General features: G+C 40.6%; 2 protein-coding genes and 1 long non-coding RNA gene across 9 annotated transcripts in view; all 3 read right to left on the bottom strand.

Moving 5' to 3' along the window:
• Positions 1–10530: 10530 nt before the first annotated feature.
• LOC109428414 (calcium/calmodulin-dependent protein kinase type II alpha chain) lies at positions 10531–216310 on the bottom strand. Of its 6 annotated transcripts, none has more exons than XM_062844259.1 (4): positions 216158–216310; positions 202170–202792; positions 36441–43215; positions 10531–15092 (listed from the first exon to the last, which is right to left on the bottom strand). In XM_062844259.1, the coding sequence occupies exon 3, from the start codon at positions 42744–42746 to the stop codon at positions 41274–41276; it is 1473 nt and encodes a 490-aa protein (XP_062700243.1). In that variant the 5' UTR covers positions 42747–43215; positions 202170–202792; positions 216158–216310; the 3' UTR covers positions 10531–15092; positions 36441–41273. The 6 variants fall into 6 exon arrangements, with proteins under 6 accessions (XP_062700243.1, XP_062700246.1, XP_062700248.1 ...); XM_062844262.1 differs by having other exon boundaries at positions 202170–202774; positions 216158–216269; XM_062844264.1 differs by lacking the exon at positions 216158–216310 and adding an exon at positions 215968–216130 and having other exon boundaries at positions 202170–202774.
• A 1489-nt stretch (positions 216311–217799) lies between these two features.
• LOC109404864 (uncharacterized) lies at positions 217800–219778 on the bottom strand. The gene is made up of 3 exons (XR_009999293.1): positions 218650–219778; positions 218449–218592; positions 217800–218392 (listed from the first exon to the last, which is right to left on the bottom strand). It is a non-coding gene; the product is annotated as an uncharacterized LOC109404864 (long non-coding RNA).
• Positions 219779–246740: 26962 nt separating this feature from the next.
• The window catches only part of LOC109428415 (CREB-binding protein), a 44943-nt gene continuing 3325 nt past the window's right edge, over positions 246741–288358 (bottom strand). The window contains exons 4-13 of one of the 2 annotated variants that reach the window (XM_062844255.1): positions 271139–271219; positions 270016–270958; positions 269713–269946; positions 256152–256382; positions 255686–256083; positions 255176–255614; positions 254729–255112; positions 254350–254643; positions 254014–254286; positions 246741–253918 (exon numbers count right to left, since the gene is read on the bottom strand). In XM_062844255.1, the coding sequence (XP_062700239.1) occupies positions 253235–253918; positions 254014–254286; positions 254350–254643; positions 254729–255112; positions 255176–255614; positions 255686–256083; positions 256152–256382; positions 269713–269946; positions 270016–270958; positions 271139–271219 (3961 nt within the window). In that variant the 3' untranslated portion in view covers positions 246741–253234. Of the gene's footprint in view, positions 253919–254013; positions 254287–254349; positions 254644–254728; positions 255113–255175; positions 255615–255685; positions 256084–256151; positions 256383–269712; positions 269947–270015; positions 270959–271138; positions 271244–288358 lie in introns of both variants that reach the window. The other variant, XM_062844254.1, reaches the window with a different exon arrangement.

A 288358-nucleotide genomic window follows, 5' to 3' on the forward strand; every position in this document is an offset into this window, starting at 1 on the left:
TGGATCAAGGCCTCCGACCAGCAGGCCGCTGGAAAGAGTCCATACAGACGTGTGCGGAAAAATTACGCCGACTACATTTGATGGTTACCAGTACTTCGTGACGTTCTTGGATGACTATACGCATTTTGCTGTTGTGTACCTTATGAAGAAAAAAGACCAGGTGTTTGAATACTTCAAGAACTATCAAGCAATGGCCACAGCCAAGTTTGGTGTCCAGATAGCAGCTTTGAGGTGTGACCTTGGGCGTGAATACTTCAGCAAAAAACAATTGGCGTACTACGAGAAGCATGGTATCCAGGTGGAGTCAACAGTTGGATATACGCCTCAGCACAATGGAGTTGCTGAACGATTCAACAGGACTGTTACTGAAAAGATGCGAACGTTTTTGGTTGAATCTGGAGCTCCAAAATATCTCTGGGGCGAAGCACTGTACAACGCTGTATACGTAACGAACCGAAGTCCGACAGAAGCGCTTGGAGTGAAGAAGACACCAGCAGAGATGTGGCATGGCGAAAAACCAAATGTTGAGAAGCTGCGAGTATTCGGGAGTTTGACATTCTGCTGGATTCCGAAACAGAAGAGGAACAAACTCGATCCAACTGGAAAGCGGTGTGTAATGCTTGGATACGCCCCATGTGGATATCGTTTGTGGGACCTAAAGGCGCATAAACAGTTTGTGGCACGAGACGTGAAATGCAACGAATTCGAGTTTCCATTCAAGACCCAAGCGACACAAATGAGTGGCTGTCTGACTGAACAGATAATCCCACTGAGAGTTCCTCAACCAGAAGAGCCAGAGGGGGACGGTTTGGCAGTTCAAGATGACGAGCCTGCGGATCAAGTCGAAACTGCTCCAGACAATAATGCGATCAATGGCCACCAGGATAATGTGTCGGAGCAAGAGGGGGAAGGAGAAGAAATGGCAGAACCGTTGGCACTCCCACCACAAGCGGTAGGTAAGGGTTCCTCCCAGGACGGGACAACTCCGAGGACCAGTGGTCGGGAGTGCAAGAGACCAGGTTGGTTCCGTGATTTTATTTCTTCGTATAGTGCAAATGCTGCTGTAGATACTCTCTCACAGATTCCGTCGAGTTACGACAACATCGCTGGCCATCCGGCAGCTGGAAAGTGGTACCAAGCAATCGATGACGAACTTCGTGCGTTGGATCGTAATCAAACCTGGACGTTGGTGAGAAGACCGGCGTCTGCAGTTCCAGTTCCGTGCAAATGGGTGTTTACGACGAAGACTGACGCGGATGGCAATCTTGTTCGCTACAAGGCACGCTTGGTGGCGAAAGGTTTTCTGCAACGACAGCACATCGATTATGAGGAGACGCTTGCACCGGTTGCCAAGCTAAGTACCATCCGGACAGTGTTGGCTGTTGCTAACACACGCGATTTCGAAATCCACCAAATGGATGTTCGAACGGCATTTTTGAACGGAGCATTGGCAGAGACGGTCTACATGGAGGTTCCCCAAGGCGTTCGGTCGAAACCTGGCGAAGTGTGTCTGTTGAAACGATCACTCTATGGACTAAAACAATCTCCAAGGTGTTGGAACAACCGTTTCAATGATTTTCTTCAAGATCAAGGGTTTGTTCGTTCGCGACATGACTATTGTTTGTACGTGCGCCAGCAAGCAGAGGAAACGGTGTATATCGTGGTCTATGTGGACGACCTATTGATTGCGGCAAAAACTGAAGCGGCAGTGGAGAGGATCAAGCAGATGTTCAAGACGGAATTTGAAATGGCTGATATGGGTCCATTGCATCATTTTTTGGGCATCAAGATAGAGAGAGATCGTTCGACTGGTACCATGAAGCTTTCCCAAACCGGGCTCATCGACAAGATGTTGCAGCGATTCGAAATGCAGGATTGCAAACCGTGCAAAACACCAGCTGAAGTGCGACTGCAGCTGACACGAGCCAATGGAGACGGTCGGTATCCGTACAGAGAGCTTATTGGCAGCTTGATGTATATTATGATGGGGACTCGACCAGACTTGTGCTTCATAGTTGGATTTCTATCGAGGTATCAAGACGCAGCGGGACCCGAACACTGGAAACATGCAAAAAGAGTTCTTCGTTACTTGCAAGGTACCAAGCATCAGGGACTGTTATACGCCAGGAACCCACACAAGGCACCTACGGAAGGCTTCGTTGATGCGGACTATGCTGGGGACGAATCGGATCGAAAGTGTGTTTCTGGATATCTCGTGAAGGTGTTCGGCTGTACAGTTATCTGGTCTTCGAAAAAGCAAGCAACCGTAGCTATGTCATCAACAGAGGCGGAATATGTGGCAATGAGCAGCTGCATTAGCGAGATACTCTGGATGGGCGGCATGATGACTGACCTGTTTGAATCCAATAATCTGTATCCTGTTCCACTATTCGAAGATAACCAGGGAGCTATCGCAATGGCCAAAAAGGAAGAAACCAAACGTGTAAAACACATCGACGTGAAATTTCATTTTATCCGAGATGCTGTCGCCGATGGACGAATCCAGCTGGTTTACATCCATTCCAAACAACAGGAGGCGGACATTTTGACCAAATCGTTAGCTGCACCTTTATTCCTGGAGTTGAAACAGAAGATTGGACTACACATAATCAACTGAGAGGGGGTGTTGAAATCGCAGTAGCATTGAAGATCACAGTAGCAGTTGATTATTCTTACGTTTACTCCTAATTGTAATTTGTCATTCTTCAATAAACGTTCCTAGAAGCGAGTGTGCGGTAGTTCGGCAGCAGCAAAGTTTCGCGCGCGCTCTGCTAGATTTTTGCGATTTTATTTTCTCTGCGGGGCTCCGACGACGGGACGCCAAGCAGTCAGTGTGCGGTAGTTCGGCAGCAGCAAAGTTTCGCGCGCTCGCTTTGCTAGATTTTTGCGATTTTTTTCCTCTTCCCTCTGCGGGGCTCCGACGACGGGACGCCAAGCAGTCAGTAGTGTGCGGTAGTTCGGCAGCAGCAAAGTTTCGCGCGCTCGCTTTGCTAGATTTTTGCGATTTTTTTTCCTCTTCTCTCTGCGGGGCTCCGACGACGGGACGAGTGTGCGCGCGCCGTGGTTCGAGTCGGTTCCGAATTTTTCGCTTCCCTTCGGCGCTAGTTTCCAATACACTTTTAGTTATTCTGTTATTCTGTTATAATCAACGCACCCCCGGGCCGTGGCCAATCTGCGTTGTTTCGCTGGGCGATACGTCTACCAGTAGACTTGTATCTGCCCTATGCTAAACCGATTAGCATATCAAGTCCTTTCCACTGATGAGTAGGCTCGAATGTCCCGCCCCTCCCTATAACCCATAGGGGGAAATAAGGAGTTTCCAGTTTCAAGTATTGTATTGATTATGACACCAACTCTTTCTATTCCTTGGGAAAAAAATCACTAGACTTGGGAAAAAAATCACTAGACTTAAATTATCAGACTACTATTAATAATGAACATAATTAAGATACAAGTTTACATACACAATTGTAAAAGCAGTGTCAGATACTTTAAAGTGAATTGAAAAATGTGAATAAGATAAATTGTAAACTATTTCGCGGCGACACGAATGCTTCAATAGTGTCATAAATAAAGGCGCAAACAAACAAATAATTGATATTGAAGTATGCATATTGAAGTATTTATCTGTTAGCAAAGTAGTAGAAAGAGTTGGGTGCCTGATTATAAAATTGTTGTACTTATCTTGTGTGTTTCGGACAAGTCCCGCTTGTGTTGGCCATTAGGACACTTCTTGCTTCAAAACGGTCGTTTCTGGAATGGAAAGAGAATAATTGGCCGCACAACTCCGCAAATGGGCGGCCCGCACATATTAGTATGATGTTGCAATGATTGAAAATAATAGAGTATAATTGTTAATCTATATGAATACTGCTACTAGTTCAGGTTTCTCACCCTCCACGATTCTCTAGATACTGTTATAGCGTGTTTGTTGTAAATTTGTTAAAAAGTGAAGCCTCCAAAACAGTTACGTGAAGTTGTATCAAAATTCTACAGAGTGTTGGGGAAGGGGAGGGGAAATAAACATACTTCTTCCTACACCTAGCAGTTCGGATCTTCTGTTCACACTGTCATTCCAACCTTCTTTCAGTGTGAAACGTTTCTGGATCAGGAACGGGTGGTATCACTTTACGCTACTCTTCTATCATGAACATAGATAACTACTTTTAAAAATAAAAGTTTTGTCCTACTACCTATTTTATACCTGAAAGATGTTAATTGGTCAAATGTTTCGTTCAGCAAGTCTATGTCCATATTGATGATACAACCTTTTATTAATGAGTAATAATGTTGCTCACAGTTGTGAGGCAATATAACATTCAACTCGTTGAGGGCAAGTTATGAACCTACAGAAAATTTCTTATTAGGCTGTTACCTCTAAAACTACTAAACACATATTGAAACGTGAAATTGTATTGTAATAATTGATCCTAATCTTAACCCTATCACTGGAACGCGTTTGAAGCAAATTGATATTGCTAATGATTTGGTTGGGCATTAAAAATTTTTTTGGTTTCGACAATAGTCACATACTATGCCCTACGACATTGACGATTCTATTGTCTATGGCTCACCTATTTCGTGCCACCCAGCAGGGACTTGGTCTGGTACCCAATTCAGTATATCCGCTCCACTTAATATACCGCACCTCTTTTGATTTGTGATATATTACGCGGAACATTACTCTCTTCATTCGGATAGCGGCTATGTAACCCATTGGATTAAAAGCCTCCATCAAACATGAAGCGATTAATCGGAGACTGAAGACTCTATACCAAATTTGGCTCAGAGACAGGTAATCAGTGAGGTCAGTTTTTCTCGTTTGTCAGAGACGATTGATACGTATTAAGACAAACTTTCCACTGCATCTGCCAGCAATAATCGGTGATCGATCAACATTCCGAGTACCCCAATTTACACAAGAATGCCAAGGATCACCGCTCATGCTTTACAATACAGTTGGAAAAACTAGAACAACACCTGGCCACAATGATGCATAAAGCACTAAAGCGGACCGGAAGTGTTGGTGAGCCAGCCCCCACCTAGTTTCCAATACACTTTTAGTTGATAATAAATATTTTCTTTCATTTTTTGCATTTACACAAAAGAGTGATGTTACTTCGGGTTCGCCGGTCGAGAAAAAATCCGGGCGCCGACAAGTGAGTCGCGTTCAGTGTATTTCTGTGTGGAATAGACTAAAGGTTCCTAGTGGAGTGGAGACGCGCGATAGAATTTTCTTTTTGGCTAGTTCTTGCGTCGAAAAGTGGTCGGTTGTTAACGGCGGTTTGTGTATATTGATTCATTGTCAAATCATATCACCAACCATAGGTGACTCCCGGACTGACAATGTACCTTACCCTACTAACAAAAAAAATCCTTCCTGAGACAAACGTGGAGATGCAGCGATTCGCGGTCTTTATAACAACGTTTGTCTTACTAACATTCCCTTCCATCCTCGATGACCGTAAGGACGTGGCCGGCGCCGTTATTGACCTTATTAAAGTTGAGAGCTCTCGACCTGTGTACATTGAGAATAGTAAGCTAGTCCCAAGCCCTATTCATTGGTTCCTTGTGCAATTTCGATTGCTCTGGTCAATCACGGAGTAGCAACTACGAATTGTGCGGTCATCTATGCTCATGCTCATGCTCATGCTCATAAACGTTCCTAGAAGCTAGAGGCATCTTTAAAAGTGAAAAGTAATTATAGGAAAATTGTGAAAACCTGGAATGTGTCCTAAATAAAAAGGCAACCAATAGGTGAGCAGTGTTACGAGGATCGAGTGGATTGCCTGGAATATTTGAATCGGTAAGTCTTCTCTAGATCTATTACCTATTGTTTTTTTTTACCCGTTCATGATGGTCCACTGCACGAATTCGTGCTGGCCTGCTTTCTCCCACAGGAAATTTGACGTTTGAGCGGTGCCGACACCGCTCAAACGTCAAATTTTGTGTGGGAGTAAGCAGGCCAGCACAAATTCGTGCAGTGGACCATAGCACTCGAGCACAACAGCTTTCCATTCTGTAAATCTATTTTCTAAGGGTCACAACAAGGGCCCATATAGCCGAGGCGGTAAACGCACGGGTATTCAGCATGACCATGCTGAGGGTGACGGGTTCGATTCCCGGTCGGTCCAGGATCTTTTCGTAAAGGAAATTTCCTTGACTTCCTTGGGCATAGAGTATCTTCGTGCCTGCCACACGATATACACATGCAAAATGGTCATTGGCAGAGGAAGCTCTCAGTTAAAAACTGTGGAAGTGCTCATTGAACACTAAGCTGAGAAGCAGGCTTTGTCCCAGTGAGGACGTTACGCCAAGAAGAGGAGAGAGAGAGAGGAAGGGTCACAACAGTGTATAAGGTCATACAAGCCCTGTAACCGAGGAATCTTGCCAGATTTATGAATTGGTCTTCAATGTGTCTTGAATCATGTAGTGAAGAGCATCTACTACGTAAGTTCGAATTATCGAACTTCGAACCACAAAAGGCTACATTTTCCGACGGAATAGCCTGTTTTGGGCACTTAATGCTCAAAAACTCAGTCAATTTTGTATCAACTGACTTGGAATCATGGCTTTCCTTCTGCGATATTTTGAGGAGCAATACAGGTCGGATTCGATTATCCGGGTGACTTCAAAATTATTTTAACCCCGGATAATCGAGCCATGCTTCTTTTTTTTCATTTTTGGTGCTCTTCAATTAAAAACTGTTCGGTAGACATAAAAACAATAGAAGCTATCTTGTATGACGCTGTCCCAACTAACATTTATTGTGAATGTAAACGTCAACAAAGCGTCCTTAATACGGCTTGATGCTGAGTTACTGTGTTGTACATATGGACGGAAGCTTCTATACAAGGCCTATACCAATGAATCTGGCGAACTTAATCAGCTTGTACATGCTGTGCGATCAGCTTCTATGCCACCTAGTCATAGCTCTTTTCTCGGCTCCTATGTAACCACTAACTGAATAACATCTTGAGAAGGCGCTTTTTCAGCCTTTTCGCAGTTGTTAAATAATAGTTTTACGGCATCCCCAAACTAAACGATTAAATATAATTAGGTTATGGATACCGTGACGCAATACATGTGGAACTGGAATTATTTTCTTTTAAAATTGAATAATTAAAGTACTTGCCGCTACTTGGAATCAAACTCCCGATCTCCGTATCCACTGGTCCTGATGATGTCCTCGCTGCCACACTGCTATATATAAATAACATAGAAAATAGCCCGTTTTGTTTTACTCCTGACAAGGCTTCATAATTGTGCCACAAGAAACCTTACCCAACTTCATCTTGCTGTAAAAGCTTGTGAAACGTCAAACGCAATAATGTTTACGTTGAACAAGCTGTGTGGTTGCGCCAACAGATTCTTCTTCACAGCTTCTAGCTGAAAGAGTGTTCTTTAAACGGCTACGAAGCGCTGTTGTTTTGTGTTTTGGCAACATTACAAAACGTACTGTATAAAAGCAGCTGTTGTAGTGGCTGGGACTCTTACTCGATTTGCACATCTTCCGGCAAATCTTCCGGCATTGAATTAAAGTGCAATAAGAGCAACCCAAATAATTTCACAGCGCATACATGGATAGCTGTAAAGAATTTGTGTAGTAGCTATATATCCCGCTTAAAGTTTGTTTTGACAATGTTTATATCCGACAAGCCGTGTTGGTAAACCAACAGTTTCTTTATTACAGCTTCTAGCCGTAATGAAATCGCATAACGGCCTTTAAAGCGCTGCTGGTTTGGGGATTTGTCAGTATAATGAATTGTACTGTATAGTAGCAGCTGTTTTGTAAGTGGGGACTCCTATTCGATGTGTTCAAGTTTTCACATCTTCCGGGAAATCTCCCGGAGTTGGAATAGAGTGGAGTAAAGGCAGCCCCAGTGGCAAGCAATGGATTTCTGAAAACCGAGTTTGGTAGCTGTATGGTGCTTGTTTTGCTGTCGTGTATTAGCTTATGATTTATATTTGACTAGCTTTCTTTTTATTCAGCGTTGACTGCTTTTACTCGATGTTTACACAACAGAAAGCAAATGACTGAAGCTTATAGCGCTGAAAATGTTAGTTGGGGTAGCGCTTGAACTCAACTGGTGATACATATTATTACATAAAACCACATAAACCATCTCGACGTCCCTGGTTCCATTCCAGGTTGCGTCATTTTTTTATATTACACAAAAATAAAATGTCTTATGAAGGACGTATTACCAATTATGAATCCTTCAGATCCACAAGTTTCTTCTTGAAGTTTGCCTGAAGTATTTTATGAATTGTCTCCGGGAATTTCTTCTAGAAATTTTCAAGGAAGTCTTTCAGAAATTATTCCAGAAGTTTCTTCTGAGACCCCTTCTGGAAACCTTTCAGGATTTCGCTCTAAAAAATTCTTCAGAAGCTTCTTTCGAAAATCTACCCAGAAGTTCGCAACTTTTTTGTGTAAAATCAAGTATAATTTTACTTTCGAATGTTTCTTTCCTGAAACTACGTTTTAGACAAATGGACTATATTCTCCATTCATTAAAAGTTCAAAAAAGTTCGCATATTTCAAAATATTGAGGGTGTCCATTCTGCCCCGGGTGTCCATATTGCACAAGGCTAAGTGGTCCCTCAAGGGGCCTAAAGTTGTCAAAAATTGTATGGGACCAAAAAAACATGAAATTTTTTTCGACAAAAAAAATACGCTATTCTACTAAACCCGATGATTTTAGGACCCTGTTGGGCCAAAAATGTGCTTAGATTTGCGATATCTCTACTCGTTTTTGAGTTATTGAACAAAATAGGATAAGTTTCCTTCGGAATCTAAAAAATGGTCAAAAATGCTGATTTTCAGTTGTTTTTTTTTTTTGTCAATATCTTGGAAACGAGTATAGAGATATCGCAAATCTAAGCACATTTTTGGCCCTTCAGGGTTCTTAAATCATCTGTTTTAGTAGAATAGCGTATTTTTTTGTCGAAAAAAATTTCATGTTTTTTTAGTCCCATACAATTTTTGACAACTTTAGGCTCCTTGAGGGACCACTTAGCCTTGAGATACGGCCTTCAAATTTTGACACGATCATTTTTTAGCTAAAACGATCATTTTCCACTAAAGAACTTATAACATTTCTAAATTCTGCAAAATAAGGGACGGCCTAGTGGTCAAGGACTGTACCACCTACGAATTTGTGCGACTCGCTCAATGCTAATGCTAATGCTAAAGCTAGTATGACACTCTTTGACTAATGCCAAATATTTGACCACTTTCGACAGTTAAATTTTGTGTGGCTGGAAAAACAACTACATATCCGTTGCTATTTGTCATTAACCACTGCTAAGCGAGCATCGATTAGACACGGTAGTAAAAGAAGTTCGTTTGTTTGTTTTATTACCGACCCTTTTATCAGTAATGATATTCGGGTCGGAATACGAATTCTTTAGACATAACAAAATTCAATTACAAATTATAACTTATTTACTACAGTTCCGTAACCTTCCTCTCTCGATGCTACGTTGTACCCAGAAAAGCCGTGAAATGTGTTATTTCCCCTGGGCGTTGATCAAATCTTGGCTCTGGATTACAAGTACACAGGGTCAAATATTTGACAAGGAAAGAAATCAAGAAACAACATCTGTTCAAACAAGATGTTTAACCCTAAAAGGGATACCTTCATGGCCTCAGTTTCGTCACCTCGCTGAGTGTGTTCCATCAAAGACGAGCTCTGAAAGAGATACCCCAGGTATCCCTTTTAGGGTTAAGCAATGGTTTATTTTTAAACAAATATTTGACCCTGTGCTGTGTACTGGGATCTTTAGAGTAGAACGGAAATATGTTCGACTTCACATGCAGGATGACGCAAAGACAGGACAATCCAGATCCAAAACCATCAGGGCTGTGATATACTTTATTCACAGAGAAACAGACGTAACACAAATTACGGTAAAACAAACATCGTCACGAAAACGTAACTGCCCAATGCCAATAATCATGCCGTGTTTGGCCGAACAATCTCTATGCGACGATAGTGAGCAAACACACAATTGGCCAATCGACCACCTACACTGAAAGACGGCTTGCGGTTGAAATTACTATTTTTGCAGGGTCAATTTAAATACACAACGCCACTAAATTTGTGCAGAACGAGATTCGTTTCAATTCAACAGATCAATGTTTTTAATTTTACCATGGGCCCTATTTACAATAAAAAAAAAGTCTGTTGACAACCGGATTCGAACCAAGAACCTTAGGATCACCAGGCTCGGACGCTACCACTGAGCTATCGAACTTGTTGATATAAGTGGAAATTGAACGCAAACAAGAAGCGTTTGTGGGTCGATGATCACATTTTGCCATGGTAAATTTGAAAACAGTTTTATGCTGGTCATTACCGCAAGCCGTCTCTCAATGTACCAAATATTTCAATCAGTCGTTAAAAATGTGATCGATTGAGAGTGAGTAAAGTGTAACGTCTGTTCCTCTGTGCTTCATCTGTTCATGTCTAACGAGTTCATTACCCATCCCTACTTCTAGATGCCCCGAACAGAATGCCGCTAGGATTTCTTTCCATTTTCCTTTATTTTTATCTCTTTTAAATTATTTATTCATATTTAATAGTTTTCTTTTTCTTGCTCTTTGTTTCTTTCTGTTGGATTTTTTTTCTTCCACGCCACCTTCCGTTTCATTCTTTGCTGCATGCTTTTCTTCTTCTTCTTCTTATGTTTCACTTTAATTTTAATTACCTTTGAAGACTAGATTAAACAATTTACTCTTAAATATTTTCTGCTTTTTCTGTTTTTTTTTCTTCCGTGTTTTTGCTTCTTCTTCTTTGCCGTTGTCCATCATTATTTATATATAATTTAATATTAAATTTAATATTATGTGTATTTCTGTGTGTTGTTGTTTTACCGTTCTCCTGTGTTTGCACTCGCACTCGTCACGTTTGTTTTTTTTTTTTTTTTCATTCGTGTTTCGTTTTCTTGCTGTTTGCTGTTTCGGTTGTTCTGGTTGTTGTTGTTTTCCATTCCTACACAGACGCAGATGTGTGATTTGAGATTTCCAGGGTTTTTTTTTCTTCTTCTTCGTTACCATTCTGTATTGCCTGTGTTTGTGTGTGTTTATGATCGTGTCATGCATGCGCCGGCTGTGTCGAGTTCTGTGTGAGTGTACGAGTGTGTTTGGTGTGAGAGAGAGTAAATTTGATTGCTAAAATTGTGAGACTGGCTCGTACAATTCACATTAAGCTTGTTGCTGAGATTTATCTTGGTTTCTTCAATCTGCTTTCAGAATGGATTCTGGTGACTTGTCGCTGTCTTCGTGTGTTCATGTGTTAGTGTGTCATTGAGTTGTCATGTTACTTTTTGGTATTTTTCTTCAGTTTCTCGTCCGCATCGTCGCATTTTTTTGTTTGTTTTAGCTTAAAAATTTTCACAATTTTCTGATTTCTAATCGCGTTGAATTTCTTGTAATCGTTTGTGTTTATGTGTGATTGTGTGTATGTGTGTGTGTGTCTGTTTTTGCTTTGCTTTCTTTATAATATTTTAAGTTTTCTTCGTTCAAAGAGACAAAATACAAATACAAATGCACGCACTTTTACATATAAATATTCCTTTTGTTAAGTGTTGTTACTTGTTCTTTTCTTTTTACTTTAATATATGGTCACGTTTAAAAATTCAAAAAAAAAAATGCTAGATGCAAATTTGTGACTTTTACTTTGCATTGTCCTTCTCAACATTATCATCATAATCATCTCAACCAACGAACGAACGAACGAATGGGACTTTCACGCACGCACACTTTTGCGTCACCAATGCATTGTTTTAAATTTGATTCAAGGGGATTTTAGTGTTTTTTTTTCTCTTTTCTGGATTGAGGGTTGTATTGGTGTGTGTGAGAGTGTATGTATGTGACGTTGTGTAATTCGATTATTTGAAAAGGGACTAAAAAGAGAGAAAAAGAGCTATGCTTTCGTTCGACAATATATGTTTGTTTATGTATGTAGTAGTAATCGCGTTAACACGTTCTGGGATTTCAGACATTTCGCTATTCTTCTGGGTTCGCATTTCTTCGTTTTCTCGCCAAACGTTTTTTTGTTTTTTTTTTCCTTTTTATTTTGAATCAATCGAGAGTGAGAGAGTTGCGTGCCGTATCTGCTGTCTTGTTTTGGTTGGTTGGGTTTGCGTTTGTTTTCCATTCTTTACAAGTATAGGTACGGGTGATTGTATATGTGTCTGTGTTTCTGGCTGTATGATCTCTATTTTATAGTTATATAACGTTTACTATTTTGCATTCCAGCGCTTCTCCTAAATCGTTTATGGCTTTTCTTCTTCCCATTAACTGCATATAATAACAAGTGATTCCATCTCGTATAAGGTCAAAAAACGAATATTCAAAAATATATGTGTATTTAAAGAGATCTTTGTTGCTTTGCATATTCTTAGCTGATGGGTTTCTTTCTATACTTGCTTTCTTCTGGTAAGCTTTCGCTTTGAACGCTTTGATTAAACAGTGTGAGAGAGGAGGGAAAAATTCTGCTTTTTTATAACTTTTGGTTTGATTTTTGTTTAAAAAGAGGAAAAAGTGTGCGACATAATGGAAAGTTAAACGGTGCATTAAGTGGTGGAGTTTTAACTTTGCTTGTGTTAGTATTTTTATATGCGTTGTTTGTTAGTGTTCGTGACTTACATTGCACATTCGTTTCAATAAAATTAACTAACCGTGAAGTTTTAATTTTTTTCTACGATTGTTATTCCAGTAAAGCGTATCGCAAAGGATGTGGATCTAGTTCAAAGCTATCGAGTTTGGAAAAGTTGAAAGATAGAAAACACACGACAACAACCTAGAGCTATCGTACTGGGACGATGCCGGGAAACATTATGGAGTGTCTGTTGATTTTGGAGTAACGCTTTCATTCCATAAAATAACTTTTTTTTTTGCAATGGCAATGATTAGTGTTTCCAATGGTTGCATACCTGACCTGGCTGGAGATACCTTCAGAATGATAGGAAGTTATTTTTTTCATATTGGATTTATGAACCAATTTACGGTTGTAGTTCAACAAGTATCTCTTGGAGTTGATAATAACTTTTTCCAATAAATTTTTCAAAACATGACTTTGTTCCATGCACAAAGTGATGTCATCGTGGTAATGACCCACGCAATTATATTTGGTGAGCTCGTTTTATGTTGTTTTACACTTGCATAATCGGACTTATTACGAAACAGTTCTCCAGCATAGATGCCAGAAATACAGAATTTAGAACATTCATACAGATTGCGTTTTGTATGAAATACAGATTATTTGGGTTAGCGGAGTTATTTATTGTTGTATGGAAAACAGTTTTCTACGAGAGTTTTGTATTTAAAAAAAATCATCTGGCAACCCTGTTCCCCAGCGAGAATCGCTGTTCAAGTGGGCTTACTCGTTATTGCACAGTAAAATTTAGGTATTTAAAAATTCATTTCGAACAATTATTCTCGTTTTGTAGTTCGTCATTTACTTTCTATTGATGAGATTGTGCCATCCTTGAGAATACTGAAAAATCATGATTTGCTGATCATCCACGTGCATATTACGTGTAGTCAAGTCATGGCATATGTGAGTGCAAACGTCCCACGTATCTAAACATCGAATCCAACCGTTTATCGCCCATTGCATTATTTAGCTGCCTCACTGGAAGCCAAATCCCGTTCCTTAAACTTTCCATACCCTGTAGCATCTTTCTCGCCGTCTCAAGTCGAAGGTTCACAACACGACGATAAAAAATGCATCGCGCTTACGTGCAAGCAATGGTTTTTAAAAAATTCAAAACATTTCGATTTCTTCCGTTTCTGTGGTTGTACGAGCACATAGCAACTAGGAGCTCGCTTCCAACAGCCACAACAAGTTTCCATTACCATCAAGTCTATTCTCCATATAGCTTTCTAGGAGAGAAGCAAATTGACTATCATAACACATTTACGTGCAATGTATTGTTGTCGTGAATGATTATGAACAAATTGTCTATGCTACATCGCTACATCCCCTATTTTGCTTTGAAAATTATCTTCACAGAAAAAAATACAGTAATATTCAGCGACGGTTTTTGGCAGGTGACAGATTAGCTTCAGTCTGTCTGACACGTGGGACACGCTTCGTTCGTTGCTAGCAATTTAGTTGGTGAGCCACGTGCGTGACTTTCTCACTGTATCTAAGCTTGCGGGAACGTGTTAGTAATTTAAAGCTATCGCGAGCGCACCATCTCAAACGGGAACCGAATTATCTTCTTCCAGTATCCAATAACCTCGAAAAGAAAAGCGATTTATTAGCTGGCTTCTCCGCCCGCGCCCGTAAACGATGCCTACTACGCGTGGATTCGTGATATTGGATTTTTTTTCCGGCGAGAACCCTTGAAAAAATAATCAACTGGATGAGATACGCAGAACCGCGTGCTTGACGCTCGATGCACGGAAAAATCTTCATCCGTAAATCACAGCCCAGGTTTCGTGAATTGTTCATCACGTTTTCACCCATGTGTTTAAAAACGATCATGAAAACGTGATCTTAGTTGATGATGCAGTTTTAGGCAACCAACAAATTCAGCGCTCTTTTTTGCATCAGTGCGTAATTGCCCTGTTGTAATTTGCTCGTCCGCGATAAGTGGGCATGCACTTTGTCCCAGAAAGTTGTTTTTCTCGGCGAATGAACTGTGACGGAACCACCACCGCCTGCCAACAATAGGTCCGGTGAAAGCTCTGTAATGTGAAATCCGTGTTGCATGTGTTCGTGCTGAAGCATTGCGTGCCGTTTTTTCTACTTCTTCTGCCACCATTAACGTCCATCCACCCGTTTCGATTGGCGGGCGGTACGGGTCGTGCCCCCGGCAAGGTACACGTACACGATGAATGCCCCGTCAACACAAATCAACTAGAACCAACATGAATTATTAATGGTTTGGATATTACGCGAGCAGGGCGAGGGATTCCTACGACCTCGGTTACTACGGTGTGGGTTTGTTTCTGGCAGATAACTACAACAGCTGTTTCTCCGGAATCCTCATGGTTATGGCCGCACGAGAGGCACACTTTGCTCCAGCAAGGACTATCCACGACGACAAACGGAGATTTGCTCGAGGATTGACACCTGAAATGGCAGAAGAAAGCAAACCAGAAGGCAGGCATTAGAAATAGTGACAGACGTGACGCTTGGAGAGGAAGCCAATCTTGGTGGAAAGGTTTGATCGCCATACCATATAAATAAGGCAAGGTCAATTACAATTTCTGGACGTTGATGCGGACGAGTAAATTTTTGGAAATGGTGGCTACGTTACACATTTGTTTTGTAATACAAGCAAGGAAACCGAAGTGGCATTGAGAAGTAAAGCGTAAAGAAAAGAATCACCTCAATCACTGAATAACATTCAGCCGATTCAAAACGCATTCAACAGAATAACCAACATGTATTTAAAATAGCATTTATTCAGCATTATTGTTTTCTTCTCAACAGGACTTTTAATGCTCATTAGTCATACATAAACCCAGAGTGCTGTCTCATAGCAGACGTTTTTGTTCTACATCATTGTCTCCAGTTAGCCTCCAGTTGGATCGCCAATCCGGAGACGGCGGGTTCGATTCTCGGTCCAGTCGGGAAAATTTTCTCGACTCCCTGGGCATAGTGTATCATTGTACTTGCCTCACAATATACAAATTCATGCAATGGCAGGCAAAGAAAGCCCTTCAATTCATAACTGTGGAAGTGCTCAAAGAACACTAAGTTGAAGCGAGGCAGGCCAAGTCCCAGTGGGGACGTAGAGCCACAAAGAAGAAGAAGAAGATCATTGTCATAATCAAACACCACATAACCAATTCACTCGTACATATAACTAAATTCATGATACGTACTTTTACCCGTGAAGGTTACATCGCATAGGATGCAGCCAATGCAGTGTCGGCTTATGCGATTTGTGGTGCGCACTTTTGCGATGTAATGCAGCATATTATGCGATTTGATAACGTTAAAAACAATTCTTGTCACTTTCACATCAGTATCGAACTATACTGCCCCCACTCGCATAACAGTCCCATCTTTGCTGGGTTTCCTATTCATATGGGACTGTTTTGCGAGTGCGTCACCAATTGCTGATTTTCAGTGTCATGAGAACTAACTTTTTTATCTGTATTAACGAGATTTTTAGCCCTAGGCTAGTTCATCTCGGGACCCACGCTTAAGGACAAACGTCATGAAATCCCGCTTCAGCAGTGCATCAGAACTTAAAACAGTGCAATTTATTATTATGTTCTTTCTCACTTGTAATAAGCTTAAAATAAGAAGCTTAGGTGCGCTGGTTTTGTTTACGAAGAGATTTGTGCCCTTGCGAATCGTGAGTAGGTGTCAAAGTCGGCCATTTTGGGATTCTAACAAGTCTGTCCTTAACTAACCTTCCGAAGGAAAAACTCACATTTTGCGAGTTTTTCTGAAGTGGGATTCGATCCCAGGTCCTCGGCGTGAAAGTCAAGTGTTCTAATCATCACACCAGGTCCGCTCCACAGAACTAACTTTGTTACCATAATGATGGCTGTTCGAACGATCGTGTTCACTTTTGTTCATACAGTAGCACTTCCCTTGGGCGGAACAACCATTGCACGCCTCCTCTTCTTTCGTCCCTTGTAGGTGTATTTAAATTTATTTGAGAAAACTTATGCCGTTATCAGAAAAAGGGCAGTTTTCTCTAACTGTTACTGGTCAGATATTACATGAATAATGAACCGGTTCGAAAGCCGAGTGGTAGCGTGCGAGCCTGGTGATCTCAAAATTCTTGGTTCGAATCAGGTTGCCAACAGAAACTTTTTGGCTGTGTATGTGTAGACTAGACTAGAGATTGGGGGCTGTTCATAAACCACGTAGACCAAAGTTTGGCCATCTCAAACCCCCCCCCCCCCTCCCCCCTCCTAGACTTTTGTCCATACAAAAAAAAAGAAATTTGTATGGAGCGTAGACTTTGGCCAGACCGCCCCCCCCCCTCCCCCCAAAAAGTCTACGTGGTTTATGAACGGCCCCTTACATGAATAATTAGCTGTCCCCGGCAAACTTTGTCTTGCCTACTGCGTTGTTGACGTTTCGAGTCGGAGCTTCCCCGTTCAAAACGTATAAATATTGGATTCTGAAAAACTCTTCTTATTTCATTGTTTTTTACCTCATAAACCTTCCTTGGCTGAAAACTAACAGAACAAAACCAAGACGACCCAAATCGGACCTTTCGTTCGCAAGTTATGCGCGGTCCCACGTATGCCTCTGCATTTTTATATATATAGAAGATGAGACATACGCACAGAAGGAACGTTCTTCTTCTTCTTCTTCTTTGTGGCTTTACGTCCGAACTGTGTGTGTTCTTTGAGCACTTCCACAGTTATTAATTGAAGGGCTTTTCTTTGCCTGCCATTGCATGAATTTGTATTTTGTGAGGCCATTGTACTCTATGCCCAGGGAGTCGAGAAAGTTTTCCCGATCGGAACGGGATTCGAACCCGCCGTCTCCGGATTGGCGATCCAAAGCCCTAATCACTAGACTAACTGGAGAAGGCACGTAATAAGCAGAAATTCCCAATGATTGTTATGCCCTTTTCAAATGTTAGTCTAGATATATTATATCGCCTCATGGCAACATGAACGATCTTCGTTTATGTGCGTTTGTATGTATGTATATTTTAACGAGTTTATTTTTTGCATTTATCAAGAATCCACCACGAAAGGCTCAAAATCCAAACCGACGAACCGCCAGTCACAAAAAGGCTGATACTTAGTTATCACAATAAATAATATCAAAACAATGCAGGAAAAACTCCAACCATGCAAGGTGTTTTTTTTTTTGGAAAATCTCGACTTGACGATAGTACCGTAGAGGGCTAATATAGGGACTGGAACTTTCCGAGCTATGTAAGTAATTCTATGAACCTTTTCCAAGTACAGCTATCCTAGTAAATGGAAGGATTAATTTTACTCTCATTTCAGGATGCATCGATCGGGACATCGTAGCCATCTGGATGGAGGTTCCAACAGTCAGGGGTAAGTCCACTAAGGTATTTTAGCATTCGCTTACATTCCTGATGATGAAGAAGAAGTTTCGAAGTCCTTAATTTGAGAATTTGTCACCAATTGCCGACAGCAAACCGGCAATTTATAATCAGTTGCAAAGCTAACGCTCACCGCGCTGTTTGTAGATGTAGTGACATCAATGAATCAGGTGAGTGCATTTTAGAATATATTTTTACTAATAATACTGATATATGGGAACGTTCATAAATTACGTCACGCTTTTAGGGGGGGAGGGGGTTCTGTAAATTGTGACAACCTATACAAAAATTTCAGAGCTCACATACAGAAAGTGTGACATAGGAGGGAGGGGGTTTGAAAATGGACATTTTTTGCGTGACGTAATTTATGGACGCTCCCTATGCTCCCTATGACAAACCAACATAGACGACATGAAGTAAATGCTTTAACACTTAAAAGCCACGTGACAACAAAAAGATTGTCTTTGGGAAGTATCTGACAAGATATCTCTCTCAAAACATTAGATTAGGGTAGGGTAGGGAAGTGTCAAATTTTGGACCCTTAAAGGACATAAGTTTGAATGTAAATCTAAATCAAACAGATTCAGAGGGTGTTAAAAAAGCCTCAACTGTCCATTAAATATACAAGATCATTTCTGCTAAAAATTTGATGAAAAGCATTATAACATTCATTGAACAGATGTTCAGGGCAAAAAAACTTTATATAAGAATTCTTAATGCTTGAAGCTCAAACAGTTACAAACAGAAAATCGGTTTTTCTTGAACCACCAATTTGTGCAACCTCAGTGTGCAACTAGAGGCGAAGGAAAAGCAACTTTTGTTCTTTGAAAAAGATACAATAAAATCTTTAAAGGTGATCTAGCAGGCTATTTGGAAATTTTGCCCATTGCACAATGGTCCACGAACCAGATTTACGAGGAAAGATGCATTCAACGCATTCAAATTAGTTTTTAGGCAGATATGGTCTTCTACAAAGCTGTTCCTAAAAATAAGGCCCTCTTTTTAATATACATGAAAATTAGGGTGGTCCATATTTTCAAAGCAATTGGGAATCTAACATTTTTATATGCAAGAATAACTATATAAATTCTTCGGAGTAGTTGTAGATCTATCAATTTTGAGCAAGTTTGCTGAAGACACTTTTTATGTAGCTTTAAAATTGACCGATCTAGAGGTATTTTTCTGAATAAGCTTAGGGTGGTACAATAAAAACCGGTTTTCTGGCGTAAACTTTTTCATTTTCGATTTTTCATCAAAGTCGCCCAAGAATTGGTCGTTATCTCTTTTGGTTCAAAAGTTACAGGCATTTTTCTAAAAAAATCATAGTTTTTTAAAAAGGTGTTATGACGGGTTGGGGCAAACATAAAGCATATTTTTGCCCGCATTTAAAAGAAGAAATGTTGTTATAAAACATATCAAAAAATTAGAGGGGTGTTATTTTTGTAACTCATGTGAAAAATACTTGAAAAGTGCCTATTTTTTCTAGAAAATCATCAATATCTTTTGAACGGAATGACGTAGCAACATTCTCAGCGCACGTTTTTTAAAGCTCTAAAACTGGTTCTTAGACAACTTTGATGAGAAATTTGAAACAAAAGAGATAAAGGGTTTAAACTGTTTTGACCAAATTTAGAGCATTTTCCCATAGTTTTCATAGGGTGACGCTAGAATAAATCGTTTTATTGCTTTATCTTTTTTGTTTCAAATTTCTCGTCAAAGTCGCCTAAGAACTACTTTTAGAGCTTTAAAAAACGCGCATTTTCGTGCGCTGAGAATGTTGCTACGTCATTGCGTTCAAAAGATATTGATGATTTTCTAGAAAAAAATAGGTACTTTTCAAGTAGTTTTCACTTGTGTTACAAAAATAACACCCCTCTAATTTTTTGATATGTTTTAGAACAACATTTCTTCTTTTGAATGCGGGCAAAACATAGTTTTTATGTTTGCCCCAACCCATCATAACACCTTTTTAAAAAACTATGATTTTTAAAGAAAAATGCCTATAACTTTTTAACCAAAAGAGATAGCGATCATTTCAGCGCACGAAACGACGCGTCTTCAAACGCTCTACAAGTGTTTCTTGGGCGGCTTTGATGAAAAATCGAAAATGAAAAAGTTTACGCCAGAAAACCGGTTTTTAATGAACCACCCTAAGCTTATTCAGAAAAATATCTCTAGATCGGTCAATTTTAAAGCTATATGAAAAGTGTCTTCGGCAAACTTGCTCAAAATTGATTGATCTACAACTTTCCCAAAGAATGTATACAGTTATTCTTGCAAATAAAAAAGTTTAATTACCAATTTCTTTAAAAATATGGACCACCCTAATTTGCATGCACATTTTAAAGAGGGCCTTATTATTAGGGACAACTTTGTAGAAGACCATATTTGCCTAAAAACTAATTTGAATGCGTTGAATGCATCTTTCCTCGTAAATCTGGTTCGTGGACCACTGTGCATTGTTACGACAAACACACTAGTAATGCCAGATGAACTGGATGGAAACGAATTTCGTCTTAGGTATACCATACAAAATTACTATTGATGATCGGAAGACGGAACTTATGAGAATCAGGAGAATCAATGGTTCAACCAGAATCTGTTCTGTTCTATGGAGAAGAATCAAATGGACGCAGAACTTCAAGGAATCCTTCATGAAATTCTTCAGAAATTTCTTCGTAAACATTTTTCAGGGACTCCGCCACAATGTCTTCGAAGGATTTAGCCATGATTCCGTCAGGAACGCCCCATGGATTTGTTCGAAAATTATATAATGGATTCCTGACATGCTAACGGCACAGTGACACCGTGGCACCCCTCCAGTAGGTATTTCTGGAATTCCACAGGAATTCCATCAGCGATTTCTCTAAGAAACCCTTCGCAAATTCTCCACTAATTTGTTCCAGGACTCCTCCTGGGGTTTTTATGTGGGATTCCCAGGGAGCTCTGTATTCCTAAAAAAAAATCTTCGGCATTTTTCCAGGACCTTCTTCCGGGAATCTTCCAGGAACTACTTCTGGGATTGCTTCAAGTACTCCTTCAGGGATTTCAACGGTAATTCCACCGGGAACTTTTTCCGGAATTCCTCCAAGAGCCTTTTCTGGGACTCCTCTAGGAACTGCCTCTAGGATTCTTTCGGGAGTTCCATCAGGGATTCCTCCAGGTTATTTTTTTCTGTGCTTCTGCCAGGATTTTTTTCAGGAACTCCTTCGTGGATTTCTTCGACATTCTTTTCTGGGATTCCTTTTGGAGCTCTTTCTGGGGGGATTCCTCTTGGAACTCATTCTGGGAAATTCTTCTCGAATTCTTTCAGAAACTACTTCCAGGATTCCTTCAAGCTGCGTTTGGAATTCCTGCATATCCGTCTAGGATTCCTCTGGAAGGTAATTCTGGAATTCTTTCAGATTTTTTAATGGACATCCTCCAGAAGTTTATTAGGGAGTATGTTAAGCAATTCCCCCTGCAGTTTTTGTTTATAGATTTCCACATGAAGTTCCTACAGGATTTCTTTGAGGAAATACTCCAACAAGTTCCTTCCGGATTTCATCAGAAGCTGTTACGCGAACCTCGGAAGGAATTCCTGGAGGATACCCGAAACTCATCGAGAAATCCCTTGAAGTTCCAGAAGGAATTTCAGCAGAAATCCTGGCAGGAGTTCATGAGATGGAACCTGTTGGTTATCTCAGAAGAAACTCCTAGAAGGACCCCAGAGGTAACTCCCAGAGGAACCCCAAAAGGAATTCCAGATATAACTCACTGAGGAATCACAGAAGAAAATCCTAGAGGTATTCTAGAAAAAAATTGTGGAGAAACCACGGAAGGAATGCCTGGAGGAATCTTAGGAAAAATTGCTTGGGTTATCTTGGAAGGAGTAATACTTGCTAGAGGGATCTTGGAATTAATTTGTAGCGAAATTTCGGAAGGAATTTTCAAAAACATCCAGGAACTCCTGAAATACGTTTGACAGCACCTCCTGCAACCGCAACAGTCTCAGAAAATAATCCTCAAGCAAACCAGGATAGAATCTCTGGAAGAATCGCAGGAGTACTTCCTGGAGGAATCCTGACAAGAGCTATTGAGGAATTCCAGAAGATACCTCTTTAGGAATCTCAGAATAAATTCCTGGAAGAACTCCAGAGGGAACTTCTGATCCTAAATAAACCCCGGAAGAATCTCATCAAGAACTCCCTGGAAAACCTACAAGAGACTCAAGTTCGAACGCTGGTAAAATTGTTCTGAGTCCGAATCGTAAACAACAAGGCCACGAAACGTCAGAGACTTAGAAAAAATATCATAGCAACCACCTATGCACTGCCCTATTGAGATTCCGTAACAACAGGTTGCTAGGTGTCTACCCAAGCAATCTATCCAAGCTATCGATTACTATGTTTCTCAACAAACAATTTTTTCAAGAATACCTTTAGAAATGTCTCCAGCGATACTCCATGAGCCTCTGAAATATTTCTTGAAGTGTCCGATCAAAAAGAACCTATAAGTATCCAGAATTTATTCAAGAATCCCTAAAAAGTTTTTGAGGCATTCCGCCAAGAATTACTCCAAAGGATTGCCTCGGAAGTTTCCGTACTATTTTTTTCAGGAATTTTTCAAAGGACTTATTCAGAAAATTCCCCAAAATATAATTTCACTACCCAATTAAGCAGGAGGACCATTTTCCCCAGGAATTCCAGCGGAAATTCCTCCAGGTATTTCATTGGGAATTCCTCTAGATGCTACTTCGGAAATTCCTCTAGAAGTTCCATTGGGAGTTCCTCCAGCAGTTTCTCCGGGAACCTTGAGGTTCTCCATTGTGTTCTCCCAAGAGTTACATCGGGAATTCATAACGATGTTTTACAGGAATGGCTAAAATAATTTTATCGTGAATTCCTTCAGCGGTTCCTGCGAGGATTTCTCGGGAATTTTTTCAGGTATACCATGGAATTCCTTCAAAACTTTCAAGATTTCAGTCAAAAAATCCTTCAAGAAATCTCCCAAAAAATGTTTTTGGAAATCCTTCAGAAGTATCACCGGGAATTTTTTGAGGAATTCGCAAAGTAGGTCATGGTGGGATTCCCAAAGATATTCCTGAAGAAGCTCCCGGACGTAGTCCTGAAACAAATCACAAACTCCTGGAGAGTTACCGATAGAACTCATTTCCCGAAGAAACTCATTGAAACATTCCCGGTAGAGCACCTGAAGCATTTTTTGAGTAAAATTTCAGAAGAAATTTTTGAAGAAACTCCTAAAGGAATTTGCGATTGAACTCCTTCAAGAATTGCCGGTACAACTTCTGGAACAATTCACATCAAAACTCCGGATTGGCGGTCCATAGCCTTAACCACTAGACTAACTGGAAACTCTGGACCTGGAACTCTTGTAGAAACTCTTAAAAAACGCCCTAGGGGTATTGAAAGTGCAATTCCTGGGGAAAATTATAATTGAATTCCTGCAATAGTTACTTATGGAACACCCGCAGGACTTTCCAATGGATCTTCTGAAATAATTTCAAAAATATTCATGGAAGAATCAATGAAGGAAGTCCTTTAGGAATTCTCGAAAAAACTCTTGGAGAAATTATCGAGGGAACTCCTGGAAGAATCATACATGAAATTCTTGGAAATAACTCGCCAATAGAAGTCCTACTAGAATTCCTGAATAGGTTTCCAATAGAACTTTCGCAGGATTTTCCAATGCAGCATCTACAGATTATCGAAATAAATCCTCGAAGAATTGTAGATGGAACTCCTGGAGAAATTTTCAAAGGAACTCCTGATGAGATTCCCAAAAGAACTTTTGGAGGAATCTGCGAAGGAATAGGAGTAATTTTAAAGAAACTACTGGAGTAATTCTTGAAGGAACTCCTCAAGAAATCCTTGAGGAAACTCTTGAAAAAATTTCCAAAAGAACTCATGCAGATATTCTCGAAGAAACTTCTGAAATATTTCTAAAAGAACTCCAGAATAAATTGTCGAAAAAGTTGAATAAAGAAATGCCGTTGTATTTTCTGCAAGGATCTCCTATGAACAATTCCCGAAGGAACTCCAGGAAAATTCCTGGAGGTATTTCTAAAGATATTTCGAGGAAAATTCAATGGAACATCTGGGAGAAATTTCCAAAGGAACTTTTACTGGAATCTTCCAAGGAACTTTTACTGGAATCTCCCAAAGAACTTCTGCGAAATTTCCAAGGAACTTCTGCAGTAGTTGTTGAAAGAAACCTTTCTACCCTTGCATTTTTTAAGAACTTTTGAAATATTTTTTAAAGGAACTTCTGAAATAATTGTTAAAGGAACTACTAGATAAATTCCTGAAAAAAACTTTTGAAAAAAATAAAAAAAAAACCTGAAAGAATTTCTTGAGGGACTTACTAAATAATTTTCCTAAAGACCTGTTGGAGAAAATTTCGAAGAATCTTAATGAAGAATTCGCGAAGGAACTGCTGGAGAAACTGCGATAGAAATCCTGGGGTATCTCGAATGGAACTCCTGGAGGAACTTCTAATACTCCTAAACAGAGGAAGTTCTAAGTGGATTCCCAATGGAGCTCCTGAAGGAATTAACGATAGTACTCCTGGAATACTTCCCGATGGAGCTTTTGGAGAAATTCCCGAATAAAATCCTGGGGGATGTTTCAAGGAAATTCTGAAGTTATTGTTGAAGTAACTACCGAAGAATCTCACAAATATGTTTTTGAAAAAAAAAACCTGAAACAACCCCTGGAGAAATTCTTCTAAATAAATGTTGAAGAAATTCTGGAAGAAACTCTTTAGAGAATTCCCGAAGCAATTGTTGGAGGAACCCCCAATGGAACTTCCAATAAAATTCCTAGAGGAATTTATTAAAGGAATTCCTGGAACAATTCCTTCCTCCTGAAAGGAGGACTTCCTTAAAGAATGCATAATAAAACTCTTGGGAAAATTCACAATGAAACTCCTACAGAAATTCCCTCTGGAAAAATTCTCTATGGAACTTCTGGAGGAATTCGCGATGGAACTGAACTCCTGGGGGATTTTTAAGAAACTTCTAAAGTAATTGTTGAAGGAACTACAGGATGAATGTCCGAAAAAAAAAACCCTCCAGTACAAAAATGAACACTGTTTTAGGCTGTTAAATATTTATCGCAGTTACGTCTTCACATTTGAAACAATTTGTGAAAGTTTCGTTATGATCGCAGAAGTGTTCAATTCAAGGCGATTTTTTGAAATTTCACATTGAAATCAAATTTAAAAACTTCAAAGTCTATTTTCTCAATGCCTACTTTTCACAGATGACTTGCGATTCATGGCAGCAAGTGTTTCCAATAATTCCAATAACTCCAATGGCGCTGTAGTCACTTTTTCTAATTAATTATAGTAATAACTTTAATTGTAATAATTTATTGTTTATAGGTGTCTATCTAATAGGGAACTGCATGAAATTCTCTCCTTCTCTTTCACTCTAACAGAAATCTTGTAAACAACAAGGCCACGAAACTTCAAAATCCCATACAAAATCAAAACAGTGCGGTGCCCTATAGAGGATCTTCTATTTTGGTTATTCAAAATTTATTTGACACTTCTAGTACCGCTAGTGACGCTGTAAAGGCGTGGCAAACTAGATGTTAGTCACACGAACAGTCGCGACAATGGACTTCTGTGGCTAGTTATTCTAATAATTCCTCCAAAGTTTTCTTCAGAAACTTCTCCTAAGATAGCTTCGGCAATATCTCCAATTTCAGAAATTCCTTCAAGGATTCATTAAGGCATTCGTCCACGGAATTATTCAAGCATCTCTATAGCAGGGTGTCCATCCATCCGGGAAATACGGGAAAAACCCGGGAATTCGAAACCACCGGGAAAAATACGGGAAAACACGGGAAATTGTAAAAGGCACCGGGAGAAATCTTTATGGTGTCTATCTGTACTTCATAAGTGTCAAGCAAGTCTTGAATAGAATGATAGCAACATTAACAGAGTTGCCGGTTGAATATGTTTTTTTTAGAAAGGCAGCCTCTCAGGAACTAGTTTCTGTTGGATAAATTCATGTAAAAGAAATCAGAATATACTTCTTAGGCGGAATTTTCAGATTTATGCAAGATTTCACGATGGACTTTTTGAGTCTTGATAGGAAAATCGGAATTACTGGCGAACTCAGTAAACCTGCAGAAGTTACTTACGGCGAAGAGATTTTCACGTTTGAAAAAAAAATGTGTCAGTTTCTGGAGGGATTCTGGTGACATTCTTAGTGGAACTCTTCATATATTTCTGCCAGATCCCTTAAACTTGATCCATTTGGTAGAATTCAAGGAGAAAATTATTGAAAAACAGTGATATTGTGCCTTTCCGCTTCTGTACAGAATTTTGGAGGAGCTTTAGGTAAAATTCAAAAAAATTCTGAAGAGTAAGTACAACACTGTAAATTACAGCGAATTTAAAAAAAAACTGCTCATGAAAGACTCTCTGATGGAATCACATAAGAAATTTCCTACAGATTTCCTTAGTATAGTAGTAGAATCCACAGAAGAATTTTCTATGGAATCTTTGAAGAAATGTTTCAAAATGTTACTTCCTGGAAGCATCACTCGGATCCCCGGAAGAGTATACAATAGAATCCCTGATATGTTTACGGCAATATTAGCCAAACGAAGCATTTTAAAAGAAGTTGTAGGTACAACTTTCATGATTTTTTTTGGCAGAACTCATGGAGTACTTCCTAAAGGAATAAATGTTGAATGTCCTCTAGATATTATTTAATATTGGAGAAGAACTCAAACGTTTTACTTCAAAATTCGGAGAAAATCGGTGTCAAAAGATTTTGGATTCAGTAAGTACAGTCCCGATTCGTTCGTTGGCGGCTCGTTAGATGGGCTGTCTCGATGGTTGAATGTTCGCTGGTTGGGGCAAACCCCAACTAAAAAGCACTGTCAATGTCAAAATCGATGTCAAAACGAGTTTGACGTCTGACCGCCGTCGCATCGTAGCTCCTATATACAGAACGTTTGTGCAAGTATGCGAGTGTTTCGTGACGTATTTCTCGTCACTTGCGTGTGTCTAGAGCATTTTGATCAGTTGTCAGTTGCCCCAACGAACGAACACGATTCGCTAATCGGGGCGCAGTCGTGACCCAACGAGCGAATTCTCACTGTAAATTGTTTAAAATGACGATGGAAGCAGAACAAAAAGTTAGATGGAGATTTTCACAAAATTTACACTCTGAAAAGTTTTCACGTCCGATTTACGTGAATTATCACGTAGCTCATCCTTATTCTTGAAACTTCCAAAGTTACGTGACTTTAGTCATTTTCACTCGATAACCATGTCGTATGCACTGCCTTGTTAGGTGATATCCACCTAATTTTCACGTAAACCGTTTTGATGCGTTTGTGTTAGTGTATTTCGACTTAGAAGTTTCCGCGAAACGAAAGTTACATGACTTTCACTGCCCCCACTCGCATAACAGTCCCATTTGCAAAAAGTAGGAATTGAGAAAACGGCATTTGAAGTTTGAAAACTTGTTTCCATATAAAACTTTGAAAAATTGCCAAAATTTGGAAAATATTTCGATCATCTCGAAACTTTCACAGATTGCTTTGCACATGAATATATAACTGTAATAGTAGTTTACGCAACAAGGTGCAGAATGAAGATTTTTACAGCACGAGTTGTACACTTATCCAACGAGGCTTGCCGAGTTGGATAAGTACGACGAGTGCTGTAAAAATCGAGTTCTGCACCGAGATGCGTACAACGTTTTTTGCAATTTCATAAATTACCACTTGAGGATAGTTTTTAACAAAACTTTTTCATCAAACTGCACACTGATGTTCATAGCCATGTTTAAGAAAGTCTGAGCATAGCAGGTTATATTGTGCAGTTGTCACAATTTTCCAAACCTGCGTCCAGAAAGCATCAAGAAGTTGATCAAAACTGAAAACAGTGCTGTAATGGTTCATCACGCAACGCAAATCAGTGCTGTAATGAACCATTACAGCACTGATAATTTGGTGTGGGAAAGTAGGCCTTTTCCTGTCAGATTTGCGTGAGGTAAAACAGCCTATTACGATGAGAAATTGCAAAAAAAATTACTACAAAGTTGTTCAGTTTTGTGTTACGTAACACAAAAATCCATGATGGGACTGTTATGCGGGTACTTTTGATATGGGACGCTCATAACTTGGTATTTTTTTCATACATTGACATAAAAATTCGTAATTTTTATTGTTGTTTTTGGAAGTAGGGTTTGGGACCATTTGGGCAGGAGCACCTATTTTGGGCACTTGCTGCTATAACTCAGTCAATTTCAAACCGATTGACTTGAATTTTGAAACATGACTAGCTACTGTGCCTAGCTGATCGTGTCTCAAAAATCAAGCCAATCGGTTCAAAATTGACTGAGTTACAGCAGCAAGTGCCCAAAATAGGTGCTCCTGCCCAAATGGTCCCAGACCCTACATAAAAAATGATGACTATTCATAACGTTAACTCAAAAGTGATGAAAAGTCAAATGGGACTGTTATGCGAGTGGGGGCAGTTCAGGTGTGAAAAAAACAATCCAATATGGCGTCCATAAGTAGGTTGGTGCGAGAACTACTTACTAGAGTTTCCGTGAAAGTTGCTGTAATGTAAGTATTGATTGAAAATTTGATTGTTTAAAGAAAAAGATAGTGATTAATTTTACGCAGTTGTGACTTTTTCTATTGTTAATAATTTCAGAGGTGAAATGGGCGTTATTAGCCTCGTGACGGTAGCGGAGGTCCAACAGAGGAGGTCAACGAGTGTTGGAAAAACGATTGGAGTTCGAAGATTTTGCTGCAACATCCTTAGATTTATTTGCAAATATGGAACTCTCCACTCTTAGAGGATCCGAAACGTATGTAGATGTTTTAATTATATATGTAAGTGTAAATTTATAAAGTACTCTAAAATAAACGAGCGATAAAGATTTTTCTTTGATTGTTACATATTAGTGCCAGCTTGTAGCGTATTTGAGGAAGCAAAAGATTTCAAATCCCTATAAAATGCAATGATGTATGTAATTAGTTTACGGTACGGTACAAACAATGTTTTTCTTTGCATTCTGTAAGGATTCAAATTCTCTTGCCTCTTTAAATACGTTGCAAGCTGGTGCGGCTGCTTTATTTTCATTCAAAAATAATGTATAAATTACGGGAAATTCGTGTAGAGCTAATCATGTTTTCACGTAAAAGTTACCTGAAGTTCCAGTGGCACTCACCCACATCCTTGGGGCAAGACACTGTGCTGGAGAGTACATTTTTCTTCACTGAGTTGCTCAGAATTTCTCCGGATTGCTCCCGTTTTACTTGAGTATTGTCTGATACTATCGCAAAAACAAAACAATATTGCCCGATATCCCGCTTTTCTTGCAGTTTTAGGGGTGTTTTTCGACAAATTTCGTCGATCATTGGTAAAAAGAGTTACTCAGAATTTCTCAGAGTTACTCTCGTTTGCACAGTGTCTTGCCCCTAGCCCACATCTCACGTTAGCGATACGTAAAACGCGAGTCAAATTTACCTGACTTATCACGTCGATTCGCGAAGCTCAAATTTGTCCAGCTACCTGATATTCCGGTGAAGGTGACGTGAAAAATATGGTGGACGAAAACTACATATCTTTTCACGTAAATCGGACGTGCAAATTCTTCAGAGTGTAGCAAATAATTGATAGGGGGATTAGGGGCATAATGGACACCCGGGGCGAAATGGACACCCGTGTTTTTGCCAAAACCGTTGACTATTATGTTAAACTTTCAATACATAAGTGTAAAGGAACAAGTCGTTGTTCTATTTTTCAAAAGTACCATTAATGTTCCTCCAAAATAACCAAAATATCATTCAAATTGAAATATGTTTTTCATATGGTGAAATTCTTATAATTTCGAAGCAACAGCAAATAAGGTATTACGAGTGTTTGAGTGTGTTCACCATAAAAACAAGTGAATTGTTACATTATCTACATGTATGCAAAGATTTAGCAATGAATAAAGTATTTAATTTTTGATCAGGATTTACTTACAATAGCAATTTTATTGTTCACTCAGCGAAAAAAACTAGCGAAATTCATCGAAATACCTTATGAAAATTTGCTATAACTAATTCTTATAGATGGCATAAGAATACCTTATGAAAATTGATCGTGCTTGCTATGACAAATTTCATAAGATAGACTTATGAAAAGAACAAAAAAATCTCAAAAAGCAGCAGACTGGATTCGATCCATGAACGTCGGGATCACCGAGCCCGTGCTTTATCCACACGGCTACCGACGCTTGAGAATACCAAGTTCCTAAACATGAATAAAAGCCAAATTGTGAGACGATTTTACGTCATAGAGTGACCTTATGAAATTCATCCGAATCATTATGAATTATTTAAAGGCCGTTTCATAAGTTGGGCCTTATGGAAATCTTAAGGTTATTGGGCTGAGTGTTGTAGTCGTTTCGGGGCGACATGGACACTGGCAATTACGAATGGATGTACGCGCATTGCATACTGTTAGGCGTTTTAGAGAGTTTGGAAAAAAATCAATCCAATTATTTTAGCCTAAAGTTTATTTAATAAACTTTTTGTTATGTAAACTCGTCTAAGATGAAGTATTATATCTGTGGTACTGATCTCCGTGGGCAAATTGCTTAATTGGTCGATATAACCTAAGAATTAGCTTAAAATATGCAGGGGTGTCCATTATGCGCCGATGGGTGTCTATTTCGCCCCGTACCTTTCCTGCCAGCCCTGAAAAACACACGGTTTACAATTCATTATTTCTTCACAATAAAGACATTCTACCTGCTGTAAATGATTGAAAGACGTAGGAAACAAGTTAAAGTTGTAAGTCAACAGATAATATAAAAAGTTTCACTCTGTTATACAAGCCTACCGTACTCATTTGCTTAGGGTGTCCATTATGCCCCTAATCCCCCTACATTAGTTTATAAAGACCAGGTTTACCAAAAATGTTTCGATATTTTTCTACCGAATTTTTTATGATATTCATCAAAAAATTCGTGAAAAAATCAGACACAGTGACATCAGTTTCAATAATATTTTCATATAGATTCCATTTCCTTGTTATAGAAAGGGCCTTTTCAACTAACTCTAATCCTAAATTTCGTGTAAGAAGGGGAAATTAACACCAGTGATTGTAGAGTTAGTAAGTTTTTTTTAATCATAATTTATGAAATCAGGAAATCTATAAGATTCGTATCAAGTTATAGACCAAATTAAAACTGTATATAAAAAAATACACTGAGGAGCGCCCTACTACAACAATAATTTGCGTTCATACATACTCTGGAAATTAGTTCATACCCGGGAAAAATCCGGGAATCGGAGAACTGAATTTGAATGGACACCCTGCTATAGGATCTCAACCAAAAAATCCGTCATGCATTATTCCATGTATTTTTACAGAAATTCCCCTAAAGATTTTCAAGGGTTGTTTTAACTATTCTACCAAAGATTGTCTCACTAATAACTCCAAGGATCCATTACGGGATGAAAGTATTCACATTCCTAAAATAATTCCTCCAAGTATTTCTGTAAAAATGCCTTCGAATCTTGTTTCAAACATTTTTTCAAGAATTCCATGGGGAATTCATCAAAGGTTTGCTTCAGAAATTCATCTGATGATTACTTATAGAACTCCTTCTTAAATAATTGCAAGAGTAATTCCTAAACTCCTTCACGAATTACTTTAAGAACTCTTGTAAGGATTCATCCTTGCATTAGTTCATTATTGTAGACTCTTCATGAGGATGGTTAGAACAATAATGATTTATTATTACGGCACATATGTCAATGACATATAACAAGACTACTATGATCAAATCTAAGATCCTACATCTTTCTCCCCTTTCATACTTTTTGCTTACAATTATTTAAATATACATTATGTAATGGCATATGGGAACATCTATGTGCCAAAGGCTTCCCTCTGGTCAGAGTATGAAATGCGTCGTTAAACAATTTTAGCAGCCTTCCAGTAAGATGATCGTATTCCGGTTCTTTGACCTTCCGGTTATTTCTGCCGAGGCCTCGATACTAGTCAATATCTGAAATGGCGGATAAAATGTAGAAGTGATCTGAACATAAACTTTTACGATACAAAAATAGAACCAGTGATGCACTCTTTCTCTTGACAAAGATTTTGATAAGATGTTAATCTTGATTTTTGAAAACATCATGTACTCATCCTTTTTTCCTTGGGGCTTCGATGCCTTGGTTTTACTTCTTCATCAAGCTTCGCTATCTGCTAATGATCAGAATTGATTCATCGAAGAAACAGAACTCCCTTATCCGATTTTACAAGCCTTGAATCTTTGCAAAATTATACTAATATTTGAATCAGCTTGGGTAGGTTGATAAATAGCGGCAATGTTTAAAACATAATTATGCTACTATATGATTTATTTTCCTACTTTGGTTTGAATTGATATTTTATATTATCAACTTTGTACGTACATCCTAATTTACAATTGGAAGCTTTTGAGAAACATATATAAGCACCCATGTAACCATTAGCACGATATTTCGCTTTTTTTTACAGAACTATTGCACGGCCTATCAGCCTTTTAAGAGCAATATATTGACACGCAAAGCGAAATAAGTACTTTGGGTAGAGCCAAGGTAGAGCTCATTAATAGTATTCCAAGCTGATAAAATTATAAGTTGCTATTTTGATACACCATATTAACATTTATTTTAAACAGTTATTGCACAAAGCCTAGTGTTTCAATTGAAAACTTTAAAAGAAAGCTCTTCAACTGTAGACAAAAGTGATCTCTATTCTACTATTCATGCAGCGTTAATCTGCTGACTGCTTTAAAGCTTTTATTACTCTTTTATAACTGTTGAACTATAACAAATTGGTTTTACACCATTTCAACTCAAACTGCAATACATATATATTTTTTAAATTAATGAGCAGCATACATTGAATAATGACAGTTTTAATCAAATTATTTGAATTATTTTTTTTATCATACTTTCCAAAAACTTCCAACTGTAACTATTTCTAAATTGCATATTTGCATGCATAGGTTTGATGTCGATCATTTCAAAACATTTCCTTTTATTATTTTAGTCTTCATAGGAATTTTGATGATAGAAGCCAAATCATCTCAGTTGTATCTCAACAAAGTATAGAAATACATAGTAAATCATCATGACCTTCTGAGAATGATATTTCAATCTCAAAGCGAATGAGATTTTCGCTAAGCAATACAAGCGTGTGTGGCAGACTAAAGTACAAGTACTGAATATTACTATGTAGAGCGATATTTACAGCTCGTTTTTATTTTTATTTATTTTTTTTCTACTGAACAAAGAGAAAAGTTGATTGAAAAATTTTTAAGGGTTTTGAGAGTTTTGAGGGCTGTTAATATACGTCAACTAATCTCCATAATAACCGAATCAATTATTTGATTGCTGTATAACATTTCTTACTTTTCAATCTTCCATCAACTTTTCTTATTCGGTCATTGATCACGTTTGTAATCTACATAATTTTACACTGCATAGTGATGAGAAACATCTCCAAACTTCTTCGAAAACTTGGATAAAATGGTTGAATCATTGTAATATGTGTAGTGTGACAAATTTATATTTTACTGCAATTAATAGAATTGAATTCACAATGCACAATTTCCGGGAGCAGAATTGTTCATAATATGTATAATATTATTTTTCCGGCTGAAATCCATTCAAAAAAAAATTCAGTCCTAGTTTTCAAACATTCCAATTTTAATCACTTCACTTTTCTAAAAGCTGAATCAAATTGATAAGAACACTTTTGAAGTTATAATTAGTAGATTTGCACAATCCCAAAACATTGTTGTTCTGCGTAGGCGTTGATTGACATAATCTATACTATTATGCTGTTATCAATAATTTCTAGCTAGACTAATATTCAAGAAAAAGTATAAATAACTCACCCTCCATTCCATGTTCTGTCAGCTCATTGTTATTTTTCTTACAGCCTTTAGATCAAGTCCAGTCTGCTATATTGTGACGACATGCTATTCCTTTTTCGTTAAATCATCAAATCCATAATGGTTCCTCTCTCCGATGATTCTAATATCGGCGTTGAATCCATTCGCTTCGGTCTTGACTTCGCTGCTATGCCTGTACTTCGGGTTTCCAATGTTCAATTCCACAAACAAAATTTCACGTAATGCTCACCATGCATAGTTTTGGTTGGGGGAATTAAACATACGTAAACCATCCCTAAACGTACCAGGACTTTTCCTGAGTCATTTCACGAATTGACCTAGCTTGTGCTTTCGTGGTTGTCCATTGAAAATTCTATAATTATCCATTGAGAATCATACCGCCAGATTTGGCCCGGCGTACTTCATCCTTTTGTCTGGGTTCCACTATCATATATTAGTGTACTCCATCCCAACAACAAGGTTCCGTCTTTGATTCTACTTTAGGTAGAACTGCGTACTTCATCCCAATTCATTTGGGTTCCGCCGATCAGTGGATTCATCCCTCGAGGATCGCCTCTGGGTCCATTTTATTTAGCGTACTATCATCCCATATCATGGGTTCCGCATAACCTGTGAGCTTCATCCCTCAAGGATCGCCTCTGGGACTCACGTTAACTCCGTTGCTCTGGGTGCATCATCCCTAAGATTCCGGGTTTTATAACTGATTGAAGTTCTCACTCAGTGAAGGGACCTCTTTCAAGCTATAAAATGCATCCCTAAGAATCCGGGTCCCATTTTCAGAATGGTTGCAATCATCCCTGAGAGCATCCGGGACCATTTTACTTGCTCCGGGACCAGACCTTTTCAAATTGGTTCCATCCCTAAGATTCTGGGATTTACGTGAGAAACGAGTAATCGCTCAGCGAAATGACTCTTACTCATAGTAAACTTCATCCCTGAGAATCCGGGCCAATTTTAAGGATCACTGGCATCATCCCTAAGAGCAATCCATTGCACTTATACTTACAAACCAATAAACTTTGTTTTGAAGAGACAATCTTGAGCACAATTTCAGATCTAGATAATTCTTTTGCCTTTCTTCCTGCTTGCTGTCGTTGCAAATTTATCCTCGTCGCCAAATGTAGACTCTTCATGAGGATGGTTAGAACAATAATGATTTATTATTACGGCACATATGTCAATTACATATAACAAGACTACTATGATCAAATCTAAGATCCTACAATTATTTCTTATGATTTTTTCCAAGCATTCTTCCCAGTATTCCTCCGAAAATTCTTTAAGAAATTGCTCCACAAATGTATTTGGTAATTCTTGTTAACGATTCCTTTGGGAATTCATCCCAGAATTCCTTCAAATGTTGTTTTAAACATTTCTCCACATGAATTCTGTTGAGATTTCTTCAAAGTTCTGCTTCGAAGTTCTTCGAAGGATTCATTCAGGAACTCCTCCAAGAATTCCATCTGAATTTATTTCAATCATTTCATCAATTGTGCATATCGTTTCTGCTGGAATTCATGCAATGTTTCCTCCAGACATTTCACCGAGGAATCCTTCAGAAATCCTTCATTCCAAAGATTCATTCCAGAATTACTTGCGATGGTTCTTCCAGGAACTAAAAAGGTGCCATCAAGGATCCTCCCAAGGATCTTTCAGCAATTTATACAAAGATTCTATCAAAATTCTTGCAAAAATACCTTGGAGAATCGTCCAAAGGTTCGTTCCTGAGTTCATCCAAGGGTGGCTTTAAGAATTAATTTTGAAATTCCTCCAATGCTTCCTTCGTGAATTTCTTCAAGTATTTTATTTTTCAAGAATTTGTGCAGTCATGGTGGAATTGCATATCACACTTACCACTACTGCGCTGATTCGACATATTTTCAATTAGTAAATGATTACGCGTTTCCCCGTTGGATCGCTTTTACCCTTTTTTTTTGGCTCATTATCGATCAGAGGTACTAATTCAATTTCTCAATTTCCCCACGCACATATCTCAAAATTAACCGCTCTAATCTCGACCGAAACGATGCCAAAATAAATCATCCGAATCAATCCACATCAATAACTCCCATCTTTTATTCCTACCGCCAAGGTTATCCACCCATTCATTCGCATCCAATCAATAACGGTGTACACTCAGAAATAAAAGTATACACGGAATTACTATTATTTATGCATTTTGTATCCGCATCTCTCTCACTCTCTTTCTGTTTTCATGCTATCTGCCGTTTAGCCTGGGTTGAAGCGAAGTGATTTGTCAACCCAGACGAAGCAGCGGATAGCATGAAAACAGAAAGAGAGTGAGAGAGATGCGGATACAAAATGCATAAATAATAGTAATTCCGTGTATACTTTTATTTCTGAGTGTATATCATTCATCCGATACATCCTTCTCTGTACACGTGTTCGATTGAATGACCAGACCACCTTTCCTGTTCGGCAAAATCCCCAACCTAATTCTAGAGAGTGAAAAGGTACTTACCGTTATATGTTCTGTTAGGCCTTGGTGTCTTCCGCTGCCGCGCTTCTTCTCCAGTGTCCAGGTTAATTCGCCCTCCCCCGAACCGAAGTGGTCCGATCCGAAGAAGATTGATTTCCATTTTCACTTTCGTCGGCTCTCGTTAATCATCCTCAATCTCCGTGCCGCGTGCCGCGGTTCGCTTGTTCAGTTTCTTCAGATACTCAACCGGAGCTTCTTCACCGTTGTTATGCATTCCAACGCACTCAGTAGGCGGAGGAGATAGGAAAAAAAACTTTTCACGACCGTAAGCAACTTTTGAAAAGACCCAGTTAACTTTCCGGATCGTCCTTTTGTCACGGTTCCATGTTCTGGTGGACGCAGTTCGGTCGGATGCCCGCGAGGTTAATAATCGATTTTTGTGCCGTGCCGAGGATTCTCCCTTTCTCCGTAGTAAGTTTCCACGAGCTTTGAAGTCATCGTTTCCTATCTTCACGTTGATTCCGAAAAAAAAAAATATCGCTTTTTTGTTCTACTCGCGCAAATCGATTTGGCCGCTGGCGATGCGGCAAGATGGTGAGCCCAGGTCAAAAGAGTCGCTTCTTCTATCTGACCCCTATGGGGTCATATCGACGTTACTTTGATGACTCTTTGTTTCCTCGATTTAATGTCTACAATCGTGGTCGTTAGTGCAAAAACGGGGGGTTCGTTTTTCGGAGGGGACAGGGATCAATGAGATCACAACATTTTTGTATTAAAATTTCTTGAATAATCATTCCGTTGCTAATAATTGTCAAGATCGTGAAGCTGGCCAACCAAGCGATCAGAAAAGCGCCACGAAAGAGTCGTTCCTACCTTCTGCAGAAAAGGTCTGTACAAAAGGTAGGAACGCACACCAACGTTTAACCGTTCTGATCTCGTCTGCCACTGTTTTGATAAGATTCATAAAATAAAGGAAATACGCAATCCTAACCTTTCTTTGCCGCGTAAAGTTTCTAGTGCACATGCTACCGTATCATTTGACGAATTTCTCTAGTTTCTTCTTTTGGTCAACAAGCCGAGATAATCGAGCTTTCGCTTAAGTTTGCTTTTTGGTTCATTGGTTGCATGAAAACCGATTTAGCTAGTCATTCTACATGTCTACAAGTTTTCATTTGTTTCACCGTGCAAGGGCGTGTGTATGTGTCTGCGAACGGTGGTATTGGTGAGTGCGACTATGCCAATGAATGAAGAATGATTCGATGTGAATGTGAGTGAGTGAGTGAGTGTGATCTTGTTTTGATAGCCATGTGTGTGAAAGTGAGAGAAAAAAGATCCGACGACGAGAGTTACACTTTCTATTCCTACTCGATTGACCACCTTTCTTTACTACGCGGTTTGGTACTATTCTTCTGCTCAAATTAGCTTCGTGTTTTTTTTTTCGTGTGGCTTGGTGATAATCATATGTTACAATTATGCGCGTAAATAGTGTTGGGTTTTGTTTGCTTTCAATATTATCCTTCATTTTTATGTATTTATAAACGTTTTCTATCTAATATGGCGACGATGTCTGCTTGTAAGTAGTAATAGTAGTAGTTGTAGCTTAAGATGCGATGTTTATCATCCATTTCGTCTTTTGTTCTTTTTTGCACACATTCTTATCTTCGTGTTCGTGTTGTGATTGTGTGGGCGTCTCTTTTTTTTTTTTCTTTCTGTGTGAATGTGAGTTTTGTGTCTGCTGTGCCGTTATGGTTGCTGCTGACAGTGGGTTTATTAGGCTTACGCTCACCTGACTTGACATTTCTCACTCTCTCTCTTTCTCTTTTTCTCGCGTCACGTGCTCTACTTGTGTCTTACACCACAGCAGCAAACGTTTCCTTTGTTTCTTGTCTAAAGTGTTCCTGTTTTTATTTTCTTCCAAGTAGCACAGCACTAACGATTAGTTTAATACGTTTTCAATAGATTTCTATGGTTTCCGTTACTTGTTGTTGTTTGCCTCTCTGTTGTTCAATTTTATCTACTAGTAGTTGCTTTTTTCTCAGTTTTACCTAAGATTGGATTTTATCCTTACAAGTTTTTATTTTTAAATGTTCTAGAGAGCATTTTCTTAAGTTAGCGTTTGTTTTTTTAAGTACCCATTGTTTTTACTTTGTTTTAAAGTTTTCACGTCACTTGATGATTGGTTTTTGCTTGTTTTGCTTTAAATACTTGGTTTGTTTGAACATGAATTATAGAGAGAAATTTAAGAAATATTGAATTTTTTGTTACTTTTTTTTCTTGGGGAGAATAAACGGGAGAGATACGAAAACTGCCACTGCGTGTAAGTTGATTTGTTTGAGTTTATATTTAGGTTGGTATCATAAAAAAATGCTTCGACACGATTAACCACCTTAGTTTCCTAGCCACGTTTGCTTGTTTCGCGTTTTATGTTTTGTTGAGAGATGAGTTTTTCTGATTTATTTGATGATAATTCTAATTATTTCAATGAGTTTTCAAAGAAAATTAATGCCACGTGGAAATGTATTCATGACGACCGTTGCCAAGAAGGGTGCACCATTATAGGGTCAAAATTACCAATTTAGAAGAAATTGTTTAGTCAAAACTGTTGAATGCACAATCACATAGTGCTGCCTTCAAGGTAGCCATATCAAACTGTATAACCAACATACATGGCGACCGTGACTTCGTTGTTTCACAAAATAGAATCTTTTTTCGGTTTACGGTTAAAATATGGAATATGTGGTCTAGTTTTTTCGACTACTTTTTTATAAAGCTTTTTGTTGAACTAACAATTTAGGCTTCTTCAAAGCACCAAGCTACAGATAGTTGCGAGGAGCATCTTAGGCAGCTTCCAAGCTGTGGAGCGTACAATGCCGGAAGTTCAGTGTAAAGTTCAATCAAGTTTAATGTGAGCATCCTAAACAGCTTGAAAGCTGTTTAGGATGCTCCTCCTAGCTTCATGCAGTTTCGTAAGCAGTCTGAAAGTTTGGTTCTGAACTTTAACTGAACTTTGTGGAACTTGAAAGTGTATTTTGTTTTGGTAAGCGAAACTTTGGTTACTTGGGAACAGGGGTGGGATCATTCATTTGCAAAGAGTTACATTCACTTGCTACTATCTCAGTTCAGAAGCATGCTATCAAAAAACCTTGTAGTCACAGGTAAACAGACGTAACACCTTGAACGATTTTCATGGGAATCCATCGGCCAGTTCACACTACCATCACCTGGTGGAAAAGTTGCACGAATCACTGTGTTGTGCAATATCGTCAACAGAAGGCGCTAGTGTGAAACGTCAAACGCATAGAAAAACGATGCGCGCGCCATTGGTTGTGAAAGGCACAACTATGAAAATTTAAAATGATCGTTAAAAGCGTGGTCGATGAAAATTTTGCAAGTGTTACGTCTGTTTGTCTGTGTTGTAGTTTTATCTGAAAGTTTGCCGAATAACATTAGGGTCGCACACGCATACCGAAGTCGTGAGCGAGCTGTGAAGATAACTCTCCACGCCGTGAATGTAAATTACATTCACGCAGTGGAGAGTTGCGCTTGCTGCCTTCTGTAGCCTTCAATATTGATGCTACGCTAGTATTGTGGATTTACCGGCTACTTGTGTTCTACTGGTCGCTTCAGTATGGCCTCCAAAGTAGCCGTTTTTTAAAAAGAGTAACTTAAACATGTTTTTAAACATTTTTATTGTATGCGCTATTTCTCTTTGCCACTAGCTATTCAGCGACATTCATTTTTTGACAATCAAGTTGATTTTTATATGAAAACGGCTACTTTGTAACGGCCACTCAAGTAACCGGTAGAATACAAGTAGCCGGTAAATCCACAATACATTGTTCTACAGCAAGTGAATGTAAGTGATTGCACATGAATGATCCCATCCCTGCTTGGGAATATTATTGCTTATTTAGTTCACCATTGCACTATCGCACTTGTTTTCAGGAGTGCGATAACGTCAATAAAAGTACGCGATTGCATTAAATCAACTCGGTATCTCCAGAGAACTCGATTTGATGCAATGTTTTTGTACTTACGAAGACTAAGGGCGCAGTCCAGTGCAGAACTAAATGCGCAATAATGATTCTACATGAAATTTTAATACCTCTTCTAGAACACTTAAGGATTCTGGAGTTCGATTGAGCTAGATCAAAAGTTTGCTGTTTTTTTAATAGAAAAAAGTTAAAAAATCTGGCCAGCTGTTCCGTTTGTCCTATGACCCTTACCTTCATTGCATTCCCGACCCTTGTTCCCTTGGCAACGGCCTAACTTTGCTTTTCTTCTGGTTGTCCCACATTTTCGCCACGCTTCCATATCCCAGATGCCGATTGTGTTGATGACTCTTTGTGGCTAAATAACTGATTCTTTTAGTTTGGTTTCTCAAAAACGATTTTTTTTGTATTTTCCGTGTTTTTCTCTACCATTAATGTAAACAAAACAACACCGGTTTCTTCTCTCGATTTCCATCAAACCCAAAATGTGACTAACCATTTGCACCATTTGTTTTTCTTGTTTACGCGATTTGCTGAACCCTTATCTTCGTCTCGAGTCATTTCGACGTCCCCCTCCCATCGAATCGAGTTTTCCTAAATCCTATACAATTTAAGACTTTTTTTCATATTCTTTAGCTACGTTTTGCTCCATGGATTTCCAGTGATTTCACTTGTGTGTGTATGTGTGTTTGTGTTTGCTCACGCGCTCTCTCGCTCTCGCCATCTCGTTCTCTGATGCGTTTTTTTTTCTCTTTCTCTCTCAGCGAAATTCTATTTGGCCGCACCCCCTTCCGCCGATTCTACATTGGCCGGCGTTGTTGGTGCAGGTGGCGATGATCGGCGGGGACCGATGCCGCCGCCGCCGTTATTTGGCCGCCCTTGTTTACTTGTGATTGACAAAGTCGTACTGCGTCGCAGTGTTGCTGAAGCTTCCGTTGCGGCTACCGTGGAAGTGCACATTCTGCCACTTGTTGTCCTTTTTGTGCCATACCCGGGTTTCCTCGGTTTGCACCGTGTGCGGGTGTCCCTGCTTGTCGACGTACTGCGTTAGCCGGACGTACGCGATGCAGGCCGTGTCCTCGCCGAAGATGTGCACGTGCGGGTTCAGGATCGTCGTATTGATGGCCTTATTGCTCTTGCCGAGCACATTCTCAAAGTTAAACTTGTGAAAGTCCATGCCCTCGATCAGGTTGCCCAGGGCTTCCGGCTCGAACGAGGTCAGATGCGGATCGCAGATTTTGGTGTAGGTTTCGAAGTCTCCGTTGTTGATGGCTTCGATCAGCTGCTCGGTGATCTTGATAATCTCCTGCCGGCGGGCCTTGCAGTCATCGTCCTCGACCGTGGTCGAGGAAGAGTCGGTAGATTCTTTCACTTGCGAACCGTCGCCCTTTTTGGCCATTATGCTCTTGCTGGAGAAGTTCCGGGTGGCGAGCATCGTAGTGAGGATGGCACCTTTGAGCTTGCGCCGGGCGTTGAACTTCTTCAAGCAGTCTACGGTCTCCTGTCGGTGCACAACCGATGCGACGCGTTCGCGCTGGCAGATCCAAGGGTGTTTGAGGGCTTCGGCTGCCGTAATCCGTTTGTACGGGTTAACTGTTAACATTTGGTTGATTAGGTTTTTCGCTTCCGGCGTTACGGTATCCCACTCGGGTGACGGGTAATCGTACGTTCCGGCCTTGATCTGCACGTACAATCGGTGCTGATCTTCGTCCCAGAACGGCGGATAACCAACTAGCAGAATGTAAAGGATAACACCGCAAGCCCAAATGTCGACCGCTTTCCCGTATGGCTCCTTCTTCAGCACTTCTGGCGAGAGGTAACCGGGCGTTCCGGCAAAACCGAACCATGCCTGTTGGTCTCCTTGGACTTCGATCGCTAGACCGAAATCGGCCAACTTGACGGCTGCACCCTTGGCCTTACTAGCTAGCAGTAGATTCTCCGGCTTCAGATCCCGATGCACGACCCCATTCTGATGGCAGTGATTTACTGATTCCAGGATCTGCTGTATACAGTGCGACGCGTCGGCTTCTGAATAGAACTCCCGGGCAACGATATCCTCAAACAGCTCACCACCGGTCACCAGATCGAACACTAGATAGTGGTAGTTCTCCTCCTGAATGCTGTCGTGCAGTCTCACTATGTTAGGGTGTTGCAGTTTGCGGCATATCCGGGCTTCCCGTTCCAACTTCTGAAAGTCCCGGGACGTTAGCTTCTTTGTGTTGATGATTTTGGCCGCAAACTCGAATCCCGTTGATTTCTGTACGCATCGTTTCACAATCGAGAATGCACCCTTTCCTAGTTCCTCCTTTATCTCATAGTTGTCCGAAAACCGGGTACAAGCTGGCTGGGCAGCCATGTCGTTCACTAGGCTGGCGAGAATTTTGCCGTCCAATTACTAATCGAACCACCGCCGAAGAAACACACAAACGTAACAAGCAACCTTTAAATAACAGAAAAAAAAAATCCAATCACCCACTAATCACGTTTCACGTACTTCAAGTCGCGTCTCGATCCGTGGTGGAGTTACGAAACCCCTTTCTCGCGCGCGCTCAAAGTCACGAACCACTTGTGATGGGATGATGCCCGCGCGCGTACACGTGTGCAATTCTTTTGTTCCGTTAGCGATGGGCGGCGATGAGTTAATCGATGCCGGGCGTCACCTACGTTGCTATCGTGGTGGTCGTCGCAGTAGTCGTGGGAAGCGCAGCAAGCCTTGTTGAGGTTGTTACAGCATTTCTCATATTTCCCCCACGACCGGGCGCTAATGCATTGGGCGGGTTCCGTAGCCGTAGAGCACGACTCGTCCGGCAGTGGCCGTTTCCGTCCTGTGGGAGAGAAAAGCGGAAACAGACGAGAAATTAGATATCTTTTCATGGGCGGGATTTGGACGGTTGCGATTTCGATTTCGTGTTAATGCTTAGTCTCTTCTTTATTATCAGGCTACAAACAATATGATTATGGGGATTTACTGTAAATTGAGTTTCGTTGAGCCAATCATCCAACGGTTCGATGGAGGGCGGGGAAGCTGATCCACTCGCAGGTCGATTGGCAGAGTGAGTATTTTCCGAGAAAGGTGCGGTATCTTTGAATTGGACCCTTCTACTACTGTGTATTACTATCAGCCAAGGCAAGGCAGTGTGCTCTATTGAGCCGAGGAGTCGAGTGTCGAGAGTGAGAAAGATAATCCTATTTTTATTGAGCTTTCCGGTGTGGCGTTTTATTCCGCTACCCGTGGGATCAGTGTTCGAAAGTGCGAGTGGGCACCGGCTTGTAGGAACGTGACTCTACAGAGCCATGCCAGCTGGTCTGAATTGATCCTGATTGAAAGATGCTTTTGTATGGCGAGGAGCTTAGGGAGAGTGCTTTGAAAAATTTGAGCTGGTAAAAGTTTACGGTTAATTATACTTCACAGCATGTACATCCCGACTTAATGTAGATTTTGGAAGATTTATCGATAATGAAAAGGCTTTGATCTTCAATCATCCAAGAATTTTGCTGCAAAATTGCTAAGAGCTTTGTAAAGAGATTGGCTGCCTCAGTATTACTGTGCGCTTTAATTCCACTGTATTTCATAGTTACAGGTATTATATAGATTGTCGATTGTCGTATCGCTGCCGTTAAAACTCCAGAAGAAGGGAGGATTATGTTTCACACGGGATATCCTACTAGACGAGGAACGCCTTGAAGAAGAACTGTATTTATTGTACCCTTCAGGTAAGAAGCTTCTGTCGTTAGTGGATTTTGAGTACGAGCAAAAGCGAGTACGAGCTTTCCATAGAACACTGCGGAGATTACACAGCTCCGGAGCTCATCACGGCTTGTTGTGTGCGAGGAACGCAATTATCGAGGGTCTGATGAAGCTTGTCGTAGAAGGTCATGAGCGCTTCGTCTACCAACCTGACAAAGGATAACGAAGCGTTCAGCATAGCAAAGTCACATCGCTGGAAGTTAAAGCTTGCATTCACAGTTACGTCATCTATCACTACAGGTAGATTGCTGTTGACGATAAATAGAACAACGAGCGGTTTGTGATAGTTGTCAACATTCGCAAGCTCGAAATGATCCGGGAGACTAACAAACACCCGACTAAGTACGACCGCTGCCCAAGCCACGACGTTAAGATCATCATAGGAGATTTAAACGCTCAGGTAGGCCAGGAGGAGGAATTCAGACCGATGATTGGAAAGTTCAGCGCCCACCAGCAGACGAACGAAAACGAAACGGCCTACGACTCATTAATTTCGCCGCCTCCAAAAATGGCCATACCTAGCACCTCTTTCCAATACAGCCTCCCTTATCGTTACACCTGGAGATCACCACAGCACACGAAATCTCAAATCGACTACGTTCTGATTGACGGACGGCACTTCTCCGACATTACCGACGTCAGGACCTATCGTGGCGCCAACATCGACTCCGACCACTATCTGGTGATGGTCAAACTGCGCCCAAAACTTTCCGTCATCAACAATGTACGGTACCGGCGACCGCCACGGTACAACATAGAGAGACTAAAACAACCAGATGTCGCCTCAGCATACGCGCAGAATCTCGATGCCGAGTTGCCAGACGAGGGCGAGCTCGATAAGGCACCGTCTAGAGGACTGCTGGAGTACAGTGAAAGCAGCCATCAACGACACAGCCGAGAGCACCATCGGGTACGTGGAACGGAATCGACGGAACGAATAGTTCGACGAAGAGTGCAGAACGGTTTTGGAGGAGAAGAACGCAGCGAGGGCGGTAATGCTGCAGCAAGGGACCCGACAGAACATGAAACGTTACAAACAGAGGCGGAAACAGCAGACCCGCCTCTTTCGGGAGAAAAGGCGCCGACTGGAAGAAGCGGAGTGCGAAGAAATGGAACTGCTGTGCCGTTCCCAAGAAACACGGAAGTTCTATCAGAAGCCCAACGCATCCCGCAACGGCTTCGTGCCGCGAGCCGAAATATGCAGGGATAATGACGAAGGCTTCTTGACGGACGGACGTGAGGTGATCGAAAGGTGGAAGCAGTACTTTGATCAGCACCTGAACGGAGTGGAGAACGTAGGCACGGGAGACCACGGCTACGGAGGAAACGACGACGCCAGTGCAGCGGAGGACGGCAATGAACCAACTCCCACGCTGAGGGAAGTTAATGATTCCATTCACTAGCTCAAAACCAACAAAGCAGCTGGCAAGGTTGTTATCGCGGCTGAACTTATCAAGATTAGCCCAGAAAACTTGGCCACCTGTCTGCATCGGCTGATAGTCAGGATCTGGGAAACCGAACAGCTACCGGAGGAGTGAAAGGAAGGGGTAATCTGCCCCATTCACAAGAAAGGCTACCATTTGGAATGGGAGAACTTCAGGGCGATCACTATTTTGAATGCTGCCTACAAAGTGCTATCCCAGATCATCTTCCGTCGTCTGTCATCTAAAACGAATGAATTCGTGGGAAGTTATCAAGCCGGCTTCATCGACGGCCGGTCGATAACGGACCAGATCTTCATCGTTTATTTATTGTTTATTTATTTGCCGTCTTTAGTTAGAAAACTACACAGACCGATACTTAATCCTATTTTTAAACTCTATTCTACTAATATTAAAATCAAATTCGTCATAAACAGCATTAAATAATTCACAAGACCTGTCCAGAGGATTATTACGTCCATAATCAGTTCTATGTCCGGGAATCCATAAAAGGCTAGCAACGCGGAGTTGTCGGTTGGGTGCACGGAAACTGATTATTTGGAGCAAGCAGCTACAGTCGATGCGGTTGGTCAGCATGTCAAAAATAAACATTCTCCGCAGGAAAGTTTGTCGTTCCGTTAGAGTCTGCAGTCCAATTAGAGCGCACCTGTGTTCATGCGGTGGTAGGTTTCGGGCATCAATCCAGGGCAGTCGGCGTAATGCAAATCGGACGAACCGTTTCTGAACATTTTCGATTCGTAGTTCGTGAACACCGCGATACGGGGCCCAGATTTGAACTCCATATTCAAGGCCGCTGCGAACCAGCGAACAATACAATGCTTTTAGGGCGTAGATGTCATCGAAATCAGCGGTATTACGGCGCAAGAAGCCAAGCATTGAATTGGCCTTCGCAATCGTCTTGGAAATGTGCTCATTAAACTTCAGTTTGCTATCTAGAGTTATTCCAAGGTCCTTAATGGAGTAAACTCTCTGCAGCATCGCAGAGTCCATCGAGTACTCAAACCGTATCGGTTCATGCTTTCGGGTGTAGGTGATGACTTTGCATTTTGATGGATTTGTCTGCATTCCATTCATTCGACACCGCGATGTCAATCTGTCAATATCAGACTGAAGAGCACAGCAATCCAGCACTGATTTGACTATGCGATAAATTTTTAGGTCATCAGCATACAACAGCTTGCAGGAACACAAATGGTCACACACGTCATTTATAAATAGAATGAAAATTAGAGGCCCTAAGAGGCTTCCTTGTGGTACACCCGAAGGGATATCAAAAACGTCGGATCTGGTATTGCGGATCTTGACAAAGGCCTTTCTGGAGGACAGATACGAATCAATCCAGGTGACTATCCATGAAGGAAGCCCTAGTCGGCTCAGCTTTGCGACGGCGAGTGGACGTGTGGACGTGTGGAACCTTGTCAAAAGCCTTGGAGAAGTCAACATAAATAGTATCAACTTGATGCCGCTTCTCGATGGTGTTGGTAGCGGTGCTGGTGAATGCCATTAAGTTCGATATGGTCAAGCGTTTTTTCACGAATCCATGCTGAAATTTCGATATCGCAGGTTGAACTACTGGGTACACCAAGTCATGTAGTAGACCTTCCAAGACTTTGGCCAAGCAGTTCAGAATCGAGATTGGGCGGTAGTTATCAACCACATGAATATTTCTAGACTTGAAAATCGGTGTAATGGACGCGAGTTTCCAGGCATCTGGAAAAATACCTTCCTTAAGCGAACGGTTGAAAACAAACATGACGGGCGAGGCCAATGACGCTGCGCAGGTTTTAACGAAAGATGGCGGTATACGGTCTGGTCCAGGTCCTTTCGAAGCATCGACTGCACAGAGGGCTTTGTATACAGTATCCAGGCTGAAATCGGACTGTGGCAAACGGATGTGGTAACTAGGTATTGCCCGTTGTGATGATTTATAGATTCCGACGCAAATTAATGATTAGGCTCATTTTCAGCGTAGGTGCGTTATAAATGTTTGCTTACAAAGCAAAACTATCACCAAATGTGTGGCTAACAACACAGCGTAAAATATTCACAAGTACGCGGTCTGGTTTTATATCTGTGAGCCCACGCAAGAAAAATCCACGCAACTAATTTTCGCGCAGGAGTCTAAACAGGTGGAATCTCCGCAATAGCTGGTCGATATACTGCTGCGACTGAAGAGTTTGACTGGGCTCAAATACGCTTTTAAAGAAATCAGCAAAAAGTTTAGCGGAAGCAGCATCGGTGGACGAACTCTGATCACCATAGGTCAAATCTGCTGGAATTGCCTGCGGATCGTTTACGAGCATTTACATACGACCAAAAAGACGACGGATTTTCTTTGAGATCAGCTTGGAGATTACCCACATATTCCTGAAACTGAACTTCACATAGGCTTTCGTATTCAGCTTCTGCAATTTGAACAGCATACTTGTTTTCTGAAGACCGGCAGCGAAAATATCGTTTTCGTGCCTTACGCAGACGGTTACGCAAGTTGCGCAGTTGCGGAGTCCACCACGGTTGTTTGAAAACTGTGGTAGGTCTGTGGGTTTTCAGAGGAACAGTCGCATCTATTACTTGATAAATGTTATCATAAAAAGCGGATACGGCTGCATCAACAGTTGGCAGATCGAGTAGCTGCGACCAATCCAACGCATCCAATCTCGCGTTCACGAGGTCGAAATCACATCTTGCAAAATTATACTCACTGCGGGTTGAATTGGACGAAGATGAATGTTTAGCAGATCGGATGTCAAATCTTAACACCAGCGGCTTATGATGCGGGTCGACTTTCAGCATAGCAGACGGCGATTCAAATAGTACCATGGAGTCCGCGTCGCTCACAAGAACAAGGTTGAGCAGCTTGCCGTTCTCGTTGACCAGATCGTTGATTTGTTTGAGCCCTTTAGAGAGCAAAGACTCAACTACGGCTAGTTCTTGGTCGGTAGACGCGTTGATTGGCAAGAACCCATTCACATCCTCATCAAAATCCCAGACTAGATCAGGCAAGTTGTAATCGCCCATGACGATTATCGTATCGCAAGGAGCTGCCATGTCAAGAAGCTGTTGTACGGATTCAGCGTGCTTGATATACTTGTCAGGATGGCTTACAGGACGGAACAGACGAAAATGGAATGATATGGGAGCATTATTTCCACGGCAGTTTGCTCGAGACTCTCACAGTCTACTAGATGAACAGCTTTGCAGTTGAGTTCCGATTTTACAGCAATTAACACGCCGCCGCCACGCCGAAGCTGACTAGTTCGAGGATTACGGTCACAGCGGTAAATAGTGTAGTTACTTGCCAGTTCAGCATTCGCAATATCAGCGTGAAGCCACGTCTCGGTGAACACTATAACGTCAAAATCACAGGAAGGCAATTTAAGAAGAAGCGTGCTTGTTTGAATCGTACGGCAAATCCCCCAGGAATGCCGTGAATACCAGGCCATCAATGCATCACCTGTTTATCGACTTCAAGGCGGCATACGACAGTATCGATCGCACAGAGCTATGGAGAATCATGGACGAAAACGGCTTTCCTGGGAAGCTGACTAGACTGATTAAAGCAACGATGGACGGTGTGCAAAACTGCGTAAGGATTTCGGATGAACTATCCAGTTCATTCGAATCTCGCCGGGGACTGCGACAAGGTGATGGACTCTCATGCCTACTATTCAACATCGCTCTGGAAGGTGTGATGCGACGAGCCGGACTCAACAGCCGGGGAACGATTTTCACAAAATCCGGTCAATTTGTGAGCTTTGCGGACGACATGGACATTATTGCCAGAACATGCGGAACGGTGGCAGAGCTGTACACCTGCCTGAAACGCGAAGCAGCAAAGGTCGGACTGGTGGTGAATGCCTCAAAAACAAAGTACATGCGGGTAGGCGGAACCGAACAAGACCGGATCCGTCTGGGTAGTAATGTTACGGTAGACGGGGATACTTTCGAGGTGATGGAGGAGTTCTTCTACCTCGGATCCTTTCTGACGGCTGACAACGTGAGCCGTGAAATTCGGAGGCGCATCATCAGCGAAAGTCGGGCCACGAGCACGATGGGCGGACCAGGTGGAGCGTGACCTGGCGAGTATTGGGCGCGACCGAGGATGGAGAGCGGCAGCCACAAACCGAGTATTGTGGCGTACTATTGGTGATTATGTCTTGTCTTAAATGTGATGTTGAACAAATAAATGTATGTATGTATGTATAGTCAACTAACAACCTAATTTCCGTGCCTGAGATGGTATCAGCGTTCTGTGGAATTGCGTTCCGATGAGACCTCAGAGTTGCCGATGTCTGGACTAAGCCAAGTTTCCGTTAGAATGATGATATCATAATCGTAACTTACTACAGCTAGAAGTAGTCGATGGTGATGCTACACAGGCAACAGAAGCTTTCGAATTGTCTTGTACGTGTCCGAGTGTTTCTGTGATTGGCGAATGAACTGCAAGCGGACTTCAGGGCATGGTCTGCTTCTACCTTGTTCGTACTTGTCTGGGTAAAGAGGTCGAAAGACCTCTTATTCGTTTTCAAACACAGGGCCAGGGCGACTTGGATGGCAACATACAACGGCGTGGCGGTAAGGAGCGGTAAAAGCGAGCGCGACTGTAGTAACGGTTGATGTGTAGCAAGAACACTCGAAGTTTCGTTATTGCTAAGCATGTAGTGCGTCATGCTTGACCATTAGGGATAGAAGCTGTGCGGTCGTGAGAGCAGATACAGAAATCAGAAGTAGTTACATATCTCCAGCGAGGAAATATAAACTTTTCCTGAAGGAAATTTCATTCTCCGTGACCAAAAGTGAAACCTGCTACAGCTTCAAATCAAGTATCTTCCACACTCCGTAGACGTGTCTGGACTACGACCCGATCCTGCCAAAATCGAAGCCTTGTCAAAGTGCCTGCTCCCAGTGACATTTCCCGCCTACGATCGTTCCTCGCTGACGTGAATTTCTAGAACAAGTTCGTATAAAAAATGCACCAGCTACGACGACCACTCAACGCACTTCTCAAAAAAAGGATGCCAAGTTCGTTTGGAACCACGTCTGCCAGAAGTCTTTCCAGAAGTTCAAAGAAGTGCTCCAGTCAGATCTTCTCCTAGCTCATTACAACCCGACTCTGGACATCATCGTAGCAGCTGGCGCATCCCTGTCAGGAATTGTAGCCTGCATCATGAAGAAGTTTCAAAACGGAGCTCTCGAAGCGGTGTCACATGCATCGCGTTCTCTCACCGATGCTGAAAAACAACGTTATGGACAGGTGGAGGAGGAAGGTTCAGCCCTGGTATACCTGGTATATTGTAACGAAGTTCCACCGTTTTATCAGCCGATCTTGATGATATTTGGTTCGAAAAATGGGATTCCAAGTGAAGGGGATTCATTCAAGACCGGAGGAAGATTCTGTCATCGCTTCCATCCAGCTGAAAGATGACATTGAAGTACCTCTTCGAGAAGCAGTCGTCCTGTTACGTTTGACATGATACGTAGCACTACTACAAAATACTCCGTTCTCCAGCGTGATGTCAAGCACATTGAAGACGGATGGCCTACTCACCGTATGTTCGATCGTTTCACACCCGTTATGTTTGGAAACCGATTGGTGATTCCTGAAACTTTGCGGAAACGGATTCTGAAGCACCACAATAGAGGACATTCAGAAATGGAAAGGATGAAAGCTCTCACAAGAAGTCGCATCTTCTGGTCCAAGATCGACGACAGCATTTTCGATTACGTCGAGCAGTGCGACAAATGTGCTACTCATTCGAAGACACTAGCTGTGGCGTTTCAAGAAGTTGTAAGAAGAAAGGAATTCAACATTTGAGAATCTCCATCATCCGCAGTCGAACGGCCAGGCAGCACGCGTTGTAGAAACCTTGAACACATCGTTGTTCAAGGTTAACGAGGGAAGAAGATCTTCAAATCACTGCAAATCTTCCTTCAAGCTTACAGAGCAATCCCTAGTCGTGTCCTAAGAACATAAAACCTCCGTCTCAGCTGATGATCGGAAGAAACATGCGGACAGTCCTAAGTCTACTCTAACCACGACAGCCGATGAGCCCAGTCATTAATCAACAACAAAATGACCAGTAAACCGGAAACATGACGCAGTACCACAGACAAACAGACATATAACTCAAATCGCAATCATCGCACGAGTTAACGGTCATTTTGAAAATAAACTGTGGTTCGGACTGTGCTCGCATGTGTCATGGTGGCGCTGATGTGCCTACATCACCTCTCAATTTTGGAGAGAAATGAACGCGACGCCGATCAATGTTTACAAAAAAACGACTCAATCATGAACCTTCATTTAAGTTTTATGAATAGATAACGCCACGAGGGAGTCGTCACCTGCTAAATTATTACATCGAACCGAGGGAAACAACACCTGCAAATGAATGCTTCGGATTGAGCATTATAGAGGGTGCTAGTGAGATACCAAAAGATGTTTTTGAAACAAATTTCTTCTTAGTAATATTCTGTTTGTCTGTGGCAGTACCTAGGCATCTACAAGTTGGAGATGCAGTTTATGCTAAGGTCTACCAATCCAATTCAAAATGGAAATGGGTCCCCGGATGTATGACAAAAATTTCCAGAGTCCTTTGAATGCTCTGCACTTTTTTCAATCATCTTCCGATAGATACAACTTGCTAAATTATCTAAAAATATGACCAAATTGGCTGACTCAATTTTTTTTTGCTATCTCTTCGACTGGAACGCAAATATTTTCCAAACCAACGCTCGGCTACTTCCCAACTCTGACAAACAAATCAGCAACACCGTCATCATCATCACCATCATCTCCATCATTATCATCAACAAACTCTCATTGGCAAACATTCCGCAATTTCCAGATGTGTACAACATACGACTTAGTTCGACAAGATTTAAAAATAAGAAGAACACGTACATATATTCTCGATGGAGAAGCGTGTTGTGTATAAATAGCTAGTGGAAGGAGTTTTCACTTGATTGGCCATACCAAATGTGCCATCCGTGACTATATGTATCACAAGCGAGCGACCCCGGAATCAATTCGCTCCGCAAGCATTCGATCGAACGAATCTGAGGGAAATATCAAATAAATTGAGTGCATAAACTTGGAACAAACTGCGACAATCTGAACCTAGGGGGTGCCTAGGGGGTGCCAGTTTCAGTGGCTCTCAGGTTGCTTTTTTTTTAAGGAAATACCGATCTGACCTCAATTTCTTGGTATAATGATATACTGCGTCGCGGGAAAATAGAATTTGTATTTTCAGTTTGAACTTAAGTACTTAACAATCATTGCGACAACCCCTGTTTTTTTGGATTGAAAACAATCAGGTCCATTAGAATACATTTTCGAAGCAATCATTAGACGTGTAAATTTCGGAAACTTTAAAATATCCACAAATTTGCGTGTAACTTGTATTCATCGTGACATCCTCTTTGTTTTATTGCATGATAACAATCCTTATAAAAATAGCTTTCAAGAACAATTTTAGGAAATATAAATACTTAAAATTTCAAAATCAGAATACATATTTGCATTTTTGATTTGGCCACAAAATTAATGGCTAAAAAGCGTTTTTTTAATTAGTTGAATATTACCACGTGGACACGAAAATATTTTTACAGAAAAATTGTGAGTATGATTGATTGATTGATTTGTCTTTATTAAAGAGACTTTCAGGTGAGTATGATTCTCAAAACTACAAAATTCGCACTTGAATATTCTGAGTTCCGGTCTGAAGCTTCACTAACATATTATCAATCCAGTTGAAACCCGGAATTTGGTGCGAGCGAACTTCGATTTTTCTCATCGGGATCCTGATGTTCGCACCAAATTCCGATTTCGACTGGATTGGTAATTACCATATATTAATATATCTGGTGAATGGAATGCTGTATAAAGCATACTTTTTAATAAGTATTTCAAGCATTGTTTTGTTGATGTCGGCAATTCTATTGATATTTGCTTTTAAAAATTCTCCAATTATTCTTCAGGCAATTCCTTAGGGAATTCTTTTAGTGAAACCATTCGACAATGACTCTGGGAACTTCCACACACTTTTTTTTTAATATCTTCGGCAAGTCATTCTGCTTGTTTTTGGATTTTCGTCCATTTTTTGGACTTTTATTATTTATGCTAGTCGGTATTCCTTCGCCAATTCCTTCGAAAACTGCTTCGGAAAATCTTTCATTAATCGTTTCTATAATTTTATTGAAAAATCGTCAGACACTTTCTTCTAGATTTCTTCAGTTTTTATGTAAGGAATTCTTGCAGCAGATGATTCCAGAATACCTTCGGCAATTCCGATGTTACTTACATTGAACATTTATTCGGGAGTTTCATCAGCAATTCATTCGAAAATTTTGGCAACTTCGATTATCACTTTTGGTAACTTCTTTGGTAATTTCTTTGGATATTGATTCAACAAATTTCTTAGTGATAGTGATTTCCTTCAGAAATTTATTTAAAAAAAACTTTGGCGGTTCTTTAAAAATTCTATCACGGTGATTCTACGGAAATTACTTTTGGGGTTCTTTTTAAATTTTCTTCAGAAATTCCTTTAATGCTTTTGGAAAATTCTTTGAGAATTTCTTTGAATTAATTTCTTTGTTTTTTTTATAGAATATATACAATATTTCGGCAATTTATTTTGAGATTGGATTTGGCCAATTTCCTTAAAAAGTCTTAATATTTTTTATTCAGGAATTCCACTAGTAATTCTTATATGCATTCATTTGGCAACTACTTTGAAAGCTCTAATGTAATTTTGATGGATTTTTTTCCGACAATTTCATTGAGAATTTTTTCAGTAAGTTTTTCGTGAATTTCATGGGATTTTGTTTGACCAAGACCAGTTGAGAATTTTAGATTTTCCAATTCAGCAACTTTTGGAAGCAATGAATATAAATACAGTTAAATCATAAAGAATTTCAAAAATAATCTCATTAAAATTGCCTAATAAATCCGCAAAATAACTGAAAAAGAAATTGCTGATATAATTTCAGAGGAATAGACATTGAAATTATGCAAAAAAATAAAAAAAATAAATGCTGATGAAATTCTAATGAAACTACCGCAGACATTTTCAAAAAAAAGAATAATAACCATGTCGAAGGAATCCTCAAAGAAATGGTCATGCTACGGTATAGCGAATACGGAGTCGTAGGTTCGAATCCCACCAGAACGCGTTTTTTTTTCGCAAATTCATCTCTCAATTTGTCAATTAGCAACATTCTGTGCCTTCTAATTAATTACAAGTTTTTTCCCGTACATTCCTATAGGATTTCACTAGGGATTTCTCTAGTAATACCTTCTAGGATTTCTCTGGAAATTCCAAATTCGAAATTCGAATAGGGATTCCTCTAGAGATTTCTACTGGAATTCCTTTAAGAAGCCCAAGAGGAGTTCCAGGAGTAATACCATGATTAATTTCTATAGTAATTCACAAATAAAAACTCTAGAATAATTCCTGGATGAGTCTCTAGAAAAATCCCTGGAAGGATCAAAGGCATTTCTGGAAATATCCTAGGAACACTGCCTAGAAGAATCCTAGCTAGAAGGCCAGGAGAAATCTCTAGAGCGATTCCTGCAGGTATCACCGTGAGAATTTCTTGACGAGACCTACAGGAGGCATTCCTGAAACATTAGAAGCAGCAGGAATCTTTTTTTTTTAATTATTGTGTATTTTAACTTGCTAATTCTACACTTAAGCAGGAATCGCTTATGGAATCCCAGGAGGAGTTCCTGGATGAAAGTCAAGAGGATTTCCTGGAAGAATCCAATAAGAAATATTTAGAGAAATTCCAGGAAAACCTTTAGGATTTCCAGGAGGAAACACTGAAGGTACTTCTGAAATATTCCTAGAAAGATTGCCTTGAAGAATCCCAGCAAGTTTTGAAAAAATCCTTGGAGAAATTCTTAGAATAATTCCTAGAAAAATTCCGGGAGATATTGCAGTCAGAAATTCTGGAGGAGTCCTAGGAGGAATTGCTGGAAGAACCACAGTAGGAACTGCTTGAGAAATCCAGCTGAAATTCCTGGAGGAAGACCAAGTGGAGTTCCTGGAGAAATCCCATGAGAAATTTATGAGAAAATCCTTGGATAAAATATCTTCCTTAAAAATGCCTGGAGGACCACCGGAGAGCTTCTGAAGAAATCACTGGAAAAATCTCAGGAGGTATAGTAGGAGGTAGGTGTATCATTGTAGAAATCCCAGCAGAAATCGTAGGAGGTATTGCTGGAGGAAACTATACAAGAATTTATAGAGAAACCCAATCAGGAATGCCTGGCGGAATCCAAAGAAAAAATGCCAAGAGAAGTCCCTGCAAGAACTGGTAGAGGTATTCTGGAAGAATCTTTAGGGAAGGTCCTGAAGGAATCGCGAGGAATTTCTGCAGAAATATCAGGAAGATTTTTCGGAAGAATTCCAGCTATAATGCTAGGATAAATTCGTAAAGGAATCACAAGAAGAATATCTGGACGTATCATAGTAAGAATTTCTGAAGGAATTGCTGGAAGAACCGTAGGAGGAGTTGCTTGAGGTATTCTTGGAGGAAGGCCAAATGGAATTTTGTAGGAGTTCCATGAGGAATTTCTATTGGAATTCCTGAATGAGTCCTTGGAGGAATCCCTGGTAGGAGAACCAAAGAAATTTCTGCAAGAATTTCAGGAAGATTACCTGGATAGATTCCAGCAAAAAAGCCAAGAGAAAGCTCTAGAAGAATCCGTAGCATAGTTTCTGAACTACTGAATTTCTGAGCAGTATTCCAAGTTCGCCTAACTCCATGAATTCCTTCAGGAATTTGTCAAAGAATCCGCCAAGGAATTCAACAGAAATAACCCTTTTCAGAATTCCTCCGTCAAATCTGTCATCGAATAATTTCTGAACTACCATAGCTAGAATGTATTAAGGAAGAATAGCTGGAAGAACCGCAGGAATTGCTAGAAGAATCCCAGCTGGAATAACTGGAGCAGCGCTTCCCAAAATTGAGAAGCGGATCTTGGGAGTTTGGGAAGCGCGGATCTGGAGGAATACCTAGAATTCAGGGAGGTATCATAAGTAATTTCTAGAGAAATCCATGAATCAGGAATGCCGGGGGTATCCTAAAAGAAGTTCCTCTACCAAGTCCCCGGAGGAATACCTACAGTTCTTCTTGAAAGAATCGGTAGAAGTATACTGGAGGAATCCCTGATAGAATCGCAAGAGAAATTTTTTGAGGAATCTCAGGAAGATTTCCCGAAAGTATTGCAGCATGTAAATATACCAGGTGAAATCCCTAGAAGGAGTTAGAATGGGAATTGCTTGAAGAATTCCAGCCAGAATTCATTGAGGAAGGCCAATAGAAGTTCTTGGAGAAATCCTCGGCGGAATTTCTGAAATAACCTTTGGAGGAAGTCCTGGTTAAATTCTTGAAGAAATCTCTGGAAGAATCACCGAAGGGATTTTTAGAAAAATCCCAGGATGATTTTCTGGAAGAATTTCCGAAAGAACTTCCCTAGTAGAATTCCTGAAGGAATCACATTGAGAATTATTGGTGGAGTTCTAAGAAAATTTGCTGGAATCCTAGCCACAGTTCTCGGAGGAAGGCCAAAGGAAATTTCTGGAAGAATCTCTGAATAAAATCTCTGAAGGAATTCCTGGAAGAATCACCGGAAGAAACTTCTGAAAGAATCCCAGGAAGGTTGTCCTGAATAACCCCACCAGGAATTCCTGAAGGAATCCCAAGATAAATTTTTAGAAGAATCCCTAGAAGAATTCCAAGAAGTTTATTAAAGAAATATCGGGAATCTATATATATAAAAATGAATTTCTGTCTGTCTGTCTGTCTGTCTGTCTGTCTGTCTGACCGCTATGGATTCGGAAACTACTGAACCGATCGGCTTCAAATTTTGTATGCAGGGGGGTTTTGGACCGGGGAAGGTTCTTAGCCTGGTGTGAGACCTCTCCGGTCTCTGGAACGGGGGGCTCCCATACAGATGACTTCGCGGGGGACGTCCCTATGGAGCTGCATGTCAAAAAACACAGTAGGCAGGCAGTACGAAGTTTGCCGGGAAGTACAAGTGAATGCTTCTAAACAGATATGTCAACATTGTAAGTGATCATGCAAGGCTATTTTGGCATCGGAATCCGATTACCTCTGGGAGAGAACTAGAGATTCAACATGATTGTTCAAGATAAGGCGTCAGTAAGAGCAGGTAAGACACTTCTTTTTCGGCGTAGGTCATAGAGCGTTGATAATAATGAGAATCTCAACGAAATAGGAGTACACCAGTATTGATGGTGGTCTGCATATTTCGGCGCTTCAGGATTCAGCCTGTCCGATTTTACTACCATGGTACAGACCTATATACCAGCAAGCAAGGACAAGTAAAACGATATCGGGACGCGGAATGGTCGCGCTAGAATCCACCGACCGAGAAATTCAACTGGCTTGAGAGGGCTGCCACCAACCGGCAGGTTTCTGAGGATTACTACGACCCGGAAAAACCGGATGATTTTTTTTTCTGGAGGGAGGCCAGGGGGCCTAACTTGAGATGACATGGTCGCCCGATATTTGAATATGCAAATCTGGATTGCAGTTTTGAAGGAACAAAATGACTGGATTCTCCCAGAGATTCCTTCAAGAATGCATCTAGGGATTCCACAAGACATTTCTTTGGGGATTTGTCCTTAAGTAGGGATTTAGATATCTATAGAGGTTCCTTCAGTGATTGTTCCGTTGCTGTTTTTGCGGTTTCCTTCGAGAGTTTAACCAGAGATACTTTATAGTATTTCTGAAACCATTCCTTAAGAGATGTCTTCCAGAATTTCAATTGTTCCTAGAATAATTCATTTAGAAATTATTGCAGACATGGAATTCTTCAGATTTTTTTATCCAGTGATTCCTACGGAATCTTCCAGGAATTCGCTAAGAAAACTCTCCTGTGATCTCATAAGGAGTTCCACATGGGGTTTCTTCAGAAATTCACCCGGGAGTTCCTTCTGTGATTTTTATGAAATAACTTTTGGGATTATTTTAAAAATAACTCCAAACACTCTTCTTGGGCTTCCTCCAAAAATTCTTTCTGGAGTTGTTCCAGGACCCCTCTGTGGATTCCTTCAAGGATGCGTCTAAAAATCCTACAGGGATTCATCCAGGAATTCCTCTATAAAGTTCGCTAGAGATTCCTCTAGAAATTCCACCAGATATTCCTCTAGATATACATCGAGCAATTCCTCTAGAGATTCCACCAGGAGTTCATCCAGGAACTCATTCACGAATTCTTTCAGGGATTTGTTCAAGAATTCCTCCAGGGATTCTTCCTGGAAGTTCTCCAGTGATTCTTCATTAAAATCCACCAGAAATTTCTCTAGGGATTTCTGTAGAGATTCCTCCAGGAGTTCCTTAGAAGATTGCAAAAGGAATTTCTCTAGAGATTTCTCCAGAAATTCTCTCTGGTATGTCTACTGGAATTCCTTCAGGAGCTCCTCCAGGCATTACTTCAGGAATTCCTCTATGGATTGCTCCTGGAATTCCTCCACGAATTCTTTTAGGAATTCCTCCAGGAATTCTTATAGAAATACCTCCAGGGATTTCTATAAGGATTCCTCCAGGGATTCATCCAGGCATTCCTTCAGGATTTAATTCTGGGACTTCCCCAGGAATGTTTTTAATAATTCCACCAGGAATTACCCCAGGAATCCCTGCAGATAATAACTCAGGAATTCCTGCAGAATTTACCTCAGGAATTCTGGATTTCATCCAGGCATTTCCTCCAGGATTGACAAACAAGAGTACCTCCAGGAATTACCTCAAGAATTAATCCAGGAATTGATCCAGAAAATCCTCCAGCGATTCCTTTTTGAAATTGTTTCAAAAATTTCTTCAGTAATTCCTCCAAAAGTTCTTCTAGGGATTCCTCCGGGAATTCTTCCAGGGTTTCCTTGAGGAATTTTTACAGAAATTTTTACTCCAGGTATTCCTTCAAGGATTCCTCCAGAGATTTCTTCAGGAATTGCTTTAAGGGATCCCTCCAGGAATCCCACCAGAATTTTCTCCAGGAATTCCTTCAGAAATTGGTCCAGGTATTTACTAGAAATTCCTTTCGGAATTCCTCTAAAGATTCTTCCAGGAATTCCTCCGATGATTCCTCCAATAGTTCATCCAGATATTCCACCAAGAATTTTTCCAGGAATTCCTCCAGAAATTCCTCTGGAAATTCCTAATGGAATTTCTGCAGGGATTCCTCCAGGAGTTTCTTTGGAGATTTCTCAAGGATTCCTCCAGTGATTCCGCCAGGTATTTTCTAGAAATACCTCCTGTAGAAATTCCATAAGGGATTCCTCGAGGAATTTCTCCAGAAATTCTTTAAAGGATTCCTCCAGGGATTCTACCTGAAAGTTTACCAGCGATTCTTCAAGAAAATCCTCGAAAAATTCCTCCAGAAGTTCCTCTGAAGATTTCTCAAGGAATTTCTCAAGAAATTCCTCCAGGAATTCGCACTGGCATGTCTCCAAGCATTCCTTAAGAAGCATCTCTAGGAAATCCTCTTGGGAAAGCTGTTGGAATTCCTCCAGGAATTCTTTTAGGAATACCGCCAGGGGCTCCCCCAGGGATTTTCATAGGCATTGCTCCAGGAGTTCATCCAGGTATTTCTTCAGGATTTGATTCTGGGACTCCTCCAGGAATACCTTTAAAATACCCAGAAACTCCTGCGGAAATTACCTTGCAAAGAACTCTTGCAGAAATTAATCCAATAATTCGTTCAGAAATTACAACGGCAATTTATCCAGGAATTTCTACAGGAAATCATCCTCATGGAGTTCATACACGAATTATTCCAAGAATCCAGGGATTCCTCCAAGGATTCCTCCAGAGATTTCTCCAGAAATTGATTCAAGAGATTTCTCCAGTATTTCTCCCAGGATTTACCAGGGATTCCACTTTAGATTCTTCCGGAACAGAAGATATTAAAAACCATCAGAACTAAACCAATTTAAAGTGTCGTAGTGAAAGATCCACAATTAAAATGGGGCAATACAAAGTTTGCCGGGTCAGCTAGTGGTCCATAAAGGAAGCCTAAAAAAGTCACTGTTTGAATAGATAAAGGTATTACTGGAGGAATCCATGGAGAAGTCTGATGATTGTTCTTACCAATATCCAAAACGCCAAAACGTGCAACAGGTGTTTAAGTAATTCCGTGTGTGTTTAAGTTTTATTCAAATGTGCCTTAAATTTATTGTGTGAAATTTTAAATTTTAGGTGACTGTCAAGGAAAAATTCTAAGTGGTGCCAAATTTGTTCTAGGGGGTGCCAGGCACCCCTGGAACCCCCCTAGCTACGCCAATGATCTGAACGCTTTTCTCCGCCAACGATATCGATTCGTTCCTTGGGCTCTATAGGTAATGTTGAATGGAACGATTGTTTGCGATTGCTCAAGGTCTTCCAGGAAGATGGTAGTTCAAATATCCGTAGATATTTCACATGTAAAATCATAAAATCTAGTCTTGAGTCTAGTAGGCATAGTGGTTGCTGCGTGCATCCATCAAAGTCAAAATATGGAATCGATCAATCGATGACAGGTGGTAACCCATTGACAACTTGTCGTTGTCGAACATCATTCCGCGAACGCAGATTTTCGCCGGATGAAGGAAGCCTGTGTGTTGTGCACCTTCGCATCGTTTATGCCACAACATTCCACGGAAGCTTTCATCGAATCAAGCCGTTGATTTACCACTCTAATTGTTTAGAACAGGCACATCGCGTGTGCACGGCAATCATTGTGGGAACATCGGAGCCGGCCGGCTGACGATGGATTCAATCAGTAACGACGACTACGACGACCGTTTCGCGTCGCCATCCGCTACTACTGCCGGCGTACTCTCAACTTGTGTATTTACTATAGTTGTTGAAGTTTGAGTCAAGATTCAGTCAGCATCTGGTTTGCCCAGAAGCGTATTGTGTAAACAGAAACTAAAAACACTAATCGAACTGCATCTGATGAAGAGCGTGAGGAACGTTGAACTTCTACAGAACTTGCTCTTTTCCGTGTAGAATCACGGGTTCGCACCTTCGATCAGACATCGCAGCAGCCCATTTCGGTCAATTCTGCGAACGTCGATTCCAAAGGTGCCTTTGATTGTTCATAATCTCCTACAATCATCCGAACTGTCCCTGTTTGCATCTGCACGACGAGGGGCTCGTGACTACGTTGTAAATCAATCAGACTTGGAAGTGCGTCCGTTCCTCGGATATGGACGAGTCCCAAAATTTGCGACCTGCTTGTCCTATGCGGTGACAAGGGCGCCAGCTCCGCTCCGATCCGATGGATGTGTCTACTGTCCATCCTTGCCGGTCGCGGACCAACGCACCACACGGTCTCCGTCGGTCTCGCTCTCGGATTCTTGTTCTAAAAGTGGAAACATTTTGATTTCATCCAATGCTCTTGAGGAGTTATATTTAGATCATCGGTAAATATCACTGTTTTCATTTTGTGTCCTTCTTCGTCGGCGTCGCAGAGGTAGGGGGGCGCGCGGCAGAAGCGGCGGCGATGTCTTTGCCTAATTTTCCACCCACTCGGTCATCGCTTTGAATAGGCGAGTTTTTCGCGCTAGGTTCGGTCGGTGGATGGTCGATATTTTCTCAGCAGCTCCCAGTCGGGAGACGGGACGTTGGCTGTGGGACGGGATCGTGTCCGTGACGTGCGGCGTTGTTTTTACAGAAAAAAGTGTGTTTGAGATGTGTTCTAGTCTGAGGCGCAGATTTGACATAGGACTACACTTTGGCGATGGCTTTTCAGGCCAAACATTTCAATAGGGCCTGTCTGCATTTGAGAGGCTCTCTTTGTTCACTTTCTCTTTCAATTATTGCAATGTAATGGTACTCTTTTCAAATATTTTTACAGTGCAAATCAAAAAACGATTGTTGAAACAAATAAACAGCTGAGATATTACCGAAAGAGAGGGAAACCAAAGAGAGCCTCTCTTCTGCAGATACCCAACTAACAATTGGCTTTCAAGGGCAAAACAAAACATACACTCAGGCAAATAAACCTAAGATTATCATAAGGTCTAAGTTATAAAATGGTCTTTAAACAATTCATAACGGCTAGATTGAATTTCAGAAGGTCGGTTTATGACACAAATTTGACTCACAGTTTGGTTTTAAACACATTTAGCACCACGATATTCTTAATCGTCGATGGCCGCGTGGGTTGGGCACGAGCTCAGTGATCTCGACGTTCATGGATCGATTCCAGTCTGCATCATTTTACGATTTTTCTGGTCTTTTCATAGGTTTATCTTATGTAATTAGGTCATAATAAGCTTGTTTAATTTTCATAAGGTATTCTTATGGCATCCATACTTTACAGTTATGGCTAAATTTCAAAAGGTATTTTGATGAATTTCGGTAGTTTACTTCGCTGAGTGTACTGTTACCCATCTTTGTTTCGGTAGCGCAACTACCGAACTGATGATGTTTACCTTTTTTTACATGCCTATCAACATAATCTGCTGGGGGGATTATTTTATTTTTCCTACTTACAACCCACATCCGACAATTTTTTTAAGTAGGAATGGTAGAACTTTCAATTCCCTCGGTCGCACGTACATTAGTTTTGCATTTTGTTCCACCATTTCCGTGAAAAATGAGATCCGGCTTGTGCAAGTGAGGAGTTGAGGTTAGAATTGTAGGATATTCTAGGTTATATTTGCTATCCACTTCACCTGAACGATTTTCAAACCCAGAAATATCGTACTTCTAATTAGTTTACACTGCCGTAAAAAATACTGTTATGCTCAGAATAAACAGTTATACCTACGGATCACACTCATTTACTCGTGAATCTCAATCTGACTGTAAAAATAATGAATTTCTTTCCAATGTTTTGAAACCCCGAACGAATTTGACATTGCTTTCGAGAAGCATCATCACGACGACGACAACACTCCCAAGCGGTCGAATCGTCGTTTTGGGGGTGAATCACTTATTAAAAGACACCATTATGACGAATTAATTCAGCATATTGTTGAATAACATTTGAATTATTTTCACGTACAACCTATGTTCGGGTTTTGTTCACACAAATTTGGAGAAGTTATAAAGCATCATGTTGTGCACCAACTTATTTTGTTGTTGTTCAAAACGTTTTACAAATGTACAAGAAAGGTGTTATTAAGCTTTGGCAATAATGACTGAAAATAAATAAAATGGAAAAATGTTGAACTCTAGTAATTATTTGCTCTCATGTTGAGAACACCTATTATGAAATAAGAATTACATATAAAATTATCTAAATCTTGATTAGAACTCGAGACCTGTTGATTGCCAGCCGCATGCCTTCCTATCTGCGCCATCCTAGAGATGGTGAGATGCAGCACCCAAAGCAAAACATAATCTTCCCATGACTCAATAATGATCACTCCTGAACTTGTGTTCAGCAGTGGTGAATTATCACAGCACGTGGTAATCAACTGAACAACGCCTTATACTTCAACAGCTGTTCAGCCCAAAACACGTGTTTTCCATTCTGATTTCGCTGTCAGTATTTTTATCGCACGGTGAGAAAACTTGTATCGAATGCGGCCAAAAAGTGTTGGTCCTTATTGAAGAAATTGTTTCCAGACGAACTTATTGCGATATGAATATGTTTTTATTTTCATTATTAAATATCGATCTTTAAAAATGTATTACAATATGTGGTGCGGTATGGTCTTGGACATGGTGCATTCACAGCATCTGTTCAGGTAATCTACTCATGCTCAGTCGAAGATCCGTAAACCTTTTTTTTTATTTTTGCTTTTGTCATGCTTGTGTTATGGAATCTTGATATTATGTTCAATAAATAGTGCATAAGGATGTTTAGGGATATTTGAAATTGTCGATGGTTTGGTTATCTAGGTGACTGTGGAAACAATATTCAGTAAACACGAAAGCTGAAATGTCAAATGCATCGATCCAAGTGTCTCGTACAATCGAACTGCTGCGGAAGATAAAGAATATAATAATCAAGGTACAAGGTATCTTGTTACAGACTAATAATAATAAATAAATGTCTCATTTTTACGTTGATTACGTCTCTTGGCACTCAATGTTAAACTACATAATTCTATTCTGTTTTATTTTATGTGATTCGTTTAAAATTTTGGTTACTTAATAACTTGGTTATCTAAACAGTTTTAGCCATGATTTATCCCATAATCCGAACAAAGTTTCGAGTCAAACTATGACGGGCTGAAGGCGTTTATTTGACAAGTGAAAGGCACATTGTTCAGGAGCATATGCTTATCGATACATCAGCTTAATAAGATGCAGACAAATGTTTTGTTAAACTCTTTTGTTAAGGAATCAATGCTTGTCGAATAAATTTCTTGTTAAACTTTTGAAAAGTATTTTAATTTATCATTGTTGATACCGATGAGGAAAGTCGAACATTGACTATTTTCTCAATTGAAAAATTATTTAAACAGTAATGTGTAGAGCATAATTTTAGTTCAGCTATCATTACCATTATTCAGCAACAATTCAGCAAGCTTGCTTGTTTGTGACTTGCAATTGTTAGTTGGGAAGACCTTTAGACATGTTTGGCCTGTTTTATCTCTAGAGATAGTTATTTTGACCAATGAAGTTTGGCTCCTTAGGGATGATACATGAAATATAATAAGCCACGCAAAAATCGACCTTTTTAAACCACAAACTTATCAAGTAGGGAAGTTGAACCGTCTCGACCGGTCTTCTATTTTGGGGAACCATTCTTCTATTTACTCAGTCAATTTTGAGCCAATGACAAATTTTTGGAATACAGGGAGATACGTATTGTATGCAGCCATACACAAAGTTTCAAGTCAATTAGTTGAATTGACTGAGTTATAGTGAAAAACTGCCTAAAATGTCCAAGTGGATCGGTACCCTACACCCTCAATTTGTGTGCACAAGCCATTTGTATGAAAACCTTTCGGCGAAATTTGAATGATTAGCGAATTTCGTTCAAACCGAAACATGTTGCGATCTAATCTCTTTTTTGAATCTCTACACAACCAACCACCACAAACCACACAAGCACACCTGGGGTTGTCTGGTTCGTGCCTTTCAGCACATTTCCACAGCCTACTATACAGAGGTACTGACGATCGAGCGATCAATCAGCGAGTGCGTGCGCATTGCGTATTGTGAGCAATGCTGCTGCCCGTTCTCTTGGTTATTTCGTTTTGTTCCGCGAAAGATTCGATCAATCGAATGGAACAAGTTTTTTTTGTTACGCGGGTTATTGTTGAACAATCGCGATCCCATTTAACCCCGATACTAGGTCCAGTTCGACAATCGTTAATTACGAGATTTGACTGTTGTTCGGCTTTGTTGGCAGGCAACCTTCTCTCGAATATGCACTTATTATAGCAGTGCCTTCCTTTCCCTGGAGAGCGTCGTTTCGCTCGATGAAAGGCGAAGTCTGTGTACAATTATCCACCAATATTGATGGGGACATTGCCTGTCTTCGTCTACGGTGCAAGTATACACTGCAAAATATTTTTGCTGGTAATAAGCAAACTTTGCTGATTTTTTGCGTGTTGATTGCATTTAGCAATACAAATTACTGAGTATCAGCAATTATTTTTCAACTTGTTGAACCATCCAGCAATTTTGACAGTTGATCAGCAAAGTTGTGCTGAAATTCAGCAAAAATGTTGCTAAAATTCAGCAATTTCTTTTGCTGATTTTTTGCGTGCTGGAAGCATTTCAAAAATTTTGGTGTGTAGGTCCCAGAGAGGGGGTATTCCTCGGATTTAACGTCGAGGCAACGACCATGTGCACAAACAAGCGATTCATTGTTCAATTTGATATTTCAGTTTCACTTGAAATGAACATACCGGTAATACAAGCTTCCTCGAGAGTAATAGTAAGCCTGGAATTAATTCCTTATATTGATATCGAAAGAAGGGCCCATATGATCAAATCGGTAATCATGCGGATCATGCTGAGGGTGACGTATTCGATTCCCGGTCGAAAAAAGAACTATATCGAAAGCTAGTTTTCGGTGAAATGCGGGACGAGTTCACTAGGCAGTGTTATCAGGCACATGTTAGCTATATGCAAAAATGTCCAATAACACAGCGTAACAAAAATTAACTTTTGGTCTGTCTCAAGAGCAAACTCAGGTGTCTCTGATAGATTTTGGGCCGCTGAATCCGAATCCGGGCTCAGATTTGCTCCAGCACGTCACAATTTTGAGCTATACCCTAATTTTTAGGGCAAAATATGCGGTTCTGGGCTTTTTTAACTGCCAACCATTAAGCATGGAAATATTTTTTTTTAAACAACCAAACGGTAAATTGATCAATTAATTTCTAAATTAACGACTCATGCAAAATATTTTGTTTTACCAAATCAAATTTGGTAGATTTAAGCATTTTATGTTAGTAAGTAAACTCGCATGCAACTTTTGGAGGGTGACTTGTACAGGAAATATCGTACCTTACATTAATCGCTTAAAACTATCAAATTTGATCTGGTAAAACGAAATATTATGCATGTGAGTCGTTAATTTAGAAATTAATTGACCAATTTACCTTTTGGTTGTTTAAAAAAAATATTTCCATGCTTAATGGCTGGCAGTCAAAAAAGCCCAGAATCGCATATTTTGCCCTATAAATTGAGGTATAGCTCAAAATTCTGACGTGCTGGAGCAAATCTGAGCCCGGATTAGGATTCAGCGGCCCAAAATCTATCAGAGACACCTGAGTTTGCTCTTGAGACAAAAAAATGTTACGCTGTGTAATTTAGGGCATAACCTTTTTTCGATTGAACTTGATTTCAATAAAAATGTCCCTTTTAAGTAAAATGAACTTTGATAACGGATTTGACATTCGAAAATAACCGAGATTTAAAAATACATTCATCTAAGCCATCACCTTGATCAATTGACCTTGACTTGGCCTTCTACCAATCTTTTTCCCAACAAGCCAAAACTGACAACAGAAAAACACCAATAAAACGTCTGATAATCGTGGCATTTTTCGTTTTGTAGGCAACCCAAACACGGAGACGCGGTTCAATTGCGTGCTCGGCTTGTGTTGCTTTTTTGTGCACCCAATCGACGACGGCAGAGCTCTCGTAGTCCGTAGTCCGATCGTGTTTGTTGTTTTCATTTTATTCGCTCGAATCACATGAAGAAATTCTACAGCGCGCATTCTCAAAATATGCGCGTACGGAGACGACGTACGCGGAGCAGACAACATTGTTTGTACAAATAGTTTGACGTAGGACTACGGGTGGTGACCCCATTGACTAGGAAGCAAATACAGCATTTTGGCAACTCATGCCCCAGTCTGCATATCCACCAACTTTAGCAGCGTGGACATAAAATCCCCTTTTTTTTAATTCGTTTCTGAATTCTCTGAAATTTTCGGTTTTTCTTCCAGGCAAAATGAAATCTCCTGATATCCCAGGTTTGTCAGGATTTTTTGGAGGTAGACTAATACAAAGTAGGTTTTTGATCATTTAACAACATCATTCTATAAAATGCAAACAAACGAATTGTCTATTGAATCCAACAAATTGTTGAAAGCAAAGTTCTTTGATGACTGCGGTCCTATTAATAACATAACCGCAAACGGAGCATGTGGAGTACTGGGGTACCCTTCACAGCCATGTTTACAGTATGTTGCCCTTACTAGGCTTACCGAAGCAAAGGTGTAGTGGTCCTTGCGTTTCTCCAAGATAATCAGGTGCCCTTCTTAAGTCTCAAACTTAAGGCTCAATAAGGGCGGGATCGTGCTCATCAGAAAGTAAACTTCATTGGAGTATAAACGAAAACTCGTTTGGAAATATAGAGCTAACTCGCCGCGCCATTTTCCGCTCTTTGGTTCTATCTAAGGAGCTAGCAGAATTTGGAAGAAGAAGAAGAAGGGCGGGATTATAAAGATGCCATTGATTATTTTAAATTATCCCCAATATGGTTTCGCATTATGCGACTTACACGGTGTACTCTGTGTTTGCTCGGATTTGGCGTTTTCCAATAGATACCGTGCTTGCTATTTTCAGTAAAAAAAATTAATGGCAAACTCGCGTGTCATGCCTCGAGCTTGTATACTTGTTAACAACGAAATCGTTACTACACTCATCTCTGAACTAACCACCAGAGATGTATGTGCTATCGCAATTGAGGTTTCTGTTGGAAACCTTTACCGAAAATACGTCTATTGTTCGATTTATTTAAAGATTTAAATGTTGCTTCACAAACTTTGCCTTTCAGCAATCCCCGGTCAAAATTGGGCTCTCTTTACTGATTCGGTTGCGACCAACTTTCATGGATGGATTCACCATCTATTGACACTCCCAAGTGATTTAGATGATGCCGTGGATATTACAACGTCCTTCATCATGGAAGCTTTTGGAGAACCTAGCCCTCTGCGGTCTGTGAAGGCCACAGAGGGAACTCTAACCTTGCCAAGCACAGAAAACAATGTAGGAAGAGTTGGAACAGGCCTACCAGAAAGCTCTTCGGTCTGCTGAACGATCCTCCGGCTGGAAAACCTTTTGTACAAACGTTTCCAGTTGAGTGAGGCCAAAATCGGTTGAACAAAACCCTTGAGAAATATAAAAACTTTCGAGTGAACGAACTTCTTTTGTCAAATTACGATTTCATTTCCGCTGATGAGGATTGAGGGATGCTCTAGAATGCTTATTGAGTACACACTTTCCCGAGTGTGTGGATATCACATCTTTGGATAAACCTGATGCATTTTCTTGTAGTTATGATTCTCTGGCCTCGGCTCGGAGCATCGTAACTATAGAATCGATTGATTGGGCACTAAATAGCTTTGCTCCTTTCAAATCCGCCGGAGCAGATGATATAAATCCTATTTTACTTTAGATTATTTCAAACATGTTTTGAAAAAACTGCTTGTTTGCAGTTTTGCTACAGGGTAGAAAGCCTGTATCCGCAATAATCGGGACACAGAAGTACGTCAGTAGCTCTGTAATGAATCGGTAAATTTGGCCAAATAATTGACTGAGAACTCTTTGGTGTATGTTTATTATTTGTGCTAAATTTCATTAAAATCGATGCATTACTTTTAACTGTAGATGAAAAACAAACAGACGTGGTTTTAAACATTTTGTACATTCATGACCAATTTTCATTCGCATACTAGATGGTTCTTTTACGTTACAGTTCAAAGTTCTGTGATGATAATTATGAAATTTCGTTAGCAGTTACGATACTTATAGAGACACTTTTTTGCAAAATTTCATCAACTTTGATGAATTGGTTTGAAAGCTACTGGTGTTGATAGGGGTGAATGTTAGTGAACATTTTTCGTGGTTTTCATGTGCGATTTTTGCCTTTTCATAACTTTTGAATTTCTCTGCCAATTTTCATGAAATTTTCACAGAAGCTAGCTGATTATGTGTATATTATGCCTGCAAAATATGATGATTATTGGTATAGTACTTTCAATAGTGCAATCGAAACAATAAAGGGTGCTAACTAATTGCTGTCTGACGGGCTAAAATCACGTTCAGTCCCAATACATGTTTCGACTATAACATTGTTGATAGTGCATCGATTTTCTTGAAATTTTGCCTATTCAACAAATGTATATTGAGAGGTTTGTATTCAAAATTTCAGCCATTTGCTTTACCAAGTTTAAAAGTTACAGCGCTGACAAGCAAAACTAGGGGCTGTACAAAATTCAATGGCGCACATTTTACTTTTTCGTTGCAACAGCAAAAAGTACTGCACCGATTTACATAAAATTTTGTAGGTGAAATGAACACATCTTAAGATGTTTTAGACAAAATTTGAGCAATTTTAATGTATCTATTGCAGAGTTACAGCTGTATTCCTGTGTCCCGATTATTGCGGATACAGGCTTTATTCCAAAATCTTGGCGGGATATTACTGTGAAGTTTATATTCAAAGTGAAATGATTGGAACGCATTGTCGATCATCACATCCGTGATGTTCATCTGGGCAACGTGCCTTTTCATATGAACCAACATGTTTACCAATCTAGAAAGTCCACTGTGGCTCTTTTACGAAAGGTTGTTTACGATATTGAGAAAACATTCGTTCAAAAGCATTCCAGTTTGATTGTTTTCTTAGATATCGAGGGTGCCTTCGATTATGTGCCTCTCAATGTCATGGTATATCTCCAACGATTTCAAAAACCGGCATTTCTTCTCGACATTGCGTCAAGCAGCGACAAGAAAACTGAAGGTGCCATTACACTCTTTGTCATTATGCCAAATATTTGCCATTGAAGTCCGACATTCATCCAAGGTTGCTATGATTCACGTTGTATTGGTCAATTGTTAGACTTTGGCCAAATATTTGCCATGTCTAATGGGACCTTGAGTGTTTGTGCATGCCCCCAAGGGGGAGTCTTGTCTCCATTTTTTTGGAATCTCGTAGCAGATACGCTATTGATACAACTCAATAGTAGCGGTTTTCCTACTTATGGTTTTGCCGACGACTACCTAACATTGTTACTTAGTTTGTATGATCATTCATCCTTTTTGAGCTGTTGCAAAACGCTCTTCAGCTAGTTGAGGGGTGTTGTCGCCGATATGGCTTTTTGGTAAATCCGAGTAAAACATCTATTGTTCTTTTCATGGAAAGGCGAAACCGTAATGGCTTTTGACCTTCACGTCTCTTTGATTCTGAAATTGATGTGACTGAACAGGTAAATCACGATGGAGTTATTCTTGATTCTAAGCTTTCCCTGATATCTCACATTGAGTTTTGAATCAAGAAAGCTTGTATGACAATGCCAAGTATCTCAAATGGGTTTACACAACTGTTGTTAGACCAGGCGAAGTAAGAATGATCCAATCAAAATTAGGCCATCTCCAACCCCCGTCCTCTTCAACCCCCACGGCAGCGCTCGAAGTTCTTTTTGACGTTGCCCTACTTACTGCACGTTTATTATAGTTTAGTTTGTTATCGCTTGTCGAACTCAAATCTAAAAGCTGAATTCAGCAAACGCTGTTCACCTTGTATGGGCACCTGGCCATTCTTCCATCGCTGGAAATGAATTGGCTGATGAGTTAGCACGATCTGGAGCATCACATTACTTCATTGGCACTGAGCCAGCAATTCCGATATCGAAGTCTTGGATAAAGCTTCAAATTGATACCTGAGCTGGGACTCTACACAAACAATACTGGCATAGTTTCCTCTTCTAAAACTAATTCTTCACACTTCTTACAATCTGTCAAAGCAGCATGCTGGTCGAAGCATTGACTGGTCACTGCCGACTCAGCTATCACATAGCGAACATTCAGCAAGCTGATTCATTTGTATGTGATAGCTGTGAATCCGATGATGGGACTTCGTTTCATTTGATATGTAACTGTCCAGTTTTTGCCCAACTGCATTTCCGAGTACATACTCGGTAAACACTTATTAAGTGAAACTGACTTCAAAACCCTGAATCTTAAGGACAAGGTATTTGGAGTACATTGCTCAAAATTTCTAGAGCACCGTTTTTTAGAACCGTTGAACGGATTTGGAATAAAATGCATCACGCTGTTGACAACCACTGAACAATTAACGTGATGCATTTTCATCCAAATCCGTTCAACGGTTCTTAAAAACGGTGCTCTGGAAAATTTGAGCTATGTACTCCAAATACCTTGTCCTTAAGGATGTTCTGTTGGTCTTGACCCAACCTTTATAAAAAACATAAATTCTGGACTCCCAGAAGCTACGTTTTGGGTAGAAAAGTGCCCAAAATAGAAGCCCTGCCGAGATGGTCTCATTTCCCTATGTGTAGGTAGACTATACAGTCAGGTTTTTTTACGCGGTTTTCATTTACGAGGTTTTTTTACGCGGATTTTTGAATTAACGCGGTTTATTTTTACGCGGATTTTTGAATTAACGCGGATTATTTTTACGCGGTTTTTTGAATTAACGCGGTTTTCATTTACGTGGATTTTTAATTTTATGCCGGAATTGTTCCAAGCATTATTATAATTGTTTTTCTACATATTTCTGTAGTTTTGGTGCTTAACAGCATTAGAAATGGTAGAATATGATGCAGAGTAATTTTCTGGATATCTAAGGACATCCAAACTGTTCTGAGTTTAGATCCTAAAGTCTACGTCTGTAACGGTAACTTCTTGCATTATACAAAGCAACGATTTGTATTCTATTATGCCCAGTAAGTCTGTTAAAAGTTCAATAGACAGTTTCAGATCAATCGGGATATCCTAGGTCATCCAAACTGTTCTGGAGTTTAGATCCCATATTCTACGGGTGCAACGGTAACTTCTTGCATTATACAAAGCAACGATTTGTAAACTATTAAGCCCAGTAAGTCTTTTGAAAGTTCAATAGACAGTTTCAGATCAGTCGGGATATCCTAGGTCATCCAAACTGTTCTGGAGTTCAGATCCTAAAGTCTACGGGTGTACCGGTAACTTCATTCATAATACAAAGCTACGACTTGTAATCTTTCATGACTTACTGAGCATCTCAAAGTTTAATAGACAGCATCAGATCTGTTGAGATGTCTAAGGACATCCAAACCGTTCTTGAGATTACATGAACTTTTTTCATTGTACAAATCTACGATTTTTAATCTATTATGTCCAGAGATTATTATTATATCTATTATTGTATCTATCCATCAGATAATTTTGTCTATTATGTCCATTTCTGGCTGTTCAATTGGCTGATTTGGAATATTTTAAAACTATTTTGGAATAATTATTGATTTAAACCCTGTCTAATTATGTATAGTTACTATTTTTAGCTTGAGAAACTACTGTCATAGCCATAGACTTTAAAAACTGAGCTCCAGAACACTTAGGATTACCTGGAATATCCCATTTTTTTCTAAGAATGCTTTGTGACCTTTAACTATCAACCCTCGAGCAATCGCGCTGTTGTATTTTGTACAACACGTTGAAATAATCTCGCTTTTCGTGTTCAGTAATTAGCGTGGTGCTGACGGTGGTGGGCAACCGCGCGAGTTACGGAAGGTTAAGTGAACATGATTTACTGCCTGTACTTCGACACTTATGCGACAACTGTGAGATGGAGTCTTAACAACCAGTGTTGCAAAACTTCATCTCATTCATTTGAACATTAACCAACAAATCTTTTCAAACATTTTTCCTTCTATTCATGTTCAAAACGATTTCATTCAATCAGGACACCTATCAAATGAGAAGCGAATCCTTGTCAATTGAATACATTGTCACTCGAATGAGTAGCTGGGCACGAAACACGAAAAAACCCTGCAAAATTCCGCCAGACTGAAAAAATATCGAATGTCGGGTCAGAGTTGGGTCAATTTTTATCGAATGTTGAGCCACTGTTGGACCAACATCGACCAAGTATTGAGTCCATGTTGGGTTTGGCGGCCAAAATAAAAATAGGTGAATGATAGGTTGATGTCGGGTTTGACGTCATAAATGATGGTAAAAGCTTTAAACCTTTAAACAATAGCTTGGCAGTTTGTGTAACTTGTAGAAATTTTGAGTGACAGGCAAAAATCTTAAAATGTCTTAAAATAATTCGTTGAGTTCATTTTTTAATACAAAATTAAGAAGGAAATTTTTGAGTTAAAGTTATAAAACATGGTTTTCATTTACGCGGATTTTTGAATTAACGCGGTTTATTTTTACGCGGTTTTTTTTTACGCGGTGTGTATCCCCCGCGTAAAAAAAACCTGACTGTACTTGATTAGACCTTAAATAGTGCCCTATAGGGCACTGCACTGTTTTGATTTTGTATGGGATTTTGACGTTTCGTGGCCTTGTTGTTTACAAAATGTCTGTAAGAGTGAAAGAGAAGGAGATAATTTCATGCACTGCCCTATTGTTCGACAACAAATTGCGCTACAAGTTGCCACCGCCTGCTAACCTAGTTTCAAAGTTTGTCTTCCTTTTGTCCGGTTTTTTTTTATGGAATCACTGCACGTCTCTGCAACAGCGCGGCGATGCATCGCACCATTATTTAAAACCTATGGCGACAAAATGACCATTATAGCAAAGAGGCAATGACATGCAAGGACGGACGGACACGGACACGGACGGATACCATTCCGAACAAAACTAGGTACATATAGGTACGCTGACTGAAAAGGTTGGTTATTTAGGAGTAATAGCCTAGCCGGTAGAGCCGGTAGCCTAAGGCACCCTACACACTACTCAAACGGTTTGACCAACATTGACTCCGCCCCCAGGTTGGTGGTTGAGTTGGTGCTGTGTTTGACCGTGTGTGATGCTGCTTGACGAACCGATTTGGCAGTTCGTCAAACCGATTTGACGGTTGACGGTTTGGTCGGCAAAAATCAAACCAGTTTGATTTTACTCAAACCAACGGTGGGCGGAGCCAATGTTTGACGAACCAATCGTACCGTGTGTAGGGTTGTTGCACAAACACAGTGCGATTTCAAATGGGGGATGATGTTGGTGCAACCAAAGTTACATGTTGGTGCAACACGATTTGGCAGTTCGTCATACGGTTGCAGAAACATTCGCTGGTTCGACCAACCAGGGGGCGGTAGCAATGTTGGTCAAACGGTTTGAGTAGTGTGTAGGGTGCCTAAGGCACTCGCGTCGGCCACTCACACACATGTTAATTGGAATCGATTTTTTCGCTTCCGCTTGTGGCCAAAAAAGCACTTAAAATGTACTTCGGTGCTAAAATGCCCCCATCGCTGTGATGATGCTGAAACCTCACACTTCTCGATAATTTGGAATGTAACGAAGTAACACACGATCCTGGTTGGAAACATTGGAGATGCACTATAGAGTGCTGAATGCTAATGGTGTGGATTGCCTATGTAATGTAATGCATCCTCCATAAGTCGAACTTTTCTTTGATGTACCGTTCGAACAGTTTTCCGAAGCATTTTTGGGATGTTCGACTGTCTTTTGGGCCTACTAGCAATTTGTAGAATTCACCGTTTTCGGGAAACGCTTATTTGTCGCTAATTACATACCGTGAAACGGGGTAACTTTGAGAGTTTTTCGGCGAATTTTCTTAATATTTTTCTATGTAAGAGTATTTTCCCTAGTTTTATATTTTTAAAACAAGTACTGGGGTATCAGTTAACAATTGCAATTGAAAGATCCGATAATCCCATTGTGGATTTAGAACAAAATTGGTGTCGGAAGTAACTTCATTGACTTTCGCTGCCTTTCCTATGCGTTAAACATAACTTCGGAAGTAGTGCGCTGTATAGTAAATCTGATGCTCTATACAGCGCACTACTTCCGACGGTATGTTTAACGCTTAGGAAAGGCAGCGGAAGTCAATGAAGTTACTTTCGACACCAATTTAGTGCTAAATCCACAATAAATGCTTTGGCAGTGAAGAGAATTATCAGACAAAAGAGGCACAAAACAAGCAACAAAGAAGGCGCAGCGATTACTCTTTATCCCAACTGGTAACAGATAATGACATAATCCCGAAAATTTTTGTTGTAGACAAAACGGAAGCTGAATTTGTTGCGTACTTTTCAACTCGTGAATAATCAATTATTACCAATCCAAAATCGAAACTTTTTGATGATACATCTTCAGCCGCGTTGCAGTGTTTACTGACTCGAAGTTACCGCTCGAAAATCACAATGCAAGCCCTAAAAATCTCTAAACTCGTGCTGCATGATCTTTATCCCATTTTTTTCAAGTTGGGACAAACCTATGTCGCATTAGGAAGAATGTCGCAACAAATTCAGGTTGTGACATTGTCCTTATTGTTGCGCGATGGTTGAATTTTGATTCACTGCTACTTTGGGTGATTTTTAGTTTTTCATATGAGCGAGTATCAAATTTTCATTTTGGGGTAACTTTGATAGTGCCATGTAAAACACATAAAATCTTAAAAATAGTTACAGATTGAAATCTTAGGAGTATGAAATGAACATGATGAGAGAAGCCTTGCGGAATATATCAGATAGAATTTTCATATCAAAATATTGATTTCTTACTTAATTCTACACATAAAAATGAATTTGTGGTATACTGAGCGAAAAACACAGAGAATTTAGCTATCAAAAATTATTATCGTTATTCAGTATACAGTCTAGACTCCTACTACACGGTTGGTTCGGGGGTGCAGTAGGAATCCGTGTTGTGGGAATCACAGAGCTTATGGGATTTCACCTAATTGGGGGTGTGAGCGAATATCTCAGGCGTATTACATGATAGCACCATACTTTCTTTGCCAAAGTTGTGGTACTAGAACAGATCTACCACACAATGCCAACTATCATCCAATTAGTTGACAATTTGGCCGATAGAGGCGCTACGTAAAAGTGGTTGCTATGTCTAGCGTGGTTCAAAAAATCGGTTTTGCTCCACACCGCTTATTCGATTCGTAACATGATTCTATGCCTTCTCCTAAAATTTCAGCTCATTTGGTTGAAAACTGAGACTGCACAAGCCCTTCAAAGTTTGTATGGGAATTACTATGGGAAAACAATGTTTTTCATTCAATCGACCATAGCATTTCCCCAAGTGCCCTAGAGGATTAGCTGACCCTTGGTAATCCTAGGCTACTCTATCAGCTACAACTTTGTCGAAGACCGCATTCAAATCGGACGCCTCATTAATTAATTATCGATTTGTATCCAACCGGACAAACTTTAGCAATGATCCTTCAGCTTCCCAGCAGGCAACATTGCTGCATATGGCGCCAAAGATAGCACACTGAAATCATGGCTACTATGTTTCACTGCAAAATGCAGTGATGCCAACCGATTAGTTTAACCATCATGAGTAAAGATTTCGATTCTGGATAAAAATCGGTAACTAATTAATGAGGCATGCGATTTTAATGCGGTCTTCGGCAAAGTTGTAGCTGATAGAGTAACCTAGAAGTACCAAGGGTCAACTAACGCTCTAGGGCACTTGGGAAAATACTACGGTCGATTGAATGAAAAACATCGTTTTCCCATAGTAATTCCCATACAAACTTTGAAGGGCTTGTGCAGTCTCAATTTTCAACCAAATAAGCTCAAATTTTGGGAGAAGGCATAGAATCGGGTTACGAATCGAATAAGCGGTGTGGAGCAAAAACGATTTTTTGAACCACGCTAATGTACACTCGCTAGTAGAAGCACTCATAAATTATCAGTTATCACATGCGATATCTCAAGATCTACTTTATTTGGAACAACGCTGTCTTCGGCAAAGTTGTTCAGTAGGTCAAAAACAATCCGGTGATTTAACAATTAGTTTGTGATTTCGCCGCTAGGTGGCACTAGTTGTCAACTAAAATTTCATACTCCACTATCTCGAGATCCAGAGCAGATAGAAAAGTGCCGTCTTCGGCAAAGTTCTTTAGAAAGTCAAGAGCAAGCTGGTGATTCAACAATTATAGTTGTATGTTTAACGGCACATAAGCATATGATTACATGTTCTTTATAGTAAGTTCTCCTTTTTTTGGGCAGTTTTTGAATGTTTTATTACCAAACTTTGAACAACACAGATTTAACTACATGAAACTACAACGGCCCTGAATACTTTTAGGCGTTTATCGGTGTCTGGAGATTTACACTCCCGATCAAAAGTTTGGGGTCACCCCCTCAAAAACATTTCATTTTTTAGGCCCATATCTTCGCCAAGTTGCGTCCGATTTCAAAACCCTAGGTCTCATTCAAAAGATAATAAGTCAAAGAAACTTTGAACATGTTTTAAAAGTAACTTTTTCAAATAAAATCGTATGTAAACTTAACACAAAGTTGCCAATTTAAAAAAAAAATGAATATAAACTTACGGCAGTGTCGCTGGAAATTGGGTCGACCAAATTTTAAGATGAGAGCGGTAATAAAACCCATTTTCTATTAGCTTTCAATTGCTTTTTACAGAACATAGCTAACAAATCTAGAAAAAAAAAGTTATTAAGTAAATTAATCCTTGATGTCATCGGCCAAAAGTTTGGGGTCACTATCGTAAAACATGGAAAAGTGATTTGTTGATATGTTTGTCATCTTTCAGGCAATTTTAATTCTTCTTGGCTTATTTGAAACATAATCAATGATACTTACTGCATACCCAACTAACAATCGCAAGCCGCAAACCAGCATGCATGCTGAATTGTTGCTTTATAATAGTAATGATAGCTGAACTAAAATTATGCTGTACACATTACTGTACAAATGTTTTTTCAATTGAAAAAGTAGCCAATGTTCAACCTTTCGTATCGGTATCAACAAATATAAATTTAAACACTTTTCAAGCGTTTAATAATATTTTTATTCGACTTGCAGTTATTTCTTTACAAAATAGTTTAACAAGACCTTTCTCTGCTTCTTGTCAAGTACATGCAAAAATTAGAACACGTATCTGTACAATGTGTTTTTCACAAGTCAAATAAGCGCTTTCGTTTCATCATACTTCGACTCAGTGTACAGGATGAAAAACACGTGTTTTTTTACTGAACAGCAGCTGAATTAACGTGTTCTTCAGTTGTTAACCATAAACAGAACATTATTCACCACTGCTGAATAGGAGTCAAAGTGTAATCATTATACAACCACGGGAAGTTTATGTTTTGATTTGAGCGCGTCAATTCATCATCTCTAGGATGGCGCAGATAGGGAGGCAAGCGGCTGGCAATCGATGGGTCTCGAGTTCGAATCTTGATTTAGGTAAATGTATTTGTAGTTATTATTTCACAATAGTTGTTCACAGCATAAAGTGTCAATCATAAACTCTCGTAGAAATTGAAAAATTTTGCATTTTATTTTTTAAATCATTTTTGCAGTAGCTGAATAACAGCTTTACTATGAGTTTGTAAAATGTTTTAAACAATCAACAGTTCAGTTGGTACACAACACTATGCTTTATTGTTTCTCCAAATTTGTGTGAACAAAACCCGAACAAAGGTTGTGCCTGAAAATTATCCAAATGTTATTCAGCACCATGCTGAATTAATTCGTCATAAAGGTGCTTTGAAGAAGAGTAATTGTTAGTTGGGTAGACATTGAGATTGAACCACACATATTTGTTGAAATTTACACACTAAAACTTAACGTAAAGTTGCCTCATTTTTTGAAATGCGGTGAAATGTGTTAACTTTACATAACATTTTTATATACAAAAATCGTTAAATACGTTAAGTTAAAGACATCAAACGTAAATTTAGTTAATTATCTTTGATATGAGCCAAAAAGAATTAAAATTGAACTATAGATGACGAAGGCATCATCAAATCACTTTTCCATGTTTTTACGTAATAACTTTTTTTCTAGATTTTTCAGCTAAGTTCTGTAAAAATCAGTTGAAAGCTAATAGAAAATGGGTTATATAACCACTCTCATCTTAAAATTTGGTCGACCCAATTTCCAGCGACACTGCCGTAAGTTTATATTCATTTTTTAGAAAATTTGGCAACTTTGGGTCAAGTTTACACACAATTTGAAATCGGGCGCAAATTGGCGGAGATATGGGCCTAAAAAAATGACATGTTTTTTAGGGGGTGACCCCAAACTTTTGATCGGGAGTGTATGTCCCAAATTGCTTCCATTTTGTAAAAACGCACTTCGTTAAGAGATTCAAGGCCAAATTTGGAAACTACTAGGATGGATTTATCAAGAAGAATGTGGGCTTCGTGGCCGTGCGGTTAGCGGCGTCAGTCGTTTAGGCGTATTGTGAGTGCCACGGAGTGAGGGTTCGATTCCCGCTCCAGCCGGAGGAAACTTTTCGTCAAACGAAAAATCCTCCACTGGTCCACTGGGTGTTCCGTGTTGTCCGTTGCCTAATGTTAGTGAATGTTCAGTCTGTGCAACCTCTGGTTGAAGACGGTGTAGTGTCTTTTTAAAAAAAAAAAAAGGCCATTCATTGAAAAAAAAAATTGTTGAAACGAAGTCGTATATCAGATTGTTTGAAGGGGTTGACAAATGACAAATTATCAAAACAAATTTTTGTCCAAAAAGTTTTATATACACTAGGTTTTAATGAAAATACGTCTAAGATGAACTTTTATATGTTAGAAGTGATCAACGTTTGCCTTTTGATTAGAGAAATCAAAGTTATAAGATAAACTATGCAATGCCTGTCGCACTATCAAAGTTACACGCATTATCAAAGATACCCCGTCTTACGGTACATCATTCACAGGGCAACGCAATCAAAATATCCATTAAAAGTGGGTGAACTATTTATGATGGTTAGTTTTGCAGCGAATCGTTTACATCGAATATTATTAGGTTGCATCACTGATGATGGGGACCCATTATGGAGACTACCATGTAATAATTGTTGATGTGAGTAAAAAGCGTTTGATGAATAAATCGACTTTTCTCACTTTTCCATTATAGTTAGTTTATTAAAGCTACCCAACATTATTTAAAAATATAAGTGCAGTAGGCGTTCGAAAAGTGGAATAGGGCACTGCACGTCGTGGTTGTTACGACAAGTTTTTGACGTTTCGTGGCCTTGCTGCTTAAGCTTTGGAGTTGGAAAAATTTCGTAAGTTTTCCATGGGTAGTCTGATTGAGTTCAAAATGACTGATATATGACTTGTTGGTAGCACCCCTCCAGGAGCTACTTCTGGAATAACTCAGGAATTCATTCGTGGATACCCCCAGAGGATCCAACATTTTTTTTTTTCAAGAATTCCTTCAGGCATTCCTCCCGTGGTTTGTCCAGATTGTTTGGAGTTGTTTCTGTGATTCCCGCACGGAGCGACATCTGACAATGAGATTCTTCTCGGGGTTCGTTCAGAAGTTCTTTCTGGGATTTTTCCAGGATTCTTTCTGAGAATCTTTCTGGGACTTCAAGGGATTCATTCCGGGATTTATCCAGGAGTTTCGAGAATCCAGAAAAATCCAGAAGCAAGTTTCTCGAGGAATCATGTTGGAGTTCCTGAAAAAAAAAAATGCGAAAGCAAAAATCGGAAGAATTTAAAATAATCTCGGAAGGAATCCCAAAAGGAGTACCCGAAAGAATCCCATATGATGTTCTTGGATGATGCCCGTAAGAAGTTATGAGGAATCCTGGAATAAGTTCCCGGAGGAATTTCGGAAGGAGATCCCGACCGAATCCTGGAAGAAGTTCTTGGAAGCATCCAGAAAGAGGTTCTTGGAGGAATCTTTAAAGCAGTTCCCGAGGGAATCCCAGAAGGAATTTCCGGAGGAATCCAGAAAGTAGTTCCTGAAAAAAGTTCTTGGGTTTTCCAGAGAAATCCCGGAAGTAGTTCCCAAAGGTGTCCCTGAAAGAGTTTCTGAAGCAATCCCGGAGGTAGTTTCTGAAAGAATCCCGATAGAAGTTCTTGGAGAAATACCGAAGGATTTTATTTGAGAAGGATTCCCTGAATGAATCTCAGAATTCCTAAAGAAATCTCAGAAGAAATTTCTGGAAAAATCTCGCATAGCATTCCTGGAGGAATGCCTACAGAAGTTTTTGAAGGCATCTCGGAATGAATTTCTGAAGCAATTCAGTGAACATCTTCAGGAGAAAGAAATCTCAGGTGAAATTCCTGAAGAATCCTAGAAGGAACTTCTGGTGTAATCTCAGAAGAAAATCCTTGAGGAACCAATGGAAAAAAAACAAAGAAAACAACCGGTAAGGGAACACCTTTGGGAATCTTCGGGAGGAATTTCTGGAGGAATTCCAAAAAGGAGTTCCTTAAGATATTTTAGATGAAAACTCTGAAGGAATGCTAAAATAACTTCATGGATGAACTCAAGATAGAATCTTTTTAGAAAGAAATTTAAATTCAGTGTCATATTTCTTTCGAACACAGTTCTTGTTTGCTTAGCTCTGAGCAAAAGTCAAAATTTTAAGCCACCCACACATCAAACCTGCCATAGTAACTTCTCTATTAATAGGGTAGTGGAGGTATTTTGGACCGGGCAGGTATTTTGGCCCACCTAGGGAGTTTTATGATATTTATCACATAATCTCTACTAAATCTTGGTATTTTTTTAATGGAACACGAAAAGTATTCAAATATGTGATGACTTTTATTTTGGATGTCAGTTAAAATGCTGTTCAGTATCAAAAATAGAGAAAATGTTATCACTTCCAATGAAACGCACGGAAAAGCACCAAAAACAAAGAAGGTGACAAATTTGTAGTCGGATTCGAAGAGGTATTAAATTTTACAAATAAATATTTAGTTCATGTGAATGTAGTTAGGGCCTTGTAAGAACTCAAAATAAACTGTTCTTAACCTCGGTGGAGCGATAATATTTACTAAAATGGTGGTTTGAGGTATGGCCAAAATATGTTCAACATAATCAGATGTGGACATATTTTGGACCACCTATCAGATCCATCTCTCCAGTTCCTTCTAAAGGGAGAAAATATTCATGCCAATGTAATGTACTCTGAAAACAGATAAATAGAATAAGTTGGGACCTTCCGTGATCTGGGTTGTTATACGTTAATTTTACAATGAGATTGTTGTGGGTTCGATTTGTTCTAACAACTTTTCGCCAAGTTAAAAATTTCGATTCAATTTGTGTCCTAACAACTTTTCGACAAGTTGAAATTTTCAGGTGTTCAGTCATCCAGTTTAGAAAAGTTGTCCTTCTCGGCAATCAGTTGATGACTGAGACAATGTGTTATCTAATGTACACTGTGGTGCATAATTGATCGGACGAACGCCGATTTTCATACAAAATGGCCAAGTTTAAGATGCTGTAACTATGGTTTGCTTTGTTGGATTGAGCTCAATTTTTGACACGGAACTACACATATGCTGAATTTTGTGTATACAAAGTATAAAATGTTTTCGTTCACAGGTCTGGGCGTGGCAAGGCGTTGAAAATATTGCAAAAGTGATCGGACAGCGGTACCCCTTTGATTTACACGCGTGCCGCTGTCCGATCACTTTTGCAATTTTTTCAACGCCTTGCCACGCCCAGACCTGTGAACGAAAACATTTTATACTTTGTATACACAAAATTCAGCATATGTGTAGTTCCGTGTCAAAAATTGAGCTCAATCCATCAAAGCAAACCATAGTTACAGCATCTCAAACTTGGTCATTTTGTATGAAAATCGGCGTTTGTCCGATCAATTATGCACCACAGTGTATGTTTGATAATTTACGTATCATTCAAATTACTTTATTTTTGATGGCCATTCCACTCATTACAATATGTGTGGAACGCCTTTATATTTAGTAAAATAACTAGACTTTCACACTTATATGAAGCGTTACGTAATTTATGCATGGTGACTGACGTCATGCAATCTATATATATAAAAATGAGTTTAAAGTCCCTTTGAGGCAACAAAACTCAAGAACGGGTGGACCGATCAGCATGACTCATGCATGGTTCGATTCGTATTCATGGCGGCTGTGTTTATATGTACAAAAAGTAACGAAAATCTACTAGAAAAGTAAACAAAAATGATGAAATACGGATTTTCGTGAGCTGGGAAGAAAATCAACACGATCGAAATGAAACCAATTCAGAGTGCGGTGCTATTTCGAGCTCAACAATTGTCAAACCACCACAAAACGGCAAGACAAAGTTTGCCGGGACAGCTAGTAGTTAATAAATACACGTTTTGCGTAACATTTTTTGTATGAAACATCATACTACAATGCGCAAACACTGGCAATTGCAACAAAATTTCACCTTTTTTTTTTATCATTACGTAATTTTTAAATGTTCCCTGCCTCAACAAATGAATAGAAAAGATGTAAACTTCACGTAGTTTTAACTATGTTTAAATTTTTGTTGAGGTGGCATTCATTTCATCAATCAATTGAAGTTTAATTTGGTGGGCCAAAATATGTGCACTTGGTGGTCCAAAATTAAATCAGGTGGTCCAAAATAGAAGCCCAAGATCCTTCAGGAGTTTTGATATTTCTTGTATTTACTACAACAATTTTAAGTTCTGGTTGGCCTTTTTCGATAGAAAACATGTTGCTCTACGTAATGCCTACTGAAATTATCCATATTTTGAAGTAGAAACTTTCTCTTTTCGCTGAATTGTTCATCCACTTCCTAAAGGGGTCCAAAATACCTCCCTTACCCTACAGCTCAGATGTGATTCCACCGCAGCTTTTGCTACACGCAGGAAAAAGAGGATTGTTTAAAACAATAAAACGCATGGTTGATTTTCAAACTGAGCAATTGCTTATTCCAAAGTTATATTTCTTTGTTTTTGCTTAGAGTTTATCGATCAAAACAATCAATTCCTATCATTCCATATAACGATGAAAACTTCATTTGTTTCAACAAAATGGGGACCATAAACATGGCCCGAATGCACTCACACATCTTTAAAATTCTTACCCAAACATCGCCACAACGAAGAAAGTGTAGCAAATCCATCACTCCAACTTCCAGGTGCAGTTTTGGCCGTGATGGATAACGCGCAGGTACTCAAGACAGCATCCTCAAAAAGTTGGTCGGTTTCGCTTTTTTGCCTTTTTTATTCGTTCTCGCTTCCATCCGCTTGCCGAGTGTCTAAAAATAGATTTCCGAGCTGCCGCAGGAGCTGCTGTCACCACCACAATCACATTCCGGTTTTGTTAGTACCAAAAGTGCAGTCGTTTAAAACAATCTGTTATTTTATGTTGAAACTACCAAATCTCAGTTTGTTCTAACAAACTGTCAAAAATTTCGTCAAATGAAAATATTTGTATTATCAAACAAATGGGACAGTTCAGTTTAATCTAGAAATCAGTTTGTCGCTATAGCAAACTGAAAAATCGGTTGATTTGAACTAGAATTTAATTGTGTTTACAAAGTATTTTTCTGCGTGTACTTCTTGAAAATTCCACCGCAGCTTTTGCTACTTCTTGAAAATTCCACCGTTCTGAAATCACCGCGGCGATGTAGCCACCTTCCAGCATCCAGCAGCAACGGTGTGAGCACAAAAGTCACAAATTGCCATTAAATCACCATACACAGGTACTCCAACTGCTGGGCTCTCGGTACCTACTGACTCAGATGCATTCACTTGTTCTCCGCAGTCAGCATCCCGATGAGTGTATGCATCGGCGATTTGTTTCCATTAATATGCTAATATGCACTTGATTGAACACACTAATCATCGCAGATATTCCCCGTTCGGTCGTTGTTTCCTTCCAGTTCTGACAACTGGCAACACTGCGACTCCGCCGCACTGAATGTGCTCTCTCAGCAGATCCAGGCAGGCAGGAGCGGAAGGAGCGTGAGAACCGCGAGACGGGCTCGCGGTACGCTCTCGTACTCGTTGTGTGAGATTCCGAGAATCCGATATTCGCATCACGATACGAGAGAGGAGAAGAGCAGTGAGACCGTTTCAGTGTGATTAGGCATTCGCGGTGATCAATTTTAATGCCGAATCAAGCAGCAGGGCATCCTTGGATGGCCCGGGGGTTGGTTGGCTGGCTGGCTGGATGGATGGCAGTCGAGTGTGAAGGAATCTGAATCTCGAAGAGCTTTGATACAGAACCGGGGTGAGAGGACCGTGCGTTGGGGTTGGTTTATCTTTGACTCGAAATCGTTATTTTTCTTCTTTCTGGCTCGACGTTTCAACTGGAACTTTGCCTTCCTTTTTTCAATTTAGTGTTCTTTGAGCACTTTCAGAGTTATTAATTGAAGGGTTTTCTTTGCCTGCCTTTGCATGAATTTGTACATTGTGAGGCAAGGACAATGATACACTATACTTTAACTTTAAAATCTCGAAGCAAATCGTGAGAAAGAGAGGGAAGATTGGGAAATAACACGACCTGTCGTGGTCCCTTCAACTGTTTAATTATTTGCCATGCAAAAAAGTGTAGCGAAGCCTTCATTAACAGAGATCCTGGATTATAAACTGTAAATTCCTGACACATATTACTGCACATTACATCAACTGAAAATTGTCCAGATATGACATGCATTTCGCAAAAAGAATAGCCTCAGCTTGAATGTCGGTGAGTTCCGGAAGGGTTTCTGTGAAGACCCAACAAACATCATTGCTCTTAACACGACGCTCTTAAACTTGATTTTGAAAATTGAGGCTGAAATCTTGATTTCTTGATTGAGGCTTGTAAATCTTGATTTCACCTTCAAACATCCATATTTCCATCAACTACACATTGCACTGAAATATTATCGATATTATAATTTTTAGAAATAAAAATAACAAATATAAACAATTTTCAGTATATGCTTGAACCAAGCATCCAATATAGTTAGTTCAACCCTCATGTAAGATCAAGATAAGCATAAACATGCTTGAATCTATCATGAGAACAATTGAGCTGTCAAATCATCAAGCATAAATGTTGTTGATTTAACCCTTTCAGGACGGCTGGGTCATTTGCACCTCGCTGACGCGTTCTACAGCGGCCAGGTTGGTGAAAAAAGTCGTCCCGAAGGGGTTAAGCATATTATGGTTGATTCAACTATATTCGTCTTCAGAGATATAACATGACTATCTCCTGGGTATTTCAACACCGAGAATTTCATTAAGTCATGCTTCCCAGGCCATTGTGATTCCAAGATACAGTTTTTTTGGTACCACTTAGAATGAAACTCAATTTATTACTGATAAAACTTCCGAGAATTGTACAAGTATGTATGAACGACTCGTGTGGAATATGATAAGCTTTGATTTCGAGCTAAAATCAATATTATAAGTCTTTCCGTTCAGTAGTTATGAATTTTAAAGTGTAGAAAAGCTCGAAATTACCAAATCGACTTGAAGCAGATCAACATTTTTATCAATAAAGCTGAAAATTTGACCAGCAGTTCATTTTAGCATGAAAATTATGAAACTTGCTTGATCGGTGGGATTCCAGACATTTTCTTAAATGTGAACTAATCCCAGAAGGATTTCATGAAATATTGATGAGAGAAGAAATTCTTTTCAGAATCCCAAGAAAAATATGTTTTAGTAAATCCTTTAACCCGTTTAACCCCAGGTAAAAAAAATAAAAGTTCAAAGAATCGCCAATAGCCCATTTCTCAACAGAATTCAACCAAATTTTGATCACAAACTCGCACAACACTATAGTTTTGGAAATATGCGGGGTCAACATTTTCTTGGACTTCTGGACGAAGTAAGGCCGGTGGGTCACTGGGTCAAGTCGGGCAAAAAAAGGCCAAGTACGATTTGCACCCCCATAACTTTCTTCTTAACGAAGTTTTTCAATGGGAGTTTGCACATTCCGTTGCCTAACGATAGATGATGTTGCTACAGGTTCGAATTTGAGATTTTCCGATAGGTTTCTTTCGAGTTCTTGAGATATTCAACATTTCTGGACCATCCAAGTCTTCATTTGCGGTTGTTGTTTTCAAATGAAATTAAACACGAGATATTATGTCCTTATATTATTGACCCCATAGGTCATCGGAGACATCCTTAGAACATGTGTTGCCTTTGTAGTACTATTAGTATTTCCTGAATATCTCGATGGATTGTCCGAATCCGTCCTTACAAAACATGAACACTCGAAATAATCACCAAGGGTTATTTTCAATTATTTTTATCGCTTTTATTTGCACCAATACTTGCCCATCTGTTTAATGTTTGTTATATCAACAAACAGTAGACATTTGGACGATCTGATTGAAGTCATGCCTTGACTACAGAGAACCGTAGATGGACTACAGTTAGACCTATTTGCATGCGGAAAACAACGGTTAGCTCCAGGAACCAATACTACATCGAACAGGAGTAAGTAAAAGCCTCGACTAGATCCCTGAGTACCCGGGATGGCCTGGCTGAAGTCAGGCCTTGAGTTCATTGAGTTGTAGATAAACTGTAATCACATGTTTTACCTATGTGGAACCTCTGTGCACTACATAAACTCATATTCTATCATGTAACACTAAAAAGGTCTCGCACAACTATTCCTTAGAAAATTTGATGACCTAAGCGAAGTCAAGCCTTGACTTCAGAGAACCATAGACGGACAACAATGAGAGTTTTTTTGCACGCGAGGAATTCCACGGAGTCATGTCAGTCGATCCTGAGCGACCATTTCAAAAATATCTGAAACTTTGCACAGTTTTTCAATTTCATATAAATCGCCATTTTTTGATATTAAACCTTCATATTCACTCACGACTAACTTTTCAAAAGGGTGTATGCGAAAATAGTTCTAAAATATTCTAAAAGCTGTACAGCAAAAACGGATTGTTCGATTGTTATAAATTTTTCAGCAAAGTTAGATAACTAAATGATGATTCCTTAGAAAATATACACTGTAAAAAATTTCTTTTTCTACTTTGAAAAAATATGATATTTGTCACAAAAACTCAAATATCTCAAAACCCTATCTTTTTACCAACTTCAATTTTTTAGGGGAAATGGCCCATTATATCAGCTATCTACCATAAAATTTTGGTGATGGTAAACTGATAAACAAAAAAGTTATGACATTTCAAACATTTCACAATTTTTACATTTAGTAACAAAATAGTTATTTATGCAACAAGTTGCAAAATGATGATTTTTTCAGCACGAGTCGTACATTTATCCAACGAGGCTTGCCGAGTTGGATAAATACGACGAGTGCTGAAAAAATCGAGTTTTGCAACGAGTTGCATACAAAGTTTTTTGTAATTACGAAAAACACTCATTTAGTGCGATCTTTTCTAGCTACACAAACATGTATCAGAAGGAACCACGTGCGCGCGCTCATGCTTGTCGGCGTAGTTTTTCGTTTGATCAGGTAGGCTCTGGTGTAGTAGGCGTCACCAATGATCGAGATCCCGTTGTCAAACAGTTGTACACGGGAAAAAGCAAAAGCAGATTCAGCAGCTGCCTCTACACTGGATTCGTAGTTCGAATCCGAATTGAAATCGTCCTGATTTGGATTCGAGCTGCTCAGTAGATGTAGAGGCAGAAGCTGAATCTACGGAAGGCATAGTGGTAAGTAAAAAGTGCGTACGAGCAAAAGTGCCAAAAAGTGCTACTTTTCAGCACTCTTAAGAGTGCCGAAAAGTAGTACTTTTCGGCACACTTGCATTAAGGGTGAAAAGTAGGCCATTTCAGCATACTTCAGACAACTGAAATGTTCAACTTTTCACAACGTAATTGCAAAAAAAAAATTTTTTCTGTGTAAATTATTTCGAGAATTATATTTTGATGCTGATTTTATTGTAAAGGCTACCGCCTGAATTAAACAAGTTGTTTTCATGATACTTTAGTTTGATTATTCGTAATTACTATAGTATCTATTTGAAACTTAGACGCGATCCAGTGTTGTGATCAAAAATATTGAGATTGTCATACTTTTTATTGTACGTGACTGGTGAAAAAATCCCTTGATAGTGTTGAAAAGCTGTTGATTATAAGAAAAATGGAATTGAATTTATTTTTAAGACAAAAGCTGTAAAAAATCCCTCTTAGAGAACAGACTTTATGATCGGAAGAATGCGAGTAACTTCAACAACAACAAATGCATAAGAGGTACATACCACAGACAAACAGACGAAACGCCTAGAACAATTTTAGTGAAAATTTATCGCCCAGTTCACACTATCACCACCTGGTGGAAATGTTTCACGAAACACTGCGTTGTGCAATATCGTCATCAGAAGGCGCTAGTGTGAAACGTCAAACGCAAAGAAAAACGATGGGCGCTCTTCTTGTTATGAAAGCCACAACCAAGATTCAAAATGATCGTTGAAGGCGTGGTCAATGAAAATTTCGCCAGTGTTACGTTTGTTTGTCTGTATACATACCTGACAATGCTCACGAAAAAAACAAAAAAATACTACCGCTATGAATATTAAAAATTGTATAGTATTTTTTTTCTTCAGCCACCAACACCAAACAAGTAAGTTAAAATTAATAAGTGATTTTGTTTATTATAATCTAACGAACAAGATGAACAGTCGCTTTCTCAAAGGTCTTCAACTCAACGCTCTCTTGTAGACCGTTTGATGAAAAAAAAATGTTCAAAAGAGTTACGAAATCTCACCGAAAGCACCATAGATAAACTGAAAGAGACTGGTTATGCCCAAATGTCCACATTGTGTACAAAATTACGCATTTGCACGTCCTGCCGTCTAGAATTTGACAAACGAGCCATCTGTATATCATCGGTAAAGCAGGGCGCAGGAAGTTCGAAAACGACAACAACTGAGAAATTGCCATCAGCGACATCTGTTTAAACAATTTAATTACGCCCCTTTTCAAAAATGCCCTGTAATATTCTTCAACATCTATACCCATTTCAATATTTTTAACGTTGCAAAACACGCTTTCAACATTCATCTTGAAGAAGAGGGAAAACACTTGTCCTCAAATGTAACAGCAAATTAATGAATAAACGACTAATGCGCGGAGGGCGTGATAAAATCGGAACATTACGGTACATAGTATATTATATTATATGTATATATAATATATAATAAAAACAACTTGTTTTACTCACGCAAGGCCATTAACAATAAAATCAGCATCAAACTTCAATTTCCGGCCGAAATAATTTACACTAAAAAAAATTATTACTAAATGTGAAAATTGTGAAATGTTTGAATTGTCATAACTTTTTTGTTTATTTTCATGGTAGATTGCTAATACAATGGACCGTTTTCTCTAAAAAATTACGTTGGTAAAAAGATAGGGTTTTGAGATATTTGAGTTTTTGTGACAAAAATTATATTTTTTAATGTTAAAAAAGATTTTTTTCACAGTGTATATTTTCTTAGGAATCGCCATTTAGTTATCTAACTTTGCTGAACAATAAAATCAGCATCAAATCGCGATTCCCGGCCGAAATAATTTACACAGAAAAATTTTTTTTACTAAATGTAAAAATTGTGAAATTTTTAAAATGTTATAACTTTTTTGTTTATTAGTTTACCATCACCAAATTTTTATGGTAGATTGCTAATACAATGGACCGTTTTCCCTAAAAAATTCAAGTTGGTAAAAAGATAGGGTTTTGAGATATTTGAGTTTTTGTGACAAAAATGATGTTTTTCAATAATAAAATAGATTTTTTTTCACAGTGTATATTTTCTTAGAAATCACCATTTAGCTATCTAACTTTGCTGAAAAATTCATAACAATCGAACAATCCGTTTTTGCTGTGCATATTTTTGAATATTTTTGAACCATTTTCACATACACCCTTTTGAAAAGTTAGTCGTGGCTCTAAATAAAAATTTGATATCGAAAAATGGCGATTTAGATGGAACTGAAAAACTGTGCAAAGTTTCAGTTCAATAGAAAATCATGAATTAAAAATTTTCCTTAATTTTGATGCTGTTGCTTGGAATCGCTCACGCGGAAAACAATGGTTAGCTCCAGAAACCAATACTACATCGAACCGGAGTAACTATTAGGCAAAAGAATTCAACTTATGAATAAAATGCAAAAAAGGACGTTTTCCCATACTAACTTCCATACAAATTTCAATCGCAATACAGAATACGGGGACGCAACCAATCGCTCCCAAATTTTGCACGGTTGTTTTGGACGCTAATATAGATTGAAAAAACTTTGTTCGGGGTTTATACGATCAAATTCAAAGTTTCTCCATACAACGTTGTCCCACTCTAATATGTATATTATAGAAATAAACATCTTAGTGACAACCTTGATCATCCAGATGCAATATCCCAAGAAGTCAGCTAGTTATAACAGTTTCTTAGACTAAGGTTAGCTTAAAAGTGTGTTTTGTTCCACTCTTGTATAGCAAAAATGTTTGTTGGATATTCTAAATTTTAGATGCGATGATCGATATGATCGAAATGTCTAATGCAGGGTGTCTACTACCTGGAAAAACCTGGAAAACCTGGAATTATCAGGGAATTTCATTTACCCTGGAAAAAACCTGGAATTATCAGGGAATTCCGGAGCCAATCAGGGAATTTTTGGTGGAAAGGAATTTCTATTGAAACTAGTGTGAACTAGACCAATATAATTTTTATAAATAAATTCTGATGAAACTATATGGAACCATTGCTTGCATTTCTTGAATCAGATTCTTCAGAATTCATGAAGTTGATTTTGATAGATCTTGGAGGGGAATAGGCGTCCGAGGCTTGGGAGAAATTTCTAACAGTCCTTCAATGGCTTCAAGAGATGATCCAGCTTAGAGCTGAAAATCTCTAAAATAAAGTAATAATAATAATTAATAGCTTTATTTTGAAATTAAGCTGAAATGCTTCGAGATTATTTTTGATTACTGGTGTATCTTAGAAAATTTCTTCAAGGAAATTCCAGATTCTTGAAAAAAATCTCACGGAATTTTCTTAAGCATTTCTTTATCTGACTGATGACTTCTAACGGGAATCATTAAGACGTTCTCTGAAATAGCTAGAAAAAAGTTCCGTATACAAAATAATTGAAATAGGAAGCTAGAAATAATCTCCAAAAAATTAAGGTCCAGAAGTTCCGGAAAAAAGTTTGATGAAAATCTGAACATATCTGTACCAGATAGGATTTAAACAAACTTTCAAGAAAAACGTCTAAAGAGTGAGGATTTTAGTCGTTTCCTTAAAAATGCCTGACGTGCTTGCTTGAATAATTTCTAATAGTGTGTACAAACCGTGAGGAAATTTTTAGAAATCCACCTAGGCAGATTTGTACAGAAGAAACCCCTGCAAGATTATCGTGCAAATCCCTGATTACACAGCGTAACAAAAATTAGCATTTGGTCTGTCTCAAGAGCAAACTTATGTGTCTCTGACAGATTTTGGGCCGCTGAATCCGAATCTGGGCTCAGATTTGCTCCAACACGTCACAATTCTGAGCTATACCTCAATTTATAGGGCAAAATATGCGATTTTGGGCTTTTTTGACTGCAAGTTATTAAGCATGGACATATTTTTTTTAAACAATCAAAAGGTTTATTGGTCAATTAACATCCAAATTAACGACTCATGCAAAATATTTCGTTTCACCAAATCGAATTTGATAGTTTTAAGCGATTTATGCTAGGTACGATATTTCCCATACAAGTCACCCTCCAAAAGTTGCATGCAAGTTTTCATACTAACATAAAATGCTTAAATCTATCAAATTTGATTAGGTTAAACGAAATATTTTGCATGATTCGTTAATTTAGATGTTAATTGATCAATTAACCTTTTGATTGCTTAAAAAAAATATTTCCATGCTTAATGGCTTGCAGTCAAAACAGCCCAAAATCGCATATTTTGTCCTATAAATTGATGTATAGCTCAAAATTGTGACGTGTTGGAGCAAATCTGAGCCCGGATTCGGATTCAGCGGCCCAAAATCCTTCGGAGACACATAAGTTTGCTCTTGAGACAAATAAATGTTGCGCTGTGTTATTGTTAAATTAATTTTAACAAAACCCCTGAAAGGAATGGTTGGTAAAACTTCTGGCAAACAATGTGGCTGAACCAATGAGGAGCTTCCCAAATTGTTGGATTGTCTAGGAGTAGTTTTAAATAGTATGTAGTTTAGAAGTTGATTTTCCTGAAAACATTAAAAAAAAATTAGAGCACTTTGAAGTGAATTCTTGAAAGACATGTCTGTATAGACTTTTCAAATAGTTTTTGGAATCAGACTTGCTAAGAATTTTTAATCAAGAATGTCGACAGTGAAGAATCCCATAAAGTTTTTTTTTTAAGAAATGTTGCAAATTTTCATTATTTCAATTTAGAATTTTCTGCGACATTTACATTCTTCTCAGTACATTACATTACATACATGATATGTTTTTACAACTCATTTTCATCTTATGCTATCATAAATTTTCAAAACACTTGTCGAATTTTCTTTAAGACTCTCACCAATATCCTAAGGCGCTGTCCATAAACTACGTAGACTATTTTTGGCCATCTCAGAACCCCCCCCCCCCCCTCCCCCCTCGTAGACTTTTGTTCATACAAAATTTTCGAAATTTGTATGGAGCGTAGACTTTGGCCAGACCCCCCCGTCCCCCCCTAAGAGTCTACGTAGCTTATGGACAGGCCCTAATGAATTAAAAAAAATATCTGTATTAATTGACAGAAAATTTAATTAGACTTATGCATTAAATTTTATTTGAAATTCTATAATAACTTATCTCGGAAATCCGCTAAATGTTTATGGAGCTGCTACATTTCTGCCAGAAGTTAAACCAGAAATAAATCTACTATTGCCGCCACAATTTTTTTTTTAACAAAATTCGGCAAATTCTTCTCTGTCGTGTATGTGGCAAATTTGATGGTTCGTTCAATTTATTTCTGATAGTTATTATTTCGTCGGTTTCCTGCAATAGGGGCACAACTCAAAAAATGTGAATTTTCAGAATAAGCGTTTGAAAATTGGCAATCATGAAGCTTGCAGGAGGTGCATTTTATCTCATCATTTGACAAAAGTAAACAAATTTTGATTGTTGTATCATTGAAAGGGGCTGAAGGACTATCTGTTTCATGAATTTTTGACAACTATTTTTCAACGACTATTGAAAAAGTTGACTGATTTTGAGTTGTGCCCTTACTGCGGAAAGTTGGTGAAAATGCCCAAATCTCGCGTTTCACAACGATTTTTGGAACGGGTCTTTGTGAGATGAAATTTTACATAGTTTTTCATCATTTGCCATCAAAATCTCAAAAATGACAAATTTTGAGTTGTGCCCCTATTGCAGGAAACCGACGATTTCTGAACCTGGAATTATTTTCTCAGACCTGGAAAAACCTGGAAAAATCAGGGAATTTTATTTTCGTTAGTGAGTAGACACCCTGTAATGAGATATCCCTAAGGTTCTCAGATATGTTTGAAGTTAAGACCTTCAGATCTATACGTGTAACGAAGCTTTAGGCGAGTCAGATCATCCAAATTATGCTGGAATTAGGATCTTTCCCAAGTAACGTTCTGATGACAAATTAGTCTTGTAGAAGTTATGAGAACCGTCATAAAACCTAACATCTTTTATTTTGGTTTTATGATAATTTTAAGAACCTCTTCTAGTCTATTTGAATAAACAATGTTACATGGGTTAGATCTACACTCGTAACATCCAATATTGGTTTAAAGTTCCGCCTGAGTTAATTTTGTTTACGTGTCTCACATCAATCTATCCCTATCAGACGGTAGATTCTATAACAGAAGCAAAGAATCCCACACACAAAATAACCCCCGTGAGTGCATTCGGCGAAGCGAAGAGAGTCGTTGGTCGCCCCGTCGCGGTGATAAGAGAACACGTCTTCTCCGAGACCTTGTCTTACCGTTCGCGCTGGTGGCTGGTAGTGTGTTGGTCTGGCTGGAACGCGATTCTGCTCCGATCTACTGAGACACAATGAAGACACCGAAGCCAAAGAAGACCTCAGCAGCAGCAGTAGTGGCGGCAAGACGACGACGAAAAAGTTGAATCACTCTTTGATCACAGTAGGCAATAATAATAGCACACACAAGAGAGTTGCACTTCTTTTGATCCGGCGAACCGCGTCGTGGTTGATTTTTGCAGCCTTCTTCGATTCCTTTTGTTTGTGCGCGAAAATCACCGCGCTTGCACACTACGCCACACTACAGATGGAGGCACTCACACTTCTGGGCACTTTCTGGCTTGCTACGCTTGCTACTTATCATGCATGCACTGCAATTGATTTGTTTCCATAGGACAGCGACAACGACAACGACGACGACGCACTCGAAATCGATTTCCGTGAGACCAGACGCATGCTGGGTCGGATTTTCCCGTTTTCAGGTTTCACAAGATCAACTCTTCTGGTGCGGAAATCCTTTCGCCTGCGAAGAACAACTACACACTTCCGCACACAGACGCGTTGCTCGAAATCCGCGAAACGGGTTCTTCTCGCGATTAGATCAAAATTACCCGCCACTTGTTCGATGGAGGTAAAAAAGCACTGGTTTTTTTATGGGCTTTAAAAACTGTACGATGCGGTCGACACTATCGTTTGCTCCCTGCTATACCTAGGACTTCGCGTTATGGGGACAGTATTCACCGTTGCGGTGCTCACCGCAGCTCTGGTCGTCACTGACTGACTGGTGCTGGTGATAAACTGCGGCGACGAGAGCAGAGCAGGCTGACTGGCTGGTTGGTGATTATTTTTCGCACAGCTTCTCCTCAGTACGCTCAATCGCAGTACAGACCGCGAGTGTCCAGTACCGTGCCCCCGTGAGTGAGTTTCGCAAACGTGAAAGAGAGCGTACATTATAGGAGGCTATGCGTCAACCCTCTACTATGGGTCAGTGGTGCTCGAGCTGTGACCTGCGGGACACATTTACCTTTTTCTACTTCTTACTTTATTGTGTTCTACGTCCGTACTGGAACTTGACCTGTCCCTCATCAACTGTGTTCTTTGAACAGTGATAGTTATTAATGGAAGGGTTTTTTCTATGCCTGTCTGGGTCCTCCACTCCTCTTCTTGGCGTAACGTCCCTTTTATCTGAGAGCTGTGTAATGACGATTTCAATGATGTTATAGTTGAATAGTTTTATTTATAATGCAGTATAGTTTATAAGATGTAGTCATAGCAACCATTGACATGTCATATTTTTTTCATTGATGTTTCTAATTTCCTCAAATAAAGAAGTGCATTCCGAGTTCTGTCGAACAGGTTATGGACCCAGAGTAAAAACTATGTAGGAACCATACTCTGCTACCGCTCCAAAAGATTTCCGGGAGGAACAGTGGATTGGAGGCAATTTGGTTCTGCGACGTCGAAGAAAACGAAATGGATATGGAGCTGTTTGGTGGAATTTCGGTAACTACCTATGACCTGCGTGGAAAGAGAGGACCAAGCTAATTATCATCCGAGATGGACTGTGGCGTGTAGTTGTGAATGACCTTCCGGCTAAACCGGAAAGAATCGAGGCATGGATTGATAAAGATGAGTGTGCTGCTGCTACTATTGGGTACTTGGTCGATAATAGTCAGTTGCATCAGTCATCAAGAATGCCACAATAGTCCAAGAATCATGGAACATCCTGCATGATTATCATGTAAAGCAATCATCGGCTGCTTGAGTTGGTCTGTTGAAACGTATAAGTCGTTTGAAACTGGAAGAGCACGGGAATGTCGAAGAGCATTCGATCGCAATGAATGCAATGTTCGACAAGTTGTCTGAAATAGGCTGTGAAATAGCGGATGTATTGTGTAGTAGGCTGAGCTTTGGATGATGAGAAATAAATGTCACTGTTGTATTAGTTCAAATCTGAAACAGACGTGTTTACTACATTGGCGACTGAGGATTCAAAATCAGACATGAAAAAAAAAGATTCGGAAACCATAAAGATGACGGAAGGTACTTGACCTGGAGGAAGACGACGGATTTTGGACCACGTGGAGAAATTGTATCACTCCAGGCATGACTCCAGGAGTTGAAGTTACCGAAGGGAACAGGACGTAAGCTGCCAAAGGAGTGCGCGTAGTTTAACCCACACGGAAAGGAAAGTTTGGTCTAGTTGGTAGGCAATTGAACAGGTATGAAATTATGACTTTTAAATAATGTGAGATATGAGTATTTAAGGTGAAGGTGGTTTGTGATGGTTAAATTTCTAACAATTTTGAATTGATTGCACACAATATGTGAATCATGCTAATGTCATGGAAAATAGTCCATCGTTTATTGTTAAGTTGAAGTGGGAGGGGCGCGAAGGATTGCTTTACATATAGCACTACTACTACAGCTGTGTTTTAATATACGCATGGATGTTGACAATTTCTAAGGTTATAAGTTCGTGTAGCAGTTTGGTTACATTACAAGAGGTTTATTGTTAGGTATAAAGCATTCAATTTGCACAACGCTATACAAATATAAAAATAACTAGCTGTCCCAACAGACGTTGTGCCATTTGGTTGTGGTTGTTTGACAGTTGTTGTCGGGTCATTTTAGCAACGCACACTAGATTGGTTTTATTGCGATCTTTATAAATTTCGACCCGCCCTTTACAAGTCCAGTAATTTCATAATTATTGTTGCTTTTATTTGATTTTTGTAAATTTTATCTGATAAAACAGCCACCATGAATAAGGATCGAACAATGCAAGAATCATTCTGATTGGTTCATCCGTTCGTGAGTTTTGTAGCCTCAAAGGGATTTTAAATTCATGTTCATACATATATAAATATGGATTTATATTCAATTCAATACCAACCAATTTTGATCATTACAATGCATGTAAGAGCCAAGATTAAAGTTCAATAAATTCTTGATTACAATATAAGAACCCAGTGTAGTATTGTTAAATGATGCATTCGTTCAATCATATGGGAAGAAACCATTTGAGCAGTTACAGACTAGACTACAGTTATTTCATTGGTTGCACTATCTCAAAAGTATAACCAAAGTATTGCAGATTTTATCCCGTAATAGACTCACACCCGGAAAATGTTGTCCCACCAAAATATTCTCTGAATTTTAAAGTGTTGCTTGAATGTTTGTGTTGTTTTGTATGCAAACTATCTAATGATTACTTACATGTCTAATTAAATGTTAACTCTCTATTTCGTTGTATCAACGAATAATGCTGTAATGTTGCAGAAGAAATGTATAAACTTAAAATCAATATGATAAAGATCACGTTTATCCATTTAGAATTTAAATTGTAATCTCATTGAAGAAATGTTTATTAATCTTCAACTGTTGGAAATAGCTTTATACTTAAGCTTAACAGATCAAGAGGATACATATAATCCTATATCAAAGCAAAAATACTGGTGTTTAGAATTGATACACTATACATCATATAAAAAAATATTTCTAACCATATTGTCAATCTTCCACCCTACCGAACAAGACGATATGAGTCCATCCCGGGTGAAATCATCGTCAGAGTTGTCGCCAGCCAATGAGCTGGAGGGAGCTTGACGTTTCTCCGATCATACTAACACAAACAGCAATAGAGGTGAAGCTTAATTCGTTTCGATGATTCTGAGATGCCGACTGGAACTTGGCAGCGCGTTTTGTTGCAGAAACAACATACAATATCACGGGTTTATAAGAAGTTCAGGACAAGTAGTAGAAAACAAACTCACCCACCTAAATAAACGCTAGTAATATAAAATATCAAAAGGAAGGCAACTGAACAATATTAAGTAAGAAAACAGCGCACCGAGAACGAACGCAATCCGAATGATGCACAAATTATAGTACACCGAAATGAACATACCCAGCATAGAGAGTATGGTAATGAATCAGCTTGGTAAATGGATCTCGGTATGATAATCGGAACATAGTTTCCCTCGAAACTGAATGGAATTTAGCCGATTTAAATTAAAACGCATCCCCAGTGTCGTTGAAAGTTTCATTACGATTATGAAGAGCTCATTTTGGTGTTAAAACCAATCAATAATGCTAGATGAATGTTCTAAACCAAAAACTTTTGCAACAGACTCAAAATGTCAATATGTGGTGTTCGGTTTTGGCATTCAAATTTACTTAAGTCATTTATTCGACGTTTTTCTTCTGCTATTGCCTAGCGATAAAACAGAGAACATGATGGGCAGAAAGAATTTGCTCGACCAATACAGAAACATAATTGAGTTAGTGTTTCTCATGGCTGAATCAGGGAACATTAGTTTAAATCGTAGCTCGATGCGTAAAGAACATTACGTATGTTCTGATCGGAATGAAATCTAAATAAAGAGGATAATGTTATCCTATTGCCAACTTGGAGCGCACAAAAGAAACAAGTAATGGCAAGGATTGTCAATCCTAGTAAATTCTCCATACTCTGATTCGAAAGCGTTCTCTTCCAAATATGGAGCAGGCTTAGTGCATTTGCCGTAATATTAACTTTTTCACAAAAGAGATAAAATGAAATGCAAAAGACAAGACCAAATGTAGGAGAATCTTCTCAGTCCATTTGGCATTCCAGTCTATCATGAGATGAAGGAATTGAGAATTCAGTCCATCTATGATAAAGGGAAACGCAAAGGAAACTTAGAGTTTCAGTTTGCAAAAGAAAAGACCAGATGTAGGAGAATCTTCTCAGTCCATTTGGCATTCCAGTCTATCATGAGATGAAGGAATTGAGAATTCAGTCCATCTATGATAAAGGGAAACGCAAAGGAAACTTAGAGTTTCAGTCTGCAAAAGAAAAGACCAGATGTAGGAGAATCTTCTCAGTCCATTTGGCATTCCAGTCTATCATGAGATGAAGGAATTGAGAATTCAGTCCATCTATGATAAAGGGAAACGCAAAAGAAACTTAGAGTTTCAGTCTGCAAAAGAAGACCAGATGTAGGAGAATCTTCTCAGTCCATTTGGCATTCCAGTCTATCATGAGATGAAGGAATTGAGAATTCAGTCCATCTATGATAAAGGGAAACGCAAAGGAAACTTAGAGTTTCAGTCTGCAAAAGAAAAGACCAGATGTAGGAGAATCTTCTCAGTCCATTTGGCATTCCTGTCTATCATGAGATGAAGGAAGTGAGACTTCAGTCCATCTATGATAAAGGGAAACGCAAAGGAAACTTGATGTTTCAGTCTGCATTAGAGAAGACCAAATGTAGGAGAGTTATCTCAGTCCATTTGGCAGTCCAGTCTACCAATAAATAAAGGAAGTTAATTGATCTTCAATTTATTTTCTGGTACAGGGATACTGGAATATATAAGGATAATACTTGATATTTAATACTTCAACTATTCTAGGCTTTGATGCAGATTATCAATAGTATACGAAATCTCCGATAAGAAGGGCAAAGGAATAACAAAACTGTTTATTTGAAATAACAGAGGTAAGATGTTCACCGGATGATGAAGAATAAAAAATAGTAATGCGGAAGGATAAGTATTGAAATGTCATTTTGTTTTGATAATTATTTTTCTGATTTATACTTTAATCGTCTAGGCACGCAAGACTACCGTTCCAACCTGAAGGATGATACTGATAAAGGCCAGCTTTGCAAGCACGAATTTCTGGAGAGGTCAGCTGACGGTTATCAATTATTTCGATACAATATTCCGAAATCAGTTTCCTTGCATAGCATATAGTGATAACACAAGCTGTATATAAATCATTAGTGAACAATTGTACTTGCATATAACATTATAATAGGTTTCATCGATACAGTCATTACTCAACGCATTACACACTATTTCAATTTTATTTAAAGTTAAGGAGAGATGTAGTAGGCTGAGCTTTGGATGATGAGAAATAAATGTCACTGTTGTATTAGTTCAAATCTGAAACAGACGTGTTTACTACATATTGCAAGAAAGTTTTATATAGGCGAGCTTGCCAGATTTGTATGACGATTTCGTCACAGTGATGGAAGGAATGAATGAAGGATACTCAATGAAATAGTTGGAATCGAAGCTTTTATACGAATTCAACAAACGTCAGCAGACGTTTTCGAGGAAGTAGAAGCCAGCGATGAGAGCAGCTAATCAAAACCGAAGAACATCTGGATCTAGGTCAGTATTGTCGAATGAACAAAGGATTTGCTTTGAGTAAGGGAAGGCCGGACATATACGGAAAGGCTGTAAGGAATACCTGTCAAAAATCGAGAAAGAACAACACAAGAATGACTGTGAAGGAGATGGATGGATTCAGCGAAAGCGCGAAGGGCTTTCAATGCGAAAGATTTCGATCAACTTTCTATTTTGCGCAAAAGGATGGTAGAAATATTTTAGAACGTACTAAATTTGATGGTGTTTACAAACTGAAAGGAGTAGCTAAGTAAGGAGGAGTGCAGAAGTAATGATGAATTCAATGATGTTTTAATTATATTTGGGTTTGATTTTTATTCCGGTCGGGAAAATTTTCTCAACTCCCTGGCCATGCCTTACAATATACAAATTCATGCAATGGCAGTTAAGTACTGTGAAATTGCTGACAGAACATTAATTTGAAGCAAGATATGCCAAGTTCCAGTGAGAACGTAGAGCCATAGAGAAGAAGAAGAAGGTTTAGGAAAACTAGCACAAACTATAACAGTACAAAAATTATAACAGTACAACTAGTTTACAATAACAATCAACTAGTAAGGCCTGACGAACCATTGTTGCTGACGATGTCGGTAACAAATTACGGGAATCCGACAAGAATTTCTATCCGAGATCCTCCTAATAGCTTCTGAGGAAAACCAGACCGAACTTGCTAGAGTATTTTCTTAAGAATATCCTGTAGAAACTTGAGGGATTCCATTAACAAAAACTGCAGGAAGATTTCTCAAAATACTCCCTCCTGAGGGATTTCTTTTAGAAACATCCAAAAGAGTTCCAGAAAGATCTGCAGGAATACCAAACGAAACTCTTGGAGGAAACCAGAAAAAAGTTCCTGGATGAATCCTGGAACCAGTTGCTTCAAGAATTCCGCAAGAAGTTCCCGAAGAAATCCACGAAGGAGGAGGAAACTCCAAAAGCAATTCCTGACAGAAGCCCAGAAAGAAGTAGCTCTTGGAAGATTCGCGGTAGAAGTTCCCGGTGGATTTACCGTAGAAATTCTTGAGGCAATCCCAAAAGTAGTTCCTGAAAGAATCCCGAAAGGAGCTCCAGGAAATATCCCGAAGAAGTTTTTGGAGGACTCCTGCTGGGGGGATCTCAGGAAGAAATCCTGAAGAAATCGCAGAAGGAACTTTGCGGGAATCTCGCATGGAATTCCTAGAAGAGAACCCTGACAGAATTTTGGAAGAATTTGTTTCTGAAGGAATCTCGGAACGAATTCCTGAATCAATCCCTGAGAGAACTCCTGGAGGAATCCTGAAAAAAAAATCCCAAGTAAAATTGCTGGAATTTCCAGAAATACCTTCTGGAAGTATAAAAAACTTCTGAAGATATTCCAAAAGAAACTTTTAGGAGAATCTAGGAAGGACTTCCTGGGAGAAAAAGGAATCTAGGAATTCCTGAAGTAATCTCCGAAGGTCCTTCAGAAATCCCAGAAAACATCTCTGGAAAAGTCTCGGAAGTACTTCCTGTACACAATCCTGGCAACAGCTCTTGAAGGAATCTCAGAAGAAACTTCTGGATGAACTCCAGAGAATAATCAAGAACCCTCTGGGAATCCCGCATAAAACTCCTGGAGGAGTCCTGGAACAAATTTGTGAAAAAATCGCGAAGTATTTCTGGAGGAATCCCGGATGGAGAATCCATAGTATTAAAGTCAATGTGATCGGAAGCAGCGTTGATGGCAGTCTACTTGATTAACCGAAGTCCAACTGCGGCACTCCCGAAGTCAGTGAGTCTAGCTGAATTAAGCAGAAGCCATCCGTTGAGAAGCTTAGATTTTTCGGCTGCAAAGCGTTTGCCTGGATTCCTAGTCAACACAGAAGAAAACTGGATCCCAGAGGACGTGAAACCGTTATGACTGGATATGCGTCCAATAGTTACCGGGCGTAGCCAGCTTTTCGGTCAGCTTCAATAACCAAACGGTACGATGAAATTTAACATAAATAATAACATTATATTATATAAGCATTATTTAACTCTTCAGCAGCTTCGTTGTTGTATTTTGGACAATACATTGAAAAAAGCTCGACTGTTTTACACAAATCAGCATGGCGCTGGTAGTGGTGGCCAATTTCTGGAAAATTAAGGATTTTTTCTCGAGCTCATAATAGTTTCTTTTTTGTTAATATTTACAAAACTCAGTAAGTAATCATAGCGTAACTCATTTGGAACATACGAACCTTTTTAGGGACTAACAACATTTCTTCTAGTAGAAACCCTTCCAAAGATTTTTCAATAACGTTTACATACTGTCGCTCATGACTAACTGTAGTTCTTTCAGAAATTAGTCACCCAGTTAATCTATGCTCATTAGCAATCTTGGAATATTCTAAATCTCTATTCCTCTAAGAATAAACCTTTGTATTGTTCCGAATACATCCTTGCCGAAGTTTTCTTGAAGATTTTATATACACATATACTGGATATATTCATCTCAGAACATAATCCTATAGAAATGTCAATTAATGTATTCCCAGAAGGATCCTCGGAATAATTCTTGAAAGTGTTCTAGTAAAAACCTTGAAACATTCACTGGAATAAACTCTCGAGGTATCCCTGTAAGAATCTCCTAAAGAATCCTTGAAGAATTTCATTGAGGTATTTCTGGAATACTCTCAAATAATGAAATTATTGGAAAAAAAATCTTAGATTCACCTGCAGAAATTCCAGGACAAATCGCTGCAATGTGAAAGAAAAGTTTGGAGAAATTTCTAAAGGAATTGCTGGTACATGTAAGTACTTATTCCTATAAAGTAAGTCACAGTTACTTCTGCGCTATCAGAACCTGCGCAACCTTGATTCTTCTGTGAAATGTGTGTGGCTTGGAAGAACCCTTGGAGGACTATTGTAAAAATTCTTGACGGAATCCCTGAGTACCTCTGAAGAAACAACTGGAAAGATTCCTGAAGGAATCCCTGGAAAATGATTAGGCAACTTCTTGAAGAAATTCTAAGAGAAATTTCTGGAAAAATTCCTACACAAAACTCGGAAGGAGATCCCTGGCGGAATTTCTGAAGGAATCCTAGGATAAGTCCTAAAACAATCGTTGGGAAAAATCCGGGGGAATTCCTGCAACAGTCTCTTGACAATTTTTGGAATAATCTCTGAACATACCTGAAAAATTTTTGAATAATCTAAAAACATACCTTAAAAAAAATCCTGGAGGAGTTCTTGGAAAAAAAAACAACGGATAATTTCTTGAAGAAAAAAAGAACCTTAGGATAGTGGAGCGGACCTGGTTGTATGGTTAGAACAAGTGACTATCACGCCGAGGACCTGGGATCGAATCCCACTCCCGACAAACTCACAAAATGGGAGTTCTTCCTTCGGGAGGGAAGGGAAGGTATGGGTGGGTCCCGAGAAGAACTAGCCCAGGGCTAAAAATCTCGTTAATACAGATAAAAAATAATAAATAAATAAAAAAAAGAACCTTAGGATATATTCCTGAAAGAATCGCAGGATGAGCTTCTAAAGGAAATCCTTTGCAGGAGCTGCAGAGGATAATCTTGAATTCCCGAACAAATCCGTGGATAAACCCCTAAAAGAATTCTTGGAGATACTTATTAAAGAATTCTTGGATGACTTCTTGAAAAATGTCTTGACTCCTATATGCATCACTCTAAAATTGTCTTGATAAATTCTAATACAAATCGCTGTAGGAATTCCTTAAGAAATCTCTAAGTAATTAAAAAAAAAACTTTATGTCATCCTGGAGAAATGCTTGGGTGCTCCCCTGAAAAAGATGATGAAACAATTCATTAAATTTCTAAAGGAACCTCTGTTTTTTTTTTTAAAGAGATCCCGAAAGGAATATCTGCAAGAATCACTAGAGGAATTTATGGAGCGATCCCTGGAAGAATTGGCTTCTTCAGCGCTGTTGAGATAATTCCATATTCGGAATCTGCATGCCAAACTGAGCCGAAATCCAAATTTTCATGAATTTCGGTGCCCGGGAACCTATTCAAAAATCAATTTGAAGTTTGTATGGGGGCGATTTGTCGAACCACCCCTCGTCGCATTTTGTACTGGGCGGAGCTGTCAAGCAGTTGCCCAGCTGTCAAAAAGTGTTTTAAAAAATCTCTTTGAAATTGATTTTAGACACCAAAATAAAGTTCTAAAACGCTGAAAAAAATAATAGTGGCTTAGAAAAAGATGCTCTTCTGTATGAAATCGAAAAAACAATACATTTTTCAAAATTTAAAAACCCAATTTTCGGAGCAATCCCTGGAGGATTTTCTAAAAGTATATCTGGAGGAATTCCCGGAGAAATTTCTGGAACAATCCCTTTATTAATTCCTAAAGGAATCAATGGAGTAATTTCTGAAAAATCTCTTGAGGAATTCCTGGAGAAATTCTTGGAGAAATCCCTCCAGGATATCCTGGGGAAATCCTTGAACCAATTCATGGAGTAATCTCTGGAGGAAACCCTGGAACTTGAAGAAATTGGACAAATTCCTGGTGGAATCCCTGGAGGAAACCCTGGAGGAACTGTTGCAGAATTTCCTAGAGGAATTTTCAGAGGAATCCCTGGAGAAATCCCTTGAAGAACTTCTGTACACTTGGCTCTCCAGTTAGCCTAGTGGTGAGGGCTATGGAACGGTGGGTTCGATTCCCGTTCCGGTTGGGAAAATTGTCTCGACTCCCTGGGCATAGTGTATTGTATCATTGTGCTTGCCACACAATGTACAAATTTATGCAATGGCAGACAAAGAAAGCCCTTCAATTAATAACTGCGAAAATGCTTTAAGAACACCAAGTTGAAGAAAGGCAGGTCAAGTTCCAATGGGAACGTCGAGCCATAAAGAAAAAGAAGAAGAAGAACTGGTGGACAAATTTGTGGTTGAATTCCTGGAGGAATTCCTAAAGCCATTTTTGAGGAATCTATGGAGGCATTTTCGAGGAATCCCTGTAAAAAATTCTAGATGGATTATAGGAGAAATTTCTGGAGGAGTTTCTGGTGAAATTTCTGAAGAAATCTCTTGCAAGCAAGCCACTTTTGGAGAAAATCATAGAGGAATGCCTGGAGGAACTTTTGGACAAATTCCTGGCGTAATCCTTGGAAGAATTCCGGGAGGAACTCTTGGAGGAATTTCTGAAGGAATACCTGGAGGAATGCCTGAAGAAGTCCCTGTAGAAATTCCTTGAAAAAGTCCTGGGGGAATTCCTAGAGTAATTTCTGGAGGAATCCTTGATGGAATTTCAGAAGGAATTCCTAGCGGAGTCCCTAAAGAAATTCGCGGATGGAATCCTGGAGGAATTCCTGACGCAATTTCTGGAGGAATCTTTGGAAGAATTTCTGTAGGAATTCCTGGAGGAATTCCTGAAAAAATGTATGGAGCATATCCTGGATGAATCTCTAGGAGAGTCCCTGGAGAAATCCCATGCGAAATCCCTAGAGGAATTCATGGAAAATTCCCGGAGGAATCCCTGGAAAAAGTCCTAGAGGAAGCCCTGGAGGAATCCCTGAATCTCTGAAGCAGTTCCTGGAATAATCCCTGAAGGAATTCTTGGAGGAACTCTTATGAGTTACTTAAGAACCGTTCCGTTTTTTTTTTCTATAAGTTACATGGGTCGCTACCAACAAGCTTCTACCGATGACATTTGGAATTGTTTGAAACGGATTATTCGATACCTAAAAGGAACCTCCGAGATGACCCTGGAATTCAAGAAGAACAATTTAGGCACAGACAAACAGACGTAACTCTTAGAGAAAATTCATCAAAAACTTTTGCCCGATGTCATTTTCATGAGCACACTGCCACCTGTTGGAAGAACCGCGCGCGACACTTTCGGTCATGATGGATTTCGATTTGACGTTTTGCTAACACGCACACTACTACACAAATTGTCTGTATTTTTCGTTTGCATCATTCAAAGCGATCGAACACTAGCACCTCTGGTGGAACGATCGCGCAAATCAAATGAAATTTGAATTGATCGTTAAATACATGTGCCAAGCTGTTTTGAAGAGTGTTACGTCTGTTTTTCTGTGATGATTTAGGTGTTCTCCTGCAAGGATTTGTTGATTCTGACAGGGCGTATGCCGCAGATGACCGAAAGTCAATGAGTGGCTTCACTTCCGAAGTATTCGGATCAACTGTATTTTGGACCGGCAAAAAGCAGGCAACGGTGGCCGTCTCATCAAGCGAAGCAGAGTATTTGTAGCTCTGAGCGGTGCAACAGCTGAAGCTCTTTGGTTATCTGGAACTAGCTTTGGCGAAATGTTGCAATGTACTTATCCATTGGAGCACCGAATTGGCTTCTTCAGCGGTGTTGAGATAATCCCATATTCTGAATCTGCATGCCAAACTGAGCCGAAATCCAAATTTTTATGAATGTTGGTGCCTGGGAACCTATTTAAATATCAATTTGATGTTTGTATGACAGCGATTTGTCGAAACACCCCTCGTCGCATTTTGTACTGGACGGAGCTGTCAAGCGGTTGCCCAGCTGTCAAAAGGTAATTTTGAAAAATCTCTTTGAAATAATTTTAGGTACCAAAATAATGTTCTAAAAATCTGAAAAAAAAATCATAGTGGCTCAGAAAAAGGTGCTCTTTCGTATAAAAACAAAAAATCAGTACATTTTTCAAAATTTAAAAACTCAATTCTCTCGGTTCGCTTACTTTGACACTAGGTGAAGAGCCAAAATTTTCGATTTGTCTGAATTTAGTTCACCGGTGGATAAGTCCAATGTGGGCCGCAGTAAGCCCAAGCTTGAGCACCACTTGCTTCAGTACACGGAAAGAGTAACTTCCTTCAGATCGAAGAGAGCCTTGACCGGTTGCTGGGAGTAACCGAGAGCGTCTTCTCACTGCTGCTCGTTCAGCGTTGCCAGGAGCGATGGCCAGGCCAATATGATCCGTTTTGGCGATATTTTTTTTCGGAGTAGAAATCATTTTCCGAATCGTTTATTCAGTAGCTTCAGATGGGCTCGTCTTCACTGAAACGGTACCTACTCCTAGTGAGGATATTGTCGGACTGTTGCGGGTAATGAAGTGAGTAAACATGTGTGTTTGCACTGCCAAAAGGATGAAAAGAGGGCTTAGTGGAAGACGTTTTTTTTTTTTTTTTTTTGTTTAGCGAGACTTTACCGTACTCGGCATTCGGTGGAAGACGTTTCTTGGAACTTGTTGTACTGTATACCTACGGTGGTGGGTGGGTGGCACGTGAGCAATAATGAGTTTCTCAGTACTGATTTTCCTTAATGGTACGGTTCAATTACGGCGAGTGCGGATTTCTAACACAGGCACATATCCTTCTGAAGTATGACTTTAGGGAAATGTTTTGCCTTGTCTTACAAACAAATTTGTTTTCTGAAAGGCGTTAATTTACTTCGAAAGCGGGGGTTTTCTATAGAAGGATCAACTTGTTTTGCTGGCTTTCACAACTAAATGATTCCTATTATCGTAGTGGGGCTAGTACTTCACTGATCGTGTCCTATTGTTCTGGGGATTACGTCAGGTCAATTCATGGAATTCTTAGATAGCTATCCTGGAATAATTTTAAAGAAATTACCTCCAGGATAGTACCCTCAGATTAATTGATTCTTCTTACAGAATCATTCGAAGCTTTCATCGCAGTGTAGCATGTCACTACAACTACGGTAATACGGAAACCCTTATACCCCGGACAGACATATGGTACGAGTCAGAGAATTTGTTATAGAGAAGCGCGATGAGGATTTTGGTTATGTTTATTTATTGTCGTCGCGGTTGAAACCCGAAGTTTTTCCACACGCGACATTCGGTTTTTCTCCAAATCCATACGTGAAACCTAACGTCGGACGTAGTGCGCTGGGCAGCGGATCTGGCCCTCTATCCAGCGCGCTTTGCCCGACGTACGTCCGATGCACGGTTTAAGAGAAAATTCGATTTTCGCGTGTCAAAAATTCCGATTTTCAACTGCACGAACAATACATCACTCCCAACAACAATCACTTTTTGCGGTAAACAAAATTATATGTTCGCGTGCGTGTTAGTCTAATCTGCCCATAAAATGTCAAGCAAACAAGTGACGTCATGCTTTGCACTAACACACTTTCATTTGCTTTCATGTTGCGCTTTGTTATCCATGTTGTTCTATTTCCTTGAATTTGCTCGATTGGGACCGCGTTTGACGGTTGAATTGGAACCTTTGGTTTCAGTCTTCGCGCATCTCTATAACAAATTGGGTTCTTTAGGGGTATCCGGATTATATCATAATCCGATTCTCCGCCCAAAAATTAGTCGAAATCCAAAATTTCATATTTTTTGGTGTCCGGGAACTATTTTTAAAATGCATTTAAAGTTTGTATGGGGAAAAATTTTTGTTCGGGCCGAACTGTCATTTTATCGATTGAACTGTCATTCTATCCACGGAAATCAAATTCCTATTATGGAGGTAAAATTTAACATTGGTTCCTATATCCCGAGCAGAAGGGAATACCTTTCAAATACCATGCTGACACATTGGACATATTGGTGAGGTATTTGTTGATTTAGCAATGAAATAACTGAAGAACATATTTTGGTATTATATCATGTTGTTATCGAGCAAATGCGCGATTTAATTACAAAAGATGTTATTACTTTGTTATTCAATACCTTTTGGATAACAAATAAAGCACTTAAAATTTTAGGTATTCATTTATTATTAAAATAACAATACTTGTTATTTTCTAGGTGTTATTGATACAAAATTATGGTATTCGTTTTTGTTATTTTGCCTCTTATGCCCACCAAATGAAGGGCATATCGTGGTATGATTGTATTTAAGATCAATACCTAAATATGTTATTCACTTGATATTCTTTTCTGCTCGGGTAGTGGCGCATCCCATTGAATTCTTATGGGACCCACCACTATAGGAACATTACCACCACTATAGGTGCAAGGGAGCAAAAAAAAAATAAGGAAAATAATTGTTTAAAATAGGGTTTTCGGCAAAACCTGAACACAAAACTAAATTAATGTTATCATCTAGGTATGATGCATCTATGAAAAATGTAATTTGCAAGCTTTTTGGTCGAAATAGGGCTAAATTGCCACTACCACCACTATTGCTACTACCTACACTAAGGGAGCTTTTACCCTATTGGAATCCAATAAAATCACGTTATACTCAGAAAAATGGGCTCTTTCGATTAGGCTATAGAAAATAGCAATATTTTATTTATTAAACAACCCAATTCTCTGGTACGAGTGTGATTCCTGTACAACGGTACGCAGCGAGGGGTTTCCAACAAGTTTTTTAGTAACAAGTAATCAATTATTACTTTCGATTTCTCTGAGTAATCATGCTAATCAGAAGTAATCATTAGTAATCCGAAGTAATCAATGGTAATTACTCATTATAATTAATTATAATCAGATGTCATCAATGGTAATCAGATGTAATCAATAATACTCAGAAGTAATCAATGGTAATCAAATGTAGTCAACTAGACTAGATAATCAACGGTATAACCAAACAAAGTAATCATGAGTAATTAATTGTAATCATATGATAATCATAGGTAATCTGAGTAATCTTAAGTAATCAATGGTAATCTTGGTAATCAATAAGTAATCATAAGTAATCAAGGTAATCACAAGTAATCATGGTAATCAGAAGTAATAATTAATAATCCGAGGTAATCAATGGTAATCAGATGTAATCAATGGTAATCAAATGTAATCAACAAGGTAATCAACGGTACGACCAAACAAAGTAATCATGAGTCATCATATGATAATCATAGGTAATCTGTGTAATCAGTAGTAATCTTGAGTAATCACTGGTAATCTTGGTAATCAATAAGAAATCACAAGTAATCAAGGTAATCACAAGTAATCATGGTAATCAGAAGAAATCTTGAGTAATCAATAGTAATCTTGGTAATCAATAAGTAATCATAGTAATCACAGTAATCAATGAGTAATCAGAGTAACTTTTTCAGTAGTGACAGGTAATCAATTTAGTTGGAAACCCCTTGGTACGCAGTGTCAAGAAAATTCTGACTTGAACTGAGAGAAATTTCAGTATCCCAACTAGAAAATTATATCAAGTCACATCACATTGTGTTATGATTTTATAATATTTTTCTAACTTATTATGGTATAAACTAGATGCAGGATGATGTTAAAATAACAAAAATTGTAACAAAAAGTACGCTGGTCTAATCAAGATTATAACCTATTTTGTTAAAATCATATCAAAATTATAACAAAATGTGATATGAATTTTAGCCATAGAATTACTAGTTTCTATCAAAATCTATATATATAAAAATGCAGTGGCATACGTGGGACCGCGCATAACTTGCGAACGGAAGGTCCGATTTTGATCGTCTTTGTTTTGTTCTGTTAGTTTTCACCCAAGGAAGGTTTATGAGGCAAAAAACATGGAAAAATTGAGAGTTTTTGAAAATTTATCTTCCATACATGTTGTGACTGGGGACTTGGTTTTGGATAGAAACTTGAAACGTCAAAAACGCAGTAGGCAAGACAAAGTTTGCCGGGTACAGCTAGTTTGATATAATTTTGTAATGCAAATTTTCAAATATCTAAGACTCGAAACTAAATTATAATACAATGAGTTACCAAACAACATTTATAACATAATGTGATATAATTGAGTTATAGTCATTTTAAAACACCAAGGGTTTATTATGTGATTATATCACAATTAATTATAAATATCATGGTTTGTTAGAATTATGTTATATTTATGTTATTGTCGGGCCGCCACCAAACCGGACGTCGCTCAATCAAGTCGCGACGCGACCCGACTTGCGACGTTTTTGAATTATGTCAAAAGTAGTGCGCATCCTTCCCCCTGCTGTCAGCAACACAGCGCACTAGATGCGAAACAGTTGCGACACTTCCCAACTAATCAGTAAGCATTTAAAATAGCACTCCTTCAGCATTATAGTTGCCTTTACGACAAGGCGCTTAATGCTGATTAGCCGTATATACGCCTTTAGTGCTACTCCACAGCAGATTTTGGCAAAATAACGGGCTGTCTAAGTGCTACCCCTTCAGGAACGTCGTGACAAAATGTCAAAGAAGCGTAACGGCAGTAACGCCTCGTCGAACAAAACAAAACAAAAATAGATTTAACGTCAGCTTCGCGGTCTCTCAGCCTGCTTTCCGCTTCCTCAACCTCATCCTTCCACATTCCAGCTGGTACTTTTTGCTTGTTTTAGTAGTGATTTGGGTTTGAACTTAGGATCCGAAGCAGGGTCGTGCAATTTCGAAAGGAAAACATGACGTACGACGGACGTTGCAAATCGTTTCCCATACGAACGGACTGCTGTGATGCTTCATCTCTCACCCAGCAATACACTCGTTCGCTGCTGCAACAGATACAAATGTGTATGAAACATGGGATGATACACTTGGATTTTCGTTTCATTTATGAGTCATTGAAATACTTCAACATGCTAAAAACACTATTTAAACCGCATTTTTCAATAGTGGCGCCCGCCAATAGAATGATAATTATGTTTTAAGAAAGAGGATAACAAATTCGACCACTTAAATCCAATTAATCGGCGCCTGTAACCATTGAGAGACTAGCGCGCACCAGTGAGACACTAATGCACTGACGGGTGAAGCACAAGCAATGCGACCGGGTGGATGACTACCGAGTGCTACGATGAGCGGAAAAGTTTTTAAAACGAACCGAGTGATAAGAAAAATGTATGAAACGGTTGAAGTGACTCATTCAAATGCTGCATGAAAGTGTATCATTGAAACGAAATTGTATGCCCCTGATCCGAAGATTCTTCTCAATCTGCTGCTACTGCTCCACGATGCTACTGCTGTGCCGATGTCGTGCATTGAATTTATCCCCAATATAAAGAATGCTACGAAAACAGCTTCAGTTCGAACACCCAAAACTTGATATTCCGTTGTGTGTAGAGCATTTTCATTTCTGTTTTCGATCTGCAGCATATGATTTTCTCTTCCTCTTTCGAATAATCTTATTATCCGCCCTAGGATCCGCCAAACCATCCACCTATGCAGCATCAGCGCACATTTTCCGACGAAATCATAATTAGTCATTTTTTGATGGCCAAATTCCATCAAACCAAGCTGCCGCAATGTTTGCTTCTGAGCTCTTGGATTGGTGAGGAAAAAATCGAAGAAGCAAATCAGATGCACAAATTTGTAAACAGAAGCATGGGTCATTTAAAAGAGACAACATGTGCTGTGAAATGCATAACTTATCTCCCATCCTCTTTGCTCTTAGCATTTAAAGAGCAGTTGGGAAGCATTCTGAATGCTTCCGAACGAAAACATCTCAAGCAGTTGAAATGCTACTTAACAGCCTAAAGCTTTTGAGCAGCACAGCTTATCCCGGATAAAAAATTACCATTCTTTACATGGTAAATATTATTAACAAATGACTGGTTTTATTGTTCACAATAAAACACATAGTAGATATATTGTTACTTTTTACAATAGAAATCAAGCCCATATAGTTCGTACAATAAGTGAACATTAGCTTTATTAGTGACTGATTGATTCGATTGTTTTTCAATAGTTCTATAATAATTTAAAGTAACTATCAGTAAAAATTAATTTAAGTTGTTTTTAAATAGTTGCAAAAGTGCCTGCAAAGTTCTCATGGACTTTTTATTAAAAAAGAGTTTATTTCTCAATTACACTTAAAAACAATTTGTAACAAATGAATAACAATAAGTATTATTGTTGCTTGGATCATGTTTGTATAATCAAATACAAAATCACTTGACACATTTTTTATAGTTTTCGTTTTAAATTTGAGTACAGTAGATGTTTCGGTTATCGAATGTTATTCGCTAAAACTGACAGACGTCAAGCCGTGTTGGCAGAGGAAGCTCTCAATGAATAACTGAGGAAGTACTTATAGAAAACTAGCTGAAAAGCAGGTTTAGCCAAGTGAGGATGTTATGACAAGAAAAAGATGAACAATGATTTTTCTAATGTTTTCCAATAAATTAAAGGAATCTAGTAAATAGTAAACTGCCATTGATAACAATACAAATACAATTAGTTTAATGGGGTCAATTGAACCGATGTTAAAATAAACATGCAATAATATTTGTTGTTATGTAAACAGATTTCGCCTTTGAAAAACCAAAGAATTCATATTTCTCGGTAACATTTTTCTCCAGCATTTACAGATACTAATGGCCACATGAATTGTGAACGATTTATGGTATGGATCATACGACCTGAGGTCTGACTTGTGATATTTAGCAGTTATTTGAAAAGATTGAAGATAGATCTTATTAACAGCTGCCAAGCAATACATACCAGACATACATCAGAGTGTTTGATTCTTATCATAAAATGTGCATATCATTCTGGCGGACGTTAGCGCTCGTAAATGCTGGATATAAATGTTAGCGGGAAATATAAATTCTATGGATTTTCAAAAGCGAAAACTGCTTACAAATAACAACAAATATTATTGTATTTTTATTGTAACAACGATTCATTTGACGCCATTCAATTAATTGTATTTGTATTGTAAGAACAATGAAAAAACATTAAGATATATTGTTATCTTTTGAAAATTGCCCTAAAAATGTCTCATAAAAACACAATACATTCTATTGTTTTTCGCGAAAAAGTGTATGAAAATTTTCTCAAAATTTTATGGTTAAGATACATAACGACCACCATTTTTTATTGTAAAAGTGCCATTTACCATTCGCCGAATGGTATAGAACAATAGGGGTGATGGTGAGTGTGTTGTGTAAATTACAATATGTTTAATGGTGAATATTTTTCGAAAAAATGGTGTTGTAACAATAAAATTTATCGTATTTTTATGATACTTTTTATCAGGGATGCTATTTCAAGGCAGTTATGCATTCGAACTGCTTATGTAGGGCAGCAAGCATCTCAAATGCATAATACGGGCTGCTGAACGGCTTATTTAAATGCTTATTGGTTACCTGGGTTGTGTGCCAAGAAAATGGCAATTTTTGATTGGATGTCTGTCTTGATTCCAACCGAATAGACAATACAATTTTCTAGTCGGGATGGCATAAGAAGTATTGACCATGGACATGATCTGACAAAATAATTGATTTACATAGAAAAGACCATCATGTCCACTCGACTGTTCCAATGGTAATTAAATCATCATATAAAACTGAGTTGGTTTACCTTATAAATTAGGTTATCACTGTGTCCTTGTCATTGCTGTGATGGAATGTAATATGCCCGTTTTTTTTTCAGTTTCGTTTCCTACCTCACCTCAGCTCAGTTTGATTGATTCATTATCACACCCCGGATCGGTTCAGACGCGGTTCGACCAATGTCGCGTGGACCAATGCAATGGCACTGGCAGTGGGTAAACAAACAGACAGTAGGTACCTAGTACATTTATTGGACGACCACCCTTCGTCGTGGCTGCCAGCCACCAATGGTTGATTACCATCGATTGCTTATCGCTCTGCGCCTTACCTCTGAAATGAAAACAAAACAAGAGAACAACACGGTGGAAGCTATAATTAATTGTTTCTACAAATATGTTCGTGGTGGATGCTAATCAGTCGTGGCGACAGTATCGATTGGTTTGATTTGACTGGATCAACGTTTTCTTATGCAGTGAGTATACATGTTATCATTGGAAAAGTACCAATTGCATTAAGATTTAGTTTAACATTTGAGAAATTAACAGAAAAAAAAATCCGATTGAAAAAAAAAATAATATATTGAAATCACAGACGGGATTTGAATAGTGATAGCTGAGGTGAGAGCCACGCGCGAATGATCACGTCTACCTTGCTCCTCTTCAAAGATGCTTATCTCTTTCGTACCAAATTCGCATAAAAAAATTACGCCTATAGTGGTAATCACGTTCAAATGCATGCGTGCCTTTTTTGTAGATGTAGTTGTGAAACTGTGAGGAAAACATTTGCACTCTTACACCGGATATTAGTTTTTTAATTATTAACCCGTTTTACCCAATTTGATTGGGTAATATTTTCATATGCAATTTGAATAGCCTTTGAATTGGCGTGCATTTTTGTGTGAGGAAAAATTCGTGCTAGTGTTCGTGTGTTGAAATGTCACTTATTTCTATATGTGCAGCATCGTGAATAAGTAGCTATCTATCCTCAACCGTAACCAGGAGATAAACTTGCAGCGCTGATACTTTTCCAGATTATTGCCAAAGGCACGACCTGGCTCCCAGCCATCCCAGCAATCGAAACTTTATACTTTGATTGGAACGCGAATAACTGATGATGTTTGTTAACTACGTCGTCTTCTTCAAGACGCCCCGTGTCGTTGAGGAGAGGCGCGGGTCGGAACGAGCAGTGCGATACATTTCCAAGAAGCTTGTTAATTTGCAGATGATTTGCGAGTGCGTGCGATGGTGAAATCGACATTGATTTTTCATAAAGGCCTAACTGACTTGATCGATTTCTCTTCACCGACTCTCTCTTTCGCTAATAACTTGATCAAAACAAACAAAATCATTATACTTTTTGTTTCTACAGCAAAATGTAGTCGTCTTCTTCGCATTTCAACCAAAAAATCTTTGGAAAACTCAATACACATTCTGTGATAACACAAAGAGAGGATCGATGAAGAGAACTCGAAAATGACAGTTAGGCCCAAATGAAAAATCAATGTCGAAATGTGACCCTCCTGTTGGCCCCTCCTAGGAAAATGAGTTCTGCTGAAAAGTTGGCGTTGGTAGGTACGCCAAACGACGAAGGAGGCGAGTGAACTTTTAAGTGATCAACGCGCTTCGTGTCGTCGACGCGGGAGCAGCGATTGATTTGAGTGGTTTCTTGGGGATTTTCTTTCGCGGTGGTTCTGTTATTTTTTTCGGTTATTATGTGAAGTAAAAGTTGAAATCTTGTGGAAATTCCAAATTTTACCATCACAGGTAAACTTCAGTGAAAATGTGCTGTAAGTTTGTGAGATCCAAATTGTTATTATAAATACAGATCGTAGCAGGCTGTGCGCGCGAGCGACTGAGTTTTCAATACTGTCACGTGTTTTCTTTGCACCGCGTTGTTGTGAATATGGAAGGCCGAATTGACAAACGTCTGGTGGTACTATGGCTTCCACACATTTTAGCTTGAAAAGTTCTTGAAAATGGATCTTCGGTGTTCAAGATATTTCTCTTACCTTACGATTAAGCAGATCACGAAGTGTTGAGTAGGATAACTCGCGATCGTTGTGAGAATTTGTCTTATTCGCAACAGGATGCCGAAATTGGTCTTGTTATCGCGAGGTTTCCGTGTAATTTTTGGTGATACTGCTGTTGGATGTTGCACGGTGGCTCCATTTAATTTGACATTTCTTTCCAACTCCGTACTGGGATCAAGAAAAGGCAAAGCTTGCTCATTTTTTAAGTGATTCCTTGCCTGAATTTTCCAGACATCGAGATAGGCCAAGCAATTTCTTGTGATCTGTATACTACCCTAATGCCTATTTGTTGCTTCAATATCTTAAGGTTCGGGTGCCCCAAGGTTTGGTAAACCCATCGGCTGATTGTTGCTTAGTGTTAACGTACTTCAAGTTGATGGTTCCATTGTCCAGCGAGTCATGTGTTGTCGCAGTGTAGACGTCCGTGGTTACTACTGTACTGGCTAACTATGTTCACGGCAATTCGCTGATAGGCGGTCGCGTAACCAGGGAGAGATACGTCAAGCTTCCGATGGCTTCCTAGTAGGGTACTGCCTTCATGACGTCTTCTTCCTCCTTCGTTTTCGAGCACATCGACTTGTCCAAACGTAGACTAGGTTCGAACGGCGTAGTCGTACAGAATGGCAGCCGGATATTTAAAACTTCTCCAGCATATCTTCAATGTAGTTTTCTTGATCCAGAAGCGCCGCCAATTTACCTCGATCCCTGCTTATTCGCAGGTCTAGGTCTAGTGCTTCGCTTCAAACAGATCTTTCATCTGGTCCCGGCTGCACAGGAACTTCTTGAGTGTCTTTTTCGGCTTTCTGTCGTTGATAAATATAAGAAAATCATCCACGTATACCGTCAAGAACAGCATCTTGTTGTTGACGGAAGGGACATCCGATCCGCCATAGGTAGTACCTCGGCTGCAGCATTAGGCTTCGTGACTTCGAATCACAGAAACGACAACGATCGTGAACAGTTGAAAAACGACAATAATGCAGCATGGGCGAGAATGTTGCAACATCGTATATGATCGTATCGTATATGAAATTCCTCACACATTTTGAATATGAACTTGGATGTTTGTACTCTGTGCTGGTGGTGTAGTAGTGTTGAGATTTCAAAATTCTACCCATGATTCTTCCTTGAAATCCCTCCGGAATTCTTCCTTCAAATTCATTTTTGCAATTTCTCATCGTAATAGGCTGTTTTACCTCACGCAAATCTGCCAGGAAAAGGCCTACTTTCCCATACCAAATAAGAAGTGCTGTAATGGTTCATTACAGCACTGCTTTCAGTTTTGCTCAAATTCTTGATAATTTCTGGACGCAGTTGTGAAAAATTGTGACAACTGCACAGTATAACCTGCTATTATGCGACTTTCTTAAACATGACTATGAACATCAGTGTGCAGTTTTTATGTAAAAGTTTTCTTAAAAACTATTCTCAAGCGGTAATTTATGAAAAAAACGTTGTACACTCATTGTACAATTGTGGGTCACACACAATTATTAGTGTTGTACTTCTTTACTTTTCAAGGAAACTTAAGAACTAGAGAAAATTCTGACAATGCTAGGTATTTATAACCCGAGTTTGTTTATCGGTTGCCAAGGGTTACTATGGGTTGCTAACTAACATCGATAGATTTCAAATTCAAGTATTGATTGCTTCGATACTCTACAACATTCCTCCCTTCTTATTTCCAGAACAGGTACGGCTCGAATCTTGAAGGCATACGGATCTTCCTCTGAGGCCGAACCGAAGGAGTCTCTGTAATGGAACCGGTTGGTTGCTGGTCATCTTCATCCTGCTGCGAGTCGGATTGACTTGCTTCTACGTCGGAATCAGCTTGCTCGGAATAAGCCGAAACTACTTCATCTTCTTCAGATTCTTCATCGGCTGCCGGGTTGACAGCTGCTTCGGATTGTGGTCGAGCTTAACGAATTTCAGGCGCTGGTGGACTTGTGGATTGTAGGCCAAACATGTCCACCAGAATTCCTAGCGGCGTCTCATCTTCAATGGAAGCCTCTTCGCTGCAACGGAATTTGAGTTGGTTGGAGTGACTTCGGATGAGCTTCTTCCGTCCGTGCCAGTCGTCCAAGAGCACATTGTGATTGACACGTCCGATGACTTCGATGATTACGCCGGAAGCCCACTGCCACTTCGTGTTGCTCGTGTAGACCTTGGCGTAGACCTCGTCACCTTTCTTGAATTCGCGTGGAACCGCACCATGTTTGCGATTGAACTGCTCGTCCTGGCGATGATTGTGGACCACGGGCTTCCGTTGATCGTGGTGTAGGAGATCCAGAACTGTCTTGATGTTCCGACCAAGCATCTGCTGCGAAGGTGTCCTTCCGTTTAGGACACGACTGGGGCTAGTCCTATATACCTGAAGGAACGTCTGGAGCGTTTCGGAGATGTTCTCCCCCTCGTTGATTTTGCGTAACGACCTCTTCAAGGTGTCCACAAACCTTTCCGCCTGGCCATTTGACTGCGGGTGGTACGGCGAGATACGGAAATGATGAACGCCGTTCTTCCTGCAGAAGTCGCAAATTGCTCCGATGTGAATTGGGAACCGTTGTCAGAAACGATGACGTTTGGAATACCAAAGCGTGCGAACAGTTCATTCAGGAACTCGATGACTGCTGATGTCGTTGGATTCCTCACAATGGAGATTTCTGGCCATATGGAGAAAGCGTCCACAACTACCAGGAAGTGTAGACCGTTGAGCGGTCCAGCGAAATCAATGTGGATTCGCTTTGGAGGTTTGGAGGCGTTGGCACTCGGTGATGAGTGATTCCAGAGTGAATTCGCCTTCCGCATTTCCCTCGAGCTTGGAAAGGAGTCTCGTCCGGATGTCAGCGTCCTTGGAAGATCGTAACCCGCAGATGAAAATCAGGCACTTGAATTGATCCGCCGTGATGTTGTTGAGATCGAAATCTTCGCAGCACCTGTTGACCGTTCCAGCGTACGTCAGCAAATCATCGGCGTCGTTCTTGGCCAACTGGAAACACAGCTAGCGCTTGCTGAACAACGAGATCCGTACGCCGAAAAGCTCCTTCATTTTCTTCATCGTCTGGTGGTGGCTTGCCAGCACGAAATTGACGTACTTGTCGTGGACAAGCACGCTGAGGCTCCGCAGCAACAATCGCACTTTCGCAGCATCGTCCAACTTCGCGCCGTCCTTCAGGAAGAGGTCTTCGGTACCAACGGTCGAAAACGAGACCATTGGAGGATTGCTTCGGCAAACCTGAGCGTCTGTTCTCCAGGAGGAGCGGCTCACAACAGCGTCTGATCCCCATGTCAGGGGCGGCTGATTAACGTCCGAGTGCCAGGGAAGGACTCTAAGCTCAACTGTGCACTATGGTCCTCCGGAAAGTAGGGGGTTGGTGTCAGGCCATACGATCCAGCCGTAAAAAAACATTGTAACGGAAAATCAGCAACAGAATAATACGAACCGAGACCAACGGCAACGACCCCAGCGAACAAAAAGAACGTGCGATCGGAACTGCCGATCTCTCAACTTCATTGGGAGCACCCGCATACTCGCCGATCTACTGAAGGACCGCGGGTTCGGCATCGTAGCGCTGCAGGAGGTGTGTTGGACAGGATCCATGGTGCGAACGTTTAGAGGTAATCATACCATCTACCAGAGCTGCGGCAACACACGCGAGCTGGGAACAGCTTTCATCGTGATGGGTGATATACAGAGGCGCGCGATCGGTTGGTGACCAATCGACGAAAGAATGTGCAGGTTGAGGATCAAGGGCCGATTCTTCAACTTCAGCATAATAAACGTGCACAGCCCACACTCCAGAAGTACTGATGATGACAAGGATGCATTTTACGCGAAGCTCGAACGCGAGTACGATCGCTGCCCAAGCCACGACGTCAAGATCATCATAAGAGATTTAAACGCTCAGGTAGGCCAGGAGGGGGAATTCAGACCCACGATTGGTAAGTTCAGCGCCCACCAGCAGACGAACGAAAACGGCCTACGACTCATTGATTTCGCCGCCTCCAAAAACATGGCCATTTGTAGCACCTTCTTCCAGCACAGCCTCCCGTATCGTTACACCTGGAGATCACCACAACAAACCGAATCGCAAATCGACCACGTTCTGATTGATGGACGCCACTTCTCCGACATTATCGACGTCAGGACCTATCGTGGCGCTAATATCGACTCTGATCACTACCTGGTGATGGTTTAACTGCGCCCAAAACTCTCCGTTATTAACAATGTACAGTATCGGTGGCCGCCCCGGTATGATCTAGAGCGACTGAAGCAACCGGATGTCGCCACCGCATACGCGCAGAATCTCGAGGCAGCGTTGCCGGACGAGGGTGTGCTCGATGTGGCCCCTCTAGAGGACTGCTGGAGTACAGTCAAAGCAGCCATCAACAACGCAGCCGTGAGCACTATCGGGTACGTAGAACGGAGTCGACGAAACGATTGGTTCGACGAGGAGTGCAGAGCGGTTCTGGAGGAGAAGGATGCAGCGCGGGCGGTAATGCTGCAGCATGGAACCCGACAGAATGTGGAGCGATACAGACAGAAGCGGAAGCAGCAGACTCGCCTCTTTCGGGAGAAGAAGCGCCGCTTGGAAGAAGCGGAGTGTGAAGAAATGGAACTGCTGTGCCGTTCCCAAGAAACACGGAAGTTCTATCAGAAGCTCAACGCACCCCGCAACGGCTTCGTGCCGCGAGCCGAAATATGCAGGGATAAAGACGGAGGCCTCTTGACGGACGGACGTGAGGTGATCGAAAGGTGGAAGCAGCACTTCGATCAGCACCTGAACGGCGTGGAGAACGTAGGCACGGGAGCCCACGGCAACGGAGGAAACGACGACGCCAGTGCAGCGGAGGATGGAAATGAACCAACTCCTTCGCTGAGGGAAGTTAAGGATGTCACTAGCTCAAAACCTACAAATCAGCTGGTAAGGATGGTATCGCAGCTGAACTCATCAAGATGGGCCCAGAAAAGTTGGCCACCTGTCAGCATCGGCTGATAGTCAGGATCTGGGAAACCGAACAGCTACCGGAGGAGTGGAAGGAAGGGGTAATCTGCCCCATTCACAAGAAAGGCGACCATTTGGAATGTGAGAACTTGAGGGCGATCACTATTTTGAATGTGGCCTACAAAGTGCTATCCCAGATCATCTTCCGTCGTCTGTCACCTAAAACGAATGAGCTCGTGGGAAGTTATCAAGCCGGCTTCATCGACAGCCGGTCGACAACGGACCAGATCTTTACCGTACGGCAAATCCTCCAGAAATGCCGTGAATACCAGGTCCCAACGCATCACCTGTTCATCGACTTCAAAGCGGCATACGACAGTATCGACCGCGCAGAGCTATGGAGAATCATGGACGAAAACGGCTTTCCTGGGAAGCTGACTAGACTGATTAAAGCAACGATGGACGGTGTGCAAAACTGCGTAAGGGTTTCGGGTGAACTATCTAGTTCATTCGAATCTCGCCGGGGACTGCGACAAGGTGATGGACTCTCATGCCTACTCTTCAACATCGCTCTGGAAGGTGTGATGCGACGAACCGGGCTCAGAAGCCGGGGTACGATTTTCACAACATCCGGTCAATTTGTGTGCTTTGCGTACTCCGCCTGACACCCGCCTGAAACGCGAAGCAGCAAAGGTCGGACTGGTGGAGAATGCGTCCAAAACAAAGTACGGTGGAACTGAATACGACCGGGTCCGTCTGGGGGTGGAGGACATCGTCTACCACGGATCCCTATTGACAGCTGACAACAATGCAAGTTGTGAAATAAGAAGGCATATCATCAGTGGAAGTCGTGTGTACTATGGACACCAGAAGAAGCTACTGTCTAAAAAGATTCACCCGCTCACCAAGTCACCATGTACAAGACGCTGATAAGACCGGAAGTCCTCTACGGGCACGTGACATGGACCATGCTCGAGGAGGACCTGCAAGCACTCGAAGTTTTCGAGCGACACCCCAACTAACAATCGCAAGCCGCAAACCAGCATGCATGCTGAATTGTTGCTTTATAATAGTAATGATAGCTGAACTAAAATTATGCTGTACACATTACTGTACAAATGTTTTTTCAATTGAAAAAGTAGCCAATGTTCAACCTTTCGTATCGGTATCAACAAATATAAATTTAAACACTTTTCAAGCGTTTAATAATATTTTTATTCGACTTGCAGTTATTTCTTTACAAAATAGTTTAACAAGACCTTTCTCTGCTTCTTGTCAAGTACATGCAAAAATTAGAACACGTATCTGTACAATGTGTTTTTCACAAGTCAAATAAGCGCTTTCGTTTCATCATACTTCGACTCAGTGTACAGGATGAAAAACACGTGTTTTTTTACTGAACAGCAGCTGAATTAACGTGTTCTTCAGTTGTTAACCATAAACAGAACATTATTCACCACTGCTGAATAGGAGTCAAAGTGTAATCATTATACAACCACGGGAAGTTTATGTTTTGATTTGAGCGCGTCAATTCATCATCTCTAGGATGGCGCAGATAGGGAGGCAAGCGGCTGGCAATCGATGGGTCTCGAGTTCGAATCTTGATTTAGGTAAATGTATTTGTAGTTATTATTTCACAATAGTTGTTCACAGCATAAAGTGTCAATCATAAACTCTCGTAGAAATTGAAAAATTTTGCATTTTATTTTTTAAATCATTTTTGCAGTAGCTGAATAACAGCTTTACTATGAGTTTGTAAAATGTTTTAAACAACAAACAGTTCAGTTGGTACACAACACTATGCTTTATTGTTTCTCCAAATTTGTGTGAACAAAACCCGAACAAAGGTTGTGCCTGAAAATTATCCAAATGTTATTCAGCACCATGCTGAATTAATTCGTCATAAAGGTGCTTGTAAGAAGAGTAATTGTTAGTTGACGTGCAAATGACGATCCTCGGCGAGATTTCTTCAATTAGTCTTTGCTGTGTTTTTCACAAAGTTTGACCGGGATTCTTTCAGATATTTGTACGGAAATTTCTTACAAGAAATTTTGAAGTTTTCCCAGCAGACATTCCGATAAAAACTCTGAAAAAATAATTTCTGGTAGAGATTCCGAGAAAAGCTCTGGGAATAAACTAAACATCTTGTTTAGGTCGATCTAATTTTCATTATTGTCAACCTGATGTTGTTTCTTGAGTTCTTTCCTTGTCAAATATTTGACTTTGTGTACTTCAGGCCTTATAGATTTTTTTTTTTGAGAAAAGCAATAGAATAAATTTTAACAGTTCGATCGATTCTCATGAATGTCAGGATATTTAATTTGATTGATTTACCATGAATCAAGTAACACACTCATTCTACGAACCTTACCTTCCTGTCACTTACCAGGAATCAGTTATTCAATAGCTCAAACATCAAACCCTTTGACTTGCTGTCTTAGAACCTCTGCTGCCCCCTGTTCAATATTGAAAGTCACAATTGCCCCGTTATCAACCATGCACAAATTATTCATTTTAAATGAAACTCCTTTACCAGTAACGGCCAACCCGACCGACCGGACTGGGTTCAACCGATAACGTTGTGACGACATCCACCACAGTTTGTCCTTTTCACATCGCCATGGTGCAAAACAGGGCGTCAGCTTCAGTTCGTTATCGCTCGCTAGCTCCGTCCGTCCAGTCCATCCACCACGACACGCCACACACACACTATACGATACGGCATAAGGTTATCATCGCCTGTATCTATGCAGTGGTGCGGTGCCATCCGCCCGCAAGTATACCGATGGGCGCAATAATAATGGAGGAATGGAAAATAATCGCCTGAAAGTCTGCCCTCGCGCTGTCTATTTGTTGTCGGAGTCTCATCGTCAGTATACAGGTTCTTGTCCGCGTCGTCCGTGTAATAGGACCAAGAGGATCTGTGTCAGTCGAGTCGAGGCTCGTGTCCGACCCGACCTGACCCGCGCACGGTTCGACCCGACTCCCGCCCGCCCGCAGGCTGTATAGCCTATCCTCTCTGACTCCGAATACTTTGAATAACTTTTCCCATTCCGAGCGTTTTTCGTTCGCCTTCTTCTCAGTCAGTCGCAGTCGTTGGCGTTGTTGGTTGATGCGAGCCAATTTGAGGAGTGCTGATGTTAATTAATTCTCCCGAGTGTAAGAGTGTATTGAGATTTGGTGATTTAATTAGCACGGTCATTTCGGCGAGATCACACGATGTCTAACGGCGAAGCCGGAAGGCCCCTGGAGGGGCGGGATTAACTTATTGATGGCTTTTTTGTTCGGGCCAATTGAGTCAATTCACAGGAAGCGACGAAACGGGATACATTTAGAAAAGCATTCGTTATAATTGGAGACGTTTTTTTAGACTGAATGCGTATGGTGGGCATATTTTTTCTTGTCTAATCAAGTTTTATTCAATTATTTCACATCTGAGTTGACTAGTCTAGCCTAAAAAAGTCTACACATACACTACACAGCTATTCAACGAAAGAATCCTGGAAAATGACGCAATAGACCATGTTGCGGCGGTATTTTTGTGAAACTGGCAACTGTATAGTCCAATAAGAAATAATGAATTAGAAGATTTAGTGTTAAGTTGTGCGTTGAGTCGAAGAGTTCGTTAGAGATTAAGAAACTATCATGTAAGTTATTTATAAGAAAAACACAATGTAAAATCACTAAATTGGAATATTTTTAATATAGCATTGAAGCTGCCGTTATCAAACGCTGCTCTCGATATGTGCTTCATTGATCCAGAAGAAACTCGCGCCAACAGACCACTTCTATTATTTTTCTTGACATATGTAAGTACCTAATGCTTGCAGCACATCGAAGATGTATTGCAAGCATTAAATCGAAGACATCTTTATCAAGAAGAGATGGAACTCTTCTATTGCTCAATATTGCGACAGAGAACGGCCAATGGGACCGTCATCGAATCCAGCAGTAGGTAGAATATAATTTGTGAACTAGCAGTTGCCGCCGTCCTTGGGAAGATGCAGGCGAATGTGTGCGTGGGATTATGAAGATATTGTTAATTAGTTTCAATTTTTACCTATATGGTTTCGCGTTATACGATTTACACAGTGTATTCTGTGTATCCTCGCCTTTGGCGTTTTCCAATCGATACCGATCTGGTTTTATTGCTGCTGTTATTTGTTGTACTATTATTGCGAAGAGTTTAATCTTACCTAGTTTGGGTAGTGGCTACGGTTAGGATAGCTCAGATCAATCTTCAGCATAAAAGAACAGCAACAATCAATCTTTGCAGACTTATGTAAAATGGTTCAGCCCAAGCGGCCTTGGTCCAAGAACCTTACTTCCGTAAGGGGAATTTCTGTCTAGGAAACCTTGTGAACCCGGTGTTTGCTACTTTCAGTAAACATGAAATGGCAAACTCGCGTGTCATGCCTCGAGCCTGTGTGCATGTCATTAACGCAATAGTTGCTACACTCATCTCTGAACTAACCACCAGAGATGTATGTGCTATCACAATTGATGTATCTGTTGGAAACCTCAACAGGAAATACGCCTATTGTTCGGTTTATTTACCGCATGATGAACCATCCCCTACGGATGCTTTCAAACAAGTCATCGCATACTGTACTTAAAAGGCCTTCCGCTAATTGTTGGAAGTGATGCTAATGCTCACCATATCATCTGGGACAGCTCAGACATTAACTTGAAAGGCTCCAGTTTGATGGAGTACTTAAGTAGACAGATCTTGCATTACTTAACATAGGCAACCGCCCAACCTTCATGGTATCTACTAGAGAGGAAGTGTTAGACATAACGCTTTGCTCTAGTAGAATTAATCACGAGCTGACCAATTGGCATGTGTCAGATGAAGAATCTTTATCTGACCATCGCTACATCTTTTTTGAACATTTAAATGTTACTTCGCAAACATTGCGTTTCAGGAATCCTCGGTCAACAAACTGGGATCATTATACTGATTTGGTTGCGGCCAAATTTCATGGATACTCACCATCCATTGACACTCCAAGTGATTTAGATGATGCCGTTGATACTACAACGACCTTCATCATGGAAGCTTTTGAAGAAGCATGCCCTCTAAGGTCTGTGAAGATCACAGGAGGAACCCCTTGGTGGAACTCTGATCTGACGAAACTCAGGAAACAATGTACAAAGAGTTGAAACAGACGACGTTCGGCTGGTTCGGAGGCTTTCAGGTCGGCTCGCTAGGCCTACAGGAAAGCTCTCCGGTCTACTGAACGATCCGACTGGAAAAACCTTTGTACAAATGTTTCCAATTTGAGTGAAGTCAGTCGGTTAAATAAAATCCTTGCGAAATCTAAGGATTTTCGGGTGAACGAACTTCGTTTGCCAAATGGCGATCTGACTTCCTCTCATGAGGAAGTTCTGGAATGCTTATTCAGCACACACTTCCCTGGATGTGTGGATAGTACATCTTCGGATGAACCTGATGTCTTTTCGTGTAGTTACGATTGCCTGGCTTCGGCTCGGAGTATTGTAACTATAGAATCGATTAAGTGGGCACTTAACAGCTTTGCTCCTTTCAAATCTCCTGGGACAGATGGGATTTATCCTATTTTGCTTCAGAAGGGATTTGATTATTTCAAACATGTTTTGAAAAAAAAATCTTGTTTACAGTTTTGCTACAGGGTATATTCCCAAATCTTGGCGGGATATTACTGTAAAGTTTATTCCAAAAGTGGGTCGTGCGTCGTATGAAGAAGCAAAGAGTTTCAGACCTATCAGTTTGACCTCTTTTCTTCTGAAATGCTTAGAACGCATTGTGGATCATCACATCCGTGATGTTCATCTGGCCAACGTGCCTCTTCATGTGAACCAACATGCCTACCAATCTGGTAAGTCCACTGTGACTCTTTTACACAAGGTTGTTTACGATATCGAGAAAGCATTCGCTCAAAAGCAATCTTTTTTGGGTGTTTTCTTAGATATCGAGGGTGCCTTTGACAACGTGCCTTTCGATGCCATATTGGAAGCCGCACGGAGTCATGGTATATCTCCAATGATTTCCAATTGGATTCACCAAATGCTCAAAAACTGATATCTCTTCTCGACATTGCGTCTAGCAGGGATTAGGAAATTGAGTGTTTGTGGATGCCCCCAAGGGGGAGTCTTATCACCGCTTTTGTGGAATCTCGTAGCAGATACGCTATTGAGGCAACTCAATAATGGCGATTTTCCTACTTATGATTTTGCCGACGACTACCTAACATTGTTAGTTGGTATGTGCATCAGCACCCTTTTTGACCTGATGCAAAACGCCCTTCAGGTAGTTGAGGGTTGGTGTCGCCAATATGGCCTTTCGGTTAATCCGAGTAAAACATCTATTGTTCTTTTCACGGAAAGGCGAAACCGTAATGGCGTTCGACCTTTGCGTCTCTTTGATTCTGAAATCGATGTGACTGAACAGGTAAAGTACGTTGAGCGATTCCAAGCAACAGCATCAAAATTAAGGAAATTTTTTAATTCATGATTTTCTATTGAACTGAAACTTTGCACAGTTTTTCAGTTCCATCTAAATCGCCATTTTTCGATATCAAATTTTTATTTTGAATCACGACTAACTTTTCGAAAGGGTGTATGTGAAAATGGTTCAATAATATTCAAAAATCTGTACAGCCAAAATGGTTCGTTCGATTGCTATGAATTTTTCAGCAAAGTTAGATAACTAAATGGTGATTCCTATGAAAATATACACTGTGAAAAAAACATCTTTTTTAACATTAAAAATATCATTTTTGTCACAAAAACTCAAATATCTCAAAACCCTATCTTTTTACCAACTCAATTTTTTTAGGGAAGACGGTCCATTGTATTAGCAATCTACCATAAAAATTTGGTGATGGTAAACTAATAAACAAAAAAGTTATAACATTTCAAACATTTCACAATTTTCACATTTAGTAATAATTTTTTTTTTAGTGTAAATTAGGCTAATACAAATTTCGATTTTCTCTTATGTCACCGCCCCCTCGGAAAATTTTGGTCGGAATTCAACATTTTGAGGGGGGCACAAATAAAATGTTCAAGAAAATCAACAAATTTAATGTGTAATTCGAGTTCCACAGAAACTTTCTTAATAAATCCGATGAGTTTATCTATGTTGCCTAATTGTTTGGATATTTTTCCATCGAATACATTTATTATTTATCATCCTCCCCCTTAACGAGTCAACGAGCGCTGTGACAAAAGAAGAAAATGAGATTTGTTCCTGCCTTTATTTCGGCCGGAAATCGCAGCTTGATGCTGATTTTATTGTTAATGGCCTTGCGTGAGTAAAACAAGCTGTTTTTATTATGTATTATGTATATTATATGTACAGTAATGTTCCGATTTTATCACGCCCTCCGCGCATTAGTCGTTTATTCATTATTTGCTGTTACATTTGAGGACAAGTGTTTTCCCTCTTCTTCAAAATGAATGTTGAAAGCGTGTTTTGCAACGTTAAAAATATTGAAATGGGTATAGATGTTGAAGTATATATCAAAGCATTTTTGAAAAGGGGCGTGATTAATTGTTTAAACTGATGTCGCTGATGGTACGGTGACATGACTCTCTGCACTTAGCACTTCTGGCAATTTCTCAGTTGTTGTCGTTTTCGAACTTCCTACGCCCTGCTTTACCGATGATATACAGATGGCTCGTTTGTCAAAGTCTAGACGACAGGACGTGCAAATGCGTAAATTTGGATTCAATTTGGGCATAACCAGTCTCTTTCAGATTATCTATGGTGCTTTCGGTGAGATTTCGTAACTCCTTTGATCATTTTTTTTTTCATCAAACGGTCTACAAGAGAGAGTTGAGTTGAAGACCTTTGAGAAAGCGACTGTTCATTAGCGTGGTTCAAAAAATCGTTTTTGCTCCACACCGCTTTTTCGATTCGTAACCTGATTCTAAGCCTTCTCCCATAAATTGAGCTGATTTGGTTGAAAATTGAGAGTGCACAAGCCCTTCAAAGTTTGCATGGAAATTACTATGGGAAAAGGACGTTTTTCATTTAATTGACAGTAGCATTTCCCCAGGTGCCTTAGAGTGTTAGTTGACCCTTGGTACTCCTAGGCTACTCTATCACCTACAACTTTGCCGAAGACCACATTCAAATCGGACGTCTCATTAATTAATTATCGATTTTCATCCAACTGGCGAAACATTAACAGTGATCGTTCAACTTCCCAGCAGGCAACATTGCTGCATATGGCGCTAAAGATAGCACACATAAATCATGGCTACTATGTTTCTAGGCAAATTGCAGTGATGCCCATCGAATAATGTAACCATCATGATCAAAGATTTTCATTCTGGACAAAAATCAATAACTAATTAATGAGACGTCCGATTTGAATGTGGTCTTCGGCAAAGTTGTAGCTGATAGAGTAGCCTAGGACTACCAAAGGTTAACTAACACTCTAGGGCACTTGGAGAAATGCTACGTTCAATTGAATAAAAAACTTCCTTTTCCCATAGTAATTCCCACACAAACTTTGAAGGGCTTGTGCACTCTCAACTTTCGACCAAATCAGCTTATTTTTTGGGAGAAGGCTAAGAATCTGGCTACGAATCGAATAAGCGGTGTGGAGCAAAAACGATTTTTTGAACCACGCTAGTTCATGTTGTTCGTTAGATTATAATAAACAAAATCACTTATTAGTTTTAACTGACTAGTTTGGTGTTGTTTGCTTGGCTGAAGAAAAAATTTACTATTTAATATCCATAGCGGTAGTATTTTTTTTTGCTTTTTCGTGAGCATTGTCATGGTATGTATACAGACAAACAAACGTAACACTGACGAAATTTTCATTGACCACGCCTTTAACGATCATTTTGAATCTTGGTTGTGGCTTTCATAACCAGAAGAGTGCCCATCATTTTTCTTTGCGTTTGACGTTTCACACTAGCGCCTTCTGATGACGATATTGCACATCGCAGTATTTCGTGAAACATTTCCACCAGGTGGGGGTAGTGTGAACTGGGCGATGGATTTTCACGTGGTAGGTAACTCTCATGCATTTGTTGTTGTTGAAGTTACTCGCATTCTTCCGATCATAAAGTCTGTTCTCTAAGAGGTATTTTTTTGAAGATAAACTAGACGTATACGCGTATATAAAACTTTTATTATACAGCTTTTGTCTTAAAAATAAGTTTAATTCCATTTTTCTTATAATCAACAGCTTTTCAACACTATCAAGGGATTTTTTCACCAGTCACGTACAATAAAAAGTATGACACTCTCAATATTTTTGATCAAAACACTGGATCGCGTCTAAGTTTCAAATAGATACTATAGAAATTATGAATAATCAAACAAAAGTATCATGAAAACAACTTGTTTAATTCAGGCGGTAGCCTTTACAATAAAATCAGCATCAAAAAATAATTCTCAAAATAATTTACACAGAAAAAAATTTTTTTTGTTACTAAATGTAAAAATTGTGAAATGTTTGAAATGTCATAACTTTTTTGTTTATCAGTTTACCATCACCAAAATTTTATGGTAGATAGCTGATATAAAGGGCCATTTCCCCTAAAAAATTAACGTTGGTAAAAAGATAGGGTTTTGAGATATTTGAGTTTTTGTGACAAAAATCATATTTTTTTTAAGTAAAAAAATAAATTTTTTACAGTGTATATTTTCTAAGGAATCATCATTTAGTTATCTAACTTTGCTGAAAAATTCATAACAATCGAAAAATCCGTTTTTTCTGTACAGCTTTTAGAATATTTTTGAGCTGTTTTAGCATACACCCTTCTGAAAAGTTAGTCGTGAGTGAATATGAAGGTTTGATATCGAAAAATGACGATTTAGATGAAATTGAAAAACTGTGCAAAGTTTCAGATATTTTTGAAATGGTCGCTCAGGATCGACTGACATGACTCCGTGGAATTCCTCCGTTGGAGTCATTCTTGATTCCAAGCTTTCCTGGACACCTCACATTGAGTTCAGAATCAAGAAAGCTTGTATGGCCTTCGGGCAATGCCGGCGTACTTTTGGTACAACTTGGGGTCTAAAACCCAAGTATATCAAATGGATCTTCACAACTGTGGTTCGGCCAATATTGGCGTATGGATGTCTTGTGTGGTGGCAAAAGGGTGAAGTGAGAACGGTCCAATCAAAATTAGGCCATCTCCAAAGAATGTGCTTAATGGCGATGTCTGGAGCGTTCTCTTCAACTCCTACGGCAGCGCTAGAAGTTCTCTTTGACGTTGCCCCACTACACATTCATCTCAAACAAGAAGCCCTTTCTTGCACTTACCGGTTACGGGTACTCGGTCTACTAGAGGAAACTCCTGTAAACCGCACATCAACACACACCTCGTTGTTTCCACTTTTAGTGAATTGGGACAAAATTGTCCTTGCTCCAAGTGATCTTACAATTGCTTGTAATTTTCCATATAGGACATTTTCCACGAAATTCCCTTCCCGGGAAGAGTGGACATCTGGTTATCTGGAAAGAAGTATTTCAGACGGCATCGTATGTTACACTGATGGCTCCCTTCTCGAAGGTCGAGCAGGTGCTGGTGTTTATTCTCGTGAGCTAAGGCTGTATCAGTCATACTCACTTGGTAGACACTGCACCGTTTTTCAGGCCGAAATTTTTGCTCTTATGTGCGGAGTGCAATCAGCACTTCAGCAGCACGTAATGGGCAAAGTAATATACTTCTGTTCAGATAGCCAGGCTGCTATTGAAGCACTTGCTTCGGCCAACTCCAGGTCGAAGATAGTTATCGCTTGTCGAACTCAAATCGAGGAGCTGAATTCAGCAAACGCTGTTCACCTTGTATGGGTGCCTGGCCAGGCCATTCTTCCATCGCTGGAAATGAATTGGCTGATGAGTTAGCTCGCACTGGAGCATCACATGACTTCATTGGCCCTGAGCCGGCTATTCCGATATCGAAGTGTTGGGTAAAGCCACTGCCGACTCAGCTATCACATGGCGAAAATTCAGCAAGCTGCTTCATTTGCATGTGATAGCTGTGAATCCGATTATGGAACTTCGTATCATTTGATATGTAACAGTCCAGTTTTTGCGCCACAACTGCGTTTCCGAGTATTCGGTAAACACTTATTAAGTGAAACTGACTTCAGAAACCTGAATCTTCAGGATATTCTGTTGTTCTTAACCCGCTGTGGTAAAGAGCTATAGGCTCTCTTTCGCTTTATGCGTTATTACAGTGCCCTTTTCAGGGCTTTGAACCCATTGTGGTACGCTTTTGCGTTAGTACCCTCTTCCAGAGTATTTTTCCTATTTCCCTACGTGTTCTTATCCCAATCCTTATCCTTATTTCCCTCAGGTAGATGATGAAATAGGCTATTATTATGGCGATGGCACAAATGTCCCAAATGGAGGATAACGTGCCTCTGGAGCTGGCCTTCTGATACCTGGTAATTTGTGAACTAACAGTTGCCGCCGTCCTTGGGAAGATGCAGGCCAAATGTGTGCGTGGATTTTTTGCATACGAAACGTTGCACTGTGATAGCGTTTTTTGATCTAGTAGGCAAAAATATTAACTGAAACATCTGAACTGAATCTGGTAGGGTAAACGGTGGAGAAAACGGTCGGGTAGATGGTCTGGGTGAAGGATAGTGTAGAGGAGGTGAGGTAGAAGGATAGGGTAGAGGGTAGGGCAGATGGTATCAGTAGGTCGGCTCCTGAGGCCCGTTCTCTTCCATTTGGGAAATTTGTGCCAGATTAGGGCAGATGGTAGGGTTGAGGGTTATGATAGAGCATAGGATAGAGAGTTGGGATAGAGGGGCAGAGAAGACAGTAAGGTAGAGAGTAGGGTGAACAAATAAGATGAGATGAGTTTTTCTCGAGATATCTTCAGGTATTCTTTCCGGGATTTCTTCAGGCATTCCTCTCCAGAATCTTCCCAGGATTCCTCCCGAGATTCCTTCAGATATTGCTTCCGGAATTGCTGTAGGGATTGCTCCTCGGTTCTTTTTAGGGATTTTTACAGGGATTGCTTTAGAAATTCTGAAAGGTTTCTTTTAGTTATTATTTTCTGCATTCCTTCAGGGATTCGTGTAGGAATTCCTTTCGGGATTCCTGCTCAGATTCCTTAAGGGATTCCTCACAAAAAATATATATGAAAAATATAGATTCCTGCGAGATTTTTATCAGAAATTCTAGCCCGCATTTCTTTACGGAAATCTGCTGGAATTACTTCACAGATTCGTCCTAGTATACTTTCAAAGAGCTCTGTCGAAATATATTCAGAAAATCCTAGCGGAATTCTTATGTTTTTCTGGCATTCCTCTCGGGATTTATATAGTATCTCCTCCCGGGACTTCTTCTGTGATTATTACAGAGATTCCTACTAGTCTTTCACCTGAGATTCTTCTCAGGATTTTTCCAGATATGCCTTCAGGAAATCCTCCCGGAATTCCTTCAGGTATTTCTACCGAGACTGCTTTAGAAACTCTGGAAAGGTTTATTTTTAGTGCTCTAGTCAGCATTCCTTCAGGGTTCACAGCTGGAGTTTTTTCAAAGACCCCTTCCGGGATTTCGTAAAGGATTCCTTTAGGGGATCCTGCTTGGATTGCTACAGGGATTCCAACTTGTATTCTTTCAAAGATTCCAGTGAATCTTGATTATTTTGCGTGATTCTTTTAGGCGTTCGTGTCAGGATTCCTACCGGGGTCCATCAATTCTTCAATTCTTCTTTCAAGGAGTCCTGCAGAGCTTTCAGCCGGAATTCCTTCCGTGATTTCTTTAAAGATCCTATCAGGGATTCTTTACGGGATTTCTTTTGTGACTTTTGTGGAGCTTGGAATTATTGTGGACAAGCGGGTGCCCCCAGGATGTAACTTGTGTTTATCTTTTTGACATTCACCAAGTGGTGACGCGACGACCGTTTGCACGCCTACTAGATTGCTTGATGGGCATTTGGCAGACCATGTGCTACCAGCGTTCATTGGAAGGCTAGTCGAACAACATTGCTTATTCAATACCACACAACTTTCAGGGATTCCATTCGTTCAAAAGCTCATTAAATTCGGTTCACTGGTTTCCGAGATATGACAGTTCAAAAATAAGTTGTCTAAAAAAATAGTGTTTTACGAGAACGATTCTAGCTATGCGAAAGATTAACCAATCGAGCTCAAAATTGTACCAATGATGCACATATAGTAGGTAAGCAAGCAGTCAAAATTTGAGAATTTTTGATGCACTCTAAGAAAAGTTACAGTATTTTGAACTTTTTTGTGAGAGAAAAAAAAGTTACCTATCCCAAACATTTTGGCCACCCCCTGTACAATGAAGAACTTTTTTGGAACTACACCATAGACTCCCATTTTTTTTATCGAATCATGCTTATTTTATTGGAACTTGACCTTTGATAACAAATTTATTAAAAGTTTTAAATTGTGAGACACCTTGGGCGTTAACGGGTCCATCCATAGAAATAGAATTCGAGGGACAATTATTCTATTTTATTTTTTTAGGGATCTGGTAGTTGTTTTACAATATGTTTTTTGCATTATATGTTATCCATTTTCGACAGCCGGGAATAATGACATTTGTGCTTTTGGTATTCTTGCATAAGGTTCGAGCGAAGTTAACTCCTCGGCTTTGTTCTGAAAAACAATCCGCGCATGGTTAGCAAAAGCTACATGAATGTTGTTAGTATCCAATCTACGAAGTATACCGTCGCTAATGCTAATAGAGATTCTACACAGGCATACGCGCCAACTTGTGACGTAGTTGGGGGGGCGAGGCCTCTCAAAATCAACCAAATTCGTAAAATTTCGACGCAGTTCATCTAGTTTAGGCATATTTACGTGAAAACTAGTGCATTGAGCTAAAAAAAGTTAAATTTTGTCCAATTTTGGAGAGCTTCGCCCCCCCAACTACGTCACAAGTTGGCGCCTATGTACACAGGCAAAACATATGATTACAGTTCATCAACAGCTCATAGAACTCAAGGCCTGACTTCAATCAAGATGTTCCGTGTATTCAGGAATCTAGTAGAGGATTTTACTTACTCCTGTTCGATGTAATATTGGTTTCTGGAGCTAACGATTGTTTTCCACGTGCAAAAATTTCTCATTGTTGTCCGTTTATGGTTCTCTGGAGTCAATGCATGATTTCGCTTAGGTCATCAAATTTTCCTAGGAATAGTTGTGCGAGACCTTTTTTGACACATGATAGAATATGATTTTATGTAGTGCACAGAGGTTACACACAGGTAAAACATGTAATTACAGTTTAACTACAGCTCAATGAACTCAAGGCCTGACTTCAGCCAGGCCATCCCGGGTACTCAGGAATCTAGTCGAGGCTTCTACTTACTCCTGTTTGATGTAGTATTGGTTTCTGTAGCAAACCGTTGTTTTCCGCATGCAAATAGGTCTAATTGTAGTCCATCTACGGTTCTCTGTAGTCAAGGCATGACTTCGCTTAGTTTATCAAATTTTCCTAGGAATAGTTGTGAGAGACCTTTTCCCGGACACATGATGGAATTTGAGTTTATGTAGTCAATAGAGAATCTACACTGGCAAAACATGTGATTACAGTTCATCAACAACTCATAGAACTCAAGGCCTGACTTCAATAAAGATGTCCCGTGTATTCAGGAATCTACCCAAGTAACCACGGTGCTGAAGCCTTATTGCATGCAGATATACGGTGTATTTAGTGCAATCATTACTTTACATGCAAACTTAAGGTTGATTTAAAGTGGAAGTGGGCAATTATAGAATCAAATTAAGATTATACTGGTATAATCTTGAGGCAGTCGCATAATTGCCCATTTCCACTTTAAATCAACTTTAAGTTTGCATGTAAAGTAATGATTGCTCTAAGTACACCGTATATCTGCATGCAATAAGGCTTCAGCACCGTGGTTACTTGGGTAGTCAAGGAATTTACTTACTCCTGCTCGATGTAGTATTGGTTTCTGGAGCTAACCATTGTTTTCCACGTGCAAAAAACTCTCATTGTTGTCCGTCTATGGTTCTCTGAAGTCAAGGCATGACTTCGCTTAGGTCATCAAATTTTCCTAGGAATAGTTGTGCAAGACCATTTTATTGACACATGATAGCATATTATTTTATGTAGTGCACAGAGGTTCCACACAGGTAAAACATGTGATTACAATTTATCTACAGCTCAATGAACTCAAGGCCTGACTTCAACCAGGCAATCCCGGGTATTCAGGAATCTATTCGAGGCATTTACTTACTCCTGTTCGATGTACTGTATTCAAATCGGTAGGTGCAAATCGTACTTGGCCCAGTGACCCACCGGCCTTACTCCGTCCAGAAGTCCAAGAAAATTTTGATCCCGTATATTTCCAAAACCATAGTGTTGTGCGAATTTGTGTTCAAAATTTGGTTGAATTCTGTTGAGAAATGGGCTGTTGACGATTTTTTGAACTTTTATTTTTTTACCTGGGGTCAAACGGGTTACAGTTGACTCTCTACATCTCGATATTGAAGGGACCATCGAGATAGGGAGAGATCGAACTCAAGAACCAATTTGTAATGCACACTAGATTGAAAAATCGTCCATAACTAGGAAAAACCGTCAACAAACAGATGTCACTTCGCCTCCCCAGAATGTTTTGCACCTAAGAAACGAGATCTAGCAACCTGTAAAAAAGGGTACACCGACATATGGAGAGAAAATCTAGAACAAAAATGAACGAGATCGCATCGAGATAGAGAGATATCGAGATAAGGAGATATCGAAATGTAGAAAGGAAAAAGGTATGCAGATTTAAGGGACCGACCAAACCATCGAGATAGTGAGAGATATCGAGATGTAGAACATCGACATGTGGAGAGTCGACTGTAATATAAAAATGAGTTTGAAATCCCTTTGAGGCAACAAAATTCACGAACGGATGAACCAATCAGAATGGCTCTTGCATGGTTCGATTCGTATTCATGTTGGCTGTATTGCGCGCAAACCCCAAAATTTTATTCCCACCTTTGGGTTTCCGCGCCGAAGACCCAGCGCCAGATTCGGCGACAAAGAAAACTGACAGCAGTCGCCGGACAGTTGGCATTGCCAACTTGGCAATCCTGATATTTGGCGGCGGCCGCCCGGTAGTCATGGGAGTGGATTGTTGTCACGCAAATAGATCTTTTCGCTGAAAATGCATGTGTATTGAGTTATTGTTGACAGATTTTCTGCAGTGTTAGTGTGAAATTCAGCGATTTTCTGTATCGCGTAAGCCTTCGCTGGAAGAAAACGTCATGTTGTTCAGCGAAGCAAGGAAAATTTTCAGTGAAAAAAGCAATATTTATAAGTAGAAAACGTTACGGAAATCGACTTGAAGAATAAGAAAATTGATAAAGTACCGATTTTGTATGAGCTGGGAAGAAAATCAACACGACCGAAATGAAATTAATCTAGAGTGCGGTGCATCAACGCCTCAACAGTTGTCAAACCACTAAAACCACTAAAAGTTTGCTGGGACAGCTAGTTTTAAATAAATATAGAAATCTATATTAATTTCGTTGAAACATCCGGGAGGTAATACACTATTTCGTCAGAACACCGTTTTCGGTCAGCGATTTTTTTTAAGCACAACAAATTCAATAGAAGTTATTTCCAGCAACGGCGCTCAACTTGGCGGCATCGTGTCTATCAATAAACGATGCACGATTGCTTAGCGAGTCGTTGAAAAAGATAAATTTCCCATCCGAAGCGGAGCAAAAGTGGACCCAACAATAAATGTGCCACCCTTAGTTCCCCCTCCCGTCAGCCGTAGTCGAATATAGTACGGACAGCTGCGGTCCTTCACATTCAGCAGCAGTTCTCCATCAATTTTCCGACTGCAGCACTGCAGAACGAAGCACGTGGACCGTGATTCACAGTTTGAGAAGCAATGCTATTCTAAAAGACATCCATCAAGCATCCTCCTGCACGCGACGATATGAACGGATAGTAAATCATCGAACGTTCCGTGAGCCGTACTCTGCGTGCTCAGAGTACCCTCCCCTACCCACATGTCAATATCGAATAGTCCCACAACGGAACGTCCCCCTAAACTGAAAAGCTTCTCTAGGGAGAACCATGGCTGCCGGTCGGTGGTGGACTGTGTTCCACCACGTGTGCGAAGGATCTAAAAAATTCACGATTCCGTCATCACAGTAGCACAGTGCTGCTATATAGATAACGGCAGCAATCGAGTAGAACGTGATCTACTCTCTGGGTCTCACTCACAACTCCACGTCCGCATCAAGAAACAACCAAAGTAGGCTTGTTATCCACGGTTGGTGTCACGCATGCACGCAGCGTTTTACACGGGACGGCTGTCGTGCACAATGGCCCAGAAAGATGAGAAAAGATTGTGGTAGGCTGAGGAAAATTCAGGCCAAACATTTCAATAGGTCATATCTGCATTTGAGAGGCTCTCTTTGTTCACTTTCTCTTTCAATTATTGCAATGTAATGGTACACTTTTCAACTACTTTTGCAGTACAAATCAAAAGACGATTGTTTTGACCATCGTTCAATGCAAGGAGACAATCATAATACAAATAAACAGCTGGAAATAAACGAAAGAGAGAAAAACCAAAGAGAGCCTCTCTTCTGTAAATAGGACCTTTAGACATGTTTGGCCTGAATTATCTCCTACAAAGTACAGGGGATAGACAAAATGATCGGGATAGGCAAAATTTTCACTTTCCAGAAAATGTTCAACTAGCAGTAACTTTTCGAAAAGTGCATCAAATATTCTCAAATTTTTACTGTAAGTTCTTCAACTAGTTGTGTATCAGTGGACAAAATTTGGAAAAGATCGGACAATTCTTCACGGAGTTATAGAGATTTTTGAAAAAGATAAAATTATCCGATAGCCAACTTTGAGCTGTTATATCTTCGGATTCAATGAACCGATTGCAATGAAATTTTAACCATTCATGACTTATATAATGAACTCTGGAAAACATTTGACTTAACTTGAAATTTTTAGCAAGCGAAAAAGTTATAGCGATTTTATTTTTTTCACGATTTTTTAGTAAATTGGTCGATTTTTAATATGCATCCCATTACTTTTTCAATTTATTGGCGGGTATGTTGTTACTTTCCTTCAAAACGCATTTATATATAAGTCAATTGGAGGGAAACTAAATGAACTATAATTTGCATCTTGAATTTTGAAACGATCTTGAAATTTTGGATGATTTGGTGTTTTATTAGAAAAACAATCTAATCGTTATAATTTTCTTCCGTGTTAAGAATATTAAGTTAAGTCAATGGTTTTTCATAGCTCATTATATAAGTCATAAATGGTCAAAAATTCATTGCATTCGGTTCATTGAATCCGGAGATATAACAGCTCAAAGTTGGCTATCGTTCAATTTTACCTTTTTCAAGAATCTTTATAACTTCGTGAAGAATTGTCCGATCTTTTCCAAATTTTGTCCACTGATACACAATTAGTTTAAGAACTTACAGTAAAAATTTGAGAATATTTGATGCACTTTTCGAAAAGTTACAGCTAATTGAACATTTTTTGAAAAGTGAAAATTTTGCCTGTCCCGATCATTTTGTCTATCCCCTGTATATGCCCAACTGATAGCAAATGACGAAAAATTGCAAGTGCCGGGACTGTGATCGAACTTATGATCATCCGCGAATAAAGCGAACGTTCGGACCCCGGCTATTATCTGAACTTTGTAGAACTTGAAAATCTATTGTGCCATGGGCAGGAAAGTGGAACTTTTGTTGCTTGAGTAGACTTTGACCAGAAAACCACTCCCTCCCCACTAAAAAGTCTACGTAGTTGATACACAGAAAGAAATCATGAAAATTAAACAGCACGTAAGTTAAGCATCGTCTGAAAATTATAGCAGAAGCTACAAAATTACAGCCATTTGCCGAGAGATGATACTGTCCGCTGAGTAATCAGCCAATCATGCGTACTGTTGACATTTTTTGAGACATATCCGCTTGAAATTTACATGCAGTATCGTAAACGAGGACAGCTACGCTCAGTCGTCTGCCTCGCTGCGGAGACTGCTCTCTCGCTCTCTGTGGCCGAAGCGATACAACAGTTTGTTCCTTTATGGTGGAACATGTTTATCTTTGATTGCTCTCTCTTCAGCTTGGTGAGACAGCCTAGAGGGGTTAGGCGTGAACTCTCACTCGGAAGATCTGAGTTCGGTTCTCGTATAAAGATTTTTTTTAAGTTTCTCTGAAAAGTCGATGCTTAATTAATACTTTTCTCTCAGCAATCAGCAGTGTAATTTTAAGATCACACATAAATTTCTATCGAACACGATGGAGGTCAATTTGTTACATTCAGTTCGTCATAAATTTACAGATTTTGTTCGTACTGTGTAGACGGCAACTTATCCTTACCATCGAAGAAATACCCATTACAGTAGACGTGCCCTCGGTGCAAACGCTTTAACTGCAATGCTTTTTAACTGCAAGTCCGCTAAGTGCAACAATTTTGCATCTATCGCACCGCTATCCGTCTAAATGAAATGTCAACAGCCATGCAATGTTTTTCCTAAATGCTGTTTTATTGCAGTGCGATGTTTCCCGAATGCACATTGGCTGCTTTCAGGAGCAACTGACAGTTCTTTGACGTCTGTCAGTTGTTGCAGTTGCGGAATTTCATTCGGTAAGTGAAACATACACATGTTGCAGTTATCGAACGTTTACTGTATACATGACAAATAATAACTTCCGAACGCATTAACCGATTGCTATTGCGCTTTCAATACCAAATAATGACAGTAAGAACGAACAAAGCTAGCTATGTTTGGATCATTTGAATCTCTGTTAGGTGTTGTTCTAGAGTATTCACAAATATCATAGTGACTCCAGTCAAGTCATTTTTATCGGCTCAACTTCTATAATAACCCATTTCCACCGTCCATCGAAAAATTATCATACAATTCATCCAAATTTGCTTACTCAAAGACAATCATCAGCAAGGCCCTCAGTCCTGCGAAACACCAAACACACAATGTTTGTTCAGTATCGATTACCAATCCCGTTCATGCTTGGCAAGACCCTGAGAATACCCGGTCCTTCAGTGAGGAGTTGGGGGGCTACACAAACACGTAAAAACGGAAGACGGAAATCTCATCACACGCCCCGCCCCCTCCGCCTTGTGCGCTATCTAGGTGCCATGGTGGTGGCACATGGCAGTCATAGTCAGGGATCAACGCAGTGCGACCGCAAGAGCATTTTCGTGGTATCCATAGCCAATCCACACCCATCCAGCAGGCTACTGGGGATACTGCCAAAGCATAAAGGATAAGATATTTTCGAGTACGGGGGCGGGGCAGGGATAGAAAGACAATGTTGATACTCGCAGCAGGCGCTTCCAGCAGCATGTTTACGCTGGTGCTCATCGAAGTCTGTGCGGCTGGCTTGGCTAGCCTAGACCTACCAGTAGTAGGCTTTGTTTGTTTTGTCAGCTGTCAGCGGGCGTTGTTCGGTTCATTTCATTGCCATTGACTGATAATATCGTCGAGCATGAATCGATTGTCTCTCGAGTCTTTGTTGGACGCCGCAAAATTTGGCTGAACTAACAACAGGCGAAATGTTCGGAACGATCGTAAATGTCTCAATATATTTTCGAACGGTATATTTATCATCAATTTATGCATATTTTCTGGGTACACCCACATATTGGGACACTCTGTCCAAATATACCGAAACAACAATCACATTGCGCGAAGGAAGAAAACTGTTGGCACAGTTGTTCACGCACGAGTCGAATCGAAGACGGCGTTGCCTTTCGCGCGTTTTTTTTCCACCCCTGCACAATGGTCTAGAAACAAGATTTATGATGAACAAGTTATCCCTGCAAACTTTGTCACGCTCTTGGATAAAGGCCCAGATGGACGAATATTTGCCATGTCAGGTCAACACCAAGCCAAGATTGCCAACTCATCACAGACAAATAGACTCTCAATTGTAAACATCTCGCTCGATTTAGGTACCATTTTATAAATGAAGCATATGAGATCGTAGAGTGTCATTAGCGTTAAGCAAGTCGCACAAATTCGTAGGTGGTACAATCCTACACCGCTGTTATGAGTCCATTACCAAAGCACAGAGATTTGGGGCTTATCACTAACTCTAAGAGAAGATTGACGAATCCTCCAACGGTCAAAAGCTGCCCTGGCCACGTCCTTGTGACAGCTGAGAGATGGGAACGGAAGATTAGTTGGTCTCCTAAGGAAGGTATGTAGAAACCTCTACGTCCTCTCAGGTATAAGTGTCACCGGAATTTGGGTGTTGTTAGTGGAAGGGTTAAGTCTTAACTATGTTTTAAAGTGTATGAACCAGCCAGCTGTCAGAAGCCACTATATAGGAATAAACTCACCAAATTTTACAAATTCTTATATTGAGATCGAGGAAATTCGCGATTATTTGTTGCAAGCTATGAATTAGAGTTTTTGATCCCATTCTCGGCACCACAGGTAAACAAAATTATGCATTACCTAAATTCACAAACAATTTCGTCCACTTCTTTCATCTGATTCAGATACCTTATTGCGTGAACTTGTAGTTAACAGTGATTGTAGTGAAGATTTTCTGCCGGAATGTTGATGTTGAACGAGTTTACTGCACCTAATCTAGCGCCAATTCCCGGCATCAGTGCCGAACTTCCAGCAAAATCTTTGTGCTGACGAAGTGCACTCGTCTGCGTGCAATACTTGTTTTGAGTACTTGTGCGGCTTCAGAGTGGAAAATATGCGGCAAGTGATATTTTGATTTGTTTTGCTGTTGGTTACCGGGCATTGACGCGGGTGCCCAAGTAGTTCGAAACCCTAGTAGTTTAATAAAATGTCATTCCCTTTCTAGCGTTCACCGCTTGTAAACAAAGGCGCCACCGTATATGCACATTAGCATTGTGACAGCTGTGGAGTTATGTCAGACACACAGGGCTACGGTGGCGCTATCTGTTCATTCCATAGCGGCCGATTTAGTTATTTGAGTGATCCATTCTATTCCGATAGGTTATTGCCCCAGTCAAACGGGATGACCGCGAGCGACGCAAGGCAGCTTGGGACCGGCTCAAGAGAGCTTTTCAAGATGACAGAATCTACCGTGCGGATCAGTTTGCTGCAGCACCATACTTCATTTCGGTTGGAAAAGCCTGAAGCAAACGTGGATGCTGTGGTTACGGCAAGTCACAAACTGGCGGAGATAAATTTTTCCGTCAGTGGCGAGTGGATGGCATCGTTACTGCTGTTGGGACTGCCGAAATACTGTGCTCCCATGGTAGTGGGAGTGGAAGCTTCGGGTCTTGCTTTACCGGCCGATGCTGTCAAGTCCAAGATCATCCAGGATGTGAAGCCGAAGTAAGGACCAAGGAGCAGCAACGGCGAGCATCACCAAAGACGCCGTAGGAGCGCCGCCGGTTCAAGCAAGGGTAAGGACGATTGTTGTTTCAACTGCAATAATCCTGGCCATTATACTGCGATTTGCCCGGACAAACGTGGATCGTCCAAGCGTAACAAGAGACGTTTTTGCCATTGGAGAAGTTCAGCAGGAAGAATGGTACTTTGACTCCGGAGCAACCACTTACATGGCGCGAGTGGGAACGAGTTTTGCAGGGATTCCAGGAGGAACCTTGAAGGAACTGCAGGAGGAATCCCTTAAGAAACTTCGGCGGGTATCCCTGAAGAAACTTTTGGACTAATCCCTACAGGAGCTGCTGCATGACACTCTGAAGGAAATTCTGCAGGAATCTGTGGTGGTTCAACAATCTGTCTCGAAGATATCCCTAAAGAAACTTCTAAAGAAATACTTGATAGGAAATTGCACAAACAAAATCGAGGAAGAATCCCCCGAAGGAATTCTAGCAGGAATCTTAATGGAACCACCAAGGAATTCAAGCAGGAATATCCAAAAGAATTCCAACGGCAATTTCCAAAGAAATTAGAGAAGGAATTTCCAAAGGATTTCAAGGAGGAATCATCAAAAAATATCCAGGAGGAATTCCAACACCAATCCCCGAAGGAATTTCAGGAGGAATTCCAAGAGGAATCTCCAAAGGAGGAATCTCCGAATACAATCCTCGGAGAAATTCCATAAGGAATTCCAGGAGGAACCCCCTTATGAATTTGAAGAGGAATCCCTGAAGAAGTTCCAGGAGAAATCCTCGAATAAATTTCACGAGAGAAACCCTTGATAAAATTCCAGAAGACATCCTCGAAGGAATTCAGGGAGCAATCCCCGAAGGAATTCCAGGAGAAATGGGCGAAGTCATTTCAAGAGGAATCCCCGAAGAAGGCCAGGAGGAATCTTCGAGAGTGCAGGAGGAATCCCTGAAGAAAATCCCGGAGGAATCCTCGAAAGAATTCCAAGAGGAATCCCTGAAGAAATTCCCGCACGAATTTCAGGAAGAATCTCTGAGGGAAATCCAGGACGAATCCCCTCAGTTATTTCATGAGCAATCTCCGAAAGAATTTCACGAGAAAGCCCACGTATCCCTCAAGGAAGTTCAAAAGGAATCCCCGAAGAAATTCCAGGAAGAATCTCCAAAGTAAATTAACGGAGAATCCCCGCAGGAATTTCAGGAGGAATTGGCGAAGGAATTCCAGGGTGCTTCACCGAACGAATTTCATGAGGAATCAGCGAAGGCATTTCAGGAAAGATCCCCGAAGGATTTCCAGGATTCCCGAAGAAATTATAGAAGAAACCCCTGCAGTGATTCCAGTGAGAATCCCCGAAGGAATTCTGGGAGAATTTCTAGGAGCAATCTTCAAAAGATTTTTTAAGAAAAATCTCTGAAAAAATTTCGGGCGGGAACCTTGAATGCTTTCCAGGGGGATTCTTTTCAGATAGGGGGAATGAATTTCCTAGACGAATTTTAGGAGGAATCCCTGAAAGAATTCCTTTAGGAATTCAAGAAGAATATCCTGGAGGAATGACTCCAAGGAATCCTAGAGATATGCCTGACTATAATCCTAAGAAAATTCTTGAAGCAACTCCTTACAGAATCTCTTAAGGAACTCGTGTAGGAATTCCTGAATGAGCTTCTGTAAAAATTTCTTATGTAACTCCCATGGTAATGCTTGACGGCAACGGTAAATCCTCCTGGGAAAATCTTCGAAAGAACCGCAGGAGCGATCTCTGAAAGAATCCCTAAAGGAACTTCTCTAGGAATCTCCTAAGGTTCTCCTGTAGGAGTTTTAGAAGGAACCCTTGAGATAATCGTTGAATGAATTTCTGTAAAATTTCCCAAAGAAAATTTTGGGGAATCCCTGAATTCTCCTGGAGGAATTCTTGAATCCTCCTGTAAGAATCTATGAAGGAAATCCTGGAGAGATCTCTAAAGGAACTCATGGAGAGGTTTCCAGAGGAAATTTTAGAGGAATCCCGCTTAAGGATTTCAGGCGGAATCACTGAAGCACCTGCATGAATCCCTCCTGGAAGAATCTCTGGAGGAACTCCTGGACTCATTTCTGTACGTACTTCTGTATTAATTCCTAGACTAATTTCTTAAAGCTTCTTCTTCTTCTTCTTTATGGCACTACGTTCCCATTGGAACTTGGCTTTGTCTTCAACTTTAGTTTAGTGATCTTTGAGCACGGCCATAGTTTTTAATAAAAGGGCTTTCTTTGCCTGCCATTGTATGAATTTGTATATTGTGAGGCAAGCACAATGATAGACTAAATATACCCAGGGAGTCGAGAACGGGAACGACCTGAACGGGATTCAAGCCCGCCATCTCCGGATTGATGATCCATAGCCCTAATCACTAAGCTTACTAAAGACCTCCTGTAGGGGTTCCTGAAGGCTCTTCTGAAGGGATTTCTTATGGACCTCCAGGAGGTATATCTGAATCCTCTTGAAAGATTCTCTCAATGGACTTTTGGAAGAATACCTGATCGAACTCCTGTTGAAATAGCTGAGTGATTTTCTGAAGAAATCCCTGATGAAACACCTGGTGGCATCCCTCAATCCTCCTGGAACTACTAGGGAGATCTGTAAAGGAATTCCTGAAGATCCCTGAGGGAATTCTGCAGCAGTCCCTGAAAGAACTACTACACTGCAGGAATCTTCAAATGTACTCCTGCATTCATCCCTGGAGGAACTTCTGTAGAAATATACCGCATTTAGTTCACCACTGGACTGCGAACTGCGACTTCATAAGTGCGAAAACGTAAATAAAAGTGCGCGATTGCATCAAATCAGGTTGATGTCTTCGGCGCACTATTTCTTCAATCTATGGTGAACAAGTGCTCTGAAGACACCGAGTTGATTTGATGCTATCGCGCACTTTTATTAGCGTTTTCGCACTCGTAAAAACTAGTGCGATAGTCCAGTGGTGAACTAAATGCGCTATATCTCCTACAGAAAGAACTTCTAAAAGAATCTCTGAATAATTTCCATGAAGCATCCCGAAGGAATTCCAAAAGGAATCTCCGATGAATTTCAGGAGGGATCATTGAAGAAAGTCCAGGTGGTAAATCAGAAGGAATTCCTTTAGCAATCCGTGATGAAACTCTTGGAGTGATCCCTGGAGAATGGAACTTCAGGAGAAATCCCTAATTTGAATTTCTGGAGAAACGTCAAACACATAGAAAAACGATGCGCGCGCCTCTGGTTGTGAAAGCCACAACTATGAAAATTTAAAATGATCGTTAAAAGCGTGGTCGATGGAAATTTCGCAAGTGTTACGTCTGTTTGTCTGTCTAATGACATTTGTTGTGTAATGAAAATCCAGTGCCTCCTTGATTATTCTTGCTCAAACAGTTACATTTTCTGTCGCAAGATGGCACTGAGAAATTCAGATGTCTGGATTAAAGTTCAGCCGGGGCCCGTGGCGCAGTTGGTCATACGTTCGCATCATAAGCGAATGATCGTCATTGGTTTGATTTCCAGCCCGGGCACTTATAAATTTTCATCAGTTGCTGTTCCCTATGAAAGCCACTACTATTCCAGTGTGGTACACGGTAAATATTTGCAAAGCTTTTGCTTTGTCCAATGAAAAACTAGTAAGTATGGGGAAATATACTCAGCCAATACTATAATATAATACAACCATAGCTGAGCGACCGAAAGAAGTGAGGTTACCCCGTAACGCTAAATAATAGCAAAAAATGGCGCCACTGCAGCAGTTTACCCGGATCCCCGAAGCGTTAAAGCGAATAATCCCCCTGGGAACGGGGAAAAACTCAGATAAGCCACACATACAAACACATTCGGAACGGCGCTTTTTCCGTGGCGTCTGTTCTGTGGTACACGATCCCTTGGCTTTGGCTTTCTTCGTTAGTACCTCAAATGAAAATGTGTTGTTTTTCCAACGGTGGTGCGGTGGTGGCGACGGCTACAACTGTTGGTGCTCTTTGCTGTTTCCAGGCTACTGCGACCATCAGCGTCGGACTGGTGCGGAGCTCATTGCTAGCCGAGATGGCGATTTTCCGGAGACCATTCACGTTACGTCGTCCGAAGTGGGGGTAAAGAAAATGGAAAATTATGTTCCATCAGATACCGACCGAAGCAACCAACGATGGTGCTGGGAAAAAAAGAAATTGGTCCGAACAAGCTTTGAAGTAAAAAAAAGGGTTCTAAATGGAATATGGTGTTTTTCTTTCATCGTTTGGTTGACAAAGATTGTTACAATTTACCCTCATCTTAATATCTGGGAACGCAAAATTATCCATCTGGCATCACTGTCTTTCGAAACGTCATGTGAAATGTCAAAGTGCTTGCACTACTCATGCGGTTGCACTCTGCATAGTAACCAATTTAGATCGCAGCAAGCGATCAATGCACAAGAGTCAGAAGCAGAAATTGATAATCTTCTCGCTCGGACGACATAACCTAACAGTTTGTAGCAAAAGGGTTGCAAATTAAAATGGATTATCCATCCGTCATTGCAGTGTCCTACTATGGGTACACGTGACCACTCTCCGAGAGCGGGAAACCCTTCCGATACTAAGAGAGGAGACTTGGAGACGTTTGTCCTGAAAGGCCTGGATGCGTCTGTCCGTCCTTGCACACTAAAAAAAACTGGGTCGAATAAGGCGATTTTATAGGATTTCGTCAAAGTGTTTCAGAAGTTCAAGTGTAATGTTTTATACAATTTTATTTATATTCATATGCTCTTCGGTAAAGTTTAAAGAAACTTTTTAGTGTGTATTAGTGTGGTGTTAGCGCGCTTTGTAAAGATAAACCTGTCAATTTTATCACCATCGTCGCCGTGCTTGGATGTCACTCATTTTGCAAGCATCATCGCCATCATAAGAGTAATGATGCAACATCATCTGTTGAATCATCAGTGAAGCGATTACATTCCCTGCACGCTCACTTTCTCGATCCAAACCGGGCGAGACTCCCCAAAGCCAGAGCAGAATGGCAAATCTAATCATCCTTTTGATTAAGCCCCTGCAGATGGCAGCACCCTTCGCTGTCGTCGCCGACATGTCTCTTCGTCGGCTTTGAACGATGACACCGACAATTTCTGTTACCACACACAGACCAACCATTTGCGTTCCACTGTTGTTGCAGCACTTCAGGGGTGGTCCACACTGAAAGAAAACCGTCTTGGCTAACGGTAATGACAATGAATTGCAATGTTAATTAGCCAAGCTTTGGGGTCCGGGATTACGCCACCGGGTCCTTTGATCCGGGCGACTGCAACCAATTAATTCACTCCCATAGTGTTCCGTTCGTTGATTAGAGTTCGGGATAATTGTTTCAGTGTAATTGCAAAGCAGTCGTCGTCGTTTGGTTTCCATGACACAGAAACTTACACAACAACTCTGCCTGGCTGGGTACATGGTTGGTTCGTCGTAGTTGTCCTTTTGGATGCTCTTTCTCTCGCAGTATTCTTGATAATTGGGTACCTCACCTACCGCACTGCACTAGTGCTTCGTTTGTGTCGCATAGTTGCGTTGCATCAGTTGCGTCAGATTCCCATCCAGCAGTGTTGGCAGGCGCCCCGCTAAACGAGGACAACGACAATGGCGTCAGCCTTGCCGATAGCGTAACAAAGCGATTCCTCAATGTCAGAACCAGCATATACCTAGAGGTAGTTTCTGCAGTAGCATGACGTTGGTTAAAGGTTGATGGACACTACATGAATGGAACCGTCGATCAGCTTCTGCTCTGGGTCCCAGAAGTGCAGTTACAGACAGCACGGAATGGCAACAGGGGTGCCATGGTGGGGATAATTATATAGCACATTCTCATATCCGGCCGTTCAATCTGGCTGCAACTGTCGTTCAAACGAGACGCCACCACTGCACTGGAAATGTCAAGCTAGGGAAGAAGGCGTAGTTTGCGGTAGTTGGTGGGGGAAATCGACTGGTAGTATGATAAAAAAGATTATCGCAGTAGGCAGGGATGGGAACACTCACTTGCAACGAGTTACATTCACTTGCTATTTTCTCAGCTCAGAAGCGTGCAATCAAGAAGCGATGTATGGGTGACTTTTGCCTTGTGATTTCGTCTAAAACTTTTCCGAATAGAGTAGGGGTCGCACAAGAATCCCAAGGTCGTGACAGAGCTGTGAAAGCGACTCTCCACGAAGTGAGTGTAATTCACATTCACCTCGTGGAGAGTTGCCTTCGCAGCTCCGTCACGACTTTGGTATGCGTGTGCGATCCCTACTCTATTCGGTGAAGTTTTAGACGAAATTACAAGGTAAAACCCGAGCAGAAGAAAATAACAAGAAAATAACATATCAAGGTATTTATCCTAAATACTACCATACCTTATATGCCCTTCATTAGGTGGTAATAAGAGGCAAAATAACAAAAACGAATACCAAAATTTTGTATAAATAACACCTAGAAAATAACAAGTCTTGTTATTTCAATTACGAATGTATACCTAAAATTTCAAGTGCTGTATTTGTTATCCCAAAGTTATTAAACAACATACTAATAACATTTCTTGTTATTAAATGTTTCATTTGTTCGATGACTTCATGATGTAATAGCAAATCTTGTTCTTCGATTATTTTCACTGCTAAACCAACAAATACTACATCAATACCAAACTCTGCTCAAATACCTCCAATTGTTATTGTGATGATCTCATAACATTTCGTTTAATAACGCAGCAATAACAATTTTAGGTATTAGAGCACATGTTGCTCTTCGCATGGTATTTGTAAGGTATGCCCTTCTATTCGGGAAGTCGTCCATACATCGTTTCTTGATTGCACGCTTCTGAGTTGAGAAAACTGCAAGTGAGTGTAAATCATTCCAAGTGAGTGTTCCCATCCTTGGCAGTAGGTTATCACATTGGAATTATAAATTGGAAAAGCAGTTAAGGAGCAAAATAATGATTTGTTCCAACTTGATGGGCATTCCACTACAACAATGGCTGTGCCTTACTAACATTCCTTCCCTCATTTATCCCTCACAACTTAAACACAACTTAACTTATGGATAGTTAGTTAGCACTGTTACCACAGACAAACAGACATCTCACTCTACTCTCTTCTCATCGTTACCATTTTCAACGGTTAGTTCAAATATTTTGTAGTTCGCAAATCGCTCGATTATGGCGCTCGCGTCGTTTTTGCTCCTGTTTGACGTTTGCTCACTACCGCCACCTACTGAGTGGATTGCGTAACACAGATTGGATAGCATTGGGCGATTATGTTGTCGTGACGATGATTTTTATCGAAATTTGTTCCAAGTGATACGTTTGTTTGTCTGTGCTGTTACGTTCAATCTTCACTCCGAAAGGTAATAGAGTTAATAAACTAGAGGAAGAATGTCGCTGCCCCATCATCTTTTGCTGGTGGAGATAGGCAGGGATATAAGTGTCAAAGCGAAAAAGTATCCAGTTTGACAGTTAGATACCCGACATGTTTCCAAATGAGAACAAAGGGAACAGCAGCGACATTCGACCTCTATAGTTTTTTAACTCTATTCGAAAGATAGACAAGATTGAGTGCTATGTATATGTCTGTTGCACTGTGATAGAAGTACTTTAAGCAGCCAAATGACAAATTTCCCACCAGCAATGGGAATCCTAAATAAACCGGATATCCTGGCTTCCGTCCGGAAACGATGCTCGTCGCCGCAATGTAGGATTCTGGGTCGTCATAGTATGCCATGCGCGCGCGAATGGGGCTCCATCTAATGGTGGACCGCCTAATTAGCATCTAATGCGCATCCTTCGTCCAATTCAAATTGCATTTCCAGTGCGAAAGGAGCAGAAGGTCTCGCTCCGGATGATAAGAATAGCATTGACCGACCAAACGACCGGCCGGCAGTTTATCCTGTATTCATGGAGCTGCTGGCGTGTGTTTCAAATATGGATTAGTGGCTAAAGAGAAAGATGGTGAGATGGTCTTGGTCTGGATACGACTACGGTAGCCGTGACTCTAGAAATGGAAAAATAACATCCACTTTCGAGACAATTTACGCTGGAAATTGACAACAGATTGCAAGTACATACGATCAATAATCTCCTAAAGTCAACCAGCCTGTGCATGCTGTGAGATTTTGACTTTTACTGCGCGCCGTGTGTTTAAATTTCCCGTGAGTGTGAGCAGGATAGCACCAAAACACGGCGCGCAGTAAAAGTCAAGAGACAAAAGAATTTTGACAACATATACTGTGTGTACACAGGCTAATGATGATAAGCATTAACTTAAAACACAGCGAAGTCTTTAAAATGTTTTTAATTTTAGGATTATAAGTGCATTTCGGAGTGTTCAGAGAGGTTCGTAGTAGGCTGTGCTTGTCAATTCGTTTGTTACGTGTTTTCTCTGTTTCGCGTTGTCGTGGTTTTAGTCTGCCAACTCGTTAACCCTTTATAAGGCCGTGAAAACTAGAAGAGTTGTCAATGCATACTATTATGGAAATGATTATATACATGATTACATGTACAAAACAATTTTTGTTTAAAAGAAACTCTCAAAAATCTAGGTGGCAATATAGTTGCCACTGCCCGTTAAGCCCAAAAACGCTGGTGGCAATATAGTTGCCACTGCCCGTTCACCCCAAAAGCGAGCTTTTGAGGTGGCAATATAGTTGCCACTGCCCGTTTAGGCCACCAGCACTGGTGGCAATATTCTTGCCACTGCCCGTTTAGGGTACTTTTCTTCTTTTGACTTCGACAAAAAGCCGGAAAAGAGACTCTAGAGTGGATTAGGGCTTAACCCATAATATAAACTGTGTAGTTCAGCTCATGCCAACCCATAATTTGATTATTTCTTAAAATATCTACCAAATCTATAATTTTTTAATAAGTTTGAGCTAATTTTCTTCATGTGGTCAAATTTAGCCATTTTTGAGACTACAAATGGCTCCCAAACTGTTGTTAAAGCTTTGTTTAGTACCAAAAAAATACCAGACGTTGTTAGTAATCTCAATTTTACGTAAACCTAAAAAAAGTTCGAAATAAATTGTTATAAAACAGAAAAAAAATACAAACAGTAGGTGGTAATATAGTTGCCACTGCCTTATAAAGGGTTAAACTGCAACACCATTTGGCAAAGTTTTCCATGTCGATTTGGCTAAGCCCTGCCAAGCCAAGTGGAAATTATTATATAATGAATTATATAATTATATAATATTATATACAGTAGACGTTCAGTCGGTGCAAACGGTTTACCTGCAATGCTTTTTAACTGCAAGTTCGGTAAGCGCAACAAATTTGCAGTTATCGCACCGCTATCCGTCCGAAACGGTGCGCCAGGTTAACCCAAATAAACAATCTTATGAATTTTGCGTTCATTTAACGTCAGTTGATGGGTTGTTGACGCCTGTCTGAATTCGCTAAGTGAAACATAAACATGTTGCAGTTATCGAACGTCTACTGTACATTGCTGAAAACGCTCTTTCATTCATGTACACCTATGTACACAACAGAAACACGTGTTTGATAAACAAATTGAGATTAAAATTGTGTGTCCGGTCGGAATCGCTTCCGATTTGATCCATCTTGATCAATAATTGATCCGGAATCACTTCCGCATCCATTTGACCATCTCCGTCACCTGATGGAGTAGAACTGATGAAATGCAAACCGAAGACACACCGAAGGTATTTCAATGAGTTTAAAATTCAGAGTTTATTTCGAGTAAATTTCGAAGTTTCCAGAACAGATTGTAGCAGGCTGCGCGCGACACCGGTTGCGTTTTTCAAACCGTTGTCACGTGTTTTTTTTCTGTTTCGCGTTGTTTTGGATTCAGCCGATCAAATCGTAAAGGGCTATTTACACTGCATGCGTTCACACCAAAACCACCGAATTGTTCTGTAACTGGGGTATCACCAGGAAATTTCTTTGGGGTGTTTTTAGGAAATTCTAGAGGGTTTAAGAGTTGTTGCAGAACATCTCAGACGGAAACGCTTGCCCTGAATCCAGTACATTCGCTAAATTCACGAAACAACTGTCCTGAATTCGCTTGAAACCTCCTGAAACGTCATCAATGACCCTTGATACTCCCTGGAAGCCTTTCAAAATACTTCAAGGGAGCTTCCAGAGGAGCCTTGAACACTATTGAATCGCTCCCAAAACTCAAAAAAAAAACTCGCACCCCTCAAATAACTTCTGGAACTTCCGGAGAATCATTACGACTCCCGAAACCCCTAACAAGCCCCAAAACGTCACTAAATATCCTTGAAACTTCCTAAAACACTCTAAAACGCCTCTGACACCCCTCAGAATGCTTCAAAAATCTCCTTGAAACCGCCTAAATCCCCCAAAAAGCGCTCTCCCAAACGCTCTCGAAATTCATTAAAAACCCTTGAAACGCTGCTGGAATACCCCTCAAACCCTTTCAAATTCTAAAACTGTCTTGAAACGCTCTCGAAGTCCTTTGAATGGCCTGAAAAAAACCCAAAACGTCTCTTGACGTTTTGAGTCACATATGCGGATATCCTATCGCTGCTGCTTAGAAATTTCGCTTCACGAATTGATTCCGAATTTTCGTTAGGAATTACTTTAGCAGCTCTTTGTAAAATTTGTCCGGCAATTTTTAACGATTTTCGAAACAAACTTTCAGTGCAGTTTTTGAAGAAACTGTCAGAAAATGTATGTACAGGGGGTGGCCAAAATGATTGTTCAACATACTGTAACTTTTTATAGAGTGCATACTCACATTTTGACTGTTTGTCAACCTATTATATGTGCAACATTGGTACAAATTTGAGCTCGATTGGTTAATCTTTCGCGAAGCTAAAACCATTATTGTAAAGCACTATTTTTTAAACAACTTGTTTTTGGAACTGTCATATCTTGGAAACCAACGATCCGAATTGAATGAAATTTTAAACGTAAGATCTGACGGCACAATTCTTATCACCAAACAATATTCCTCAGAAAACTGTTGTAGGAAATCATGAATAATAAAAATCTGATATTTCCTAAAGGATTTTCCGAAGGAACTTCGAAACAATGTACTTGTTGAAGATCAAATAGGCATTGGTGATCCAGACATAGTTTGACACATAGTTTTTCATTTTACTTTCTGTTAAACCTCCAACCAAGTTAGATCAAATAAAGATTTGTTCGTTACGTATACCGAGATTCCCAATAACCTGGATTTCACAACTGGAGTTTTCGTGTTTGCGCTTACCTGGAAGCAATGGGAGTGAGTAGACCATACGTTGACGGAGGACCCTCCTGCGCAAGAAGCTTTGAAGGCCAAATTTGCAGAGGCGGATCCTTGCAAAATCCTTGCTGATCGGATTCCTCGCTGATGAGTGTCTCGAAGTTATACGGGAGAAGAAGTCGACCAAGGCTATGTGGACAAGCCTGCAAAACACGTTTGCAAAGAAGTCCTTGGGAACGTAGAACCTGGTGCGGAAGCAGTTGAGCCGTTTGAAGATGAAGGAAGGTTCGTCGATGCGTGAACACCTGGTGGCATTTGAAGACTTGATCCGCCAACTACGTGTTGCTGGTGCCAAGCTGTCGGATGCGGATATGGTGGTATCACTGTTCGGAACGCTTCCAGATTCATACGACCCTCTCATCACGGCGCTTGAAAATCTGGGGGACGATGAAATAACGCTAGACCACGTGAAGCAGCGGCTGCTTGCGGAGGAGATGAAGCAACAGGAACGGCATCATGATCCATTTGAAGAGGTACTAGAGTGTCCATTTCCCGGGCATTTTCCTTGTCCCGGGATTCGGGATAAAAATTGTAGCATATCCCGGGAAATCCCGGGATCCCGGGATTTTTAGGAAATACAGATTTCGGTGGAAATTGAGATAAATTTCAAATAAAACACCATATTTGTCAGCTATTGTCTATCCATTTTGTTGAATATGGAGGGGAATTATTGTTGTAGTCACTCATAAAAACAGCTTTTTTAGTTTGAGAAATCCGATAAATAATAGGGAACCTAAATTAAATTGCAATGTGCTGCTGGAGAGCTAACAGAACTTTTTTGATTAGTTGCAAAATATGAATGTAATTTGCTCAAAATGCTTTTAGAATATGTTGATATTGTTTGCTATAACTTTTGACTGAGCTTCTAAAGGGGCGAACATGTTTCTGTAAACTAGGTATTGTCTCGATGATTTGGATAACCATACAATACATGCCCACACAAAGTTTAATAATTATCGAGTGAGTAAAATTTTTGTTTACTTGATTGTTACAGAGGATTTCGTGATTTTGTGGTGCAATTATAGAAGTCGTCAAGAGAATGTGTTGTTAACAAAAACTGAAACGTCCTCTTGCAGGCTCCATCAAGAATTTTTGAAATTTAACGCCAATAATGGGCATATAATCATGCATTCCGGGATTCCCGGGAACTCCGGGAAATCAAATATTAAATCCCGGGATACGGGAAATCCCGAAATTGCCTAAATCCCGGGAATTCTTGTCCCGGGACGTCCCGGGATGGACACTCTAAGAGGTACCCACGGCGTTTTCTGCAGAAAAAGCGAGGCTTAAGCAGACGAAATTCGGAGGCCGGTGCCACAGGTGTGGAAAGAAAAGCCACATGAAAAAGGATTGCGAAGAAGAGTTCAGTTCGGAATCAGCAGCGGAAAATAGAAAGGCGGTAAGTTTCATGATGGATCGGCACGGTGGTCAACGGAACGGCTCCAGCAAATTGACGTTTAGACTGGATTCCGGCGCGAGTGACCATGTAGTGAACGATTTGAAGGCATTTTCATCGGCAAGGTAACTGAGAGCTACGATCATTTTCGACATTGCGAAGGAAGGACAGACTCTCGAAGCGGAAGCGGTTGGCGTTATTGACGGTCAGAGTAATAGAGGAGTACCAGTCAACGTCAACCAGGGGCTCTACGTTCCAGAGCTGCGGGAGAACTTGTTGTCGGTTAAGCGTTTGACGAAGGCTGGCGTTACCGTAATATTTGAGAGAAGCGTTGCTGTGTTAAAGAAAGGCAATATTATGATTGCAACGGCATTGCTGAGAGGAAATCTCTATGAATTGGACATCAAGATATCAAATACTAAGCACTGCGAGGATCAGACAAGCGTGCCAGAGGGGGTAAATAATGTCCCGCATGATGGAGATGAAGCTGAGAAGATTGAAGGCTGCATGGTTGATTGTCCGGATAAATTGAAGCCCTCCTCCCGGCTTCCGGTGATGCAGTGTGACAGGCGTGTGCAACGATATCAAGACTGGCAAAGCGAAGGAACCGGTGACAAAACCAAGAAAGGCATACGACGTGTTCAACAATCGAGCATTGGTTTCCTCAAGAAAAGTGCTAATACGCAGCTGCTTGAATCTTGGAGGACTAATGCAAACTCGACCGTGAAACTGCGTGGTGTATGCAACCGGAGAGGAGCCTATGACCAGTCCAAAGGTGTCGGATCAAGAGGTGGTGTTGAAGATCAAGTAGGCATTGGTGATCCGGACATAGTTTTTCATTTCACTTCTTGTTAAACCTCCAACCAAGTTAGATCAAATAAAGATTTGTTCGTTACGTATACCGAGATTCCCAATAATACTGAATTATTCGCTGGATGAAATGCCGAAAATGTATATGAAAATAAAATAAAATGTATATGTATATATCCGGAGGAGTTCCTAAAAAAGATGCCAAACAATGAGAAGATTTTTTGAAGTGTATTAAAAAAACTAAAAAGTTCTTGAATAATTTACCAAAGAAATTTCGAAACAAAACTAAGCAAAACCATACTAAAAAGCACAGTCAATGTCAATAGCAATGACGCGCAAACTAAAAATGGTAGAGAACCAAAAAGCTCCAGTGGGCATAATGTGGGTGGCTGCGTTTAATAGAAAACCTAACTGTTGTTGTTGATTCTGAAGAAAAGAACAACAGTTGTTCACATTGACAAGGATTATTCCTAGAAACAATGGGGTTTTTTCACCGTTGCACCAATAAGAATGCTTATCGCAGTCTTTTTCCCCCACAGACAGCATTTATGTGGAATCGATTTTCCTATCCGGGTCCTTACCCCGATTTCTTTCCACGCAAAAAAAGAAAACGAACACCCACCCTCACCCTCACCCATGAACACACAGTGACGGTGATCAACAAAATTTGCATCATCCATCGCAGAAGGCTGGTGGTCGACGAACGAGACATTTTGTCGTCGTCATCTTCAACTTTATATCATTGTCCCGCACCAGCCTAGGCTAATGGGTAGGTGGGTAGCAAGTAGGTATGGTACTCAAACGAAACGACGTCGGTCCTAGCATGCTGCGAAAAAGTACTTCTCTGACTTTGCTGGCCGGCTGGTTGCTATGATCCAGGTACCACGCACCCAACCCCAGTTTGGGTTTTTCCTTACTCAAAGATGGGAACATGGCGCAAAATGAACCAATGGGGATGGCCTTACACATAAAAACATTCCAGAAAGTTCCAATATAAGTTTACATCAGCGGTCCTATAATCCTCGTATTGTTTACGGATTTTCGGGTGATCTTCTTGATGCGCTTCCATGGCATCAAATGGAGACGCTTGGTTGTTCATGACACCGATCGCCGTGCTCTATTGCATTTATCCATCACACTCGTTTTAAACAACATTTGAAAAAGTCAAAAAACGATAAAAGGATGTATTTTTGGAATATTCTATTTTCTCCAATCTATTCTATTTTCTATTTTTTATATAAGTGTGAGCCACCCTAATGGGTATACTGAATAAGTGCACTTTTGTTTAATGCCAAACGCACTACTGGCATTAAACAAAAAGGCACTTATTTAGTATACCCATTAGGGTAAAATTCGAAAAATGCCAAGTCTTACCTCCTCAACCAGTTGTTCCGGACTCCCAGACACTACGTTCAAAATTTGAAATCTTATGTTTTCGATTTTTGCCGCTAGGTGGTGCTGTAAGCACTGTTTTCTCTAATACAAGTAAAAAAATATTTTTTTTTCTTTATTAAAGAGATTCAGTACCACACAACTTCATGTTCAAGTGAGCCAAGGCCCATTCACTTCATGTTCAAGTGATTCTGGTCTTAGTCATTTTAATCCAAGTGATTCAGGTCTGATTTAGTTCATATTCAAGTGTATGTGTATGTATGATTCACTTTATATTCAAGCGATTCAAATCTGATTCACTTGATATTCATGATATTCAAGTGATTCAGGTATGATTCACTTCATATACAAGTGATTCAGGTATGATTCACTTCATAATCAAGTGGTTCAGGTCTGATTCACTTCATGTTCAAGTGATTCAAGGCTCATTCACTTCATATTCAAGTGAGTCAGGTCTAAGTGATTTTAATCCAAGTGATTTGGGTCTGTTTCATTTCATATTCAAGTGATTCAGGTCTAGTTCACCTCATATTCAAGTGATTCAGGTTCCATTCACTTCATATTCAAGTGATTCAGGTCTGACTCACTTAATATTCAAGTAATTCAGGTCGGATTCACTTCATGTAGAAGTGATTCAGGTCTCTGTCATTTTAATCCTAGTGATTCAGTTGTGACTCAAGTGATATTCAAGTAATTCAGCTCTGATTCACTTCATGTGCAAGTGATTCAGGGCTGGTTCACTTGATTTTCAAGTGATTCAGGTCTGATTCACTTTATATTCAAGTGAATCAGGTCTGATTCACTTCATATTCAAGAGATTCAGGTCTGATTCACTTCATATTCAAGTAATTCAGCTCTGGTTCACTTCATGTTCATGTGACTCAGGTCTGATTCATATAATATTCAAGTGATTCAGGTCTGATCCACTTCATAACCTGCTTGCCATATTCCATGCTCACTAGCGTCACCTAGTGGCTATAACTGAAAAATGTCTACTGTAAAAGTGTCATTATTTGAATATCTGTGATATGCACACTACCTCCATAGCATCACCTGGTGAGCAAAATCCTAATTAATTTAAAAACAAATCACGGATTCAAAGAAGGCCGATTCGGTACGATTGTTCCAAACGCAAAAAATGAAGAAATAAATTGATATCCATGTAAAAATAGCTCTCATCAGATTTATCCAGAAATCTCTGGTTTGGAGTCGGTTTCCTCCTTCCAAACAGATGGGACGGTGCTGCTGTGATTTTTTCTTCCTATCCATATTCCATTGTTCCACATCCCGTTTGACGTCACCATGACGATTGCGTTTCATTTTCCGCCCCCACTGACTGCACGGCACAGCCAACTTTGTGAATCCCGGGTGAAATATGTTTCGTTCGTTTCGATTTCTGGTTTCCATCCGGACGGAGAGCGTGAAAAAAGAACGTCACGACTGGAAAAGAGGGGAGCCGCATCTTGCATAACGGTATACAGCATTTAAATTATCTAACGATGGATTCATCCACCGCTGCTCCCGATCCTTCTTTTTCTTGGAAACAAACAAGTCCGTTTATGTGTATCATCCCCCAGAGCGCAAGGATGCGCGCCATTTACCGCCCGCCACGCCACCTAGCGGAGAAAGTTGAGACGTGATTGCACAACCAGTGCCACCCAACAATGCCAACATCTGTCCATTCGGTTCCTAACAATCCTCCCCCACCCACCCCCGCATTCCTCCCAGGATGTTTCAGAGGTCTATATTTATCCACCTCCAACCGAAGCCGACCCACCCATCCTTTTTCGCTCCTGCTCGAGTACTTAACAAGCACAATTAAACCTGATACCGGATTTGCGGAGATACACACGGACGAATGCCACACGACGACGAGAGCGTGAGTCGAGCAAATCGACCGACGAATGACGACGAGTCGACGACGACGTTGGGAATGCGGAAAACACACACGGAACCCACCCCTCTCCCGGTTATCCTTCTGCTCCGGCTGGTATACATACATTTATAGGGGAATGTGGCTCAAAACGACAGGTTTTCAGGACTGGTAGGGAAAACTAATGGCTAAAATACACTAAAATAGTTATTTATGTATCGAGTTGCAAAAAGTTGATTCTTTCAGCACGAGTTGGACAAAAACGAAGAGTGTTGAAAAAATCATGTTTTGCAACGAGTTCCATACTAGTTATTTATGTGACGAGTTGCAAAAAGTTGATTTTTTCAGCACGAGTCGTACAATACAATACGAAGAGTGCTGAAAAAATCGAGTTTTGTAACGAGTCCCATACAACATTTTATGCAATGATTTTTTCATAATGCAACTATTTTCCATTGTGCAACTTATTTCAGTTGCACGGTACGGAAAATTTGGTCATTATGATACTGAAATGAGTAGTATAAAATAGAAATTATGACACTGAATTGCATGAAGTTCATTATGCAACTCATTTGAGTTGCATTATGAATATTATACAACCCAAATGTGTAATGAAAAAAAAATCATTGCATAATAGTTATTATGAGTTGCAAAAAGATGATTTTTTCAGCACAAGTCGTACATTTATCCAACAATTTCCTGGACGAATTTCAGGAGGAATCCCAGAAAGAATTCCCGGGGGGAATTCCAGAAGAAAATCCAAGAGGAATTCGTGTACAAACTCCACAACAAATCCTTCAAAGGATCCTGGATTATACCTGACTATAGTCCTAAGAAAATTCTTGAAGGAACTCTTTGAAGAATCTCTGAAGAAACTCGTGTAGGAATTCCTTCATGAGCTTCTGGAGAAATTTCTGATGTTACTCCCTTGGTAACGCTTGCAGGCAATCCTCCTGGAAAAATCTGCGAAAAAAATCCCAGGAGCGATCTCTGGAAGAAATCCTGGAAAAATCTTTAAAGGAACTCCTGTAGGAATCTTAGAAGGAACTCTTGAGCTAATCGTTAAATGAATTTCTGTGAAAGAAACTTTTGGGAAATCCTTGAATTCTTCTGAAGGAGTTTTTGGATCCTCCTGTAGGAAATCCTGGAGAGATCTCGAAAGGAACTCATGAAGAGGTTTCTGGAGGAAATTCTGGAAGAATCACTGAAGAAGCACCTGCATGATTCCCTGAAACTCCTGGAAGAATCTCTGGAGGAACTCCTGGACTGATTTCTGTACGAACTTCTGCAGGAATTCCTAGAATAATTTCTAAAGACTTTTTCTTGTTTATGGCTCTACGTTCCCAACTTAGTGTTCATTGAGCACGTCCACAGTTATTAATTGAAGGGCTTTCTTTGCCTGCCATTGCATGAATTTGTATATTGTGAGGCAAGCACAATGATACACTATGCCCAGGAAGTCGAGTACGGGAATCGAACCCGCCGTCTCCGGATTGGTGATTCATAGCCTTGTTCATAGCCTTAAACACTAAAATAACTAAAGACCTCCTGCAGAAATTCTTGTGGATCTCCCTCATCTGAATGCTCCTGGAAGATTCTCTCAATGGATTTCTTCTAGGAATATCTCCTACAGAAATCCATAAAAAACCTCTGGAAGAATCTCTGAATAATTTCCATGGAGCATCCCGAAGGAATTCCAAGAGGAACCTCCGAAGGAATTTCAGGACGGATCTTTGAAGAAATTCCAGGCGGTATAACAGAAATAATTCATGTAGAAACCCGTGATGGAACTGCTGGAGTGATCCCTGAAGGATCTGTTTGGGCGATCCCTAACCGAATTCCAGGAGAAATCCCTGATTTGAATTCTTGAGAAATTCCTCAAGGATCTCCTAGATGAATCTCTGAAGGAACTCCTGGACTCATTCCTAAAGGAGTTTCTGTAGGAATAACTGAAGGAAGAAATAATCCCTGAAGTTACTCCTTAACTAATCACTGAAGAATCTCCTATAGGAATCCCTGAAGAATCTTCTGGATGAATCACTAGGCATGGATGGATTGCTAGGAAGCATCCCTAACTCCTACTGATAGAAATTATGAAGGATCTCCTTGAAGGATCTAGTTAGCATAGCATTGATGTAATGAAAATGTATGTCATTCTTATCCTAACAGCCATCCTAGACATCACACTCCTGAGGTTGTTACTTAAAGTACTTCTGTCGGAATTCCTCAGAGATCTTCTGAAAAAAAAACAAATCCATGATGAAACTCTTAGAGGCATATCTGAATCCTCCTGCATAGATTTCTGAAGGAACTCCTGAAGCGATCTCTTGAGGAACTTCTGGTGAAACCCTTGATCGGAAACTCCTGTAAGAATCTCTGACGGATCTCCTGCAGACATCACTAAACCCTTCTGGAAGAATCTCTGAAGAAATTTCTGAAGAGATGTAAGTGATGAATAATGAACGAAATATAATATAAAAATTTAAAAAATAAGGGTTTTGTATTAGAATGGGCACTGAAATTCCTTTGAAATTTGTACAGAAGTTCTTAATAAGAGTATTCTGCATAGTTTGCTTAAGGACAGACTTGTAAGAATCCCAAAATGGCCGCCACAATGGCCAACCTTGGCACCTACTCACGATTTGGAAAGCACAAATCTCTTCATAAACAAAACCAGCGCACCTGAGCTTTCCATTTTAAGTTTATTACAAGTGAGCAAGAACAGAATAATAAAATACACTTTTGTTCGAAGCTTGCTTCTTAAGATTTGTGCGTCTGAAGTTCTGATGCACTGTTGAAGCGAGATTTCAAGAAGTTTGTCCTTAAAACAATAAAAAGAAAAAATAGACAGATCAAAGTTCCAACGACCATAATTCAAATTGATAGAAGGTACTGTTTTGAATTTCAATACCAATAGAGCATAATTTTAGTGATTGTTTTCTATTTCTTGATTTTCTCTTGAAATATAGTACCAAATCCACAAGAATAAATTTATGTCTTTTCACCATAAAAAATAGTATTACATGATCTGCTGGGATCCGTGAAGCTCTCGACGTCTACAATGTAATTTATAGACACTATAGGAATATTCCAGGTCAGCCGAAATACCTTGAAGTTCAGGACTTCAGGTCTAAACTCGTAACAGTAGCCATATCTGTTAAACTGAGTAACGTTGCATAACCAACCGCAGTTACTGGAGCAATCTGAAGTCTATTTGCTTTGGGACATCCAAGGCCGTCCAAAATGTTTATAGTGAAGTCCTTCCAATCTACAAGAATTACTTTCACCGTAAATAATAGTATTGTATAATCTGCTGGGTCCGCGAAGCTCTTGAAATCTCAAATGACATTTAGAGTCAGCCAAACTACATTGGAGTTCAGGTCTACACTCGCAGCAACAGCCATATTTGTTATACTGAGTAACGTTTCATATTTAACCGTGATTGTTACTGGACTAATCTGAAGTCAACTAGCTTATTATAAACCTTTGGGACATTTTGGGTCGTCCAAGCTGTTCTATAATGAAGTCCTTCAAATCTACAAGAATAACTTTATGTGTTTTCTCCATAAATAATAGTATTGTATAATCTGCTGGGATCCGCGAAGCTCTTGAAATCTCAAATGTCATTTAAAGACACTACAGGGATATTCCAGGTCAGCCAAACTAGCTTAGAGTTCAGGACTTCAGGTCTACACTCGTAACAACAGCCATACCTGCTCTACTGAGTAACGTTGTATATTTACCCGTGATTACTGGACCTATACTTTTTTTTATTATAAACCTTTGGGACATTCAGGTTTGTCCAAACTGTTCTATAATGAAGTCCTTCGAATCTACAAGAAAAATTTTGTGTGTTTTCACCATAAATAAAAGCATAGCATAATCTGCTGAGATCCGTGAAGCTCTTGGAGTCTCAAATGTCATTCAGAAACACTATGGGAATGTTCCAGGTCAGCCAAACTATCTATGAGTTCAGAACTTCAGGCCTATACTCGGTAACATCAGCTAACTTGACAAAATCAATCGCGGTGACTGGACCATCCTGAAGTCTACTATATATTATTATGAACCTTTGGGACATTGAGAGTCGTCCAAACTATCCTTGATAGTAACAGTAGTTTGTCTCACAATGAACCTTAGACTGTAATCTGTAATCCCCCTGGTATATCATGAGTCATTTCAAGATAGTTTTGATATATTCCAGATCAACAACACTACTCCGGAGACCATAGCTTCAGGTCTACACATGTGCTAATAGCTTTTGCCACTACGATAGTGTTACATAATCCACTGTACTTACTAAAGCAGTTAGAGGAACAATACGCGTTGTTATATATTTTTGGGATATTATGGACTCCTTACTGTTGTGAAGCTTAGTAGATAAAGACAATCACTGTAACTTTCAGAAGACTTGCTGGGCATGACAGATTACAAACCGTTGCTTTTAATGAAAGAAGTTACCGTTACACCCGTAGACTTTAGGATTTAAACTCAAGAAAAATTTGGATGACCTAGGATATCCCGACTGATCTGATATTGTCTATTACGCTTTCAAAAGGTTTACTGGACATGACAGATTACAAATCGTAGCTTTGTATAATGAAATCAGTTACCGTTACACCCGTAGATCTTAGGATCTAAACTCAAGAACAGTTTGGATGGCCTAGGATATCCCAACTGATCTGATACGGTCTATTGAACTTTCAGAAGACTTACCGGACATGATAGATTACAAATCGTTGCTTTGTATAATAAAAGAAGTTAGCGTTACACCCATACACTTAAAGATCTAAACTCAAGAATAGTTTGGATGAACTAGGATATCCAGAAAAAATATTGCGCATAATATTCTACCATTTTTTATACTATTGGCCACCAAAACTACTTAAAAACGTAGAAAAAACTCCAGAATAACTCTCGGAAAGAATTCCGCCTTCAAAGGGTTAAAAAAGTATTGCAACACTCAGTTGCCGCTAGGTGACGCTAGTGAGCATAGAAAAGAAGCATTTTCAACTAGCAATATTTCGTGATCCTGATGAGATAGAAAGTTCAAGTCTTCGGCAAAGTTGTTCGGAAGGACATGGACATCATAATTACAAGCTGAATTGGTTCACAATTCTGCCGCTAGGTGACGCTAGCGAACATGAAAAAAAGAGCATCTGCCAATGACAAGCAGTTTATGAAGTGAATCAGACCTGAATCACTTGAATATGAAGTGAATCAGACCTGAATCAATTGAAAATCAAGTGAATCAGGCCTGAATCACTTGTATATCAAGTGAATCAGCCCGGAGTCACATGAACATGAAGTGGACCAGAGCTGAATTACTTGAATATCAAGTGAATCAGACCTGAATCTCTTGAATATGAAGTAAATCAGTCCTGAATCACTTGAACATGAAGTGAATCAGTCCAGAATTATTTGAATATCAAGTGAATCAGGCCTGAATCACTTGACTATCAAGTGAATCAGGCCTGAATCACTTGAATATCAACCGAATCAGACCTGAATCACTTGAATATGAAGTGAATCATTTGGGTTAAAATGACTCAGACCTGAATCATTAGAACATGAAATGAATAAGAATGAATCACTTGAATATAAAGTGAATCAGACCTGAATCACTTGAAAATCAAGTGAACCAGCCCTGAATCACTTGCACATGAAGTGAACCGGAACTGAATTACTTGAATATCAAGTGAGTCAGACCTGAATCACTAGGATTAAAATGATACAGACCTGAATAGCTTCGACATGAAGTGAATCCGACCTGAATTACTTGAATATAAAATGAATCAGACCTGAATCACTTGAATATGAAGTAAATCAGACCTGAATCATTTGGGTTAAAATGACTCAGACCTAAATCACTTGAATATGAAGTGAATCAGCCTTGAATCACTTGAACATGAAGTGAATCAGACCTGAATCACTTGAATATCATAAATATCAAGTGAATCAGATTTGAATCGCCTGAATATCAAGTGAATCAGACCTGAATCATTTGAATATAAAGTGAATTAGACCTGAATCACTTGCATATGAAGTGAATCAGACCTGAATCACTTGAATATGAATTGAATGGAACTTTAATCACTTGAATATCATGAATATCAAGTCATCCAGATTTGAATTCCTTGAATATAAAGTGAATCAGACCTGAAGCACTTGAATATGAAGTAAATCAGACCTGAATCATTTGGATTAAAATGACTCAGACCTAAATCACTTGAATATGAAGTGAATGAACCTTGAATCACTTGAACATGAAGTGAATCAGACCTGAATCACTTGAATATCATGAATATCAAGTGAATCAGATTTGAATCACTTGAACATGAAGTTAATCAGACCTGAATCACTTTATTATGAAGTGAATCATACCTAAATCACTTGAATATCATGAATATCAAGTGAATCAAATTTGAATCGCTTGGATATCAAATGAATCAAGGGACGAATGACCTTCGGGTTAAAGTCCCTCGAACCCAACAAAAGAAGAAGAAGAATCAAATGAATCAGATCTGAATCACTTGAATATGAAGTAAATCAGACCTGAATCATTTGGATTAAAATGACTTAGACCAGAATCACTTGAATATGAAATGAATGAGCCTTGAATCACTTGAACATGAAGTGAATCAGACCTGAATCACTTGATTATCAAGTGAATCAGACCTGAACCACTTGAATATCATGAATATCAAGTGAATCAGATTTGAATCGCTTGAATATAAAGTGAATCATACCTGAATCACTTGAGTATGAACTAAATCAGACCTGAATCACTTGAATTGAAATGACTCAGACCTGAATCACTTGGATTAAAATGACTCATACCTGAATCGCTTAAATATGAAATGAATGAGCCTTGACTCACTTGAACATGAAGTTGTGTGGTAAATACTGAATCTGCACTGTTATTCGACTTGACTTCCAATGCACATGGTCTGCCAAATGCACATCAAGCAGCTAGTAGGCGCGCAAACTGTTGTCGCGTCACTACTTCGCGAACGTCAAAGTGTAAACACAAGCGGGTGCAGACCCGGAGGAGAGTGCTCGTTTGTTTTAGTGCACGGTTTAGTTTTCCTGGCGTGTGTGTGTGAAAAAAGTTAGTGAAAATGGAAAGTGTTCCGGAAGATCGGATAGGATGTCTAGAGCAAACGGCCTAGGCAGTGGTGAGTTTAGATAATTGTCTGGAGATTGCTCTCCTTAACCTTCCGGCAGTCGGGCGGTTGGCAACGACCGCCAGCACCACGCTATTACCGCGATCGATCGAGAGTTAAACGAATGTTTTATTGTCGGTTGAATTATTGCAAAATTTGTGAATGATTTGTCTACCTTTGGGTCCCGTGGCGATGTTTATCCTGCTAAAATCGCTAAAAGCAACGCTTACAACATGTGGGAGCCACATGCTTAATAAGGGAACCAATACTCTAAATAACTGAAAATCAGTAATCAAAATGAGGCTATTTGACTGTGCCCTTTGCTGCTCACATTATGGTCCCGAAAGTGAACTGAGTGTGATTTTTCTGGTACCGCATTACTCTTTAGTTGATTATGATTTGCTCATGCATTTGTTTAGTATTGCTTTTGAACATCGTCCGAGAAGTTGTAGAAGTGGTACCTATTTGGTAAAGGCAACTGCAACGTACATTGTGCATATCAGTATATCGCTATTTATTTCTTCTAACGAAAGATGCATAGCGGTTTTTTCAGCTCTCTTCCAAAATTGAACTATTAATGGCAGTCTTAGTTTCGTAACCATGTTTAGTAATGTGAAATCAGCAAAACAAGTTGTCTTTTGTAAGAAATTCTGTCTCATGGCGACAGAAATATAGTCCACAGCGTGTCCGGATGACCGCACCCTTACTTTTGTAAGAATTCTGTCTCATAGCGACAGTAAAAAAACAGTCCACAGCGTGTCCGGATGACCGCACAAATACTTTTGTAAGAAATTCTGTTTCATGGCGACAGTAAAAGAGTCCACAGTGCGTCCGGATGACCGCACCCTTACTTTTGTAAGAAATTCTGTTTCATGGCGACAGTAAAACAGTCCACAGTGCGTCCGGATGACCGCACCCTTACTTTTGTAAGAAATTCTGTTTCATGGCGACAGTAAAAAAACAATCCACAGCGTGTCCGGATGACTGCACCCTTACTTTTGTAAGAGATTCTGTCTCATGGCGACAGTAAAACAGTCCACAGTGCGTCCGGATGACCGCACCCTTACTTTTATAAGAAATTCTGTCTCATGGCGACAGTAAAAATAAATAAACAGTCCACAGCGTGTCCGGATGACCGCACCCTTACTTGTGTAAGAGATTCTGTCTCATGGCGACGGTCAAACAGGCCACAGCGCGTCCGGATGACCGCACCCTTATTTTTGTAAGAAATTCTGTCTCACGGCGACAGTAAAAAATAAACAGTCCACAGCGTGTCCGGATGACCGCACCCTTACTATTCTGCCGTGTGCAGCATAGTTGTCCCATGTTCTATGGAAATCCCTATTAACATGGGACAACTATGCTGCACATGGCAGTATTGTAAGAAATTCTGTCTCATGGCGACAGTAAAAAAGTAAACAGTCCACAGCGTGTCCGTATGACCGCACCCTTACTTTTGTAAGAAATTCGGTCTTATGGCGACAGTAAAACAGTCCACAGCGCGTCTGGATGACCGCACCCTTACTTTTGTAAGAAATTCTGTCTCATGGCGACAGTAAAAAAAACAGTCCACAGCGCGCCCGGATGACCGCACCCTTATTTTTGTAAGAAATTCTGTCTCATGGCGACAGTAAAAAATAAACAGTCCACAGCGTGTCCGGATGACCACTCCCTTACTTTTGTAAAAAATTCTGTCTCTGGTCTCAATTGATCTATCACATGATAAAAAAAAATCCCCAAGGATTCCATAACCCATAGCTCGTAGTTGCCATGCCAATGGCCCACGCTTCCAAGTGAGTTCAAAGAAGACTCTTCCAACTACAAATCATAATCATCCCCCATTACAAGCCAATCGCTCAAAAATCGATACTCGTTATCATTTTCAACTAAAAGTTGGAAAACTCTTGATTATCGCACCACGCTTTCCACTGGCTGACCCATGAACTAACTCGCGCCTCATTCTCCTCAGCGCTCCCACAAAGCACTTATACGGTTTCGGTTTATTACCAATATCGCTCCGTGCGCACAGTAATCAGTATTTATGAACTTTAAAAACTCATTAGAAAACTTCTTCATCCTGTCTTCCTGAGCTCCCCCATTCCCTGTCATCCTGGGACTCAACCCCTTTCATCCTGGTTCTTGCTCCGAGCAGGGGGCGATTTTCTTGACCATGCAGCTCATAATCGAAGTTAGCCTTGAACTCGACCCGAATCACCCTCAACAAACATGAACTCAACATCTCCATCAGAAGCAATTCCGCCGGTGGCGGCAGTCACTACAAATATCCACTGCGGGATAGAAAAGAAATGACACTTTTTTTTTGATATTTATCGGTCCCGCCACCACCGACCGCCAGAGACAATCGCAGTAACCGTTTGGAAAATATTGTTGACAACAAAGAGAAACAGCGGCCGACAGGTCGGCCGCCCACCGCACCACCACGCCTGCTTCGATCAATAACAAATAAAAGCCAAACGACTGACGACGACAACGACAATCGTTTCGCTCCCGTCATCGATTAACGATTTGTATTATATTGCTGGAAAATCCCTTTCCATGATGGCGGTGCACAACGGGATAAAATTCCTCACAGACGAAACACTCTTCAAAACGGCTTGGCACATGCAATTAACGATCCATTCAAATTTCATTTGATTTCCGCGATCGCTCCACCAGAGGCGCTAGTGTTCAATCGCTTTGACGCTTGCCAGTGTACACGTTGCTGAATGATGCAAACGAAAATTACAGGTGATTGGTGTAGTAGTGTGCGTGTTAGACAAACGTCAAATATAAATCCATCATGGCTGATATTGTCTAGCGCGGTTCTACCAACCGTGTGGCAGTGTGCTCCTGCTCATGAAAGAGACATCGGGCACAGAAGTTTTCGATGAAATTCCTTTAAGAGTTACGTCTGTTTGTCAGTGCTTTAACTATAGTTATACTTTCAGAAAATTTCCCTTTGGGATAAAAACTTAGTCATCTGGGAGAATCTCGTAAACGAGAAAGTTATTATTTTGGTCACGTTTGCAATGTTTTTTCCCAATGTGCACTGGCAGACTTGGTCCACCAATTTAGGGGCGCCAAAGCCCGCAGTACACCACACGCGGGGCCTCGCATGTAGGTACGCTTATGAGCTTTGACTTTGCGTTTGTGTTTTATTGCCATCGGAAGTCGGCGGAAGATTTCCGAATCAAATGGATGTTTCTTTTCTGTTTTCGGCTACGCGGGGAGCCGCGGTTGCCGTTGGTGACGAGACGCACTGGAACCGCTGCACACTGTTGCGGATGACCCAAAAACGTGATCGAAATTGTTTTGACCATGAAAACATGATTTTTAATCTTTGGTGTCTTCGGCAAAGTTTTTCTATAAAATAAACCCTAATTTATGGAAATATCAGTTTTGTGATCAATCCCCCTAAAAGTGAGAAATGGTTTCTCACTTTTTTATTTGTAAACTAAAAAAATATGTTTGTTCAGAGAAGTTGTAGGCAATTTTACTAGAAACAACTTTGCCGAACATACAAAATTTCTATCTTTTGATTTGTATGTACATTTGAGACGTTTTTTATGAAGCACCCCTAAAAATCAGTTTTTTGCTTATAACTTTTTCTATGAATTTTTCACGATTTCCAAATGTTCTAGCAAATGTTTTGCCTTATTAAAACGCGTAACTTTTGCGAAGAAAGTATATATCTATCTCTCATATTTATCATGTTATTGGAAATTTCACTTTAAAAAATGCTTATGTTTGACATACCCATTTGTTAACTTTCGCACGTTTTCGCAGACCAGGATTTTCACATTTGAAAATATGGAACGAGTTTTATCTATTGCAAATATAGCCAGTTTTAGCCTGATTTCGCCTGCATACTTAAATTTACATACTAGAGATGACTATCATTATAAAATGTGTTATTGTAAAATGACCAAGATATCAAAAAAATGTACTTAGTGCTTTTCTTACATGATTTTCCCACATGAACACGCAAAAACGTTTTCACAGAATCACTTGGAACTGCATCAGATGACTTTCCCATGAAACTTAAGTTTTTTTTTCAGATAAACAGTGGCTCTCATAGTAGTACGATAAGTCTTTTCCACAAAATAATCGATATTTTTAAATGCTCTTGCTAATGCTCATATAATTTTTCGTGTTCATGTACACTTTGCGAAAATGATAATTTTCAGAAGGTTCAAATAACAACAACTGATGTTTCGATTAATATTGATTTTTAATATGTTTACTTGAAAAATGAAACTTATCTGTTAATATTAACACATATCATTGATTACTGTCATCATTAAATGTATTGCTTCCAGTTACTGTTTGTATGTTTTTCTGTCCGAGGAAGCACAAGAGTCACGCAACAAAACACCAGGAATTACAGAGAGGATCATAGACGTAAGTTTCCAAAAATCTAAACTAACACAGATCTCCTACATCGTCTGCTTGAAACATCTGATCCCATAGTAAGGAATATTGGACTATTTCCTAAAAAAAAACTAGAACACCATAAACGTAGGATGCGATCAACCTTTTGCTCTAAACATATGACGAGATAGTAACTGGAAGCAATGAAATAAGTGATGACGTTAATCAATGATATGCATTAATAATAACAGATCTGTAATAATTTTCAAGTAAACAAATTGAAACCCAATTTTAATCGAATCATTAGATGCTGTTATTTAAACATTCTGAAAATTTACATTTCTGCAAAGTGTACATGAACTCGAAAAATTTTATGAGCATTAGCAAGATCTTCAACAATATCGTTTATTTTGTGGAAGAGACTTATCGTACTACTATGAGAGCCACTGTTTATCTGAAAAAAAAAATTAAATTTTATGGGAAAGTCATCTGATGCAGTTCCAAGTGATTCTGTGAAAACGTTTTTGCGTGTCCATGTGGAAAAATAATGCAAGAAAAGCACTGAGTACATTTTTTGACATGTTGATCATTTTACAATAACACATTTTATAATGATAGTCATTTCTAGTATGTAAATTTAAATATGCAGGCGAAATCAGGCTAAAACTGGCTATATTTGCAATAGATAAAACTCGTTCCATATTTTCAAATGTGAAAATCCTGGTCTGCGAAAACATGCGAAAGTTAACAAATGGGTATGTCAAACATAAGCATTTTTTAAAGTGAAATTTCCAATAACATGATAAATATGAGAGATAGATATATACTTTCTTCGCAAAAGTTACGCGTTTTAATAAGGCAAAACATTTGCTAGAACATTTGGAAATCGTGAAAAATTCATAGAAAAAGTTATAAGCAAAAAACTGATTTTTAGGGGTGCTTCATAAAAAACGTCTCAAATGTACATACAAATCAAAAGATAGAAATTTTGTATGTTCGGCAAAGTTGTTTCTAGTGAAATTGTCTACAACTTCTCTGAACAAACATATTTTTTTGGTTTACAAATGAAAAAGATAGAAATCGTTTCTCACTTTTAAGGGGATTGATCACAAAACTGATATTTCCATAAATTAGGGCTTATTTTATAGAAAAACTTTGCCGAAGACACCAAAGATCAAAAATCATGTTTTCATGGTCAAAACAATTTCGATCACGTTTTTATGCCATCCGCAACAGTGTGCGCTGGCTGCTACCTATTGCTTCGGAAGTCGTTGGTTCCGAAAGCGCAGGGCTATAAATGTCTGAATAAGTTAGGAATTGTCGACCATGTTTTTTTTTTTCAATGTATGTTAGACTATTTTGATGCAAATGTAACATACTTGCAGATTTGCCTCGACGAACAAACAGGAAAAAGTACCTGAAATGAGAAAGAAACAAAATATTTAATATATTAAATTGGTGCTCTACATCGAATCGGAATCTGAACGTTTAACTTATAAAATTCATGTAAATTTACACCATTTGTATCTTAACACCAAACGCTTTGAGAAATCAAACAATCCGTAATAGAAATGACTGAATTTTCATCAAAGTTTTGCTGATTTTCAGTTGGGACATTTTCAGTGCAACTATGCTGATTGTCAAAATTGATGGACGATTCAGCGAATAGGCTCCTAAAATGAAAAATATTTTCCCGATTTTGTCGTATAACACGAAGAAGCATGCTATTCTGATCTCAATAGTTTTTATTTCGAATTTAAACAATGACAGAATAGTTAATAAACTCGAAAATAAAATAATGGTAAACAGTTCTTGTTTGACATTCGCGGTCAACCTTGACGTAACGAAAAGGACCGACGGGTTGCAAAAGAAATCACATTGGCTCACTTTTGACAACAAATGTTCCTGTTTGACATTCTGTGTAGAGTTTTAAAAATCATTAAATTTTTCTAAAAGTTATTTTACGGGCTTTTCCTGATAGGAATACATGAAAATGAGTAAATATGTCATATTAACCAAAGCTTGTCCGATTTATGCAAAAGATGAGATAGGCCTTTAGGAGCCTATTGTACGTACAGTTGAAACCCGGAATTTTTGACTAGCGAAGTTGGATTTTTCTCCTAATCCGTGTGTCGGACCTAGCTTCGGAAGTGGTGCGCTGTATAGCGGACCAGGTTTGCTATACAGCGTACCACTTCCGAAGTTAGGTCCGACGTACGGATTTGGAGAAACATCCAACTTCGCCAGTCGAAAACTCCGATTTTCAACTAAATTGAGAATATTCTGCCTAAAGTCAGTAGTTCACATTTCATGTTATCCCCAATTGGGTTCTTTAAGGGTATCCGGATTATTTCATAATCGGATTCTCCGCCCCAAAATTAGTCTGAATATAAAATTTTATAATTTTTGGAGTCCAGGAACTATTTCAAAAATGCATTTAAAGTTTGTATGGGGATTTTTTTTGTTCGGGTCGAACTGTCATTTTATCGATTAAACTGTCATTCTATCCACGAAAATAAAAACTGTTTTGTTAATTTGACCATCAAAACAAAGGTATTGGAATCCAATAAAATTACGTAATACTCAGAAAAATGAGCTCTTTCGATTAGGCTATAGAAAATAGCAATATTTTATTCATTAAACAACACAATTCTCTCAAACCATTGCAAAAGGGTATATCCGCGTATCGCTGTAGACGTTTTTTTTCTGTTCATATTTTTGTACTGGTACTGGTAAACTTCAAATAATAATGTTATGCAGCCGAAGCTTTCCAAAATTGGAAATAATGCAACTTTTTTCAGCTCAATGTACTAGTTTCAACGTGAATATGCCTAATTTAGATGAAATGTGTCCAAAAAGCCACAAGTTGACACGTATACATCGTAGTATGCTTCTACTAGGATTCTAGAGTGCGTAGAATGAAATGCTTTGAAAAAACAATAATAATTATAAGGGCACTGCATTGTTTTGATTTTGTATTGGACTTTGACATTTAATGGCCTTGTTGTTTACAAAATTTTAATAAGAAACGGAGCGAGAGGTATATTTGTCCAATTCTATGCGATTTCGTGGCATTGTTAACTACTATTTAAACTTAAAATTCCATCAGCTGTCCGACTTAAAAATTCCACCAGCTTGGGTCGTTTGCTTTAATTCAACATTTGAGATTCGTGTGTTGATTTATGACTTGTTGACGGCACGGTGGCACCCCTCAAGAAGGTCCTTCTGGGACTACGCAGGAATTTCATCCGAGATTCCTCAAAGAAATCCTTTGCGGTTTCTATAAATTGATCCCAGGGCTCCTCTAGGGGTTTGTTATGGAATTCCCAGGAAGTTCTTGATGAAATTCTCCCGGGGGTTTACTTAGAATTCCTACAGTTGTTCCATCTGGGATTCTCCCTGAGATTTCTAGAGATATTACGTCAGGGATTTCTTCAAGAGCTATTGTCAGGATTCCTCCAGGAAATACTCCTGAACTCCTTCTAGATTTTTTAGATTTTTTAAGAAATACCTGCTGAGATTACTTCAGCAAAACCTAAATTTGAGATTTTCCGCGAATTTATGCCGTGGTTTATCCACAAATTTATTCTAGGTTTCCTCTAGGATTTCCTTCTGTGATTTCCCAGGGAGCTCAATCTAAGATTGCATTTTGGGTTCCTTCCAAAGTTCCAGCTAGCATCCTTTCTGAGATTCCTGAAAGGTTCATTTAGGAACTCCTTTCAGGATTCCTTCTTGGGACTAGATTCTCTCAATAGTTTCTTTAGGAATGTCTTCCAGAAGGTATTCCTGGAAAATATGCCTGAGAATTCCAGTTATTTCTCCAGGGATTTCTTCCAGAATCCTTCCAGGAAATCTCTTGGCGATTATTCCAGGATTTACTTCCCTGATTCCTACATAAGCTCTTCTTTCTGAGTTTCTTCTAGGAAACTTCTCCGGGATTCTTCCAAGAGCTCCTTCCAGGATTCTTTCAGTAACTACTTCTAGGCTTACTTCAAGACTTCCAGGATTTTTTTTTTTTTTCTGAACTTCTCTCAGAAATTGCTTTTGGAATCTCTTCAGGAACTCCTTTGTGGATTCTTTCAGGAAATTCTTCCAGGGTTCTTCCAGAATATTCTCCTGGAATTCTTTCAGAGACTGCTTCAGGAATTTCTTCGAAGCTCTTTCCTGGATTCATCTAGGAACTCTTTTTTGGTTTTCTCCAAGAGTCTGTTACAAAAATAAAAGAAATTTATTTATATTCCAAAGCAGTGTCTTAATTTGTCAAATTACAGTCATCCCAACCGACGCCCAGAGGCTCTTACGTCGTAGATTTGTTTTTTGTTTTGATTATCGCCTCGACAACCCCTGCGCCACTCTCTGAAGTTCAAGCAATGAAAAATTCATTACCTCGCTGTCTGCTGAATTTTTACCACGGACTGATATTCAAAGTCAGCATATTCATCTTCAATTGATATTTTTGGTTTAAGCACGATTTAAAAGCAAAAAGTGCTGCTGATGCATACCATTCACTTAAAACAAGCATAATTACTAGAATTAGGGCAACATATCGACATTTGCGTGCCTTAAATAGCCTAAAATCACAAAAAGTCATTTCCAAATTAAAAAAGTCATATTCATATTCACCGAGCTCGGACTGAAGATCAAAACAGAACTTCAGCTACAGTTGATTACACTACGAGGCGTCGCTCTCATTGTCTTGCTTTCTCTTTGTCATGTTCATTATCTGTGTCATGTTGGTGGGAGACTGCATTCGTTTATTTGTGTGCGTTTTCGCACTGATTGAACATCATTGGGCTGAATTTTTTAGGCACTGTTCCAAAGTATTAACATATCTCGACACATAGAACCTTACAAATGTACAAATAAGAGACATTACCAATTGACACAGCACAACACAAAACACATATATGCCCTGTTAACCCGATGGATAACATCTTCCGTTCACAGGGTGGCGAGGTTTCTACTCCTAATTAGGCATCCCGATTCGGGTTTCATCACTAGAGATCTATAACTTGAAGTCCGTGCCAGGGAAAGGTTTACATCTCTAATACTTAAACGCTGCCAAAATTGACCTGAAAGTTGGCAATCAAAATAGGTTTGCATTTCATGGGCCTCTATTCTGTCAGAACCCTATAAATGTGAATTAAAATTAGGGAAATATTTGCAAGTTAAAATAAAACATAAACATAAGAAACTAACGAATGTTACATTTAGAACACGTTTAACAATTATTCTGTCTTATTAATGTAACAAATATTTATACCAGTAACAAGTTTTGTCGATCCTTCTGGAACTTCTCCAGAATTCCATTCTTGAATTCTTTCAGATGTTTCTAATGAGCATCCTTCAAGAGTTTGTTAGGGAGTATTTAAAAAAAAATCTCCTGCAGTTTTTTTTTTATTCTTCTTCTTCTTGGCGTAACGTCCTCATTGGGACAAAGCCTGCTTCTCAGCTTAGTGTTCTATGAGCACTTCCACAGTTATTAACTGAGAGCTTCCTCTGTCAATGACCATTTTGCATGTGTATATCGTGTGGCAGGCACGAAGATACTCTATGCCCAAGGAAATCAAGGAAATTTCCTTTACGAAAAGATCCTGGACCGACCGGGAATCGAACCCGTCACCCTCAGCATGGTCATGCTGAATACCCGTGCGTTTACCGCCTCGGCTATATGAGCCCTAGTTTTTTTTTATTATTCCTTCTGATTTTTCTTCTACATGAGTTCCGGGGGGAATCACAGAAGGAACCTTTTAGGAATCAGAAGAAGATTCAGAAGGAATCCTAATTAAACCTCTAATTAAACTTTGAGTGGGGATTTTTTTGTATGTGTTGCATACACCCAACAATGTCCAAAATTCCATGTTTGGGTAAAATGGCCCACCTCATAGAATCATTTCTGAATATGATTTGATTATTACTAGAGGTTACTAGAAAGGTTTGCATAAAATGTCCTTCTAGATTTCTAGAAGCCAGACAGGCAATCTCACAGAAAATACCAATGAAAATTGGCAACTTCTGGTTTTTCTTGCTTGCAATTTAGGTTTTCTGATGATTTTATTATCAGCCAAGTATTTTCATGGAAATTGAGAAACACATGGCGGTGCATGGTTGTTGGTGCCTGCCTACGCTATCCATGTTAGGGATCATTTAAATAAGATGATCATCGTTTAGGAGGGGGAGGTCTGTAAAAGTATGAAACTTTATGTATTGAGTAAACGAAAAAACAGGACAGAGGGGGAAAGGGGGTCTGAAATGCCAGATAATGATGGACTTCATTTTTGAATATCGTAATTCAGTGGCATCTTGCCATATATGGGTTTTTTCAAAACTTCCGTTTTATGAGCCAACTTTTAAAATCGATGAAAAAGCATTATTTTCGTGAATATTACCACTGAAGGATCAAGCAAGTATTGCTTAGTTGCTGTTACCAGGCCCGGATTTAAGGGGGGGCATAGGGGGCAAATGCCCCGGCCCCCTCGATTACGATTCCGGCACCAATTGATTCCGTTCTTTTTGTTTTCAGACGTGCTCACTTCCAACAAAAAATACAAAAATAAGAAACAAAACAAACAGGATTGAATCCTTTGTTTTTCGTAGGATGAAAATGGGAACCACATGCTTAGGAAGTTAACCAGTACCCTATGTGGCAGGAAAAATGCGAAGGTGTTTTTCAACTTCAAGCCTTATTTTCGTCTATTTGACGCTAATCAATCTCTGTTCTAATGTTCAATGATCTCTAACAGCCTTATTTTCTGAAATTTTTTTGATTTTTTTTTCGTTTTTGTCACTTTTACAAGACAGCGCTTAAAACTGAAGACAATCAACGTTTTCAAACCATAATATCATCAAATGTATGTGCTAATTTCAATGAAACTACATGGCTCTGGATTAGTATGGCTTGGGTTTTCATCTCATTATATTTTAAAAATGTAGTATATTAGCCATTTTGTCTAATGACAATTGGCGCGCAGTTTATTGATACTAACTTTTCCAACTTACATTATTACAAGTTAAAAATCAAATATATTTATTTTTATTTTTATAGTTGACATATTGACAGACTACACAGCGTAACAAAAATTAACTTTTTGTCTGTCTCAAGAGCAAACTTATGTGTCTCCGAAGGATTTTGGGCCGCTGAATCCGAATCCGGGCTCAGATTTGCTCTAACACGTCACAATTTTGAGCTATACCTCAATTTATAGGGCAAAATATGCGATTTTGGGCTTTTTTGACTGCAAGCCATTAAGCAAGGAAATATTTTTTTCAAGCAATCAAAAGGTTAATTGGTCAATTAACATCTAAATTAACGACTCATGCAAAATATTTCATTTTACCAAATCGAATTTGATAGTTTTAAGCGATTTATGTTAGGTACGATATTTCCTATACATGTCATCCTCCAAAAGTTGCATGCAAGTTTTCATACTAACATAAAATGCTTAAATCTATCAAATTTGATTAGGTAAAACGAAATATATTACATGAGTCGTTAATTTAGATGGTTATTGACCAATTAACCTTTTGATTGCTTAAAAAATATATTTCCAAGCTTAATGGCTTGCAGTCAAAAAAGCCCAAAATCGCCTATTTTGCCCTATAAATTGATGTATAGCTCAAAATTGTGACGTGTTAGAGCAAATCTGAGCCCGGATTCGAATTCAGCGGCCCAAAATCCTTCGGAGACACATAAGTTTGCTCTTGAGACAAAAAAATGTTGCGCTGTGCTATTTATCATTGAAAATAGTGAATGTTTGAAAATGGCATCTTACCCCACCTTACCCTACACACAGGAACGGTCGACAACATCTGGTAAAATGACTTCCTCCTTGGCGATATACAAAGAAACAACATCTCCACCGTTCCGAGCGCCATGTAAGCAGCAAACTTTGCGTAGGTACCTACCAATAATGTATATAACCCAAGAGCTTGTTCTTCGTTCGGTTCGGAGTTGATGAATAAAATATTGCAATTACTCTTTTCAATTTCCCGCGCATCCTTGGGCGTCGCGCTGTTTCCCCGCTCGCGTATCGAAGTTCTTGTCAACCCATCCGACCACCCATCATACCATCATCACCATCATCGCACCGTCAGCGTTTCGCCTTTCGTCTGATCTAGTTGTCGTCGTAGTCGGCGTGTCGTCGTGGCCCTTCAGAGGAGAGGGTGGTGCAAGTTCGTCTCTTTGTTACGATAGTATTTGATAATGAAACTTTATTTTATCTATAGTTTGCTCATTCTAATTTAATGTATCAATGTATAAGAGACAATGTTTGCACAAACTGTCGTGTCCGAAACGAACTGAACCCATTTCCAGGCCACAAAACTGTTTGGGTTGGTTTTTCAGCCAATATTCACCGCGAAATGAAACAAGTTTGTTTCCGTCGAAATAATTCACAAGACTGATTTATTGGCACTCCTTGCATGCCTTCTACCCTGCGTCTCCATGATGACCCTGTTATTCTATCCTTTAACTTCTACCTTTTTCGCATCCTTTTCGTATATCTTCTATTCTCTCTTACACAAACAACGTTGCGGTTTCACCATCAAATTGAACCACTGCGTTCAATAAGCTATTTTTTGTGTATCATAATATCGCTATTCGAGGAAAAAAAACCACTTGACGGTAGATTAAAAAGCTACGACAGCTGACACACTACTGATTTCTACCGAGGTATCCTCAATCAACCCAAGGATACCTTGAATAGGGCACTGCATTGTTTTGATTTTATATGTGATTTTGACGTTTCTTGGCCTTGTTGTTTACAAAATTTCTGTAAGAGTGAAAGAGAAGGAGAGAATTTCATGCAGTGCCCTATACGACGCCGCTGATCATTACTTGTTGTTGCTTTTCAGAACAATTCACTGGGCAAGCCTACTTCGGTTTGGCCAGCTTTTTCAATGACAACGACATGATGCTTTTCATGGCTGCGATAGAACTTCGACAGTCGTGGTAGAACTTGGCGGCTGCCGCAGAGTGGGAAATTAAAAAAAACTCACAATACTGAGCCAACATTTTGTCGCCAGAATAGGTAGTCGGGTGGCAGCTGCAGCTCTGCATCCACAGTCACACCCCACGTTCACCAGATCGTGCTTCACCTGGTCCACATATCGTGCACTCTGCGTGACACGGCTTCTTTTCCAACCGTATCAATAGCGAGCACTAACTTTACAGGGTTGTTGTCCGGCATTCTTGCAGCATATGCTTCTGGCAGTGGCCAGCATCTGGACGCTGTTATCGCCATAGAGCACATGTGCGTAGAGTGTAGCGAGTTCCTCTCGTCCTGCACAGCACCGAACATCGATCTTAGCAGTCGTTGCTGGCATACTCCAAGAGCTTCCAGGTCCTTCTCGATCATGGTCCAAGTCTCGTGACCGTACCGTACACATGGATAAAACGATCAGGGGTGGGGGCCCGGTGAACATCCAGTAAACTTTCGGTCGCTGGATGTTCATGAATGTATCACAGAATGGAAAAATCAACTCAGGGAAAATAGAAAAGCGTGTAAAAGTTCATGGACATATCCACGGTCTTCTTTTTTCCCGGAGTTGATTCTTCTTTTCTTTTGCAAATTCGGGCACTGTTTACATTGTTTCTTTTTATTCTACTACTATTTATCTAGGTACAAATGATCATTGTGTTTACCTACAGCAGTATAAGTATTGGTGGTCACTGGACCACAAGACAGAGACTGCACAGCACAAGCCTTGGACTTGTTAACATTTTTCTTATTCTTCATTTTAAGGATATAAAAACTTGCTATTTATTCGGCTTAGAAGCATGCTAACAAAATACAGTGTATGGAAAACTTTTACTTTGTAGTTTTATCAAAATGTAATTATATATGAAGGCGATTCTCCACGAGGTGAATGTAAATTGTGTTTCTTGAGAATGGCACATCAGTTCCATTTTCCCGCTCTCCGCTTCTACTACGCGGCTTTTTTTTTGTCCTTTAGGATGTGGTTCTACTGTTTCCGTTTTTGATTATACTGTTAAGGATATACTTGTTAGAATCCCAAAATGGCCACCACAATGGCCGACTTTGGCACCTGTCGGTCTTCCCCACACCAGATACAAAATTTAAGGGTCTAAAACTGCAATTAACAGCCGTCATCTTGAATTTTGAGACGCCATCTTGGATTTTAGACCACCATCTTGGATATTCTGGTCGCCATTTTTCGACTCCGGATATCTTCCCCAATCCAAATATATCCATACTGCATGTGCTTCACACATGTCAGTCATCGAACGATGCCCAATTTCAATTCCTTCTTGGCGTCATGCTGAGTCAACTCTAGACATCGGCAGACATCAACCCATCAGGCTGATGGTTGTTACATTGCATAAGCGTTTCCCAAGTAAGTGTCAATTTACGGGATTATTGTTTTATGACCATTCCCAAGCAGGGCCGTTGCCAACGCGCCATGCCATGCGACTGCGCTGACTCGGTGGCCTCTCTTTTACTATACTCTCCCTCTCCTGGTCAGTGCATCGATCACTGATTGGTTCACTTGTAAATAAGAACTTCAGGTACCTCCAGTAAATAAGGGTTAGCTTAAGCTTTAGAATTTGAATAAAGAGCAGTCTAGTTCCAACTTTCAACAAAGCCTATCTTTAAGTCGAGATATCACGGCCAGCTGCACACATGGTTTTAGTGCCTAAAACTTCATTAATTAGCCACCATCTTAAATTTTGAGCCGCCATCTTGGATTTCAGATCGCCATCTTGGATATTCTGGCCACCATTTTTGGACTCCAGACATCTTCCATGTACAAAAAAAAAACACTTTGCATTGTTTCAGGGCCTCAAATTCCATTGAACAGCCGCCATCTTGAATTTGGAGCCGCCATCTTGTATTTTAGGGCACCATCTTGGATATTCTGGTCGCCATTTTTGGGCTCCGGACATCTTCCCCATACAAAATATATCCACAGACAAACAGACGTAACACTTCGAACATTTTTCGATTCAAATCATAGTCACGGAAACATATTCGCCCAATGCTAAAAGGACTATGTTTGGCCGACCACCAACTAGGTGGCGGTAGTGAGCAAACGTCAAACTCGAACAAAAACGATGCGAGCGCCACGATTGAGCAGTTGGCCAACTATCAAATTTTGAAAAAGACCGTTAAATCGGTGTACGATGGGAATTATCAGAGTGTTACGTCTGTTTGTCTGTGATATATCTATATTGCATGGTTATAAGGCCTAAAACTACATTACACAGCTGCCATCTTGAATTTTGAGTTACCATCTTGTATTTTAGGTCACCATCTTGGATATTCTGGTCACCATTTTTGAACTCCGGACATCTTCCCCATACAAAATATACCCATTATATATTGTATATTGCGTGGTTTTAGGACCAAAAACTGCATCAAATAGCCGCCATCTTAAAATTGGAGTCGCCATCTTAAATTTCAGACCACCAGACAGACCAGAATATCCAAGAGGTCGCCATTTTTAAACTCCGGACATGTTCCCTTTGCAAAATATATCCATATTGCATGGTTTTTGGCCTAAAACTCCATTAAACTGCTGCCATCTTGAATTTTGAGCATTCATCTTGAAATTTATCACGCCATCTTGGATAATATGATCACAGACAAACAGACGTAACACCTTGAACGATTTTCATGGGAATCCATCGTCCAGTTCACACTACCATCATCTGGTGGAAAAGTTGCACGAATCACTGTGCTGTGCAATATCGTCAACAGAAGGCGCTAGTGTGAAACGTCAAACGCATAGAAAAACGATGCACACGCCTCTGGTTGTGAAAGCCACAACTATGATAATTTAAAATGATCGTTAAAAACGTGGTCGATGGAAATTTTGCAAGTGTTACGTCTGTTTGTCTGTGATATGGTCCTCATTTTAGAACTCCGGGCATCTTTCCCATATCAAATATACCCATATTGCATGATTTTAGGGCCTAAAACTCTATTAAACAGCCGCCATCTTAAATCTTGAGCCATCATATTGGATTTTAAACTTGATTTTAGATCTCCATCTTGGATATTCTGATCGCCATTTTTTGACTCCGGACATCTTCCCCGTACCAAATAAGCAGCCGCCATCTTGAATTTTGAGCCGCCATCTTGGATATTCTGATCGCCATCTTGGAATATTGGTTGCCATTTTTAGATTCCGGACATCTTCCCCATATCAAATATACCCATATTTCATGATTTTATGGCCTAAAACTCAATTAAACAGCCTTCATCTTGATTATGAGCCGCCGTATTGGATTTTATGTCGCCATCTTAGATTCTAGGTCGCCATCATGAATATTCTGATTGCCATTTTTTGAAACCAGACATCTTCCTCATATCAAATATACAGAGGGTGGCCAAAATGCTTGCGATAGGCAACTTTTTTTTTTCACACTAAAAAGTTCAACATACTGTAAATTTTCATAGAGTGCATCAAAAATTATCAAATTTTGACAGTTTGTCAACCTGTTATATGTGCATCATTGGTATAAATTAGAGGTTAATTTTTCGCGAAGCTAGAGCCGTTCTCGTAAATCACTATTTTCGGACAACTTTTTTTTTCGAACTGTTATATCTTGGAATTAAGTAAACCAACTTGAATGAAATTTTGAACGTTTACCAACAATATGATGTTACTTGATACGACGGTATAAAATATAATATTTTCTCTTGGCGAATAAAGTTATACCAGTTTGACTTTTTCACCCATACAGAGGAAAATAAGTCAAATTTACAATACCACACTAATATTACTACATGTGTTTTTCCTTTAATCCAAATAATCTCTTCGTCTTCTTCTGTATGGCTCTACGTTCCCACTGGAACTTGGCCAGCCTCTCTCCAACTTAGTGTTCTCTGAGCACTTCCACCGTTTTCAATTGGAGGGCTTTCTTTGCCAGCCAATGCATGAATTAGTATATTGTGGGGCAAGCACAATAATACACTATGCCCAGGGAGTCGAGAAAATTTTCTCGACCGGAACGGGAATCGAACCCGCCGTCTCTGGATTGGCGATTCATAGCCTTAACCACTAGGCTAACTGGAGACCCCCCAATAAGGCTATAATATATCTTATAACTATCTTAATCTTGATTATCTTGAAGATATCTTGAGAACAGAAGTAGAACATCTTTTGATATCAAAACAAAAATGTTACGACATTGATGTAAAAAAATACATTTTGTCAAGAAAAATCCAAAAAGTATTAATCCATCATAACTTTTATTAACATTCAAAAAGTACCTATGTTTTTCAAGCATTAATATGTTGTTGATAAGCGTTCAAAATGTCATTCAATTCGGTTAACTGGTTTCCGAGATATGGTAGTACATAAATTAGTAGTCTTAAAAATAATGTTCTACGAGAAACGTTCTAACTTCGCGAAAGATTAACCAATCGAGCCCAAATTAGTACCAGTGATGCACATGTAATAGGTTAACAAACTGTCAAAATTTCAAAATTTTTGATACACTATGAAAAGTTCCAGCACGTTGAACTTTATTGTGAGAGAAAAAAAGTTGCCTATCCCAAACATTTTGACCACCCCCTATACCCGTATTGCATGGATTTAGAGCCTAAAACTCTATTAATCAGCCGCCATCGTAAACTTGGAGCCACCATCTTGAATATATATTTTTTTCCCTCCCCTGTTGGGGAATTTAAGCCACTGCGTCCAATAAGCTGAACTTTTGTGGCATATCTTGAATATTAGGCTGCCATCATGAATTTTGGGCCGACATCGTGGAATTTGCTGATTTCCGCACAGAATTCGTCAACCATGCTAAAGGTTACACAAATCGCCGTAGTTTGGTGTGGCGCATGATGGGACTTGATTCAGTTTTATTTACGACTAGTTCTACCAGTGCACAGTGGGCAAAATCGACCCAAAAAACGGATCTTTTAACGCCGCTGGTTTCGGTACGTGAAGTTGACCATTTCTGACGTAAAAAAAAAACGAGAAATCGATTGGTGCTAAATTCATTCACCGCACGGCACGGGAAGTGGTCCATTTTGCCCCATTTTGCCCTTTTTTCATACAATAATAGAATCAAAATGTACTTTCACACAACAAGCACAACTGTAGATCGTTGAAAATAGCTGCAGATATAATTAGTGGTTCACAGCAATCGTAAAAATACAATAAAGATCCTTTCAAGTGCTTTTTTTTTGCCGCATATGCCCCAACAACGGCCGGAAATTCACACTTTTACCTAATTATGAATAGATTTTTAATGTTACTGATTTGAAGTTGATTTTTTTGGCATAAACAAAAAGCGATAAATCTATTATCACCAGAATCATCTTCGGGAGTTGTCCAATTTGCCCCATTTTGCCCTATTTTCATAGAAGGAGGTTTAAAATGTGTTTATAAGAAACAGATACTGCTAAAGAATGTTAACATTAGTTTTAGGTGCAATTGGCAGCTAACAGTAATTATGCGCGTATATGAAAGATCTTTTCCCTATTTTACCCTACATGCCCCGAAACCTGCTGGATAGTACCATATTTTGTATGGTTTTGCAATGTCACTGATTGCAAAACATAAATGAGATCATTTTTAATATATACGAATGAGGTTTATCGATTAATACTACAATCATTCTCGGAATGGTACAAACAGCTGTCCATTTTACCCCAATTTGCCTTGCTTTTTTATGTAATAAATTATAAGCTAATATATAAATTCATTAAATTAATAAATTAGTTTCCCTCATTTTCATTGGTGCTGAAACCTACGTAAACGAAAATACAGTCATATATACGACTTTTTCTATAATTTTAGCTTCTCATGGGGAATTAGGGTATAATAAGTATTTTATAAAATGTGCCAAATATAAACAAAACTGATTAAATAGGCCGTCTTAATGTACCAATATGTATACATTAAAGATGCTAAATTTAATCAATTCTGAGCATATTTGCCACATATTAAGATTAAGATTAATGCTTATTTTGCCCTCAGTTCCCCACTAAAAGCAAGAATTGAAAAAAAGTCATTTATTATATCTGTCCTTTTAATTACATTGGTTTCAGTACCAGAAGTCGATGAATTCGGACATAAGCAAACACGAGAAATCAATTTATTCATGAGATGACAAAAATCAGGGCGAATTGGGGTAAAATGGACAGCTGTTTGTACCCTCCCGTGATTCTTAAGCTAATCGATAAACCGTATTTGTATGTATCAAAAATGACTTCATGCTGCAACCATGATGTAGAGTGATGTTACAAAACAATACAAAAAATGTTATCATCCAGCGTTTCTGGGGCATGTAGGGTAAAATAGGGAAAATATCTTTCATATACGAGTATGATTACTGTTAGCTACCAATTGCACCAAAAACTAATTTTAACGTTCCTTAGCAGTATCTGTTTCTTATAAATACGTTTTAAATCTCCTTTTTCTATAAAAATAGGGCAAAATGGGGCAAATTGGACAACTCCCGAAGATGATTCTGGTGATAATAGATTTAGCGCTTTTTGTTTATACCATAAAAACCAATTTAAAATCAGTAACATTAAAAATCCATTTATAATTAGGTAAAAGTGTGAATTTCCAGCAGCTGTGGGGGCATATGGGGCAAAATAAGCATTTGAAAGAATCTGTATTGTATTTTTATGATTGTTATGAATCTCTAATTATACCTGCAGCTATTTTCAACGATCTACAGTCGTGCTTGTTGTTTGAAAGTACATTTTGAATCTCTTCTTGTATAAAAAGGGCAAAATGGGGCAAAATGGACCACTTCCCGTGCCGTGCGGTGAATGAATTTAGCACCAATCGATTTCTCGTATTTTTTTACGTCAGGAACGGTCAACTTCACGTACCGAAACCAGCGGCGTTAAAAGATCCGTTTTTTGGGTCGATTTTTCCCACTGTGCAGTGCTGATCCGGATCACTTAAACGGCCATAGCTCCGGAACGCTTTGACCGATCCGGACCATTTTCAATAGCAAACAATCCGGTAAAATTCCGGTTCTATTCGAGTTATAATCCGAAAAATCGGCCAATGGGAAATGCCTTAAAAGGGAATGAACTTTTTTTGTACACAGACATACATACACACACATATACATACACACAGACATCTTTTCAATTCGTCGAACTGAGTTGATAAGTATATGTGACTTGACCCTCCGAGCCTTCTATCGGAAATTCGTTTTTCGAGTGAACATATAGCCTTTCAGTTCACTTAGGTGAATGAGAAAGGCAAAAGTTGGGAGGGGGTATGTAATTTTACTTTCACTATCGTTTAGACTAGATTTTGATCCAAGCAAGGATATTTAAAATATTTTACGTGACATTTTGAACATTCCTCCCATACTATCGAACCAATGCCATCCCATCGCCGCTTCTATCGACATCGCATCGGCATCATTTTAATCAGTATTACCGTTATAGATCATATTTAGAATTCATGTAGTAGCTTATTCGGCTGGTAATTATATACCATCTCATCAAATATTCAACGAACGACCGGACGAACGGGGTTTGTAACCCGGCAGGCGCTCTAGAGCTGTGTAACGTAAACTTGTTCAAGTTAGAGGAGATGGTGGTAGCAGTGGTGGTCGTTCCTATCATAAACAACCAGGACAAATATCTTTCGGTCGACGTCTTGTCGTCGTCGTCGGTTAAAGTCATCAGGGGTCCTAAAGTCACAGTCTCTCGGATACCCAGAAGGTTGCTGCTTCAGTCCCGTATTCCATTACATCGAACAAAGGTCGTTTATGTGCGGAGGTCTTATGGTTTGGGTGATATCTGTGCTTTTTATGATTCAACGTCGGTGAAGAGTGGCGGGTCAAAGAATTGTTATAGGTACAGCATGCTGAAGAGGGAATCCTGATAACGAATTATAATTATGGAGCACATTGATTGATTGGATAAATCAATTTGGAAATTTAATTAATTGACGTTGTTATGAACGAGATCTCCAGAAATTGCCCCTCTGCTCTTCCTTCACGTAATATAATTCAGTTGGAAGTGATTCCAGAAATATTTTCTTGGCATCTTTGGAAGTTTAGAATCCATATCCAATCTTGTTGTCCATATGCATTACGTAAAATAATCGTTTATACCAATAGTGCTGTCAATTACTTGAATGAGAAGCCCATTCGAAACTTGGACGTTTCAGATCCGCTAATCCAGCTTAAAAGTATAAACGTTCCGTAACGTGCAGCAAAGACACACCCATGCTATGGATAATTGCCTTTCCGCAGTTACTTTAACCTCCTATCGCCTTTACGGGCCACGCCCTCCTCACACCTTCTTCGTTTCGATACACCCACATGAAGTAGGCCGATAGCCATCGGTTCGCTCGAGCCGTACCTTTGAAGTAGACTTAACCTGATTCTTCATAGCAGGCGGCCCGGCACACTACATTCTATCGACGTGGTAGCAATGTCCTAGCACACAAACTAACCTCTCCACCTTTTACCGAACTCCTTCTGAGAAGCCCTGTTCTGTTACCGTACCAAACCTTTTCCCATAGCTCGCGTTCCTCGAGAAAATAAAACCCTGACCGAGGTGTCCGTCGCCATATCCCTGTCGTCGTCTTACTATATACCTAAGGACCCATATGACGATAATGGTGTGACACTCGTTCGGGCATCACATCCATGTATAGGTGGTAGTCGTAGTAGCCCTGCTTTTGAAAACCTACTTAAGAATTCATGAACAAGTACCCCGTCCGTCTTAAATAGTTAACCGTGGCTAATGCTATTCACAAGAAGCACCCGTGAGCAACGGCGCTTGCTAGGATCACACCATCGTTGGTGTCTAGAGAGAGAGACTCAGTCACTCCGGATGGCATGGCATGCTGTGCTCTTCAAACGATATCTCTCCGCAAGCAGACTCTTCCACCCGCGGTTATGCCAGACGACGACACTCTGCTTTCACGGCCGACTTGGATTGAAGTTTGGATTGCGTCGAAGGTGGGGGATGGTGTTCCATTCCATCCCATATCCTATGTAACGAACGACCAGCCAGCGACTGATGTCGTCTTCCGAGGATAACGACGACGACAGCGGAGCATAGAGTGGATAATATATTATGTTGTGTAGGAGACTGACTGCGAGACCGACCCCGGCTAGAGTTGAAGCGAGTGGACGTGCCTGCCTGTGTGTGCCGGCAAGCCAGATTAGGATAAGCAAATTTCGGTGAAGAAAGCTTCTTGGTAGCTGGGTATAGAAGGCTGGCTGGTGACTGAGTTGGCTTGGAAAGTGCTTTCCATAATTTTTCTATCTTTATGGTACACATCAAACGGTGATGGCATGCCATGGTGGTATGGCTTGTTACTTTGACTTTGGATTCCACACGAACGGAGGAGATGATCAAATTAGGGATACGTTAAAGTTCGGCTCGGCGTACAGTTTCGGTTTACATTTTGTTCAATCGATCTTCTCAATTTCTTCGGACTGGAAAGCTTTTGAGAATTGAGCAGGTTTTGCCTACATGAAAATGCACAGATAAATTTGATACGGCAACTACGATAACCGTAAGAGCCATAAAAATGTTCAAGAAAGGTAAAATTCTTGGGATGGATTGTTGTTTAAAATCTTTAGAATTTCAAAACATACAGTTTTGTTAGACAACGACCTCGCTGGTTTTGGTAGGGGAACAATAAAGCATTCCTATAGGGCTGTTTGCAGATCAGAAGAAATTTATCAGCCTATCTTGATGCATGGGAAATTCCTTGCCTGAATTGCTCAAGAAACGGTTTTTTCTTCGATCGCAGTACGCAGTTGCGAAGAAATGACAGTTCAAATGGCAGTCACCGTAGACAGTTTCTGCCAGGAATCGGTCAAGAAGTTTCTTGAACAATTCCTATTGAACTTGAAACTGGGCCTATAGCTGTAACCCAGTAGGTCGGCTCCAGAGGCACGTTCTCCTCCATGGTCCATTGCACGAATTTATACTGGCCTGCTTACTCTCACACGAAATTTGACGTTTGAGCGGTGTCGACACCGCTCAAACGTCAAATTTCCTGTGAGACTAAGCAGGCCAGCATAAATTCGTGCAGTGGACCGTAGGTGTAACCCAACTAGGATGTAAAATATTCATGGTCAATGTGGGACCTTAGAAGGGCCAGCCTCAGTGGCAGAGCTGCGTTCTGTCACTATCAATAGGCCACTGCCGCGGTTGCTAAAGTAGATTTTTCTATGCCTTTGACGTTTCCTGGCTTTATTGTTTACGATTCGGACTTGCACGGTCCACGCGTACGTAATGATTACAGTATTGTTCCGATTTTATCACGCCCCTTTTCAAAAATGCTATTAAATATTCTACAAAATCTATACGCATTTTCAATATTTTTAACGTTGCAAAATGCACCTTCAACATTTGTCTTAAAGAAAAGGGGAGCCACTTGCTCTCAAATGTAACAGCAAATGAATGACAAATAAAGGACTTACGCGCGGAAGGCGTGATAAAATCGAAACATTACTGTATCTCAATTGGGCACTGCATTGTTTTGATTTTGTTTGGGATTTTAACGTTTCTTGGCCTTGTTGTTTACAAAATTACGGTTTAAATGAAAGAGAAGGAGAGAATTTCATGCAGTGCCCTATACAGTGCGAGAAATCAGGCCAAACATTTCAATAGGTCCTATCTGCATTTGAGAGGCTCTCTTAGTTCACTTTCTCTTCCAATTTTGCAATGTAATGGTACACTTTTCAACTACTTTTGCAGTACAAATCAAAAGACGATTGTTTTGACCATCGTTCTATGCAAGGAGACAATCATAATTCAAATAAACAGCTGAGATATTACCGAAAGAGAGGGAAACCAAAGAGAGCCTCTCTTCTGCAGATTGGACCTTTAGACATGTTTGGCCTGAAATAAGTATAAGGCCGAAGACCACATTATCAAGAAGACTTGCAGCACTGCTGGAAATCGGGAGTCACTGCTAGCAGCGCCACCTCGGATGAAGGTGGCACTATTCATGATAGTGTGTGTAAATTTTCATACTCGCACCAATACACTTTTACTCTTTTACACAAAGGTACCACCTTCGCTCACCAGGCGGTGGTGCCATCGGTGATGCTTGCCGTTAGTATGGGAAAATATCAGAGTTGCATGTCTTCTTGATAAAGTCTGGAGCTCGATTTGAATAGGTCGTATGTACATTTGTCGATGTAAAATTCGATCAGTTTATTTTAGTTATTGTAGCAATAGGGAAGATATGTTGGAGACTTTTAATGATGGAACGGAAAGCCTGTTTTGTGATGATTCTGCTGTATGTATCAACTTTGTTCAATTTCAACGGTTTTTGCTATAATAAGCGAATCCAACTGATCGAATTTTTAATCGACAAAAGCACATACGGCCTTTTCAAATCGAGCTCCAGAAGTAGTCTTCGATAAAGCTCTGTCTTTAAACTTATTTCTCGCACTGTATGGGACACTGCATGAAATTCTCTCCTTCTCTTTCATTCTTAACGATTTTTTTCCATACAAAATAATCAATAATCATGTTTGTGGATCAAAATCTCTGTTCCTAACTATTCCATTGCATTGTGATAGAAATTTGACTGCAACCTTAAAATAACCCGAATTTTAGCTAGTATTATAAATTATCATCTTTTTGCTGTTCAAACCGGATGAAATGATTGGGTATAATGCTTTTGGTTGTAAGGTACTGGTTTTTTGATCCAAGATTGTAATCGCTGCCATATACCTTGAAGTACACCTTGCTAAAATTATTGTGTTGTATACTGCCGCGAATCGAATACCAAGAGCATGTTTGCTTGAATTCCTATGCAAATAGGGCAGTCATGCGATTCATGGCAGCATATTTTATATTGGTTTTGGTTTTCACAATAATTTTGCCAACAAGCCATTTGATGAAACCACAATATTTTTGATGTTGATATTGTACCCTGCATGTTGATACGACACCTACTCAAGAATTTTCATTCACAAAATCGATTCGTAGAATATTGTACAGTAAAATCAAAGAATAAGAATATCAAGAATGCCCACTCCTCTGATGCTCGAGGGGACACTATCGCAGCGCTGTCTGCGGATGAAAGCTCAACTTTCATGCGGTAGTGTGCGTTACTGATTGTATGCGGATACCAGAACATACGCACACCACCTTCTTTTAGGACAAATCACGAACACTGTTACAGAGAGCTTCCACCTTGATACGCTTGGAGAGCGCCACTTGACTTGTCGCTTGACGTTTACATAGAAAAAGGCAAGAAAGGGCATTCTTTATGTTTTTATTCTTTGGTAAAAGGTGAATTTTCTAATCGATCAACGCACCTATACCATACCATTCCATTTAGGTGTAGCTGTCTCTATATGAGAATTCCTACCAAATATTAATAGCAAAATACTGTCTAAATTTCAGATAAAATTGTGGAAACTTTTACCGTTTCCATAATAGACTCGCAGTTATGCTTCTAAGTAGTTTGTCGGTTAATAATACAGGGTATTTAATCCAGTCGCGGAAGGGATCGTTATATTTTCTTCTCGTTACAGAGAGTGAGCAATGGCGCTTGAACCTAGGCTTTCGAGCCAGGACATAAGGGGTTAATACCATAAAAACCTTTGTCCCATCCCAGGAAGAAGAGGAGCCCCAACGGAGTGATATTAACTTTCTTAGCAACGTCACTCCCAACGTTTTTGCTTCACATTTATTACACATACGATACGGAGCGGCTGACGAGATGTCGCCGTTCCATAGTTCTGTTCAATTGTATTCAATAACGCTGCACAGTAGGCCTGGCCGCTTCAATACTTGTAATACATCTCCGATGCCTTGCAAGTATTGATAATGACAAGAAAAATGGTGGAAGTAGTCGATTCTATCATTTTCCAGGATTCTTTCAATGAATGGCTGTGTATGTGTAGACTAGACTAGACTAGACAAACCCCGCCCTACTACTACGGGCTCTACTGCGGTCTGAAAAGATTCAAGGTCGCACCAAATGTAACATCTAATGAGACCGGTTCTCCTCCACGGGCATGAGACTTGAGACATGCACAGTGCTCGAGAAGAACCTGTAAGCACTAGGAGTTTTAAAGCGATATGCGTAAAGCACTATCTTCAGTGGAGTGCAGGCGACGAGGGTAAGCTTGCCGCACTCTACGATGAACTCGGCATCCAAAAGATGGGCAAAGCCGGAAGGATAAGGTGAGCAGGGCATAATACAAGAATACCGAATAACAATCCTGCAAAGTTGAGGTTCGCTATTGATCCGGTTGTTACAAGGAAGCGTGGAGCGCAGCGAGCACGATGGACGAACCATCCGTGAAAGATTCAGCTGGCGCAAATGAGTCGAAGTTATGTATGGGATCTTCAGTCCAAAACTATAAGAAATTGGATGACCTCCAGTCTCTAGCACGCTGGTTTGTCGAGTCCGATTTGGCCCAGAATTGAAAAAATAGCAGTTGATACCCTAAACAACATTGTAGAAGACCATTACATGACCCTAGTAACCATTAGCACTATATTTCGTTACTTTTGGCTCACAGGGCTATTAAGCGACCAATATAGAGCGACCTTATATATTATATATTATTATATTCGCCTCCAGAGGAATTATACTGCCTCATGATTACTTGGCGATAAACAGTGTTTGGTAGCCGAAGTGATAAATGAACCACTCCCTTTGCGGAAAAGGAGAAACTGGCTTCAGTTTTCTTGGATATTAAGGGCGCCTTTGATTCAGTTTCCATAGGCATATTGTCAGAAAAACTGCACAATAGTGGACTTCCAGGAATTTTAAACAATTTGTTGTCAGAAAAACATATGAGATTCAATCTCGGACAACTGACAACTTCCAGAATTAGCTACATGGGCCTACCCCAATGCTCATGTTTAAGTCCCTTGCTTTATAATTTTTACGTGAAAGATATTGATAATTGCTTGGCAGGACAATGCACGCCAAGACAACTTGCAGATGATGCTGTGGTTTCTCTGAAAGGCCCACATGTAGAAATGTTGCAAAGACCATTGCAAAATTCTCTAAATAATCTGTCAACCTGGGCAAGAGATTTGGGGATCGAGTTTGCTCCGCAAAAAACTCAATTGGTTGTGTTTTCTAGAAAGCGGAACCCAGCCCAACTGAAACTCAATCTTTTGGGAATAGAAATCGACCAGTCTCTAACTTTGAAATACCTTGGGGTCTGGTTTGATTCAAAAGCCACTTGGGGTACCCAAATCAAGTATTTGGTGCAAAAATGTCAACAAAGGATCAATTTTCTACGCACAATTACCGGAACATGGTGGGGTGCTCACCCGGAAGACCTCATAAAACTACACAAAACGACTATTCTCTCTGTTCTCGAGTATGGCTCATCAATTTCGCTTTGGGGGTGATTTCCAACATGCCCGTAGACCATTTCTTCGTCTTCTCGGATAGCCTTAGTTCGATTGAGGCACTCCGGTCGATGAAACCTGTAAAACATCCATCTTACTTTATTACAAGAATAAGGGAGCAGATAGGTGCACTGGTCGAAAGATCTTACAAGATTACCTTTGTATGGGTCCCCTCACATTGCTCAATTTATGGCAATGAGAAGGCGGACTCTCTCGCAAAGGTGGGTGCACAGGAAGGTGAGATCTATGATAGAAGAATTTCACATGATGATTTTTTCCATTTTGTTCTTCAAAGTTGGCAAAATGATTGGCGAGATGGCCAGCTGGGACGGTAATTACATTCCATTATTCCTAATGTTTCTTTGCGAGTGTGGTGGTATGGTTTGGATGTGAGTCGCAATTTCATTCGCGTGATGTCAAGACTTATGTCCAACCATTACTCGCTAGATGCGCATTTACACAGGATTAACCTCGCGTTGAGCAATGTTTGTACTGAGTACGGTTTCGGTTATGAAGACATCGACCACGTAGTTTGGCAATGCCCGCCTCCAGAGCACTACTTTTGGATACCCTTGAGGCCCGAGGTAGACAACACTTTGTTCTTGTGAGAGATGTGTTGGGGATCCGCGATGTCACATACATGGGATGTCTTTTAGAATTTCTTCGCTCTGCTGGTATAAAAGTTCAATTCGCTTGTGTTTTCTTCTCCAGTTTTTTTCTCTGTTTTGTCTTCTTTGTGTTACCAAGCAGCACCTGGCCATCTGGAAGGCCAAGTCCCACAACAAGTTGGTACCAACACCACAAGGCACCGAATACGCTTGAAAGATGCGATTCACTCCCGGATAAGCTGCAGTGAAACCTTTGGTCCAATCCTTACCCTGTCCATCCCTCAAATGTGACCTTCTAACCTCGAGCTGCCACGAGTACCCTGGCTTCCACCCATTACTAACAGATATCATTAAAAAGTTATTACTCTGTATAATGTATACTATTAAGTACAAAAAAAGATCCTCGGCTCCGTAAAGCGTTATACGCGATTGAGCCCCAAATAAATGAACTAGATAAAAAAAAAATGAACCACTCAGTAGTTTTTCTTCAGCAGTTCATTAATGTCTCATCGGTGTCTCGAAACATCTGCGAATGTACGTTATTTTTAGCATTATTTAACACATTTTCCAAGCATTTTCACTTTGAAAACGTAGCATATCATTTTATTCTTCTCACTAAACTAAAATACTTTTCCGTTAGTTACAACTGTTGAGATGCAGAGGTATGCTCGGTATCCAGTAGCAACTAATGCCACACACATATTTCTCCTCTTTCTCGTTGACCGTAAGGACGTGGCCGGCGTCGTTATTAACTTTTTAAAGTTTTTGACTATCAAAGATGCACATAGAGGAAGGTAAGTAAAACACAGGCTCCATCTGTTGATTCTATGCGCAATTTTGATTGTTCTAGTCAATCATGAACTAACATGCTACATACTACGAATTGTACGGACAGCTATACTTATTCTTTCGATTGCATCCTTTTCCTGACAACTGATCGATCCGCTCTGTGTTCATCTATTCAATAAAAATAACATGAAGAAAAATAAAACAAACAAACTACGATTTCAAAAATCCTCTCCATCCAATACTGCAACTCGCCCCGATACAACAATCGATGGAGCCGCATGGTACATCACAAGATGAAGTTCTGTTCGACGAAGGAAAAACCAGGCGTTGTTTACCATCCATGATGGTTTTCCAGAGAGCGCGAAACGGCGAAAACCACCCAGCAGCAGCAGCACAGCCTGCTTGGTTGATGTGACCGACCGACCGACCATCATTGTGGTTCCTCTCCTCTCGCGCGCTGCATGCATAAGGTGGAAAACTTGCAGTGACTCTCACTCTCCCAGAGTGAGAGAATGCACCGCACCAACCAACGAGACACATCAGCCATGAAAACCGGTGGTAGGTACACAGAGAAAAATTTCTACTCAGTGGCTGAGTTGGTCTAACTCAGAAATCGAAAAATCCTTTGTATTCTTACTCAGTTTCAGCTAAAAGTGGGACAACCCATTGCCAATGGGTTGTCCCACTTTTAACGGAAACTGAGTAAGAATACAAAGGATTTTTCGATTTCTGAGTAAGGCCAACTCAGTCACTGAGTACAAAATTTTCTCGGTGTATGTGTAGGTTAGTTCATAAACAGAATATTTTCACTTTTGTCAAATTCTCTTCCGTTTTTGGAGGAAAATATGTTGTTCGTGCTGCTGTCGTTGTTGTTGTTGTCGCAGCCAGTGCACGGACGAAAGGCAAAGCAGGCGGCGGCGGCGAAGAACGACGATGACGAGACATGAACAAGAAGAGAGGCCAGCAATGTGAAAATCCCGTCGTCGCCTACTGCGCAGGCCCACCGTCCGGTGGCTGCGCACTGGGTCTATTACTTGTACTAAAATAACAGTCAATATTAACATCCCAAGTCGGGCCCCACTGGGGGACATGGCACTATGGGAAAATCTCGAATAAGCAGACCAACGAAACTGATTCTCTATCGTTTTTGCAGTTAAGAGTTTTTGAGGATTTTTCCTTATGAAAATATGTTTTAAATGCACGTTTAAACAATTCCCGACTAGCATTTCAAAATGGCATAAGAGAAGTAACATCACATTGCTTATAAAGTTGAGGCCCTCAAGTTTGGGTAACTGTATTGTTGTATTATTCTGTTCTCACAGCTTCAAGAACACAGTTACCCAAACTTTTGCTCAAACAGCATCAAATAAGGCTATTAGCCACGCTGTTTACTCCATTGCATTGCAGAAATTGAGAATTGGGTTTTTAAATTTTGAAAAGTTTATTGGTTTTTTGATTTTATACGAAAGGGCACCTTTTTCTGAGCCACTATGATTTTTTTTCAGGTTTTTAGAACTTTATTTTGATACCTAAAATCAATTTCAAAGATATTTTATGAAATCACCTTTTGACAGCTGGGCAACTGCTGGAGCTGTCAAGCCCAGTACAAAATGCGACGAGGGGTGATTCGACAAATCGCTCCCATACAAACTTCAACTTGATTTTTAAATAGGTTCCCGGTCACCCAAATTCATGAAAATTTGGATTTTGGCTCAGTTTGACATGAGGATTCATAATATGGGGATATCTCAACACCGGTTAAGAAGCCAATTGATCATCTCACAATACAATAATCCAACACTCTACTTCAATCTAGTACTTCACCGATTGCTTCCTATTCTCATGTCCTATGAAATTTGCTAATAGAACCAGTATTATAGACTGACTAATAACAATTTCGTAGTTTTTTATGTCTGGCAGCAGGCAAAGAAATGAAAATTTGTTCTATTAGAGCAACTTTACCGGGGGCTACTTTCTGGGTGAGTAAAATGATTGCCCACAGAGTTGTCATTTTAGTTTAGTTACTCATTTCCACACCGGTCGCTACTATATTTAGTTACCGGATTGCGTACCGGTCGTTGCCAAATACTGTTGCGGTATAAACAAAATATTTTGGAAAAAAATCTTCTGGGATTCCCCAGGCATTCTCTCTGAGATTCTAGCATGAATTTTTACTGAGTATCCTCGAGCAATACGTACTAGGATTTCCCCAGGAATCTTTTCCGGGATGTTACCTAAAATTTCTACTGGGATTTCTTATTCTTTTTGGGATTCCTCCTTGAATTTCTCTGGGGATTCCTCCAAGAGTTCCTCCGGGGATTCATTCAGGAATTTCTCCGGGGATTCTACCAGGAATTCCTCACGAAATTCTTCCGGGGATTCCTCCAGGAATTCCTCCGATGATTACTCAAGGAATTCCTCCGAGGATCCCTCCAGGAATTCCTCCGGGGATTCCCCCAAGAATTGCTCCAGGGATTCCCCCAAGAATTCTTCCGGGGATTCCTCCAGGAATTCCTCCAGGGATTCCCCCAAGAATTCCTCCGGGGATTCCTTCTAGTATTCCTGCGGGAATTCCTCCAGGATTCCTCCGGAATGCCTCCGAAGATTCCTCTGGGATGCCTCCGAGAATTCCTCCGAGGATTCTTTCGAGGATTGCTCCGAGAATTCCTCCGAGGATTCCTCCGAGAATTCCTCCGCGAATTCCTCCGAGAATTTCTCCGGAAATTCCTCCAGGAATTCCTCTGGGAATTCATCCAGGAATTCCTCCGGGAATTCCTTCAGGAATTCCTCAAGGGATTCCTCCAGGGATTCCTCCGGGAATTCCCCCGGGAATTCATCCGGGGATTCCTCCAGAAATTCCTCCGGGAGTTCCTCCAGGAATACCTCTGAGAATTCCTCCAGGAATACCTCCGGGAATTCATCCAGGAATAACTCCGGGAATTCCTCCAGGAATACCTCCGGGAATACCTCCAGGAATACCTCCGGGAATTCCTCCAGGAATACTTCCGAGAATTCCTCCAGGAATACCTCCGGGAATTCCTCCAGGAAAACCTCCGGGAATTCCTCCAGGAATACCTCCGAGAATTCCTCCAGGAATACCTCCGGGAATTCCTCCAGGAATACCTCCGGGAATTCCTCCAGGAAAACCTCCGGGAATTCCTCCAGGAAATCCTCCGGGAATTCCTCCGGGAGGAATTACCGGAGGAATTCCTGGAGGAATCACCGGAGAAATTCCTGGAGTAATTCCCAGAGGAATTCCTGGAGGAATTTTGGTCAGGATGGCCGTGTAACCTGTTCCGGGTGGACTAGTGATCTACACAATTCCCGAACCATTATACACCGAAATCCCCTCGACGTACAGAGCGAGATTTTCTGTTTCTCGCTCACGCCCCGGGAGACATCCCACAGCGTCCCACAATCGTTTCCCGCGCAACTATCGGGCGCCTAAATTTGTGCGCTCGATGTTTCCCGAAAGCCTCGCTGCTATTTTACTAGCCCGGTTAGTAGCCCCCGATAAGGTATAGCGCTATGATACTGCGCTATGTAATTTAGTTTAGTCGCGCACCGGTAAAGGTGCTCTTAAGTTTAGGAATTTGCTATGGATAGATAATTGTGTATTGCCAAAAGTTGATTTTCCTGTTTTTGTCCACCTGATTTCCGACAGTGCATGGGAACGCAGAGCCAACTGTGTGGAGCGAGTACCAGAGAGAGATGGCGAAAATGAGAAAAAGGGAGGAAAATTGGGTCGTAATAATTTTACCCCACAAGAAAAGACGGCAGGCCAGCCAGCCAGCCCCCCAGCTGAAGGTGAAGGGACCCGGGGATTCGAAAAGAAAAGGTCGGAAAAAGGGGTATGAGAGACAATGGGCCCACCGAAGAAGGCGGGGGGACTCTTCTATCGGAGGAAGAAAATCTAAATTGATATTTGAGATCTGATTTTGGGATCCCAGCAAGCCGTGGATTGATTTTCCGTTCCGGGAATCCCACTCCATCAATCGAATGCACGGATACCTGTAGAGTGGCCATATCGGGAGGGTTAAAAAAAAATCAATTGACATACCTTTACTAGAATTGGGATTCCCGCTGTAGTTTCGCTGCTACTTCGGAGTCGATTTTTCTGCCTCCTTGTGAATTTTCCACTTGAAATTCGCTCCCGTCCGTAGAACCGTCCTATTTCACCCGGGAACGAAAATTTTCACCACACTCGCTTTCGAACAATATTCAGTTCTTCCCGCAATGGCGATCAGTGCTTCACCAGGAATTTTTCGTCAACGCACCTTGCACTTCAGGTTTTTCCTTTCTCCGCTAGAAAAGTAACAGAGGAGCCACTATTTTTCTCGGCTTGCTTGGATATTTTCTTTTTCTTCCACCACGAGAGCACAATAAAACTGTGTACCACTTCTTCAGCAGATATCACCACTGATAGATATTTGCACACTCATCCACATTGACGGAGGACGACAAACGAAGCAGGCGACGACGTTCTCGATGCTTTCTCTTTTTCTCACGGCCTACTCCTCGCGCGAGCGCTCGTTACTGGCTATGATGAGGGGGCAGGTCGCGTCGGTTAGCTCGCTCTGCACTGGCTGATAGTCCACCACAAACAGTCTGTGTGTTCTCTATACGTTCTGGCTTGTGAACTTCTTTCTTTGCTGGCTGCTGTTACTGAATTTCAGCGAATTGCTAACAAACACACATAAATAGCAATGCACTTTTGATGTCGGCTTTTGGGTGGTTGCGAGTACCCACACTTCACACCAGCAAGCAGACACGCACTCCGCGCTCCGATGAGAGTGTTGAACGAGCGAAATGCAACTCAACACTCTCACATCATCAGACGAAAGGCGAGCGAAGGGGATCGCAGTTTCGGAAAACTGTGTCACTGTCGTCGATGGAGACGGAATGGTGGGCAAAGAGATGGGAAAATTGGGCTCACCAAGGGAAAAACGCATACTCACGGCTCACTCACTCACGCACCTACTCTCACTGACCTCGCTCATTCCGATCTTTCCGATAAAGTTGCTACAGCAATCCTCAGATCTTCAAATTTAGGACCCTTTTCCGTATACATCGGGTACATGATGGAGACGCATGGTCGCTAGTAGTTTTACCAAAGATAATGCCACGCCAGATTCGTAAACCGCATCGTTTTTTTGTGAGGAGAGTGGACGTTGATCTATGGTAAAAACGTAGTAGCCATGGGACAAGACGGATGCAAAAATGGGCACTGGACAAAGTGTTTGTTTTAAAGAATTAGAGTGTAGTGAAGACGTTTGTTAATAGGCCTAATCAGAAGACGTTTACAATCAGCTGATTTTTCGAGACTTTGACAGTTCTCCAATGAAAATGACAGTTCAGCGTTTGCGCTTCTGTTGTAAACAGTGGCATACACAGACCTGTCAACTGAAAAGGCTCATTGATATCTGATATCGTACCATCTAATTGTAGAATGCTATACCATACAGTAATGTCGGTACATGAAAGAACCAAAGAAAAGCATTGAATTCCGTGTGTCCAATCGAGTATCCAATAATATTCATTACCGTGAAGCGGGTTGGCTAGAGTGCCCCACACAATGCATACGGTTGCGTGTGCGTGACAGTAGTTTGACACATGTCCCATGGGAAAACTGTCAAAAAACGCAAACCTCGACGGAACGGACGCTATGTGCTCCAGACTTAGGTCTCCGTTCCGTTAAGGAGAGGTGAGGAGGTAGGAGCAGGAAGGAAGTTGTGCGCACAGTGCCAGCGTTGGAAGCCCGATTCCTTCCGCTGCTAACCTGGGAGATAGTGGAAGGAGCGTGGCTGATGAGGTTCATCAACCTAAATCGAGACGGGCTGTCTACAATGGAGGAGGTTGTGCAGCAGCTTGGTAAAATTATGGACTTTGCGTCCTCGAAGTCCAACATCAGCAGCGGCGACTTCAAGTAGGCCCTGATGCGACTTCGAAAGTCAATGACGGCAATCAAGCGTAGGAAGGTAGGTGCCAAGCACTAGAAGGGGAACGCGCTCATCATCAAGACCGAACAGTATAAGTACTTGGACGTCTTGAAGGCAATGCGAAGTGACGCCAAACTCGTGGATCTGTGAGCCGACGAACGCAGTATTAGACGTACTTCTACGGGTGAAATGAGCTTAGAGCTCAAGCGCAACAAGGAACGAAAGGGCACTGCCTACAAAAGTCTGTCGGAAAAGGTCCTTGGTGAAGGGGTCGATGTGAGGGCTCTTACTGCTTAGGCGACTCTGAAGGTGAATAACCTGGACAAGATCACCGAAGCGTATAAGATCGTCATGGCACTGCGGCAACAGTGCGAGGTGCAGGTGGCCACCGCAGCCGTTCGGCTACGGAAGGGCTCGACAGGGACACAGGTAGCCTTGGTACAGCTACCTGCCCGTTAAACTAGGGAAGCTCAAGGTGGGCTGATCAGTAAGCCAACTGACCTTGCACGAGCCACCGTAGGTTTGCTTCAGGTGTCTGCAACTAGGACACACGTTATAGGACTGTAAAGGCCCTGAAAGGTGCAAGCTGTGCAGGCGAAGAGGCGGAGAAGGCCATGAGGCACAAGGCTGCAACGCCTCCACCCACGTGTTTGAGTTGTTCCGGGACATCCGTGAACAACAAACACCCAACGAGAGGTCCAAGGTGCCCGGTCTTCAGAAGAGCCGTAGCTGACAAATCACAGTGCATGTAACGCAGCTGAACATGAATCACTGTGACGCAGCCCAGCAACTGCTATGTCAGGCAGTTTCTGAGTGGGGCACGGATATCGGCATCATAGCGGACTTATACCGAGTACCCGCCGGCAACGCCAATTGGGCCATGGCGGCGATATGGACGACGTATAAATACCCCGTCCAGGAGTTGGTGTCTACTACATACGAGGGTTTCGTGGTCGCCAAAGTAAACGGGGTCTTCTTCTGTAGCTGTTATGCATCTCCGCAGTGGTCTATTGAGCAGTTTACATAGATGAACTGTATGAGGACCGTGCTGACAGGGTGAAGGCCGGTTTGTAATAGCAGGTGACTTCAATAGGCATGGGCCGTGCAATGGGGAAGCCGTTTTACGAACCAGCAGAGAGAGATCCTGCTAGAGGCACTGACTGGCTGTGCTAGATGTCGATCTGGCTAATGTCGGTACCCAGAGTACCTTTTGTCGGAACGGAGCGAAGTCGATTATAGACGTTACTTTTTGTAGTCCTGGCCTAACTAGTAGTTCTACCTGAAGGGTTGACGAAGGCTACACTCACAGCGATCACCTGGCGGTTCGCTACAGTATCGACTACAACAACACAGGTTGATCTCGAGGGTAAATAGTTGGGTAAACAGGCGCCATGGGAAACTAGCTATCCCAGGTCTACACCCCATCGCTTCGGTCATGTGGGTTATAACGAATGTCCGGTTTGTGCTGGTTTAGAGGAAACGACGGAGCATGTTTTATTCGTGTGCCCGCGTTTCCGCATAATGCGTGAAGAAGTTGCTTCTAGGACTCCTTCAAGAGTTGCTTCACGAATAGGTATCCCTACAGGTGTCCCGGGTTTCTTGAAGGAATCTCGGAACGAATTCCTAGAGGAATCTTGAGAAGAGTTCTTGAAGGAATCTCAGAAGGAACAAATTCTTGAAGAAGTCCCGAAAAGAATTCCTGAAGGAATCCTGGAACAGTTCACTGGAAAAATCCGGGAAGGAGTTCTTGAAGAAATTTCGAGAAAAATTTCTGGACAAATCCTCGAATGAGTTCCTGGAGGAATCGTGGAACAAATTCCGTGAAGTATTTCGGAACTCCTGAGGAAATCTCAGAAGGAATCTCTAGAGCAATCTCGGAAGGGATTCCTAGAGGAAACCCAGAGATGAATCATGAAGGAATTGGAGATAAAATGCCTTTCCCTGAATCTTACAATACGGGTTCACCAAGAAATCCACCAAACAGTTATGAATTGGCACATTTATCAAATGCGTGCAAACCATTCGTTTCAATTTAAATCACTCCACCCGAGGCAGTCAAAGAAAATTTTCTTTAGATCGTAAACAACAAAGCTTCGAAATGTCAAAGACTTAGAAAAAAATTTCATTGCAACCGCCATGTGCAGTGACCCATAGGTGAATCTAATTCTTTTCAATTCTTTTCACGGTCGCCATGTGCATCCTATTTTTACTGCCTCGTCTTCAACGGTTCTTTGAAGTTTTATGAATAACATGTCATTCGGAATCATATAACAGTAGACTCTCCACTATCGATATTTATTGAAGGTATCATCAATATTGGGAAAGACTGAAGTGAAGAACCAATTTGCAATGCATACTAGATTAAAAATGCCTCCAACCATGAAAACGAGGTTTAGCAACCTGTGAAGATTACCATGTCGATATTTGAACAGAAAATCTGCAACAAAAACTAACTAGATTGAGATAATAAGACATTGAAAAGTAGTGAGATAGAATGTATGCAGATTGAAGGTTCTGAACATACCTTCTAGATAGGGAGACACTTCGTGTTGTAAAATTTTTAGATGTGGATTTCTGACTGCATGAGAGCTTCACTTTTGTATTTAATTTTTGATAGTTATTGTTTGATTGAACCATCTAAAACTACATCGTGGGACCATGCACAACTTGCCAAAGGAATGTCGTTTTTGGTCTGTTATAGTAATTTTCCAGCAAGAGAAGTGAATTAGGAAATTATATGCATCCATGATCCAATTGTTGACCCCTGGCATAATCTAAACTGTTAGCATGACTGTCAGCATTGACCAATCCAAATGCCTGTGTGGTAGTGATTTGTGTTCAAATTCCCCGTGTTAAGAATTTGTAAGAACTCTGTAAACATGTTTTGTTCTCCCGTATATGGAAAGGCTTGCAGTAGATTTCGTGAGGCTTTTTTGAACAAATCAATTGTTTTCAATTTCATGTTAAAATCATTCTGAATTCCTGACAATTCCTGTACCAAAATCCTACTTCCTTTCTATTTTTTCGAGGGCGTCGGTGAGTCGCTGGCATCTCGATAAATAGTTATCCCTTCCCTACTATCCTTTCCCATCCACATAACGTGTTTCTTATCGTTTCAGAGACCGATCAATGGCGGTTAAGCCTAGGCTTGTTAGCCAGGACACAGTGTAAATGCCTGTGCCCCATCCCGGAATCAAAAAGGCCCATGGAGTGACAACATTTCTTAGCTATGTCACTCCCAACGCTGGTGTTTAAATATACTAAAACATTTCCACTCACTACAACACATCTACATGATTTACTCAAATCCACTTACACAATCTGAATCTTGTCGCATCACTCGCTTATAGTGATTCCCAAATTACCCCATTCCAAATATCCAACTCCTTGACACCTATGGGGGCGTCGGTGAGTCGCTGACCTCACCTAAAGTAGGTGTCATATCATCACATCCTTTCCTATCCTCGTAACGGAGAAGATGGGCGTGGGCGGCAATGGAAGTTCTCATGTCTTTTTTACTTCAACCTCTGATTGGATAGCTGTTCCTTCCCAAATAGCATTCCATAAGCAATTAGAATAGGAGTATTAAGGTTAAAACATGACAACTTTCAGTATGCAATCTACGAATTACTCCGTTACCACGCAACGCAACGCAACGCAACGCAAATCAATTGTTTTCAATTTCAATCATGTAGAGGCGCACCAGGGCCACAGTGATGCGGCTCCATACAAAAGGTGGCAAAAAGTCTTAACATGCGTGATATTCGTTCAAAGCTTATAAAAACTTTATTATTTATTAGAATAAGTTAACTAGAAGTCATGTTGACTTCCTATGGTCCACATTGGCCACTTTCAGGACCGTTCCGGAATCCTGGTTCCCCTGGGGAAGTGGACAATTTGAGAATGTTTTTTACCCTCCAACGTCCAAAAGGGAACCAATGGAGATAACAGATTTTTTGAGTGAGAAGCGACTAGTACAATAGAAATGTTCATTTCGCCGAACCGATTCATTTTTGAACCGGTAAAAAATATTTTATAATTCCGATTAGAAATCGTTAATTTTTTTTATAATTTATTCTCATGGGCAATGAAACATGAATAAAATGTATTATTTTGCGAACCGGTTTGCTCAACCGGTTCACTTTTGAACAGGTAAAATCAAGGATTTCGTCGAACTGGTATTATGCTGATGTTCTATATATTATGATGATAAACAAGTGGAGAATACATTATTTGTTGAACCGTTTTGTCTAACCGATCTATTTTTTTAACGGTTAAATAATTACAGTAAATCTCTTGAGGATAGTTGCTTTTTAATTACTTCTTATGACTAACCTTCCACAAAAAATAAAATAAGTGAATTGGAAAACCGGTTCATTTTCGAACCGGTAAAATCAAGAAATTCATCCCACTAGTAAATGGATGCCCATTCGGCAAAAAAAAGATAATTTTGAGAGGCGGCTAATCAAAAACAATAATTTATGAACCGGTTAATTAATGTTGCTGTCCGGCTTGATAATTGTTAATTTATTTTTATAAACGATTAAACATAGGACCAAAATAAGTGTTAAGAAAAGCCGGTTCACTAATCCGAATAACTTTTGAAAAGAATAAAAAAGATCCGCCTGTGCAGTGTCGGTGTAAAAAACATTATTATTTTTAAAGAATGACAGATCAACGAAACTAAATGATTTTGCAAACTGGCTAAAACCAACTTAGTTATGAACCGGTTAAAATAAATTATTGTTCAGTTTGAGAAACGTTGAAGTTCTCCTATATGAAGTTCTCCTAAATGATCAGAAGAACCAGTTCGTTTGACCGTTACACTTTTGAACCAACTAAAAAAATTTCGTATCAGTACTTATTTATGTATTTATTAATATTTTCCATAAATTTCTAATATTCATGAACAAAATGTTGAATCAATACTAAAAAAATATTGTAAAGAAATATTTTTCGAACAGCTACCGGTAAAATACGCCAGAGCATAGAGTTATTGGTTAATGCTTGTGGAAGTGGCGAAAATTAGGATCTATCTTAATCAGGCAAAATATCCGATAGAAAAACAAAAGCATGTAATTACTCATTTAGGACAAAAAAAAAAAGTTTACCAGAAGTGTGTAATGCAAACAATTACAAAACCTGATATATTTAACATGGGTTAATAAGTTCAAGTATTTTTTTTTTTCATTTTAGATACGTGGGTTTACAATTTCGATAACTTCCTTCTATTTATTGGCGTAACGTCCCACCTGCAACAAAATCTGCTCATCAGCTTCAATCAAAAAGTTTTTTTAAGACTTCCGTAGTATTTACTGAAAATTGTCTATGCCAATTTACGTTTTTTTTTTTGGCGTTTGACACATTCCACGCGTTACGTTTTGCGCGAATATAACTTTTGCTTGTTGATAAATTCGTGCCAACCAACTTATCAAAAGATCAGATTTGGATATTAGGGTCATTTCATGCATTCTAATTAAAATTGGTCCTTTTAACTTCGAGAAAATCAAGAAACAGAGTCTAAAGGGACACCATCGCAATTAAAATTTTAAAACCGAAAATATTCTGGAACGGTCATAAATCGAACACAGACATCATCAACGTACTCTTGCCGAATACCTGCGCGCATAATAGCTATTTATGTCTTGTCTTAAAATACTTTTCACACATAAAAATGATAACATTATACAACAAACATCGGCTCTGTTATGCGCTATGGTAGCTGAGCCGATACAATTGAATAGAAACTTCCTCAATGTAGAATTTGAGAAAGTGTTGGAAATAATTTAGATATAAAGATGTTTTCCCATTGACCTCCCGTCTATGTATGAGTTGCTTGCATGGCTCCGTAAAGCTTCATGACGTCTGAGCCTTGGAAATAAAGAGTTGAATGATAAAAGATAAGAAATGGAAGCAATACAATCGTAACAATTTGAAGATATACATGTATTTCCTTTTATTCGAAAATAAGTAAAGCAATACGCTAACTATAAGCAGGAGGTCAAATGTCATTCAACATAAGAGCTTTCTAGTTGTTTCTTTGCCGAAAACCATATGTTGCGCAAGTTTGCGCAAAATAACCCCTAGGTTTTCTGAAAGCTGACAAAAAAATCTTCAAAATAAATATAGCGTCAAATGTGTACAAATGTGTGCTCATATTTGAAAACTTAGAGGAAGTTTGTTTTTGTTTTTCCATACATTTTATCTGGGAGCTTAAATTTCAAGTATGATTTACACCCACTTTAAAGCTCTGGAAAAAAATCAATTTTCGTTCAATCAGCACAAAATTTTGCAAATAGACTATTCAAATGTCGAGAAAAAATGAAAAAATACATTTGAATCAAAATACGTAAGTTGATTTTTCGACTTTTTTCCGCCCTCGCATCACTGTGCAGGGGTGTACAGGAGGTATCAGAGTGTTCCAGCGAGTATCAGAAGCATTCCAGGGATTTTCAAATGTATTCCAGGGAGTTTCAGGGGTTCCATGAACGTTTCATGCGGTTTCAGGGGGTTCTAGAGGATATTTTAGAAGGTTTCAAAGGGATCCAGGGGGCGTCCAGGAGGTATTCTAGAGAGTTTAAAGAGCGTTCCTGAGGTCTACAAGGGGTTTCAGGGGTGTTCCAGGGAGTTTCATGGATGTTCTATTAGGCTTTATAAGCGTTATAAGGAGATTTTCAGAGGTTTTGAAAGGATTTCAGGTGCGTTTCAGAGTGTTTCAGATGTTTTTAGGAGGTCCCACGGACGATACAGGGGTGTTCCAGAGGGTTTCAGGTATTTTCAGAATGTTCCAGTGGGTTTCAGGGGCGTTCCATGCGGTAACAATGACGTTTCAAGCCTAACTTTACCGAACACCGTATCTAACAAAATCCACGAACGGAGAAAATCGAAGGGGAAGTTCGCTGTTCCCATAGTAACTCATACATTGAGCATTTTAGAAACGTGAAAATTACAAATCATCCCAAAAGGTGAGTGATATAAGTAGTCTTTAACGAAATTCAGCGCCTCATGTGAAAATCCCTTTTTTGTTTACATATATTATGTACATACGGTATTTGGTAAAGTTAGGCTTGGTTTCAGAGTGTTCCAGCGAGATTTAGTAGCATTCCAGGGATTTTCAACGGTATTCCAGGGAGTTTCAGGGGCGTTGCGTGGGGAATCAAGGGACTTCAGAGGTGTTCCAGGGGCTTCCAGGGGGTCCCAAATGCGTTCCAGGGGTGTTTCGGGGGACTACTTATATGAGGTTTCAGAGACGTTCCAGGGTGTTCCAGTGGGTTTCAAGAGCGTTCTAGGGTTTTCAAACAGTTTCAGGGATGTTCCACGTCCCGATAAAGATAGAAAAAGGATGTTTAAAGAAGTTTCTGGGACGTTACGGGGATGTTCCAGGAGTTTTAATTGAATTTTCAAGTGGTTTTAGGGGCGTCCGCGAATTTAGAGTGTACCCAGCGAATATGACGTCACGCAATCTATTGTCGCTATCGAAATCATGACGTCATGCTCGTTTGGCTACACGAACTGACAGTTCGTTTGGCTACACTGAAAGACGGCTTGCGGTTGAAATTACTATTCTGAGTGTCAATTTAAATACACAACGCCACTAAATTTGTGCAGACTGATTTTCGTTTCATTTCAAAAGATTAATGTTTTCAATTTTACCATGGACAGCCGACGGATCACTTCGCGGTCTTCGACAAAGTTCTTTGGCATATAGTCACCTAAAATAATACAAAAGGGTTTATTTATTGAACGCTTACAGCGCCACCTAGCGGCAAAATTTGAAAACTTAAAATTTCTGCATACATTTGGCCAAGTTTTCCCATACAAACTTCAAGATTTTTGAGCGCCCCCTTAGGCTCAACCGATTTTGCTCAAATTTTGAGCATAGCTTCTGGGAGTCCAAAACAACTGTTTTAGGAGGTAAGACTTGGCATTTTTCGAAATTTTTGTTTTTCATATAAATGTGGGCCACCCTAGTATCTATAGTGTCTACAGTTTTCAGGTGCGTTCCAGAAGTTTTAATGGGTTTCAGGGACGTTACAGGAAGTTGCAGGGATATTTCAGAAAGTTTCTGGTACGTTCCAAGGGTGTTCCATGCGGTTTCAAGATGTTTTTTTTTTCCTCCCCTGTTGGGGAAATTAAGCTACTGCGTCCAATAGGCTGAACTTTTGTGGCAAAAGTTTCAGTGGCAAGATGTTTCAGTGGCGTTTCGGGGTGCCAGGGACGTTACCTCTGAAACATCTCTGAAACCCCTTTAGAACCTCTAAGAAACCCCCGAGACTCCCTTCGAAACGCTTCTGAAACTTCCATTAAACTTGAAAATGAAAATCTGATAAATTTGTAAAAGATAATTTAACGTTTGGACTATCGGGGTGAACCGTTCAACAATTAGCGACAATCAGTCAACATTATAATGAGCCAGAGCTTAGAGAAGCGTTTAACATTTGGGTTCCGAACATCCGATAAGGTACACCGGGGCAAGTTGAAACGGGTGGGGAAAGATGAAACACGAAGTTTTGAAATAGATTTCAATTCAATTTGGAAATTGTTCGTTCATCATAAGATTGATTGAATCAAAAACTATGTGTTATGGCATTCAAGCAGTTTACCATCATTGGATAACATCATGTTAACCCGCTGTTTCAACTTGCCCCGGTGTACCTTACAAATATTATATTTTCTCTTAGAAAATGTAATTCCAAAGAAGTAGTTGATTAGTATAAGTAGTTGGGAAGTATAAGTAGTGACTGGATCTCGACGATAACTGGGTATTTTTCTACTACCATGGAATAATGCACGGAAAAACAAATGAAAGTAAACATTACAGTACAAACCGTTCAACAGTTGGTGAATTACCTTAGTAGGCGTAACAAAGTCTACTCGAGTTGGCCAATTTCTGATACATCTAACGAGGCATAGCAGTTTAATTTGGTGTTCTTTGAAGTTGCCTTTGTACAAATGGCAAAACATTTGGATTCAGGCAACGAGAATCATCGTATATGATATAAATCTAAAACTTCCCATTTGGTGCACGGTCGCCATGTAATGAGTACGTAGCTGAGTCAGTTTGAATGCACATAATTCACTACACGCAGAGAAATAAATTGTAAACACAAATAAATTCTTGTTCAAATCAACCGATTTTTCAGTTTACTATAGCGACAAACTGATTTCCAGATTAAACTAAACTGTTCCATTGTTTGATAATACAAATATTTTCATTTGTCGAAATTTTTGACAGTTTGTTAGAACAAACAGAGATTTGGTAGTTTCCACATGAGATAATGGATTGTTTTAAATGACTGCACTTTTGCAACAAAAAAAGCCCGATTGTGATTGTGTTGGTGACGGCAGCTCCTGCGGCAGCTCGGAAAGCTATTTTTAGACACTCGTCAAGCGGATGGAAAGGAGAACGAATAAAAAAAGACAAAAAGACGAAACCGACCAACTTTTTGTGGAAACTGTCTTGAGTACCTGCGCGTTATCCATCACGGCCAAAACTGCACTTGGAAGTTGAAGTGATGGATTTGCTACACTTTCCTCGTTGTGGCGATGATGGGGTAACAGTTTTAAAGATGTGTGAGTGCTTTCCGAGCCATGTTTGTGGTCCCCATTTTGTGGAAACAAATGAAGTTTTTAACGTTTAACGTGAATAGGTTGTTTTGATCAACAAACTCTAAGAACAAAGAAATATATTGCCATTTAAACTGTCATTTCTTCGCAACTGTGTACTACGATTGAAGAAAACCGGTTTCTTGAGCGTTTCAGGAATTTCCCATGCATCAAGATAGGCTAAAAAATTCCTTCAGATCTGTAAACAGCTTTCAAAATAAAATAAAAAATACATAAATATGATCAGGCATCGTTGAGCAGCGGCGCTGAACTGGATCATTGAAGCAAAGCTTTCTGGCCGTTTAATCGTATCACAACAAAGTAGCCACTGTATATGGGCTTCAAAGTTGTGACAGTAGTCGAGTTATGCCAAACAATGATCCATTTGTGCTCATTCTGCGAATGGAGTGACGTGACAAAAACCAGAGTCGTATATCGAGGTGAAAAGTCTCGACTCGAATTAGATGACTCTCCATTTGATTAAACGGCGAGTCGCTTCATTCAAGTAGAGACTTCTCACCTCGGTATACGACTCCTACTTTTATCATGTCACTTCAGTCACAAAATGAGCACATTAAATTTGTTTTTGCAATTTGGCACTATAAAACTCATTTTATACTTGCCGTTTCAATATCCTAACGGCCTACTTTTCCGTACTATCCAAACAAATGCATTATGGTTCATAATGCATCTCATTTGGGTAACATTATGAATCATAATGCATTTGTTTGATTGACAACCTGTGTTACCACAGTAAAAACTTGAAAAACTGTGATGGTTATAGCACGGCTTGCTTGATTCAGATTTCGTGTGGGAGCACGTGGTCGTTCCCATTCAACCACCGAGAAGCACAATGATATTGATGGAAATGATCATATTCTAGTGAATAATTTTGATCATTGCAAAAAATGTTGTATGCAACTCGTTGCAAAACTCGATTTTTACAGCACTCTTCGTATTTATCCAACTCGGCAAGCCTCGTTGGATAAATGTACGACTCGTGCTGTAAAAATCATCATTTTGCAACTCGTTGCATAAATAACTATTATTGCGCTCATCCTACGAAGTGGAGTGACGTGACGCAGCTCGACTCGAATATTGAGAGGGGAAATCAAGACTCGAATGAAGTGACTCGCCGTGTAAATCAAATGTAGAGTCACCTCTAAATGTGTATGTTAAAAAGTTACAAAAACCATGTAAAAATATGAAAATTGAGAAATTATTGATTATTTTTGATGAGCTGATAAGAAAATCAACACGATCAAAATGAAACCAATCTAGAGTGCGGTGCTGCAATGAGCTTAACAGTTCTCAAACCACCACAACTTGATTTTGCCGGGACAGCTAGTTATGAACTGTTATAAAGTTGAATGAAGGGAAGCCAAGGAGCAAATCTCAGTGAATCTTCATTGAGATCTGAGTGAAGAGTATTTACTCAGATTTATGGCCTGTAGACGCTGTTTAGCTGCGCTAGTTTATTTTAGTTTAAATTATTTGTATTTGATTAAACAGCTTTTAGTATGAAATGTGTTCTAACTTGTATGTCTGCTCACTGTATTTTAATAAAAAAAATGTAAAGGACTTTGAGAAGCCCCTAATGAGAAGTTTTCATACCCTACTATTCAATTAAATTTGAGCTTATCTCTCGATTTTTTATTACAGCAGCACTATGGTTGCAACGAGTTTTCCAGTGTATCAAATACTTCATAATCAAATGTGTTTTTTTCCGCTTGCATAAAGAAAACCAAAAACCATTACATATCAGTGAAATCAATCGATAAGATATTCCTCGTAGAGCGTAACTTACAATCCGCGACCGACATCAGTGAGAAAACTGCACTCATCTTCCAATCTCACTTGTCTTTGGCTCACGTTCTTTCACTTCTCACCACAATGACACAGTCTGCTGCGATGTGCCAAGTGAAAGACACACGCGTATCTCTCCATTTTCCTACACTATTTTGCACTTGTCATTTTCCACATCAACCATGCCTTCTTCGCCCATTCCGCGTTACGCGTGAGTGAGCCAAAAACGAGAGCGAGCTATTGAGCGGGCGAATTTTCCACTGGAGGACGCATTCACACTCACACAAACACACTCAAACGCACTCACACGTTTCGCACTTTTCTCTCCTTCTCTCTCTCGGACTTGGGGACGGACAATCAATATTGGCTGGGAAGAGATTTGACACGGTTTTTCCATCCATCGCCAGGCCTTTCCTGTGTCCTTCGGGAGGAGGAAAATTTTCCCAACCTCCAAAGGTTCGCTGCTGGCTGGTCGGTGGGTACTCACAACCACAAACGCACACACACCGTGAAAGAATCCTTTCAACTTGAACTGTTTTTTTCGTCGAATGAAGAAAATTCTGGATTTCAGGTGTGATTTTCCCGTATCCAATCGGACTCAACAGGCGGCGATCGTAGCAACCCGTTTTGACAGTTGGCGCTACTTAGTAGGCGATTGGAAAATGTTAATCCGAAAACCACTTTTCCACACACTAACCAGATCGAGGCAGAGAAAGAGGGAGACTCTTCCGAAGGAACACTGACTGCACCAGGACTTTGCCAAAAGCACGACCACTTTTCTCGACGGCACAACTAGGACTGAACGGGGAGCGACTAGCGTGAAGGAATTTTACTCATTCTCTCGCGCTGAGTGCTTGGGCTGCAATTTGATATGCATTTCTGGAATATTTTCGGTAAATACAATATTTGAAAAATGTCTCTGTGAAGTTGCATTTGAAATTGAGAAATTTTATAGAATACTACGTACAGCATTACCAAATTTCCACAATAGCCTAATTCAGGAATTTATCCTATAATATCAACACCGCATGTTGCTGAATTGAAGCAAATCGAAGCCCCAAAAGGTGAAAAGAGAAACTTCAACGCAGGCGCTGTATCTTTTGTACCAAACATTTATTGCACAGTGAATCACTAAATTTAGGGTACACCTAAACTGCTTTTGGTATTAGAATGAGTGATCAGTTTTGTACCTTTTAATTCCGCCCTATTTTGCTTATCCTTTGACAGATACGCGTATTTCGACTACCACTTATAATCGTCCTCAGTGTCAGTTATCCAGTTACTTACGGTATGTTTCATTTTGTTTCAGGTTCAGGTTTTGCATGGAGTTCTTTGCATGGAGCATTAACTTCACTTCATCACCTCGTTTGTGTACGCTCAATTTTACGATTGACTGTAGAAGAGATACAGTGGTTTGCATGCAACCATTTCCCATCTTTAACAGAGAAATCGTGGGAAAATGAGAGACTCTCTTCACTAATTCAATGCAAATAGTTTGCAGCCAGCCATCGAAGCAAGCTTCTCAGGCCTCATGGTGGTAGCGGATTGGGTGGGTTGCTTAGTCCTCGTGAGTTGATGCACTGCTCTTTGGACTTTCTCACTCATTTTCCTCAGGCTGAGATCTGAGAATGACAAAAATTGTTTTGCGAGTAGACGTGCTCATCTTGCCTTGGTCACAGTGCACCACCATTCGAAACAGCAAAAGGAAAAATATACACGCGAAACAAGTGTCATCATAAATCAACCGGGCAGTAACGATCGGACCGAATTGGATTAGCTTGGAGTTTGAAAGTTTCTTTACTTTGTTCAACTTTCACTGGTGGTGGGTGGCGGTGATGACCAGACCCGGGACTGAGCAAAATGGGAAATGTTGAGAAGTTTTACTGTACATAATAACGACACTTTCGACTACATTGTGAGATATTGTTTTTTTAGTAAATATGTTGAAGACAAAGCAATCGAGGTCGTGAAATCACTATCATAGTAGTCGGCGTTACCCTCCATTTTTTAAGTTGTTCATTCCTATTCCAGTTGTCATTAAAGCAAGTTCATTTTATTCGTTTCACTCCTGAGTTTGATTGGCTGTTCATTGGGCTACCAAACTGCAACTCTACAGGTTATGGGCGATACACGAAGAGAAGCTGCAAGCCACGGTAGTCCACAGTTCAATGAACAAGGATTCTGTTAGATCATAGTAAGCGTTGAATTATGAATGAATAAAACATCATTAGTTACTTTGTTGCAAGTGTCCCGACTTGGTAGAGCTCAACTACCAATAGCGAAAGGGGTTTCGGCACAAACACTGAGGGCTAAGGGCTCCAACTCAATCACAAAGCAAATTGTTCATTCTAAATACGTATATTGAACGTCATAATGACCACCTGACTCCTGATTCTGACCTCGAGGCCTGATTTCCGTCCTACTCTATTATTGTACACATAGTGACTTAAACTAATATACGGTACTCACGACACCGGCCATCATGCTCTTGCCGCATCCAACTCCGCAAAACGACGCATTCTTGCTGGGTGTCGGCGCTATGCGCCCTCTGGCGCACGCGGCTCCTGTGCCACCTGGGTCGTCCACCGAGAATCAATCCCCGCCGGGGGTTCCGCGACTGCGTGGCCGCAGATCGGTCTTTTTCGATTGCCCCAAACGCAAAACTCCAGTGTTGCTTGGGCTGATCCACCGCGAGCGTGTTGAGAACCCCTGGGCGTTGGTTGTGGCTCAGTTTCCTTCGGTGTGCCAAGTGATTTGAGACTGCAACGAAAAAACCCTGTCGTTCCACGGGTTAGTGGATGCTCACACTCCATTCTCCGCTAAACTTACCCAATTGGGGTTTCTCGTTAGTTGTGTTTGCCGTAATGCAACTAAGCCAACCTCAGTCGCCACGAGGTTCTTATGCAGTTCCTGCGGTGCCGTTATCGGTGGCCTGTAATTGGGATCCAGTTAGTTGGCCATTTTGTTCGCACTGCCAATCGTACCTACCGCCCAATTCTCCGCTGATGTCACGAACGTCACCAAAGACAATGGTTTTTACGGTGTGCTTATTGTTGATCGTTTTGTCCCCGTCCTGATGCCAGAAGTTCCTCACGTGATCGGCGGAGTCCGTCGGCTTCGAAAGCGGCTGATCTAATTAACGCACAAGGTTTAGCTTCCAGTTAGCCGATTTTCTGTAGTGTGACTCACCGTACGAATAATCCGAATCTGCGCTCGCTGCTGTTTACAGGAAGATGCCGTAAATCTCTCTTTGGCACCGTCTGGCCACGTATTGATGACAAACTGCAGTGATTTGGGATGTGGTTTAGAGGTTTTGCTTAGCACTCAAGAGGGTCTTGCTCACCTTTTGATGCCTTCTACGTCCGGATGTTTTCTCGGCAATGGTGCGCGTTGTAGGGTCCCAGTCGGGATGGACATCCGCAGCGGCCAAACTCACCCGGATTCGAGACCACCGATTACACGCACCGTCTCCAGTTCTTCCGATTCCATCGCTCTTCCAAAACACACACCTCCTGGCCTCCTGTCACACACTACACGCTCATGCATAACAACCCTATCGGCATTTTATTACACACTTAATCCAAACCCTACAAATTAATGCTGGTATGAACCCTACACGCGTCACCACGCGATCGTTCGCTACCAGCTTGCCAATCGACTATGGCGGTCAATCAAACTTCTTTCTTACACCGGCACTAAACACTCAATCGTTTGCAAAAAGAACACTCGATCACAGTGCCAACCGATCCGACCGATCGCAACATGGGGACTGCCGATGCGACGACGACGGAAAACGTTTGCTCGCGTCCTCGTTCGCCAGCTGTGCGAGTGTGTGTTAGGCACCCTACACACTACTCAAACGGTTTGACCAACATTGACTCCGCCCCCAGGTTGATGGTTGAGTTGGTGCTGTGTTTGACCGTGTGTGATGCTGCTTGACGAACCGATTTGGCAGTTCGTCAAACCGATTTGACGGTTGACGGTTTGGTCGGCAAAAATCAAACCAGTTTGATTTTACTCAAACCAACGGTGGGCGGAGCCAATGTTTGACGAACCAATCGTACCGTGTGTAGTGTTGTTGCACAAACACAGTGCGATTTCAAATGGGGGATGATGTTGGTGCAACCAAAGTGACATGTTGGTGCAACACGATTTGGCAGTTCGTCATACGGTTGCAGAAACATTCGCTGGTTCGACCAACCAGGGGGCGGTGGCAATGTTGGTCAAACGGTTTGAGTAGTGTGTAGGGTGCCTTAGCGCTCGGGCAATTTCTCTCTCGCACGTTGCGAGTGAGATCACAAGGCCGATCGTTTTCCTACGGCTCTTGCTTCTGATCGGATAGGTGTGGAGTCGTGCGCCTTCTTTCACCTATGTACTTGCGAGCATTGGGGGAGCCAGCATTTTATTTTTTCTCACTCACTCTCCTAAACATACACGAGAAGGAGAAAGATTAGAAGAGGGGGCAGCTTGTCTCCTCTTTCATCTCGCTCTTTCTCGTGTATGTTTAGGAGAGTGAGTAAGAAAAAAGAAAAAGCTGGCTCCGCCAGTGCTTGCGAGCTCATATGTGCTGGGAGTAATAATTTTCTGTTGTGCGGCCGATTGATGGTTGATGATTTTCGCAGGGGTTTCTTGAGCCATGGCCGGCGGAGCAGTATTTGTTAGGTGATTCGTACAACAGTGCTAGTGGATTCTAATTTTCTATACGTAATATTCACAACTCATACTTAAACGTAACAACTTGCACTCTAACTTGACTAGACGTCTCCATAGAAACGGTCGTTGTTATCGGCCGAAAGTGAAAATTTTTCTCGCAGCAGGAAGAAAGGAAGCGAAGCGATGCCACGGACTCGGCGTTCTGGCGATATTGTGGAGCCCACAGGAAACCAGGCTGCAGGACATGGTGAAAATGTGCGCCAGTATTTGCAGATGGGGAGTGCGGCAAGAATCCCAAGCAGCAGCATTTCGTTTCCGGTTTATGTCACATGGACCTTTGCGATGCGCATGATGATGATCCGCGAGGGCACCTGGCGCGCGGTTGATCATCCGGACGATTTTCAAGTGGATCCGGATTTGTCAGACAGGGCGCTGGCAACCATATGTCTCAGCATTGAGCCGTACAACCATAGTATTCTATCTATGGTACAACCAGTGAATCAAAATTCAACCATCGCGCAACAATAATGACAATGTCGCAACCTGTATTTGTTGCGACAAACCAACCCATGCGACATAAGTTTGTCCCAACTTGAAAATAATGGGATTAACATCGTACACCATGCGTTTAAAGATTTTGAAGCCTTGCATTGCGATTTTCGAACGGTAACTTCGAGTCGGTAAACACTGCAACTCTGGTGAAGCTCTATCATCAAACTGTTTCGACTTTGGGTTAGTAATAATTGATTATTCACGAGTTGAAACGTACGCAACAAATTCAGCTTCCGTTTTGTCTGCAACAAAAAAATTCGAGATCATGTCATTATCTGTTACCAGTAGGGATAAAGAGTAATCGTCGCACCTTATTTGTTGCTTGTTTTGTGCCTCTTTTGTCTGACAATTCTCTTCACTGGGTACAACTATAGCCCCGTCCAGCGGTCTAAAACAGCGAAGGAAGCCTAGAACAGCTTGAAAACGGCGTTTCAAGATTGCGGGTGGTACCGGAAGATAAGCTTGTTGCGGAAATTGACCAGGCTGGAGTTAGAAGATTGCTCGTCCGTAGAGGAGTATGTCGACGAAATCATGTCAACGAGCCACAAGCTAGAAGAGATTGGGTTCGTGCTAGACGACGAATGGCCGTCGTTAATCCTGCTCATGATGGGACTACCGAAGCAATACGAGCCAATAATTATGGGGCTCGATGCATCTGGGATCAAGCTCACCGCGGACATGGTGAAGTCTAAAATTTTGCAAGACGTCTCCATGGATACAGATTGCAAGTCAAGCGGTACTGTTGGTGCGTTGGCCACCCGTTCGAAGAAGGTACAGAGAAAAAAGAACAAGTCCAACGTGAAATGCTTCAAGTGTGAGAAGTTGGGACATTACGCGTCCGAATGTCAAGCGAAGCCGAAGTCAAAGTCCGAGAAAGGATTCCACGGAAAGCAAACGGCGTTGTTAGCAAGCAAGAATTCCAAGCTAGTGTTGAGCAGAGGTGGACACAACCTACGCAGTACAACGGGTCTCCGAAGCGGAATGCGGAACCGGGATTTCGGGAAAAAATAAAACGCTCAAATTTCGCTACTGTACACTTTAATCGCGTCTTGACTGGTCAAGCAACACACAACTTCTGATTGCTCTCTCTCTTCTACTCTACTGTTGGCGCTCTCGCCGGCGCCGTATTTGCACAACATGCCTACAGTGAGTGCGGCCAACATTGCCACAGTATGCACAATATTGCTACAGTCCAACAGCTAGAGGAAGAAGACTGGATTTAGGATTCTGGAGCAGGGCGGCACATGTGCAAATCCGAGCGGTCACTGATCGACAAGAGAGATGTCACGGAGAGTATATTCGTAGCAAATGCCACCGAAGCTCCTGATCCGGCCGTCGGCAGGGTCAAACTGGATGCCAATGTTGAAGGTATGTGTAGCATACTAGATATCGCTGCTGTTCTGTTTGTTCCAGACCTGGCGGTCAACTTGCTTTCGGTAAGCCGTGTTTGCAACAAAGGATATCGTGTGAGTTTTTCGAAGGACTCTTGCGAGGTTAGCAGCGAATCCACCGGTGAAATCATCGCAACCGGTACCGAGGAGGACGGTTTGTACAAGCTTAAGCAGTATGACCGACCTAAAGCGTGCGTTGCGAAATCCGGCGATAATCTAGAACTGTGGCACAGACGATACGGGCATCTCAACTTGGACAGCGTGAAGCATTTGCCGTCAATGGTTACTGGAATCGACGTCCGTGGGAAGGGTAGTCTAGCCTGCGCCCGGTGTGCTGAAGGTAAGCACCACAAACTTCCGTTCAAGTCAATGGGCAACCGATCGAGTGAACTACTGGACCTGGTTCATTCGGATTTATGCGGACCGATGGAGAAGCCATCGATAGGAGGGGGTCTCCAATTAGCCTAGTGGTTAAGGCTATGGATCGCCAATCCGGAGACGGCGGTTCGATTCCCGTTCCGGTCGAGAAAATTTTCTCGACACCCTGGGCATAGTGTATCATTGTACTTGCCTCACAATATACAAATTCATGCAATGGCAGGCAAAGGAAGTCCTTCAATTAATAACTGTGGAAATGCTCAAAGAACACTAAGTTGAAGCGAGGCAGGCTAAGTCCCAGTGGGGACGTAGAGCCATAAAGAAGAAGAAGGAGGAAGCAAATATTTCGTTACGTTTATAGACTATGCCAGCCAAAATCAACCACATTTGCATTACCCGAAAATGGAGACGGAGCCGAGGACGGATCCTTCTTGATGTGCGGAACAAACGTAGCGCCGATATTGTGTTCGACCATCATCTCCTAATCGGCGAGATCCGACTGCGCATTGCCAGGATCCAGCGACAGGAGGAGAAAATCGGGCGCCGGTTCAACACACGCCGACTGGAAGACGCTGCGGTGAAAAAGTCCTTCGTGGAGGAGCTAGAGAACCGTGCTGCGGATACTCCAGCAGGTGCAAGCGTAGAAGATCAATGGAACGCCATCAACGCCACCGGCGAGAATAGTTTGAGCGAGCTCATTTTTTTTTTCTTTTATTTAGTATTACATCAAATTCAAGATAAAACTGAATCAACTTGGGTTGATTTGATTTTCCGTGACGTCATCACGGGAAACCCATGTCACCAAGGTAAGTAAAAGGAAGGTAATCCAATATGTTAGATCACACAATCCGCCATATTGGAATTTTAAATGACAGCTGGCAAGCTTGTTTTGATTTGGCAGTTTATCAAAAATAGCACGCCATGACCTAAAAGTTGTCACTTCACCGAAGAAAATTTCCATTTCAAAACTAAGCTACCGGAGCTTCACTCTCACGCCTTTCCTCCAGATGCTGATTTTCAAAGGTTTCCTTCAAATTGAGATAATACCTATACTTGCTTGTCCTGGATTGTCGGCTCAATGTTTTGTGTCCATGGGACTTACCAGCTCCTAGAGCTAAAAGGCAACGGGTGGAGTCAGTAAGGAATGCTGTTGGTTTTTTGTGAGGAATGTTTACTGCTAGATTAAGAGTATGCGCTTTCGCCGAGAAGATGCTGCAGCTCGGTGGTAGCGCTTCGCGCTTGGTGATAAGTATTGTGCCTTGCAAGATAAATCCGCGAAACGCGTTTGTCTTCTTCTTTTCCATCAAGTTGCCAAAATATGCCCGCACCACTATGAGCGACCTGATGGTCAGAAATTCTGCATGCGGCGCTCATATCAAATCCACATGAGGCTGCGGCGATATGGCCGCGAGGAGATGCACGCGATACAGACGCAATGTGGAAATGGAAAAATTGAAGCCGCATCCTTCTGCAGCATCACTTAACAACATCCCGATTATTAAATACAAAGCCGACGAGGTGATGCGTATGCGTATAGTGAAGCAATGTCGTGATAAATATTATTACGATTTCTGGCCACTTGAGATGCCATTGTGCTAACTTTTGTTTTGATATGAACGGCCTGAAGGCTGCTGCAATGCTGCTGGGTGGGTGACAGTATCTGTTCGATTTTGACATTGCGTCTGTATCGCGGGAATCTCCTAGCGGCCATATCGCCGCCGCCTAATGTGGATTTATTATAAGCGCCGCAATACCATCTCCGAAAGGACCGACACCGACTGAATTTTCCCCCTTCGACCCATCCGCGTAAAAAACGGTGCATCTCTGAAAACCACGTTCAATTACTTCCTATACGACGGGTACTAACTTTTCAGGCGGGTCACTCGCCCTAGTTGGGTGTTCTGTACGTTCCATTTACGGCCTGTGTGGTCCTTAGGCGTTGACAAATAGGAGGAAATGTGCTTCTCGTTTTTTTTTTGGGAAAAGCATAGCAGTTCTACGAACGATCGTGTAGCAGCTGCTCTTCCACTGCGTCAAAATTTTTCACTTATGTGGGAGTAAACAACAACTCCTAGCAACCCTAGCAACCCCACAGAAACTGATAGAGTACAGTGTAAACAAACTCGCCAGCAGTCAGCTCCACCACCCCCGCCATAAACCAATGTTGCGTTGGATCTTCCTCGCGAGCATTCATTTTTGCATCTTCGCGATCCATTATTCACAAGCATTCGTTTTTTCATTTATGCTTCGCGAAGAACACTCTAGCAAGTCAATGGGAGCAGTAAACGAGGAAGTAAGTTGATCATTTGTGCAGACCACATGCAACTTCCATTCGTTCACTCCTTCAATCGTCCTCTTCGTTGTGAGTGCATTTTGACAGTTGCGTTGCGGCTAATCTGGTTGGGAAAGACCTGGCATCAGGCATTAAAATTCTACGCCGAAATCCGGATTTTCCGCAATCCTCGGTGACCGCTCCGGCTCCCCCACTCAGTAGAAGGTGATTTTTTGAATCGAATTAGCCCATGCAGGATTGCTAGAATTGGCGATAAAATGGTAAAAATATGGCCAATTTTTATTTAGCAGGTACCAGGGTATCATGTTAGCTAGAATGCCGTGCAGCGGGTGCCGTTCACGAAGCTGCTCGTGCGAATGGTTTTCTGATCTTCGCGAAGAGCACGCATGATGCATCGAAGCAATCATGTCTTCGGACGATGAAGTTTTTTTTCCAGTCGTAACGAGCGACGACGACGCTTTGTTGATGACGAACAAAGCTCAAGCATTGGCAAACCTGTTCACTCGCAGTTCACATGTACAATGGCGAAGCAATATTCATCGCCCTTCGCATGTTTCATCAGTGTTCAGCAACATTGCCATAAACCTCTCCCCGCATCTACTGACTGCGTATATGCCAGTACCTTCCATTATATTTACCTTGGTTAATACATTCCAAGTTCCAATTCTTGTCCGTTGTTTCGCGCTAAAAGTCGTTGCCGTTGACGCTGTTTGAGCCGCACCTCCTTGGTGAACAGACGCTCGAGACGTACCTCCTGAATTTAGCTGAAGTCAGAAGGACAACAGTGCCCAGGCTGCACTACCAGCTAAGCACACAACTCTTAGCTGGCAGTCTTTGTCATCGCTTGACCCGTGAGGTAGGAACTTGTGAGGACCAGAGCTATTTTGGACGCTCTCCTTTTCGTCTCACCGTTTTGCAGCCCGCTGCTCAAGGGTATCATTGGAATAATACCTAGACAACAACACATCCATTTGAAGTTTACTTTTAAAGTAAATGCGCTGGAATGAATAGTGCTTAAAAATCCACAAAGATAGACACAATCAACCACAGGTAGTCCCAAAGGACAATTCGATCCTTGCAGGACGTTGTTGGTTGGCTAGTGACAACAGTTTGAATACATGGCTTGAAAAACTTTTCCTCACGTGTTCCTCACGTGCCAAAGCAGTTTTTGGGTGCAGTAGCAAAAGCAGTTGCCGGGTGGCAGATAGATAATATGTGCTAGCTATAGTGGCCGATTTTTGATTAGGTCAGTAATTTAAAACTTGTTCACTAATTGGCAAAAGTTTTCCTCTATATAGCCAAAGTTTTCGTTTTTCTACCGTTTTGGTTTGTGTTTGGGTGAAGTTTGAAGGTTTTGTTCTAGCTGCTACTGCGGCCAACTACCATCGCCAGCGCGTGATCCAGGACCGTTCAAAGTTCTAGCTATAACATCCGCTCGGTTTAACCGACCACAAACAAGCACATGCAATTTTTCACCACACTGATTAATAAACATTAGCTTCCTTGCCTTACGTTATTACTTTTAAACGACTGCTAACCAGCCAGTGCCATTTTTCCGGTTTTACTTTATGACCCTTTCGGACGGATATCTACCTACCACCCAGCCTCATCAGTCAGCACCAGCAGTAACCGCGGAGAGGGTCAACGAGCTCGGGTTCCTTCGGTGTGCGGTTCTGTATCATTTGCACCACATTACCAACCACACGCCTCCCCATGCATGGTGGACGGAAACTGCAAAAACCTCATTTACATTTCAATTTTTCATGTTGCATGCCACATCATTGCGGGGTTTTTGATGTATGCAAACCAAAAAAAAAAAAAGGGCACACACCCCTCAAGGTAGTTTTGGCTTGGGAGTTCCACTAATTGCCGAATGCAAATTCGCTACATTTCTTTGCTAGCAGCGATATGTGATAACTATTTCTTTACGTTTTCTGCGTATATATTGTGCAGCATATATCAATTATGATGACAGAAGCTTGTCAAATACTGTAGATCGTTTGGTAATTGCAACATGCTTTTTTTGAAATCAAAGTTTTGGTATAACATACACTAAGGTCTTTTTTACACGGATTCGCGCTTTCAACTTTCTTGCGCACTAAGCGTCCATCAGAAGGATTTCTAAAAGGATGAAAGGGGGTTTCAGGGAAAGGGTTTCCTGAATTTTCAAAAGATTGGAATAGAGAGGATCATAAATAAAAATAAAATCATAAAAAAGGTGGTTCCTCGGGTTATGTAGGGATCGATCCACTAAAAACTCATCTCTTTCTTCCTTACCTTGGCGGTATGCCCGTTCGAGAAGGGGGGTGCGTACTAGCCTGGTACACGGTTTATATGGGAAAATATAAAAAATGGAAAAACTCCAACTCCTGTATACTTTTTGAGCTCCATTTTGGTCCCATTTCAACTGTGCAAAATTTCAGATCTTTCGAAGAAACTATATTTTAGCGCCCGCCATTCTTAGTTTTTCATACGATTTACTATGGGGAAAATTTACTTTCCAAAGAAAAATCGCTTGAGGTTACCCATTGATCTCTAAAAATAAGTCGTTGAAAGATTTCTGTAGATAACTTCACGAGGAATCAGACCACCGAAGACCGCAAAGCGATGCGGCATTCGTAGAAAAAGTTAAGGAGTGTATCGGAAATTAACTATATATGTTCAAAACATCCTAAAAAATAATTTATTCGAGTTATAAATAATTTTATTTTTGGAGGTACTATATAAATCCTCAGAAAATGGAATGGCACTTTTGCTTTTGTAAAAATAATTATTTTACATGGACATCAATCTCAAAGTTTAAACGCATGATCTTGAAATTTTGGACACCTCTTAAAAATTTGAAATTGCGGAAAAAATGGAAATTTTGTTGATTTTTTTTAAATATTTTAGCACAAATATATTCTTTCCCAGATTGCTCATAATATAGATAAAAAATTATTTTCAAGAAAAAATTTGACTCCATTTTAGCGCAATTCTTAAAAATGAAAAAAGGTCATTTTTCAGGGACCCCATTTTTTTATGCTCATTCAAAGCACGATTACGCAAATAAAAAATACATCAAATTGATAATTAATTTTTTTTTCAATTGGAAATGTTTTTAAACTTAATGACGAGGCAGCTTTAGTAGAGAACGGAATTGTATAACCTTTGAAGATATTTAAAACAGACTGTCAAAGTTCGACAAAAAATTATTGTTTTTTTTAGGATAGGCCATTTTTTAAATGCTGAGGGTTTTTCGATCATAAATATTTTTTTTTATGTTGGTGTTCGGTGATATGTTATGTGTACATAACTGCTAACAATATTTAATATTTTTTGGATTTTTCACCGTAGAAGTTTTATTCGCTACAGGTTATTGAAACGCTGAAAAATCTTTAAAAAAGAACAATTTGTCCAAAACTTTAATTTGTGAGATGTATTTATTCTACAATATTTTCAATAATGCTAAACATTTTTCAAATTTTTTCAGGCTGTTCTAAACTTGACTGTATTGTGAAGATTTGATAGAAGAACTGAAATGATAAGACCAAACATGCTTCGAGACAGAGCATCCTGAATGTTTATAGTTAATTTCCGACACACTCCTTATTAAGCCTTACCCGATCGATAAAAAGACGAGGTTTTATTATTTATTGGGGTAGGTAATCAAAATTTGAACCAAATCGCGGATTTCTGAAGCAGTGAAAATTTTAAGTGATATTTTCTCCCACATGGAAATAATTTACTACCGTCGTGCGGGGCTACTTTTGAAATGCGGGGCTACTTTGGACACTTTCGAATATGGATTTTTAGAATTCGAAATATGGTTCAAATCTGTTTGATGTCTTTGGAACTATTATGAAGCAATAGTTTTCCCTCCATTTGGTTGAAATTATTTTTCAAACAGACCGTTTATTGCTCGTCAGGACGCGAAAAGACATCGAATAAATCAATAAAATATACATAACGTATCAGAACATTTGGTCTGTAAGCATTGTTTCTACAGTTCATAAATTTTAAAGGATTGATCAATTCATTTAAAATATATCAACGTAGCATATACGAGTTGCTTCTCAGCTATTGACGAGTACGGTTGTGTTTTATATCCAGCTGCGTTTCAGTACAGAAGTGTATAATAGTACCGTGATCTCAGGGATCTCATTTATTGCGCTATCTCTCTTTCGGTTTTGCTTTTCAGTTTGCAGATAAGTACTTTTTTCGTTTATTCTTTCTAATCGAGTGCATATAGTTTCGAGATCACCAAAGGGTCTGACCTGCTTGGGAGCGTTGCTTCCATTGCAAGCCATGGACCAAGACAGCGACCACAGTGAAGAACCCCCGGCTAAAGTTAAACCACCCGATCCTCATAGTTCCGCACAGCAGCTTCAGCCGATTCTACAAACACAGTTGTCTTTGCTTGATTCTTCTCCGCCGCCAGCGCTCTCGTCGTCCACTCAATCGGCCCCTCTAGTCCAGTCTCAACAACTGCAATCAGCCCGCGCCCATCCACCACCACTGCCGCCATCGTCATCATCCAAAGCCACGTCCCCCACGCCGCCATCATCAACCGCCAATGCCTCTCAGTCGTTTCCTAACCAAATGCCTCTTCGGCACAGATGCTACCCGGAGTCCTGCAAGGGTCCGTTCGAAGTGTTCGTTCGCCAGAAAGATAAGCCTGTCAAAGTTCTACTCGTTTCCGCAGAGGTCCATAAACATTATCGGTCAGTAAAGGAAGTCAAACAGCTCGGGTTCACAAAGGTTCGCATCATTTTCTCCGATCGGTCAGAAGCCAACAATGTTGTGTATAACGAGCTTCTTAGCCGGCTCTATCGCGTCTACATTCCCAGCGAAAAAGTTGAGATTGATGGGGTAATTAATCAAGCTGAAATGGACCTGAACTGCCTTACAAATGAAGGGTTCGGAAAATTCGATGATCCGCGTGTTCCTCAGATGTCTATTCTTGAATGCCAACAATTGGCCGAAGTTCAGGTCGAGGGCAGTACGAAAACCTACATTCCCAGTAACGACATACGTGTCACTTTTGAAGGAACAATTCTTCCAGATTACGTCGAAATAGGTCAGGCTCTCATACGTGTTCGCGTGTACACCCCGAAGGTCATGCTTTGTGCCAAATGTAAAAAGTTTGGTCACACGCAGATCTATTGTTCGAACAAGGCTTGTTGTGATACGTGTGGTAAACGCCACACAGAAGGCGAATGCACAATTGAGCAACCAGCTTGTCTGTATTGCAAGGGTTCTCACGTGTACAAGAAACAAATGAAGCTAGCCAAGGCGAGAGTTGTACAGAAGTCCAAACTGAGTTACGCAGCCATGGTAAAAGCTCCTGTTTCGCAAAGCTTTGAGCATGAAAACACCTACAGTTCGTTGAGTGACCTGTCAGATTTTGATGACGAAGCGGTAGAAGCACATCATAGCAGGTACGTTCCTCCAAAGAGGAAAAAACTGCGATCTGTTCAAAACCCGAAACGTGCAAAACAGGAGAACGACAAGTGTTCGCTCTCTCATGGTCAATCTTCGAAACCTACAAGGTCGTCGCAAGACATACCTGGATTCAAGAAAGACGATTTTCCTCCACTCCCACCATCAGAAAGAAACCCCCGAGAACCAGAAACTTCACAGTCGAAGCAAAGCACGGATAAATTCGATATTCCTCAGCTGATTCACCTCTTAGCAGAAGCGTTTAATCTAAGTAATTTCTGGGTCGACTTTTTGTTGAAATTGACTCCCATTTTCAAGACCATTCTTTCGAAGCTCATAACGTCGTTGCCCCTCCTTGGTTTGTTTTTGTCTATCGATGGCTAATTCAAATCACAAGGGTAGGTTTTCCATTTTACAATGGAACTGCAGAAGCATTTTGCCAAAAATAGGAAATCTTCGTAATTTTATCAATCAAGTAGAAGCTGATTGCTTTGTACTCTCGGAAACATTTCTTGTAGATAGTTTATTCTTCAGCATTCCCTCGTTTAATATTGTTCGTCTGGATCGTGATACTAGAGCCGGAGGAGTATTGATTGGTATAAAGAATAATTACTCGTTCGAACGTGTAAGGATCGATAGTTGTTCCCCAATTGAAATAGTCGCATGTTCCATCAAAATCGATGGACGTAGAGTTACAGTTGCTTCCGTTTACATAGCACCATCAGCAAAATTGAATAACTACATTTTACGTAACGTAATACGCCAAATTCCTCAACCAGCATTCATATTAGGGGATTTTAATTCACACGGCACTGAATGGGGAGAGGCAGTAGATGATGCTAGAGCAAACCTCATTTACGAAGCGTTAGATGAATTTCAACTTTCTGTTTTGAATACTGGAGAAATTACGCGTATAGCTTGTCCTCCTCAAAAATGTAGCCGAGTCGATCTTTCTTTGTGCTCTTCATCCCTTGCGTTAAATTCATCCTGGACGGTCATGAACGATCCAGCAAACAGTGATCACCTTCCTGTCCATATCACTTTTGGTACCTACGAATTTGATCATACAACTGTATCATTTGATCTCTGCCGACACATAAATTGGGATGATTACTCATCATCGATATTGAATGCTATCGAAAACTTCGACGATATTCAGCCGGACGAACTATATCCTTTGTTGACTTCGACTATCTACGAAGCAGCAATTAATGCTCAAACTAAGCCCGTTCCGAAAAATCCTCGCCGATCTAAGACTCCCACAATATGGTGGGATTCAGATTGCACCGAAATTGTCAATCAAAGATCTGAAGCATTTAAAATGTTTAGGAAATCTGGTTCAACTGAACATTATCTGAATTATCGTAAAATAGAAGCAAAAAGTAAGCGCCTTCTTAAAGCAAAGAAGAGAAATTTTTGGAAATCGTATGTGGAATCACTAGATGGACAAACTGCGCTTAGTTCTTTGTGGAGCACAGCACGTAAAATGCGCAACTATGTGCCCCCACCTTGTAACCTGGATAGATATGATTCTGAATGGATTCAAGATTTTGCTCAATTGATATGCCCTTCATTCGTTCCTGGTGATAAACCGAACTTTAGAAGTGAGAATTCGGATTCTTTCGCAGATTTAACTCAGGACTATACTATTACTGAACTAGAACATGCCCTATCAGCTTGTAATAATTCATCGCCAGGATTAGACAATGTGAAATTCCTTTTAATTAAAAAATTACCAGAACAGGCTAAACTTATTTTACTAAATTGCTTCAATTGGATTATTCAGAATAATGCAATTCCCAGATCATGGTCAGCAGTTAAAATTATTGCAATTCAAAAACCTGGCAAAAATCCAGGCTATGCAGAATCATACCGTCCCATTGGATTACTATCGTGTTATCGAAAAACTTTAGAGAAAATGATTCAATTTCGTTTAGAATCTTGGGCCGAAAAGAATAACATCTTATCTCCTACACAATATGGATTTAGGCAATCCAGAAGTACAAGAGATTGTCAAGTGCTATTGGCAACCGATATCCAAGTAGCCTATACCTTAAAACAGGAGCTTGCAACCGTATTTTTGGACATAAAGGGTGCCTATGACTCAGTATTAATTGATATACTCTGTAAAAAGATGAACGACCTAGGAGTTCCAACTAAACTAGCAAGCTTTCTATATTCGTTGCTTTCTTACAAGGAATTACATTTTGAACAGACCAATAAGATAGCACAAATCCGTTGTAGTTTTATTGGGTTAACACAGGGATCTGTTTTAAGTCCGTTACTTTACAATATGTATACCAGTGATATTGATAAATGCATTCACAATGAGTGTGTTTTAGTTCAATATGCAGATGATAGTTGCATTTGGACATTTGTTAAAAACTCAGCTCTAGCAAAACAGTATTTACAATCTACGTTAAATAATCTTATGGAATGGGCCAATAACCTAGGATTTACATTTTCGCCTAGTAAGTCAGAAATAGTAGTATTTTCAAAAAAAGTTTTCTCTTCAAATGTACAACTACGACTAGGTTTAGAAAGCATATGCCAAGCAACCAGCTCTAAATATCTCGGAATTTGGTATGATCAGAAATGTACTTGGAAGTTGCACATAGAATATCTTGTTAAGAAATGCCAAAAACGCGTAAATTTTCTTCGAACAATATCGAGTACGTGGTGGGGCGCACATCCAAATGATATGATTAAACTGTACAAAACAACTATATTGTCAGTAATGGTATATGGTTGCTTTGTGTTCCATCAAACTGCAAAAACACATTTTTTAAAATTAGAGAGGATTCAATATAAGAGTCTACGGATATGCTTAGGATTAATGACATCAACTCACACTATGTCAGTTGAAGTGCTAGCAGGAGTTCCTCCAATTGAAGTTCGGTTTCTTCAGTTGAATTCAAGATACTTAGTAGCCAAACATATATCATCTTCGCCAATTATCGACAACATAGATAAACTTTTCGAATTAAATCCTCAATCCAGTTACCTTAAATCATACCGAATCTGTTTAACAATTCCTTCGGCACCTGAAGACCATATCAATTATTTCGACATAGATCCTTCATCTGCATTTCCTGAAATAATAGTTGACAAGTCTCTACTGTCGGTGACGAGAGACATGCCGTATATTGAACCAAGAATGTTGCGAGCCATTTTCAAAGAAAGATCATCTGCTTTTGAAGATCATAACGTATTTTTTACAGATGGATCTTTATTAGACGGACTTGCGGGGTTCGGGGTTTATAGCATTAGTCATCAAGCAAGTTTTAGTTTAGCCGAACCGTGTTCAGTGTATATGGCTGAATTAACGGCAATATGGTATGTATTGGAATATATTGGTCACTTACTACCTGGAGCATTCTTAATTTGCTCAGACAGTTTGAGCTCTTTAGAAGCCATTTTAAAAATGAGATTGTCCTCCAAGACTAGCTCCATGGTACTGAAAATTAGAAAATGTATTTCCCAACTCCAAGAACAAAGTTTTAAAATTTCATTTATTTGGGTTCCTTCTCATTCCGGAATACACGGAAATGAGTATGCAGACACCCTTGCAAAAGAAGGTACTACACAAGGGGAACAATTTCATCGACCAATAGAACCACAGGATTTTCACACCGTCATAAAGGATACTACAATGCAAATTTGGCAAAACCAATGGAATCATAGCAATCTCGGTAGATTTTGCTACAGTATTCTTCCTAACGTAAAACGTAAACCCTGGTTTTCAGAAATGAATTCCGATCGAAAATTCATCAAAAACATGTCCAGAATCATATCTAACCATTATACCTTGAATGCGCATCTTTTCAGAATTAAAATCACCCAATCCAACGTTTGTGAATGCGGAGAAGACTACGAACATTTTGATCACGTCCTCTGGCACTGCAGAAAATATACGGATCCCAGAACGCTTATGCAGGATGAAATGTTGCGAATCGGAAGACCTCTACAATCACCAATAAGAGATATTATTGGGATGATGGATGTTCAAGTTATGCAAATAGTCAATAATTTTGTAATCCGTGCAAAAATTAGGTTATAATATTACGTGTTTCCGTAGTGTATTTGTATTAGTACTTTAGATTGTTTTTTTTTTCTTTCAAAATTGATATGTCGGCTAAAAGATGGTTTGTATTTACCTAAATTGCCTAATAAATAGTGGGTGGTGTGCCCACAAATTAATTAAAAAAAAAAAAAAAAACGTAGCATATACAATCGAATATTTGTATCGTTATACATTATAAATGACCATTTCACCCAAATAAAGGATTGATGGTCCCTTTTTTCAGGCTATTTATATAGCAATATCACGCTGCTCATAATACCAAAGGTAGCACAGAACCATCTTCAATCGCATAAATTTATTGAAATCATGTTCGATATAGTTTACTACAGTATTGGTACAAAGTAGTGTTTTTAATAAACCTGGAATTTGAAATGCAATTTTGTTATAGATAAAAATGTCCAAAGTAGCCCCCATCCGGTTCTATATGAGATGAGTCCGATTGGTGTATGAACAACTTTTTTGTTTATTGATGGATTTAGTTCAAATTTTGCATACATCCTACACACATACTCACAATTATTATGTGTAACAATTGTAGAAATCCATTTACTACTCTGGGAATTATAATGTCATAAAGTTGAAAAACCATGAAAAAGTGTAAAAAGTAGCCCCGCACGACGGTACGGCAAAATCGTATGTACATGAAAGCCACGGGTATAAGACACATTCCACGCACTTCTACGCCAAGGGTGTGAAATTTCAAAGTGATTGTTTTGCCCCAAGCTTTCCAGCATATGAAAAACAGTAGGTTCAATCTTAGGAAAATCATTTGTTTTACTTAAAATTTGACTGGTAACGTATTTAAAGAGTTAGGTGAAGTAATAGCATTTTATATAAGAAAAATGAAATTTTTCATTGATAATTTTCAAATATGGCTGCTTGCATGTTAAAGTATGAAAACATTATACCTATTTTTTGTTAATGTAGTATAATAATGTATATTTTATACACCAAAAGATAACTTTTCATACAAATGGGTTTTGACAAGTTTGAAGCACTTTTTGCAATAGCCGCAATTTAATGGTGTCCCGTTACGAAAATAGCACATTTGTTGTAATAACGAATTTATTACGAACTTTAGAAACATAATTTTCTGGATTCTCTTAGTACTCGTGGAGACCTTTCTTCCAACATATGGGTTACCTTGATCGACGCGTTATCTTAGGCGTTACAATGGGTGCGTAGAGATGGTGTCCCGTTACGAAAATTTTAAAAACTTTCATAAGTGGATAAATAAGTTTCGTTTGATCAAATATTTAACCCAAAAAACGTTACCATTATGAAATGATATTATAGGGTGCATATATTTTCATTATCCTTCTTGATGTAACGCCCCTACTGGAACAAAGCCCGTTTCTCAGCTCACAAAAACTACGTAAACAAAGGGCAGGTATTTTGGTGGATTAGTATAACAAGCATAGGCGCCAACTTGTGACGTAGTTGGGGGGGCGAAGCTCTCAAAAATTGGACAACATTCAAGTTTTTTCAGCTTAATGCGCTAGTTTTCACGTGAATATGCCTAAATAAGCTGAACTGCATCGGTATTTTCCGTACTTGATTGGTTTTGAGAGGCCTCGCCCCCCCAACTACGTCACAAGTTGGCGCGTATGATAACAAGTGATATTTTATGAGGTTTTGTGATGACAACATACTCTTTAAATGCTATAACCTTTTTAACATGTACTATGAATTACCACCATGATGATAAAAAGGCTTATAGAATCACACAACATTTAAAACTTGAAGATGGTTGGCATTCCTTCTTTACCCCATTAATCACCGTATAACTCACTTTTATGACGACAAACATATTTTGAAGCTTATGTTCTTATTGAAACTTAAAAAAAAATGTAAAATTCATCACGAAAATGGCGTTGCATTACTTTTTGTGACAACATAAATTAGTAACCATTGATTGAAAGTCTAGCGACCTCCCTCTTGTCATTTTGATTGACAACCTTTTTTTCTTCTCGAAATCCTTGCATTGTTACTGGTTAGCTAACTATCAACGGAAAGCCCCCATAATCCCATCCCTTCTAAAAAAAACATTGTTCTCTCTAACCTTGACCAAACGGCGAGTTTGACGGTTCCCCAAAACTAACATAGTATAAAGGAAAAATCCCCTAAAAATGTAAAATTTATTTCAAATGAAATTGGCTCCTTTATTCCCAAGGCGCATGAGCCTTTAAATAAAGGTTTAAAGAAACATGCGAAATATGCTTGAAAAGACTGTTCTGAATGAATGTACCGTAGATATGTATCATTGAATCTTCTTCGGATCATTATAATGTAGAATGTGGAAAAATCGCGAAGATAGATACTTCGCACAACCATAGTTTTGAAGATACAATTAACCTTCACGTACCCGATCCCCGATAACTCATTTTCAAAATGCTGGCATTTCGTGAATTTTCCTCCGATGTGTTTTTTTTGAAGTCTCCCTTGATCGATCATAAATTGGTGCGTATTCATTACACTCAAGTGGCCATGTAGTATCCGGAATAGTTCCGGATATATTCCGGATTGTACTTGTCAGGGAGTGGGGAAGGGGTCTGTTTTGCAAAATGGCTAAAAGTGTTATTGTGTCTCAGAGGCCCCAGCAGAACCTGCTCCAGGTGTTACGGAGCGGCCATATCAGTTGATACATACTTAAGTCATTTTTTTCTATCCCATTCTTTCGAAATCATGAAGATTGATACGTCGCTCCGCATGTTTTGGTTGGAAACCAGAAATGTCCCCGATGACACCCCGTGGAACCTGTGCTATATGTTTCGGGGTGGCCATATTAGTTGGTACATACTTCAGTCTATCGTTTCTGACTCAGTCATTCGAAATCATGAAGATTGATATGTCACACGGCATGCTTAGGTTGAAAACCAGAAGTGTCCCCAATGAGGCCCCGCGGAACTTGTCACGGGGATCCGGATGGGCCAACTTATTCAAATCTGGTTATAGCAGTTGTGTTTCACTGTTTGGCTGAAAATCGATGATTCAAACACAACAACACACAAAATAATCACTTTTAGTCATTTTGACAACCCCCTGACCCCAGCACAACCGGTTCCGGATATTGCATGGCCACTTGAGTATAATAAACTAGCACCAATTTATGATCAATTGAGGGCGACTTAAAAAAAACGGATGAAAATTGACAAAATGCCAGCATTTTGAAAATAAGTTGTCGGTGTCGGGTACGTATAGGTTAAATACACCTCGAAACAGGTTCCCCAGGGCCCATTCCGATGGCCAACATAATGCCAGAGCGGGTTTGAATGTCTATTTGTGTCCTGCCGGACAGCTACCATCTGTCTGAAAAACATTGCCGAAGACACCAACATTTTATCTAGCAAAACATTTGATCTACAACTAGATGTCTTTAGCCGTAACGGGACACCATTTGCAAAACACTGTTTTCACGCGAGCGTAACGCTGCGCTCCCAAAACTAAATCAAGAATATTTCCAAAACTATACATTTCTCAGTAAAACCTACTTCGGCAATCTTGTTCACATCAATCCGAAAAAGAAATGTCTAGAAGACTCTAGTATTCAAAACTTCATAACAGAGCTGATATACGCATTTCAGTTTGAAAATTTTAAAAACAAGATTTCTGCGATGGTGTCCCGTTACGAAATGTAACATGTTATATCATGTAAATTGGAACCAAAACCCCATAAAACAAGTATTGCACCAGAAAGTACATCTAATATGCTTGTTATAAAACCTGTTAAACCATATGATTATGAACATTATATTCGATTGCAGACGTCATTTGTTCACGAAAGTTAGTTCCTCGCGGTGTCCCGTTACGCTGGAATGTGTCATAAGCTTTCTGTTAAATGGTAAAAAGTTTGTATTTGCACCGAATTTCATTTAAATATTCGATTTTTCATCAACAATGATTTTAATCTTAATTTGAAGCAATTTTAATCTTAATTTGAACTACTGGCGGCAGCAGCTCGAGCAATTCACAAAACAGCCAATTCCATGCTAAACAATGAAAAATCAAATGAATCTGCTAATTCTCATACCAATTTTCATTAGGCAGTGGAATCTCAACTCAGAATGTTCGAAATTCTTTAGGAATTTGGAAACTAAATTTGGAATTTTTCATCCCCCAAGAGTAAACAAAGCAACCATTAGCGCAATCTACAGGCCAACACTAGAAGCTCACCCTCGTTTATTAGTTCAAATTTAGATTACAAATGGTTCAACTTAAGATAAAATTCTCCAAGTAAGAATCACTTAAATTAGATAATTTTATGACAAATAATGCGGAATATTATTCGGTTGGTCGATTCTACGATAAATAAGCTTTCATTTGACGTGTTCACTTATTGCGTGTGATGCAATGCATGAGCTGTATGGATGCACCGAAAATGGGCTTTCTCTGGGGGGAAATAGGTGAAATCACAGTGATTTTTCAATTGCTTATTTTCGATGGCAAAAACGCTTTTTTCAATGCTTTTAAAGCTTATGTTATCAAATTATATTACGGAAAACTGTTTAACATCTTTTTCGGGATAATATTTGCCCAAAAATTACGTCATTTCAATGAATTTCAAAATAGTTCAAATTAAGATTACATTTTGACTAGTTCAAATTTTGATTTCTTACCCTGTTATTCCTTACATGTTAAACAGCGTGGGAATGTCATTCGGTTTTCAGTCAATAACTTTTTTCCACATGCCTTAAATCGCTTTGCGTTCTTCAGAGGGTTTGTTCCTCGTAAAATTTCCAACAGAAATCTGTCGTGTCCGGAAGGACACCATGGCAATTCCAATCCAATTCAATCGGTCGGATCTTATCACCCGGGATGCACCCGACGAGTAATCCAACTTACTCGTGCAAAATACTTTACAAGACTGACGTTTCATTTCATCATGATCGTTTGCTTTGTTTTTCAGATGGCGCATCACCGCTGCTAAAGCTATATGCCCTGTTTCTCGCTTTCTCTGTATCCCTCTCAATCCCTACAAAATCATTCATCGATATAATTTTAGGGGTTAAGGGGCAACCTGTGATGATTTTTCTTTAAAAAAGTGATTTTCCCATAGTAAATCGTATGAAAATTTAAAACGGCTGGCGCTAAAATATAGTTTCTCCGATCGAGCTGAAATTTTGCACAGTTGATATGGGGCCAAAATGGAACTCAAAAAGTGTACAGGAGTAAAATGTCTTTTGGTTTCCCACGCTAGTGTGTACATGAGTACTAGACTGAGTCAACAAAGTCGATTTTTCGGAACTAAGCTTTTTCGATTCCTTTCAGCGTCCAAAACAACTGTGCAAAATTTGGGAACGTTTGGTTGCGTCCCCTATTCCGCATTGCGATTGGAATTTGTATGGAAAAACGTACTTTTTTGCATTTTTCTCATAAATTGAAATTATTAAATAATTTCAAATTTTGTCTAAAATGATCGAACTAATGACATTGAAGCACAGACAAACAGACATACTACTCAAATCGCAATCATCGCACGATTTAACGGTCATTTTGAAAATAATATGTGGTTCGGACTGTGCTCGCATGTGTCATGGTGGCGCTGTTGTGCCTACATCACCTCTCGATTTTGGAGAGGAATGAACGCGACGCCGATCAATGTTTACATAGAATGACTCAATCATGAACCTTCATTCATGTTTTATGAATGGATGACGTTACGGTGGAGTCGTCACCTGCTAAATTGTTATATAGAGCCGAGGGAAACCACACCTGGAAATGAATGCTTCGGATTGAGCATTATAGAGGGTGCTAGTGAGGTGCTAAACGATGTTTTTGAAACAAATTTCTTCTAAGTAATATGTCTGTTTGTCTGTGATTAAAGTATGGCCTAGAATATGCCGAAGATCTTTGCCAAAGACCACAAAGTGATCCGACACTTATAACAAAAGTTATTACGTTCAGAGCGTCTGGTGGTGCTTAACATTTAACCACAGAGAACAGACATCCAAGCATATGGAAACTTTTCTGGAAAGCTGTGTAAGGGATTCTTTTTTTCAGCGTTGACTACACTAGCTTCACCTATGCCACAAGTTGCTGCAGTCAGTGGTGAGTATGCATATCTAGATAAGTTTTATATTCACCACTGACAACAGCGTGGGAACTTTGCGATAGCAGCGCCACCACGATATTGTTACTTGTATTGCCATTTCAAATGCCCGTTAAATTTCTTACACAGTTTTGGAATTGGACTTGGATGTCTGTTCTCTGTGATTTAACATGTAAAGAAAAAACATCAATAATAAAATCTTATTTTTTTGGCCTATATTACCAAGCGAATAACTTTTTTCACAAGCGTCGGATCACTAGACTATACTTAAACCACAGACAAACAGACGTAACACTCTTCAAAACGGCTTGGCACATGCATTTAACGATCAATTCAAATTTAATTTGATTTGCGCGATCGTTCCACCAGATGCGCTAGGGTTCGATCGCTTTGGCGTTTGCCAGTGTATACGCTGCTGTATGATGCAAACGAAAATTACAGGCCATTTGCGTAGTAGTGTGCGTGTCAGCAAAACGTCAAATCTAAATCCATCATGGCCGACAGTGTCGCGCGCGGTTCTACCAATAGGTGGCAGTGTGTTCATGAAAATGGCACCGGGCAAAAGTTTTTGATGAATTACCTCTAAGAGTTACGTCTGTTTGTCTGTGACTAAAGTATGCATCATTTTTTAAACATGCAAACAAAAAATCCACATCCAGGAGAAAAATGCAGAAATGTTTTGGATGGAAGAACCATTCTAATGAATGCAAAAACTTGAATCAAACATTTTCAGGGATTGCGTCAAGCTTTGATTTGCTTGCTTTAGATGTTTAGGTTTGGTTGATAAATCTAAATGGTGTTTGTTCTCAAACTATACATTAATAACTGTATTTACTTTGCTGATTGAAAGAATGAATCGGGCGTCTAATCAATCACGTTCAAGGATATGGAAGCATTCTAGGAAAGTATTTTTATATGATAAATGATGTTGCTGAATGAAATGGTTTAACATTTCTTGGTTGGGACATAAGCGAAATTATGCACTGAGGGAGCCAACATTATTCAAAACAACTTTTTGAAACTGTTGAGAATACAGTAAGTTAAAATTTGAGTATACTTTCCTTAAAATGAGCAATTTTCCCGATAGACAGGCATGGCAATTGTAGCACACATCGTAGGCGCGTTCGGATACAGAAAAAAAAGCTTCTATATGGTACAAGCCTTTTATATACTTTAGCAATGACTAAAGAGCTTGTTGTTGAAGCATTATATACACAATAGTAGCGCCACTTTCAACTGTAACCATACTTTAATGGTACCTATACTGCCGTGAATCGCATATCAGTCCCATCTTTGCTGGATTTCCTATGCAAATGGGACAGATATGCGATTCACGGCAGTATATGACATAGCAACTTTATATCGCAAGTCATATAATACACTATAAAGTGAAATTAATGCTCAATATACAGCTCCATGGTTACTTGGGTTTATAGGTTCCTATGTACTTCGACCACGAGTTTCACGGGAATTCCTCCACGAAATCCTCTAAATTTGTCCAGGGATTTACCTTTAATTCCTCGGGAATTCCTCGAGGAGTTCATCGGGAATATTTCCATAAATTTCCTACAAGAGTTCCCCGGGATTCATCGGAAATACTTCCAGCAGTTCTTCAAAAATTCTTTCGGAAAATTCCTTCAGGAGTTCCTCGGGAAATCCTCTAGGAGCACCTGGTCATTCCTCCAGGAGTACTCTGGAAATTCCTCCTGAAGTTCCTCTGGAATTCCTCCAGGAGTTTCCTCGGAATTTCACAGGAATTTTCTCAGGAGTTCATCGAGAATACTTCCAGATCTTCCTCGGCAATTCTTCCAGGAGTTCCTCGGGAAATCCTCCAGCCGTACCTCGAAATATCCCTAGCAGTTCCTCGGGAATTCCTCCAGCAGTTCATTCATCCAAGAATTTCTCCGGAATTCCTCTAAGAGTTTCTCTAGAATTCCTCCAGGAGTTCCTCCAAGAATTGCTCGGGAGATTCTCCCGGAAGTTCCTCGGAAAACCCTCCAGAAGCTACTTGGGCATTTGTCTGAGAGTTCCTTGGGAATATCTCCAGGAGTTCCCCGAGAATTCCTCATGAACATCCTCGGGAAGTCCTCAGAATTTTCCCCATGAATTCCTCCGGGAGTTCCTACATAATTTCTTCCGGAGTTTCCCGAAAATTCCTCAAGACTATCCCCAGGAATTCCTCAAGAATTTCCCCGGGAATTCTACCAGAAGTTCTTCAGAAATCTTCCCAGGAATTTCTCCAGCAGTACCTCGGGCATTCATCCAGAAATTCCTCCAGTTTTTCGGGAATTCCTTCAAGAGTTCCTTCAGAAGCAGTGATTCTTGGAAATTCCTCCAGCAGTTCCTCTGGAATTTCTCCAGAAGGTCCATGGCAAATTGTTCAGGAGTTCCTCAGGATTTCATCCAAGAGTTCTTCAGGAAATTTTCAGGAGTTCCTCCAGCAGTACCTCGGGAGTTCCACCAGGTGATCCCAAGGGAAATCCTACTGCAATTCTTTCAAGAATGACACGGAAATTCCTCCAAGAATTGCTTTCCTCAGAAATTTATTCAGAAGCTCCCTGGAAATTCCTTTCTGGAATTTCTCCAGAAGTACATCGGGAATACTTCGAGAAGTTCTCCAGGAATTTTCCCCAGCAGTTCTTCCGGAATCTCTAAAGGAGTTCCAGGGGAATTCCTCCAAGAGTTCCTCAATAATCTCGCTAGGAAGTGTTCTGGAATTCCGCCAGGAGTTGCTCGGGAATCCCTGAAGGAATTTCCCGGGGATTCCTCTGGGATTCCCGATAAACTTCTGGAGAAATTGCCGAGAAACTCCTCTAGAATGGCTGAGAAACTCTTGGAAGAATTTCAGGGAAACTTCTGGAGAATTTCCTGAGGAACTTCCGGGAGTATCTCCCGAGCAACTCTTTTGTGAATTTACGGGGAATATCTAGAGAAATTCCTAATGAACTTCTGGAGAAATTCGCGAAGAACTCTTGGGAGTAATTTTCGAGATCCTCCTGGAAGAATTCCCGAGAAACTGCTGCAGGAATTCTCAAGGAACTACTGGAGGAATTACGGAGAAACTACCTCCAATAACCCGAAGGATTTCCCGAGGAATTTCTGGAGGAAATCCCTTGGAACTCTTGGTTGAATTTCCCAAGGAATTTCCGGGGAACTTTTCGAGAAATTCCAGAGGACTTTCTAGAGGTATTCCTTAAGAACACTTGGAGAAATTCCCGAGGACCTCCTGAACGAACATCAGAAAAAAATCCCGAGAAACTCCCGGAGAAATTCCCAAAAAAAACTCTCGGGGGAATTCCCAAGGAACTCCTGGAAGAATTTCGAGGAACTCCCGAGGGACTCTTGGCGGAATTTCCGGGGAACTTCTGGAAGAATTCTTGAGGACCTCCTGGTGGAATTTTCCAAACATTCCTGGACGAATTTCCAGGAAACTCTTGGATGGCTTCCTGAGGATATCCTGGAAAAGTTCCAAAGGAACTCCTGGAGGAATTTTCAAAGAATTCCGAGGAACTCCCAGTGGAATTTCTAAGGAAACCTCGAGGAGCTCATGGCGGAATTCCCGAGGAACTTTTGGCGGAATTTCCGAGTAACATTTGGAGGAATTCTTGAGGAACTCCTGGAGAAACTCCCGATAAATTCCTGGAGGAATTTTCGATGAACTCCTGAAAAAAAATTCTAAGGAACTGCTGAAGGAATTACCGTGGATATTTTGGAGAAATTCCAGAGGAAATCCTGCAGGAATTCACGCGAATCTCCTGAGGGGCTTTTCGTCGAGGAACGCCTTGAACAGTTTCAGGGAAACCCCTGAAGGAATTCAAAGGAAACTCCTAGATGAATTCCAGAGGAACTCCTGGAAGAACTGCTGGAGGAATTTCCGAGGAAGAAATACCGCTGGATAAATTTCCGAGGAACTGCTGGAGGGATTCCTAGAAGAAATACCTAGAAGAAATTCCCGAGGAACTGCTAGAGCAATTATCGTGACACTGCTGGAGAAATTTCCGAGCAACTGCTGGAGGAATTCGCGAAGAACTCCTGGTGAAATTCCTGAGAAACTCTTACAGAAATTTTCAAGGAACTACCAGGGTTCTGAAGTAAATTTGCGGCGACTTCCTGGAGGGGATTTCCAAGAAACTTTGAACTGTTTAGGACTGAACAAAGTTTAGGATCAAGCAGGCGCGGGTCCTGAGAGGTTAAGAATCGTCGACTAATTTCGTCATAAACGAAGCTTGCAGAGGAAAACGAAAGGTGGAGGTAGCTCTCGCTAGGACGCCATGGCCAGCTGTGAACTTGGATGAAGGTGTTCAAGATGGTGGCTCCAGAGAGGATTTAGAACTTCGTTTAAGTTTTTCGATGGGGGGATGTTAGGATGAGGATCATGACCCCAGCGTCAGCGAATCTCCTGAAACGCCTGAATTGCGAAGGAATTCCTGGAGGAACTGGCAAGGAACTCCCGGAGGAGTTTTCAAAGAACTCCCGAGGATCTCCTGGAGAAATTCCCGAGGAACTCCCAGTAGAATTTCTAAGGAACTCCCGATGAGCTCTTGAAGGGAATTCCCGAAGAACTTTTGGAGGAATTTCCGCGGGGGAACACCTGAAGCAATTTTCGAGGAACCCCTGGAAAGCTTCCTAAGGAACTCCTGGAAAAAAAATCTAAGGAACTCTTGAAGGAATTCCCGAGGATATTTGGAGAAATTCCAGAGGAAATCCTGCAGGAATTCGCGGGGATCTCCTGGGGGACTTTTCAAAGAACGCCTTGAACAATTTCAGGGAAACCCCAGATGGAGTTCAAGGGAAACTCCTAGATGAATTCCAGAGGAACTCCTGGAAGAACTGCTGGAGGAATTCCCGAAAAATACCGAAGGAACCGAGGGGAACTGCTGAAAGATTTTCCGAGAAACTGCTGGAGGAATTCACGTGGTACTGCTGGAGAAATTTCCGAGAACTGCTGGAGGAATTCGCGTAAAACTTCTGCAGAAATTCCTGTGAAACTTGAAGGAGTTCTTGAAGAAATTCTCTAGGAACTCCCAGGGAATCCTAAAGGAAATCTTCAGATTTGTTATGGAATAACTTCCAGAAAAGTCCTGGATGGATTCTACTACTAAATCTAAAGAAATTCTTCTAAAAGAATTCTCATGTCACTCCTGGAAGTATCCTAGGAGCCATGGAAGTATTCCCGGGAAAATTCCGTAAGACAATTCATCGGGAATTTCTGGATGAATTTCCTCGGCACTGCTGGAGGTGTTCCTGAAGAACTGGTGGAGGAATTCACAGGAAACTCCTGGAAGTATTCCTGAGGAACCTCAGGTGGGTTTTCCAGAGAATGCTTGAAGTATATTAGCGGCGACCTCCTGGAGGAGATTTTCGAGACACTTTGAACTGCTTAGGACTGAACAATGTTTAGGATCAAGCAGGCGCGCGTCCTGAGAGGTTAAGAATCGTTGACAAATTTCGTCATAAACGAAGCTTGCAGAGGAAAGCAAAAGGTGGAGGTAGCTCTCGCTAGGACATCATGACGAGCTGTGAACTTGGACGAAGGTGTTCAAGATGGTGGCTCCAGAGAGGATTAAGAGAACTTTATTCATGTTTTTCGATGGGGGGATGTTACGATGAGGATCATGACCGCAGCGTCAGCGAATCTCCTGAAACGCCTATGAAGCCCTCCTGAAGTCCACGTGAAACTCACCTGAGAGCACGTGAAGCCCCCTAAAATCTCTCTGAAACGCTTCTGATACCGCCCTGAAACTCCCATGTACCGCTCCTAAGAGCCTGTGAAGCCCTCTTAAATCCCTTTAAAAGCTTTCTAACCGCAATGAAACGCCTAAACCTCTCTGAAACCCCTGTGAAATCACCTGAGAGCTTGTGAGGCTCCCCCAAAATCTCTCTGAAACTTAGAAATGCCTTGACACTTCATGAAACACTTGTTTGCTCGTAGATTTTGGGAAAACATCCGCACAACCTTTGTACCTAACAACCAGTGTTGAAAATTTCATTTCGTCATATCTAAATTCAATCGCTTATAGCTAATTTTAGAAGCTGAACCTAAGAATATGGTATATGAAAAACTTGTGCGGCTAGACCAGTTCTGCTAGAAAGTCACGGAAAAACCGAAATCTTTCGAATATTTAAGGTAAATGTCACGGACCACCTTTGAAAAATGCTAAATGATATTCACCGTGAATATCATTTGGCATTTTTCAAAGGAAGCCCGTGACATTTACGTTAAATATTCGAAAAATAGCGGTTTTTTCGTGACTTTCTAGCAGAACTGGTCTAGCTGCACAAGTCTTTCATATACCATATTCTCAGGTTCAGCCTCCAAAATGAGCTGTAGGTGATTGAATTTAGATATGACGAAATGAATTTTTCAGCACTGCTAACAACATTACTGCGCTTTGTTCTGATCATATAAAGTAGGTAGTATAATTTCTTTCGTATCTTCTTTCTGCAGAAAAATCACTATTTTATATAATTATTTTTTTATTTTCAATAGATTTTCTTGTATTTCATTACTTTATACATTCAAATATAGTTTTGTTTTTCCTTTTGGATTTTGCTTACTATTTTCGGGTTTTCTGGTTTCCCTTTTTCCTCTTCTTCGTCGTCGTCGTTCCCCATTAGCAATAATGAATTATATGCTTGCATTTATCCATGCTAATAATTATAATAATAATAATGATAATAATTAATAATAGTATGTTGCCTAGTTTCTTTTACTCATTTCATTTTTTTTCCTCTGTTTAAATTACTAAACGCTCTCCATGTTGGGTTGTCCCATCCATCTTACTCTCTTTCTGCTACATTTTCTCTTTTTTTTTTGTAAATTGTGTAACTCGCTCTCGCATTTCGCTCTCATCAATCTACGCGCACTTACGTAATCCGCAATCTTGCCCAGTTTTACAATTAAAATAAGATACATTGCGCAGTTTGCTTTCTCTTATTCACATTATTCTATTTTACTACACTCAAACAAAAGGTGTGTTGATTTTCTTTTGCTGTTTGCCATTTCCTAACCATGTTTTGCTTGCCTATCAACGAACGTGCGTTGTCTATCTGAATGTGTGTATGCATGAGTGAGTGTCGAGTGCATGAGAGAATGGTTTGTTTCCACGATGCGTTTTGTTGTTGTTGTTATATTCTTGTTATTTGTATGAGTGAGGGAGAGTTCTTTCTTAGCCAGTATAATTTCCCCTTAAAACTTTTGCATCGATCTCTCACGCGCCCGGTAATGATTGAAACACCAGTACAAAGCTGAACTCGCAAGCACTAGTTGCTGTTCATTTAATTTGTTTTGTTTTTATCAAAGTTACTTACACATTAAGTCGTATAATAGTTGTTGTATTTAAGATGGGTGTGTGGGTATGTGTTTCATTTCTCTGGTTTTATACAGACACTTATGCTGGATTGGCCTTAAAAATCTAGAATAAATTAAAGACAAAACATGAACCGTTTTCTTAGTAACTGTGTTTCTTTTTACTCAGTTTCCATTTAATGCTTAGTTTTAGGGCCTTAGGCTAATTCTTTATACAATGTTTGATCAAACTTCATTAAAAAATATCTCGCATCGGGCTCGATTCCGCTGGTTCATCACACTTAGCGAACACACACAATTGATTAACTACTCCTGGTAATTTAAAATAACGATTTCGCTCAGTGTGGAGTAAAATTGCGTCTCTTGTTTCTACTGTCGCTCAAGCATATTCTTAGAATATTTATGTGAGTGTGTGTGTATTTGCACCACCGCGATCACACTGGGTTGGAGGGCGCGCCAGTGTGGACGGGGCTGAACCCCGAGTTTTTCCCTCCATCTCACGACCACCTTCCTGTTCACTATTATAAAGCATTCCGGGGGCGGGAAAGAACCAACTAAAACTAATTAAATATATTAATACTTGACGAAGAACACCAGCTTGCTTTCGATCGGCTCGATTCAAATGAGCCGATACGACAAGTAAGCGATGGCTGTAACTGAACGTCTCTTTGAGAGACCGACACACAACCATCAACCCATGTGTGTGTGTGTTTGTTTGTTTGGATGTGGAGCTGAACGTTCCGTCGGAGAAAGCCACTTCCCCGCTTCCGGAGTCGCTCGGCTCACGGTCCAATCTCGAACCTAACAGATTGAGATTCTGGCGGAAACACTCGCGTAAGAATTTCACCTCCTCCAATAGCTAGAGAGAGAGATAATTATGCTACTTATCCCACGAAATAAACTTTCCAGTTTGTTTCAGTGTACGTTTTTTCTCGACAAACTAAGAGAGAGATCTTACGAATTTCCTTTTTCGCTGAAACGAAAGAAAATCAATTAAACTAAACTATCAATATTAACTGATTGGGCAACACAAAAAAAAACTAATAATAAATTTCCAATAGTTTGCTTTACAAATAACAAGGAAGATTTGGTGAATTGAACAGTTTTTGACATTGAACAAAGGTAGTGTGATAGGGGCTTAAGCTATTTACACACACACATATATATATATATATGCTTCTGATTGCGCACGTTATCATCTTTTTTTTTCTTACAGTTTGTATTCTACAGGCAGGGGGTGACGGAGAATCGACTGACTTATTCAGAGCACAGGCTGCGGATCGACACAGCACAAACACAACAACGCACAGCGGCGCCGCTAAAACACAATCAGAACACAGCCATTTTCTTCGAATATTATACATGCATATTCTCCGGTTTTATCGGATCGTTACGTTTCGTTTCAGTTGAGATATTTGTTGAATAGTAAACTTATGTAGGCGGGATCTGCACGCGTTTGTGAGTGTTTGTAGGTGTTGGTTCTGCTGAAATTGGTTAAAGATTGGGAACTACTGCGCTCGAATTGTAGCTGCTATTCAGCCTCGTTAACACTTATGCTCATTCCACGAATGGAGTGACGTGACGCAACTCGACTCGAATATCGAGGTGAGAAATCTCGACTCGAATTAGGTGACTCTCCATTTGATTTGCACGGTAAATCACCTCATTCGAGTCGAGATTTCTCACCATGATATATGAGAGTTGAGCTGCGTCACGTCACTCCATTTGTAGAATCAGCACAACTGCTATCTTCAATTATCAGTTGGGATGTTGTACATCAAGATGCTCAGTGTAACCAGATCTGAACCTACCCAAGAAATATTTTGATTGCCTATTAGTCTTGTAGAGGTTTTGAAAACCGTCATAAAACCTAATACATTTTTCTAGATTGAGTTTAAATAAGGGCGAAAGTAACATGAGCGAGTTCTCTTCATCGACTCTCTCTTCCTCAAATTAAAGTGACAAGATGCAAGTATGGTTGCACTTTTTGGTCATAAATCGCTAGGGGATGATGCAATCTAGCGTCTAAGTGTAAAAAAGTTCGATTGAATTTGCATATTGTCACTTTAATTTGCAGAAGAGAGATTCGATGAAGAGAAATCGATCATTTCGCCCTTATTTAAACTCAATCTAGTTATGATGGTTATAAGACCCTCTTCTAGGCTATATGACTACAAAATGTTACTTGGGTAGCCTCGTACGTTACTGTTTGTGAACCTATGCCAACCAAGTTAGTTGTTTACATTCTCTTAGGTCGCTGACCAGTGACCAGTGGTAGTAGGCATGGCATTTGTGCTCATTCTACGAGTGCAGCGACATGGCGGAGCTCGACTCGTAAATCAAGGTGAGAAATCTGAACTCGATTGAAGCGACTTGCCGTGTATTTCATATGGAGTTACCTCAGTCGAGTCGAGATTTTTCACCTCCGTCGTCACTCCACTCGTAGAACAAACTCTTGTGCTCATTCTGCGAATGGAGTGAAATGTCACGTCACTCCATTCGCAGAATGAGCACATCTGTTGGACGCATTTGTGCTCATTCTGCGAATGGAGTGACGTGAGAAAAGTCGGAGTCGTATATCGAGATGAGGAATCCACTCTCGAATGAAGTGACTCGCCGTGTAAATCAAATGGAGAGTCACCTCATTCGAGTCGAGATTTCTCACCTCGATATACGACTCCGACTTTTCTCACGTCACTCCATTCGCAGAATGAGCACAATTATGCTCTCACCGGTAAGTATACTGCGTGCATCGAATCAAGTGGTGACTCACAACAAACGGGATGTCAATTGTGCTCATTCTGCGAGTGAAGTGACATGACAAAAGTCGGAGCCGTACATCTAGATGAGAAATCTCGACTCGAATAAAGTTCTCGCCTCGATAAACGACTCCGACTTTTGTCACGTCACTCCATTCGCAGAATGAGCACAAATATTTGTAATCTCATTCGATTAGCCTTGGCTGCGTTCGAACAGCAAAATTAGGTATATTCTGTGAGGCGGGAGAGGTGAAACGAATCGAATGAGACGTTTATTGTGCTCATTCTACGAGTGGAGTGAGGTGGCTTTGCCAGACTCCGTGGTGTAAATTTTCGACTCGAATGCGATGACTCGCCGTCTAAAGCAAATGGAAAGTTGTCTCAGTCGAGATTTATAACATCGATATTCGAGTCATAGCAAATTCACTCACTTCTCACTCGATTTAAATGAGATCTGTTACAAAGTGAATCCTATTGAAATATATCTTATATCTCACTTTTTTTTGTGAGAAAAAGACAATTTTTCTCACAGCACTTGGGTTCACCCAAGGTGTAAGTCGAATTTTGTGCTCATTCTAAGCGTGTAATGACGTGACGTAGCTCGTTCCGTATATATCGAGGTGAGAAGCCTCGACTTGAATGAGGTGAAGGTGACTCGGCGTGAAAATCAAAACATTCGGGTCGAGAGTTTTCACCACCATATACAAGTTGAGCTGCGTAGTGACTGCATTCGTAGAATGAGCACATTTACCACAGGTCGTCTGTCTTAAATACAGAAGTGAGAAAACTAGATTCTTCTTCGATCCGAGAAGCTTTGTCAAATGAGACCAAGACGTCCTATTGCTTGCTCCAGTCAGACGAGACCTAGTGAAGTGAGAGAAAGCTGAGTCACTGTATAGTCATTTAAAATTCATCTCACTGAAGTTGATTCTGTGAGAATGAATGGGACGAATATGGAGTCTACTCACAGTACTCGCAGAATAAGCCCGAGTGTGTAATTTGAATCACAAGCGGTGTGTCTCAATACATAAGTGAGAAGCCTAGATTCGAATCAAATAACAGTTAGTGAGTTACGTCGATCCGAGAACACTTATTGAGTGAGATCAAGATGTCTCATATCACGCTTCATTTAAACGAGACATAACGGAGTGACTGATCTCGATCTTTATGAGGTGATTCGCCGATTGAAGCAAAATTCATCTCACTTAAGCCTATTCTGGTGGGAACGAGAGCTTACTCGCAGCACTCGCAGAATAAGCCCGTAAGGGGTGTAAGTTGAGCTTTCCACAAGCGGACTTAAGCACAGAAGTGAGCGTCGTTTCAAATCGAGTTACTCACTGAACCAAGATGGGTACTGTCAGGTGAGATCAAACGTCTCACATCCCACCTCACGCTAAAGGCACAACACACAAACGACTTCACATACCTTTCTCCAGTTAGACGAGACATAGCTAAGTGAATGAACTCGGTCTTAATGAAGCAAAACTCATCTCACTTGAGCCTATTTGGGTAGAACGTGAGTTTTCTCGCACGCACAGCGAACCGAGCTGACTTTTGTGAAAAGTGAGAACAAGACGTCTCACATCTCTCGCCTCACGCTAAAAGCACATCACACAAACGACTTCGACACCGAGAAGTAGATCAAATTACAGCACTAACAGGGTAAGCGGTCAACTTCCGTCACTCACGCCCATTTTCCAACAGAAAAATATCACTTTTCACGCCACTTGGTTGGTATCAAACCCGGACCACAACAGAAAACGGAGAACACAAAACGTCAATACTTCGAAAATTGCGTTTTCACACTTCTCCAACATGAGTTTTTTCCATGTCTCAATTTCGACGTTTTAGTTTCCCCTCTTTTTAGTTCTTGCACAGTATCCCCATTCAATAATCTCTTATGATTTACGCATCTCTAATCCGGCACAGTTTCTATTTACACATGCGCGCGTGCAAGTGCTTGCTCTTTATCCTTCATTAAAAAGTGTTTGTTTTTTTTTTCTGATTTTTTTTGTTTCATTTTTTTCTTTTTATTTTTTTCTAATCATATTTGTGTTCCTTTCTGCGCTCTTTGTTTACAAATCCTAACCTAACCTACTAGCGGGTGTGCAGCTGCGGTGCGCGACGTGTACATAGATAGGGTTTGCTGATGCCCTAACTACGGGGAGGGTAAAACAAACGACGCCCGCTCGCTCTCTGCGGCCTACTATATAACACAGTATACAGAGCACATACACCACACACACTGTCAACATTCACTGCTATGCTACTACTATGCTGCTACAACTATTTCTGTACAGAACACACAATAGACACGCGCGAGAGCGCACCACTCTATCCTCTCTCTCTAACTATCGCTCCCCCGGTCAACTCGTTATTCATTGTGATAATAATGATAATAGGCTTTTTTTCGCGATTTTACTTTTCGGTGATAGAATTTGATTCTTCATTTGCTTTGACGTAGGACTACGTCTCCAATTGGATTAAGTTTGTTTCCTAATAAAGAGGGGGAGAGGAAAATAAATACCGGTGTGTGTGTGCATGTGTATGTGTGTGATGCCGATGCGCGGCTTGCTTTGCTGCTAAAAAATTAAGCATACTCTTCCACGATTAGTATGGTCTTTCTATATTGTTTGTAGCTTACTTTCTGGTTTTGGGCTTTTTTTAAGGTTTTTCTTCGTATTTACACATTCTATTTTTACATCTTAGCAAAGTTTGTTGTTTTTTTTTGTCTGATCGGCTTACGGATCGGAGTCGATGCCACCTATATCCAAAGTTACTGATTGTGTGTATGAGTGTTGTTAAGGTTGTGTGAGTGTGGTAAAAAGGTAATAAGGCTGCTGCCGAGCTTTCTAGCGCCCCTGTTGCTAGTAGACGTAATACTACTACAACTGCTCGACGAATTTGGAAAGCTGATCCTGTGCGGTCAGTGGACTGGTATCGTTGGGGCCTCCCGGTCCGGCGCCACCTGGTCCCATTTGGTTGGGATCGCCTGGGCCACCGGCACCGCCACCTCCGGGACCGACGCCAACCGGTGACTGGTGCGGGTGCATGTGGTTGTGCATTTCACCACCGGGACCGGCTGGCGCTGGCGAATGGGAAGGCAAATGGTGAGGTGAGGGTTGAGCTCGGGGCGATGCCGACGGTTGCGCCCTCGGAGATGGAACGGCCCGAGGAGACGGTTGCGGTTGAGGAGATCGAATGGGTGGCGGTGATCGCACGGTTTGCATCAGTTGCTGTTGCATCGTGTGCTGCGGAGTTGGTGGACCCATCACTTGACCACCGGGGCCCTGCTGGAGCTGTTGGGAGAGGACATTTACGCCCACTCCGCCACCCTGCTGGCCGGGATTTGGTTTCAGTCCTTGCTGCATGTACTGCTGCTGGTCGGGGAACATTCCACCCTGGCCGTAGCCACCGACGCCCATTTGCTGCTGAGGTCTAGGTCGTTGCTGGTACGGAGGTGCGGGTTGCATATTGCCACCGCCCATCGCCAGCTGTCGCTGCAGCATCATCTGCTGTTGCTGTTGTTGCTGCTGCTGTTGCTGTTTGTACCATATTTGCTGTTGTATCTGGGAGAAAGTTGGAAAGGGACAATTTCACAAAATGTTCGGTACACTAAGCCATGGGATGATCCAGTAGAAATCAGTGAGAGATGAGAACTTACCGGTAGCTGCATCTGCGGGTTGCCGCCTCCGGGTTTACCGCCACCGGCCATGCCCTGGACACCGCCCTGCATGCGATTCGGTACCATCGGGCCACCGGCTGCAGCCGGATTGTACGGCATTCCACCGGGTCCTTGGCCAGGGCCACCCTGCTGTTGGCCTTGGACTCCACCGGCACCCGCATGTTGCATCACATTGTGAGGTTGCTGCTGTTGTTGCTGCTGCTGTTGTTGTTGGGGCATTCCACCCTGGTTCTGGTTCTGTTGGTTCTGGGCCTGTAACGAGACGAGGCGAATCAGTTTCACCGATTCTCTCCTGGAAGTGCCACCTCCACTTACCATTTGCTGCCGCTGCTTGATGAACGCCGCCATCAGTTGCGGGTTGGCTTTCAGGATCGATAGCAACTGTTGCTGCTGTTCCGGTCCGGCCTGGGGGTTCTTGAGCGTAGCCATCAACTGAGCTATGGCCGCCTTCGGTTGATTCGTCGGAAGCTGCGAAGGTTGACCCTGCTGTTGTCCCACCTGCTGCGGATTGGCAACCATTCCACCGGGGCCCTGTATACAGACACCGCCCGGTCCTGGTCGCATTCCGCCCATCATTTGGTTACCACCCACGCCAGCACCCATCATGCCCTGGAATGGGAAAGATTTGAAGGAACAATTAGAATTATAGCTTGAATGATCAGACCACATAGTTCCCAGGTAATATCACACTTACACCCTGCATTGGATTCGGTTGCTGCGGCTGCTGTTGGCTCTGCATCATGCCGGGCAGATTCGGTCGCATGCCCGGAGGATTCTGCTGTCCGCCTGCGTTCGGATACCGTGGGTTACCCCACTGGTCCATCTGGGACATCACGTTTTGGCCACCAGCTCCCACTACTGGACCACCGGCTCCCATCGGCACTCCGCCCACGACTCCCGGCTGCTGCTGGTTCGGTACACCCATTCCGGCCACACCGGCAACGCCACCAACTCCGCCCATGTGACCGCCGGCACCCATCGCCCGCTGCATCACCGGTGGCGGCATTTGACTGCCACCCGGATTCACTTTGCCGAAGCTGGCGTGCGGTGCCTGCTGACGAGCCGCTTCTTCCTGAACCTGCGTGGGACATGGGATTAACATTGTTTCCAACTGCCGTTTTGTTGTCCTTTCTTCACATACCTGTTTCAACGCCTGCATCACATTCGGCGGGGGTTGAGCTTCCGGTTTCATAGCCATGCCCGGCGGATGCGGGCTGCCCAGACCGCCGATTTGCGACACAGGACTTGGCGCCGCCGATGGACTCATTCCACCGGGTGTTCCGACGGGACCGACGCTGCCCGGACCAACCATACCTCCGCCGGCGCCTGCACCAGCGGATCCTACCGATCCGACACTGCCGGGACCACCGGTCATTCCGCTGGGTCCCATTCCACCCGCACCGGCACCACCCATTCCGTTCGGCCCCACAGGACTCATGCCACCGGCTCCTGCACTGGGCGGCCCACTGGTTCCGGGTAGTGAGCTGGGCCCACTTGACACCAACGGTTGCGATGGAGCTCCTACTCGAGTTGTGTTCATAACGGCCATTCGGCGTCGTAATAGTTGTTGCTGTTGTAGCCTGAGTTGAGAGAAAAGAACATTCCGTCGGTTAGATTCGGACCGCGAATTGAGGAAAAAACGTGAACTTACCTTTGCTGTAGCTGTTGCTGCTTCAGCTTGTGCTTGATGTTCGGGCAGAAAGGCACCAGGCACTTGGCCTCCTGGCAGTGCTTGGCATGGTAGCAGCACAGCGCAATGAGCTGCTTGCAAATCGGACAACCGCCGTGGGTCTTCCGCTTGCAGTGCTTCGTATGCTGGACCACCCGCTTCATCTTCTGACAGCTTGGCAGACGGCAGTTCGCGTCTCGGCACTGGCACGCATGGACCAACGATTGGATGCACCGCTGGATGGACTGTTTGCGCGCTTCCTGCGGATTCGTCTGCTTGATGTCCGTCGGGGACGAACCGTCGTCCAGGTCGAATCCAAGCTTCTCCATCTTGTGCGGATGGCCAATCTTCTCCTTGCACGTGAGGCACAGATCGAAGTCCTGCGGAAACGAAAAAAAAGTGTGTTAACGGAAGCAGCCCTTGGATACACCGAGGAAGGGGAACTTACGTCGCACACGGTGCAATGGTAGCGCGTCTCGACGTGATTCTTGCAGTTGTTGCACGTGTAGACAAACTTGTCCTGGCCCTGGTTGTGCAGTTCGTACAGCATGCACAGTGTACTGAACTGGGCGCGGCGCAGCGAGGAGAACTCAAAGTGCTTGTCGCGGGCCATCGTGAGGAATGCATCGCGACCGTCCATCAGGTCACAGTTGATGAGCGGATCCGGATCTTGAATGGGCTGCAAGGAGGAGAAGAGTGAAGTAGAAGGTTTTTAGCTTCCTGGTATTGCTTAGGATGTGTTTGAATTTTCGATTGCCAACTACCTAATTTGTCTATTGTTTCTTAATATTATACTGTTATAACGCATCCGACATTGTTCAATGTTTATAGATGATCTTATCTTCATAATCAATATGCATTACAAATTACAGCAGAAGTTCATTTTCTACGTTTTTAGCATCATCTTACTAGAACCAGTGCTGCGAAATATCGTGACTGTCGTAAGATAATCACTAGATCTAATTTCTGATGTCACGTTTCAAAAGTGAAACGAATCAACTGGCTCATGTCGGTCGAAGTGATACACATTTTGGAGGATTCCACTCATACTGGATCGCTTACCGTTGTGCGTGCCTCTGCTTCCCGCAGCAAGAAGTGCAGGTGAGAATCATGACAATCATATCCATGTCAGTGATGATCACAGTCACAAAACGAGGATGGTAAACGACTGTAGAGAGCCAATCAGAAAGCTCAAAGACAAGGTGATGCAAGTTTGGTATTTCAGCGTCGATATGACTAAAGCCTGCGCACTTTAGAATCGGTACACTTTCAACTGGCTGTCGCTTAAAAACGGTGTCTCTTGGAAAAAAGTGTTGTTAGAAGCAATTGAAGCTTATCTATCGTAGTTTGTAGGAAAAATATAAAATTTGCTGTTTTTATTTTTTTAGATGAACTATTGATCTGAATATGTAAATAGTGCCAGTTTTTTCTGCACACATTGAGCAAAAACCAATCATTGTCAGATTCAAGATTTGTGTAGGAATATATAATTACCAAACCCACCAATTACGCAGTATAGAATAGTTGTTGGTATTATGATTGTTGATTTAGGGAAGTAAAATATTCCATGAGTGTTTTAAAATTTCCAATATAGCTATGGTAAGCCTTTGAAGGGATTTATGGAAAATCAAAGGCTTGCATAGATATTTAAGGTCAAAAAAGTTGTTTTCGCATAAACTTTAGTTCGGCAAATACGCATACGGGAAGGATACTATACGAATAGTATTGGTATACAAGAAACCAATGATTTGATGCGGAACAATTTAAATAATCGTGGCTCGAAAGCTGTACGGACTATTGCTGACGAAATTCATTGGATGTGTTTTGATGGCGTGAAATATCTAACAATTTTTTAAATAAAACTGAATCTACTCAAAAGTTTTTTATTTGTGATCATAGAATCATATCTATATGGTTTTTAGTGTTTTATCCATGAAAACTATCTTATTTTAGGCTTATTATGAGGAGTTAGCCTTATGACTGTTAATTTCCGACTACTGTGAGGGAAAACTGCTAATAATTCCAAAAATAATCCAGGTTTCGATATAAATTAAGTTGGGCCACTTGAATTGGGAAATTGTGAAGGAGCAGAGTACCACCGGAAACCACCGAAAGGGACAAGTCACACGGATAAACGATCTAAACACGCGAGATACTTGAAAAAGATACAACGAGTTTTATTGAATTACTTTTGTTGCAAAGCGTGAGGTTATACTGATACTGAAAACTGATTTTGACATTTGAATAGCAAAGTTACTTGATACAGAAGGTAGTCACTGTTTCTCTGCGTCGTGGTAGTAGTAAGGCGCAAGGTGTCATTCTACTCCCACACTCCTCCTAGAATGACCACCGGCTCAAATTAAACCGATAGTCCAATCCGATCGATGAACTTATTGAACATCAGGCGTCCCAACGGCTTTGTTAGGGCGTCTGCAATCATCTCGGCCGACGGACAGTAAAGTAGCGTGATGGTCCTCCGGTCGCACAGCTCACGGATGAAATGCCTCTTCGTGTCGATATGCTTGACTCTTCCGCTGGACCGCTCCGCCGTAGAAAAGCTTATGCACCCTTGGTTGTCCTCGAAGATGGTTATCGCTTGATCAACCGGTTCCCCGAGGTCCTTCAGTAGACGTTTGATCCACACAGCCTCCTGACACGCAACTGTGAGTGCATTATACTCCGCCTCTAGCGACGACAGAGCGACTGAATCCTGTCCTTTACTCACCCAGCATATTGGTCCGCTACCGTAGAAGTATACCACGCCAGTTGTCGATCGTCTAGTTCGTTGGTCACCGGCCCAATCTGAGTCAGAGAATCCTATCAACTTCCAATCTTTTCCGCGTCCGAAGGTCAGCTTATGGGCTTTAGTCGCATTCAGGTATTGAACAATCCGCTTGGCAGCCGACCAATCGCTTTGGTTTGGTTGTGCGGCCTTCCGTCCAAGCAATCCAACGCTAACAGAGATGTCAGGCCTAGCATTGATGGACAGATACAGTAGGGCCCCGATGAGACTACGATATGCAGTCAAATCCTCAAACGGCTTGCTGTCATCGTTGCTCGACAAATACCCAGGGTCCATCGGCGTTTTGACGGGTGCCGCCTTATCCATACCCAGCTTTGATACTAGCTTCTCGATATACGCCGTAAGCCGCATAGAGTATATTCCGTCCTGCTTCAGGATCTCCAGTCCCAAGAAATGCCTTACTGGACCGAGATGCGTTAGATCGAACTTTTTCTTCAAATCATGGTATACGCTGTCAATTACTCCCTCGTCGATACATCCAATCAAGAGGTCGTCCACATACACTAGTAAGTAGACCGTAACGCCTTTGTCATGCCGTACGTAGAGGCACGAATCCGAAGTACACTGCTTGAATCTCATTTCCGTCAGAACAGCGTGCAGCGCCTTGTTCCAACATCGGGCCGATTGACGTAAGCCATAAATACTCTTTATCAACTTGCAAACCAGTTCTTCCTGTCCGGCGGCGGCAAAACCGGGTGGTTGCCGCATGTATAATTCTTCATCAACTGTCCCATTCAAGTACGCGGTTTTCACATCGTATTGCTTCAGCACTATACCGTTCTTACCCGCGATCGCCAGCAACGCACGCAAAGTTGTCATGCGCGTTACCGGCGCAAAAACGTCCGTATAGTCTACACCAAACATTTGCGAGTAGCCTTGCGCTACGATTCTGGCTTTATGTTTCACTACTTGTCCGGTTTCATCGCGTTTAAGTTTGTAAACCCACTTAGCACTTATTACTTTCTTCCCGGGTGGCAATCTCACAAGTTCCCATGTCTGATTCTGTTCATGAGCTCGAATTTCGTCCTGCATAGCACTTTTCCACTTTGGCACGGCCATCGCCTCGCGATAGTCCTCAGGTTCTTCGTCGAGAGTTGCCAGCCCGACCACAAAATCGTCATATCTTCTCGGAAGCGCCCCTCGCGTCAAGCGAGGTTCCCTTCTCAACAACTGTTCGTTATCATCGTCAGGACTTTCTTCGGGAAACCCCAGGAAATCACTCTCTTCACTATCATCGGCGTCTTCATACACTGATTCTTCTTCCGGTTCTTCTCTCTCTTCGCTGCCGTTAATAGCAATGATCACTTCGTCTTCGTCTTCACTCATTTTCGCTGGGACATCCTGAATTTCTTCCGTTGTTGCTTCACGCTCCAATCCGTTGTTCAGTTCGATGAAACGCGCGTCCCGACTTATCGTGATCCTGTCGGTCTCGCGATCCAGGAATCTCCACCCTTTGTGCTGGTCTGAATAGCCAACGAACACTAGTTTCTTCGATTTTGCATCGAACTTCTTCCGCTTACAATCTGGGACGTGCACGTACGCGGAGCAACCAAATACCCGAAGACGAGTCAAATCCGGCTTCGATCCGGTCCACATTTCATACGGAGTGCGATCCACGGCGCGTGTAGGCAGACGATTTTGGATATGGGCCGCCGTCAACACGGCCTCCCCCCAGTAACGTTTTGGCAAACCTGCGTCAAGGAGCATGCAGTTTGCCATCTCCTGAAGTGAGCGGTTCTTCTGTTCCGCTACCCCATTTTGTTGAGGGGAGTAGGGAACCGTAAACTGCGCTTCGATACCTTGGATTTTATAGAACTCAAGCAAATCATTACTTTTATACTCACCCCCGCCATCTGATCTGATGATGCGAGGCTTCCGGCCGAATCCATTTTCAGCCCAGCGAACGAATTCCTTCATCCTTTCAGCTGCCTCGTCCTTGGACTTGAGGAGGTATACGACACAGAACCGACTAAAATCGTCGATAACGGTCATCAGGTATCTGTTACCACTTGGCGTTGCGTTCTCCATAGGACCGCAAAGGTCCGTATGGATCAGATCCATGGGCTGCTTCGACTTCCGCTCGGTCACTGGGGGGAAAGGAGACCGCACCAACTTCCCCTTTAAGCAGCATTCACACACTATCTTCTCACCGCAGTCCTTAATGTCCATACCGGTCGCCAAGTCATTCGCTTTGATAACACCCAGGACGTCTGGGTCTCGGTGACCAAGCCTTCGATGCCAATTGTGTTGGCAAGATACACTGTGGTTCCCAGCTAATGCATGCATACACTGTTCGGCCATCGTTAGTTTGTACTGGTTACCGACGGTCTCCCCCACTGCTACGACGACGCCTTCTGGAGATTTAACTTCACAACGGTTCACTTCGAAGACCACTGAAAATCCTTTCAGCGCGAGCTTGCGGACCGAGATCAATCCGCCTTCCAACGAAGGGACGTAAAGCACGTTCTCCAGCGTAATAGCAATTCGATTACCGTCGCCGCTCACTCCGAACAGCACTCCATTACCGCAACCAGCAGACATTGTTTTTGTTCCATCAGCCAGGGTCACATCCACAACGACGTTCTTGTTGAAATCGTTGAAAAAACTGCGGTCGCTTGTCATGTGACAAGTGCAACCACTGTCCACTATCCAAGCCGTAGGGATGGCTCCTCCTGCGACAAAACACACCGCTCCAAGAACAACGTTAGGTTTTTCAGCTTCCTGCGGCGGCGCCGGCGCTGATGGGGCTTGTACCTGCTTTGCTTGCTGTTCCGGGTTGACTTTCTGACTCGACTGACGTGAACTCTGTTCATTCTTCGATGCGAGGAACTTTCGGCAGTGCATCTTCAAGTGTCCTGGCATCTGACAGAAATAACACTTCCGGGACTCATTTTTCGTTTTCACGACGGTCTTCATCACCTTCTCTTCCTTGCTGGTGCTGCCCCACTGACTTGCTCGTTTCTGGCATTCGTCGCGCAACCTTGTCACAACCAAATCAATCGTCAAATCTTCCGGCTTTTGGTTTTCAAGGGAGGTAACGAAGCTACTGAATGACGGCGGCAGGCTCCTGAGCATCATTATGATCCGTAACTGTTCGCTAAGGTCCACACCAGCTACATCCAAACGCTCAAACAGGTTCTCCATCTCTTCAATATGCTTCTCGACGTTTCCCCCTTCGCTGAGGTTCAATGAGCAAAGCTGCTGCAGAAGATGCGCTTGATTGCCAATCGCAGGGTGACCACTCAGTGCGTCAAATAAAATTCCCGAGTTTTTCCCGGTTTTCCCGAAAGCTTTTAGAAATTTTTCCCGATTCTAAAGTAGAATGATTTACAGTGTAAATTAACGTAACTTACTAAGAAAAAAAAATTGGGAATTAATATTGAATATTTTTAAATCATTGGATTTAACATAGTATTCATTTGAACGTGAAAATAAGTTATGTGTTGTCTCGTATCCAATGATGGGCATTGAAGTTACGACATCGTCATTCTCTTCTTCTTCTTTTTTATGGCTCTACGTCCCCACAGGGACTTGGCCTGCCTCGCTTCAACTTAGTGTTTTTAAGCACTTCCATAGTTATAAATTGAAGGGATTTCTTTGCCTGCCATTGCATGAATTTGTATATTGTGAGTCAAGTACAATGATACACTATGCCAAGTCAAGAAAATTTCCCCGACTGGAACGGGAATCGAACCCGCCGTCTCCGGATTGGCGATCCATAGCCTTAACCACTAGTCTGACTGGAGACCCCAGACACTATAATCATAGTGTATTCTCTGAGAATTTCAACAACGCAAGATTAGCCTTTTTATTTTTATTGGCTTAAACAACTGCATAATTTATACTAGTCGGTCTTCTATGAATTTAAGGAATCTTTAATGACATCGTCATTAAAGATTCCTTAAATTCATAGAAGACCGACTAGTACAAATTATGCAGTTGTTTAAGCCAATAAAAATAAAAAGGCTAATCTTGCGTGGTTGAAATTCTCAGAGAATACTCTATGATTATAAGATTTACGAACTTATTATTAGTGGATTACTTAGTAATATTCCAAAAACCTCTTCTAAAAAATTCTTGGAAAGTTCGTTTGGGAAACTAATGGGCAATAACAGAATGCCCAGAAAAAAAAAACAATCTGGGTGAACTTCTGGCGGAATACCTATCTGTAAAGATTACTCGTGAAAGAATTTTGGAAACGATTACTAGGGAAATCTTCAGATTTTTTAATAGAAAACCAGTGCCGAACTTTATGATAGCGTAAATGGCTACTGCTGAAAGTCAGGCAGGTTACTTAGGCTAAAATCGTAAATTCTAGGAGAAAATTTCAGAGATCAAAGAAATCTTAGATTTTGTGTAATAATCGTCTAGCATTCAGTTATTTCATCGGCGATTGGAATATGAAGTTCTCAGAAATTTAATTTCTGATCACATATTCAGATATGTCAGGAATTACTCCAGGACTTCCTGAAAGATTAGTTTTTGAGAAAGTATTTCCCCCAAAATGTAGAGGCAGAATCATTATTTGGGAATTATTTATTTCCATAAATCATACAGCTATATTGCTCAAGATGCTTTTGAATACTCACTGGAACTCCCGTGAGAATTTCAATTTGTAGTTGATGTTTTCTGGAACATGTACATCCTGAAATGCATAAGTGCCATATGAATCTATGAATATTTGAATGTGTCTCAACCAGTCTTTCCACCAGAATGATCTTTAGATTATCTTTGAAATTGTTCAAATTGTGATGTTAGGTAACATCACTATGGTTAACTTTGATTGTCATGACTCGACGACAAGATATCAATTTCCAAAAATGGTTTTTACGCCAGTTCACCCACTATGTAATATAGTTCAACAGTTGTTGACTGTATTTCCCAAAAGATTCTCGTACTTATACTTCTGGAGACTGTACAAATTTTAGAATTTTGGAAATTCCCGGTGGCTAGCAACAATTCCCGAGGTTTTCCCGACTTTTTCCCGGTGGTTTCGAATTCCCGAGCTTTTCCCGGTTTTCCCGAAATTCCCGACTGGGTGGCCACCCTGCAATCGTCGCTTTTTCGTGGTACGATTTGAGGTTAGACCACATCTCGGCAGCCGTGGTCGCTTTCTTGACGAAGCGCAACTGGCTATCCTCTACGGAAAGCGCGATCGTCGTCCGGGCTTTGCGATCATTCTTGATCCACTGATTCTGAGCGTCACCGACAGCCGCCGGCTTGCGGTTCTCAATAACATCCCACACCTCTTCGCGTTCCAGCATCGTCATCATCCTGTATTTCCAGGAAACATAGTTGCTGCCATTCAACTTCGCGAAGGTCACCTTCACACTTTCCGCCATCTTTTCCCGAACGCGTGCACAACTCTCGGAACGAAAAACGCGATTCTTCCGGCACACCCGTTTTTACCGATTACTGTCCACTTTTCTGTCCCGGGCCCACAACCTGAAGGAGCAGAGCACCACCGGAAACCACCGAAAGGGACAAGTCACACGGATAAACGATCTAAACACGCGAGATACTTGAAAAAGATACAACGAGTTTTATTGAATTACTTTTGTTGCAAAGCGTGAGGTTATACTGATACTGAAAACTGATTTTGACATTTGAATAGCAAAGTTACTTGATACAGAAGGTAGTCACTGTTTCTCTGCGTCGTGGTAGTAGTAAGGCGCAAGGTGTCATTCTACTCCCACAAATTGTAGATCCAAAAAACGATCCCAGGAAATATTTTTTCATAACAAAATTACTTTGAGTAAAACATGGGGTGGGACACTCGATCACGTGTTACAAATATTACGGATATTAATTCTGATATTAAAAATATTATCTAGTGCTCATTGATATATTGTCGTTATTTGTAGTTGTCAAAACATCACATTGAAACTAGAGGAAACCACATAATTTGGATACTTTAACCGGTCGAAGTACCGCATACAGCAAGTTTCTATTTTTATGATTTCCGTGATTCCATTTCTGCTGCTCGCAGTGATTTTTTCATGTGGACCAGGTCTTGTACATCATACTTATTGAGCGTTGGATCCACGATTAAAAACCATGAAATACAAGGATATGCATTGCTCATTACGTGCTACGGCAAAATCCGATCCACCGCACAATGGGACCCAAACTCTGGCCGGAATAAATCCTAGTTTCCACGAAAAATACTAGCAAACATTGATCAAAAAGCTACCAGCCAAAGTAATAAGTACTCAGGCTGATGTCACATGTGGATTTGGCTGTTGTTCTCCATCTATTGTCCGAAACTGCTCTGATAATTCATATTAAGGGATATTTTGAAAGCGTTTTACAATGATCATTCTTCTTGGCAAAATAAAAGAATTAAATTGTTATGATATTGTGAAGATTTATTTCAGGTATAGCATCAAACATGAAAACTTATTTCAGGTAGCATGCACGCGAAGATCAGCCTGGCATGTTGGCATTGGTCACTTCTAATCCCTTAGAGAATCACATCGCGTTTGTGATTCGGGCTGATTCTGGCGCTCTGGCTGGTCGGTGTGAAATCATCGGCCAACGCCACCAATCGATCAGGTTGGTTTTTCAGGCGGAAATGGTCTCGGTCACAGGACGGTGCTGGGACGTTGCTTAGAGGAGGAATTTTGCCGTGTTCTGGGTCCCATTTTTTTACACCGCGTGCCGCATGGGTATACTCCCAGGAAAAGATTAGCCTAAAATTGAAACATTACAATTGTTAAATATAAGTTCATTTATCAAGATGAAAATGAAAACTTACCGTGATGAACTGCAGAATTCAATATATTTACCTCCATACGTCAGTAGCCTGTGTGTATAAAAATCACAGCCAGCTTGATGTGCATCGTCGATATTACTGAACTAATATAATATTAATCGATATTAATGGAGTATTACTGCCCATATTATTGAGTGTCCCACCCCATGGAGTAAAATTATGTTTTGAATATAGCGTGAATAGACAATAAGGCTATAAGTTTATTATGGTCTTGTGAACCATATTTGTCAAGAGTTTAATGTCGTAACTTGTTTTGAGCATTTCTGTGATGAATATAATTTTGTTTCTTGTGGAAATATCAACCCGTAAGCTGTGAAATTTGCAAATGTTGACGATCATTGGTTTGTGCAGAATAAAATGGCATAAATTTCACAATTAGGTCAAAATTTTATCTTGAAGAAATAAAAACTGAATTTTTCATATTTTTTCTACAAAATACAATAAATAAGCTTCATTTGCTTCTTACAACATTTTTTTCTAGGTTAAACCGTTCCAGATCTGCAGCCGGTTGAAAGTGTACCGATTCTAAAGTGCGCAGGCTTTAGAACGCTGATGGTTCGCGGCACTGACTGGCTAGAACATACAATCATTACTATCAATGTATTGTCTGTCATTATCACCAGTGTCGCGAACCATCACCGTACTAGTCACATCAACGCTATTAAAAACCAAAACTATATCACCCTGTTTGCGCTTTTTGATTCACTTTTTTTGTAGTCGCTAACACCAGAAAAGACTGAAACGACAAACGACATTCATCACCGTCACGTTACGACCATCATCACTGACATTTATGTGACTGTCATGACTCTCTCCTTCTTTTTCTGTAGGAAGCAGAGGCACGCACAACGACATAAAAAACTCAGTACAGACAGGGGGAAAATGCTCTCAGTTTGCCCGCCCTAAGCATCAATGCTCAGTAAGATGGTTTCTCTTGCAACCCACTTGAAGCACCCTCAGGTAATAACATCGTTGAAAAAATGCAAAGAGACGCAGATACACAAAATGCGTGCCACATTGGGCATGGCACGGTAGCTGATTCGTATTCCAGAAATTGGGTGGTCGCACGATTATCCCGTAATGGTCACGATAAATCGCAGCACTACACATTACTTTTCTCTACAGTTGTTTTTGGTCTTTCTCGTTTATGTTAAAAGTAAGTTTCCTGTTCCGCAGGAAGTAAAATTCATACTTTTTCCGTAAGTAATTTTGACATTTGTTTAACTGACAGCATTTTAACGAAACTACAGCATCGAAGGATGTGAGGAAACGAACACCAGGTTGTTTGGACTTAGAGAAATTTCGTTCATGTCCACGGGTTCTTTCCAGGGAATGAAATTATCAGCAAATTGAGACGAAAACGGGCCTTTTCCGAGTAACCGAACAGTTCAACGATTCTTTTTCCAGCGAGAAATGTTTATCGGTCGCTGCCGTTGTACACGACCGAAAATAGCCGAAAACTGAAAATCGCTCTTGCCATTTTCGCTATCCAACTTTATCGCCTTGCCGGTTATCGCGATAATTATCAGGAGGCAAATAACAAAAATTGTGCCGCCAACCGGATTCAAACCAAGACCCTCCTCAAAAATGTTTCTTAGCGCGCACCATAACCACGCGACCACACAAGCTGCTCGAGAGGTGGAAGAAATTTGATGCATAAAAGCTACCTTTGGTTGCGACGACGAAACGGAAAGGAGAACAAAGAGCAGAGAGTAAACCAGTCGGCTTTTCATTGCTGGTGATAATCCATTTTCGGCGCTGCGGGACGAGCGAGAACACATTCTCGGGAGAAATCCGGGTCTGAATTTATCGCACGTCTTTTTTCGCCGATAATGCGTGTGAGCGAGCTTTCTATGATCGCGATCGTGATCGATAATTTCACTCCCTGGTTCTTTCCACGGGAAATGCTGACGAGAGACGTTACGCAAGGATTCTGGGGGAACTTCTAATGACATTACAGCTAGAACTATGGTAGGATACTAATTATAAATTCTACAATATTGGAGTTCGGACTTCGGGTGGGAGGAATTCTGCTGGGTTACCTCGTGGAGTTCTAGAAGAAACACTAGAACAAAGTTTCACTGGACATTTAAGGAAGATCCACGAAGCATTCTTTGCGATTAATCTTTTGGCATTCCGTTCGAAGGTTTTTTCTTTGGGGTTTCGCAGAAAGTCCTCTTGAAATTCTTTCAGGTATTCCACCGAAAAAATCCACCAGGACTTCGCCGAGGATTCTCATAAAATGTCTCTGAGATTTTCATTCGAAGTTCTACAAAAAATCCCTCCATGAGTTCCTAGTAATGTATTTTCCAGGATTTATCTATTTATTTATTTTTTCGATCTTCTAGGGGTTTTTTCTTTTGATCTTCTAGGGGTTTCTCCAGAGGTGTTTTCTAAGATTCTACCAGCAGTTTTTTTTTTCAATCATCTTCCAATAACTTCAACCGGGATATCTCAAATAATTTTTATCCGGGATTCACTCAGATATTTATTCGGAGACTCCCGCAGGAATTCCTTCCGGGATCATTCCAAGAGTTGCTTCTTGGCTTTCTACAGGAATTCATTTTTCCAGTGATTCCTCCAGGAGTTCTTTCTAAGATAGAACTTTTTGGGATTCTTCAATCTAGGTTTTCTCTGGGCGTTTCTTATGGGGACCCTCAAAGAATTCCTTTTGGGTTTCTCCACGAAATGTTTACTGGAATTATCTGGGGAATCCTTCCTCCTGCAATTTCTTGCGGGATTCCTCCAGGAACTCCTTCTATGTACGTTCTTCTTCTTCTTCTTTATGGCTCTACGTCCCCACTGAGACTTGGCCTGCCTCTCTCCAACTTAGTGTTCTTTGAGCACTTCCACAGTTATTAATTGTGCGTCTCATCTCATAGTTCCTTCTGGTATTTCTCCAGGAATTTCTTCTAAGATGACACCAGGAGTGGCATCAGGGACCTCTCCAAAAATTTCACCCGGGGCATCTTCTGCTTTTTTTTTCAAAAGTTCGTTCCGGAATTTCTTGAGGACTTCCACACTCCTTGAAAATAAGTCAACGTTCTTCCAGGAGTTCCTTCTAAGATTTGTCCAATAATTCATTCATTGTATCCTTTCGGTGTTCCTCCAAAAACTTCTTCTGAGAATCTTGCAGGAACTTTTGCAGATTAAATAGAAAAAAATATTCTGGAAGATTCTTAAATTTTGCTCACGGAAATACTCCAGAAGTTTTTTTTATTCTTTATGGAAGTATTTAAAGACTTGTTCTTTAGTTCCTTATGAAATTCCTACAATTTCTACATAAACGATTTCTGGAATTCTTTCTTCGAAGGTTTCTTCCCAGAAAAAAAATCTGCAGACATTCCAAAAGGATCTGGAGAAATCTTAAAAGAAACTTGTGAGGAAATCCCTGAAAAAACTTCAGGAAAGAATTCCACGAAGGAATCTTCCCAGATGGAAGTTCTGAACAAATCCTAAATAAATTCCTGGACGAATCTCTGGGGGAACTCCCTACTCCCTTACCCAAGGCTTAGGTATCCCAGAAAGAACTCCTGGAGCAATCCTGAATTAATTTCTAGAGAGATCACGGAAGGTATTTCTGGATTTCTCCAGAAGCAGAAATACTGAGAGAATATCAGAGCAATTTTCGTAGGCATCTTGAAACGAATTCTTAAAATGCAGAAAGATTTTTACCAGAAGAAGTGTGTGATGTATAGCTAATACCATACAAATTTCAAAAAATCGGTTGAATATTGGTGAAGATATCGTTGAACAAGAATCTTACTTCACTTCGATTCAAAACTTAGTCCCGGAAACATGTTCGCCCAATGCTACACTGAGGCAAAAATTTCTTAAGAAATTCACTACAGCGGTCTTATGAAAAATCTCATAAGAATGTTCTTATGAAACGTTGATCCCGAAAAGCCAAACTTTTTATTGCACTCCAACCGTTTTAACTTTCGAAGCGTCGATGGGCGCGTGAGTAAAGCACGCGTTCTCCGATCTCGACGTCCCTGGTTTGATTCCAGGTTGCGATTTTGTTTTATATTGCGCAAAAATATTTCATAAGATGTCTTATGAAACGATATCATAAGAATTTCTTATGGAAATCAAAACATTTTCTTATGTCGAAATTTCATAAGACAAACTTATGCCCTTCATAAGATCAGTTTTCTCAGTGTAGGAGAAGTGATCAGTGGGCCACCCAAGTAACCACCAAGCATTATAATTCACCTGAAGGCGAATATAATGCTATTAAGGTGCGGACACGCTCTACATTGGCCGCTTAATAGCCCTGTAAACCAAAAGTGGCGAAATATAGTGCTAATAGTTACTAGGGCAGTTATCAAATTTTTAAACTGGCCGTTAAATCGGTGTACGATGGAATTTATCAGAGCGTTACGTCTGTTTGTCTGTTTCAAAATATTCAGTAAACTGTTCTAAACTTACCGCCAAGCTGGCAGCCGACTGCGCCGAGTGCAACCGAATCACGAAGAACACCTCCTTGTGCTTCTCCATGGTGGCGAAGATCTTCGCGCTCAGATCGTTCCCGTTCTGGTCGTTGCTCTTCTTGTTGTTCTTCCGCTGGGCCGCCTTCGATTTGTTCGACTTTTTGGCCTTCTTCTGGCCGCCCTTCTTCTTGCCGTCCGCTCCGGTGTCGCTGTCGTCGTTCATGGACATGATCTGGGGGGAGGATATCGAGTCTTGAGTAGAAATTGTGTACTTACACAGATGGGAGATAGCAATACTCACGTTGGCAGCTGCTTCCTCGCGTTCCGCCTGCTTGCGCTTCTCTTCCTCCTCCTGGTCGAGCTCCTTGATGCTTTCTTCGAGTACGTTGGGCCAGAAATCACCCTCAAAGTACGGCAGCTCCGACGCGGACTGCAGTTTGTCCTCCATGGCCTGCTTGAGAATGTCCTTGTAGTCCTGGATGGTCCGTTCGACCATGCCCTTGTCGAGCATCTTCTTGTACCATTCCTGGAGGCGCTTCGGCTTGGGGATTCGCTGCTCCGGTGGATGACAGTGGAAAATGTAGTCGTCGCCTTCGGACGGTGGACAGGCCCAGATGTGGGCCATCGTGTAACCGAGCTGTTTGGCGTAGTCCATGTAGCCCAGCAGGATCTCGTGGTAGACTGAAGTACGGTACTGTCGCGGCCGGAAGAAGTGAACGGAGTCCAGATAGGCGATGTAGACTCGCCTCGTGTTGGGTGCCGCACATTCCGAGCCGTATTCTTGGACATGCATACCGAAGAAGCACACGTCGATGCCGTCCACTTCTTCGAAGGCGAACAGGGCCTTCGCCCGGTACGGAAACTCCGGAAGCATTTCGCCGTTTTCCACGAATCTACTTCGCATGCCCGGTTTGACCTCGACGATCTTGTCCGAGCTGGACACGACTCGGATGTGCACCTCGCCGGCGCCGGCTTCCTTCTTCTTGAGGAAATTGTTGACCCGCGTTTCGATGTAGGTGCCCAGCTTGGACGTGGGTAACCGCTTGGCGTTGAACTTGTTGTCTTTCCGCTTGGAGCCCTTCTTCTTGAGGCAGTTGTCGCACACGAAACCACCCGGCCAGATGGTATCCAGATAGAGGACACATATTTGATGCTGCTTCCGGCCGCAGTCCAAACACACGACAAACGGTTCCAGCTCTAGGTGGTCGTTTTTCATCTCCTTGAACTGATCCTTCTTGATTTGGCTGCGGTGGTGGGAGAGGAGGGGTTGATGAGTTATTGAGTTATTCAACGGAATACTCCATTTGGTATAACTCTACGTAGGCATAATGTCGTTTGGCATAATAACAATGCCAAACGTCATTATGCCAAACGACCATTATACCAAACGGCATTATGGTATTCGGAAAATTGGCGATACTCACGTTTGGGTCTGCATCGGATCGTCTCCGAGGGTTACCATGTCGCCTGGGATGTCGTTGAAACACTTCTGGCAGTACGTATATCTGGTAGATAGTTGTCCAAAAGATCTTTAGTATCAATGATCGAATTGTGCGCGGTGGAATGCGTTTGATACGGTGATGGTGATGTTTAGGTTCAAACATTATGCATGTACAATGGTGATGAGTATTTACAAAAAGGTGAAGAAGATGCGTGTGCAAATCCGGTATTAGAGGGGACGGTATTAGCGCAATTGAGAGGACGCAGAATGCAATTCATTTACGGACACACATGTTAGGTGAGATACATAAAACGAAAGAAGATAATAATTACATTAGGGGGTGATACTTGTTAGAAGGGATAGCTAAGGGGAGATGAATAGGTTTTTAGTATAATCTTGTAGGATTAGTAGAATATTCTCGGTTATAAAAGAAACAGATTCCCTAATAGTAAACTGACGGAAAAATGGCACTCTTTTTGGAGATAAATATCATTCCAGGATAAGTCAATAAGTAATCTCAACTGAACGCCAGTGAAACCTGGTACGTATCAGTTGAGAACTCCTAACGGCTGCAATAAGTAATATGTTATACTAGTTAAATCTCAACAACATAAAATTAACAGGATTATATGTATGCTATCTAATCACAGAAAGAGAACCCTTCCAAAAACGATCAGCAGACGATCGTTCTTTTGTTAGTAAACAAGAATCGCATTTAAACAATTTTCATCCCGAAAGAAAGAAAAAATCTGTTCCTTCAGGTACAGAAAAGAGAAATCTCGTATCATTTCCCAGTGAAATAGAAAAAAAAAACTAAGACAACTTCACACACGTAGTCTGTCACAGAGCGGCAGAGTACACCGCTCTTTGTTTGCCACCAAATGTTGTGTCGATTGATGGCACTTCTTTGAATGTTACCGTTTCATTCTCTTTCAAAAGAGAAAGAAAGAGAGACATTCCCCTACAATACCATCGCCATAGTCGTCAACGTGAATGAGAATCATCCTCAGTTTCGAACGACTGAGAACAACCTGACGACAATCACCGATAGTTCATCCAAATCCCCACTCTTACCACACACTCGTGGAACAAAAGTATCAAATATCTCTCAAACGTTTCCAAAGAGAGGGAGAGAGAATGAGTGTACAAAACAACCGCAATAAACTCTCGAGATTTTTTTCATTCTTCGATGGCACTCTAGGAACTCAAAGTTTTGTTCGACTGGAATAATTCTGAATCAATATCGGTTTGTAAGTTTTTCTTTTATTAGATTTTGCTATTGACTTTTTACCAAATACAAATAATGTTCAATATGAAAGTTGAGCCAGGAAACAATCCCAAATATTGAAACAAAAACAACTTTCCGGGAATGTTTTTCTTTGCGTGTCTCAAATATGAAGGAAATTTGGGAGAGAGATCAATCTCTTTTCACAAACACCAACAACCTCAGCAGAGAAAGTTCAAATCACCACCAACAATCCAGTGAAGATTGTATTATTGTTCAATTCCATCACACCATTACACCCACCACTGAATGATGAAAGGCAGGTACCTATCTACATCATCTGAATGAAACAGTTTCTCAAAATTCGAACAAAATCTCGCAAAAGGTTACATTCACTCTCTCAACGCTCTTGTGCTGTGAATGAGTGTTGCACAGTTTTGTTCATTCGCCACTTTGAATGTTTCATTCACTGATCGTACAAGGAAACCTCAACATGTCTTTCGATGCGAGATCGCCGCCCCGCTTAGCGAGAGTGAGAAAGATTTGGCTAGTTTACAGCTATTTAGTAGGTAGATGGTGTTTGCGGGTTTGAAATTTGTTTGCTGTTTGTATGGTTGCTTTTGCGTCTGCTGCTGTTCTGTGTGACATTGAACTCGGCGCAAATTGTGTCGTACGTAGTTGCATTTCCTACTTGGAGGCTCAACAACAACAAACAACACTTCAATCTGCTTAGTTTTATTATGTTAGTTAGCGGATTTCAAGTGCGGTTTAAGACTGTACGTGATTTGTATGATTTTTTTTTTTTTGAAACTGTGCAATATCACAATCATATGGATATTAACCGGGAGCGGAACATTTGGCCAAACGTCACTTGGAATCAGTGCTGAAATAGTTATTTATGCAACAAGTTGCAAAATGATGATTTTTTCAGCACGAGTCGTACATTTATCCAACGAGGCTTGCCGAGTTGGATAAATACGATGAGTGCTGAAAAAATCGAGTTTTGCAACGAGTTGCATACAAAGTTTTTTGTAATTACGAGAAATACCCATTTAGTGCGATCTTTTCTAGCTACACATGTATTTAAATATCAGTAGGAACCACGTGCGTGCGCTCATGCTTGTCGGCGTAGTTTTTTATTCGATCAGGTAGGCTCTGATGTAGTAGGCGTCAACAATAATCGAGCTCCCGTTGTCAAACAGTTGTTCGCAGGCGAAAGCAAGAGCAGATTCAGCAGCTGCCTCTACACTTGATTTGTAGTTCGAATCCGAATTGAAATCGTCCTGATTCGGATTTGAGCTGCTCAGTAAATGTAGAGGCAGAGGCTGAATCTACGGAAGGCATGGTGGTAAGTAAATAGTGCGTAAGGGCAAAAGTGCCGAAAAGTGCTACTTTTCAGCACTCTTAAGAGTGCCGAAAAGTAGTACTTTTCGGCACACTTGCTTTAGGGGTGAAAAGTAGGCCATTTCGGCATACTTCAGCCAACTGAAATTTTCTACTTTTCACCACGTAATTACAAAAAATTCATTTCGTCATATCCAAATTCAATCACCTACAGCTCATTTTAGAAGTTGAACCTGAGAATATGGTATATGGAAAACTTGTGCGGCTAGACCAGTTCTGCAAGAAAGTCACGGAAAAACCGCTATTTTTCGAATATATAATGTAAATGTCACGGACTACCTTCGAAAAATGCGAATGATATTCACGGTGAATATCATTTGGCATTTTTCAAATGTAGTCCGTGACATTTACATTATATATTCGAAAAATAGCGTTTTTTTCGTGACTTTCTTGCAGAACTGGTCTAGCCGCACAAGTTTTCCATATACCATATCCTCAGGTTCAGCTTCTAAAATGAGCTGTAGGTGATTGAATTTGGATATGACGAAATGAATTTTTCAGCACTGCTTGGAATAACGGTCATTTGGCATATCCGAAATGCACCCTTCTTCATTATGCAAAATGTCTATGCCAAGTGGCCTTATGCCAAATGACTGTATGCCAAATGACACAAACCCATATTAACCCTAGTAAGATATTGGGGTCAATATGATCCGCACCGGCTTGCTAATTGTGCACTACGCCATTGTGGTGCGCTTAGCCTAACATCTTAGAAGGTCTTGTACTGATTTTTCGAACCCTCTTCGAATGAGTGTAATCTATTTTGTAGCTTTTAATTTCGCCCTATTTTGCTTATCCTTTGACAGTGTACGCGTATTTCGACTACCACTTGTAATCTTCCTCAGTGTATAACTTGACAACTGACACTGAGGAAGATTACAAGTGGTAGTCGAAATACGCGTATCTGTCAAAGGATGAGCAAAATAGGACGGAATTAAAAGGTACAATACTGATTACACTCATTCGAATCTTAGAAGGATTAATAGTAACCGAACCTTCCAACTTCCTTTACTACTACATATGTTCTAAATACTATGCCAATAGTCACAAAACAAGTATCAAAAAGAACATACTTGTCTCATAGAAGATTACGAAAATTGAAAAAAAAGTTAAGTTCATCTTTCTGGCGTTACGTTCCAACTGCAACAGTCATTTCCATTACGAAAAGATCCTGGTCCGACGAACAACCGAATCGTCACCCTCACCATCATGATTTTGCAGCTGAATACCAGCGCGCTTAACACTTTGGCTAAATTGGCTCTTGAACAAAGAGTTACAGATTATTTCAGGATTCCAAATAGTTCCACTTTTTTTGTGAGGCCCAAGTGGAGCACCTCTGCAGTTCCGTCAACGGTGCATATTGGATTGGTTAGCGAATAAAATTTGCTAATTAAAAGGTATACATACAGGTATTGGTCACCCAGCATTGAATACTCCACGAGGCATCGATGAGGAATTTCACCTCTTCGAGACCATACTTTCATCCAAATAAACTTCAGATTTTCATGAGGCCTAACTTATGATTTTTTTTTTTCAATAATTCATAATGATTGGAATTATTTTCATAAGGTCGCTCTATGACGCAGAATCGTCTCACAGCTTGGCTTTTATGTATGTTTAGCAACATGGTATATTCAAGCGTCGATAGCCGTGTGGATAAAAGTCAAGCTCAGTGGCGTTCATGGATCGATTCCAGTCTGCATCATTTTAAGATTTGTGTGCTCTTTTCATAAATCTATCTTATGATTGTTATTTGGTCATAACAAGCACGATCATTTTTCATAAGGTATTCTTATAGCATCAATAGTTCTTAATTATAACAAAAATTCTTAAGTTATTTTGATGATTTTCGTTCGTTTTTTTTTTCGCTCAGTGTGGCAATACATAAGGAAATTGAATTGAAAAAGCTCAAAATCATTAATGCTAAGTCAATTTGATTTTGCTTTGATGAATACCTACCAGAAAAAAAATCATTACAATAGAGTGGACATGGTGTCAATGTGTACAAAAAAATCTCATGAAAAAACCGCTCCGGTGAGCTCGTTCTCTATATTTGTTGGATTTTTTTATTTTTGTTGACTAGATTTTTTATCCCGGGGCTAATTCATCTCGGGACCTGTGGCTTTATTTGTCTTCTGAAGGAAGAACTCACACTCATATTTTGTGAGTATGTCGGGAATGGGAAGAAAAAAAAACAAGCACCCAAATATGACTAAAATATGTACTTTCGAACTTACTTGAACTTTTTTGTTTCCTCTCTTTAATTGTTACACTAAATCCTTTTTTTACGCGATGGATGCGTCCGCGCAAAAAAAGATCGTGTAAAAAAAGTTCGCGTAACTTCGTGAAATCGCGTAAAAAAAATCAAAGGGAAATCTTTTTTTACGCGATTTGCCCTCCGCAAATAACCAAAACCGCGAAAAAAAAGTCGCGTAACTTCGAGAAGATCGCGTAAAAAAAATCGTGCAAAATAAAAATCGCGTAAAAAAAGTCGTGTAAAAAAAGGATTTAGTGTATTATGTTTATTGTCTTATTCGCTCCCTTTACTATTGTCAGAGAGCGAAAAGCAAAATAACCCGGACCTGGTGCGGACATGGTGTGATGGTTAAAGCCTGCGACTATCACGCCGAGGACCTGGAATCGAATCCCACTCCTGACATACTCTCAAAATGTGAGTTCTTCTCTTCCTTCCCTAATAAAAATGTATTTATACACTGCTGATAGGGTGAATAGTTGTATCATTCTGTGTATGATCAAAATGATAGCCCGAAAGGGTTGTTAAGCACGTTGTATCATATTTTTCTATTAGGGTTCGGAAGGGAAGTAAATCCGTCGGTCCGGAGATGAACTAGTCCCGGATAAAAAATCTCGTTAAGGAAGAAATAAAAACAGTTCTTGCTGGCACAAGTTAGCCTATTGAAATACATCGCGTCCATAGGAAAGTCGGAAAAGGCTACTAACAGGACGGTAACAAGTCGACGTTAAGGAGAAAAATCAGAGAATACAAATATGGCTGCCACAATGGCCGACTTGGTCCCCTACTTACGTTTTCAAGAGCACCAATCTTGAAAATTCGCAAACAAATGCGTTCGATTTGTAAAAGCTGCCTTTAAAGTTTGTATGCAAAATTGCAATGGGGTTTCTTTGGTATATCCATTGGTGCTGATTTCAAAAGAGCCCATATTCCAGTACGGAGACGAAATCCCAATCAGGGCTGACTCTTGTCACCACTGCGTGAAGAAAACAATAAAATAAAAATAAACAGATGTTTGATCTTCAATTCATTCATTCACCTCATAAGCTCATTTGATAAGAGTGCTGCATTGGCGATCTAGAGGTTAATTGTTTAATTCCAAACAGGGATGTTTTCGATCACCTGGCAATCGTTTGACTCATTTGTCCATAACTCAGTTCAGAAACCTAATATTGGAATTTGGTGATCGGCAAAGTTATAGGTTAGTGTTTTTCCTACAATTATCACCAAAGACGCCATATTCTAACTCTTATATTTACGGCGCTTGTATCACCTACTCATACTAAAGGATCGAAAAATCCGATCGTTTAGTATAAGTAGGTGGTACTAACGCTTTTACGCGATAAATATTAGGTTAGAATATGGCGTCCTTGGTGATAATTGTTGGAAAAACACTAATCTACAAGTTTGCCGAACACCACATTTCAATATTAGGTTTCTGAACTGAGTTAAGGACAAATGAGTCAAACGCGTGCCTGGTAATCGGAAACATCCTTGATTCCAAATGCAATTATTTTTTTATTCAAATTTCTGTGTTACTGATGGCAACATTGACTTAATCCACTAGAAACTAACTAAACTGTGACCAAAGTTATCGTTTAAATTACCTTAAAATTGTTCAAAACAATGACCCGGATAAATTGACAAACACAAATGAAAATCGTAACTAAGGATGAGGACGATAGACAATTTTTACCTTCAAAAAGGTCAAAACTCATGGCCGAAACGTCGGGTAGACGTCCATCTGCGACTCCGATCGAACGAAATTGCATTCGCCGCGTATGTGGAAAAGATGTTCCGCCAAGTGTGGGTCCATTCTCAGGACGGAGACTTCCAACGGGTTGTATGGCGTAGCGACCCTGGGCGAATCCATCAAGCACTTCCGTCTATGTGCCGTTCGTTACTTACGGAACGAAGCCGGAACCGTATCTGGCTACCGAAGCCATGCGAGAGGCAGCGAGAAACTACGAAACGGTGTACCCCGAAGCTGTCCAACGAATAGCTCTGGATATGTACGTCAACGACTTCATATCGAGGGCGAAGAATATCGACGAGGCGAGACAGATGAAAGTCCAAATGTGCGAGATCCTGAGCTCTGCGGGATTCAACCTACGAAAGTGGACGACTAATCGGCAAGAACTTCTGAGCGCCAACGAGTACACAGAGCAGGTATCAGTGGAGATGAAGCTTGCGGAACCACCGGAGGCAGTTAAAGCGCTTGGCATCCAGTGGCTACCTAAGGACGACTTGTTTCGTTTCAAGATGAGCCTATCAGTGGACAGCGTCAACATTAAACGACAACTGCTCTCGGATTCATCGAGGCTTTTCAATCTGTACGGGTGGTTGTCTCCGGTTATGGTGAAGATTAAGTTCGTGTTTCAACAACTGTGGCTGAGTGACATTTCCGGGGATGATCCTCTGCCTGCCACAGTCGAGGTACCAAGCAAAGACATTAAGGAAGGCCTCCCTCCAGCCTCCACCTCTTGGAACACATCCGCATATTACACGGGTTTTCGAGCGCATCCGAAATGGCCTACGATGCGGTGATCTACAGTCGAGCAAGGGACGACGCTGGCAACATTTTCGTCAACTTTGTGGCTGCCAAGACCAGAGTGGGGCCAATCAAGCAAGTTTCGCTACCGCGCTTGGAGCTGAGCGATGCTGCTCTGTTGGCAGAACTATTGCAGCGGGTCACTCGAGTACTCTCTCATCTCATTGTGGAGCACTGGGCAGGACAGACAACCCAATCGTACTCCAGTGGCTGTCATCCATCGTAGCAGGTGGAAGACGTAGGTAGCTAATCGTACTTCCGCCATTCTCGATTTCCAACACCGTGAGTGGTGGAATCATGTAATTAGCCAGAGAAACCCAGCAGATTGCGCTTCTAGATGACTTTCGCGTGGTGAATTTGCTTCGTTTGACCTCTGGTTCAGTGGACCGGAGTGGCTACGCCAGGAAGAATAACTTTAGAATGCTGAACCCTATGAACCAATCGTCGATGAAGATAGTCTCGAAGAAAGAAAACTCAAGGTCCTACATTCCATTCCTTGCCAATATTTTACCGAAGCAGCTATGAAGTCGAGCTGGAACTTCTACATCGACGCTCAAGCTGCGGATTGGTCGTACGCGTGCTGGCATACGTGAACCGATTCCTTCAAGCAGCGCGGAGCGTTGAACATGTGTCAACATTGACACCGATTGAAATCAACTCAGCAGGCGAGAGCTGCACAATTCGATGTGTTCAAGCAAGAAATGGAGATACTCGTCAAGGCAGGGGAGTTGCCGATCAAGAATCGCTTGTCTGCACTACACCCATTCCTGGACGACAGTGGAACAATGCGAGAGGGAGGTCGCCTACAGAACTCGCCATACTCGTTCAATTTGAAACATCCCGTTATACTCTCACGTGATCATCGGTTGACGGGATTCTCAGTAGCAATCCCGGGAGCTCCATCTGCAGAACCTGCACGCGGATCCAACGCTACTGACAGCTACGGTGAACCTAACAGTAGTGGTTGTTGGATTGCAAACGGCAGTTCGGCGAACAGTTCGCAGTTGCATTCGACTGAAGGGGTAGACCGCCAATCAGGTCATGGGCAGCCTACCTGTATCCCGAGTGATGGCTACGCGTGCGTTCATCCACGTCGGCGCAGATTATGCCGGTTCATTTAAGATCCATGCATTGTGTGTCCGGAGAGTTTCTGGGCAATTCTGGGATTCCTTCTATGTCTAAGAGTTCTTGCTAGAATTCCTGCACGGGTTCGTTAGGATTCATGAAGCAGTTTCTTTCATGCAATTCCTACAGAAGTTCCTTCTAGGTTCCCTTCATAAATTCTTTCTTTCATTCAAGAGTTGTTTTAATGATCCCTTCTGGAATTCCTGAGATTCTTCTAGGAAATCCTTTTGAGATTCCTCCAGGAATTCTTTCTTGGAATATATCGAGAAGTTTCTTCTTAGATTCTATCGAGAAATTCTGGAATTATTTCTCAAAGTGCTCCAGAAGTTCGTTCTGTGAACTCTCCTTCAGTTCCTTTGGCCATTCCTCCATGATTTCTTACCGGGATTCCATGTGGAGTTTATTGCAGGTCCGTCTAGGATTCCTCTTCTAGAAGTAATTTCTGAGATTCATCAAGGAATTGCATCTGGAATTCCTCCAGGAAAGTGTAGAATTAGAAACAAGTACGAAACAAATCTTCCAAAGGTTTCCTTTAGGATTTTTTAAAGAGGGATTCTTACAGCAATTTTTTCTAAAATTCTTCCAAACATTCTTTCAAGAATTGTTAGAGGAATAGCTCCAGAAATTTCTGGGATACTTTCATTATCTTCTTTTGGGAATCCTACAAGGGTTCTTTCTGCGATTCTTCGAGGAGTTTGTTCTGAGATTAATTTAGAAATTGTCTCAGGAATCTCTGGGATTCCTTCACAAAATACTTCTGGGGATTCCTCCTAAAGTTCGTTCTAGGATTTCTGTAACACTTCCTTCAATGATTCCTCCACAAGTTTTTTTCGGGAATTCCTCCAGAAATGTGTGGCCTTCTTCCATGAGTTCATTCTGGAATTTATCCATGAATTCGTTCTAAATGGCATCTAGCAGTTTCTTCAAGGATTTCTCTAGAAGTTTCTTCCTTATGTCATTTCTTAAAATAATCAACAAACTCCATGAGTTTCTTCAGATGTTCCTCCAGGATTTTTTTTCTTATTCCTTCAGAAATTTCTTCAGAGACTACTCCAGAAGTTCTTTATGAAATTTCTTCAGGCATTGCTGAAGGAGTTCTTTCTGCGATTCTTCCAGGAATTCCTGGACTGTTAAGCAAAGGTTGTTTTCAAAAAAACTTCGTTTTTTCTATGGTAACTGAACGTATGTCCACTGCACAACGAGCAACCAAGAATGATCTTGAAACAAGGGGAAACTTTTTGGTTTTTCTAATTTTTTATTTCGTGCTCTGTAGTTTTGACTGAGCAATAAGGATTAGGATTCAGATGCATGTTCATTATTATTTTTCATAATGAATTAATGATGAACTATGTTCTGCAACTGTAACATATCCGCATGTCAATTGTCAATATCGCAATCAAGAAGCGTGCAACAACTGTCCTACTCCACTATCGGCTCCATGTCTGGCGCATTTTTGGCGGCATCAAACGATGCTTGTGATTATCCGCCAAATACATACACCTGTAAGGTAGCAGCACCACCTGTCCGGCAGCCAGCAATAGCAGCAACCCATTCGGATGGAAACTAGTGCGCGTGCCAACAACAACGGGAGAAACTATCGCGCGCCTAATTATTACTGCCCACCTCCCAGTCTTGTACACCGAATAGGTATAATAGAAGATCATGATGGGTGATGAGCTATTGCTCTTTTTTTCGACTCACCCATATCAATCGAATTGCTAGCGAATCGAATCGAACAAACTGTAGTGTGTAGACATACCCCCAAAGCGCACAAGCATTCAACAGCCAGAGCCCAAGAGCTTGGCAACATTTTGTGGAAAAGACGTGTGAAATTGGAGACTCTTGGATTTTTTCTCGCCATCCGAAAAAAGCGGTTCCACACGTACACACTCACTGACTGTGGCATGACTCCGTGTAGCAGTGAGTGCCTCACTCTCCTCCTTGCTCAGTTGGACGTGGAGTCTACATCAGCTGCGGAGAGAAAAGATTCCAACTGCTCAGACAAGATTCGAATGAACTTGTTGTGGCACTTTTGCGCTACGATGATTGAGATTGAATATTTCGACGAGTTTTGATATAGGTAGGTAGTAACTAAATGATTTGTTTATGATTAACGACCATGAACAAAACAAGTTTCATAAAATGTATAAAGCTTATACATTTTACTTCAAAATGTTTCAACGACACATTGACGTTACAATCACAGGTGTTGAAAATCGACCGACTGGAAAATCGAACTAGCAACGGATTCGGGAAACCTGTACTTACGTCTGTGTATGTGATTGACCGAGTAAAAGAGAGATATCTGATTCTGAAGAAGTTAATTTTGGAGAAAAAACAGCATTGATAAGTATATCCCATACACAAATGAATTAGCTGAGCTGAGTTCTATCAGATATTGGCGAAGAAAGATCGCAAGAAAAGTATGCCCCAGCCGTTTCAGGATGTTTTTGTGATATAGAAGACACTCTCGTAGGAGAAGGCGACGATAGACAAATGAGTGATATGCTGGTTGTGTGGCCATTGACATGCATCTGTCTGCCTTATTTTCCTTTGTCAATATATAGATTGGTACGTAAAGGGTAACTCCTGTGTGATAAGATGGTAAAAAGTGTTGAACCGGTTGAGAGACTTTCACACAAAAGTGAACGAACTGTGACTTTTGATCAGTAACCATCCAGTAAACTATACAAGCTACTCTAATTTGGTGCCTATGATCAGAGAAATCCCTAAAGGAACACTCAGAATCTCGACACAATTTCCTGTAGGGGTTACTGGAGGAACTCTGTAAGTAATCCTGGCAAAATCTCTGAAATATGATCTCAGGAGGATCACTGCAAGAAATCCTGAAAGTAACTTCGAGGAGATTTCCGGGAAACCTTTAAATAAAATCGAGGGAAGAGGTCCATGAGAAATATCAATCAGCAAATCCTAAAAGGAATTTCGCAAGAAATCCCGTAAAAAAACCTTGTGAGAAACACCAGGATAGATCCTGAAAACTCTGAGTGACATACCGGGAGCAACACGAGAACGGGAGAAAGTTCGAGAAAATTTTTAGGCGAAACTTAAAGCATACCGAAAATACCAAAATCTCTGATATTTTCTTGTCATTATTAATATTTGCAGTTCTGCTGATTTTCGGGGAAGAGGATGCTGGGAGAGGACCTGCAAGCACTCGGAGTTTTCGAGCGACGGGTGTTAAGGACGATCTTCGGCGGCGTGCAGGAGAACGGTGTGTGGCGGAGAAGGATGAACCACGAGCTCGCTGCACTTTACGGCGAACCCAGCATCCAGAAAGTGGCCAAAGCCGGAAGGATACGATGGGCAGGGCATGTTGCAAGAATGCCGGACAACAACCCTGCAAAGTTGGTGTTTGCTAACCATCCGGTTGGTACAAGAAGGCGTGGAGCGCAGAGAGCACGATGGGCGGACCAGGTAGAGCGTGATCTGGCGAGTGTTGGGCGTGACCGACGTTGGAGAGCTGCAGCTGCAAATCGAGTATTATGGCGGCAAATTGTTGATTCAGTATTATCATGAATTTGATGTTAACTAAATAAATGAATGAATGATGCTGGGAGTCGTACGATGCACGTTGGGCGGCATAAACTGTCAAATATGCATTCGCTTAGACGATGCCCACCCATGCGTGAGTAAACCCAAATTCGCAACCGCCATCGTAACGCACGAACCCCACCAACCGTTGCCAAATCGTTTTGGAAATGGCAACCTACCTTCCCGGTGAACAGTGGATTCATTTAGCAACCAGACCCAACCGTTGCTATCGCGGTTGATATCACCTTCCTCATGATTTCAATCTGAATATCAAACAAAAACAAGACAGCTTTCTACAAGTTAAATATAAAAAAGTGATAATCTTTGATAATTTTTGAAACTGTTGTACTATCATGCATTTAAGATTGCGTTTGTCACAAACGGACACATATATTAAAGATAAAGTTTTGCCGGGCCCGGTTCGATGTGTCGCAAGATTCGATTGTCGGAACAAACCGAAGAACGGTGAATTTCTATACCTGAATATACGAAAACTTCCTTTTCTCCAAAAGACACTCCGCAATTCTTCTGCAATTCCTTCAGGGATATCTCCATGAATTCCTTGGCGAATTTCTCCAGGTGTTCCTTGAGGTTCCATGAGATGCTTCGACAAATTCCTTCAGTTTTTTTGGAGTTAATTCATGGATTACAATAGGAGTGCCTTCGAAAAATCCTCCAGAAGCTCCCTCCGAAATTTTCCAGACATTTCACCAGGGCACCCTCCAGAAGTACCTTCAGAGATCCGTCCATCAGGAGTTCCGTCTGGGGTTCCTCCTGAAGGACATTCAGGGATTGTTCTAGAAATTTTGTCAGGAATTCCTTCGGAGCATCCTCAAGGGTTTTGATCGAAAAATCGTACAGGATTTACTTCGGAAAATTCTCCAGGAATTTCCTCAGGGATTCTTCTAGAAATTCCTTTGGTGATCTCTTCCGAATTTTCCTTCTGGGATTCCCTCTGGGATTTCACCAGGTATTTCCTCAGGGAATTCTCCAGGAATGTCCTCGGGGATTCCTCCAGGAATGTCCTCGGATATTCCTCCATTGAATGTCCTCAGGGATTCCTCCAGGAATGCCTTCCGGGATTCCCCCTGGGAGTTTTTTTTTGGGATTCCCCGGAGATTCCTTCCGGGATTCCACCGGGAATTCAGGAATTTCTCCAGAAGTTCTTTCAGGGATTCATCAGTGAGTTCCTCCAAGGAGTTCTATCACGGATTCCTTCAAGGATCCCTCCAGGAATTCCATAGGAGATTCCTCAAGGCATTTCTTCAGGGATTACACTAGAAATTTCTCCAGGGATTTAATTCTAACGAAACACTTGAGGACTTAATTAGCAACATTCTAGAGCTTTCGTACAATCGTAAAACGGGTGGGTATCAGAAATGAAATCGATTTGCACACCTCTACTACTCACCGGACTTACTACGCACTGGTGGGGATAGTGTTAGTGCCGGCCGGTGTCGTTGTACGTTTGTGCGCGAGAAAAGGAATAATTTTAGCGTAAAGTAGGGGTAGGCGGGGCATAATGAGCAGCTTAAGCATTTTGCCACCAAATCCAGTAAATTAAGCGCAATCAATGTGTAATTTTGACGTATAATCCTCATTTTAACCTTATCTGACAAAAACTAATTGTTGAAATTTCGAATATAGCTATAAACGTTGCAAAATTTAATGTTTTTAAAAACGTATAAAATCGTGGATTGCGTTTTAGAGGTGGGGCATAATGAGCACCCTAGGTGGGGCAGGATGATCAATCCCTGTTTTGTGCACAATCAAATGTTAACTGACTGTTCTTGTCAATGATAAAGCATACCGGCAACAACCAATAAGAATTTGAGGGGATTATGGGGTTTAATTCGTAGGGAACGAAGGGGTTCCATGGAGTTTACTATTAATACATTTTTAAACGGTGATAATTTACAGATACTGATTTTCCAAAGCTAATAAATTGAAAATTAATGATAAAACCTTACTATATGCATCGTAACAGAGAAAACCATAAGTGAAAATCGTTTGTTTAAAATGTTAAAATTTTTCATCATTTTTCCATCAGTTGCTCATTTTGCCCCACCCTTCTATCAACTTTTTAAAGTATATTTTTTAACAAAATAATTATACAAATATTTTGAAAGTGTTACAGATACATTTCATTGACCCAGTAAACATCAAGAAATTTGATAGATACCCATTACGTTCTTATTTTGATTCCAAAACCTTATTTTAGGTCAGCTGATTCTTATAATATTTCCCCAGTACATGACCACTTCACGCATTTTCACTATTTTTTCAAAGCTAACGGCTTTTTTGACAAATGTTTCGTCATCAATTCATTGGATTTGAGGTAATTAAACTACAATCAAGCAATTTGTTTTGAAAATTTGGAAATTTACAGTGAAAATACAAGCTGCTCATTATGCCCCACCTGCTCATTATGCCCCGCCTACCCCTACGGTAGCTTGGTAGTCCAAAACCTCGAAAAGTCACTAGCATATTCAATAAATGCAGAATATGGAGAATGGAGATGGAGAAAAAGGTGGAGATACAAAAATGGATGAGTTCGTTTCATGCTATTCTTTTACTTCGAAAACTTAAAGAAGATTCATTGTAAAATAACATTTAATAATAGCATTACTATGGTAATGCGACGTGTTTTTTGTATCCATTGAAGCACATTTTGTTTAGTCCGTCACGTCAAGTAACAGCCTTAACTTCAATTCTCAATTTGTATAAAAAATAGATTGAGAAGTAAACATTGATCGATCATCTGACGCGGGTGATAGATTGTTTGCTTTCAGTGTAAAGCGAACAAATGCGCGGGTTAGGTGCAATTCTATGTTAAGTTATCCATGAACTGTACTACCTAAGTATTCCATCAAACTGAAGCATCTCAAATTAATGTTTGAGCTACTTCAGATGATATAATCATCGTAGCAATACTGCCAAATACCTATCAGCGAAAAGATGCTGAAAACAAGCGCTTGCTTGAAGGCATCCATTTTCACTCGTCCACTAATCGAGTATACCTTCCTCTAGAGGTTTTCTCGATATGCTTCCAGAGTATCTCGTTAAATTCTTCCCGGATTTTCATCCACAATTTATCAAAAGTTTCTTAAGGAATTTAGATCTGTAGTTTCCGGGAATAGCTTTCCAATAATTTCTCTCTGGTTTTTTTTGCAGAAGTTCATCCAGAGTTTCTGGTATTTCTTGCGAAATTGCACCCGTAGTTTTTCCCTGAATTGCTCCTAGATGATTTCAGAGTTCTTTCTTGAATTTCCTTAATATTTTCTCCCGGGACTACTCCCAGAACTTCCGAGATGTCCCAGTTTTTTCCCAGGATTTCTTCCGAACTTTCTGTCGAGGTGTCCCAATAAACCTTTGCGGAGTTTCTTCGGGATTTTCCTACAAGGAACATTTCTAGAAACATTCTGAGAAAAAAACCCTGCAAGAGCTCCGGGAGCAACTTCAAAAAAAAAAATTACAAGGAGCATATAGAATCTCGGGACAATTTCTGGTAGAATTCCGGGAAGAGCTCTGAAAATAATGCCTAGAAAATCTATAAAGATAATCATCTCAGGTGAATCACTGCAAAAAAATCGATAAATAACTACGAAAAGCTAAGAAAAGTTCTGAAAGAAATCACGGCAAGAACTACATGAGAAACATTAGCAATTGCTTCTGCAGAATATCCCAGAAGGCACTCCCGAGAAAATTCTTAGGAGAAAGTCCAGGGAAAATTTAGAAAAACTCCAAGAGACATCCTACACCGAAAGGAATATTCTGAGGGAAGTCCCAGGAGAAACTCTGACAGAAATCTCTGGCTAAATTTCTAAAGAAATGCCGCGAAAACCTTTAGGAAACCTCCTGTAGCATGTCCTGTAGAAACCCAGGGATACTTCTCTAGAAAAAAGCTCACCGAAATTTCTTGAATAAATTAACTAGAAAACCAGTAATCGTATAAGTTGTTGCATAAGATACACAGTAGAGGCAATATGAGTACCTTTTACATGCGCCTAAATGGAGCCATGAACGCACGATTACTGGGTGTCTGGGTACAGTAGAAACTTCGGAAGAAATCCTGGGAGAAACTCCCACAGAAAATTTGTCAAAAACACCTTAAGAAATCCTTGGAGAAGGTCTCGCCGAAATCTTAGGAATAACTCCTGCTGCTGCGCTGGGAGAAATCCCGGGAAATTATTATTAGCTTTATTCGGGAAATTTTTAGCCCGAGGCTGGTTCATCTCCGTGGGAATATATCCAAGGGAAGCATCAAGAGGAACACCGAAAGGAATCGCGAACAATCCTCAAGAGAAATCCCGAGAGAAACTCTATGAGATATTCCGCGACAACATATATCCCGAGAAAAACTCTTGTGGAGATCTCGGGATAACGGGATAAATTTTGTTGAAAATACCACGAAAATTTCTTTGGATAAAACATAGGAGGAAAGAAAAACATGAGAGATTCTGGGCAGAATACCATGAATACCTATGGAAAGGCATATCAAGAAAAATGGTGTGAAAATTAAGGAAGAATTCTTGTGAGAAACCCTGGGAGACATTCCAACAGGTATTTTCTAGAATTTCCAGAAAGAAACCCAGAACGAATTTCCGAGCAAATCCTTGAAGTGGAATTCCTAGCTGAATTTTATCTTCCGGATTCAGCTGAGTCCGCAAGGAACTTGCAGTATCTTATCGGTATCAGCGACTTTCCATCTACTAGATCTGGAAGCCCTGCTACTGCCTCTCTAGCACGTATATTCAGGTACTTTAAAGATTTAACTTGTTTTTCGAATAAGGACTCTAGAAGCAATACCGGGAAAATCTCTTGAAAGAGATTCTACAGTATCCTTGTGAAAAACTGCAGGAGAAATCGGTGAGAATTCGAAAAAAAAAAACGTTAGGAATCTGCAAAAACCTCCGTGATAAATGCGAGACTATTAAGAAAACTGCCGTGAAAAATACGGGATGAATCTTGTGAGAAATCCTGGAAGGCAATTGAAGAGGTATAAATGTCTGTAGAAGTCTCCAGAAAGAAACTCAGACGGAATTTCCGGGGAAATCTTTGGGAAGAATTTATGGATGGATTTTACCTTCCA

The sequence above is a fragment of the Aedes albopictus genome, chromosome 1 (genome assembly GCF_035046485.1).
Source record: "Aedes albopictus strain Foshan chromosome 1, AalbF5, whole genome shotgun sequence".
NCBI classification, from domain to species: Eukaryota; Metazoa; Arthropoda; class Insecta; order Diptera; family Culicidae; genus Aedes; species Aedes albopictus.

What these genes read in the sequence shown, in the direction of transcription:
- LOC109428414 (XM_062844259.1), bottom strand. Translation starts at nt 42,746, where the DNA reads ATGGCTGCCCAGCCAGCTTGTACCCGGTTTTCGGACAACTATGAGATA.